The 217,333-nt window shown below is 33.3% G+C and overlaps 1 protein-coding gene across 2 annotated transcripts; it reads right to left on the minus strand.

Moving 5' to 3' along the window:
- Positions 1-15,596: 15,596 nt before the first annotated feature.
- Positions 15,597-193,759, minus strand: LOC143239984 (multidrug resistance-associated protein 1-like). 2 transcript variants are annotated; one of them, XM_076481716.1, is made up of 31 exons: positions 193,499-193,759; positions 188,769-188,945; positions 188,311-188,436; positions 176,294-176,431; positions 152,589-152,714; positions 144,539-144,606; positions 143,654-143,785; positions 142,211-142,396; positions 135,095-135,269; positions 134,407-134,661; positions 130,322-130,387; positions 126,486-126,623; positions 120,800-120,946; positions 119,296-119,380; positions 103,311-103,507; positions 92,359-92,535; positions 91,823-91,990; positions 91,069-91,265; positions 85,602-85,881; positions 75,802-75,897; positions 73,599-73,719; positions 67,882-68,026; positions 63,060-63,225; positions 62,494-62,693; positions 55,499-55,625; positions 46,705-46,806; positions 39,382-39,528; positions 36,359-36,517; positions 25,626-25,792; positions 19,769-19,963; positions 15,597-15,839 (listed from the first exon to the last, which is right to left on the minus strand). In XM_076481716.1, exons 1-31 carry the CDS (start codon positions 193,544-193,546, stop codon positions 15,728-15,730), a joined length of 4,623 nt encoding a protein of 1,540 aa, XP_076337831.1. In that variant the 5' UTR covers positions 193,547-193,759; the 3' UTR covers positions 15,597-15,727. The 2 variants fall into 2 exon arrangements, with proteins under 2 accessions (XP_076337831.1, XP_076337840.1); XM_076481725.1 differs by lacking the exon at positions 39,382-39,528.
- Between the last annotated feature and the right edge of the window lie 23,574 nt (positions 193,760-217,333).

Here is a 217,333-nt window from a genome sequence, read left to right on the forward strand (position 1 = left end):
AAAAATATATTCATAAATGAAACGCTTTCGCAAAATATTTCATGTCATTTGGTAGATAAATTTTTGCTCTAATAGATGGTGTGTTTGATTTTCATGTCTTTAATTTTTGCTTTCATTTTCAGCTCATTAAATGGAATGTCAAGTGGACAAAATCGAGCATTTTCGACACCATCTGCTTTTCGCATTTAATTTCTTGCAATTTCGTTTAAAACAATGCATACTATATACCTAGGTATTACATGAAATAAAGTATCATAATAAATGTTTTGGGTGTAATGTGTTCATGCATTGAAGTATTGTATAGTCTTGCATGTAATGCTTGAATGAAATTATTTAAAAACGCTCACGAATTATTCCTCAACCTAATAAATAGCTAATGCTTGAGTTGAAATTAGTTTCACCCGAAAATACCATATTAGTATATTCACAAAAAAGCAAATAGAATACCTCAATAATTTATAAGGTTTGAAACACAGAATAGATTAAATGTATATATCATTCATGGATTCTATTCTTCACTGAAGTTGCACATTTTAGTGAAAAGCATATTAAACCTTTATATTTGATCATTATATTATTGGTCTACACACACCTAAAGAGGGTGTTTACACCAGAAAAATTGTTTAATTAATAATTATATTCTGTCTTAAATTATACATGTATTAACATGTCTTTCATTTTTTGAATATCAAAATCAAGATTGTTAGTTAACACCAAGTACTTTTGACTAACAATAACAAAACTTAACACAAATAGTAAACTAAAATTTCAAACCTAAAACTACTATAAGCAATAATAATTCTGAATCATACCAAGTCCATAAACAAGACTAACTTCTCTAAATGAAAGTTAACATTTTTCTTACACTGAAGATGTATTTCCAAGTATGCACCTTTTCTAACACAGAGTTATCTTGATCTTCTATCTACTCTCTAAGCCTTGTTGCTAAACATTTTTATGCACAGTGCACCAGTCTATATACTCCATCAATTTTACACCATTTTTACATGTTTACATATGTGACAACTCTCCACTAATAGTATTGCACCACACATATATGCACAGGTAACTCTCTATACTATTTTTGCTCAATCCTCACTTTCGAGAACTGTCAAGCTGTGAAAGAACAACAATAGCTGTGGGGAGGAATAGTGGAAAGTATCTACTGGAATTACTTTATCAGTGTAAGAAATATTTTAACTTCAGCTAAACTTCCAAGAAAATTATTTTTGCTTTTGTATCCAATATTGATTTTAGCACTCGACCATTCATATTAAGTTGGTCACACTTCAGAATCTCATGGATTTATAGATGTATTACATATTCAAAATTTAACTCATCTGAGCTAAAAATAAAGATTAAAGCTGTGAATACTTGACAGCTGTATTTTTAAGCACACTAAACAGTTACTGTAAAAGTGTGCAATATTTTGCTATATATACACGTGTCTGCAAATTTGTCTAGAATAATTTGTTTTATTCCAGGAACTTGAAGAATGCCTTTCATGATATTTTCAAGATGTTATAAAGGTGTGTAGAGCAATTAGAAGGTCATCACACTTTTAGCATTTCTATTAATTTCAACAAACATGTATTACATATGGCACAAACTTACAAACTAACGTGGCAGGGGTTTAGTTTAGAGAGAGAGAAATCAGAAGAGTTCTCTCTCCAACTGGGGTGTTCAGGAAAGTTGCAGTTCCTCTTCGTCCCCTTACACAAGAAATGTTTCAAAATATCCGTGGAGTTTTTACTTTATTTTTAACATTTCAAAAATGGAGTGGAGTATTTGTGAGTGAGAGGAAGGACGGGAGAACTGGACGAGAGCAGCGAAAGTGAAGTGAGCCAGACCTTGGCTCGAGGACGGAGTACACTGGCGGCTGGCAAATTAATTTTTAAAATTTACTATGATTGATTAGATACCCTTTGACTGGGTAAACGGCCCTTTTCAGAATGAGGCTGGGACCTACAGGTCCGATGCCAGAGATTTTGCTGTGGGGGAAACGGGAGTACCCCGAGAAAATCCACTTTCACGGCCTGGGCGCTGTTTTTTCTCCTGGAGCACTGAAAGTTCGGTGATGAAAGTTCTTTTCTAATTTCTTCCGTTAAGTTAATCTGCTTTATAACCACCTCCAACCTGTTTCTGTTTTTACTGCTGAATACACAGTTCCTGAACAACCTTGACCAATTTCTGATATCTTGTTTAGTTCATCACACTTACAAGAGTCTGTACGATTCTCAGACAAGGAATCTTGCCTTTATATATGGCCTGAAAGAGGTTCGTTTTTTTTTTATTTTCAATATAAACTTTAAAGTTTTAAATAGAATGAATAAAATTTTAATTGTGCTGAAATAATTTAATTTTTTTCTGTTTGAAATGCAAAAGAGAATCACAAAACCTTTTTTTAATATTTGTATTTATATAAAGAACTGAGTAGTGTGAAATCTGTAAAGTGAATCATAAAGGAATTTTACTGTTTTAACTTTTACTTTTCATAAATTTAACAGAAAATAAATACAACAACTATCACTTAAATTAGCAGAAGTTATAATTATCAATTTAAACAGGATTAAACCTGTTTCATTAACATACTTAGTCCAAAGAATGAGAGGTGTCATCCACAACTTCTTCTGTGTCACATAGACCAACAGGAATGGTTATGGATGATGACTTCTTGAGGTCACTTTTCTCACTATAAAAGCATCTAAGAAACCACATGATGCATGAGTAGAGCTCCTGCACCAGCCATGCAATGGCATACTAAGCTGAATTGGGTGGACTAGACTTAGCAGAATAATAAATCTTTCACAAATAAAATACTCTTTACTGGATAGATGCAATGACTGTATTTTTGTACATAACAATATTATTTTTCTTGCTCAACAAAATACCACATACAATCATGTTCATAGGTATAAAATTCTGCTTGTTTAAGGTGGTGAACTCAAAAGATAAATTGTTAGTTCTACTTTTCAAGGCCATAAACCATTTTATAACACTATAGTTTTAAAGATGACAAACAGTAGTGCCTCTGCATTCATAAAAGACTTATGTAGTGATTATAAGGTGAAAAGAAGATTTATTTTAAGGTATCAATGTAGCCAATTTTCATTAGTTGACAAAATTGAGCATCTTGAGGAGAAACCCACTTAAAGTAAAAATGTATCTCAGGAGGGCTGGTATGGGTATTAGCACTTTTACCAAAATAAAACAGAGAACAATGTTCCAACCTTCTTATGTCCTCTTTTCTAAGAAGGTTGAAATGCTGTTCTCTGCTTTAGTTTAGTAAAAATTGAGTATCTGATATGAATCAACTGAACAAACGAATTGTGTGATTGTATCACTGTCTGTATAGATTTCTCCCTTTTACTGAATGTGTCACACCATCCTATTTGGTGTAATAATTTACATATTAGTCACATCAAATACTTGCAATAAAAATATTTCATAAATCATGTCCAACTATAAACCTTTACAAGATATGACTTAACAAACTGAAGCCCTCAAAATGTTAAATGCTTTTTACCAGCAATTTTATTTTTAAAAACATAACAAACTAAATCCTAAAGTGAGTTTTTGCTAAAATAACTGCAGTGTTTTTCAATATTACATTGAAAGTGGTGTGGAGAATGAATTTAAACAAGAAGATAAAACTTCACATTAAAACTGTAAATACAATATCATAAAATTAGCCAAAATTATTTCATCTAATGATATCATACTCAAAGATATTTTGATTAAAAAGTCTTCACACAGTATTACCTAGAAAAGTTGTAATAGCTTTCAAATGAGACCCAAAACTTGAGTATTTTTTAATAGTTCACTGTTCTTCAAAGGAATAAAGGGTTATGTTTAATGAAATATATATGTATGGTTGGATGGATGTCAACATCACATAAACCAGATGTTCACTGCAAGTTTGCCTTGATAACTAGCCAATCATAATATAGAGTTGTTGGTGCCAGATTTAGTTTGTGCCATAGAGGTATGTACAGTACATAAAAGATTTAATTGTGATAATAGTTATAAGAAATGTTAATTTCTTTCTTTTTTTAAACATAAACCTTTATTCTCCTGAAATAGAATAATGAACTATTCAAAAGAGCTGGAGTTTTAGGACTCATTTGAAAACCATATTTGAAGATATTGATTTCAAAATAAAGGTGCAAATAGTTAATTCATATTTATCATTTTCTGTAGATACATCACTCATCCTATAATAATTATTCCTTTGAATATTCAATTTTCATCTAAAAAGAGATAGATATATTGTATTCATTTCAGATATTAAAATTGTTGATTAAACAAACTGGATAATTTTATGAATTGCCAACCCCCAAAAATCGTATGAGGAGAGCAGATTTATCATAATATTCCATCAAACAAAGTAATGAAAGGTAGGCATTTAAATAAATGTACAATTCCTCCAAACTGTTTGCTGTTATTTTTAGAATAAAAATTTTAAACGTTCTCTTTATATCATGAGTAATGAAAGGTAGACATTTAAATAAATGTACAATTCCTCCAAACTGTTTGCTGTTATTAATCTGGGTCATACTACAATTTTAAATCTTTTTAGACAGTTAACTGAAAATAATGGATAAAATAAATACGGAATACTGAGGGGAGAATTTGTATGAATGTTATTTTTAGTGTTATGTCAATGGCATTTCTGTTTTAAAATGTACACTAGAGAATTTTGTAGGAGACTGTTGGTACAGTGTAAGTTATCCATGTAATAGAATTCCATGATCCAACAAGTGAAAGTGATGAGCAAATGTGTGAACCACAATACAAAACACATAATGAACTGAAGAGAGACTGAACAGAGATGCCAGTAACTAGAACACACAAACTTCATGGAGGAACCAAAGAAAACAGTACAACTCTTAAGCAATTGGAATGTGAAGATAGTTATCAATCATGTCCAATTTTTTTATTTAAAGTTCTGTGGACACACTCACTGAAGTGAAAGGTTGTATTCCATAATAAAACCATGAAGGTCCAGAAAGGATTTCAACAGGCCTATGATTTGTCTTCAATTGTCTATCTTCTTGGGAAAAACAAAGAGAGCAATAAAACTCTCATTGAGTGGGCAACACCTGCTCAATAGCTCCTTGGTGCAGGGTCTTGATTGGGTTTGGAAAGACAACTGAGAGAGAAATAATTCAGAGAGGGATGAAAGGAAATTGATGAAAGAGAAAGGGGCAGTAACCAGAAATGAAGGCAGAAACCATCTGATAGAACCCATAAATCCCATGGATACATCAAGAAGTGCTGTCACGTGGCTGAGAAATGGAGAAATTTGGCTCCTACAGGACTGGAAACCTCTGTTGCATCACCGATAACACTAGCCTCTGGTCCATCAAGTGTGCTAACTAAAGTTACTCAGAAAATATCTAAGAAAAAAACATTTGTGATAGATAAAGGAGGGGAATTATGATAATATTAAGGTGGAATTTCACCCAGTAAGGAAGGTGAGGAATGGTAGACAATAGGGGAAATACTCTAAACATGAGATACCTGATCAACCAGTTGCAAGAAATTAGTTTGATGTGAAATATCATGAATGTGACCAAAAAGGAAAGGTGCCAAAAATAGATTTGAAATTTTCTTTATTTGGGTGGTAGTTGTAGCAGGTTTACTATTATACATTGATTTCAATATCTATTGTTTTTCCAGTTTAAAATATACTTAGAAATGCATCTAATGTATATTGTTAAATTTGTATTACAAAAGTCCCACCTGTTCTCTAAGTTTGTAAAAGGTTCTCGAGCATAAGAATCAACAATATTTTAGGTGTGTGTGTGTGTAATACTAGTGATTGCTAGTACTGTTGTCAAGTGAACTTTCAAGACCATCTTAAAGTTTATAAAGGATAGACAGTTTAATAATATTGTTGGGTCACTACAGTCAGTATACTGTAAACATTTGGAGCTATAACTGTTATATATGCTCATTAATCAGAAAACTACAGATATTTGACTAGGAACGTTTACAGATTTGAACATTACAAATCGTTCATCTTTAGAGAACTAATTTTAGACGTTAGTATTTCTACAAAAACATTGTACAACTTCAGCTTTGAGACCAGTTAAGATTAGGTAACTAATATTCCCACCAACTGAAGTGTATCTGCGTATCAATATAAAAGTAATTTACTCCTCATGAACCATTGATAAAAGATTCATTTCCAGACTAGATAAAAGATTAAACATTGCATGTAAGTGTATAAAACTGTTGTATATAAATCATTATTTGTAATAGCTGTTATTATACATTATATTGTTGCTTGTTGATTAAAATATATTTGTGTTAAGAAAGAAAGTTCTGTGTACCAATCTTGTTGACAAATTTGATACACATTGACATTCCATTAACTTCAAAGTTCAAATTTGCAGTTATTTGAAATCTTAAGACATAACATAATAAATCGGAGACTCATCCATGATCAATAACAGTACATAATATAGTCTTTATCAGATACAGGTTCAAGTGGAAAAGGAAATAAATTTGTTGGCCAAACATAAGACTTTTACTCCCTGCATACCAAGGCTTGTCAACCCTTGATCCTTAGAGTCATGCTTTGTGTGTTACCTCCTACCAAGAAAAGTTCATTATCTGCCACATTAAACCTTGAATTTGGAAATGACAAGTTATTTTAAATTGTGTAGACAACTGAAATTCAAGCAAGAAAATTAGCAAATTGGTGAATGAAATTCATTGGAAACGTTAACAAATCACAAGTAAAAATTGTAGTCATACTTGAAAAGTTTAAACACAGTCTTGCTAATTAAGAAAGTGAGGATTAATTGGGAATGGCTGAGAGAGACAGCTATAGTGCAATACTATTGGTGGAAAATAATCATACAATACATACATGATCTGGTTTGGCATGGCCAGTTGGTTAAGGTACTCGACTTGTAATTCAAGGGTCGTAGGTTTGAATCTCCATCACACCAAACATGCTCGCCCTTTCAGCTGTGGGAGCATTATAATGTGACAGTCAATCCCACTATTCGTTGGTAAAAGAGTAACTCAAGAGTTGGCAGTGGGTGATGATGACTAGCTGCCTTCCCTCTGATCTTACACTGCTAAATTAGGTATGGCTAGCACAGATATCCCTTGTGTAGCTTTACTCATATTTCAAAAACAACCATACATGATCAGAAAAGGTGCAAAATTCATGTGGTATATGAACTGGTGCACTGATCATAAAAAATTTATTTTAAGCAATGCTCAGAGTGTAAGTAAAGATCAAAATAGCTTTGTGTAAGAAGGGATCAGTGTTTTCGAAACACAAAAAATATTTCTTTAATGAGGAAAAGACACAGGAAGGTGATATTTTGAAAATTAAATTAAAATGTACATCACCTGAAAGAAATAACGATTTGGATTCTTTTTTGTCATTTAACTGGAAATTTATCTTCATAGTATTCTGACATGCCTTGAATTTTCTACCTTTTTATTTTAATGAACAGCTCTCCAAAAATTATTTTTATTCTAGTTGTAAGCTTAATGTTACCAATTCAATTAAGTAACTTGAAATTCAATCAGTCTTGCTTATTACAGAAGGAGCTAAATTCAGCCCATCTAAAATTTATGTGCCTTACATTAATCCTTGATACTTACTTTTGTACTTACTTTATTTTCAAACCCACATTTCTTTAGTCTTCCACTTATTCAGTGTGGCCTTTGTTTCATTATTCCTCTTCCCTTCATCTGCATATAATTCTACTAATGGCATCATTTGGAAATCTCACCAGGTTAACCATCTTACAAGTTAGATGATCCATGTTCTGTTTGAATAATATGCCTTTGTGTCCTAAAATACAGGCCACTGGCAGATGAATATTCAAGTATCCCAATATGTTTTGAGGCAGAATCTATCACATATCTTGTGATGAAGTTTGGGAAGTCTATTAGGGATATGATCTTGTCATGATATTAACCATTACTGATCAACTAAGAAAAAAGATTTTTATAGATTTTACTTTTTTATTAAATTCCTATATTACTAACTGTTGTAGAAGAATATAGTTGATCAAGTTGACTTAACATTTTTTACATGATAAATGTTGAGGGTTACGTACTTTTTTAAAAATTACATGACTCAGCATGGTCAGGTGGTTAGGATAATTAGCTCATAATCTGAGGGTCATGGGTTTGAATCCCCCTCACACCAAACATGCTGGCCCTTTCAGCTGTGGAGTCATTATAATGTGAAAGTAAATTCCACTATTTATTGGCAAAAGAGTAGCATAAGAGTTGGTGGTAGGTGATGATTTCTAGCTGCTTTCCCTCCAGTCTTACACTGCTAAACTTGGGATGGCTAGTGTAGTTAACCCTCCTGTGGCTTTGCATAAAATTTAAGCTATTTGGTATGCTATGCCTTAAGGTTAATACTGATAGACTGCATCATTTCTTGTTTACTTATGTTTGTGCTCTGAAGGCCAGAAGTGAAGCAGACATCCAGCAAAATACAGACAACTCCAAATATAACGAATTTCAGGGTACCAAGTAAAAAAACTTCAATGTATCTAAAGTTTAGTATAATTGAAAGATTGTGGGTCCCCGAGTAATGTATTCTATTTCATTTACTATTGCTTTCATTAACAATTTTGGTTATACTAGTAATTTATTATTGATTATCATACTTTTATTATAAAGACTGTTTTGCAATTTTAGGTTAGAAGTTGTATTTAGGACAAACCCAAGTCTCCTAAGTTGGCCAAGTCTTAGGACATATTGTTAGAATTATGGCAAAAAATAGCAAAAGGGTAATACATCTGATGAAATAATGCATTTTACTCTATATAAATAGAGAATAGAATCATATTTAATTTGCTGTACTAATGGCCAGGTTAATTTTTAATTTTGCTCTTATCACAGTAGAGTGTGTGAGGATACCATTCTTATGAGACACAATAATTTGTTATTAGTGCAACGGGGATTATGATTACAGACACCAAGTGTGAGAGCAGTACTATAATTAATGCTATTTTTTCTTTACAAAATGTGTGAAAACAACCAGGTCTGTTATACAGATATCCTGTCATCCCTGCAATGAGTAATGAAAAGGGACTTATGGGTTTAGTGGGTTTGATGTAGATTTTTGGTAAGCATCAGTGAGATCTGATGACACCAAAGATAGAGTGATGTTTAGTTTCATTTAAATCACTGTTTTTGTTTCTTCTTTTTGGTGTTTCCACTTATTTATGAATATGTACAAAAATAATTACATGTGTGACGTTCAATAATGTATCAGGAACATGTAGAAAGTACAAGGTTAGTGATGGATTGGAAATCAAAATCATCAAGCAACACTAAACACACTAACACCTCTTGGTAGACTGAAGGATGGAAAGAGGCAAAAACAAAATGCACATGAAACTCTCCAATGATCCATGTAATAGGAGATGAACGTGTTAATCAAGTTTACTTACCAGCCTGCAAAATATCCTCTAATAATTAGCATTAAAAGGAACCCAGATAGGTTGTGATATCACATACCTGATAAGAGACAACATTAAAAAGCATTTGTTCAGACTCACCCAAAGAATATGCCAGTTGGATGAGCTGATAAGTTCAAACTTTTATTGAGGAAAAAGTAAACCATGAGATGAGTGATAGTAATGACCACAAAAGGGCAGTCTGAGCAAGATAGCAATGGACAGTCTTAAATGGACATAAAAGACCATCAGGAATGGAATGATTATGTAATGAGGAAACAGATGGGAGGAAAAACAACTAATCACTCACCAAACCCCCAAATAACTCAAGTTTTCATAAGAAATGATGGCCAGGAAACAAATCGCTCAGTACCTATGATACTGAGGAAAAGCAGTGTCAAAGACATGAATGTCTAGATACTAATGACCACAAGTGAATAGAAGGAGAAAACTGAAAGAAGGTCATAAACATTGACAAGAAGTCAAAGGTTTGATAGTATTGCACAGTATCTGGCAATAATCAAAATATATGTGCCTCATAAGAAAAGTAAAGCATAGGTCCCAAAAGTGGGCATCTTCCAAGCTGGTGATGAAAGAAGTAACAGTAGAAGTGTCAGAATGGATCACTATCAGTTGTCAAAACAATGGTGAAAATATTTTGTCAAGTCTAAAAACTGCAGACATATCCAGAATGTTGATAAGCAAAGGCTGTTCTTTTGGAAAACAGGCCACAAGGAGAAAGTAAAGTTGTTGAGAACTGCCCTAAGCACAAAGGAAGGCATTGGTGTAAGGTTACCACGTCTGGAAGAAGAAGAGCAGAAGAACCTGGATTATGTAGGAGCAGCCAAGCCACCACAACAGAGAGAGAAGTAAATATGGTTATAGAGACACAAGAGCAGGTAAGTGATTGTGGGACATACACCAAAGATACCCAGAACTCATTGAATGGGATGCATAGGTATAGAGAAGCAAAAGTGAGAAAAAATGTAAAGCCTTTGATATCAAGACCTCCATGATGTGAAAACACAAGGGAGATGGTTAGGTTCACTCCATACAAAAATAAATTTTCAGAAAGATACCAGAGATGCAGAAAATCATAAAGAAAGATGAGGAGTATTATAAGAACGAACTTGCAGAACCTAGTGGTCTCTGGTGAAGGGAAGCTACAGGTGAGAGAGGGAATGAGAGAATCATCTCGGTTCTAGAGCCAAGAATTATCTCCCAAGAAAGGCTTTCTGCTGAGATTATTGGCAATCCACTGTGTAAGAGGAGAAGTGGCAAGAAGAAATAATAGAATGGGGAACAGTAGATGGAACAGGACTTACAATGTTAGGTATCCAAATGAGTTATCTGTGGTCTAGTGAGATAGGAAATCAGAAAATTAAGATTATTGGTGAGAAGCCTCAGTTTGAAATTTTGAAAACATTCTGAGAACACCTCTTAATAATGGTGCAATAAGATATGAAGGAAGACTTAGGTCTAAGAGAGAAAGTGAAGTAATGAAACTTAAAAGTCAATATGATACACAGATGAAAGAGCTAAAAATTCATAAACCTGAGTCATGAACACAGGAAACAGAAAAGAATATATCTGTTACTTGCCATGGAGACAGAAGCAAAGGTTTAAAGTGGATTCTATAGAGCTGGTCAAAATCAGTCATATCCATAGAAGGCAATGAAACAGAATGATAATGAACCTGAACTTGAGAAGGAGACAGAAGAGAACCAACCACTTGATACATGACACCAGTAACATTATGGCTGAAAAACATCAAAAGTTAACATGTTATCATACTGTGGTCTAACACAAACCTATAAGATCATAGGAATTTAATATGCCCATGATATTTATAGTACATATACCATGGAATGAAATCTGTCACAAGCATTTGCTCTACTGAACAAGCTTAAGGATTAACTATTGGGTGCTGGTTTCATGAATAGAGAAAGTGCTGTAATAATTGTCGGTTTAGTTAGAGAGGAGTGTCCAGGCCTAAAAAAATTTTTTTTTTTTCTTGTGTTAGTTGTTATAAGTAGCACAAAAAAAAATATCTAGAGGCAATTGGATGGAATGCATGTTTCTGATATTTCAATGATGTTTTTGCATGGTAGGTGTTTTTTTTTCCCATATTGTTCAAACTTTCATAGTGCTATTTGTTACTTATGTTATGGTCTGATGGACCTTCAGATTCACAAACGTGGTATGCTAGGTAATACTCAGACAAAACATGGAGAAACATAAAACACATTTGATTCTGTTTATTGTTCTGACAGCTCAAACTACTTGACTTGATATACTGGTATGGGAGGCTTATCATAGATGGGGTTTGAACAATCCTGAGACAGTGATGAAACAATTCACTATTCAAAACATAACAGTGAGTTAAGTTACATCTTATTTTGGGTGGTAAAATAATCAAATCTCTATCTACTTAAACATTTGTTGGATACATTTTAAAATTACATTCAGAAGCATATTGATCTGTTAATGTATGTGAGACAATATATTTCTCTTTAACTGAGGTATAATCTGACAGCTATCCTACAATCACTTTGATTTTGAACTGTTGACTAATAGATTGATTGTCTCATTGTTCACAAATGAAAGTGCAAGAATTTGTGATGATGAGAAACCTACTTGAAGTAAAAATGTATTTTCAAGATGGATGGTACAGGTATTAGCACTTTAATTAAAATAAAGTACACAACAATGTTTTGACCTTCTTAGGTCATCTTCAGATTAACAAACTCTCTGTTATAGTGCTAATACCCATACCAGCGTCTTAAGAATTCAAAAAGTGAGAATGTTAGGCAAAGGGTTTCAATCCTTTGGCTTTTAAATATGAGTTTGCTTCTACATTTTTATTTTTTTTTTTGTAAAGAGAATGCTTGAAATAGTTTAAGTAAAAAATCTTGTTACATCTGCATCTGCATTTAACAAATTCATTAACATTATTATTTTTTGCACTTTATAAAGGCTTCTTGTGGATACGTAATGTAAGATTCTGCATTAGTACAACCTTTGACTGTCTGTTATTAAATTGCACGACATTTTTATTAAATGTAGCATATTCTGATCACACCACTCAACAAACAGCCAATGAAACCATTATTAACCTTTAAACAGTGGGAATGTTGTAGGTAGCAGCATCAGTTGATGATGGCTGCTGTTTAAGGGTTAAGCATTAACCTCAACAACAATTCTCACAGGAATACATCTCACAAGGTGGTGAGCCTGTTTATGAGTGAACAGTATACTAAATCAAGCTAGATTGCATGCAGTATATCTGTGGTGGTAAAGGGCTTAAAAACAGGGAATACAAGAAATAAATTAAAAACAAGTACCAATTAATAAAAACAACAACAAACAAACGTCCATGACGATATGATGTTAATCTTCCAGGGGTATTATGCTCAGCCTGAAATAAAACTAAAATGGTTTACTTTAATATTTGTAACACCATTTTTTAATATAGTATTGTTGTTCAATTATATCATACCAATATACAAGAGTTTTAAGCAACAGATATTCATACCATCTATACTTTAAAATTTTAATTCTAATATGACACTTAACATCCATTTGCCTAAATTTGATTAAAGGCTTAAATTGATTTCATTAATGATTCTAATAGATATTAAACTGGAGTCATCATTTTTACCAATACAAGAACTAAAATTATTAATTTGTTTGTAGCTCCTAAATTAGATTGGTTATTTACCAATTAATACTAATTTATAATTCAAATTTTAATATGTGCTTTACTTTCTTAAATCAAAAGAAAAATATTTAAAAAAACTAATATGTTGGAAAAGTTCGAAGAAGAACCACAAGGATGATACTTATGGTAATGGGATTGTCCTATGACAAGAGACTAAAACCTCTAAACTCTTCTCTGGAGAGGGAAAGGGTTAGCAATGGATTTGGTTGAAGTGTTTAAGGTTATTAAAGGTACTGGTAATATAGATCCAAACTTTTTTGTGTTTAGCAGTGAAAATAATACGACAAGGGGTCATATATTTAGATTTTTACAGCATAGGAGTCATCTGCAGTTTATACAGCATTACTTTTCAAACAGTGTTGTTGTTTGGGTTTTGGAATGACTGCCTTCAAGGTTGGTGGAGACAGAAAATTTAATAGAGTTAAAGAAAAGATTGGATAAATAAATGAGTAGTAAGGGGTGATTACAGTTTGGAGGTGGAAGATATATGCTTGAAGGGCTAATAAGCTCCTTTATGTTCCTTTAAAATGTTATAAATTTTTTATGAATTATGTGTCACTCTTCTTTTATTGCTCAGTTTATATTTTATTACATTTATTATACAACACCTACAGTGGTTAATAAATTAACAACTCAAATTTCAGACATTTACAAGCAAGAACACAAAATAAAAACCACCAAACTTTTTATTTGCTCTGATACCATTATATCTCTCAAACCTATCACAGCAGACCCACACACTACTCCATTCTTTTGAAACCCCTTGTTTACTCATGCCTACCTGTCTTACATGTATATGTTTATAACCTATAAAAAGAGAACATTCCAAACTACATAAATCTGACAGTCATTTGTAATTGGCTTGAAGAGGAAATATGAATATGACTAGAAATTTGGAGAATGTTGAGTAAGTCACTGCTCTGAACAGATATGATATATTTTAAACCAACATACAGCTTAGTTAGAAAGCCAGATAAACTACAGTAGTTTTGAGTGTACAGGTATAGTAGTTTGATAATTTTGCATCTTTGAAATCTTCAAAAAAAAAAACCTGTTTATGCTTTGCTCTTAAGAGAACAAATGAAGCTTAGCAAGTCAGACAATTAAGTTTAAATCAATTTCATTACATCATAAGTATTAGAAATCATTGATTTTCTATATATTTTTATTTGCTGTTTTAAGAGAAAATAACTAAAAATTAAGCGTTTATGAGTAAGTAGTAATAATATATATACATTTATATACATAAACTGATTAATTCCAACCAGGAGGATAACTAACACCTAAATAATTATAAAATTTGTTATATCTCCCTGAATGTTGTACAGACCTATCAGAAATATTCTCTCAAATTTTTATTACATTAGATATTTTTCACTGGAAATACTGTACGATAAACAACCTAAGAAATCCTCTACCATTGTTTTCTGAGTTAGGATTATGATAAATCCTGTGAAAGTGTTTTGTGAACAGTCTAATAGTAGGAGCAGTGATTTATTTCTCTATGATTGGCAAGTTTCAGGTTGCCATTAACAGCAAAATAGACATACGAAATAGGCGTGAAAATGTTAGAAATAAAAACTTTCAGGGGAAATATTTTGTAACTTTGTAGTCAATACTAAAGAGAATAAGATAGTATTACTCACTTGATTTTGCAATTTTCAACCTTTACTGTTTATGGTGGTTACAGAGGCAATCAGATTGACCCCAGAGTTAAAGTATAGAAAATAACAGATAAAATATAGTTTTTCTGAAAAAAGGAAACAAAATAAAATACATTTGATATTTGTTTATGGGGCCTTAGAGATTATATAGTGAGTTTTGAAAATACTTGGATGAAGAAAAGTATTTTAATCTTATTATAAAAATTACTTTGCACTCGTAACAGTTAATGCTCTGACTCCATATTCACAGACAAATATTTAGTCAAAATATCACTTAAAAATTTTAATTTTGGTCTACAAAAAACTTGTAATATTTATTGAAAGCCTGAAAAATTTGTGAAGATACACACTACATGTTAAATATTATAGTTTGAAAATTCCAGTGGTCCGGTGGTCAGTGTAATCCAGTGGGTCAATAATAAAAAAGTTATATTATGAGGTTTCCAAATACGTTATATGGAAGTAAAGTTGCTCTCTTTTTCTCACTTTCTGGAAAAACTAAATTATTTTGTGGTGAATAGTATGAAATTCACTTACTTTTATCAATAATATTTGAATTACAAGATTCTCTTTCACTCAAAATTGTCTTTTATGAAAAAGTTATAAAACTCTGGTAATTTTATAGGTATTTGAAATAGCAGTGAATGGATGGCACAATTTTTCTTTCATACAAAGTTGATAGTATTTCATTCATTGATTAAAAGTATTCAGAGGTGATTTAAATACTCTGATCCACACACAAGTTTATCAACAAAAGAGTTTTATATTTAAATATATAAATCTTTTATTAACATAATATGGTACCATTATACACATTGTGATTTACTTCTAAATAAATGATATTCAACAACAGTGGACAAACAGACAAGTTATTCTGATCACTAAGCTTATCAAAGCAAGTTAGCATCCTTTGCCATGCTATAAAAGATGGAGGTTGAAGAAGACAACAAAGTAGATGGATTCCCAGTCTCTACTATTTTTCCTTTTTCCATAACTATGATTCTGAAAGAAAAAAAGTCTAATTTTGAACACTTAGATAATTTGCTTCAGCTTAATATAATGTTAATAAACCCTTTTAGTTACAATGAAAAAGGACTACAGTTGACTACGAAGAAAAAAATTCTTAAAACATAAGTATGACAAAGACACCTACAATACCTGAAAAAAAATTTTCCTTGTGTAATACTTGGAAAGGCCATATAGAATTTGAAGTAAATGTCCTGATATTCTAGGCATTTTGCACTGATAATAAAGCATTATTTTCATTTTGGGTAATTAAAAAACAGAGGAAAACTTGTTACTGGAGCAATATAGTTTTCATTAACCAAGTTTTGTTAATTGTAACATTATACCTTGTTTAGTTGATACTACTCAGTTCTATAAACATTCATTGTATCGTTATACCTTTTTTAGTTTTTCACTATTTGTTTCTATCAAAAAGTAATCCATTCAAGTTGATAAATTGGATTTATTTGTTGAACTCTGAGGTTTGCTTCTCTACTTTGCAGACATTTTATTATTGTTAAGAAAAACAAATACTTTAAACCTACACTGAGAATTCTTACATAACTTTTCCTTGTATTTCACAGAATTATTAAAATTGTATTAATTCATGAACACGATTTCAATTTTGTATAATAAAATATGTAAACCCTACTACCAGAACCAACCTTAGAGACTGTGGGGCCCAAAGCATAAATAATCTGTGAGGAGTCTTTAACGGCAATGGGTCTGAGATGTTCTTAAAATGCTGTATGAGCCATTTATGAAACCTTTTTTTTAAAAATGTAGATCAACATTTTGATTTATGCACAATTTTAATTCAGTAATTGCACATAAAGCTATTGAGCTGTATTTTGAACTATACAGAGCAGTATGATATTTTTAGTAAAACATATGTGCTTAATTACAGTTCCAATACTAATAACTCATTAATACTTGCTGAGTGAAATAGTAATTGAAAACTGGAATACTGATACTAATTTTCAATTTTAAATGGCATATGAATAAATTTAGCATATAATGAAATTCATTTGTATATTTTTGATGGTTTTGGAGATGCATAAGCATATAACATTTAAGATAATTTATCACAATGATAAAAATGTTAAACAACTATCTATGGGGACTAAACTGTGTGCTCACCAGCATGCCTTCTTAAATGTAAAATTTACAAAATTTTGCAGACAAAATCTTCAATGAGATTAGCAAAGTTCAAATCTCTGGCAAAGTCATTTTCAATTGACAATACAGCCAAGTAATTTAGCCACTCATGTAGTATTGTTGTTCTCAGGTAAGTCTTTATAAGTTTTAGTTTGGAAAAGTTTCTTTCAACCAATGCAACAATGGTGAGAAGAATCTAAAGAGTAATCCTAAAATTGGGAAAGTCTTTTTAACATGTCTTGATGGAAAGAAAATGCAATATTTGAAGTGGGTCTGTATTGAATAAATCAAGTGGAATATACTTCAATGTTTTAGTTTCTTCAGTGAGTATGCAGCCATCAGTTTTGCTAATTTTGTCATCTGTGAACATTTTATTTAGTTGAATTCAACATTTATCAACCTCTAACTTAAAAAAACTGTTGAAGTTCATACATGAAGCCAAATATATTGTGGTGTGTTCTCAATTGTTCACATTTGCCATTAATAGCTTCCTATGCATCTGTGGCAGGTTCATCATTGATAAAAATCTTCCTTCTTTGTGTTTTAGTGTCCTTGAAAAACTGAGTCTGTCTGCAGATCATTTGGAATTTCTCTTGCATCACTTGATACACTTTCAAAATCCATACTTCCCTGGTATCTTTTTACCCACTTGCTAGCTAACCTTTGGACTGTACTGGCTAAGTCTACAGAGTCACTTAGTAGTTCTTTACTAACAAGGAACAAAATATCATACCAGAAATGAGAGCAACAAAGAACTTGAACTTCTTCAGTTCTTGGTGCAAAAATTCTGCTTCAGTGTGAGTTTGGTGATAATTTGTTTTCTCAGCTCTTTTAACTTATGCATCAAAAAACACAGTAGTTTGGTACCTTATATGTTTAGTACTCTCAACACAGTACTCCTCTTGCATTTCACTTAGAGGTTTAGCAGACAGATGTTTTACAAACTCACAATAGATAGCTCATCTTTGATTCAATGCTAAAAACAAGACATACAAATGCTGAACTATGCCAAGAAAATGTCAGCTCTTTCAGCTCTTACAGTAAGACATTAAGAAAATACTTATTCGTGCATTCCTTTCCTTCCACAAAATTTATAAAATGCTCATAAGTTCCAGAAGAAACACTGAACAGTCTCTGACATTATGAATAGCCAGTACCATCTGCTCTTTTTGGCTGAAGTCTGATGTACAGTGTAAAATCATAGAATAATATATGACAGATTTTATTATGATTATAATGGTTGTTTGCACCTTATTGCCCATAAAAGAAATCAACTCATTCTGTATTTGATTTTCCCAGTGGTGGTAATGAATTTCTTCATCTTTCACTCTTCCTATGTTTCTTCATGGTTGGATCAAATATCACCATCAACTGTACACTTACCAGAAGTTTCTGTTGTGAGTTTGGCATAATTTGTTAAATGAACTACGAAAAACCATGTTGTGCTCAGTGAGAAACTGTACAATGGCTAGGAGATGTTCAAAAGCATTACATCATTGAATGCTTTCATCACTGATTAGTTGTTAACTTAGTTTATCCTCTGTGCACCCTTTGTTCAGTCTTTTCTGAGTTTGAACTATTGAATAATAGTTGTCATGTGTCTATTTGATTTTGCATTCAGACAGACATATATAGATCCAAAATACACAACATCCTCAAACCATATTACAGTTACCAAAGAGTTTGGAACAGAAACAAAAAACACAATCCTTTGATTTAGAGCATACGAGTTATTGAATATTTATAATTTCTCCATCTGCTAGCTTTTATTTTTGGTAGGTTTTGAAAACCTTCATCCTTTTCAGTTTTCTGTGGTCCTTCCCTTACTAAAAATCATTGTTAGAGATATTTATAAGTTCTGGACAAAATGTTGGATATTAAAAGTTTTGGATGCATATGTTGTCGTCCAGTTCATGAGCAGGCTGTTGATCTTTGCTGCTAGTAGTTGTATTATGGGGCTTTTCATGTTCACATTGTTCTTTATCTGAAACTGTATAATCAGCTGTAGTATCAATATCTATTTCTTTTTGTAAAAAATCTTGTTTTTATCAAATGAATTATTTGGTGCTTAAGGTCTGCCAGCAGTCTTGTAGTTTATGCTTTCATTGCTGTCTAAATCATCTGTGTGTGTTCTGACTGATTCATCTTATGAATGTACTTTTCAGGTTCCACTTTGCTTTTCAACTTCTGCTTTATTAGTAATTTCAACAGCTTTTTTCTTCTGCCATTCTGATATCTTCAGCCAATTTCATGTTTTTTTTTTGTGCATTTTTGTACACCAGTAACAACCAATTTATATTGTTAGCATTAAACATTATTATACACTTCAGATATCTCAAGCAGAACAAAAACATGTATGGATAAACCTTTACCTAACCCTAATGTACATGAATCTTTTACCACCAATAAACAAAGACTTCCTGAATCAACATAATCCATACCAAGTTTCATAAATAATTTAATATATCCCTAAAAATACATTTCACAAGTTACCATTACATAAAATATTTTAGCACAACTTCATAAGGTGATTAAAATGCTTCTATTTTAAGATATTTTATTGTGAATTACTGACTTTTAATCTTCAAGTGTGGGGCTAAAAACAAATTTTTTTGTTACTTTGCTCTAAGACCCAGTTCTATTTATTAAAATACACATAATATGGAGCTGGTGAACGATTTACTGTCTGATAGAGGTTTATAGCTTATATTACACTTAACTCATTACAAGTATTGGTATTTTGAAATTATTGTTATTTTTACTTTTACCTGTTATAATCCAGAATGGTGTGAAGTCTGTGAGCTATAGTTATCACAGTACATTCACTAAACTCCGTCTGAATTGTGTTCTGAATTAATTTGTCAGTTTCTAGGTCCACAGCAGCTGTGGCTTCATCCAACACCAAAACTTTACTTTTTCTCAATAATGCTCGTGCAAGACATACAAGCTGCCTTTGACCCAAACTGTAAGTGTGAGAGTATCACTTATGATGAACATTAAAAAATGATGACAATGTTTCACAACCTTTTATGTTTTTAGAATTTAAATTTTTAAAAGGTTTTTATCTGACTTTTTGCATTTTTGTATAAACTACGTACTCTAATTTTTACAGATTAACCTTAAAATATCTAATAAAGCTAAATTATATACTTTAATTAGGATTTTTGTTCCCAAGTTTAGCATGCTACAGTTTTTACTACTTACAAATCACATAAAAGTAGTACACAAATTGACTTTTGTTATTTTTCAAAAATGAGACTTAATAATAACTTACTTTAAAATCTGCATTGAAAACATTACATGAATATTTTAAACAGTGGACAAAATTTCAAAATATCTGATACAAATTATTATATTAAATGCAGCAAAATACTATTTTTAACAATACTAGTAGTCAATTCTTTTCAAACTTCAAATTTTGTTTTTAAAATGCTGTCAGTAATGTTTAAATGAAAGTCTAATGAAGGTCAGATTAATGATCAGTAACACACCTTAAAATACTCCCCAACTCTAGGAAAACCTTATATCCATAAACACTTCATTAATGTGAAAGAAACTCAAACCAAAGTTATATCTAACGATGTGTGAAAAACAGAAATATATGATAACACAGAAAAATACTTTTAACATGCATACATTGATAATATGCTTTATAAGTAATATACTGTAGCCAGTATAATGTGAAGAGTGTTTAAAACAAAATATGTTTGAAACATCTCTGGCTATTTATAAATAAAGATGAGAGATAAAATCTCTAGATGTATTTTATAACATAGCTGATACCATTTAGTTTTATTAAGATTCATTGTATAATTATATCTTGTTCAACTGATATGATAAGGCATTGTAACATTATACCTTATTTAATTTATATTTATTTTTATCAGATTAATCCATGCATATTTATAAAACTGATTTTTTTGCTCTTCCTGAGTCTTGTATCTGTACTGTATCAGTTGTTATCAATAAAGTATATTCAATATTTTTAGTAAAGCAACTAACATATTTACCTAACTATGTGAGAGGGTAAATTCAAGAATGCATTTATACATAATAAGATAAAAGACAGCTGCTGTGAATACTTGTGGTATGCTTCTTATTATTTTGTTTATGTAATTTGTTTGTTTGTTTTGGAATTTTGTGCAAAGCTACATGAAGGCTATCTGCACTAGCCGTCCCTAATTTAGCAGTGTAAGACCAGAGGGAAGGCAGCTAGCCATCACCACCCACTGCCAACTCTTGGGCTGCTCTTTACCAATGACTAGTGGGAATGACCATCACAAATCTGATCATAGTTCAACAACTTTTAACCAGTGATGTCACACCACAGAGGCTTAGATTTCCCATATTCTTTAGATTTTGTTTGAGTGTTAGCTTCAGAACTAGAAAATATGATTTGATGATACTTTCTCACATTCTTACATAACATATGTTTACTGTAAATTTGACACACATTTTAAATCTCAAGTCATACTAAATGGCAAAATTAATTATTGTGTTATAATCTTTAATCAGTTAATGGGCTTAGTGGTGAATGTTCTTTATGTCCAATGATTTTTTTAGTTTTTCCAACAACAGACAAAGTTAACATTTTCCAAATTGATACTTATTCCATGTCAGCAAAACACACTTTTAATTAGTACTGCTCTCTACTGGTGGCAAATTTATTATTTGTAGCTAGTCTTGTAACTCCCACTTCGTTATGCATTACTACATGTAAATGATCATGCAGTAACCCTTCTAGTGCAACAATATTCTTATCATAACTAGTGCCCTTTCTATTAATGCATCTGATAACCACTTCAAAGCTAAGTGAACCAATGCACTAGAAGTGGGAAGAATGGGTGGTAAATGTGAGGGGAGGAAAGGATCTGCTCAAAAATAAATTTTCAGTTTAGGAAAATGTTAATTTCTGATACAATATCAGCTAGAATCCCACATTTAAAAGGTGAAAGGCTGATGACAAGATGATCCTTTATTAGAAAGTGTCCAAATAAAGACCATGAGATGTGAAAAATGAATTAGAAACATTGCACCACTTTTGCACTGCTCTTTAGTAAATTGTCATCAAAATGAAAGGGTGGAAACATGAAGGACCTCAAAATTGTTTTCATCATTATTATGACCTGCATGTTGAGTTGTGGGAGCATAACAGATCATAAGTGGTAATTCGACCTCAACCAACACTTGGCAGCATATAGAATTGTACAACAGTTCTGCAGTAGGAAGAGGGTCCTCTACCTTTCACTTCAAAAATAAATACAGGGAGAGAAGATGAGCTTCTGTACCAAAAAAAAACTGTCTTCACGTGTGAGTTATTCCAACACATCCAGCACTGGACCCACTGGAAAACAACAACCAGCAAATGGTAGGAAGAAAGGAAAGCTCAAAAACATTCATCTCTGGTCAAACTACTTTGCAGCATCAGGAATATCACTTCCAGTCTACAGCTGGAACAGGGAACCCAGCTTTAAATGCAAGAAGTTTTGGAACAAACATCCAGTGGACTGTAGGAAGATGAAAAGAGACTACAATTTCGGGTGAAGTTCTAAGTAAAAACCTAGTGGTGTTGGAAATTTATTGTCCAATTCTGCAGTGAAAATAGAGTACTAGTTAAATAAATGTGAGGACATATGTGGCTGAATCCTCTCAAATCAAAATCCTACCTGATTGAGAAATAACACATTAAAAGTGGTGAAACCAGACAAAAGCTGTGTATATGTGAAGATGAAATATGGGTAGGGAAGAATGACACACACAACGTGAGACTGACAAAGATATAGATCCTTTCTTTCAGAAGGAGAAGGTGATGAGTATACAATGTAACCTAGCCATTCTACATCTTGTAAACAAAGTAGAGAAGGCTGGAGCTAGTTGTGAAGTGAATCAAAAAACACACCCAGATGAATGAGAAATGGGTCAGTATAAGGAGTGACTCCTCCAGCTTGCTAAACCAATCAACATGACAGCTTCCCAAAGAAGAAAAAAAGTATGGAGGGCAGCAATAGCCAGCACAGATTCAAGCAGTAGCCAGTCACTTATGAAAAGGTGAAATGAGAGCTTTGGGAGTGAGGCAGTCAAGCATATAACAAAACAACTCAGCAAAACAAATATGGACCAAGACTAGGCCAAACAGAAGAGCCAAAAGCTGAAAAATACCCCTGTAATGAGTAAAGCTAAGAAACATTGAGATGTTGGGAAATAAGAATATGCAGGTAAACATCTGACACATCAACATTTGCCATCCATCTGGAGTGAATAGCCAACAAGAAGTTAAGTACATCTCCATGGTGAACTTGGAAATAACGAGGAAGTGATTAAGAGACAAAAAATCAAGCACCTATTGAGGAACAATAAAGAAACAGGAATACAACTTTGAATGAGAAGGATCTCCTTGTTTGATGGTACCTTTTTGAATTACTGTAATGGGTAAAGCAAAGAAACATTGGGATGTTGGGAAATAAGAATATGCAGATAAACATCTGACACAACAACAGTTGTCATCCACCTGGAGTGAATAGCCAACAAGAAGTTAAGTATATCTCCATGGTGAACTTGGAAATAACGAGGAAGTGATTCAGAAACAAAAAAATCAATCACCTATTGAAGAACAATAAAGAAACAGGAATACAACTTTGGATGAGAAGGATCCCCTTGTTTGATCATACCTTTTTAAATTAAATCCTGTGTTATCTCTGACAGATGCTGGGATGAAACAGGATTCTGTGTGTAGAAGGGAGGAGGAAATCAGTTGAGAAGACAATGGTGGAGAAAACTGAAAGCCAGATCTTTGGAAACAATCTTCAAAACCGATAGATCAACTGTAAATGTTGTCCAAAAATGGGGAAGTGAAATAATCTGGCCTCCACCAGCACTTACTTAAGTACCAAGTCACCAATGCTGACTGCCTCCAAAACAAGAATAGGTAACCAAATAATTATAAAAAGTTGAAGATAAGCAGCCAGAACTGGCAAAGGGGTAGAAGGAGGAGAGTGTGACAATGGTACAGCAAGAGTTCATTAAGATAAACAGGAAGCTAAAGAAAAAATAGAGTGATATAAATGAACTGACTTAGTCCTGGACTCCAAACTGTTGGGTAGACCTCAAAAAGGTTTTCATTGAAAAATGGTGCCATGCTTAAATTAAGCAAAGAATAAGTAGTTAAATGAGCCCTGAACAACAGACCACCCTGACTCAAAAGATCCCAATAGTATATCATTCACATCTGTAAAGCCAGAGCAGAAGTGGAGAGGCATGCCATGGCAGCAGAGAAATCTAATAAATTCATCGGAAAACCCCACAAAGGAATAAGATTTTTCAAATGTAGTGAGACTAAAATAGGTAGTTGGCATTATAAATGTAAAAGCATGATCATTTGATGTGTGTGGGGAAAAGGCATATAGACACTTGATTTAAACTATTCCCCAAAACTAATGGCAAGAGCCTTAATATCCCCTTAATATGGAGGGTTGTTGCATGATCATTTGTTTTCATGTAGACACACAGAAAGAAGTGGGAGTTACAAGGCTAGTGGCAAGCAAAAATTTGGTTTTCATAGAAAGCAGTATTATTTGAGAAAGTTTATTTTTTTGAAAGGAGATAAAATATTATATTGGAAATATGCATGTTGCAAGTCTTGACTACCTTCTGCATAGGTAACATAAATTGTGAACTTCTTTACTTTCACAAAACCAGGAGGGTCTCACAAAAACGAATTCTTATTTTAATATGATTAACTGCTTGAACAAGCTTCACAGCACCATGGTAGAGCAGCATCTCAATGACATGTCAGGTGAGTTAAATATTATTTAATATAGTTTCTAAGAGTCACTTTGCTGTTGATCATTTATGAAAATAGTTGTTCACTTGTCCCTTGTATAATATTTTCACTGAACATATTGTCTGCACATGTTGTATGCAGTGTGTACTATAACTGTGCATACCATTTTCAAGTAATGCATATACTTTGTGTGCTATACATACATATATGTGGTATGACAGTTTCGACTGAACTATGGGGCTTTTCATTGTACAAATTGTAATTTAAGTTGCATGAAAGTATTCAAATTTTATACATATATATCTTTATATAACCTAATAAATGTATGTATACGTTGATATATTAATATCTACAATAAACATTACTCAGCATTTGACACTATCACCCCAAAAATTCAAATTAGAGATGTCTAAAACTTCTCATCTTGTTTGTTTCTTTTTTTGAATTTTGCACTTTTACCAATAAATAATGGACGTGACTGTACATTATAACACTCCCACAGCTGTTGATGTGATGGGAATTTAAACCCACAACTCTCAGATTGAGTTGAGCACTCTAACCACCTGGGACCTTCTTGTCTTAAATGAGGTATTAAAATGTGGAATGTCTGTAGAAATGGAAAACTTAATATTACTGTAAGGAAGTTTTTCATCAGCTGCTTTATAAGTGTTCATATATTAGTCACACAAATATAATATGAATAGTATCTTATTTTTGAATTAAACAGCCATTTTATGTAAATGAGTGGTTAAACTGTTTCCTGTCAAAATACACTATTTGTATATAAAGATGTTTTTAATCTTTCAAGTTAACAAACTCTTTAGTAAATATAAACACCCTTATACCTCATATTTTCTCCACCCTCTGAAACTTGAAACTTGAGCCCTTGAGCAAGAGATGAAACAAATGGTTTAAGGTGGGCATGTTCTAATGCCCTCCAAACTTCTTCATCAGTGTACAACTGGTTAGGATCGAGATTAATTCGTAGAGGTCCAGTGTACAAGACAGGATCCTGGAAAACAGTGAAAACTAAGAGAGGAACCATTTTGCAATAAAATTGTACAAGTGTAGAAAGAGAAAATAACATATACATTAAAACAAAAGTTCACACATTCCTCAAAGAATCAACTCTTCAGATTCTTGATGACATCACTATTCATCTTCACTCAACACTGCTTGTACTATCATTTCATTTTTCAGTGCATATAGTGGTATATGTATACATGTATGTTATTTGAGAGTTTAGTTATTTGCTGATTATGCTGCTATAGTTATAATCCCCACACCCCCTTACATCCGTTAAATATCAATATGTGAAATCCTGCCAGGTGAATGATTCTTTCCATCTATCATTGTAAGAAAAACTTGTTTTAAATCAGTTCGTAGCTACACTGGAGAAAGAACACACATTCATTCTGTATATGTCTGAGGATATAGTTTCCTCTGATGTAAAATAATGTATATGAGTGGTGTTAAAAATGCTAATGAAAAAATAGTTACAGAATTACACATTAAAATTTTATTATATAACTTTATTTCAGATGACATAGCTATTTGTTCCAAAGTTTCAACAACACCGGCATACAACCTATAACCTCTATTAGGTGATTTCTATAATAAATGAAGAACAAAAATTAATGCATACAAGACATGAGTTATAATATTCACTAAATTTATTAAAAGAAACAAAAATAAATACACCTATATTCAGATGGAACTCTTTTCCAACTAGCAATAAACAGCCATGTTCCTAAGATTAATATAGGACTCAAAATTAAATTGGTCAGAACATGTATAATTTCAAAACAAAGATCTGGAAAATAGCATGCTATCTTTGGGGTCTGAATAGCAATAACAAAAAACATACTTAGAATATATAAAACAAATATACATGTCAATTATTGAATATGCCTGTACAGCATGGCTAAATATATCAAAAACCCAAAAATTACATGTTAACTAAAGCATATCAGGGAATAAAATATCTGGGTTAACAACATAATTTGTGAATCAAAACAACCACTTTGGAATCACTTTCCTTGTTACTTAGCATAATGTGCAAATTGTTACTTTATTTTGTTTATTGTTTTCAAGACTTTCAAAGACATAGTGAAAGTATTGTAAATTGCAGTTTGATAAACCAAAGTTTGTGTGGTTGGTATCAGGTTTTGGTCTTTGTAGTCCTTGGACACTCAGTTTAATTAAACCTTTCTCTCTTTTGCACATGGAGAATAAATTCTGTAAAATATTATTTTAATTACCAGAAAAGAACAGATTTTAACTAGTTCAGGAGCTTACACTAGGCCATGTCCATGAAGATAATTAGAGTAATACTGATCTGTTGAATACACCATCTTTTATTTGTTTGTGCAAAGTTTACACTGTGCAAACACTTCAAGATGTATTAAAATTTATTTGAGAACATTTTACACACATACCATTCTTAATTCTGTCGCAGTAAATTAAAGCCAATGATGATTTAGTAGTCTAACATTAGATGGTTGTAATTTTATTTTTTATATACATTTTCTAAAATGGGAAGATGTACCTTCATCATGTAGGCAGTAATGACCCAGTTCACGTAGTAAATCACATATTGGTTAGTGCTTCTATATTTGGATAATTGTGCATAAATTTTTAGGATGTTGATCCCAGCACTTTGTAATACACCAAAGCCAAAGTTAATATTAATTTCTCATAAATTACCATAAAACAGCACATACAGTATTTTTATATTTTGTCATGCACATATCACATACACATACTCTTTGTATAGTTTGTTCACGATGTTTGGAATGCACATGGTGGGCATCTGCAGCGTAGACAGATAGATTAAACTACATAAATACAATATATGCACTGCACATTTAGCACTGAGCTAGTTACAAACTCTCTCAATACAGTCTTTGTCCCAACCATTTTTACTTTTAGGTAGTTTTAATACTATATCTTTTAATACGGTAAATGTACCTTTACAAAATATGGCAGACTTCTAGTAAACCTTACAAACTGTTTGTGTATAAAAGTCAGTTTTTAATGAAGTAGTTTTATTAAAAATTCGTCTACGAACATATCAACTTTTTTTCGATCAGTCTGAGTGCAAAATAATTTTTATGTTAAGATTAAAAATACTTATCTCAAAAATTAAAAATTTCAAACTTTTCTCTATGAAAAGTTATAGTTTTCCTATACTGAAAATGTATTTGTGATAGGAACTTACCTCCTCTCTCACAGATATAGTTATTCTTATTTAGTATATGCAATTTTATTTTCATGCCATAAGCCTTGAACTCCCACATACCCTATGATCAATGTGGTTCAACTGCATCTCCATGGAAATCATCAGGTGACAACCCTCTACCTATAGCAGTGTGACACACTCCTGACATAAGACTCCTTTCAATTGATTATACGTGAACTATCAGATTGAGTTTTGACACAAAATGGAACCACTAGTTTTTAGTGTGGAAAAGGGATGGGAAGTGTGAAAGGAAGTAAGTACCTGTCAGAAATTTTTGTACAGGAAAAATATAACTTCTGATATGGTACATTACAAACACTCAGAGATATAGCTAGAATTACACACTGAATAAGTGGAGGGATCAGTGTGAGGGAAAGAAAGAATCACATATGTATCACTTCTGTATGAGGTACACTCAATGCTCAGTGTGTGGGAAAGAGTTGTAAACATGAGAAGAAAATGGAAGGAGCACATTCAAAAGGTAGAGAACAATTATAGCATAGGTATCTGAACCATCCAATATAAGAATCTCAACCACTTTGATGACAGTAATGTGGGTAAGAGTAAAAAAGATGTACACCAAGGTGTAGAATGGCTAGAGTATATGGCAAGTCAACTGTAACCAAACCCAAACACCAGAACACTGACACCCATGCAAGGATAGGATGAGGATCATACTTTCAGTAAGTCAACTACAATAAAAAACTTAGCCACTAAGAGACAATATCCATGTGGGGTCAAAATGAGGGATGTCAATCTAAAGGATGAACCACATTGTAATGGATAATTCAAAAGCTGCAACATCCCATCACGTAAACCCATTCAGAGATGAAGTGTCATATTGGAGGGCATCTCATTATCCTCATCAGGAGAACACCACTTCCCTACTCTCAACTGAATGGATTCGTTATTCTCCACATTGTATATATCAATCACATTCAGGAGGATGCCTTCATGATACACCATTCTAGCAACTTACAACTGGAAAGTAGTAAGAACTCCTACACTCCACTGGAAGAAAAGGGGGATAAAATGTGGTGGAGAGTTTAGAGGAATGCCAACACCAGAAACAGTGTAATGGGTTACTACAAAAACCTTATTTTGAATAGTAGACCATTACTTATTTAATCCATCTAGGAAATGGCAGAGATGGGCAGCTATCTCCCTCTGCTTTACCAATGAAGTTTGTTGATTAGTTTGCCCTGGCAAAAGATAATAATAAAGTAAAGAAATAACAAGTGATCTTATGGAACACCCTATATGAACAGTATGTGTTTACTGGTCATGGAAATTGTAAGACAGTGTGGATTTGAACAGGTGTCACTCGCTACAGAGTTGGATCCTTCATGGAAATTAACAGGTTTATATACAAAAAAGTAAACTTACTTAGTCACAGTCTTGTCAAAATCTAGAGAATGGCAAGAGGTATAAGAAACACCTATCTGATACAGACAGTTAGAGATGAATGTAAGAGATGTAGTTCAAAGGCCTGATTAGGAATTTTCTCTAACAGACAATGGAGATGAGATGCCAAACAAGGTAAGGTGCCTAATCTGGTGAGAATACACCTGAAACAAATTTTGGAAAGAAGGAAAAAGGAAGAATAAGCTAACCAAATTAAAAGCCAAATGCAATTGGTAAGGAAGGAAAAAAGAAATGTCATGAACAAGGATAGTTGCAATGAAATAGAGGCAAGAATGAGCAACATGAAAGGAAGCCATGTCAGCAATGTAACAATGAAGAGCACATACAGGACATTGTAGTCTATCCAGATTTGGCTATGAATATAGGTTGGAAACAAAAGGGAGAACTACTCTCATGAACCACTATAGTTACGGAAGGGAAAGGTCAATCTGGATAAAGTAAAATATATGTAGAATAATACAAAGTACATATCAATAGATATCAAATACCAATCTGGTAGGGTTTTGATTCTATGAGGTCAACTATCTGGAAGAAAACCAACAAAGGTGAGAGGGTAGGAAAAACTTGCAATCATGAAGACTGAAGTTATTTGATCAAACAGTCAAGTGAGGAAATCTATAAGAAAAGGAACAATGGGTTAAGCAGGTGTAAACCTCCAACCCAAAGATCAGTGGTGAAAAACATTCCATTTACTCTTTATATATGGATATTTATCAGTGATGACAGAGAATAGGAAAGGCTTGGTGAAATGTCAGTGATTAAGGATGATGTAGAGGGATAAAGTGAGAGAAATAGGTATCAGTGAGGCAGATTCAAGAAGCCATAGTTATGCCAGCCAGTAAGGAGCAATCAGAAAGACTTGACACAGAGGGAAGGAAACAGATGGGAAAATATCCACAAAAGTATTTTTGGTCTGATCCTGGCTAAATACATCAAGAACCATTCATGATGATGAGAAACCTACTTGAAGTAAAAATGTAACTCAAGATAGCTGGTATGGATATTAAAACTTTTATTAAAATATAGTAGAGAAAAATGTTTCAACCTTCTTAGGTCATCTTCAGGTTAACTTGAGGTTGGCTTGAAGGCATGTAGGTCGGGTGATATCAACCATGGCCATTCTCCCTAAAAATGATAGGAAAGTAATCACTGCCCCACGAGTCACTGTCAACTCTCCAAGAAAAGTGAAGGGAAAAAGATAGAGAGATCAATAGCAGTAAAAGACTCACTAGGTGCATGAAAATAAGCATAAAAACCAGTATTGAAGAGAAAAGGTTGTGATCCAAGAATACATGCTTCACAGAATGAGCCCTTACATTAATATGAGCACCAATCCAGAGAAGATTATGCCCACTAAAAATTCCTCAGTATTTAAAAGGAGATGGAAACTGTGCAATGAGAGCATCAAGGTTGGATTGAACATAGGGCTGTCCAGGAAAAGCCCAGCATGGCCAGGTGGTTAGAGCACTGAACTTGTAATCCAAGGGTTGTGGTTAAAAATTCCTATCACACTAAACATGCTCACCCTTTCAGCCGTGGAAGCATTGTAATGTGATAGTCAATCCCATTATTCATTGGTAAAAGAGTAGCCAAAAAGTTGGGAGTGGGTGATGATGACTATCTGCCTTCCCTCTAGTCTTATACTGCTAAATTAGGGATGACTAGTGCATATAGCCCTTGTATAGTTTTGTATGAAATTCAAAAACAAACAAATTTTCCAGGATACAGGTGGAGAAGATAAACAGTGATGGCACAACCAAAGGAAACATGGATGGTTACAGCCTCCAAAGGTGTATCATGTACCAAAGACAGGGCAGGCATGTACTGGTCGACCAGTAGTGCAAACCCTCTATGCACTGGTCCTTCACACAATCTGTCATTCTAGTATAAAGGAAACTGCCAAAAGGCAACTATATTGCCAAGTTTAAGGAATGTTTCCTGAAAGGAAATACACACAGGATGATATGACTCAACCAAGGCCTTAATGCCATCTGGGTGGAGAGCCCTTCTGTTTCCAACTATACCATTTTTCTTTAGTAGAGGAAGGTCTACCAATCTCCATGAATCCTGCCCTGGGTCAAGTTGGCAGGTCTGTCAGTGAATGTATACTGCAGTGACTGAGGGCATGAAAAAATAATTGGGGCCAAAGAAGATGGACTTGTGTAGATGCCAGAAGTCAGATCCACTGGAAGAAATGGTTGGTACACAAATAGGAGTAAACATTGACTTGTCAACTCATTTAACTACAAAGATATACTCTGTTGGAGGAACAGAAAGATCTGTCTGCACTCCAATTGTAGCAGTGAAACACAGTGCAGCAGCATATGTCTGAGATGGAGGTGGGGATGATAACTTCTGAGCCTCAGGGTAAGAAATATTGTTCACAGCTATTAAATATTGTAAATCTTAAATCTTTCTTCTCCACCACTTGGGGCATGATCAAAAGTAAGAGATATGAAAGCCACAACAAGACTCCACTTCCATTTCACACTCGTAGGCATCATAGCTCTTGCCACCACAACAAGCACATGTCAAGGAATCATGATATGATGTCTTTGAGTGACTGAACTGCCAACATTGGGAACATCTGAGAGGATTTGGAATATATGGCTATGCCTTGCAGTTTTGATAACCTGCTTTGATGGTGGCAGGTGGATGTGGTGATGTAAAAATCAAAATTAAGACATTGGTTGGCATTATAATTCTATCTTTGCAAGTGGAGTTACACCTCACAACAGAAACGTCTTGGGCAAAGAAACCAGCAAGGATCTCTTGATTTGAGGATGTTCTTCAAATCCTTCTCAACAATAGCTTATTGTGACAAACTTAAAGTATTATGGGGAGTAACCTCAATGGGTATATCCCCAGTGGCCTTTGGATGCAAGAGAAGTTCACTCTGTTTTGGAGTGGATATTTCCACCAAGATGCCCCCAGAACATAGCTATTTGATTGACGTAGGAGAGCCAGCAAGCCCCTGTAGTCTCTTCTGAATAAAAAAAAAGGAGACATTTGCCCTAAAGATTTATCTGATAAAGAATGTAATATCATAAAATGTGGTACAGGTGTTGAAGAAGTTGAAGATTGCTGTTCAGAATCTTCAAAATGTAGTCATTTACCTATGGCCTGTTCTTTTATTATTTTATTTTTATTTTGAGTTGGGGGATCCATGATAAAGAAAGAATATTTCAGTGCCCACTAACCCCACCCACCATGGAACCGTATGGGGGGATGAACTACAATGCCAAACAAAGGCACTGCAGCAATGCTAGGGTTTCATGAGCACTGTACCTGAATACCAGCATCGGATATAATGTCTACAACACCTGCTGGGAACGTCCAAATAATGGTAGTTGGTTGACTCTAGTTCAATTGGGCAAGCCAATTGACCCTGGGGGCATCCCAAGGCTGCCCATGTACAGGAATTCAAGGCCAAAGTGGTGTGTTAGGACTGGATCTCTGAACCACCAGTTTACCTTCTCTGGGATGTTTCCTCACTATATACAGGAATGCACACCAAGAGGATAAAATAAGGAAAGTAGTGGTAATACATGTGAAGTAGAGATAAAATGTTTAATCAAATGCAGTCATATTTTTAATTGGAACCTGGGACAAAATTTCCAGATGACACATATTGCCCAAGATGCAATAATGCAATCAGAATAAAAGTTTAATCTTCACTATAAAGTCTATAATCAGCCACCTATGAATGGAATTTATAGAAAACAAATGTACAATGAGAAGAAACTTGAGTTAAATATAACTCATTAATTTCTTCAAGTGTGTTTATTGAGATAAGTATTCAATAATGTAGAATACTGTGTAAAATCAGTATTAAGTCCTGCTGGCACCAAGTAGACCAAACAAATACATTTACCCAAGAGCTTTCAGGATGTGTATTTCAGTGTGTATTCAAAGGAGATAGTGTACATGTTTAGAAATGAAAATCACCCCCACTGCCACATGAACCTTAGACACTATAAAAATGAGCTAAACTACTGCAGTCAGTTGTGAAAATAATATGTAATCACGAACAATTAAGAATAATAACAATAATGAAGTTTATAACAAAAAACACCAGAATCAGCAGCTCAACTTTGTTCATCTCACAAAAGAATATTTCAGAAGAATGTCTCTGAAAATACAGAACATATAGGCACTCTTATTAGATAAAATACATCAACAAGACTAAAGAGTGCTGTCCCATTAATTTATATAAAACATGATTACAGCAAGCTAATAATGAATTAACAGTAAATGTTACTAAAGCAGAGACTAACAGCCAAATATTGGTAACATAAACTTCTAATACTGTACTGAAGCTTGTGAACATGCAAACTCTGCAGCAAGAGGAAGAGGACTACACAAATATTTTGAACTAAAAAGGGGTAACACGTTTTTTTGTGATTTTCCAAGTGAAAATCATTATATAATGGAGTTGCAATAGTTTATTAACATGGTGAAGTAAAACACAGTATTACAGAAAAAAACACAGCATCTAAACAAGTCACAATGTTTATTACATTGAGATTGTCATTCATTTCTAGTCATTCTGCCCTAAAAATATATGGAGTTGTTACAGCCTGTGTCAATTTGTGACAGTAAAGATGCTGCTGGAAAGAAGTTCTGATAACTTTAAGCCTAACCACAAAATTCCTAAATCTGGGCTGATACCCAATGCCATGAAAACAATAAACAGAAATACAGAGCTCACTGATGCATCTGACATAAGGGGCCTCACTGCATCTAGAATTTGGAAAGCTGACTGATGATGAATTGGCCAGGGCACTCCTAAGACGTACTAATCTCAGTGGAGGAGAAGTCAGCAGAACCAATCTGACCAACAGAACTAAGATTGTAGATGATCCAAAAACTTAGAATGCTTCTGGTGTTTTCCTCAGCCCATATAAAGTTATTCTGGTAGTTCATCACACATGACAGCCACTCATCAGATGCTCAGCCACCTCACAGAAGACACATCAGATATATTTCCACCTTTTATTGGACCACAAAGTAAGGTATTACTGGAGTTGAAGTCAATTCAAGGGTTGGCTGGGCTACAAAGAAATGTTTCAAACTTGAGAGATGAGGGCCAAGTTGTGTTTATGGAAAAATTGATAGTTGCCCTCACCACCAGTAGAGTAGCAAACCACAATGTACCTCACTAAACCAAAAGTCATCAACAATGTATGCTGTCAAAATGTATGGGGTGAATTAAAGGATAATGGCAAAGCCTCTGCCACTTAGGAGGTAATGTGAGACACCACAACAACTACCAAGAACCACCTACAAATTACCAACATCATACTCCAACTGACTTTGCAGCAGATCCCAGTGGTGATGTTGTATCACCAGTAGATGGTCACAGAGTAAATAAAGACTTAGGCCTTATATATCAGGAAAGAAGATTAGTTGTGTTGGAGAACACTCAAATGTTCTGGATGCAGTAAGTTTGAATGAGTTTAAAAGAAAATTTGATAGATATGTGTCTTATAAGGGCTGGCTTTAAATTTATCTTTTAATGGTTTTAGTTTGGCTTAGAGGATGGGACAGCCAAAATGGGCCAACAGGTCCACTGTTGTACCTAAACATTATGTAATGTTAAAACTTGTATTATGTTCCACCTTCAGTAAACTATTCCTTATGTTTATATATCACTGTTTGCTAACTTATTATTGCATTAATAACAAGATTCAACAATTCATGAACAGCCTAATCACAAAACACCTCATAGAACAATACATAATAAAAATAATTTTAAATTCTGATTTTGAAATGTGAGGGTTACCAACACACATAAATCCATATATTACAGGAATTTACAGGAAGTCAACAGATATTTGTAAATATCCTGTCTAAAAAGCAAATCACCTCAACAGTGAAAAGAACAACATCACAGTCTAGTTCACAGAATGAATAAGACTTATAATACTAAAAACAAGGAAGTGAAACAAATTGTTTTAAGAGATACCCAGAACATTTGTGAATGAGGATAAACACCAATAATTATTAATAATAAAAAGTGCAGATATACAGTCTTTCTCCTTTATGACAATTGTCTTTATAAAAACATACAGAGAATATCTAAACAAACGTCAAAACAGTATTCAGAAGCCACAATACACATCAAACCACCCAAAGACTCAAAGGAGAACAAAAACATTTACAATATCCCTGGTGAATGTGGATTACAATATAGTGGAGAAAGAAAATAACTAACAAAAGGTATAGCTCAGGAGTATAATATACATAGGCTCTGTAGTATTAATCTACATGCAACAGTCCTTAATGCAAATAATCACATGATGAATTGAAACACTACTGAAATAATAGTATAATATAAATACATATAGAAAAGAAAAAAATATATATTTCTAAAATTTAGTAACTAATAACACAATCAACCTAGAATGAAAGTTTCTAAAACCTGGTTACTATTCATGAAACATTCAAATAAATTAGTTGATTAAGGCCTGATTGGGAAAATTCCAGATATGTGGACAGTGTACTAGCTTTTGTATTAAAGACTCAGGACTAACCCCTTGCTACTTCCATAATCTTCTTCAAGACTTTCCTAATGATATCAATAGATTAACAACAAAATGCAGGAAAAATTTGTCTGTAACTAATATCTTGTAATTCAAAAAATTAGCAACTAATTAACAATTTTACTTAGTTTATTGCATAGGCTATTAAAAATGATAATAGCTTATATTTGACTGCCATAAGCTTACTGTAAGTACTAATTTAAAATATCTTACAAAACTAATAATTATATTGGCAAATGTCTGTAACTCACATTAATATCAATACTTTAATAAAGCTAAGCTCCTACATAAAACATACACTAATAAATAAAAAAATTACTTTCATATTTTTCATACAATATTTGAACAACAAATATTAATAGCAAACCTGTGGTATGATTGTCAGATTTGAACGTAAGTCGTGAAGTCCAATATCCGAAATATCTACACCATCAATAATTATGCTTCCCCCTACTGGCTCAATTATTCTAAACAGAGACAATGTCAAAGAAGACTTTCCAGCTCCCGTTCTACCCACAATACCAACCTGTAAGTAAAACAGTTTTAATCGTTTGTAGCTTACAAAATGTTTTTCTACAAACAAAATTAATAGTACATCTAGTACAGATAAATACAGATCACACCTCACTTAATAATATTTTGTCAGCACCGAATGTTTATGTATTTTATAAGCCAAAAGATCCATTACATCTCACAGTTATGAAAAATACACGAGAGATAAATTCTGTAAAATTAAATCACTTCAAAAACACAACACTGAAATAGAAACAAATGTTAATCTTTCCCTAAATTTAAAATGTATTTCCAATAACAGTTCCCTCCACTGATACTTATAGCTATTACTTGATCACCAGGATTTCATCTTTGCCTATCTAAGTATTGGCTTGATTTTTTATTGCTTACCAGTTTTTTTACATCCAACTCAATTGCCCTTGGAAATATATATCTTGTGGTAATCTCCATCTATGCCTTCTATCCTGGTACTGTAATATAAACACCTTATTCTAATTATTTTAAAACTTTTTTGAGAATGAAACTATGCCAGTCTGTAATACTGGCTCTTAGTGGAGAGGAAGGGTGGGAGAGTGTCAGCAGAGTTAAGAATTATTGGAAATATATTTTCAATTTAAGAAAATGTTAAGTTTCAAAACACATTGAAAAGGTGGAGGGATGGTGAGGACATTATCTATACAGAAAATGGAGCCTTTCCTTTGCCCCTGAAATTACAAGAAGGACATACAACAAATGTGCTCAACCAAGGACCCAGGAATTACACCATGAATGACATCTACTGAACCAATATTGATTAAAAACAAGAGCCATGCACATACCAACTGGATATCTGAGCATCAGATCTGAACCAGTATTATGAGTAGGTTCTTGTATAAGCTGATGTCACTCCAACCAACAACTGGTATAAAAATCCAGGTACCTAAGTAGGAGAGTCTCTAACTTCGTGTTCTTTTTCAAAAATGGAAAAAAATCGTTCAAACACTCTGAAGGAAAAGTTTCTGTCCATCCTCCAGGCGTTCTGCTATTGCATTTATTACCCCCTTGAACAATGCATGCCAGGATGCTGATATGATGGGAGTGAGCCCATTAGAGAATACACAAAGTTCAAAATAAAGGGTCCCAAGAACATGTGACCCCATGACTGGAAATGTAAGATACCACTGTGGAAGTTTTGGAATGAATTTTGATTATTTTCTGCTTCAATAGATTGATACCTTGAAACTTTGCTCACTGAAGAGCAAAAGTTATGAAATATTGATCAGGAAGGAAGATTCATCTTCCTGCCATAAACCCTTGAATTCCTGATCAATGATACCCTCTCACCTAATTCCTATGAAAAGATGAATTTTGGGATGAGGAAGTTGTATTAGAATACAGATGATACTGTTGGTCTGATCCAACCACTACTTGAGATCTAAAATGTTGCTCCTGAATAAGGAGACTGAATGATTTAGTGGATTGCAGATGATTATCAATTGGTCATGTAATGAACACTGAAGGGACAACGTGTGCTTGTCCTAAAGGAATTAGATATTCAAGTGATGCCAACATCCCCAAGAGAAAGAGAAAACCATCCACGCAATAGAATAAGGAGTTGTAAGAGCATGACTGCCTGTTCTATAGCTTGGAGCTGAATAGGAGTCAGTTAAGCTTGGCTTAAAAATAGGTTGAAAAAGATACCCAAATGGACAATATATTGAGTTAGCAAGATAATGGGATTCTTCATTCTGATAAAAACTAATATGATATCATATTCTAGAATATTAGAAAATAAATATTATGAAATTCCAAAATAGAATAACCAGTATGGAACAAAAGTAAGAAGGATTTGGTTAAAATAAAAATCAATGAACAAAACGTATCTTTTTAAAGTAATTATTCTACAAATGTGTGTAATAAAACTTAACATTAAGTGTATTAATTCTTTTTATTTCTTCTCTTTATATATATATACTATAGGGGTTTAACTCCCTAAAGACACCAATTTTATAGCATACAAAGCATCAAGTATCTACATGTTACTGTTATTTAATGGCTATCTCACGTTGGCTGATAATTCCTGTTTCACTCTGAAGTTATTATATCTCTAAGAAATCTGACTTTAAAGGATAATAATGACATAATTTACTCTAGAATCACGATATTTTTAACTTGTGTAAAATAAAGAATTAACAGACTAACTTTTCAATACCCCTAAGGCGTTTACAGTGGCTTCAGTATTCTACAACAAGTTTGAGTGCAATATACCAAGCCGTGTTTGCTGTAGTCTGGCAGAAAAATAAGAATAACAATTACAAATTATCCATTTTGATGAGATTTTCATTTCTTTCCAAATCTGTGCGCTTTTTGGTATATTTTGTGTGTGTACAGCTTTAGCAGTTAATAATAAAGGTTTTTAAGTACTGTTTGAACTGAATCTTTTTTTACCCAAACATTGTATTTAGCTTTTGTGCAATTCCCTGCAGTCCTTCTTATGAACCAAACTCATGGTTCATGATATTTTGAATATCATATTACTTAATTTTATTTATATTCTATTGTTGTTTATATAGCATAGCCACAAAGTTTAACAATGTTACTGTCCACACAAGATTTCAGTCTGTGTTTAATAACTATTTTTCATATAAATGATATATTAAAGTATCCTAGATATCTCCACATAAGGTATTTTTAAATCTATTCTATTCCTTCTTTAGTTCAAGATCTAGCTTTCCTTATCTGAAATAAGGTCTGATATTTTTACAAGTGCATGGTTTTAGAAAGACTAACTTGCTAAGCTCAGTGACTTGGTAGATGATTATATTGAAAGCTGAAATATTTGTCAAACCTAACAACATTAATCTGAAGGATGTGTAAGATATGAATTATAAAAAATACCTTTTCTCCTGATTTTATAGTAATATCAACATCTCTTAAAACTAGATCTAAGCCTTCTCTATATCTTGTACTGTAGTTTCTGAATTCAACAACTCCTTTTGAGGGCCATGGTTGTCTTGGTTTCTTTTCTTGATTTTCCCATTCTGCCTATAAACAAATGTAGCCAAAGATGTTGGTAAAAAGTGTTATTTGAATTATCTTTTATATCTACAAGAAGCTTAACCATTTTAAACAAATTTTATGTTGTCATAAGTTATATCTTTAATGTTTTAATTTAAACGTTGGCTAGAGGAAGCTGCAAATGTCTTAATGAAATGTTTAGATATAAAGATTTAATAAGGTAGAGCTAAAACACCTATAAAAATATAAGGTGCAGCATAAAGCCACCTAGCATACTTTAAAGTATATTATATATATAAGATTGTTAATTGAGATCATAGTTTTTAAAGAAAGAGAACACTGAATCATTTGGTGTGTTGTTGTTGTGAAGTATTTAGACCTAAACTCCCTATTGTGCTTATACTGTTATAGAGTTACTTTGTAAAAGTAAATGGGGTTATATCACATTAGTTAGCATATCATTTGTAATGTAAGGTAGGCCTACATTGATTTAAAGTGGCGGCAAAGAGTTCAAGTGTGTAAAGGTGAAAGGAGGAAACAAACAAATTCATTATAATTTACGTGGACTGGACTTTGAATTATTTTCACCATGTGATTTAAAGAAATGAAGAATATGCTACGATTGGTGTCAGAAAATGAGATTTTTTTGTTAAAATAAAATAAAACTTTGAAAAACTTTTTTAACTCCTTAAAGAACATGATAGAACACAAACTGTGATAGGAAACTTGTGAGGCATGGTAACTAATGGAAAAAATGACTGTAATAGAGTAGATAAATAAGACAGGTGAAAACAGGATGGAAAATCAGAATGTGACAGAAAATGAAATGAATACTGAAAGGTAAGAGACAGGAAGTAAAGTGAAATTAAATGAGAGGGACCAGCTATTTAAAATATTAAAATTTTCAATGAATGTAATTAGAAACAAGATCATTGAAACTATTAAAGATGAATAGAGATGTTGCAAAAACAAGACAAAAGAAGCACAGCGAACCTGTAGTAACAAAATTGAAGTAGGATTATTGAAGCAGAAAAATACATCAGTAAAATAATACAACATCTAGATAACAAATTATTAAATGTAAAGACTAAACCATCCACACCTCTTTTTGCAATGGGTAAGAGCTCTAGCCTAAAATACTATGTGCTACAAAATATGATAAAGAACTTATATGGTTTACACCTATTATCATCACCACTACTGTAACACCTGTTACAAAAAGACCATCCTGAGCTACTGCAGCCATGATAGTATTCAATCAAGTTACTGAATTTAACTGACTACTCTAACATTGGCTAATCAAGAAACCAGTGGACTGTGATAGAAAGTTACTATGGGAGTCTTACTAAGATCAGTTTAAGTTATTTCAAGAGTGAACACGTGGAATAATCAAAAATAAACCATTTATCTTGTTGCCAGTTTAAAAGGACTAACTTTAAAATCATTAAGAAACCTTCCAATTAAAAGCCATAACGATAAATAAAACTTTGATAGCCACAAGTTTAAAGTGTCACATCAAAAAAAGAGCATCTAGAGAAAAGTTTAAAACAGTGTACATGAAGAAAGAAGAGATCTTAGCTGACCTTGTAGATTATTTTGTCCAATTATCTTACCACATGCATCTTGTGAAATGATGGATTCATTTGCATGTAACTGATTTACTGACATCAAAAATGATGAAATATGACAAGGAGGGTGAGGCAAAGCAAGCACATGATGAAAATATGACAAGAAGGTTGAGGCAAAGCAAGCACATTTCCATAAAAGAATACATGCAATTGATGCAGGAACTAGAATTAATTAAGGTTATAGATAAACAACTAAAGATACCATCTTTAAGTTGAGGAATCTTCAGGTTGATAATAATGAATCATAAATTCACATTGATGACAGTTTAGAAGAACTAAAAGGATTAGTCAGACAACTAGTTACATCGAATGGTGAAAATAAATAACAATATGATAAGTATTTTAAGTTTCCCTTGAAAGAGCACATTGCCAGGAATTGTAGACAAAAGCTTGTGGGAAACAAGAATTCCTCCTAAAGGATGCCAGAAAGAGAGGACTGTTAGAACTGTAAGAAACATGGTCATTACAGCAAAGGTGTGAGGAATTGACAACTGTTAGGCCCAGCATGGCCAGGTGGATTAAGGTGTTCAACTCGCAATCTGAGGATTGCGATTTCGAATCCCAGTCACACCAAACATGCTTGACCTTTCAGCCATGGGGGCATTATATGTGATGGTTAATCTCATTATTCGTTGGTAAAAGAGCAGCCCAAGAGCTGGCAGTGGGTGGTGATGACTAGCTGCCTTCCCTCTAGTCTTACACTGCTAAATTAGGGACGGCTAGCACAGATAGCCCTCGTATAGCTTTGCACGGAATTCCAAAACAAACAAACAGACAACTGTTAACATACCCAAAAAACATTACTCGAAGGATGTGTTTTCATGCCTAACCATATCAAAGATAAACAAAAGGCTAACCAGAAATTGGATAGGAAGAATTAGATAAAGTTATGTGGCAAATTTTAGCTTAGAATACCTGATTTTCACAATTGGTAAAAAAAATTCACTGTTCAAAGAAACCAGTTCATGAGTCAGTGGGTCTATTGATGGGAAGCCTTGCAGTAAATTGATCAATACAGATTATTCAGCTAAATACTTCAACCAAACTTGTTAATGAAAGGTAATAAACTCCCTCCAGGTATGAAAAATGACAATGGAGTGATGCAAATAGTAAATAGACAAAGTCCCAGCAAGTAAAATGCTAGAAGTCATCCTTACTATAAGATCTATGCATCTTATAATGTGTTGATAATTAGCATTGAGAAATATTTAGAACCAACTTTATGTGGATACATAGATGCAAAATTAGACTAGTTGCTTCACAGGTTATGATCAGGAAATCCCTTTGCAACTGACATTGTACTTACTATGAAAACTAGAAGTGAAGTACATATACCAGGTCTTTTTTAAAAAATAAATGTACATTTAGTGAATAGGCAATAATAAAAAGAAAAATTCCAGTGTGTCTTGATAGATTATCAGTTGGCTGAAGTATTGTGAAATGAAAAAAGAAAAGACTGTCATTAGGGAAATGAATATAACAACTATAAGATCTGATGGGGTATCACAAAAGATAAAGCTGTATGGGTAGTACTTCCACGTTAAAGAACATTAGAGGCAGTCATCTTTGAGGAAAGATGTAGGAAGTCATACACCAAACACTTATGTAAAAACAGCTGATCACATCAATTAAAAACAATGCATGACCAGAGCTGGGGAAATATTACAATTGATTCATACTGATGACAACTTACTCAAGGAATACCGAGACATCTTCTCTCATGGAATTCATGATTTAAACTAAGGTAAAAGTTCTAACACTACTACTGGGAATGCAGTTCTAATATATCAAAGAAGGGAAGCCATTAAGGTACAATGTAGAATTGAGTACTAGTCCATAGTAATTACCTATTGTACTTGTGAAGAAAGAAAATTGATCCACAAGGTTCTGTGGTGAATGAAGTTAGAAAGAAGAAAGTCTACCCACTGCCAAATACTGACTCTATGGATGCTCTATCTCGATCAAAACGACTCCCAACATTTGATCTCAAGAGTGAACATTGATAAGTTTAAATTGACAAAGCAAGTAGAAAGAAAACTGCTGTTACTGCAGTAAATGCATAGTGGGAAATTTGTTGTTACCAGATGGAATATGTAAAGCTCCTGCTAAATTTCAATGATTAATTGAATCTGCTCTGTCTGAACTACCTTGGAACATCATATACTTAGGTAGGATAATTATGCATAGGTAGACCTTTGATAACACTTATGGTGAACTAAGGATGTTTTTGGAATGGTTGAATTCAAAGAAATGTTAATTATTTTGTCAAAAAATCTGTTTTGGAGAACACTGTTTTGTTTTCTCCCAGCATAGAAGAACTGTTTACAAATCTATCAAAGATTGACTCTGTTCAGACATGGCAAACATCAAAGAATTTGCATGAGAGAAAATTTCTTGGATTGTACTCTAACTATCATCATTTTTAAAATTATTCTTCAACATAACTTGTTCTCCAAACAAACTACTTGAAAAGCCAAAACTTGGTTAAACTGCTGATTGTGAGAATGTATTATACAAGTTTAAGAAGAAACTGACTTTGTATCCATTTCTGGAAGATGATTTCCTCATGGAAACAGTTTTGTCCCAAGTATAATATAGCAAGGAGTATTTGATTGCCCATTATAGTAAGACAACAAATGCTGTAAAGGGAGGCATTGTACAACTTAAAAGGAGTCACTAAGTATTGTTTAAGTCCTGAGTCTATTCCATCATTATCATAGTGGATAGTTTATGATCTGAAAAGATAACTTACTTTTGAAGTATCTGGTGACTTTTCATAAACTAAAACACCGAATAGTGAGATGGTCCCAAAAAGTCCAAAAGAACAACTTTGATATCATATATCACCCTGGATGAAACCATGGAAATGTTGATACTTTATTTTGAAGGTTAATGTGTTAATGAAGAGTGTAAACACTGTGAGAATAGAGAAGCACAAGACAGAAAAAAATGGCCTTCTTAAAGTATAACAAATACAGACTAGTATGCAACACATGGAAAACACACAATTGAAAGCTGCTTAGGTAAAAGATATATGTTTTAAAACAATTATTCAGTGGCTCAAGAATAATGTAGAAAGACCTTAAAGTCAAACAGTTGTTTCATAAATCTAAAAACAGTGGGATTTCTTACGCTTACAACATGATATATTATGTCAAAAGTGAGAAGATATTAGTTGACAGAGTTAATGATTACAATGTTTTTATTGTGCATTACTCTAGCATTTCCATAATGTTCCAACAGTTGAACACTTAGATGTTAAAAAATACTGGAGTGGATAAAAGAATACTTCTACTGAGTTGGGTGCCAGAGGAAGGTATGGTGAGAATTAATGTAAAACACTTTAAACATGTTGTGAGTTGAAAGATCCACAAAAGCACAACATGGGTGGCTAGAGTAGTACTGTTGTTGATGCACCATTGGAAAGAGTTGCTGCTGGTGTGGTTGCCCTTTTCCATGAGTTACAGTGAGAACAGATTACATCATGGTTGTAATGGATCATTTCACCAAGTGGTCAGATACACATGCTATTCCTAAGCAGAAACTCCTACAACTATGGTGAAGGAGGTGAAAGGACCAGATTGATCACAAGGGAGCTAGCAGTTGCCAGTAGAAGGTTGAGCAGGAAGATGCAGGTTTCAGCATGTCTGGTAATAGATGAAAAAAAGAAAAAACTGGAGAGAGGGAAAAAATAGAGAGAGAAAAAGGGAGACCTTTCAGGGCCACAGTGCCTAGGATCTATAAATCCAATAACAAGGAAATTAGCTGTGGGGGAAACTGGAGTGACTTGTGCTAGAAGAATGCCTCATTCTCTGTATTAAAAAGACCTGATCAAATTATATCACTGCTGATCTTATCAGATGAGAGAAAAACAAAACAGCATATTTATTAAATCCAATAGCCAGGTTTATGGAGGAACACCAGAAAATGTGGAAGCAAGGTCTTTTACTGTTACTGTTGAATTATCACACAGCAGTACACAAAGCTACCTGCAATATACCATTATCACTGATGCTCAGGAGAGAAAAGTGCTACCAGATATTTTGTACTCTTATTTGGAGAACAGCCACTTGAGAGTTTTAAACAGGATATATAGGGATTAAGAAACATCAACAATGACACAGATGACTTTACTTTAGAATGATTTAAACCAACTAGTGGTAAAATGAAAGATTGTTAAGAATTATATCAAGATGACATGGTATAGTTGTACAATCCCTGATGCAAGAAAGGAAGAACTCCAAGGTTAAACAAGCGCTGGAAGGGGTCATATGTTATACTGAAAAGATTCAATCATTACAGAATACAGAAGGAAAGGTTATTCAAGCTAAAGATGATACATTGTGATTAGCATTGGGAATATACTAGTGAGATAATGACTAACTGGGTAAGTCAAAAGAGAACGTTTCAGCAGAAATTCAACCTGAAGTTCATATTAAGGTTACTTCCAGAGGATCATTAAGGCTGGAGCTGTCAGTGGATTTATCCTTTTATTTGGTGAAAAACAACTTCTCTAGCAGCAGCATAACCAATAAGAACAGAACAGATATCATTCCACCTGTATATTACAGGTTTTGAAAGAGAAAAACCACCAAAACGTCTTACTGAGTGGTAGATTACTGTTGTAATTATTGTATTAAGATTAAGGGGTTACACAATGCAGAAAAAGGTAATATTATAAGCTATAATTTTAATGTTTTGACCTAAATGTTAATTAGAAGAAGCAGAGGGCCTTAATGAAAGATTCAGATGTAATGTTTGCAGCATATTAGAAAGTATATTATACATGCACATATACAAGATAGTTAATAGAATGTAAAGATTTTTTTTCCCAGATAGTTGGATTAATCTGTGTTTTTTGAAGAATTTCAATCCAAGTTTGGTATCACACTTATTGTATTACTTTGTACATGCAAGTTGACTTGGTTTAAGTTAATTGACATTATCTTGAATGTAGGCATACATAATTTTAGGATAGTGTACAAATATTCAAACTTTAAGAAACATGAAAAGAGGAAGTAGGCTAATTTGTCATGGTTTACGTGTACTGAAATTTGAATAATTTTCACATTTTATCCAAAATAACCAGTAAACATATAAAAAAATACTTCCACAATATTACATTTAAATGTTTTTACAATTTTCTGAATAATACTGTGAAAACATAATAAAACAAATCTGTTTTAATCAATAACATGAAAAATGTGATTACACTATATTACGACTAAAATAATTGTTTTTAATAATATAACATTTTTGATACCTTATTCTTAAAATATAAATGCAATTTATATGTTCATTATTTTTTCACTTTGAGGTACACATTAAATAACTGAAAATCTTTTTATATAGCAAGAAAATTTATTATGACCAGAGATTAACTTCATATTATAAGTTTTTGTAACAAACTTAGTGTCTAGTAAACAGATTAAAAATATTTAAACAAGTCGACTGAAACACAAACGAATTACAATTATTCACTTACTTAATTTAGTATAATTTTCTTTTGTACAAGAATTTATTTTTTTATGAAAGAGAAAAACCCAAAATGATTTTTATCTCTTTTTAACAATACCTCAGAAGGGAGATCATTGTACTCGTCAATTCTTTCCACAGACACAATTCTTGTCTCTAGATCTGCAGCTTTACGAATCAAGTAGGTCAATGCTTCTGTCACCTGACAAAAATGTATCAACTATTTTATGTCTGTATACACATATATAATCGCAGTATAAGTCAAGTTTGTTTATGATAATAGTAATTCTGTCTCTATGAAGATAACTTATGTTCCCTTTTTCACGAAAAAAACCAGTTTGTTTGATTATTTATTTACAACTTCTCATTCACAGGTTCACAAATATTAAAAAATATATTGTAAATTACTTGATTATTCTATGTGTGTATTTCTCTTTCTGATGGCTCAGTGGCAGGTCTCATATCTTATAATGCTTAAAAATCAGGTTTTGATACCCATGGTGTTTATTTGATGGTTTATAATTATAAGAAAGATGTTTCATTGTAATTATGTTTTATTATGAGCAGTATGTTATTTATTTCACTTTTGCATTGCATTCAATAAAAATTAAGTTTTTTTGTAATATGCCACAAAGTTATTTGCGAATAATATTTTGTATTTAGTGTATTATACAAATGTATAATGTAATTAGATAAATATATGCAAACATAACTTGCACAGATAAGTTATATCTCTTACTTGTCCAGTGTATGCTGAAAAGCCAAAAAGTTAAACTTCAAAACAATAACTTTGAAATGTTAAAATAAAGCAAAGAAATATTATACTACATTTAAACCTTACTGAATTTCCAGGAAAAATCTAAACTTGTCTGAAACTATGCAAACCTCACTTAACAAGGGAGAATCTGGCTTTATGTATGAAAATAGAAAAGAATAATACAGTAAATGATAATTGGTCAAACTATTCTCTTATTTCCTCTTTACAAAACTATCTTGATCTTCTGCCCTCTAAGGCACTGCTAAAATTTTTGTGATAAGTACATCCCCCACATCCCCCATAAATTTTCCAACATTTCTGAACATGTGTGTATCATGGAACTGCTCTCAACCAATAATACTGCATCACTTATACTGGTGCAGCTAGTTTGTTCTGCTAGTCCTGCTCAATCTTCACTTTCTTCATTGTCACTATATTGTTTAGGCATGTGTTTTTCAAGTGTAACAACTCATCCTCCCATAAGTAAAGCAGATGAGTTTCTGCCCATCCTTGCCAACCATTTGATTGAATAAATTGAAGTCAGTCTGCTTTTCAAAATAGGGAGTTGCAGACACCCTTTTCACTTTCTTTAGTGTGGCATTCCTCTAGACTTCCCACTATGGATATCCCCCCCTCTTTCAGTGAAACACAGAAGTCCTTACCACTTTCCAGTTGCTGGGGTGGTGGACCATGAAAGCTTTCCTCCAGAATGAGTTTAGAAGTTTACCATACTTCCCTAGTATGGTAAACTTATGCTCAGTAAGAAGAGGACAAAGCTGATTCTCCTAATTTCAATTTTCCCTAGATGCTTTATCCCCAGTGGATATAGGTCCAGCCTACAAAAGATCCTCCTCATAATATTGGGTTCATTATGACATTAGATAAACATCTACAGAACACACACTTAGTTTTTCAACCACGTTAACTTGATACACCCCAACATTAAGTTCACCTGTAAAAAGGAAAAAAATTAACCAAATAGCATTTCTCAACCTTAGAATCACTAGAACAGATACACAATTCCAAACAATAACATAATAATCACCCATACTGGATTATACTATTCCCTGGAACTCAGTACATGAAACAAAACAAAAACTCAACATATTATGAAACCAAATTAACACAGCCACAAAACTATGCTCACCTGATAAAATTAACGATGAAATCAACAAAATAAAACAACACTTCATCAACATCAACAAATTTCCTCAAAAAACCGTGAAAACATTATACACACACACACACACCTAGACCAACAACAAACAAACAATAAATCCCAAGATACATCAAACTACAAAACCTTAAACTGCAGCATACCATATATTCCCAACATCATCTAAAAACTAATCAACATTTGGAAAAACTTAACAAAACACAACATTCCAGTAAACACCAAATTTATTCAAAATCCAGGTACAAAACTAAAATCCATACTATGTAAAAACTACACTTAAAACACCCAATATAATTTATAAAATACAATACAACAACTGCCACATCTTCTATATTGGAGAAACAAGCAGAGAAATGAAAACCACATTCAAATAACACAAAAAAACAACTTTACACATTTTTGAACACTGCAAATCAAAGAAACACAACATAACTATAGAAAATACCCAGATACTAAGTAGGGAAATAAATATAAACAAGATAAAAATTAAAGAAGCCCTACTTACACAACAACTAAAATCAAAATTAAACCATGATAAAGGAACACTTCTATATCTATACTAATTAATAACTTAACATTCAACTGCAACCCCCCTACAATCTCATACCCATTTTCACTCTTGTCCCTAAGACCTGCCAGCAATGGTCAGTTGCAAACTCTTTCTTTGTTGACCTGAAGGTGATCTAGGAAGGTTGAAATGTTGTTCTCTCCTTATCAATAAAAGTGTTAATACCTGTACCAGCCATTTTGAGATACATTTTTATTTCAAATGGTTTTCTCATCATCAAGAATTACAAGAGTGTAGTTCAGTTGAATGGTGAAACTCAAAAGTGTTTTACAGTCTCATTAAACAAATAATTACTAGTATAATTTAGCTGAACTATGCTATTCAGTCAAACTTGCCAGAATCAATAGTCATCCTATCACTACCTAGTACATCAAAACACTTTCAAATACACATTTATAAACCAAGGCAGAAGAGGTTCATCCATAACATAAGGTTGCAGTTTATCCATGTGTTAATGTATTTGGGTATGCTCTTTGAATGGTGGATCTTTTATGTCCAATTAATCCTGAAAGTACATGCAACACACAATCTTCATGCTGAAAAGTACTTCCCTTGGATGTTTTGTTGTATCATTGCTTCTGCCATATTGCAGCCTTTCCTAGCTCTCAGTGTACAAATTTGTACGTGTCCTTCAATGACATTCTCAGCCAGTGCACACTGACTTGTGACACAACTGATAAACTGGAAGATGGTATGTACATGTCATCTAAAGGAAGCATGAGTTCCAACACAGTCATGAGCATTTTGAGCAAACATTTAAACAATTCTTGTTTTGTTGTTTAATACACCATTATGACATACAGGAAACCATTTCCCAGTTTGACTTCAATTAACAAACTTATCATTTATGTGCTTGACAGCCTGTATCACTCTTTTGTTCAAATCATGAGACTGAAATGATAAAATAAAGAATATATATAATCAACATCACCAACACTGTGCACAACTCAGAGAATAACTGGTTATTGAACGTACTTCTCTGATCAGAGTGAATATTTTCAGATGAGCCTAAAAATGCTATCTTTTGTTCTGCCAACATATTAGTAATGAAATGTGTTTAAGTATCAACTAATTGGTACACTTAGTGTTACTTAGTGAAGTAACCAGCAATAACCAGAACATATCAATTACCTTGCTCAGCCTCACAGAAGAATCAACAGTTATTTGCTGGAGTTTACCCTGTCTATGTCAGTTTTCTCTAGGCTGCACAGAGTGTAGAAGTGCACTAGCTGCAATACTGAGATTAACATACAGGTGGTCAACAACGTTGGTACAATACACTGTCACAAACCTGTAACTAATAGTACACGTATCACAGATTGTGTGTGCCCACACTATGTTCCTTGGGTTACACTGGAAACATATTATAATTGCTTTAAGACAAGGAATGACCATATTAGTTTTAGGTCACTTAATTGCTTTTCCTACATCTTGAGATGTACGTTTTTGAATCCATTCAATGGTGGAATCATCTAAAACCTCAATCTGTGTCACAACAGCTGAAATTGATATGGCTTTGATACAGTGTTCCAGATCTTGACATTCAACAGATGAACATAGCATCACAATGTGGCATGATGGTCCATTTAATGGTGACACTGTCCACCCAACAAATGTTTTTAATTTTTTAAGAGTCATTGACCTTTTTTAATTCTATTTAAGTTTTTATCTGACATTGGATCACTGTTTTTATTTTAACTTCATATCCCTTTACACTTTTAATACTTTTACTGTTATTTTTTACCGGTTGTTTGGTACAGATAGCCTAACTGCTTTGCACCATAAAACACTAAACAACATACCAGCAGAATTGAATGTTTAGCCATATGACAGTCACTGCAGAATCTGTTAATGTCATGTTCTTCTTGATTCACCAATAATCCTGAGGATTATGCACTCAGAGAAAGCTACATGATCCAATCATAACATCCACTGTATCTATGAGTTAGCAATCTTCCCAATGCTCAAGAGAAGCCATCATGGTGGTTATTTAATTGTATTTGTATTGCCCAATTCTGTGGAGTGGTGAGTAATTGTTGTTCTACCCAGTTGGACCCCAGGACCCACAGGTATATAGGTATACTTAATCAGTAGGCTACTGAAACTTTACCAATGTTTTGAGTATAGATGGTTGCTGCAATCCTAAACTAGCAATACAAGATGCATAGGTAACTGAGTAATCACTTTGGGATACTACAACAGAAGTATAGCTGGTGCTTGATCAGTCTCATCCGGTAAAGCGAATGATTAGAGGCCTTGGGGCCGAAACGACCTCAACCTATTCTCAAACTTTAAAGAACATTTAACAAACCTGCCAAATCAACATCACCAACACTGTGCACAACTCAGAGAATAACTGGTTATTGAACGTACTTCTCTGATCAGAGTGAATATTTTCAGATAGCCTAAAAATGCTATCTTTTGTTAGGTTAGGTTATACAGATGATTTGTATATGGTGAGTGCATAGTGACTACACAACAGTGTAGTACCAGAATTTCACTTGGTACTACTAAATTTTAATAATAACTAATAAGCTAAAGACGTTTCTTTAGCTTATAATCTCTTCTTTCCAAGTTCAACCTTTTTTGTTTTTCTATCTCTATTTTTTAGCATTTTTTTCCCTATAGTCTTTGCTTACAGTTGCTATAAGTCATTTTAGCAGATCTTAACATTTCTCTATTGAGTGGGATTTTATGGTACTGAAGCTTACCAGGATCTGAAAACTTTATCATGTCCTTGACAGTTCTTACAGCACTCAGAGATTTCTCTCCAGTGGTAATTCTGTCTTTGATGACAACATTTGTATTAATAGACAAACTTCTTTCTGTCTCTGCATTTCCATGAGACAATACTAAATTTTTCTTGACAAGAGACAGAAATATATATACTTCAAATTTTCCACTGTCAAGCTTTTCAAGACTTGCCTCCAGAAATGATCCATCCTTTCCCTGTCTTCTAAATCATCTTTTTGGTACATTTTCCACTGACCTGTAATGTTAGTTATAACATTCTCTTCAAATATTAGTTGTCTAGATAAAACCTCTACATCTGTGACAGGACCTTGATCAAATCTTTTCATTGAAGACAAACAAGTTAGTGCTTTGATCAATTTGTTTTTAGTGGTTTTGATACTGCAGTGTAGAATCACTGTATTCAAAGAAATTTATTTGTGCCAGGTCTCTGTTTTTATCTTGGTAAGCTTATGTTTTGCTTCTCCACAGACAATGCCCTCATCATCTAGCTGGTTTTTAATGCTAATATCTAGATTTTTCAGGTCTTCTGGTGCTATGCTATTAAACAACACTTGCTTTGACAAACCATTTCAGAATGCTATAAACCAACTTCAGACTATTGGTGGGACTGAGAGTACCCTACTGTCTTACTGATCATTTATCTTTTGCATGATTGTCCAGTATCTAACACGCTGGTGGTTATCATCCTGCACCAGCACAATATGTCTGATTCTTGGAAGGCTGGATTGATTGTCAGCATGGAGAAACTTTTCACTATTCCATTCACCACAAGTTTTTTCAGCAAATATTCACTGTCTCACCTACTGGTTAAACAATTTCTGTTGGTTGAGTTTACTTACCAATGGCATTTCACTTTTTTCCTTACTTCTCTCTCTCTCCTGTAGTTTGTAAGTACCTAAGGTTTCTTTAAAGACTGCCCCACTACACGTTGTTTCACATTCTTCAGATTGCTCTCCATTCCAATCACCCTCAATTATATGGATTTCACTATTTCCAAGGATCAGTCTCATGAAAATGACTTAGTTTGTCTTTCTGGGTTAACTGGATGGAATCTCTTCTTTTTTATTATGCTTGAGGCTTAATAATGGTGGCTTCTATGTCCGAGTTCCAGTGGAAGACTTTCTTAAGGTCTAATTACTTTACTTGCATGCTGCTCAGCTCCTGACTTGATCTTTTTCAGCTCATACATCCAAAATCCATCTAAAAAACTTCTATATGCAAGCACCTAATTATGGTACTTACAGGAAATTAACTAAACCTGTCATAAACACAATCGAAAAAGGAAAAACCTCCCCAACAGCAATATCCTCAGGTACAGCACCAAAATTTCTCTACTATCTTTGGTATTATTCATACAATTATGGAGTCATTAAAAGATATCTTAGACATAAGAGAACTGATGTTATGGAATGGCCAGATCAATCACCTAATACCAATTCAATATAAAATTTATGGGCTGAGTTAAACTGACTAAGAAAAGATTCCAAGCCAAACACAGAAAATAAACTTTTTTAAGTACTCACAGAAGAATGGCAGTCAGTCACTCAGGAATATATGCAAAAACTCATTGAAAACATCCCAGGATGATGTGAAGTAATAATAAGATCCAAGGGAATGCTGACTAAAATATTAACTTATGAAATTGGTCTCTCTTATTTTAAGTTTCAGTTTTACGTTTGATTATTGCAAAGAAACTTGTTTGATCATTCAGTAAGCTAATTGGAAAAAGAATATCCAAGAAACTACAGCAGATCCACAATACTTTTTATTAGAAAATGTAACTAAAATCATAAAAGAGCTCAGGTATTTATGAAACTTAGTGTCAAAATTATGATTTTAAATCATATTGGAACAGATCTTGTCGAATCAGTGATGTCGAGAAAACCACTTGTAGAGAAATATATATGCAAAAATGGATCGTTTGGGTTGAAAAAATATTTTACATAGAAGAGCAAACAACGTTTCGACCTTCTATGTGAAATATTTTCTCAACCCAAAGGAGCCATTTTTGCATATATAGATCTTGTCAAATGTGTTCTAAAAACATATAGTTTTACATATTTTTTTGTTATCTACTAAAAGATATAACAAATTAACAACATTTGGGGGAGAGGGCACAATTTTTGTATACCCCATGTACATCACAACAATCTTTACCCAATTAAAACAACCAAAAGTCAAACACAAGACAAGGGCAAGTATTTGTTGTGAGTAAGCTAAACTGGTAAAAGAAGTGTAGATTATCCTTTTACAGATCTCTTTCACTAGTCCATTGTGAGCTTCTTCCTCTTCCAAAGGTAGAAAAAATAAATTTAAAATACAACAGAAAGTGTTACACAACGTTAAAATAAATCAAAACTGACATTAAACATTAACATTTGGCTAAAATCAAATCTCATTGAATATCTGGGAGAACTAGAGATTTTAAAGTTGCATGAAATTGCAAAACTCGTGCAACAAGGGAAAACCTTGTTTTAAATACTAAAATAAAATAACACACATAATGGCAGGTTTTTCACAAGACCTAGAGCCAAACACGTTTGTGTGTAAAAGTGTGGAGCTCTCTGGGCCATTACCAAATTCTCTGACAGAAAAGACAACTGTATATTTTATAATTTCACAAGTGCCATGGCCCCCTTTGCTTCCTAGATCCACTAGTGAAAAGGAGTATCAGTTCTTTTCTTAATAAATATTTTATTGTGCAGATATTTTAGCACTGTCCTTCCTTTAACTGCATACACATGCACAAATATAATTTTATTTTACTTTTCACTTTAAGATTTTTTAATAACTACTAACATATAACACTAATTTATAAATACAAGCTGTAAACTTCATTTCTGATTGAGTTAAATGAGGTCAACAACATGCACTTATATTAAAAAAAAAGCAATATGTTTTTAGATTTCTCAAAGATAACCTGGTGTGATGAATTTTGTACAAAGCCCCTCATAGACTATTGGTGCTAACCATCCTTAATTTTGAAGTGCTAGACTAGAGGGAAGGAAGCTTGTCAACACCACCCACCATCAACTCTTGGGGTACTCTTTACCTAAAAATAGTGTAATTAATTATAACATTATAATACCCCCATGACTAAAAAACACAAGCATTCAATGACAGGGTTTGATTGAGAGTTTATTTACAAGATGATGCTGGCAGGCTAGTTTGAATGAAAAACACTTCTGGAAAATTACTGATGTTTGTAGAGAACAATTGGATTTATAGCACCATATATGCTTTTTACTGAACCCAGTGATAAACCTAAAACAGCAACAGAGAATATGTATTATTCTAAATGAGGACTACACTGATTACCCCTGTCTTAAGAGCTATTATTGATTGTAATCTGATATGGTTTACCAAAATAAATAAAGTTCTCTGTCATTTTGAATACTCTTTGTATATTTTTTATTAGTTAATGATGGAAATATCGTCTTAAAGATAAACTTTCCAAAGTTGCATAAATAAAGGAGTGATAAAGAGACTTAAAGTACGTGTCTGTTATGTATCATGTTTTTATTATTTTTTATTATTATTATTTTTCAGAATATTGCCTGTTTGACAGACGAAATAGACTCCTACTATATCATGCAATTATTAACAAAGGTTTATACAGTCAAAATAGTAATACTCACATTCAGAGCATAAGACAGAGACAACCCTACAATCCCTGGACTCAAACTATCTCTTCCAAATACAGCTAGAAGTGATGCTGCTAATACAATGATTGAGCTCAAGAAGTCTAAACGAATAGCAAGCCACCTGCAACATTTGTTATATATATAAATTAATGGAATAGCTTCAAAACTATTATAATATTTACATTAGTTGTCAATAGGTGATCAAATCCAGCACTATCAAACAATAATGAACTTAATATAAGAGACTAATAGGTAATGGTAAGTAATATTTCATAGAAATAAAATAAAGTTACTCTTAAAGTATTTCTCCGAAATATTACTTACCATTACCTATTAGTCTCTTATATTAAGTTCATTATTGTTTGATAGTGCTGGATTTGATCACCTATTGACAACTAATGTAAATAATATAAGAGACTAATAGGTAATGGTAAGTAATATTTTATAGAAATACTTTTAGAGTAACTTTATTTTATTTCTACTTTTGATTTTAATACACCTCTTTAAGGGTAACTGCTTTCCCATAATTGACAGCAGACAGTGAAAGGTAGTAAGAGGTAAGACACTGCAGGTATTAGCATTCAACTCTGTACCCTTAATTAATTTTGCACAACTGCTGAGTGGTTTCTCATCTGCTTTTTGGATTTTGTCTGATAGATGGGACTCCAGTGCTTTTGGGTGCTATTACCACAGACAATCTCCTTCATGGCCTTTGGATTAAGACTGGAAAAAGCAATGAATGTTTATCCAAAGTTTTGTAATTTTCTTATATATATATGCATATATAGCTAGATAAATGGCTCAATAATTATCAGTTGCAATTATTGCTAATAGGTAATTTAACTCAGCACTGTTAAACAATAAGGAATGTATAATCATTTAATACATTTCCATTTCTGGTTAATAATCTATAGTTATAATAGATTAAAACACTGGGAATAAACCATCTATCAAGCAAAATCCAAAATGCCAAAGTTATACAAGTTGACAATAGAAAATCAAAATACAAGTGTGGAGGTGAGTGGTTAAACCCACACTGTCTCACCTCCTACTGCCTTTCACTGTCTGCAGCCAGGTATGGGAAGGCAGTTATCTTTAAAGTTATTTATATTTTAAAAGTACAAACAGAACCACCCAAAAACTGTATATTATAGAACCCCCAACAACAATCCTAATAATCTCTAAAAATGTTATATTCATAGTTATAAACAGATAAAAATAATTTTTATTACTACTTTAAGTTGGTAATACAAATAATAACACTACTCTTTGTTTTTATGTAATACAATAATAAATCTTTTGAACTATTTAAGCAGTGGTTAAAATTGGTAAAGTCTAAAAAGGAGACTGACTTTTGGTTCAAGTACTACAATAGCTGATTATGAATTATAGACCTGCTTGAGACAAGTAGTGTTAAAGACAAAATGCTAATATGCACTTTCTTTATCTTTATATTACAGTGGTTGACTACATACTCCATATTGATAATCCAATCAGATAATGTTACACTCAAATTATTATTCTGTATTCTTAAGTGCATCTTTAAATAATGCAAAAGAAAACATTTAGTGTACCTGTAGCATGACTGTAAAAGTTTAGTGCTTAACTTGAGTAATAAGTGGCCCTGAGTTAAAACTCATGAATTATTTAACTAAATGTAGTAGACTGGGCTTAACACTCACCACGTGCTAGTTATATACTGTTCAAAATGGCAATAAAATAATTAAGTAGAAAAAAATATATAAAATGTTACAAGCCATAAAATATTCGGGATACATTTATAATCTGCAGTCATTCTAGAACAAAATTTAAGAATACACCACCAACAAAATTCTCATGTTCAACCTTTGATAATTACATATGTAACCAATAAATGTTCCTATGAGATTGTGGAAAGGTAATATATGGGGTTAATTAACCCTTAAATAGCGGGAATGTTGTAGGTTGCAGCCTTAGTTGATGATGGCTGCCATTTGAGGGTTAAATGATACAGCATTGTAACTGTGTAATGAGTTAATCATAATATTTTCTCATACACTGCGCCTTTGTTTTCTGTATTAATTGACAGCAAATAAAGATAATCTTTATAATATTTTTATTTATTATTTGTATTGTCTCTATGTTATTTACTTTATCTCCCCTCTCTTCCAGGATCCCTAAAAGTTTGAATCCTGGGAATCTTTCCCCAGAAGCCACACCCTCTTGGTGGTCTTGAATGTACAAGTATTACTACAAGGTGGTAAAGTAAGAAAATTATTTATATATATAATACTTGTATCATTACATTATATGGACTGTAAAGAGAAAGTCACAAACTTATCAAAATGATATGTTCTCTAGCGCTCATAAATATCTTTGTTTTTATCAACATTTATCAACCAATAGCCACAAAAGTACTATTACAATAAAAACTTCCAATACTGTAGATTACATTACTTTCAAAATAAGCTTATAATGATTACTTGAGTTTTAATGGTGAATTTTACTTAGTATTGGCTTGCCTAATTTACTAGAAAATTAATTTCTAATAATAAAATTACCTTAGCAAAGCAAACCATTAATGTCAATACAAGGCAAATTACTGATGTGGTCTTAAATATTGGCATGCAGGCAAACATGTCACCAGCAATATACAATTTGTTATAGTAACAAAACTAATAAGCCCAACAATATAAGTATAAATGATATATGCTTATGTAAACATTTATATCTACAAATGTAGAATTACATACATAGTTAAAATATATATACCACTATACATGTTTGGGCTTTGCTAGATAGTCCACTGAATAACAAGTTATGTGACCAATATATCAGTTATTGAATAGTACTAAACCTCTTGTCCGTGTTAAGTGAAATAAAAAGTAATAAACAAATAAATAATCTTTATTATAAACTAAATACAAACATTGTATCTACACTTGCAATTTACTTTTGGACAGTTGCTTTCACTGGATCACTGTACTGATTACTGGTGACCAAGTTCAAGACTGACTTAAAAATGATGTTCCAAATCAAAATGGCTGATCCAAGGTTTTAGAGAAAAAGAAACTTTGTATTCACACAGAATGAAACGTGTTACCATGTCATTTCACATAGCTGAGGCCATAATATCTAGATATCATATTCTAACATATAAATTCTAACATAAGGTTGCATTTTCCAATGTTCCATATCTCCATGAACAGTAACAGGTAGGACAAAGCAAATATTTACAGATTGATTAATCAGCAGTCTCATTAATCAATAACATTTGATTAAGTGATTAGTACAGTTTTTTTCAAAACCATGGTATCAACAAGCAACGAAAAAAATTGGTGAGATGTTTTGACAGCCAACTGCCTTCCATCTATTCATCAATTCTAAAGAGAAAGCCTTAGTAGATTTGCTATTACAAAGTGAGGCAATCAAGTCTGCTGGTAATATTTTGGTTAAAATATTAATTATCAGAAATCATGATTTTGATTGTTAATAAGTTCATGACAATTTATTTTCAGAACAATCAAAAACAGTAATAACTGGAAATTAATCTTGATTAATTGATTATATTTGTGTAAATGAATATAATTGGAATTTTTATTACTCAGTTACTGTAGTGATCAAAATTAGTAATAAATGGCAACTCTAATTTTGATTAATCAATTCGTTTATGTAACATTAACTGAAGTATCACTGCTCATAAGTAATTGATTAAATTGCCCATTTATAGTAACAGGTACTATCTACTTTTGAGAATAATAAAGAAACGAAGTTAACATGAAACAAAATCAAGTCAATGGTTTTTCTCTATCACATGTTAATTGTGCATATTCACAACAAAGAATAAATTCAGAATACACTATTATAATATTATAAGAAGGCAAACACACATTTCCAGTTACCACATACACAAGGAATGAACTATATATATAAGTTCACTAATATTTACACACAAAAAAAACCCACAAACACTAATTTACATATAAGCTTTTTAAATAAGATATTTAAAGTATTCATACTTTATTAATTGACAGTATGCTATATCTGCTAAAGAGAGACTCGTTGAATTTTATGACAAGACAATTATAAAATTTATTCTGTATATTAATAGCAAAATGGTCATGAAGCATAGATAACCCATGTACATTGATGAAATGTGCTACTACAGAACTATTATCATAATCACCCACCATAGTAGCTTAATGATCCACAGAACTATTATCATAATCACCAATGTGATTAAGCTACCATAGTAGCTTAATGATCTACAGAACTATTATCATAATCACCAATGTGATTAAGCTACCATAGTAGCTTAATGATGTGCCACAAATCATTCTCTTACAGGCCTTTCCATTTTCCATAATATATTTTTCTTTGGAAAAAATTGCAATAAACACTGTAAATAAAATCTAATCAAAAACAACTTCGGTCATGTGTGTGTTTTCTTACAGCAAAGCCACATCAGGCTATCTGCTGAGTCCACTGAGGGGAATCAAACCCCTGATTTTAGTGTTGTAAATCTGAAGACTTGCCACTATACTAGTGGGGACCCTTCGGTGTGAAAACAATATGCAAGCAAAATAGGATTGAGTATCTGACTTAAAAGGAATGAAATCAACACTGGAAGCCTAACTGCCAGCTATACTTAACACAGATAAAATTTTACAGCAAATATTCATTCATTAGTTAGCTAGACCATATTTTTTGTTAAACTTGAGGTATGTGGTGGGTAAAAGATTTTGATCACCAATTTTTATTTCATCCTTTACGTTGCATTCTCAATACTTTCTTGGTAGCTCCATTTTTTTCTCATCTAAAGTGTTTTTGATTAAATATGATGACTTTTCGTTAATACATACTAATAAACCACAGCTAGTAAGAAAATGATACCCAATAGTAACCAATATTAGCTTTAAGATTGCATCTCTATTATTCAGGACAGACCTATACTTTACAGAATCAGCCAGATTCTATACAACACATATTGGTAGTTTTTCCTCTCTAAAACAGTGTTAGAACTTCATTTATAGTAACATCATGGAAACTACATTAACAATTTCTTGTCATCACTAACATACACTTGAAACAGTCATATAAAACATCATTATTTAAGGTAAATACTTAAGTTAATATCACATGATGCTTAACCCTTTTTAATTAGGATAATTTCATAAAATTTAGAAAATTGTGCTTAAAAGCTGGAAATGCATAATGAATAATAACCATCCACCTGTTCGATTCTTTTGAAAACTGGAGTTAGAAGCTGGTAATCTAGTTTGTTTTGCTTAACCAATACTTATATATCTGCACATACTTTCACCCTATAGTTTTGTTGCTCTAAATCAGCCATCTTTAACCTGAATGACAAAAATCTAAAATAATCAACCTTTGTTTTTAGATGTAGGTGCATTAAACATTTTAGGCCAATAGCTCATGTAACTTTTTCATAAGTGTGGACAAAACATATTTGGTCAAAATTGAGCAGTTTTTGTTAAATAAAGAGATTTGAGAAACGTTCATGAAAGTATATGTTTCTATCAAATACAATGTCTGTACTTTTTCGTGTGAAGTAAAAAGAAAAAGAAGAGATTGAATCAAAATTTGAGATTTTATATCATATGTGTTTCTTAATGGAGTACCTTGAAATTCGATATGTAAAGTAAGTTTCCAGTAGAGCACATCTACTGCAAATATTTGCCAGTTTATATTACCACAGTCTTAGTTACAGTAAGTATAAAACTGCTAAACTATCATTCCTGTTAATAACACACAGTGTGTCCTGCAGGTTGTTTAGGCTGCATAACACACTACTGTGTGTCTTAACTGATCGCTCATCCTGTATTTCTTTTGCAGATCCAGTTAACATGGAGCACAATTATTTTTCTAGCAGTCATTGGAAGGGAATGAGTGGAGGTTTATATTCTGGCTGAGTGAATAAATGCAATTCAAGGGGTATCTTGCTTTTTCTAATAACTGTATTGGCAAACCAGATCCTTTGCAGTATTCCTAAATATATTTGTAACTCTAGGTTTAATAAATAGAATTTGAAAATTCAATTACACTCATAAACCCTACTTTATTTTCAAGTTTATCATATTTAGTCAAAAAAAATGTTTGTAGTGATCTTTTAGGGTAGCCATTCCATCTTAAAATCTCTACATGATTTCTTTTTGCAATAGTCAACTCATTACAGCTGCTACAAGTGAAGTGAAAAATATTTTGTTAATTGACATTTTGTGGAAGACCAGCATTTGGTCAAGAACATAAAGTGACTATCGAATACTGCTTGTTAGCCATAAGTTACTAATATTTCTAAAAAATGCTGTAAGGGAACATGGTTTGCTTATATGGATAATGGTATTTTAAGGTGCTTCAAGCTACTGATGGATGCTGTAGAAGTGGATCTTATTAATAAACAAGGCTTACCTATGCCTAACCACCATTTCATTATTAATGTAAAGCGAATAACCTGGTTATCTTTGCAAACAATACAATTAAAGAGCCCCTCCTTATCAGATCTGAGTAATTGTCAAAACAAAGATAAAGGATGGCTATTTAAACTGCTTATTTTCCTTTGTTGGTAAGTTTAGATGACAACTATGAAACCTTGTAATTGTGTATGTGTGTGCATTAGTGCACCTATATATATGAATACTTCATTGTGTATTTACATATTTTATGTATGTATGTACCCATTTTTATATTCATCAATATTTGTTCTGTGCATGTAAACACTTATACACTAATATTCTTTTGTTATCTGCATATTGTTAATATTTCTGCATGTATGCCAGTAGTCAGGAACACAATGTAAATTTTGCTTTGACATAACATCATTATTTAAGTTTGCTAAGATTACTTTTGTATTTAATAGGCTCACCTCTTAAGAAAGTCATAAGAGAAAAATTCAGTGACAGAAATATTCACTGGCTACTGCCCGTTTCTCTTTTTAGTAAATATGCTTCCACACCAATTGGCACAAAATTATTTTAATTTTGCAAAGTTACCTGTTAGTCACCATTCCTTGAAAGTAACAGTTGCTATTGGTATCTACTCTATCTTCACTGATCTTGATGAAAAAATCCTGTGCTTTATATGCCCTAATACTACTAGTTCCACTTATTGTCTCAGAGAAATTGTTGTATATGGGTGATCTAGTTACAGATTCAAGACGCTTCAGCTGACGAGAAACTGCCAAATAAACTCTCTGAAAAATAAATACATAATATTATCAAATAATTATTTTGTAATAGTAATGTATAGTCCTTAAGCTAAGAAAATTTCTATGGATATCGTTTAAAATGATTTAGATATCATATCTATAGATAGGAATATAATATAGAACATCAAATGTTTTCCTTCTTTGCTGAATATCTTTCCTCACAATAATTTTGCATAAAATGTAAAGAACTTTATGCTGAAATATTACATTTCATATCTAAAAAGTATCATATTTAAATATTTTAAACTTGTACTTGTGAACTGCTAAGAGCTTTGGACAAATATTAATGCAAAATATGATTTTAAATGTTTTCACTTTTTTCAATTTTGTAAGTATTTAATTGTAGAATACCTGTAATAGGTAGTAGAGACCAGAAAAAGGAATAACAGCAACAATAAAGATAGGATTACTCAATGATATGACCACAAATGCTCCTATGAGAGCAAAAAAATAATCCAAGAATCCTTTAAAAGCAATGGGAATCAAGGTATCCACAACATCTACATCTTTACCAAATCTGTAATAATAAAAACATAAAATATTTCAGAAAAGAAATACGTAAGCAACCTAGAACACATTTTAAAGTTTTGAAATACCTGTAAAATAACTCTGTTTAGCAAGAATTGTTTTGAATATACATGTGCTGAAATAATTCAACATCTCAAAAAGCATGAAAAACATGTTCCTTCACGTAACACTTAATGTACAGTAAACCCATAATATGATTCAGTGGCGGCGCCAAGATATTTTCGTTAGGAGGGCTGAGATAAACTATGGAGGGGCTTCCCAAAATACCATCAATATGAAGTATAGATAATAAATTATAATAAAGTAAATACCAAAGAACATTTCAGAAAGGTGTGCTATTTTGAACTGCATTTTCAATACAGTTTTCATTGGAAACTTATACTCTGATTAATAATTCATTATTACAAGTTAGAAATAATCTGTTTATGAAAATATATGTATATGTAAAAGAGGAAGCTCACCTAAATTCCACCTAAATTCTTTAATAATAAAGAAAATCAAGATTAGTTTAGATTAAAAATTTAATATACCATTAAGAGTAAAGCTACAAATCAAAAGAAATATAACATAAAGACATAGCTTACATAGCAGAAACGAATTATCCCATGTAAAGTTAATACACTTTAAGGAAAGTAAGGTCACTATCAGGCTAACTATCTTTCATCATGTTGTGTTTATAGTCAATATTACTTCAAAACAATGCACCTGTTCTGGTGATTGGCAGCAAATGTGTCTATAACAGTATCAATATTGAGTTGCTTTGCCCTCCTGGAGTTTACTGATATGACAGCAAGGTTGCTGGTGCAATTGTTACCACTGCTGTTGTGCAAGTATGTCTTAAGAAGCTTCAGGCATGAGAAACTTCTCTCAGAGGTAGCTGAAGTGACAGGCGGGGTCACAGCGATGCATACAAGTTTGTGGAGATCCATGAAGGTATCCTTGTATGGCTCCAGCATGGTTGCAAGCTCCAATGGTGTGTATACTTTCTGCCCCTTGTCTTTCTTCCTGGCAATTAGCCAGTTCAACTGGTGGACCTACACTGCGAGGCCATTCTCTGCCACACCATAGTTTGCTGCCATTCCTAAGAGTGCTTGCTTGTCCAAAAATGTGGAATGTTTGGGGCTCAATGCAGTTGCACCCATCAAAACACTGCAGGCATCAGAGGAGAATCTTCTATTCAGCTCGTTGAGCATCCTGTCTATGATGGCATAGAAGGTGTGTCTCCTGGCATCTGGTGTTGATTCATCTTTTTGGTCAGTACTAGATGTGATTATGATTTCATCCAGATGTCTGGGGGCAGATCGCTGTCCACCTTGACAAACCATCTCAGTGCGTATTCCCACTTTCTTACATATATCCTCAGCAGACTCTTCCAAGTCTTTCCATGCTGCTTCAGTTCTCATTTCTGAGAAACCAGAGATGACAGATTGTACTAGGTCCTCTACAGAGGCCAGCTGCAGGTCAGGTGAATGGAGGTGGTCTGATAGCTGTTTTGTCATCAGCAGTAGTTTTTCTATGGCCACTAGACTGGTTATGAACTGCTGATCTAAAAGGATGCACAGGCCCTTTGATTCAGTGGCTCTGTGGACATTGTCCCCCTCCACAAGATGCTTTAGGGTTGTCACAATGGCAGGGAGGGTTCTTTTCACAGCCAGACAAGCAGCATATCCTCACAGAGGACACAACACCGGCTAAATGCTTCATAGTTTTGACCTATACACAATACACTTATACATGCATGCTATGTTTTACTTTTCAATAAAAGACAAATGAAATTAATGGGTAAATACCCATGAAACCTTTGGTTTATCAAGTAAAATCCCTGATGATCTTTGTAACTTGAAATCAACGTGCTTGTCTAATCTTCGTCAAAGCTCAAGATAGAATGGCATTACACAGGGGACAGCAATACAGTGCATGAGTTTCAGTGCATTCAGTACGTTGCTATGGGATGCATGACACATACTTCCGTCTTAATGAAGACGTTGAGTTTTACAGATCTATGTCTCTTTGATGTTAATTGTTAAGCAACAACGACGATTGTGTTTTCCATATTTTATGAATATATCTAGATCACAATATTGGGGGGGCTGAGGGGGCTTGGCTCATTGGTGGCTCAATACCCCCAAGCCCCCCTTGGCACTGCCACTGAAATGATTGACCATGTAATATTAAATATTGAATTTTGAGAATCTACACATGACTATTTCATAGTATTTATATAAGGCAACTTAAAACAAATCTATTATCTTACTATTGAGTTTTAAAACACATATATTGAGAAGATTTAGGTATAACATGTTTTTTATTTATATACCTCAAAATTTTATAAAATACTTATACAATATTTTCCTGGTTAAGTGAGCTATATAAAATTAAGGTGGTATATTACAAAATGTGCATTCTCCACAAATCTGGCTTTTTTACTTATTAGTATTCAAATCTGAATGTAATTCTGCTAGACACTTGTTAGCTTTTCCCAGTTTTGTGCTTCACCTAAATTCACATTCCAATGTGCTATTCCTGCACTGTAGCATATAAGTGAGTATGCAATAGACCTACATGGTGCAGTTTACTCACTGTATATTGATTTTTCAATCATCACTTCAAGATTGAGCAAGGAAAGGCACACCAGAAGTGGGTTTGAGATATGGAAAATGTGAAAGGTAAGTAATCACATGAAATTGTGACTTCATAATGTAGAAAGGAAGAAAATGTAACTGAGATAATGTTTCCACAAACTTCTCAAAGGCAAAAAAATATATTGTGAAAACTTTAACCTCTTACAAGCACAAAACTTGTCCAAATATGTGAGTTCCAAATCGAGAACTGATGAATGAACAATCAGTATAGAGAGAGTTGTCTGTACTAGGAATGTGTATTGCATTCCTGTTGGAGGAGGGTTATTGTATGCTACAGCACAGCAATAGTATCAGGCCATCCCATAAGTAATGTTCAAAAATTTAATACAGAAAGTGTATCGTAATTTCTGTCTTTGTTATTGTATGCTACAGCACAGCAATAGTATCAGGCCATCCCATAAGTAATGTTCAAAAATTTAATACAGAAAGTGTATCGTCATTTCTGTCTTTGTAGAAGGCTTTAATGACTACAATATGTAGTAGAACGCATATATAAAAATGTTCAGACAAATAAAAGAAACTAACCCAACTGTATATATAGAAAAAATGGTTGGTATGGATAGAGAAAGCACTATGTAGAGGAGCGAACAACATTTCAACCTTCTTCGCTCCTCTACATAGAGCTTTCTCTACCCCTACCAGCCATTTTAAATATATATTTTTCTCTACAAGTGGGTTTTCTCGTCATCATGGATTAATCCAACTCCACTTTTTCAGATCATTAATCAAATAAACCCCTATAAAGATGGATGTGTCTGAGGAGCACATAGGCATATAATACTTTACAAGTTTAAAAAAGGCAATAGTGCAACAGAAACTACACGAAATATTCAAGGTGTTTGTGGTGCAAAGTCTCTCAATGAAAAAAAAATGTCAAAGATGGTTTCAGAGGTTCAGATCAGGTGACTACAGCTTAAGTGATGCCCACATTCAGGTAATCCTATTTAGTTTAATGATGACTTGCTGCTGGCTGCACTTGATGAAGATTGTGCTGTAACAATTGAAGAACTATCACAGAAGCTTAATTTAACCCATTCAGCAGTTCACAGTCATCTGCAAATACTTGAAAATGTGTCAAAACTTGGAAAATGGATCCCCATGATTTGACAGAAGCCAACCTCAGAGCAAGAGTGGACATTTGCAGTTCTCTGCACTCTCGTGAATGTAACTCACCTTTTTTGAACAGGTTAGTGACTGGATATGAAAAATTGATATATTATAAAAATGTTAAGCGCCTCAGACTATGGTCCAGAGCAAGTAAACTGGCTAAACCACAGCCCAAAATGGGCCTCCATGCTAGGAAAGTCTTGTTAAGCGTTTGGTGGGATAATATTGGTGTGATCCACTTTGAGTTGCTGCCACTCAATGTGATGATTACATCAGACTTCTATTGTCAACAGTTAGAGTGCTTGAATGCTGCACTGAAAGAAAAGAGGCCTGCTTGTGTTATATCAGGATAATGCACGACCATGTAGAGCAAAAATCACATCTGCAAAGAGTGAAAAACTAGACTGGAATAAACTTCCACGACCTCTTTATTCTCCAGACCTTGCCCCATCTGATTATAATCTATTCTGAAGTTTGCAAAACTATATTGATGGAAAAGAGCTTGAAATACTTGAAGATGTCAAAACTACCCTCTCTAGATTCTTTTCCTTCAAATCCCAAGAATTTTGTAGAAGTGGCATTCAGAGGCTTGTGAATCATTGGCAGGAAGTAATGAATAATAATGGAACATAAATTATTGATTACATTAAAAGCATTTGAAATCCTTTCTCTTTTTCTGAACATAAAATCAAACATTACTTAAGGGATGACCTGATACATAGAAATATGCAAGTTTAGGTAGGATCTTCAAGATTAGTGAAAAGCAAAAAAATTGTGTACGTAGAAAGCAACATAAAATCAAGTAATGCTAACATATGAACAGAGGTAACGTATAATATTGGAATATCTTAACAAAATAGCTGCTTAATAAGTACAAAAGTTGACATGCAGTATACCTGTTTAAGATGCGTCCAATTGGAGTAGTATCAAAAAAGGACATTGGAGCTTGAAAGGTTCTTTCTATCATTCTATTGTGCAGGTCACGAGAAGCTTGCACAGCACCAGCTGCCAGGAAAATACCACCACAGAGAATGGAAACTCCTAAATTGATAAACAATATTACAGTTTTTATCTGCAAATATTAAAATAATGGCAAAAACTTGAAATACTTAAGAGATATAAATACAAATATGAGTTCTCTATACTTGTTTGTTAAGTTTGTTATCTTGATAAGTTTCTCACTTATTTATATTATAGTATAACAAAAAAATTTAAGGGAAACAAGAAACCTATCATTCTATCTAGGTTGTTGGTTTTTCAATCCTATTCAACTCACCAAATAAAAACATAAGTCGATTTAGGTGTGTGAATGATATTAAGACATTGAACATAACTTATTATTACACAGTGAACTAACTGTTTAATGAGTATATTGCAAGTTTTGTTTTCATAAAAGGTAAATTTGAAATGGAATAAAAGAGATCTCCAATATAAAAATTTGAGATCTTAGCCTGTCCTCATATCATCATAGTAGCTCTCCTTTGAATCATTCTCAATAGTTCATTGTCCTTTCTGAGGTAAGGAGACCAAGACTAAACATAACATGCCACATGAGGCCTAACTAGTGACACGTACAATGCAACTATTACCTATTTAGACTTATATTTAATATTTATATAGATACAACTTCAAATCCTCTTAGCAACAGTACTATGCTTGGATGTCTTAAGAGATTGATTAACCAAAATGCCAAGATCCTTTTCTTCCATACTACTGTTGAGGCTATTCCAATTAAAATTATACTTATAATTTAAATTATAATCTTATTAACATAACATGCCACATGAGGCCTAACTAGTGACACGTACAATGCAACTATTACCTATTTAGACTTATATTTAATATTTATATAGATACAACTTCAAATCCTCTTAGCAACAGTACTATGCTTGGATGTCTTAAGAGATTGATTAACCAAAATGCCAAGATCCTTTTCTTCCATACTACTGTTGAGGCTATTCCAATTAAAATTATACTTATAATTTAAATTATAATCTTATTAACCTTACATATGTTGTAATCAAAAGCCATATGCCACTTAATTGCCTGACTTACCAGATAATTAAAATCATTTTGTAAACAGCATTCTTCTCAAAACAGCAACACCCAAATGTTAATATCACCAGCAGATGTAAATATCTATTCACTATTCTTTCATCTCTGTCACTGATGTAAATTAAAAACAGGAAAGGACCTAGCACTAAGCTCTGAGATACCTCACTTATGACATTAATCTAGTTTGGGTAAACTCCATTTATAATAACCATTTGCTTTATTTTAAAACTCATAATATAGGTAAACTAATTATGTAAAAAATATACATGGACCATTCTATAATTATATACATTTCTTTTAATTGTGAGCTTTTGGCTCTTATATTGGAGTCTACATCAAGGAACAATATTGTGAATAATATAAATTTGTTTATCTAGGGAATACTTTTTTTACAGGCAAGGTTTTTAGGCAACATTCCTAACAATAACTGATACCTGGTTTTAAAGTTATTAACAATATATAAATTGCTGACAATGAATTATGATGAATATAAGATTAACAAAAGATATTTAAAGTTTTACAGTGCTGACAAAAAAAGTAGCCCCTCCCTGAAAATGTTGTTAATTTTTTATACATGGGCTGAGTTAAACTGATTAATGGATCAGAGGCCAAACACAGAAGATTAACTTTTATAATTAATCAAAGAAGGATGGCAGTACCTCACTCAGAAATATTTGCACAAACTCAATGAAAGCATGCCATGCTGATGTGAATATGTACTGAAATTCTAGGGAATGCTGACTAAATATTAACTTGTGAAACTGGTTTGTGTTATTTTGAGATCATTTTGTAGACTAATCGGAATAAGAAGTTCTAAGAAACTAGAGCAGATGCACAACATTTTGTATAACAAAATGTAACTAAAATTATGTAAAGTTTAGGTATTTACAAAAGCCAATACTAAAATTAGGATTTCAAATCATATTTGAACAAGTTGTTAAATGTGTTCTATAAACATATAGTTTTAGATATTTTTCTGTTACCTAACAAACAATATAACAAATTAACAACATTTTAACAATGGCACCCATGATCAACTGATGATGCTACCTACAACATTCCTGCTGTTTAAGGATTAAGGGGGGTTACTTATTTTTGTGCATCCATTGTACATAAGTTGATGAATCAAAACCTTGGACTTTGTAGTTGTATAAAAATATGTGTATTACGTACTTTGTTGTTTAGAATATTTTAGATCAAATAATTACTTCAGTGTAATAAACACAAGATAAATACAATTTTAAGTATTACATCGAAACATAAAATTTCCAAATGTCAAGTAATGTGTGTATTATAGTTATTGGTCTGAAGTTAAGCATAATTTTTTTCCAAACACTTTTTCTATCCAATCACGTATCTTTCACATCTATATATATATATTTTAAATAAGTTCTATAAGTGGAACCTTATAAAATACTTTTTTGAAAATTCAAGTACAGCAAATCCACAATTCCTTACCCTCATACACAGTAAACTTTTAAATAATGTCAAAATATTACTAAAGCAAAACTTCCCCTAGTGAAATCATGTTGGTTATCCAACAATGTTTTGAACTTTGTTAAACTTTGCCAAGCATCTTTTATGAGGCTTTCAAAGTTTTTATCACTGACATAAGACTGATAGTTCTGTAATTGTCTAAATAATGTTTATGACCTGAGAACATTACCAACTTTTAATCTTTTTGCACCTGCTCACAATTGTAAAACTTACAAAAAGGAGAGTATTGAGTACCTTACATATTCAATCTTTAACCTTCTTCAATATCATTGGGAAAATATCTAGTTTACGAGCTGTTGTTTGATATGTTTTGTGAATAATAATACTCACTTAATAAAAATGTTACATTTCGATAAGATGTTTGATTAATTCTTCTTGTTTCCATAACATAAATCAAAATTTTCTTATTTTCAGTATCTTTAAACATAATTTTTGAAATTACATGATTAAGAAGAAGCTAAGTTTTGTAATTTTTAAAATTAATTTATATAAGCACTTGAAATGTTTAGATATTGAAACCTAGTTATTACTACATTACATTTGATATTCAAAACTACATATCCTTTTCGTTAAACCTTCAAATTTTGAGTCAGAATCATTGCCCTCAAATAGTTATCACAGCTGCTCTACCATCTCATCATCACTGTAACTGGATTATTATAGAAATCACCTTCATCATCTACCAAAGCATCAGCATCATCCCAGCAGATGTCATTTACTGAACCATACATAGTGTTTGTGAGGTAATACTTCTTAAAGCCAAACATAACCAGGTCCTGATCAATGACATCCCAAGCTTTTTTGTTACATTGAGCAATGAGGAGGGAGGAAGTATATATAAACAAACTAAACATACATCATTGTAGCAAAGCTATTGCAGATGATCATGACGAATGAATGCCAGCTGTAAATGGGTTTTTGAGAATGTTTATTTGCTGGTGATAATCACAAATATAGCAAACACTAAGGCAAACTCATTTTTAGTGATTTTAAGGGTACTCTAATATTTTGACAATATTTATTTGCCAATTGCAATTGCAAATATAGGAGAAAAAAAATTGCAACAAACATGCAACTAAAGATTATACAAACACTACCATTCTTATAATTAAAGTGCTACTTTAACACCAAAGTATTGCAAACGTTTAGGTGTGTAGTATTTATGGCAAAAAGACAAATTTGACTCTTTGATCATAAAGGGTATTCAGGCAGTTACAGTAGACCATTTGTACATAAGTTATTTTCTGTAGAGGAGTTAAAGATAGTATATTCTTTTGAACTGTCTACATTTATTGCCAGTTATTGGTCAAAACAGATTAAATTTTATCTTAATTTTTGGGTGTTAAAATTGTCTTTTCAAGGTCCAGTTTAAATTACGAAATATGCCATTGGGATTTAACTCCACTTAACCTGTAAGAACTACTAAGACCCATTGACAAAATATTTTTATTTCAAAAGGTTTAGTTGAATTAGTTTCAATAAACAATGAATTACATGAAAATTTATTTAATATCAAAGTAAAAAGTTCCTTTAGATGCTCATTCACTTTCATTTAAATTGTCTATTTACAGTTCTGATGTCTCAGCTGATTTTCTAATTAGATTGGTTAAAGATACACAAGGAAAACAGATAGAGAAAGTAAAGAAATCTGATTGATTATGACTTAACTGTATGAAATAAAAATTTCTGCTATTATCTCCAATCAAGATATGAATGGCAAAAATGAAATGTGTATTTAATATACACAGTATGCCACTTTTTGCATACATGTAAAATACTTCATGTAACACAATTGTCAATGAAATGGCTTATGATTTCATGACATGTAAGATCAAAAAGAGTTAAACAACAATGCACTTTAGTTAAACTAACTAAACAAAACACAAATCATATACAGAAAATAATTTAGTCCTTTTTCATAGATTGAACTAAATGACAAAAAAGCAGAGTCAGGCCAGTAGGTGAGGTGGTGAGTCACTGGTCCCTTTTTAAAATTTTAATTTACCCAGTACAAAAATACACATCTGTGCAATTTTTTCATGAAATGCACTGACTTAGCTGTTCAAACTGTAATACAATAATATTTGAAATCAGTGATAATATCTTTTTGGTTGTATTAAATTTAAAATTTAAGTGTTATTGTGCTGTTCTCTATTAGGGTTTATTATTATTATTTGCATATATTATTTTAATATTTTTTATTTATTGCTTATTTATTATTAAAATATATTTAATTAGACCTTCCAAATGTAATTAAAAGGGCTTTATGGTTATTGTTCACTTGTTGCTGTTTAAGCAGCATCTTATATTTTGGTAATATCCATCATGTCCAATCTATTAATGGAATGAATATAGAATTTTCTATGTTAATTTTGATGTCAGCTTCCTACTTTCCATTTGATTATAGAGCAACTTTTTATTTGAGAAAAGTTGTACATAAGTTATATAACATAATATTAAGTATATAATATTATAGCACCCATAAAATAATGCTCGTTTTCTTCCAAAGGCCTTCATAAATATCGATATTTTTTACTTAAACATTTATTCTAATTAATTTAACAATTCTATACACAAATTTTAAGTTCACAAATTTGGAGTCCCCGCTAGTACAGCGGTAAGTCTATGGATTTACAACGCTAAATCAGGGGTTCGATTCCTCTCGGTGGACTCAGCAGATAGCCCAATGTGGCTTTGTTACCAGAAAACACACACAAATTTGGAACAATTTCATTAATACGTTCTCATTATATCCATTTCAGCTTTAGTTAAGAGAAAAAATTGCCTGGAGCACAAAATTTAAAAAGGAAAACTACTAGATCAACAGAAGCCAAAAAACAAGCTAGTACTCTTAATAGATTTCAACAAGACTAAGCAGGGAAGAGTGATGAACTACATAACCAACTTCAGAAGGAAGATGAAAGTGTTGTAATAAAATATGACTTTTAAAAAGTGTAAAATGTATAGGCTGATAATAATAAGTGAAGTTGAATAAAGATCTTGCATATACAAGCATTAGAAAATGTATGTTACACAAATACTTCTGTAGAATCTCAAGTACCTTGAGCTGCTCCTAACAAACCATAAATAGTTAGTCTCCAGTTTTGGAGTGCTATATTCTGTGTTCCATCTGGCATGGGTTCATCAGTACTCCAAGCACTCAACCAAAGGTTTGCTCCAACCTAAATATATATACATATAAAGCAGCTTTTAAAATACTATTAATATATTAAATCTGAAAAGTATGTACTTCAACATGAGGTTCAGACGTAATCATATATAATTTAGAATTAATGAACACAGGGTGGTAAAAAAGTCAACAATACCCAATGTCTATTATGCAATTACTCTTAACAAAATAGCAGGATTGACTATCTCAATTATGGCATTACTTAAAACTCAGAAAGCATGCAGCAGTTTATTACAGCTTAAACCTTCCAACCTAAAAACCAGCATGCTGACATGCCTTTTCACAAATGTAATCAAATTAATTAAAACCATATAGAAGTTGTGAGAGAAATAAAGAAAATGAGGTCAACTTTAATTATGTACCATACTTATTATACCTTTAAAATCCACATGGGTACAGTTTATTAGTTGTTATTCAAGTGCTAAGTCTGCAACAAAAATGAGGTTAAAACAACATAAAAAACTTTAATTTTACACATTTCCCATGGGTAAACAGTATTTAAAATGGAGTATATGTAAAAAAAGCACACACTATATCAAAAAATGTACAAGAATATGTTTACAAGTAAGCAACACACCAGTTTATGTACACCTTGGTGCAAAGAACATCAATAAATCAAGATATATGTGTAAATCATTTCAAGTAATATACAACCACTAAAGGTCTACAGTTCCAGAGCATTCATTCAGTTTATATGTAAAGGGACACAGAATATCAGATAAAATTCAAGTATAAATATACAGTTACATAGCTTGTAAGATAATATAAATTTATAATTGCAGACCATCTCAAGTAATGTACATATAATATGTACATATATACAAAGACAATGCACCCAAACTAAATGTAACATATTAGTTTATTAAAGTGTTATCAAGCCTTACAAAATATATGTGCATTTATCATTCAAAATATACTTAATGTTTACTGAATGCATCCAAACATTCAATTGAAAATTAGGTCTTGCATTGTAATTGTAAAGAGCAATCTTTTTCCTTTTATTACACAATCATATCTGTGGGAGATTTGTACAGTAATTGCAAACATGAACTGATTTTCAATAACCAAAATTTATAACATAAAAACTTTCTCACTTTTGTACTACCAATTGCATTCTGTTGATAAACCAGAAAATCAAGCATTTTTAATTAAAATACTCAAGGTTATCTTATGACAAATTTCTATAATATTATCAGTTATTAATTCAGTTATACAAATATTTTATTTTCATATTTCCCTATTAAAAAGGGATTCATTTAAGAATTTGCATCATATGTTACTGATAATTATATATATCACTTCTCCACAACATAGGCAAAACTACTTGTACACATGTCTATTCAAATATTTAAAAGATTGTAGCATCTGTTATACGTATTTCAGCAATTCATGCAATGTTCTTTTGCTGATCACAAGTTAAAAGTTTAGTAGGATTTCTTTTTCAAATTAAGAGTAAAGGAAACATAATAAATAACAATTTTTATTTTTACAAAATTGAAGAGTTTTGAAACAGTGAAATAGATTTGATTTAGAGAAATTTGATTATGTATTAGTTATTAATTACCAATAATTCATAATAAATAACAAATATCTGAATCATTCAGTCTGCGAATTTGTATAACATTCATCATCTATTTAAACATGAGCTGTATTTAATCAAGAATACTCCACTCTTTTGAAACAAACAAGGAAAGTAATATGTGTTAATTAACTTCTGAAATCTTGAATTGCACCATATATACTTTACTGGTCCTTTAAATTTCAATTCAAGTTATTTTGTGACAACTTTTATAATTTTTCTTAGAAGAAAAATACTGTTTTGAATAAGTTTTCCAAATTTTCTATGATACAGAATACACGTTTTATCATACGCCTATTTGTTTGGTTGTCAATTTAAGACCATGACTGATTTTAAGCTCTATCCAAATTCAAAAAAAGGTTCTGGAAACTAATGAACTTCCATAACTTCATATTCATTATTACTTGGTTACTTAAACTATTTAACAACAAAGCTTTTATTTGACAAAGAACTGAAAAATAAGATACATTTCAAAACAATGAAAGCTTTATTTACCTCACAAACTTGAAACAATGCAATGCTGAAAATGGCACCAAAGGCAAAAGTGTAGGACATGTTGTATAGATAATCTATGTAAACACTTGATTTCACCTGGATAAATTAAAAAACTATTATTTTAACTGCAGTATCATATATAAACACAGATGAAACTACTCATAAAAGAAAAAAGAAAATTATATCTCTACCGAAACAACACAATAAAATAGTTTATTCCTAAACTAAATATTTACTTATAAAGGAAATACCTTTAGTAGGGTTAAATTATTTGTAATGGTTGCACTGCATGCATCTCAAGAGCTATGAAACAACTGACATAAAAGAGAAGGTTACAAGTGAAATAAGAATTCACTTGAAGAACATAAACATATTTCACTTTGATTGTATTAGTGCTATTCTTAGAATATATAACATATATATAATATAATATAATATAATATAACATATATATAATATAACATAACATATATATAACATAACATAATATAATATACATTACTCAAAGAACAGTTGACTAGCACATTTATATTATGGTCAGACTACATCAAGAAGAAACACAGAACAAAATATTAAATCACTGGGAAAAATTAAAATGGTGTCATTTTCCTATCTATGAAGTTAATGACAACCCATTAACACTTGGTTGGTAATGAACAAAATAATGAGGCACAAAAATCTGAAGAGATAATTTGGTGAATAAAGGTCAGATTAATAGAAGCTAATGACCTTATAAAGGTGAAAAACACTCACTCAAGATGATGAAACTGAGGTGTGTCATTGGTCTTGAGCTTGACCAATCCTCACGTGTGAAATTGTAACAATGAACATTTTTTTTATTATTGAGCAACATTGCATGCCAATAAAGTAGGTTACATATAACAAGATTTGTATAAAGGTTGGGGTTAGCCTAGCCTAAGAGTTTATCACGAGTCTGCAGAAAATTCAATGTGGAAGTTTACCTTATAGCAACATCTAACAATTTACAACCCTAAGGTCCTATGTAAGTTGTATATTATTTTAATTGACTTAAAATTTCTTAATAATAGGTAAAGAAGTGTTTTGTATTTGAAGAGTAAAAGTAACTTTAAAAAGGGTATATTACTGTAAACCTGAATAAATATTTCCAGTTTTATTAACACATAAAGTCAAATATACCTCACTTCCTTACTCTCATTTAAATTTTGTCAAGTTAATGATCATTGTGAAAACACCACTGACTGCACTCCTTGCATTTCAAGTAAATACTACTTGTAGCAAGTAACTATCCTTTAATAGATCCTGTTACAAACTGACATAGTCAACAGGATTTTTTAGGTTAAATAAACGGTTGTGAAAATAAGGGAAAGGGATTTAACATAAATCAATAATGAGTAAATAAAAGTAAAGAATTATATACGGCTATGGCCAGAAAAGGAAAAAAAATGTAAGAGGAAGGTGTAAGAGTAAGAACAAATGTTTTGGCAAACAAAGGTTTTAAAGGTGGAAAAGCTTCACCTGTCCTTGAAAAAAACATAACAACACACTCATTATTACATGGTAAACTACAAGATAGTGTGACAGATGAGGCAGTACACATTGCAGGCTGAAAATATTTATACAAAATAGATATACTCAGATTAAAAACATTAAGCAAGTTTAATAGATTTATTAGAGCATATGATGATTTAAGATTAACTTCAAATATAAAAGTAATGATGGATAAATTCTTAACAAATATAGAAGTCATAAAATACATAAAATCATAATGAAGAAAATTAGTCTAATAAAACAGAAAAGAAGCAAGTTTATCAGTAAGTTAAATGAATTTGATAATAGGCCAAACAAGCTTACACATCCCTGAACATCCTGATGTTCAAGACCCATTGAAATTTAATTATAAGAAAGGGCTAGTTAGTAATGTAATAAGACTAAACATAAACAAAGTAAATAATCTGAGCAATTAGATTCAATAAAACTAGCTACCAAAAAAAAAAAAAAAGAGGTCAGAGAAAGTCAAGTATATAAGCCCACAAGCCTCCAGATTACATTAGTAAAGAAATGAAACAACTGATGAAACTAACAAAGTAGAAACATGAGAGTAATGCAATAGAGTAAGATAAAAAATGTTAAAGTGTTTTAGAAACAAAAAAATTAAATAATAATTAACTACAGATTAATGGGAGATAGAACTCCTAAATGTAAGCATTTACACAAAGAGAGATTTAAAAGAACATGTAGGATTGAACCTATCAGTTCAGAAAAATGTTGAAAAGTAAAATTAAGAAGTAACAAAATTTACAAAAATTGTAATTTTATTTGGAATTATGAAAAAGAGCTGGAATCACTCTTAGAAATAGCTTTAATAGATCAAGCATGCTAGCCTCAATGAAAGTTTACCAGTAATGTTTTGAAAATAAAATATATAGAATGTCAGTTATTAATTGAAATAGGTACCAGGTATTTGGTAAGTGCAGATTCAGTAGAGAAAAATCCAACATTGTTAGATAATGCACAAAGAGGTTTTGAAAAGTATTATAATTTCTACAACAATGCATTCACGAAAACATTTGGAAATTATATATATATTACGTTCATGTAGAAGTTGGAGATTTAAAATCTGAAGATTAATAAATACAACTTGATAGACATAGCATTCTAGGCAAGATTTTCTAATGAATTATGACACTAATACATCTGTTGCTAGAAATGGAGATCATGAGGTACACCTTTAGACTTGCATGCCAATGTAAGTATATACAATAATATTTTGCTGACTCAGTCATGTAGTCAGACAGTGAACATGTGCACACTTAACAGAGCAGTGAGGCTAAGAATGACACTTCTTGATACTTGCAGGGGCTTGATGTTTTGCTTGCTCTTCTTTCTTGAACTCTTGTGGTGACTACAGATGCCTCATTAGTCTCATTTCTGTCTGGTTCCTCCAAACTTCTACTTTCTGGTATATCTCCAATCATCAAGTCATACACATTGCTTCAAGGTTTCCCACATAGTACAGTGTTCACCTTATTTCTTGCTATGGGAAACTTTCACAATGTCTCATCAATCCATACACACAGATGTACCTCACACATTATCTGTTCATCAGATAATAGACTGGTTCTTACTTCTTCAACCAATGTCTCATAGGACTTTTACTGTCTTATCTCAACATAACCTTCACTTATTGGTATGCTGTGACTTGTTGGCATTTCCAAAATGTTAAGGATCTCTCCCAATTGAAGCTTCAGAATCCATGGAGGATCACCACAGATCCATAAACATGTTTTCAACTCACTATGAATAAAATTACTAACTCCCCCCTTGTTGAAGTTGAAGATATTAAAGATAATAGCAAGGAGACTGAGTCCATTTGGGTTTCTATTAATGAATATAAAGGAAAAAGGCTTTTGGTGAGAATTTGTTACAGACCACTAAATGATACTGACGAAATTACTGGGAAACTTTACAATGAGAATAAGATTTCAGCTATTAATGAATTCATAATTATGGGTAATTTTAATTTCATGCATATCAGTTGAGAAATGTTGGAGTCTCACCATGAGATAAGGTTTTTGGAAACTGTTTAGAATGTTTTATTCACAAATGAACCTACTAATCAAGGAATCTACTAGAAACAATGCTACTTTAGATTTATTGTTAACTTCAAACACAGAAACGATTGAGAGAGCAGACACTGAGGAAAATTTGTGTGCAAGTAACCATTGCTCTATTAGGTTTGTTGTTTTGCTGCATATAGCAATAAGGAATAATAATATTTTGGTTAGAAATCCCTTCAAAAAGGAAAATTTTGAAGGGATGTGACAAAAATTCTCTGTTGTGAATTTGACAGCTGAGTTATTATTTGAAGTGACTGATAAAATGTGAAAAATTTTTAAATATTCAAGGTAAACATACTCTTTATAGAAAAAAAAGGGTAGCTACAAGTAAAAAACCAGGTTAGCTAACAAAGAGTTTAAGAGATAAAATTAAATAAAATTATCATAACTGACTGGCATGACAGGAGACTTATAAGGTTATACGATATCAAGAAAGTTGGTGAAACAGGAAATTAGTATGTATGATAAAAGATTGGCTGAAAATATAAAAATTAAGAGTAAATATCTCTTTAAATACATTAAGGGTAAACAAAATATTAGAATAAACCCTTGAAAGATGATAAAGGAAGGCTAGTATCTGATGATTATCAGATGGCTGAGTTATTCAACTTTGCTTTTCTTTAATTTTTAATAACAAACATTTAAGCAGTATTCCTCATCTTGATCAGTTAATAAATGAAAACTGATCAAGATGTGTAATATAAATGAAACTAAATATGATGACTGCATTAATTGGTTGAATAGAAACTGGGAAGTTTAAAATATGACAAGGCTCCTGGTAGAGATAATATTTCCCAAAAGGTTTTAAAGGAGGTTAAAGATTGGATACGTGAGCCCACTTACTATGATTTTCTGTCAGTCTTTGAATAGTGAGCAGATACCAGAGAATTAAAAGTTAGTTAACGTAACTCCTCTGTTGAAGTAAGATGATAAAATTTGTCCTGGTAATTATAGACCCTTACATCACTTGTGAGAAAGATTTTGGAAAGTCTAAAAGATGCATTGCAAAGTCATTTAACAAAGTTTATAACCTTATTGGGTTATCAACATAGTTTTAACAAGGGAGAATTTTGCTTTATAAATCTTTTGACATGATTTGAAAAGGTTACTACTATGGCAGATGAGTATAAGGATGTGTAAATTTGGTGTACCTTGATTTTCAGAAAGCATTTAATGAGGTGCCACATAAAAGGCTTGTAAAGAAAATTGTTTCTAAGTGTGAGAGATAAGTAAGCAAATTGGATAGAAGAGTAGCTGGATGGAAGAAAGTAGTGTTGTTACAAATGGAGTTTTGTCAAACGAGGTTAATGTCACAAGTGGGGTACTCCAGGGCTCAGTCTTAGGACCTTTTCTCTTTTTGATTTGCATCAATGATATAGATGAAGGAATAGCTAATAAATTACTTGAATTTGCTGATTATATTAAGGTCTTGGGTGTTGCTAGCTGAGAAGAGAATGCTGCTGCTTTACAAAAGGAATTAGATCCTTTATTGAGTTGTGAAAATACATGGTAGATGGATCTTAGTTATAATAAATGCAAGATAACACATGTGGGTTAACATAATTTGAATTATGAGCATAATTTATATGGGAATAACCTTAACAATCTTATGAAAGAAAAAGATCTTGGTATATTAGTCAATCAGTCTATAAGGCCATCTAAGCAATGTGCTGCTGCAAATAGTATGGCAAATAAAATTGTAGGTTACAGCTACAGAAATATTGAATACAACTCTAAAGAGATTACAATTTCATTGTATAGATCACTGGTTGGGCCACATTTGGAGTATTGTGTTCAGTCAACGGCTCCTTACCTTAAGAAAGCCATTGAATTGTTGAAAAGAGCTCAGAGAAGGGTTAGTAGAATGATGTCTTGGACAGAGGGGTTGTCTAATGAAGAGAAGGTAAAATTCCTCAGGTTGTTTTATTTTGAAACAAAAAGAGTAGGAAGATCTAATTGAAGTGTTTAAGATTGTAAAGAGAACCAATAGTTTTGATGCATCGTCTTTTTTTTCTATTTGACAATGAGATTAGTGGAACTAAGGTACACAAGTATATATTTTGGCAGTGTAGGAATCATCTACAGCTAAGACAGTTTGTAATTTTTCTAACAGGGTGGTTAGCCTTTGGAATTGGTTGCCTTCAGATGTTGTATATACAGTAAATTTAAATGAGTTTAACTTAGGAAGCTTGATAAGCAAATAAATGATAAGAGCTGGTTTAAAGTTGTTGTTGTTGTTTTAAGATAATTTAGTTTAAAGTCTGGAACAGCCAAGATGGACAAAAATATCAGATGTTGTCCTAAATCATTAAGTTATGTTAAGAAACCAGCTAAGTTTTGTAAATCTACTTGCAGAAATCAAATGAATTCATAAGCCATATGAACACAAACAACTAGTTGAAGTGTTAGTCTTAGTTAAGCAATCAAACCTTCCAAAAGTGATGAAAAATAAGAATGAGAGCAATGATGTCAAAGTTATTAGATGAATATATTGAACCAGCTCAGAAAGAAGGAAATAAAAGATACTTCATTTGATGAGAAAGATGTACTTATTAACACCAAGACTAAGACAGTATGTGCAGGCCGACTAGCAAACACAATGAAAGCATACAATGAGATGGAATAGCCAAAACAAGTAATACACAAATATAAAGTATGCCCAGCAATAGAAGATGTTAGTGTAGGGTTAGACTACAGTAATATAACCAACACCAACAATTAAAACTCTTGGCTATAACTTAAAGGAATGAAGTCCAATATATGAACAGCTCTTGCTGTTAGATCTGAAAAGACAGGTTAGGTTTGACTGACATACCATTAGATATACAACACAAGAAAATATGAATTAAATAAATGAAGAAATAAATAATGTAACAGCAGAATAATTACTTAAAACATTCGAAATATATACTGAATTACTTAAGAGATAATCATAGTAAGTAAGAAGACTAAGTTAAAAGAATTAGTAACAAGTTTATTTACAGCATTATTAGGAAGACATCTTTGTGATATTGATGGTGGTTACTTAAATTTAACAAGATAAAATATTAAGTGCAGTTCCAATGGAAAAAAAAGAATATGCAGTAAGTTGAAGGAGATAATTTTATTTTGCCAGGTCATAAATAAATGATCATTGAAGATATATCATTTCCAAAATCAGTTCAGTTATAAACTAGACTATGAGAAGAACTTTATTATGGTCAGGAAACTTAAAACCAACGAAATAATTTAAATTTTAAAAATTAACAGAACATTATAAGCAGTTAACTAGAAAGTACTGTGAAGTAAATTGTCTTTTGACAGAATTAAGTGATATTAAAGACAGAAAAAAAGAATAATTAATGCTAAAAGAAGTATTCTAAATTTTTTATTTGGTACCATTTATTTAAAAGATTTAAATAAAAAGGTCCATGATGACAACCAGTTTTTTTTAGAAGAAATGATACATTTGTTAGGTGAGCAAGTTACAATAATAAATTTGCTAAACCAAACATTAAAAGTACATTATTCAGAAATTAATCAAGTATCAAAGGCATTGTTGAATATTACTAATATGAAAGAACAAAACAGAAAAATACACATATGGTAAGAATGAAAATATTAGTTTTCAAAAAACTTGGAATAATCCACAGCAGTTAGCACATACATTAGAAAACAGCATAAAATAATTATTCAGGCTAGCACAAGCACTCAGTGTAACAGCTGGTAAGAAGCCGAGTTAAAAAATATTCTTACCACTTAATAAACTAAAGAGAGTAGCAAATGAAGTTGACATAAGATTACTTTCATATTTAAAAGTTGTTATACCTACAGTTATCAAATTAACTTGCATAATACATGGGTAGGTATAAAGATACCTTCTGCTGAAATTTTTCAGAATTATGTGAAAATAAAATACTTTCCCTGTAATCATTTTATTTTTATAAGTCTCAAAAACACGGTACTTAATTATTTAGTATTAAAATGAAATAAAACTGTCTGTAGTGTAGTCTTTTTCACACCAGATGTGTACCAGGTTACCAAGCACAAATGATAAAAGCCATGAGGTAGTAGTTGTTTAAAGGTAATGAGAAATTGCATGCACATAAACAAAGTTTAGTAAGTTTATTCTCAAGCTTTATAAGGAAACCTAAAAATACAGTTTAAAAGTTAAATACAAAAGTGCCAGCCACAAAGGATATAATGAGAAATGAAGAAATAAAATTCTTTAAAAAATTAGTCTAATTTGGAAGTATTGAAACTTAAGGCCATATTGAAAGAAACATACTATTTACATTTATTAAATGTTGAAGACTTTGCTCAACAAGTGAAATGTCAAGAGGCACTTGATAAAAATGCAATGTTATTGTTGTTTTGAATTAACCACAAAGCTACACAATGGGCTATCTGTGCTATGCCTACCATGGGTATCGAAACCTAGTTTTTAGCATTGTAAGTCCACAGACATACCGCTGAGCCACTGGGGGCAATAAATGCAATTAACTCTTGAAAATTTACTAATTCAAAACTTGCAACACCATGCTTAGTAATCAAACTAGCAAGTATACTGTTGCATGGATCATGTGACAAGCTAGCAGCACTTAAGTTGTGGAAGTTTGGTAGCATAGTAAAATTAAGAAAGCAAGGTAACAAAAGTGATAAAAGCCTTATCTATTAAGAAGAAACTACAGAAATAAAGCTAGATGATTTGGATAAGTAAAATTAAAAAGACAAGAATCTGTTAAATTGTTTTAACTAAAAGTCAAAATTTAAAAACTCTAACCCAATCAGTGAAACTAGTTAATTATTAAAATTATATAGCATTCAAAATTTTAGATAAAATATTGAGATTTAGTGAAAATTTGTTATAATGAAAATTGTAAGTTATCTATTGATTATAAAGAACCTAAAACTAGAAAAGTGAGTGACTTATCAAAAAGATTACTGTCAAAAATGGAAAAACAGAATTTAAGTGATAGTAGAAAGAGATAGTTTAAAATATAAAGGAAAAATTAAATGAGGTAAAAGAAAAGACTTCAGAAAAGTATATACAACAGCATAAATGAACTAACATAATTACTGACAACTCTATATCAAGAACTGAGTGCTGTAGTTGAAATTGAGGGATCTCACCTCATGGAGAGCTACACAAAGAAATTATCGATCAAGTCATACTACTTATTGTGGAAGAACGCATATATGTTCTGGCCATCCTAATAAGGGACTCCACAACAAGGAAGATTAACAACTGTGCTTTATTATAAACTAAATAAAAGGAAAAATACAATTGAGGGATGTACTTTGCATAAACGTCAATGATTATGGTTGCCTTGCTTGGCATTAAAGCAAATAGATATGCAAAGGGTTATTTACTCATATCATATGTGGTGTATGATATATTGTTGTTTAGCTAAAATCAATGAACTTTATGCCTAATTACAAAAATATACAACATCTACTTTTATACTTCAAAATTTTGAAATGTAACAACACCAATTTAGAACAATGTATTATAAAATTACGAAATATACAATACTCAAAATTCCAAAATATTTAACTTCTTTCTACATACAGGGGGGTAAGGAAGGAAACAATTACATGTAAAGTAGAAAATAAGGTTAATAATAAAACACACACAACAAAATACTTTGCTCAGAAATTAACTGTCTACATATAATGGAAACTCTTTTGTTAGCCATGTTCATACTGAATACATTTCACAGTTAGCAAATAACAGATATAAAAGAAAACAAGGTTATAGATAAATTAAGCACTTAAGTATTCACCAAAGGAAGTAAACACATTCCATGTTTATTATATATGGGTGCCACTCTAGTGAAAGATGACCAGAATGTTTATCTTATGAACACTTTCTGACAAGAAGATAAAGAATAAAGTATGTAAAATAATTGGGAAGGATTAAAACTGTATATTTTCTGTCAGTGAAATTAATGACAATATATTAACACTTGTTGATAGTTAGTAAAATAATGAGGGACAAAAATTCAATGAAAAGTTCCTGTGCAATATGCATTTTGTGCTGTCTAAACTTAAACTTTATTAGTAAGCTAAATCTGAAGGAATGGTTTGTATTTTAAAGAGTAAAAGTAACTGAAAAATAATATTTATAACAGTGTAAACAGCATAATCCTGAATAATATATGTTATAACAATTTTAAAAACATTAGACCCTAATTTCAACTTAAAACTTCTAACACACACCTTGCCAACTTCCATTTTTTCTTGTTGAATAAGTATAGCAGCATCATAGAGTTCCTCATCTTCCTTTTCCTGGAGATCCAACGACAAAAGTAAACTCATGGCTCTATTCTGATTATAAGTATCCATGCTGTGATTCCGTTTTTCTTCAAGCACTATACTATTATGAGAGTATTGACTTAAGTATTGCTTTTTCTCTTTAGAGTTAATTTGACTGTGACACTGTAGCCCATCCTCGGAACCATCATGGGAATGTTCACTTATATTGTCATTGCTTTTTTTTCTGTGAACAAAAAAATATTATACAGGACCATAAGTATTTACACTTATGTATTACAAAAAATAAACTTTAAAAGCAATGAAAATATTACAACATACTATTTTAAAAAAAGGACCTATAAATTTTATAAAAACTTTTAATTTTAAATTAAGTTTACATTTATGCAATTCTGTCAGTTGTATAGAGGAATATTTTCAAATAATATAAGGTCTATGGCAAATATATGTTTGTTTTTGTGTTTGTTTAAAAAACATAGTAGCTATTGAAATTTGTAGTACAATATAAAAACTTTCATTATAAATATCATCTAATTAAAAGAGAGATTTAACACTTGATTTAAAAACAGTCACCATACTATATACGAAAGTTATAAAAATATTTAGTAGAATCATCAAAAAATAATAAAGTTAACAATAACAAAAGGCCACTCACTATTTTTACAATATTTAATTTAGGTTCTGATATTTGGTACATTTATAATGCAAGTGCTACAAGCCTAAGTCCAAGTTAATGTTGAGGCCTTTAAAAGGTCCTTTGATAAATATAAAAAAAATGAAACATTTCACAAAAGTAAACTTGTTTTTAAAAATAGTCTTTTTTAAGTTTTACTTATATGAATTATGTCAATAAAGGAGCATATTCAGAAGCAGCATTAGAGTTTGAATTTATGGCTTGCATATTGTGAGTTGAGAACCCTAATCATCAGGTCATTACAAACTTCCCCAGAGCTTTAAGGCACAATATTCTACAGACTATGCATAGCACATAGACAGGGAGGGTGTCACAATTGCTTGGAAAAAAAGAAATGCTACTGACTCTCTTGTGTTTGTTATAAATTATTTTGTAGTAGTCATACTGTAACTGTCTTATAATGGTTAAGCCTTTTTGAGGTATTATCTCTAGATATTTCACTTCATGGTATTCTCAGAATTACTGATTTCCCAAAGAGTAAACAAGTAGGAAGCACAAGATGAGAAGAGGATTTGCCAAAAACTATATTGTAGAACAGAGGCCAGATATTATGTGATGTTGACTATGTCTGACACAAAGAAAGAAAGTGGACACAAATTTGTACAAACTAATAATCTTAATTTATACAATACAATCAAAGTTAAAGTTTAGAGGAACAAGTGTAATTGTTCACTTTAACAGGAAAGAAATTATAAGCTCTCAAAAGTTATATGTTATATATTAAGTTGTATGTTATAGTCAAAGTCATCCAAAGATAAAGCTCATTTTCAAATTATTGAAGATCAAATCTTTACCAATTTGTTGATAATCTCTAAAAACTATCTTATCAACTTCTTTTATGTTATTAAACTACCTACACTTGAAACTGTCACAGTATGATAGAACTTTACATTATAAAAAGAGAAAATTTAGTAAGTTCCACCAAAAACACATGCCACTCATTAATTGAGTATCACTCTCAGTTCAAAATAAAGGCTGTTATATTCCTGGGGCATCACCTATTTTACCAGTTGAAAAGATTACTGTTGAAGCAGTTGGTATTAAAAACTAGTTTTAGACAATTGCTGCAGCTTAAAAGGAACTAAAAATCTAGTTTTTTAGTTGTAGTACTCACACATTGAAAAATGGTGTAAGAGGATGTCTGGATTGCAAAATTAGGTTAAGCACAGCTAGATAGATAGTTGGCATTGATACTCATTAGTTAAGAAGTTATGAAAATAAAACCAATGCTGAGCGTCTCAGAAGGAAAGCTGAGAGAAAAATGTTAGTCATAAACATGATGGCAATAAGTTACTGACTCAAAACTAGCAGTACAGTAAAGGCTACTAAAATGTTTCTAATAACACATAAATTGGCACTTTGAGATACAATTTATTATAGCAGATTGTAGTAGTGGTACTAGTGAGAAGACAACCAGCTCAGTCAATATCATAGTACACAGTTACTTGAGAGTTTTGGTTCTTTTCTTGGGAAAGTCTGATGAGTTGCTTCACATACTCAACTTGGTGGATGACCTTGGTACACAATACATAAGTTTCATGGAGTGGAATAAAAAAACAGCAGCTACAGCTTATTGTCAGTCCTTTTTGTACAGTTGGTATAAGTCTCGTTGCTTTAAATATTTTTCTAAATTGCAAGATATGACCAATTCCTGCTGAAGTAGCATTAGAACTCACATTTGAACCATGCAACTTCTAGAGCAATGGTAGGTGAAGACATTATCAACAAAAGCACCTGGAAAACTGTGTAATTGTGTTGAAATGCAGAGATGTGCTCATAGAAGGTTTTTCTTGGTGGAGCTAAAGCTTAATGCATGGCTTCTGGTAGAGAAAATAAATAAATCTAGGTAAAATCAATGCAGCTACTGCTGTAAGCTTTATCCTGTCCTCTGATATATTCAGAGTTACTAGCTTGACCCTCACAGTTACAGACACTGCCTCAGTAAGGATGATTGAGAATATCTCTCATTCTGAAACTCTCCTGCATCTTCTCGCTAGTTATTCTCTCTGTGAATACACTGACAAGGATTTCTTTGTGATTTATGGAGTCCAAGGATGGGTAATCCTTCTCATATAGGTCTAACAGCATAGACATCACTATACCTAGAAGAACATTTCTTCAAGTCTTGAACTGGTTCAATATGCAACTCAGTTTCCACTGAAAGGAATCATAAGCACAACTTCTTAATGATCGTACTTCAGTCTCACAATTGCACCTTATTCAAGTACAATTACAACAGAAAGTGTTTGTACCTCTGCGTCCCTGAGTAGTTTTTTGCTCATAACTTAAAAAGTATCATGATTAGGCTAATAGATGTAGAATATATTATAATTATTATGCTAACACACATCTACACAAATTTTTATGTAAATTAAACGAAAAATAAACTGTTTATAAACAAATAACCAAAAATAGGAGGAGCAGAAAGTGTTCGTACATTTCAGAACGTGTGAAAAAACTGATATTCCCGTAGAAATTTTGTTTAGTTTGGCAAATCAACTACATTATACCATTCCAAAACTAAACACTGGGTTCATAATTATTGGAATTTATCCAGCAAAAAAATGTACTTCCGGCAATTTAGCGCTGTCTTCGTCATTATCTGCTTGGTCATCATGGCGAACAGGAAACAACTGTCCAGTGATTTAAAAAACCGAATTATTGTACAATAGAAGTTTCGTGTGTCTCTTTCCGGTATTGCTACACAACTTAATGTACCAAAATCTACTGTTCAAAGTATAATTGCCAAGTTTAAGCTTACAGGATCAACTGCTAACCTTCCTCGTTCCGGACGCCGCACCAAATTTCCAGAGAGAACCAAGAGTAACGTTCTCAGGAAAGTTAGTAAGAACCCTCGTTTAACATGTAATGACATACAGAAACTGGGGTTGAAGTAACCACCCCTACAGTTACGCTCTTCTTGGTTCAAAGCATGCCGTCTTCGTAGAGCTCCACATTTAAAGCCTGTTCATTTAGAAGCACGATTGAGGTATGCAAGAAAGCATGTAGATAAACCCTTTACCTATTGGAAGAGTATTTTTGGTCAGACGAGACTAAAATCGAGCTTTTCGGCCACAATGATGTTCACAATATTTTCCGTAAGAAAGGTGAACGAAATCATCCAAAGAACACCGTCCCTACAGTTAAACACGGAGGTGGCTCAATCATGCTATGGGGTTCCTTCAGCTCTTCTGGTGTAGGCAGCCTTCAGCGCGTCAACGGAATCATGAAAAAAAAAATATTACGTTGATATATTAAGCACTTATATCAGGAATGATGCTCGGAACTTGCGGCTTGGGCGTCGTTGGATCTTCCAGCATGAAAATGACCCTAAGTACACATCGAAACATGTGCAATCCTGGTTGCAGAGGAACTATATAAGCGTTCTGGAGTGGCCATCGCAATCTCCCGATCTCAACCCAATTGAAAACGTTTGGCATGAGTTGAAGACCAGGGTTCATCAGCATCATTCAACAAACTTACAAGAGTTGGAGGCCTCTGTGAAGAAGAATGGAAGAAAATACCAGTCGAGTACTGTCAAACGATCATGGAGGGCTATGAGGAGAAATTGCGCCAAGTAATTCACCTGAAAAGCTACACAACTGACCATTAAAGTAGACGCACGAACACTTTCTGCCCCTCCTAAGTTTGGTTGTTTATAAGCAGTTTATTTGTCGTTCAATTTACATAAAAGTTTATGTAGATGTGTGTTAGTATAATATTTATTATACACCATACTTTCATTATCCTAATCGTGATACTTTTTAAGTTATGAAGAAAAAACTACTCACGACGCAGAGGTAAAAACACTTTTTGTCGTAACTGTAGTTGAAGGTATCAAGAGCAGGATCATCCAATCCCTTTTTCACACTTCAAACTTGGCTTACAATACAACTCATTTTTCTACTAAGATGAACAAATAGCACAACTTGTTAATAACTGTATTCCAGTCCCATAGTTGCACCTCACTTACGTGTTTTATAGTGTCAAGGGCTGGACTATCTAAACTTGGGGTCAGGCATTACATTGTCGGTTCCTTAGTCCTCTATTTCAGGCAGTGATTTACTGAAATTCCCTGTTCACATTTTTGTATCTAACTGCCACAGACAAAAAGAACCTGGCAGTACATATAGAAGAAGGAGACCAGTTTGCTTAGGGTATAAGCACAAACATTTGGATTAAAATCACTCATTTAATTAAAATGGCTGTTATATTATTGATGTATCATATGTATTATCAATAGAAAATATCACCAGTGCTTTCTATAGAGAATGCGCTACATTATATTGAACCTTTCCAAGAGAGAGCACACATGCCCTAGTTAACTGACCCAGTTCTGGGAGAAGAAGTAAATACTCCTGATTTACTTTTTATACTAAAAGCTAAATATATTTTGAATGCACAAATATTTGTAAACTTATAGTTATTATTTAATTAATTGCAATTGTTATTCTCCTTAAAATTTTAATAACTTACTCAAATATTCTAAGTTGCTTTCATGTTTGAAACTGATTTCACTGTTTTAATTTCTTCATTTTGAATATCAGCATTTAAATATTCACTACTTTATTACTAAACTGTACTGTTTAACTAAACTTAATTAAATTCCATTTTTACTGATTTTTCAAAAGTTTCAGCAGACTCACTTTATGAAAATTTGCCAATAACTTATTATTTTAATGACCCAAAATACTTGCCAGATCTCTCAATATTAGCTACCTTGTTTCATTATCTTCTAATATGGATTCCGTTTCTTCGTTATTGGTTAGATTCTGGACTACTAACTCTGCAAACACACCTTTCTTCTCTATAAGCTCATCATAGTTGCCTGATTCTTCAATACTGCCATCTCTCATAACAATTATGTAATCAACTTCTGGTAGCACTGACAAGTTATGAGTGACCAGAAGACGAGTCTGTAAGAGAGTAATGATCAGCAGCAGTTTGTACATAACAAGAAACACTGTGAGCTGAAATGCTGACAATATAATTATATTTCTATTTAATTATGTTAATACTTTATTGATAAATTTCTTTATGGTTTTATCTTTTGTAATATAGCATCTAGTGACTTGACTTAAACATTATTTCTGACAGCTCAGTGAACAAAATATTCTCAATTTAAAAGATTTTTTAATGCATAACTCATATTGAAAATACTAGGCATAGTCTACAAGTGGGCATGCCCTGAATATTAATCTGAGAGTTCATGGTTTGTGTTCCATCATTATAATAATGCACTCCCAATTTTGGGTTCTCTATAATAGAAATGGTCAAATTACACTATTCATTAAGACAAGAGTTCGCAGTGGATATTGTTGAATAGCTGTGAACACCTTCCATATAGTCCACAGTTGAAAAGTAGTAATTGCCTAGAATTTCTTCCATGTGTAGCTTTGTATAAAAATTTAAAATGCAAACAAACATATTATAAAATACGTAGAATATTTCTAAAAGAACAGACATAACTTACCTTTTGTTGTAATAGCCCTTTAGGTCCAATAACTTGTCTAAAGATGTGTTTAGCAACATGGGAATCTACAGCACTTAAAGGATCATCTAATAGATATATATCAGTGTTTTGGTATACAGCACGGGCTAGACTAATTCTCTGCTTCTGTCCTCCACTTAGATTTACTCCCTGTATTATACAGAAAAACTGTTTGCTAAAGTATTCAAAAACATTTTATTCTTTTTCTCGATATTTTATGAACATCTAACAGACACATATGACTGAAAAAGCTTATGAAACAAGTGGCAAAAACAATCATGAGAAAATGAATACTTGTTCAAGAAAATTAAATCATCTGAATACTAAGATAATTTTGAAAAATGAATAAAATAGCAATAAAAGTATTTTTTTTATTATGACCTCTACAATTAGATTTGCTGTTTAACTAAAATTCAAGGAAAGGTCTGCTTTCCTAACACAATACTTCATTTTTTACTGGCATACTGAGTTAATATTTTACCATAAATATCAAGAAGTCTCTGATTACAGCCTGTTACCTTTTCTCCAAGTTCTGTTTGATCACCACCAGGTAGCATTAATAAATCTGATCTTAGAGAGCAGGCATCTAACAACTTCTGATAATTTTTGTTGTTCATGGAAGATTTGAAAAGTATGTTTTGTCTAACAGTACAATTCTGAATCCATGCTTGCTGAGGAACATATGCAACAGATCCCTACAATTGGAAAATCACTATTACTGCACACTCATAAAAATTTCCAATTTATTCAACATATCAATAAGGAATAGTTGATTGTTTAGCATTTATTGATACAAAGCAACTAAGCTATTTGTGCAAAATAACTAGTTAAAAAATTAAAAATAAAAGTAAAATTATTAAAATATGTACAAGTCCAATTTTTGAATTAAAAACTCAAAGAGAGTTATAAAGGCCAATGGCCCTTAAAAATTTGAAAACATAACTGAGGTGGACAGCATCACCCTTGCCATAGCACTGTCTAATGTCAAGGGTGAACCCATGGTAAAAATGTGTTTAACATGGTGCCATCACTAATGACTGTAACCACAGCACAACAGCAAAATGTGGGTTATTGTGACTTGAGTATCAAATAGACCACAAATTGATGTATCAGACCCAAATAAAAGAAAACGATAAGATAAAAAAATGTGATCAATGTGTAGTACAGCCAGGACAACTTCTTCCTTCTGATCCTAATGGAAGCAAGACAGCCAAAGAACAACAGAAGGTTTTATTTGAAAAAGCTTGTTATCGTGTTGCTCACTCCAAGTTGATTGCTAATTGGCATGAAGCTGATCATTAAATACAGGACTGTAGTCCATGCATGAGACAGACATGGCAGTGACAGCTTCAGAGTGGACAGACTTAGCTGCTATGTCAGTGAGCTCGTTCCCACAAATACCATCATGGTCCAGTATCTAGAAGAACTGGACAGAAATAGACGATAAAGAGAAATGGGCCAATCAGTTTTGAATATTGACAAAAATGTAGTTCATGTATGGGACAGGCATAGCAGTGATAGCTCCAGAACGGACAGACTTAGCTGCAATGTCGGCAAGCTTGTTCTCGTAAATTCCATCATGGCCCAGTATCTAGAAGAACTGGACAGAAATAGATGATAAAGAGAAATGGCCAGTTAGTTTTGAACATTGACAAGAATATGGTGAGAACTAATGTGAAGTGATTCTGGGGCAAGTGGAGAGCTAAGTGAATCAGTATAAAATAGTACAGTTCTCGTACCACATAGCTTCTATTATATCCAGGGCATGAGAAACAATGTACAGTTTGGCAGTAAATACAGAAACTGTAAAGGGGATCTTGTATGCAACCACTGAACCACAACAAACCATGGCAGAGACCACCGAGTCACCTGATTTCGAACCTTCTGTGTAAATGAGAATGGAAGGATGGCTCAAAAGATTTTGTGCAAATAGAAGATAGTACTTCCAATCAGGAGTATCTGCCTTCTTCAGATAACTCAAAGAAAGATCACATTTGGAGGTGGTAATAAGTCACAGTGGGATGGGTTGATCAAAGGAGACAGCAACATCATTTAAGCAGAGACCTAGTTCAGCCAACTGCACCTGGATACAAAGGCCAATTGGGACAATGATAGACAGCCTATTCTGAAAAAACATGGCCCACTGAGGAAGGAAAACCCAATCCCGGGTGGGATGCTATGGTAAGAATCAAAGTCTTGCAGCATACAATAAAGACAGTTGCAAACAGCAGAGGTATAGAAGAGGTTCATATGACTCAATGTACACACTCTGGACTAGAGAAGTGCAGAAAGTTCCTGTGCAGAGCTAAAGTCTCTGATGGTGAATAGGGTTCAACATCTTCAAGGCCAAGATCCATAGTTCAATTTTGATCAAATGAGGGCACAATAAATTTTTAGGTAGAACAGCAATCCATTCTCCAAAAAAGAAAGGACACAGAGGATGTTCAGTGCCCTTGTACATTTGACACGTATCTGCTTGATGTGTCAGATAAAGAATAGCTTATGTTCAAAGATAAGACTGAAAAACTTTGCCTCTGGGACCAAGGAAAGCACAACTTTTCTGAGACGGAGCTCTGGATCTGGGTGAATACCCTGTTGGCAGCAGAAGTGAATGCAAATAATTTTAGGGTGAGAAAAGGTGAAACCATTTGCTGTGGTCCACTTCAATAAATGATTGAGGACAATCTTTACATGTTGCTCAATAAACTTCGTGCTTGCTGACTGACACAAGATGTGGAAGTCTTCAACATAGAGACTATTTGCAAGTGTAGGGGGAGTTGTCCACTCATGGCATTAATCTTTATAACGAAAAGTATGACACTCAAGACACAGTCATGAGAGACTGCAAGTTCCTGTGGGAAATAACAGGAAAGTGCAAACCCACAAGGGCTTGAAACTGCTGGTCCATTAAAAAATGTTTAATAAAAATGTGCAAATGGCTACACAACCCTTATGGGTGGACGTCTCGTAGGATGCTATACCTCCACATAGTATCATAAGTTTTCTCAAAGTCAAAAGTATAGAAACAAGATGTTGTTGGTTGAGAAAGACTTCCCTGATTGACATTTTAAGTCAAATGTTCCACAGTGGAGTGCTGTCATTGAAACCCACACTGGGGAGGTTATTTGATATGAGGAACAAAACAGAACAAGCATTAACGATCCTTTCTAAGGCTTTAAAGAGAATCTTTGAAGGAATCTTGGTATCTCTGAGGCATAGAAAAAGAGAGGACAATAGCATGGCACCAAGAATCATGCAAAGCATTCTTCTGCCAGATCCAGTTAAAACAACCAGAATAATAGCAAGAGAGATGGTGAAGCATTTTGTAGTGAATATCGTCAGGTATGACTGAGGTACTACTAAACAGATTAAGAGCAATCTTGAGTTCCACAAGCATAAAGGGCCAATTACACTCAGAAATAATCAGCCCAAAAGCAAAAAGGTGATCACTCTGCCTGAGTATTGATGGCTAGGTAGGTAGGGGATGAGGCAGAAGTGCAAGATGTATGAGAAAAGTTTTCACCAAGAGCAACTTCATGGCTATAAGAGAGCAAGATTGAAAGAGAGGTGGAAGTTTAATGCACACTAACCTTCTGAATCTTATCCCATATGATTTTCAAACTGGTGGTAGAAGAGATGCTAGTTGTGAACTTAATCCAAGATTTCTTCTGATTTTGATATCTTACCTGCTGAGCATGTGCATGGGCCCATTAGAAAGTGATGCAGTTTGAAATTATGGGATACCTACAAAATGTATCCCATGCTGGTTTTTGAGCCATGTGGCAGGCAGGATTCCACAATAGACAAGGATACTGTGTTAAACATGTCAAGGCTGTAGGAATAGATTGAGCAGCAGCTGCTTTGATAATACAGTCATTTATTGCTGCCACACAGTCATCTATTGATGGCAGGATCAAGTTCCAAGAGTGCAGTGAAAGAACTCCAATAGGTCTGGTCCAGTTTTCACTATGGCATGAGGGTTGGGCAGCATCGACTATGGCCATTCTCCCTCAAAATGATACGAAAATGAGCCATGGGCCACTGTCAACCCCTTGAGAGAAATGAGAGAAAACGAAGGGGAGCAGATAGAGAGATCAACAGCAGTAAAAGACTGAGTGAGTGCATGAAAATAGGTATAAGTATCAGTACTGAAGAGAGAAAGTTTATGATCCAAGAACATATACTATATGGAATAACCCCTCACATCAATACCAGCACCACCATGGAAGGGATTATGTCCATTAACTGTTCAATGAGAGCATCAAGGTCTAATTGATCATAGGTCTCTCCAGAAGACAGGTAGATAGAACAAATAATGATGGTATGACTGAAGGAAATATGAATGGATACAGCTTCCAAGGGTGTATCAAGTGGCAAAGACAGGGTGGGCACATGCTGATCGACCAACAGTGCCACCCCTCCATGCACCCATCCATCACACAGCCTGTCATTTCTATACAAAGGAAAGTGCCTAAATGTGACTGCATCAGCAGGTTTCAGGAATGTTTCCTATAAAGAAAGACACACAGGTTGGTAGGAATCAATCAGTGCTTTGATGTCATCAAAATTAGAATGAAAACCTACAGTTCCACTGTGTTAACATGACCATTTTTACTTGTGTGAAGGAGAACTGGGCAGAGAGCCCTTCTGTTTCTGACCACATATTTTCTCTTTATTAGATGGTCTATTGTTCTCCATGGATCCTGCTCTGAATGGAGTGGGTAGGTCTCTCTCAGTAGATGAAGATTCCATAAATGAATAATCATTTTGCATCTTGGGGTCAAAAAAGAAGACAGACTTAAGGAAATGCCAGAAGCTGCAGCCAAAGAAAGTGGACTTGGGGAACCACTGAAAGAGGGTACAAAGATAGGTGTTGACATTGACTCCTCAACTTTCTTAACCACAGGGAACAAAAGAATCTTTACATGATTGGAAGATGACTCTGTCAGAGACATGGAGAGATCTGTCTGTTCTCTGACTGTAGCAGTGAAATGGAGTGCAGCAGCATACATCCGAGATAGAATGGTTGACAATAACTTTCGAACCTCAGGGTAAAAAATGTTGTGAACCATTTTCAAATGCTGTACCTCTTTTTCCTCTATCCAACTAGGACAAGAATGAAAGTAAGAGGGGTGAAAGCCACTACAATTAACACAATAAGGGTCCATTTTGCACTCATAGTCATCATGGTTTTTGCCATCACAATGAACACATGTCAAGCAACCATAACACGATGCCCTCAAGTGAACAAACTGCTAACATTGGAAACATCTGAGGAGATTTGAAATATATTGGCCATACCTTGCAATTTAAATAGCCTGCTTTGATGATGGCTGGTGGACATAGCATCAAAATTAGGACATTGGTCAACGTCATAGTTTCATCTTGTGAGTGGAGGTACACCTCACTGCAGAAATTCTTTGGGGGGGAGAAAGCAGTTAAAACCTCTGACTCAGGGATGTTCTTCAAATCCCTTTCAACAATAAACCCTCATGACGAATTCAAAGTAGTATGGGGAGTAACCTTAATGGGTATATCCCCAATGGCCTTTGAAAGCAAGAGGAGTTTACTCTGTTTTGAAGTGGATGTTTCCACCAAAATGCCCCCAAAACATTTGGCTATTTGGCCGACTTAGGAGAGCCATCAAGCCCCAACAGTCCTTTCTGAATAAAAAAAAATGGAGACATTTGCCCTAAATATTTGTTGATAAAGAATGTAATATGAGAAAATTAGGTACAGGCATTGAAGAAGTTGAAGATTGCTGTTCAGAATCTTCAAGACACGGTCTTTTACCTATGGTCTGTTTTCTTATTATTTTATTCTCATTTTGAGTTGGGGATCCATAATAAAGAAAGAATATTTCAGTGCCCACTGACCACACCCACCATGAAGCCCTCTAAGGGTATGCACTACAGTGCCAAACAAGGACATTGCAGCAATGCCAGGGTTTTATGAGAACTATACCCAAACACCAGCATTAAACATAATGTCTACAACACCTTTTGAAAACAACATTGGTACTCTACTGATCCTAGCACAAGTGAACCAGCCAAATGGCCTTGGGAAAGTCACCCCAAGGCTGTCCATCTACAGGAAATTCAAGGCCAAAGTAGTGTGTTTGGGTTGGATTCCTCAACCACCAGCATCCTTCACGGGCTGCCACACACTGCAAACATATAGGTCGATGTGAAGGTTCTGTTATATCAATTAACTGAAATAACAGGACCTTCTCTGAGAGGTCCCCTCACCATATACAGGAATCCACACTAAGGGGTCAGTAAGGAAGGACACACTAGAGAAAATCAAATGTTATGTATATGAAAGAGAGACAAATTATCCAATATTTTAGCTTGATAATATTATATCATTTTGTGCAGAAAACCTGAGTACATTTGGCTGAAAATAAAATGATTTAATAATTAAATTGAAGTAAGGGATTTCAACTTGACTATTAATATGTATTTGACCAAATCACCAATCTAGTTTCCTCTTTTTCATTGTTTAGCTTAATTATTTGATTTTGAGAGGCATAACATTTTTCAATACTACATCAAATTAATGGGATTAAACTCTGTCATAAAAATAAAAGTAGTGTTTAACCTATTATACCTTAATACTTTTAAGAAGAAAAACAAATGTTTTCAAAAAATACTGAACTAAGAAGATAAAAAAGAAAGGTGCAGATATAAGAGTGGATAATAGTTAAAATTTCCAAAACTTAAACTGTATTTCCAATAATACTTATCTCTCCAAACAGTTACAGTTATTACTCAACCTCAAAGGTTACTTATTAACCCATCTAAGCATTGGTCTGATTTTTTTCATGCTTGCAACAGGTTTTTTTATACCCAACTCATTTGTCCCTTGCAATACTTACCTTGTGATACTCTCCACCTATGTCAATGCACCCTCTATCTTGGCACTGTTTATAAGCACCTAATTTAGATAATGTTATCACTTTTTCAACACTGACTCAATCTCTAACACCCACACTTAGTGGAGAGAAAGGATGGGAGAGCATGAGAAGTTTATAAGTACTATTGGAAATACATTTTCAATTTAGTCAAATAGTAATTTCAAAAATATACCTCCACTGACACTTATAGCTAGAATAACACACTGGTAAGGGGTATGCCCATAGAAGATTGGCACCCTAATGAGAGAATCACACTACATTCAAAACAAATGTGCTTTTCACTCTGAAGTTTGTTCTGTATCATAGGTGGAACTGTACACGAGTAATCATCATTATAGGCCAGCCACAACTAAACAGCGAAGGTTCCACTATTTGGGGCTAGAATTAAGGAGTCTTGGTTCCTATATACCACACTGCTGTCTAGAGCAATTCATCTGAATAGGATAGATATATATGCTTGTGAGTAGATCCTAACCTGTAGTCAAAAAAGGATGTATCCAAAGCCACTGAAAACATGACAAGAAAGTGAGCAGAACTGAAGTAGACAAGCCTTCCTCTCCACCTGAAGAAACCTAAAAGGCAACACATCAGGATTGGAATGGCAAGATCATGTATGCCTTACTCAACCACAAAAGAACTCACCCAGTCTGGAATTATGAAAAACATCTTCGCTCTCCCATTAAGTGGACAAGGTTACATTTCACTTAAAACAACTTTGCTCAACCATGGACCCAAAATGGGACCATTCACTGTTATGAATTATGAGGAGAGAACAGACCCTCTTCTATGAACAACTTACTGAGTCTTTGTTCATGAAAAAATACTGGGCAAGCATACCTCAACTGGATCCAAGCATTAATATTAAACTGACGTTATGAGTAGGTTCCTGTATAGGCTTATGCCACTATTACCAACATCTGGAAAAAATATCCAGAGATCCAGGTAGGAGGGCCTCTAACTTCAGTCTCTTCTCCAAGAGTAGAGGAGTTAATTCTAACACTCTGGAGGAAAAGTCTCTGTCCATCTGTGTAGTTTAGAATTTAGGAGGTAATGCACACTGGGGAGTCCTGAGAAACAGTACTTTGGATACAGCACAATAGGTGAGCTAGGTTCCATAAATTTTTACAAGCATACTAACCTTACTTTTTCAATTCAAAGGTTGGCAGAGATGGGCAGGATCCTCTTGTGCTTTACTCATGATAGTCCACAAGTGGTGGTCCATTATAGGACTTAATGCCATCTGGTCAGCTCCTAGGTGATTTATGAAACACCATTTCTTCAGAGCATGTTGCAACCTATAGAGAGTATATTCAGTTAATAGTTGCTAGTGTTAAATTCGTTTGATAAAATCAAACTGTCTGGGCAACACTAACCACAAAGTAGGATTCTGAGAAAACAAAGCAATGGTGCCCTGACTGAAATTTAGAAATAAAAATACCAGTTCTTTTGGATATGTATAGCAGAAATAATGAAGATAGCTAAATATGGCAGGTAAAATCCCTCAGATAAAGAAGCAGCCAGATCATGAAAATAAATTGAGATAAAGGTATTAGGGAAGACTCACATATCAGTCCACACAATGGCATACAGTGGGCAATTTTACTGCTCTACTAAGGACATAAAAAAGTGACAAAGATGATATGACTTTGAGAAGATTCCTCGCCTTCAACAAGAACCCATAATAGAAATTGTTATCTAATACCTATAATGGTATTGGTAGAGTCAAAAAATCCTTCAATACTCTCACTGAATGTGAACAAGATTACAATTTGTGTGATTGGTCTTAGAGGGAAAAGTGAGTAAATAAATCAGAGAAAAATACTAAATCTCTTTTCTGTCAGACAGTGTACTGAGTAAGAAAAAGTGGTCCTGGGACAGAGAGAATGAGAAAGTGGTCTATTGACAAACAATGCTAATCAATCTAATTGGTGATGTCCATAGGTCAGCAGCCATGAAAAATAAACCTGCAAGTAGAAGCATATAAGGGTCAGGTCACAAACGGATGTGGAGACAGAAAACGTAATTTAGCTGCAACATATTTGGTAGGTAACTGGAATGGTCATTTGAGAACTAGTACACAAAGTTACTTTGGAAATCTAAAGAGTGTGATAATCAAATAGTAGTCGATAAGGATGGATTAAACAAGGTGATTGTGGAAGATGCAAAAATCTCTGCCAAAGAGCCAGATAAAAAAAAGGTTATGGTTGACACTACTAACTGAAATGGATTCTACCTTTTCTCAACACACTATTGCTGATATGAAAGTCATTACCATTGATAAACGTGCCATTTAGACTAAACAAAAACAGACAGATACATGGCAATTTTAGAGTTTAAACCATAATATCATAAAAAAGACAGCGTAATATTTATGCCAAAGGATTACGTAGTATAGCACATTAGATCATTGTTGCCTCCACAAAGAAAGCCTAAAAATAAGTGTAAGAGTTTGACACACTATATGGGACCACAAAAGCTGAAACCCATGTGTATTATCTAATCTGGTGTGATCAACAGGATCTGACAGTGGGTTGGAACTAATCATATTCAGCACTCTGGGTAACATATGAAGCACAGAGAAGGCTTAGAGTTGTAAACCTATCCTCTTCCATCAGAATGCATCGATTGCCAAAGCCCATAGATGAGTTACTGGAAACCATATTGCCAGTACTTGAATGATTCAATGAGAGGCTAATCCATCAGTTAGTGGTAAAATGGGAGCCAATCCAGCAGAACCTTTTGATGCAATATGTATTATGTCAGGAAAATCTGTTTGAATTAAGAGAACCGGCCTGCTACCAAAGGCATTCCTATAAAACATGCAAGCTAGTAAGATAAGGCAAAAGAGGTTCTGAGAAAGGAGGACCAAAATGAGAAAACAAGGATCCCTAGACCATGCAAGTCCTTGATAAGAAACACAAAACACCACCATAGAATTGTCAGAGTGAAACCTAACAACTTACCCCTTAATAAACCCAGACTATGAAGCATTGCCAATTGAAGAACAAAAAGGACAAAATCATTACATAGGGAATCCTTTCTATCCATGCATAGGCCATGGAATTTCTGATTTTGATATATGCACCCAGCTCTGAAACAAGGCCTTCAATGAAGAGATGGAATTCTGGACAGGGTGGCAGTAAAGGAACCGATATTGTGGTAGTGTCCTGTCTTAACAACCCTTTAAGATCAAAGAACTATCCTGACTAAAAAAACTGGGTAACTGGTGAATCAATGTTTATGAGCTCCTGGTTGCATAAATACAAATGAAAGACTTGTTTGTATTCTCATCTCAAAGGCACGAGAGATTTGATTGATGTTCAAATTTTCAGAAGAAAAAGTACCATCTGTGTACTGGGAAAAGGAGGTGGGTAAGTAAACACTGAGCAGGATGGATGTCAGATGAAAGACAAAAAAATGCCCAGACTGATGCCATATTGAACTGAAGCGAGAATAGATGTCTCAGTTCTAAAAGCGAAGCCTGCTTTTGTTGAATGTGAAAGTAGAATCAGGATGTGATGTTTTGACAATTGAAAAAATGGTGATAGCAGTAATTAGTCATCCATAGATGGTGTGCACACAGTACAATGGAATAAGAAGGATTGGAATAAAAACTTACACTATAAGACAAAATTCATGTAAACATGATATGAGTCTGAAGTAAAAACCCAGAACTGAAGAACCTGACCCTTGTGCACAACAAATTCTGATAGTGGTGGAACACCAGTGCTATAGCAATGTGCAGATGGTAGTTGTCTATAATCAACTTGGGCGCCTACAATTCCAGTGAAAAATCAACACAGATTGAGAAATGAGTACTTTGTGAATCTTGGAGAATATAGGTATTTATATAGATTAGAAAGGCTAATGATTGGACTCCAATCTTTGTATGTATACAGCAAATTTTGCAAGTGAAATTACACAATTAAGCTTTGATATGTGCTTGTAAATTATGCTAACAATGGGTACCCACATCCCAAAAGTTGAAGTTTTAGATATGAGGTGAATAAATTTAATTTCTTCCACCTGATGTTCAGTATAATGACTTATATTAAACCAAATGTTTCTATTGTAAAAACACTAATCTACACCAAAAATACTCAATAGGGTTCTTTGCTACAGATTATACTAACAACATTCTTCATGTATCTAAAATACATTTTTTTAGTTTGTTTTAATGACTAGATTGATTACTATTATCTTTTTATTTCTTAATAGTACACAAAAATATTTAGAAAGAACAGTATAAACACCTTACTTTCTGGAATGTGTTAAGTACAATAGACATAAGAGAAGCATATATTTTGAGCTTGTTAAAATAAAATTGAGAAGTTTAAAGAATGATAAAACTCCTGGGTTAGATAACATTTCCCTGAGAATTTTAAAGCAGGTTATGTATTGGATATGCGAGCCACTTTGCCACAATTTTTTGTAAGTTCTTGGTTATGAATCCTGTGTGCTTGTATACCTTTTTTTCAAAGACAACATTGATCACTAATATAACATTAATGGACATCTACTGATAACTTGTATATAAAACACATAATTACTAACTTTCAGGTTTATGGATCCTGTCAACTTATACATCTCTCCCAACAAGGCTAATAACAGAGATGACTTCCCAGTTCCCACCTGACCTACAACAGCTACCAACTGTCCTTTCCTTACATGTAGTTTAATGTTTTTCAGAATAGGGTCAGAGCTCCTTGACCAGCTTACCGAAGCATTATCCATACTAATGACTTCATCTTCTGTAGAAACAAAAATTAACTTTCAGTGTCAAATAATGCTTAACTATTCTTAATTTTTATTCAAACATAAATGTAAAAGCTTTTTCACTTGTTTGAAATTAAGCACAAAGCTATACAGTGGGCTATCTGTACTATGCCACTGGGAGGCCTGTAAAAGATAAAAAATAAAAATGAGAATTTGTATTCTCAAGATAGCTGTTATGGGTATTAAAACTTTAATTAAAATAAGATACAGAACAACATTTCGATCTTCTTAGGTCATCTTCAGGTTAACAAAGAGAGATTGCAAATTCTCTTAGTTAACTTGAAGATGACCTAAGAAGGTTGAAACGCTGTTCTGTACTTTATTTTAAAGTTTAACACCCATAACAGCTATCTTGAGAATACATTTTTCTTCAAGTGAGTTTCTCGTCATTATAAAAATTGAGAATTAAATCATTATTCTAATATTTTCATATTAATTTAGATGTTCTAGAAGGTGCAGGATGTTATCTGAAAAAGTTTGTTATAAGTAGAAAACAAGTATAATATAGAGTAAAACCAAGCAATAAATCAATAGTTAGTGAATGATGAGTTATTATAAGTAAATCAGTGAGGTATTAGTTAAGTGCCTACAAATTTATTCAGTGTTAGAAGTGATAGCTATTGCATGTATGAGCAATGAAGTTTTTTAACATACAAATGTTGTACTTAGGCTGTGCGTATATTATTCTTGAAATAGCTACTCAAAACTGTCTTTCAAGTTAGGCCTACAATTTACAGTAAGTGTAAGTGCCTTGTAGTAAACATTAAGTTAGAGATAAACTAATTCATAATAATTACGTAGACATGACTTGGCATTATCTTAACCAACTAATAAAAAAATAACCAATTCAATTGCTTAACCATGCATACACACTCTGTGTATTGATAAAAAAGGATGATTAAAATTGCGCATTAAGTTGCTTCACTGTACACTGTTTGCATATTTTAAAACAAATACAAGCCAAGGTTCTGTTGAAATCTGTGCATGTGATACAAATAATCCACAATAAAAAATGTATCTTACAGTATGCAAAATTTTCTTTGTGCATACATTTGTGTTAAAAAAAAAAAGGAAAGTGTTATACCAAATGGGCGAAAGGACTTGCCCAACAACGCTTGCCAGTAAGTTACTGTTTTATAAAACTCAAACTACCGCAGTAGTACTCCTAAGTAATGTTCTCATAATCTTACTCAAGGTAACAGTGTACCTACAAGAAATTTCTTAAGAATAATATGTTGTCAGTAATATTCTTCATGCTTTAATTTATTCATTATCAAAAAGGCATAGTTTGCCTAAGTTGACTTCAAATTTACTGGCAACTTCAAAACTAGATTAAAAAATAGATGATAGATGTTTTAAAAGTAATGGGATTGAAATGTGGTCAAGAATATAGTTAAGAGAGTCTAGTTATTTCAACATAGTAAGTTGAATCAATCAGTGTTTTCATAAAGTATTTGGATCTATGTTTGCTACTGTACTATTGAGACACTTTGTACAAGCTGATTAGTTGTATGTTAGTTAGCATTATTTGTAATGCAGGCATAAAACAAATTATGACAGAGTACAAGTGTTCAAGCTTGTAATAATATTAAAGGAAGAAATGTGAATTAGACTTTGAATTATTTTTACTTGATAATTTACAATAATCTGCCAATGAGTTAATAGTGATACAACAAATGTTTAACAACAAATAAAACAGCATGATTTTTTACATCATTCAAATATAAAAGTTCAGAAAAGTTAAAAATTATAAGCATCTGTTTCTTGTACAATTGCAAGTATTTAATTAAGAGAGGATGATTGTTGAAATGTACAGAATTGGGACATATAATGAGTTTTAGTTAAGAAGCAAATTTTTCAAATTTATGTTTATCATAGTCTTCCTTTAGAGGCAGTGAGGTGCTCAAGTTTGTTAATAATTTTAGATTCTTTTAAATGGCAAGCAGAGTTGTTTGGGTCTCTTACAGGAATGATTTCCTTTTATTAATGGGTTAAGATGTTCTTGTCAATAAATCAGGCAATAGCAGTGGGAAGTCTCACCCTTATTCTGCAATCTCTGCTAGCTATTTGAAGTAATAATAGTTAGTTATGGGGTTTTATATGCTAAACAGCTTATGTTAACTTACATGTTTAAGTTAATATTTGGAGATTTAGAGATCAGTTTTACATGCTTTTTTTACTTTTGAGTAAGTGATGTAAAAAATAGTGAAATATTGGATATTTTCATAACCATTTAAAACCTGCTGCACTACAACTTTCATAAAATTCACTTGGGGCTGTGTTCTTTGGGTATTTTTATGCGCTCTGATTAAACTTACAGGGGAAATGACATATTACTAAGAGCAGTTCCTATCATTAAATGATATGTAGATCAATGTTACATAAATTAACTTGGTCTATTTGTAATTGTTTTGCATTGTAGTGTACTAATAATTATGATTAAATATTATTTTTGTTGCTGACTTGAGTCCTGTCTTTTTCTCCACAACCTATCCATTGCAACTTGAATGGAAATAAGTCTCAATGTCAGAACATCCTGTTGTTAGTGATATTAACTTTTTACTGTGTTGATAAATATGAGAGATACTAAAGAATATAAAATAAGAGAAAAAATCTGCAACTGTGACTAAAACATTTATGGCTACAGGTGTAAAATAAACATTGGTAGGGAGAAAACATTGCAGGCAATTAAGAAATTGGGAAGCAAACCAAGCCTCATGCAAAAATATTTTCCACACCACTGAATGTATGGCCATATGAATAATGATCTGCTGATTGATGCAACTTTATAATTGGATAGCATGGTTAGATCCAGTAAAATCCCTCTCTTGAATCTTAAACTTTCTACATTGCTGTAAAGGCCTTTAAAACTATCTTCTTTATGGAAAAAGTTCAGAGATCTGAGAACAAAGACTACCTGGTGCAACCAGAGAGCCTTAAAAACCTTTTCACCTGAAACTAAGCCTTGTAATTGAAGTAAATGCAACAAATGGCCATATGAAAAGTAGTAAGCAAGCTAGGGAGCCTGACACCAGGTGGGACAATCTTTATAGAAACTCTTATCAAAGTTCACCTACAGAAGAAAAGCTTCAGATGTTGGATAAGTTCCACCACAAAGCAGTTTCACAAGCAGGCAAAACAGCAAGCACATGCTGATGCTGAAATTGACATGTAGTAGGCTAGAGAGCCATTCTGAATGCAGACACTGATAGCTGAGCCAAAACAGGGTCATGGGACATTTTTAAAGTCCACTAATTGGAGTTGGCTTGCAAGACAGTGAGGCAGTGCACCTTTAGCAATGGGAGACATGGGTGGTTTTATGTGAGGAGAGGCACTTTGCCCTACTGAGTTGGTTGGTTGTTTAGCATTTTATGGTGGAAAACAACTAGGCTGTCTGCCCAAAACAACCAGCAAAAATGCCACTAAAATTCAATAAAATGTAAAAATGAGTTACAAACAAAACAATGCCCAAAAATTATTTAAAAAAAACCATAAAGACCAGTTGGAATGCAAAAAGTCACAAACATGATCAAGTTGAATAGTGTCACAATCCAACATCAGAGATAAACTTTTAGAAAAGACATGTCTAAAATGATGTTACTCCTCAAACTTCTAGCAACAGCATGAAATTAAAATGTGAGCAGTTATGACTGGAGTTTTACAAAGGCCACAAACATTGGCAGTTAAGTCCCACCTAAAAGAAAACAATGGGTAAAAAAACTGTGACCAATGTATAGCCTAAAAACAACTTCTTCCTGTTAATTCTTATGGAAACTAGATGGTCAAAGAGTAAACAAACATAAGCTTCATCTGGAAAAGCTTGTTATGAATTTGCTTCTCCCAAATCAACTGCAATCTATCACAAGATCACAGTCCATATACAGGAAGGGCATGGCTGTGACAGTTCCAAAACAGATGTTCAGAAAAACTGCATAGAAAAACACAGTGGAAAGTATGCCAATCATTTGTCAATATTGAGGAAAACAAGGTGAGCACTTACATTAATTGATTCCAGGATCAACAGAGAGGTAAGAAAGTCTGTGTAAGTGGTAGAGTTAGTGTACTACTCAGTTGCAACGGGATCCAAGCTAAGATAAATGGCATGCAGCTTGATAGTGAATATAAATATATAAAAGGGTTCTGTGAGAAATGGCTGAGCTACAATGAACCATGACAGAGTCCACAGAATAACCTAATTTTAAACCATCCATAAAATAAGGAAAAGAAGAATGGTTTGAAAAATGTTTGGCAAATACAAGATACACCCAATCAAGAGTGACCACCTTTCTCAGATGAATCACAGAAAAGTAAAAGGTGGGTATATATCATGGTAGAATGGACTGATCAAAGAAATGAGTAACATCCTCCAATGATGAACCCAATTCAGCCAGCTGTGCCTGGATATAATGGAAACTCAGTAGCATTAAGTAAAGAAAACTGCAAATATTAGAGGTAAAGAGGAAGTTTGTGGGATTCAGTCTACAAACTATGAACTGGAAGTGGGGAAAGCTCCTGTGAAGAGCAAAAGCACCAGATGGTAAACAGGATCCAACATCATGAAGGCAAAGGGCCTGGCAGAACCACAAAGCATAGATTTATATACCAACTTGAATTATGGGAGGGCACAATAAATTTTGAGCATGAAACATCTATCCATTTCCAAAGAGGTGAAAGAGAGGACAAAAAGGATGTTTAGTGCCTTTGTATAATTTACACAAAGTTGCTTAATGCAATAAATTAAAGCAGGCTTATGATTAAAGACAAGCCCCTTGAATTTTGTCTCAGAACACCACTAGCAAGGTGGAGCTCAGTATCAGGCTGCAAATCTTGCTGGTAGCACAAATTTATACAAACAGTTTTCAAAGAAGAAAAAATGAAACCATTTGCTATGGTCCACCCCAACAAGTGAGAAAGTAGTATAAAGCTGCCGCTTAAGAAACATCATGTTGAACAACCAATATGAAATGTGAACGTTGTAAACATAGAGAGTATTTGCATGAGTAGGAGGAAGTTATTTAGTGGTTGCATTAATCTTGATATTGAAAAGTGTGACACTCAAGACAGCTTCGAGAAATGTCAAATTCCTGTGTGAAAGGTTGAGAAAGGGTTGAACCTGCATGAACTTGGAATCAGCTGTTAAGTGAATGGTCAAATAACAATCCATGTGAGTAGAGGTCCTGCAAAATGCTAAAATTTCATATATTGTCATAAGCATTCTCAAGATAAAAAAAAAACAGAAATAAGATGCTTTACTGAACAAGTCTTCAAGAGAAATCAGGTTGTTCACAGTAGATCACTGTTGATGAAAACCACATTTTGGATGGGCAAGAGGAGATTGTTTTATTCATTGAATCCAACAAGATGAGCATTAACCATCCTCTTCAAAACCTTACAGACACAGCTAGTCAACACAACTGGATGACAATAAGAAAGGATATTTGAATTTTTCACAAGTTTTGAGAAGGGAAAAACAATAGTCCTGTGCCAATAGTCTGGAGAAACATTCTGCTGCCAGATCTGAAAGAAAATAACCAGAAGAAGAGCAAGAGAGACAGAAAAGATGATGCAGCATCTCATAGTGAATGTCATGGTGTATGGGTCTGACTGATGTGTTGCCAGACCAATGAAAAGTATGCTTAAGTTCCACTGTTGTAAATACTTGCTTATAATCACAGGGATTATCTGCTAAAAAGGAAAAGGACAATCTCTCAGCCTGAGACTTAATGGCCAAGAAGGCAAGGAAAGAAATAGAAGAGCTGGAGAGTTAAGAAAAGTTCTATCTAAGAATATTAGCAATGCTTTGTATATTGACAATTAGCATGGGAAGTATGGGAAGCATACTTTTTGTTGACCTTCTGAATCTTGTTCCAGATAACTTTGAAACTGGTGGTGAAACATAATCCAAGATTTCTTCTGGTTTTCATGTCTGACTTGCCAAACATAAGCAAACATATTGGAAACCAATGCAGTTGGAAAGAGCTGGATATATACAAAAATGTAGCTCAGTCCCATTTCTGTGTCTTTCATACATACTGGCAGGCAGGAGGCTATCCTGGATGAGTATAACATGGGAAATGTGTCGAGATTTTGGGGAAAGAACAAGCAGTTTCTTGAATTATATAATCATTTACTGCCACTATACAATCATTAATAGATGAAAGACTAATAACAACAGAATCTAGTTCTGAGAGAATGGTGAAGGTGAGCTTTTCAGCCTGATCCAACTTTGACCATGGCATTCAGGTCATGTGGCATCAACTGTGTAAAATCTACTTCAAGACAGTGGGAAAATAATCACTGTCCTATGTCAACCATTTAAGAAAAAGGAAAAGAAAGTGAAAGGGGAACAAATGGATAGATTCATGTAGGACCCACATTATGAAGAGTTAACCAGCACCCCCCACATGTGAAAATGGAGAGATTACAGGCAGAAAAGTTCACTTCAGAGACCTGTACTACTGTACAGCAACCAAGTATATGCCCCCTCTTTAGGAAATGGAATAACATTACTTAGATGTTTCAAAACCAAGGAAAAAGAACTATTATGAAGAAAGTCTATTTTAGAGATTTGCTATGTCATTTGATAATGCAGCAAGTGCCTCTTCCCTATAATGATCAGGGAGGTTTGGCGAGAGCCCTCTCTGACAGTAAAGGGTGTAATTGCTGAGTCAACTTATGGTAATACAGTGGCCAATATTTTGGCAGGACCTCCTGACAGGACATGGTTTGTGTTTCATTTCTCATAGCTCTGTGTACTGACTCAACATTTATTTGAATGTAGGTCTCCAAGACCCTAAAACATTGAATGTATTCTCTTCATATAAGACATTGATCTGAAAAATACTCATTATAGATCTGTGCTGAGGCCATGTACACACATGGTCATCATTGCTAAGCAAAGGAGAAACTAGATCACTTTCTTCACAGTTTTTACTTCTCTGGCAAGTAAATGCCTGGAAAAGCTAGTCACAGGAATGTAATGTCTATTACTTATACAAGTGAATCAGAGTTTAACACAGTCAAGAAGCTATTGGAGGGGCAGCTGGCCAAAGGATTTATAACTGAGTTGTGCTAATGATTTGATCAAGTAGAAGATTAAACCATTCATGAGAACTAGTTTAAGATAACTTGGGTATCTTTCCCAATTATCTACACTGCTTGCATGGAAGATATACATGTAATAGTGATTCCAGGTCACAAAGACATCCACTAACAAGTTTATCAAAGGACTTCTGAGTGAAGCAATGGGGCACCATATGGGTGTATGAGATATTTATACCTAAACAGAGGCAATGTTAGGAGTGATGAGGCCAAAGGTGGTCAACTATAGAGTGATTATTGCATGATGAATAGAATCTGATAGCAGCAGCCATCATGGCTTCTCAGAGTACGAGTAATTAAATCCAACCCAATGCTGATCTCAGAGTTCTAAATATAAAAGTCAAAAACAGCACTGCAGAGTGCTGGAATGGTAACTGGATGGTTTCCACTTATTGGGTATGGATATTCAGGGCTATCCAATATGTTTGCACCATTATAGTAGGGTCAGACAGGACATGCTCTAAATGCTGACAAAATAATTTGTTATGGTTGTTAGCTGCAAAAACACATCCATGCAAATTGTTCAAATCTGACATAAAAGCAAAATGGATACTTCCATCAGTACCAATTTCACAGCAAATGCAGAAGGATTTGGTAGTGAGCTGATGTTCCTGCACATATGCTTGATAGTGAAGTGGACTTTCTGGTGATAAAGGGTGTTTCTAGAATTCTAGTGAATATCATCTTGTATCAAGCATGCTGAATGAAATTGCCATTCAGACCAGTAAACATGCACTTTTTATCTGGTAGTGGCACACTGCATATAGAATGAGAGGTACATCTCTGGCTGTACCTGGATTCCACAAACCATAAGATAAAATTGTGGCTGCATACTTAAGAGATGAAATTGGCATGTTATGAATGGATGAACAGAAACTCTCAGATAATTTTGCTTACACAATACATGAAATGTGTTTAAAAGGTGAGTCTGTTCAATGCCAATCTAAACGTAACTTGAGCAGTGACCACTCATATGTATCTAGCAGAGAGAATAATGGTAACTCTGAATATGCAAGTGGTGCACCATGATCTTGCATGTTGATGCTACACAGCATACTCATAAAATCATTTCATGAATTATGTATGGCAGGTAGGCAGATGTAGTATTAGTTGTAACACACATTAGGGAATGATGTTTCCATGCTACTTTACAACTAAAGTTAATTAATATTCAAGTTTCCTTTGGAATAACCATCAATGTTGAAAGTAATGTAATGGTAGCTGGCTGAAATTAGCTCTGATGCTAGGGTGTTATCTTTGCACAGTGTACAATAATTCATACCCAGTTTGCTGGTTAAGGATTGCAGCAATAATCTAGAATCAAATCAGCACCAGGATCTTGGTAACTTGCAGGCTATTTACATCACTGTATTTGTTGAATTTAATGGTTGATTGGAGAGAACAGCCTTCACTTGTAATCACATGGATAAAGACCTTGTGAGACCTACTAAACAACTATCTCATCAGATTCCCTGGAATACTAGGAAAATAGTTAATACTATGATAACTTGGATATTAAAGGATGGGATCATGGTGTTAGAAAAACACGTGGGTCCAAGAAGTCTTGACAGAAATGAACAAAGACCTTATAACCCAAGCACTTTCGAATAGTGGACCTTTCTTCTTCAGGGGCAAACTGGGAATGGATGGGATCATAGAGCCTTCTCACAATGCATGGTCTTCTCCAGTGATAATTGCCATGGAAAATGATAGTGTAGCCACAAGTTCTGCTATTAGATGCGTCAGGCAAATGCTGTGAAAAGAGTTAATACCATCCTGTTGTTGAATGTCTGGATGTACTACAAAGTGTGCAATGGTTCAATAATTTAGATGTGGCATCTAGACACTTGTAAATTTAGCTGGATGAGAAGAGCAGAGCAAAAATTGTTTTCAGCACTTCAGATGGTTTGAGTTATGCTCTTCATACTGCACTCCAGCTCCTTTGAATGGTTGATAAAGCTAATACTTGAAAGTCTGCTAAGTGAAATATGCTTAGTGTATATGGATGATAACTTGGTGTTTGGCTGCATGTTTCAGTCTGTTAACATGAGTAGAGATGATATTATAATCGACCCTGTAAGATCACAGTGGTTTAAAACTGACCTTGATCTGAGAGATTCAAAGCATATTATCAATGTTTTAGACCAATTATTTCAAAGTTAAAAGTGGTCTTGTTGAAATGCCATGAACATTATGATTAAGATTTTCATTGGAAGTGCAAAGAAGTTAAACTTGATACTGAAGAAACTTCACTTCAGTTTGTGGTACGTTTGAAGTGATACTTCACAAGATGGACTGACATGGCCAAGTGTTAAGACAATTTTAAAGAATTGACAGATCTACTAATATGTGAACAGTTTATGATCATATGCTCCACTAGCATGTCACTATTCCTAAAGCAGAGAGCACTGAAAGACGTGGAGGAGATAATCAAGCTGACAAAAGCCCCCTGTATGGAAGCCCACAAAGAACGTACAACTGGCAAGTCCAAGAACAACTAGTTAAAGTTAAAACCAGGGGCAGCTGACCAGAAGTAAGTTGCCACAAAAAGTGACAAGAGATGCTTTACTTGTTTTAAAATGGGACACACTGCAAGTGAGTCCAAGTGTACCACCAGCAAGCAACAGCAAAAAATCATGACATAAAATAGGAGTTGAGTATAAAAATGTTGATGGTAAGGAACAAAGAAAAGAATGACTTTCATGATGAATGTTACTGCTAGAAGTAACAGAATAGAGAAAACTCATTATAATAAATAAAAAAGTGCTATCATCATGTTTAGATAGTGAATAACTGATGATCAGCTCAAAGTTAGCAAACAGGTCAACAGTGCTAGTGGTGATTGGAACATGTGAAAAACACAAGATGTGCCAATAAATCACAGCATGCCAATAGGTAAAGGCTATATTGGAGATAAGAAAGTGCAATTTCTATGAGACATTGGGTGCAGTAGCAAGAACTAGTTTAGTATCTGATGACCAAATAATGGGCAAGATATATCTGTGTGTTCTGACTGATGAAAAATTGAGAAAGTTTCCCATTACAAGAAAGAAGGTGGACACCCCATACTTTGTGGGAGACTGAGACCATGTGTATCTGTGACTTCATGATTGGAAATATACCAGGCAATAGAAATTTGGAGGAATCAAACAGATAGGAGACTAATGTAGCATCTACAGTCACCACAAGAAATCTAGAAAGAAAAGTAAGTGAAATATGAAGATGCTGCAAATATCTAAAGTTAAGATCCCGAACGTAAATCTACAGGAACTGGAGGAAACACAAAAGAAAGACACTTCACTGTAGAAACTTGGAAAGGGTTCAAGAAAAAGTCAAGCACACAATAAAGGGGAAGGAACTTAAAGAATAGAGGACTAGAAGAGAATACTGTACTAGATATATCAAAACAATTCTACTGGGAAATTTGAACAGATTATAGTTGTAACAGAATATTGGATTCAAGTGAAGAATTTGGTTAAAAGTTGATTGTAGGTGGACTCCTAGGAGCAAAGAAGATGGTAGATAGAATCAATAACAAATTTTAGGCTGTGGGTCATAGAAAACATGACCAGATTCTTCAGGTCACAGACAACAATACCAAGAAGGAAGATAACTAAGGAGCCATTGGGTGAGATCCCTTTCATAGAAAAGTCATTCAGCAGACTTGATAAGACGACTAGCACCTGTATCTGTCAAGGACAACAGGTAGATGCTGACAATAGTCAACAATGTGACACATCATCCGAAAACCATGGCAGTGCTGCTGATGGAGATGATACGTACAAAGAAATGCCACCATCAATGAAGAGCTGACTGGACAGCAGAAGAAAAAGCTGTAAGATCTACTGAGCTAGTTTGCAGATGCCTTCATAAATAGCTCAGATAAGACAGACCTTGTACAATACAAGATTGAGATCAAAGCCAGGAATCCAGTCAAGATAAAGCTCTACAAGATGTCCTATGCGATTAGGGATCTGATGAAGCAAGAAGTAAAATTTATGTTAGAAACCAGGATAATTAAGCCTTCACATTGGCTTACTGTTCACCTATGGTAATTGCAAAGAACAGAAATGACTCAAACTGCTTCTGCATAGATTTAAGGAAGTAAAACCTCATAACAAAGTTTGACAACAAACCTATGAGCAGCCCTGAATATTGTTTACAGTTATTAAACATTTCACCTCTTTATATTCCACCCACTTAGGGTAAGACTGAAAGTACAAGGAGTGTGAACCACTACAGTTAACATAGTGTGGTTCCAGTTCACACTCATAGACATCGTTGCCTTTGCTATCATTATGAGCACTTGTTACAGATCCAGGACAAGAGGTCTTTGAATGTCTGAATCACTAGCATTGGAAATGTCAGAGAGGATTGGGAATATATGGCTGTACATTATAATTTAAGTATTCTGCCTTGATAGTGGCAGTGGACGTGGCAATGAAAATGTAAAAATAAGTACATTTATAGATAACATTATTCCATCCTTCTGAGTGGAGATATGGCACACTGCATAAATGTTTTAGTTGGAGAAACTTAAGAGATAATTCAGAATGTTCTTTAAATCACTCTCAACTACAACTCCTACAGAATAATTCAAAACTGCACAGGGAGTAACCTCGATGAGTATATTGCTCATGGCCTTTGACATCAAGAGAAATTTTGTGTGTTGTGGTGAAGATGTTTCCACCAAAATGACTCCTGAGCTCAGCTTCCTTACTGACTTGGGGAGCCAACAAGCCCTTCTAATCCATTTTGAATGAAAAACTGGAACATCTGTCTTAATGATTTCTCAGACAATGAATGCAGAATGAGAAAATAAGGTGTGGAGAAAATTCAAGGCCAAAATGATGTGGGGTTTGACCCTTTAACCACCAGGATCTTCTTCTCTCCTTTATGAGGCACCATGCACGGCAAACATGGGTGGATGTTCAGATCGCAGAGGTGATAAACTGAAAGTACAGATCCTTCTCTGGGAAGACCCTTCACAATGTACAGGAATCCACCTCAAGAGGTGAGATGTAGGAGTTGTTGACATAGAAGAAGTTAGCAACAGTAAGAGGAAGGTGGCAAGTATTAGCATTGATCTTGATACTACAAAGTGTGACGCTCAAGACACAACCCTTAGGGACTTCAAGCTTCTTTGTTAAAGAATGGAAAGTGGTCAATTGCACACAAAATTGTAATTTTTCTACTAGACAAATAATACCAAGTAAAAATTGGCAACTGGCCCTGCAACCTATGTGAATGGAGAACTTGTAAAATACCATACCTTTGTTTAACATCATATGCCTTCTCAAAATAAAAAAATTGAAACGAAATTTTCTCTCTTGAGGAAGGCTTCCATGGTTGATGTTTCAAGTCTAATCAGGTGGTCTACAGTAGAGCTCTATGAAAACAACACCATACTGGGTGAGCAAGACAGTTGTGTGATTCAATGAACTAAATCAGATGGGCATTAACCATCCTTTTCAAGAATTTACAAACACAGTTAGTCAAAGTAATTATATGATAATTAGAAGAAATCTTGTAATCCTTCCCAGGTTTAAAAAAGTCAGACAACAGCCTGACAGCTGTGTCAAGCATAAGGAAGAACGTTCTCCTGCCACATCTGGTTAAAAACAACCAGATAAAGAGCAAGAGAGGCAGGAAAGGGATGGCAGAGCATTTGATGATGAACAATATAATGTCTAACTGATGTACTACAAAACTGATGAAGAGCAAGATGAAGTTTCAACAGTGCAAAGGAGCAATTGTATTCGTAGAGATGATCAACCCAAACGTAAAGAGCTAGTTGCTCTGATCAAATCTTGATGGCCAAGAAAGCAGGGGAAGAGGCAAGTGCTTGAATGATATGTAAAGTTCTTGTCGAGAGTACTGACAATACTCTGTACATTGGAGAGCAAAATGGAAAGAGGGTAGGAACAATACCTCCCATTTATCATCCAAATATTGTCCCATATTACTTTGGAACTGGTGGTAGAAGAGATGCCATTTGTGTACTTGGCTTTGATGTCTGACCTTCCAATCATGATCATTGGTTTGCCAAAAAGCAATGTGATTGGAAAGAGTGGGATAAATCCAAAAGGTATCCCAGGCAATTTTTCAGCCTTCTATGCCAACTGGCAGGTTGGAAACTACCATGGATGAGAATATTGTGGGAAAATTTCAAGGAGTTAGTTGTTGAACGAACAGCTGCTTGAAGAATGTAATCAGCTACTGCTTCCAGGAGCAGATGTTGACTTATCAACTTGATTATCCAATGAGGTCAAAAGAATCTTCACATGATGCGATAAAGACTCTGATAGAGGTATGGAAAACTCTGTTTGCACACCCACTGTAGTAGAGGAATGTAATACAATGGCATATGTTAGTGATGGAGTAAGGCAAAACTTTCAATAACATAAGAAATGTTATTTATGGTTTTTAAACATTGTACATCTTTCTCCTCCACCCACTTCAGGCAAGAACGAAAGTAAGAGAGGTGGAAACCACAATAAATGAGACTATGAGTCTCATGAGTACAGTTGACACATGTAGGCATCACGGTCTTTGCCACCACAATGAGCATATATCCAAGGACCATAACAAGATGGCTTTAACTGTCCAAAATGCTGACACTGGAAACACCAAAGAAGGTTAGGAATATAAGGCCACACCATAAAGCTCAGATAACCTGCCTTGAGAGAAGCAGGCAGACATGGTGATGAAAACATCAAAATAAGAACATTGGTAGGCAGCATAATTCCTTCTTTATCACTAGATACATGTCACTGCAGAAAATCCTTGGCTGGAGAAAACAACTAGAATCTCCAACCCAGGTATGGTCTTCAACTCCCTGTCAACAATAACTCCTTGTGAATAATTCAAAATAGCATGGAGAGTAATCTCAATAGATATATCCCAAATCGTCCTTGAATTCATGAGGAGTGCATTATGTGTTAGTGTAGATGTTCCCGCTAAAATGTCCCTAGAGCAAAGCTTCTTAAGTGATTTTGGAGAGCCACCAAGCCCCTCAAATCCATTCTGTATCAAAAAGGGTAGACAACTGCCCTAAAGGTTTGTTTGACTAAAAATGCATTATGATAAAATGAGAAACAGCAGCAGAATGGAGTGGATAAAGACTGCTGTTCAGAGTCCTTTGTATGTGATCACTTACCTCTTATTTTTCTATTTTAAATTAGAGTTTGGGGGATCCATAATATAAGTAGAAATACCAAGATATAAGTTCTGATTGTGGTGATGATTGCATAACAGTTGTCTATGTGTGGTCATTTATCAATTAGCTGTTTTATTGCAATTTTATTTTTTGAAGGACTGGAGGATCCATAATAAATGGAGAATGATTCAGTACCCACTATGGATTCCTTCAAGGGGATGCACTATAATGCCAAACAAGGACACTGCAGCAACACCAGGGCTTCAGGAGCACTAAACCAAAACACCAGCATCAGACACAATGTCTACAACACTCACTGAGAATGCCCAACACTGCTACTCAATTCTTAGCCCAGCAGAACCATCCAACTGATCTGGGAGAAAATCTTTCTGCAGAAATTAAAGTCAAAATGGTGTGTTGCAGTGTCCCAGACACCACTCAGTCACAATATCCTCTCCTTCCCTGGAAAGTTTGCTATGCACAACAAATACATGGGTGAATATTCTGATCTCAGAGAAGGAAAACTGAAAATACAGAAACTTTCTGGGAGGTCTCCTCACCACATACAGGAATCCACCTTCATGGGTGCATAAACAAAGATGTTTGAATTCAGTATCGTTGAGTTTAGTTGTTCTGCCTCTTCTTTTACTATTTTCAAATTTACCTACCTCAGTTTCACGATTGAGGGTGTACTTACCAGTGTTTTAGCAGCATTTTAAGTCTGCAGCAATTTGTCAGGAAGTCCAACCAGCATCAACTAAATATTTTACATAAACTCTCTGTTCTACTAACAATTATCTTCACTTTGTAGGCTGTTGCATGACAAAAAATCTTGATATATAGCGTTAAACATTGTTTTTATCAAAGTTTAGTTGTGTAGTGCTATTAAATTGACTTCTAGTATATACTGGTATCATATGATAACTTCTTTCTATATAGTTAAGACACTACATGGCATACCATGACAGTTATTTCATACCCTAAATTTGATCTGTATGTTTATTCAAAAACTTTTATATCATTCCATTGTTACAAGTATATGGGAATTTTAAGAATAAGTACTATCACTTTGGCTCATTCAACTTTGAACAGGGATCTGGAAGTCTTATCATAGCGTTAAAATTTATATTCTGTAATATATGGAACAATTAGTCCCATAAAATGGAAAAAATAAATTATTCTCTTGTCCTAATACCTTTGCACAGTAATGTATATTTATGAGTTAGTTTACAGCAGTTACTGGTATACTAATCATGTTAAAAGTTTGAAGAAACAGTTGAAAGACAACATTATGCTAATCATAATTTCTTCAAGTTTTACTTCAAAATTTTTCAATTATTAAAGCAGAGATGACAACTTAAGTGTGATAAATTTCCATTATTTTTTGTGTGGAAGATATATGATTCTGAGAGAATTAAAATAATCCATTAAGGATACAATATTTTATTTATTGTATTAACCCTATATGCTTTGTAATTTATGATAATTATGTATTAAATTTACCTTCTCCATCTAATTCACCCACACAGAAAGGATCTGCTTCTTCTGATACTAGAAATCTGTTCAGTCTGATTAGAGATACTCTAGTCTGCAATAAGACTGATTATTAGTCTATCACAACTATTCAACAAGACAGCAAACAGAAGTTTCCTAACACTATGAGAGACTTGTTACAAAATTCTCAAGTTTAAAATATATTTTGCCTTCAAAGACAAAATCACAAGATATTATTCAGTCACAAGGTTCATTCATCTAGATAGGAAACATTAAACACAACAATAAACATTTTAGTTCATGTTATAGGTGTAAATAGGTGTACCAGTTTTTATAAATTTGTGTTTATGGTAATATATTATGTTCAGCATCATAACTAGTACCACCATATCTTCATACATTGTAAACACTTATATTTATACTAAACAAATTGCTTTAAAATAAATATCACAAAAATCATTAAAACAGTTACAATGTCATTTCTTAATTGATCATTACAAATAATCACCCACCTAAAATACTCAAACTTTTAGTTGAAAATTCAAGACTATAAGGTTAGTAATGTTCTTTAAACAATCAAATAATTCAATATCTGATATATGTTTCCAAAATGGTCATGGAGTATACTTAAAAAATAAATTGAAAGATTAATAGATAAAAAACACTGAAAATTTAGCTGTTTTTTTGTTTATTAAGCTTCCTTTAAGTATTAAGGCAAAATAACAGTTTGAAAATATATTAGGTTATCTGTTAACCTTACTACATAGTCAACAACAAGTGAAAGAAGAGAGAAGGACTAGGGACTTTATAGGTTTTGGATACCTAATCATAAAAAACAGTGATCCATTTTTCACAGTGTTTGCAATGCTTTATACATCCTCAAGAAACATGTAGAAATGTAAAAAGGAAGACATTCTGAACTTTTAAATTTATGATACTAAATAAACAAATTCAAATCAGTTATCATAAGGAAAATGAAAATGGGTGAGATACCTTTATAAAATTTTATAAACTTTATAAAATATTCAACTACAATTTAAGTTATGAATAAATTTTAACAAGTAAATATGCAGAAAAGTTTCAAAAACAAAAATTATCATAAAAAGTATTTTGAAATAACATTCTTATCCATCTTGCAGCTAACAATCATGAACTTGGGATCTTAGTATAACATAACCATTAAGACAAGTGTGAGTACAGCAAAACAAAATAGAAACAATATAAAAAAAATTAATTCTGTAATTGTAACTAATATTCTATTTTGTATACTTAAAATATTTTCCTAGAGTTTATCATCACAGAGTTGACTATCATGTTAGCAACTGTAACATGAAACATTAGAAACTGTATTTACTGAAACACAATAACAGTCACAGCTAAAAACTTAGCAGTAAACATCCAGATTAAAAACTAAAGATAATTAAAATATGTTCTTTCTTATTTTGTAGCATATTGTCATTCTAAAGTCTGTAAGAAAACGTTCTGAAATTGACTATATTCTGTAAGTTATTACCTGGACAATACTGGAGATCAATTCAGGTAGAAGGATCAATGTAAATCTTATCATGTTTAAGAGGGTCAAGGACACAAATGCAGTGCTGGCATCCAGTATGTTTGCTTCATCCATCAGCACATAAGTTACAAAACTTGCTAGTGCAATCTGAAAATTGACGTGATTTTAACTTGCATAAATGTATAAACCAAAACAATACACGTATGAAAATTGATTGGATAAAAATAGATTTATAAATTTATTTGTTTCATCACACTTCTCAAAGTGAAGATTCATTCACTTGGTTTCAGTAAACCAAATAAGCAAAAATAAATATATCATTGTGGAGATTTTGAGTGCTTTTTAATTCACCTTATAGTAGCTTAAATTAGTTTAGGTACATGAATAATATTGCATTGCAGCTAATGTATTCTTTCATATTATATAGCAGAGCAACTGTTTAATAATTCTAAATGTATGTTAGAAGGTTTTTTTCTTTCTTTTACACAATGGATCTAACAATTTTACCCATGGTGCAAAAGAACAGAAATTAAAATACGTATAGAAGTATTTCATTAATTTAATGACAGGGTATGAAAGAAATTTTATATTAAAAAGTGTCAATTTTAAGCTTAAAACAATTCTTTTAATGGAATAAGTTTTATCATCTTATATAACAATCTGGATTGGCTATGATTGGTAACATAGTGAATTATGGCAAATAAATGAAATACATAAACACAAAAATGGGGTTTACATGATAGTTAGAGAGGTTCCATCATAAAACAAGTATCATTTGTATAGGATAAAAACAACAACTAAACTTAAAATTGTGACTAAGATTTGTAAAAACTAGTTTGAACAGATGTTTTTTCTCTATTTTACAGTACACCATAAACAGAGCTGTAGTAAAATTGTGTTACTGAAAAATTCAGATTAAAAATTGTGGCAAACTGGCTAGATTTGTTCTGACTACCTGGGAAAAATTATGTGGAATGTTAAATGAGAAGGAAAGAAACTAATTCTGACATGAGCAACTTGTTAAACTTACATGTTATACTAAAGATCTTTGTTAACACAATTAGTTGTTCTAATACAAAATTTATTCATTATAAAATGTTTCTATGTAGCTTGAAAACAAAAGTATGTATTCTGATTTTGGTTGGTCTCTAACAAGACTTAGGTAAACACAGGTTCAATATTCATATGGACTATTATAGATATCTTTATCTGGACTTCATTTTTCCGTATTCCACTTTTATAGACTTTGCCAGAACCCTTTATCAAAACTTTGACTAAAAAATACTGTTTATCAAAATTAACTTGTACAGCCATAATTAACAGTACAAAAAAACAAAGGTGATACTAAGAGACAGAAAATAACAGGAACAAGAAAAAAAGAAAGGAATTGAGAAAATTAAAGTGTGGAAGCTAGAAAAACCAAGAAATTCAGAGAGGTGGTGATACTGGAGGTACAAAAGACTGATGAAATTATAGAGAGTTACTTTAAAGTATCAAGGAAATGCCTGATTCAAGAAGCAGGAAAAAAAAGGGACATCTAAAAAAGAAGAAAGCATATTAGTGAAGCAGAAAGGTTGGGTAATAAATCATAAAGGAAAAGAAATAAGCCTTCAAAGAATGGCAGAATAAGAAGAACAACTATTCAAGAATGTATTCTTGATAGATTGTTTAGGCAGAAATTCATGGTGAAACTTTGTAGAGGGAACACAACTGCCTGTTGTGGAGATACAAGTGTAGAGGACGATGTTTTGAAATCTTTTCTATCTCTGGTGTTACAATACAAGCTGTGAAACTTACCAATATCACTGTTTGCTATATCTGTTGTATACAAATAGTTCTATATTTTCCATCCAAGTTCACTCAGATAGGGTCAATTATAAATTCTTTTTTATTTCTGTTACTACAGTGCATATTGTGATACTCAATTCAGAAATCACTTGTTATGACTAAACTGGCCACCATGCAGTCTAACTTTACTAAATTGCTTTTTGCATCTGCATGTACTTACAACAAATGATAGAGAAATCTAAAAATATATAGCCCTCTAGTAAGAGTAATATGAAACATAAGAACAAAAACTTGGAAGCTTCGAATAAGATGACATCAACAACATCACAAAAGCCGAGTACAACAATTAAGCTACCTACACAATGTGTAACTCATACAGATATATAACAAAACTTGTCATATCTATTGCTTTTAAAATAATTAACTTTTAAAAACCTCTTGCTATGACAACTGAATAATCATTAAATAATAACTCTTAAACTGAACAGTCATGTATATCCAACAGAGTCACTTATGAAGGAGCAACAACAGTTGTTAAAACAGTATATGAGGAAGAAACAGACAAGAGAATCACATTTGAAGAGAATGACAGGTTGCATCAATGTTCACCTATCAACCTTCAGTTATTTGTCACTGTAATAAATGTCTTGAGAAGGAGTGCCTTGGCCCAGCATGGCCAGGTGGGTTAAGGCATTTGACTCGTAATCTGAGAGTCACGGGTTCGAATCACCGTCGTACCGTGGGTCGTTATTATGTCACGGTCAATCCCACTATTCATTGGTAAAAGAGTAGCCCAAGAGTTGATGGTAGGTGGTGATGACTAGCTGCATTCCCTCTAATCTCACACTGCTAATTTATGGATGGCTAGTGCAGATAGCCCACATGTAGCTTTGTGCAAAATTCAAAACAAAACTGATGACCTTATACAAACAATTAAATGTGAGTTAGAGTTACAAATGCAAGTTAAAGAGGTGAAGAACAGGCTTGAAAGAGAATACCATTAAAAACGTTATTCGTGATGAATGGAAGAGGTAGGAAGAAGCTTATGATCAGAGAATTAATTGGAAGCCACTAGAAGACTTTAGGTAGTTAAAACATACAATCCAAAGTGATGAAATGAAAAACAGAGGTAGGATCCAAGCAGGTTGGATGAAGAGTAAAGAATTAGCAAAGGATACTGAAAGCCAAAGTGTTTAAGAGCATGATTAGATTAGACAAGTGCTCTTCAATGGAGCTGAGACCTGGACTGTTAAGACTTGTTGATAAGAATAGAGATGAAGCTGCTGAAGTGTTTGCTGGGTGTGTCACTGAAAGAGATGAGAATATATAAGGAACTGGCAGCTGTTTGTGGAATAGAGGAAAAGACAGGACAAGTGTGGCTGAGGTGGTTTGATCATGTGAAGAGAATAACAAGCACTAAAGAAAGTATTAGAAATGCCAGTATCTAGCAAGAGAAGACAAAAAAGGACAACAAGGCATTGGAGAGATAGGATAAAAGAATACATGAATGAGAATGGAACTGCATGGGTCTAGGCAACAAATAAAGATGATTTAAGGGGGACAACATGTGTAAAGAATGGGAACTCCTGGTAAAGGAAAAAAAACTGAAGAAGAAAAAGTCAATAGTGGCCATTCTTACTTAGGAAGAATAGAACTGGATGCAGAGATCTTGGCTTACAACCACACCATTTTTCTTTATTAGAATGAGGTCTGTCAACCTCCATTCGTCCTGCCCTGGGTTAAGTAGGCAGGTCTTTGTAAGCAGGACCAAAGGAAGTGGACCCTGGCAGTCACTGGAAGGAATGTTGGGGACACATAAAGGAGTAGATGTTGATTTGTCATCTGGCTTATTCATAGAGGGCAAAAGACTCTTACAGATGTTTTTTGAATGACACTGTTGGTGGCGCAGAAAGATATGTCTGCACTCCCACTGTAACAGTGCAGTGTAGTGCAGCATCATATGTCCAAAGGGTAAGAAATGTTGTTAACCATTTTCAAACATAATCAACTATCAAGATTCTTTCCTCTCCTTTAGAGGTCACCATGCATAGCAAACATGTGGGGGAATGTTCAGTTCCTTTCTTCTCCACTAACCTAGGGCAAGAACGAAAGTAGGAGGGGTGAAAGCTACTACAGTTAACACAGTGAGGGTCTAGTTTGCACTTGTAGATGCCACCACAAAGAGTACACATCACAGAACCTCAACAAGATGCCTTTAAATGATCCAAACTGCTGACACTGGAAGTATCTGAGAGGGTTGGGAATATATGGCCATACCTTACAATTCATATGACCGAGTTAGATAGTGGTGATGCAAATGTCCAAATTAAATCATTAGTAGGCAGCATAATTCTGTCCTTATGAATGGAATTATGCCTCACTGCAGAATCTCCTTGGTCAGAAAAACCAGCAATAGTCTGTGGCTTGTGGATGTTCTTCCAATCCCTCTCAATAATAACACCTCATGAGGAATTCAAAGTGGCATGGGGAGTAACCTCAATATGTATATCCCCAATGGTCACTGAATTGAAGAGGAATTCACCATGACATACTACGAACATAGTTTCTTGACTGACTTAGATGAGCCAAGAAGGCCTAATAATTCATTCTGAATAAAAAATGGATACATTTGCCCTGAAAGTTTGTCATAAAAAGAATGCAGTACGAGAAAATAAGGCACAGGTGTAGAATGAGGTGGAGACTGCTGTTCAGAGACTTCAAGACATGGTTATTCACCAATGATCAGTTTTTTATTATTTATTTTTGTTTGGATTTAAGGAATCTATTATGAAAGGAGAAAAATTTGGCACTCACTGATACCACCTACCACAGCACTCTTCTAGGAGATGCACTATAATGCATCACAAAGACACTGCAGCAATGCCAGGGTTTTATGAGCACCACACCCAAACACCAGCATCATACAGATTTCTCACAACACCTGTTGAGAACGTCCAACACTGGAACTCAGTTGATACTAGCCCTACAGGACAAGCTGAATAACCCTCGGTTGGCCACCTGTCTACAGGAATTCAAGGCAAAAGTGGTCCTCAACAACCAAGATTCTTTCCTCTCCTTTAGAGGTCACCATGCATAGCAAACATGTGGGGGAATGTTCAGTTCCTAGAGGGGGTAAAGTGAAAGTATAGAACCTTCTTTGAGAGTTCGCCTCACCATGTAAAGGAATCCACCTCGAGGGAAAGTGTCTCTTTATTAGTCATCACCTGATGACTATTATGCATATAACAGTTTAAATAAATATTAAAGCTATAATCTAATAAGACTGTGCATGCATTTATAAACTAGAAAAATACCTTTATATTCTGTAGCAGTTTCTAGTACACTTAAAAAAATATCATAGAAGATAAACATAAATAATTTTCTTGTGAAGAAAACTACAGTTACAACCCAATGATATATACTCACTATTAAGTTTATGAAAATATTTGAATTTTAGATAATATAAAATTAAAATCTCAGAAAAGAATACATTTAGAAACTAATTCATTTGCACAAACAATTCATAAACAAATGCAGGAAGAGTTTAAATTTTTACCAACTGTCTAAGAAATGTCTGATATGTAAAAAGGTGTCACACAGAGTAATATGCACATGTACAGTATATGAAGTAAAAATGTGAAATCCAAATTTTCTATTGAAAAGTCCATGCACATATTTTCAGGTATTAGCTGAAATAATTGCTTTACAAATGTGGTATGCATATGTATATACACACAGACACAGATTTATTTCATTCTAGTAATACACAACAAATCTATCAATCTGAAAATTAAGGCCATACTATCACTTTATCATTGTCAAGTAATATATTAGCTGTGTTCTAAATTTTACAGCTTATATCACAAACAAGTTATAATACACTTTTGGAAAGCCTTACCATGAATGGTGCGCAGTTCCAAAGGAAACCTATTACAGCATTCAAATATAAGAATATTTTGATAAGTTTCACCTCCCTATTTCGTATATTAAAGATGTGCTTCATGAATGGAGTTTCCCATGCATAAAGTTTTAATACCTACAATAAAAGTAAATAATATGTCAAATGCATAAAACTTTACTGTAATATGTTACTCAAATAGTAACAATATTTCTTGAATTGAAGGTATAATAATGTCAAAACATACTCACATTGTGTACTTTAAGAAAGCTATGACAAATGAGGCTAGAACAAACAATGTAATTCTTGGAGATATGTATATATGGTAATGTAGTAATTCAGTAATATTATTTTTCAAGCTAAAATTATTATTTTTTTATAACAAGTAAAGAACACTGTGAGATGTAAAAGGCAAATTCATTTAAATGTTTTATCTAAATTGTTTTGTTATGCATTCTCAAACTCAGAACCATTTGATTAGTCTGAAAAATTGGCCTTAAAAATAGTGTAAAGAATAAAATCATTTTTACTCAACTATGGTTGGCTTTTTCTTTTCAAAGTTTTTATTGGTACAAACAATACCTCAAAAACAGGTGTATTACAAAGAACATGTTGCACAGTACATATTAAATATTTTTATGTCATATTTGAGAACTGAATATATATACAATAAACATGCATATTTACTTTTTGACACAACTATTATATCTTCTTTATATCACTTTCAATGTCTTAGGATAATTAAAAACACATAGGTATATACAATTAAAACCTCAATGTATAAGCTGAAAAGGACTGCACATAAGATACAGACAAAATAAATTGCAGCAAACTACAATGTACTCTATTAAAAGAGGTACGTATAAAAATGAATCCACACAGCAGTGGTTTGGGATCAGTGCACACCATTATCAGAATTCACATCTATTTGCAAACCTCACAAGTAAGATAAAAATTGAAGTGAAATAAAGCTAAAAATATTTTCCTTAAGCATTAGAAGCTAATGGGTATCTAGGCTTATGTTCGTTCAAATATCTTAAATTACCATTCGCCATTTTCAGCTACTCATGAGAAAGTAGTTGCTCTTAATGAAATGGAAAAGTAAGTGAAGAAAATAACTTACAAGTTGTCTGGAAATCAATATACCAAAAATAACGTGGAAGAATTTTATTATTATTTGAGATAACAATAAAAATTGAATATAAAAACAAGTAGTAGGCTTGAAAGTTTCAGTTTTAATAATTAAAGGATTTCTATGTCTTCCATCATTCATTATAATTAAACTAATTCTGCATTTAAATTCCGAGAAAACATTTTTCAAAACAGCAATAGGGAAGGGTAAAATAGTATCACAAATCTGATATTTCAGATCTTAAAGGTCTTTTTCTTTTGCTAATGTAGACTTTTTCAAAAAGCCTCAGAGATGAAAATCTAAAGGGATTAAATTGGATGTTCAAGTAGAGCATTTGATAGGTCCTCCCTTACCAATCAAATGTTCTAGAAAAAGTTTGATTTAAATACATATTAACAATTCAAGAAAAGAGGGTGGTGCTCCATCATGTTGGAATACAGCTTTTTGTAACAAGCTAAAAATGTTTAGGAGTTGGGAATAAAGAAGTCTTGTAGCAGATGTAAATACAAATTTCCAGTAACAGTTCATTCATCAAAAAAACGAGTAAGAAATAATAATTAATACAACAAAACAAAAGTTACAACCTAACTCCTTATATTTATATTCCGTTTTGTTGTTACCTCAAATAATAATAAAGCTATTCAATTTTATTTTTGGTATATTCATTTTTGGACACCCTGTATAAATTATTTGATTACAATGTAACTTCTGAAAATTATACATAAAACTTACCTCTTGAAAATGGCAACCAGCCATCATAATAATCGGTCGGCATGGCCAAGCGCATTAAGGCATGCGACTCGTAATTTGAGGGTCGTGGGTTCGCGTCCGCGTCGCGCCAAACATGCTCGCCCTTTCAGCAGTGGGGGCGTTATAATGTGACGGTCAATCCCACTATTCGTTGGTAAAAGAGTAGCCCAAGAGTTGGCGGTGGGTGGTGATGACTAGCTGCCTTCCCTCTAGTCTTACACTGCTAAATTAGGGACGGCTAGCACAGATAGCCCTCGAGTAGTTTTGTGCAAAATTCCAAAACAAATTCATAATAATCAAATATTTGTATATTTTAACAGCATAAAAAACCTAAAATATCTAGATTTAATAATTGCTGCTTTTAAAGTAATAAAAAAGTAATTATATCCCAAAAAATAATATAACCATTTTATATTATGATCAATACATTGTTAAAACGAGTATTCAGTTGTATGATTGGTCTTAAGTAATCATTCTTGATACCGAAAATGCATGTATTGATAATATAAGATAAAATTAACACCATGTCAGTTTTGGCAGCTACTTTGTGTCAATTAAGATTAACTTTGGTAATTAGCACATGAATGTTAGATTGTAGGCACAAATATTTAAGATAATTTAAAGAACTTATATCTCACATTAGAAACGTAAGGAGAATGCAAGGAAAATTGAGACATTTTTTGAACTTTCAGCATAAAATCTACTTATAATTTTTCTTCTATGGATAATTTATTTATTTAAACATTTTAGGGTTTATTAGATTTTTCACATAAATATGTGGTAAGTGGCTGTTTTGGGGTCTGGATTACTAAATATGGCAAAACTTACTTATAATCACCAGTTATTTAGGTGTAGTAAATTTAGTGATTTGTTCTCTCTTTCTATGCTTTTCTGTATTATTAGGATCATCTAACTTCCTACATCTGACTGTATAAAGGTTAATGGTAGTTTTAGATGTGTGATGTTATTTAACGTTTTTGCTACCTAATTTAGATATATTCAAATAATCATTTATACCTACTGACTACAAAATTCAGATTTCCCCATAGCTATCAAAAGTTTCCTTCTGCTGGGACATATGGAAATATCCAACCTGTAGTTTAAACAGTCACCAAACCTTGTATAATGAACATTCCACACCATAAAATTTGGATCTTTATATGCTTTATTACAAAACTACCAACTTTGCAAGAACACATATAGAACCTATATAAAAAACAGCTTCTTTTTACCTTGGATATTGTTATCCAAATAATTTATTTTATATTTTGTAATGATTTTAGCCTCTTACAATTTTTCACAATTGTTTGTTTAAATCATTATTTTTCACTATCGAATATGGTTTTAAAAGAATATTACTGTCAAATAAAGAAAATGTAGCTTCTTTCAATATTGAAAAAAGTAATACAAAGGGTTAAATACATAGTTTTATTTTTTTGGTAAATAATAGATATTTTTTGAAATCTGACTGAAAATTAATTGCATGGTGAAAAGATTTAAACTCATATCTGGTTTTAATATTTAAAACCTCAAAAGTTTTCAAGTTCTTATTTATCCTTTTTTCTTCAGATGTGATACAAAGTAGAGATTAAATAGGAGAAAAGATGTACCATCAATGCTGGTGAGTCTTACTTCTGTAAATACATACATTTAACTTTTCTCACACTAAAGTTTATAGTCTAGTAACTCTAATTTTATCTGTACATTTTTTACAATGAATGTATTTTTGCCAACTTATCTGAAAAACCTTTTAAAAAATTTAATTCAAAGTAACAAGATGTTGCTGAGATAGATTCTTTTCTAGTACATTTGAAAATAAACAACTGCATGCATCTCTTACAAACATGTGTGTGTATATATACTACTTATTTAAATTTTAACCTGAAAACTCTATTAGTAAGATAATCATTGTTAAGAAAAGAACAAATTTTATATAAGCCTAATTCAGTTATACCTTAATTCCAGAGAGTATTTCATTTATAAATTTCAATCTTGAATCTTTCAAACACATCTGTTTTTCCTGAAAAATAGAAAACAAACTCTAAAAGCTTATATCCTGAAATATAAAATCAAACGATGTTGACTTTCTGGAACAGACGTATATTTGTAAAATAATTTTATAACCATAATAATAGTGATACAATAAATTTTGCACTGCCTCATTGTATAACAGATTAAACACAACCAGGGTCAAACAAATAATTTAATATAACATTAGAAATCCAAATAAAAACTTTCAAACAACTAAGATACACATTTTATCACATCAAAAAGCAATACAACATAATTTCAATGTGGTTTATTTCAATAAATATCACATAAATTAATAAAAAGGACCAGAGGAATAAAAATCTAATCCATTAGAGAATAACACAATGTTTCAAAACTTTTCAATATCAAGCAATAACTCAAACTATATCTTTTGAATTATCTCATTTTCAAATTCAAGTTTTGACATAATTTCATCGATAAAAACATGTTATTATATAAACTGCTTAGAGTGGACTGAACTATATTAAATGAATGTTGTATAATAGCTATATGTAGGTAACTAGCTCAAAGTGATTTGGTAATTTTAATTTAAGAAATAATGTAAATAAGCTTGAAACCTTTCATTATAATTTCTTGTTTAATTTTCTAACTAAAACGAAAATAACATAGTAGACACAATATCCATATGTGTTTGTGTGTTTTCTTATATCAAAGCCACATTGGGCTATCTGATGTGTGCATTGAGGGGAATCAAACAACTGATTTTATCTTTTTAGATTCATAGAGTTACCACTGTATCAGTGGGGGACTACCTATATCTGAGTGACACAGTACGATATGATAAAACTATATGAGGTAATTTAGTTCCCTTTGGAAAAATTAAAATTCAGAAACTATAATAAAGTAATGATAAACAGTCCTTTCTCATTTTACTATCTGGTTTGTTTTCTTCAAAATTAATGAGACCCAACTTTAAATCAGCGAGTGTTGTTTAATAATTCAGTTAATAATATTATTCATTAAACTTATTGTAATGTCACATCTTGAGATGAGTTACCATGTTTTGTCACTGGGGGATAAATTTGAACACGGAGTTCATCCACCGTTAAATTTTGTTAATACTTGCTACCAACCTTGGCACAAAAGTAGAAGACTAGATTAGCTACTACTCTTCTTGAAACTCATCTACCAGTGCAATGCAATTGAGGTGTTTCTCAGGTAATATTTTAAAATGACCCAAGGCACTTTTATTGGATTTAGGTTAGAGGTTTGGGTTAAAATTCTGAATGTGCTTTGTCTAAATTATAATTGGACACAATGCGTGATATGGCAAGATACGTTACCATACTGAAATCTTCTGGTCAATGCCACTAGATTTCCATTAATACAGGCAACGTTACATCTTCGAGAATGTTACAATACTTCAAGATATTCATGCATGCTCCTTTACATATAACTACTGGCATAATTTGAAAATAGGTCTACAACTAGATTCTGAGATGACACTCACTGACTTGCAGCACTGAACTTGTTAAAGTTGTGTGATATATTTTAAAGAAAGATGTTTGGTTACATTTTAATCTAAGTTTCAAAGTGAATATGGACTAAGTGAGATTAATTTTGGGTTGTCAATCCAATAATAAAGAATAACATCAAAGAATCATTAATTTTTTTAGCACAGTGGATTTTGGATTTAGTAGACTTTTTGATCATATATATTAACATTAGGTTTTAAAGAGCTTAAAATTGTATATTCCAATTAAAACAATAACTGGTTCTTCTGTGATGCATGCTTACCATTACAAACCAGTCACTCATCAACAGACTACAAAACCTTTTCTATCACGTAAGCATAGTCTGAACTTAAATGAAGTTAATAATTTAAGGCAAATGACTTCAGGAGTATAGGCATAAATCCATAAAGGAGTGTGAAATATTTGGAGGAAAAAGGAAATGAATGGTGAACTGCATTGTGAAGTTCAAGTTTATATCCCTTGGTGGGTTTTTATTTTATACTTATGTGGGTGGAGGGATGCCAAGAAAGGAGTATTACATTACTATCAACAGATTAAGCCAATTTTAATGATGAAAACTGATCATATTGTAAATGAGTTCCATTGGACATTTTAAAGTATTTTTGTATTATAATAAATGTTTATTAACTAATCTTACTTTATAAACTATACTGGTAAATTCAAACATTTTCCATTTTTTCAGCTGGAAATGTAAAGCATAAGACTTTTAATGAGATTTTGCCAGTTTAACAAGAGCACTTTCATATATAAAGCAAAATACACGAGTTGCAAAACTAGTTTTTTTTATAAATATGCAAACATATAGAACATTAAATTAATACACAAATATAATAGGTATTTTTAAACAACACAGTGTGATATACAGTTAATACTCAGAAGTTATATTTCAAATAAACTGAGTTTATAATACTCATTAAAGCAGAATAGGGAATGCCTCTTTTTATAGCAAATATGGTGCAGAAATCAATCTGAATGATAAGAGACATAACTGTAAAAACACAGTTGCTCCATGAAATACTAGATTATATATAACATCTAACATATATTTTGATATTATATAATACTCATCTTCTTTTATTTGAAATGTTAATTTGGTTGAAAAGTAGATCTTTTCTTATCAGAAATCTAAGCTTCATTAAACTTAAGATTACTAAAGTTTGTGTAAAATTATGTAAAGATATGGAAGATATGTCAAATTCAAAATCTAGTGTTACTGAACTCTGGCCTAAAGTCAGACAACTGCAAAAAGTTATTGTTTCATTCAGTCAAATGCAATGTTTTTTACTTTATTATACTTTTATAGTTTCAAATGCTTTGTATGTTTAAATGAATTATTATACATTTTCAAACTATAATATAAGAATGTACTCCATATTAATTTAATATTAGAGTAAGTTCAGTTTGGCATCATAGGACCTGATAGATGTAAAAGTTTATTGATCTGAGTAAGCTACTTAGGGATGTTGGAAGTTTTAATGATATGAATAAATTTACCAATAAGAAACCAATGTTTTTATCTGATATTTTATTACAGTCCTTGATAACAGACTTTGTGAACCTTATGGGCTCTGTACAGTTAATTTTTGCTAATTATATATGTATATGCACATTTTTTAAAGACAAGTAAACAATAATATGCAATATTCACCAGTGGTCCATGGGGAAATTTATAATCAGGAACTCCTTACAAGTTACAAGCATTTTTGAGGAGAAAAGAGAATTAATAGACAGATTTAAATCGAAGCAAATCGGATTTGATTTATTTACAGCCTAAACTGCATTTGGGACATATTACAGTTATTCCAAGTACTCAGTACCAACCTTTCTGGTTCACAAATGAAGGAAGGAGTGCCCTCCCCTAGACTATTGGAGATAGGAACTTCTGTTCTGTGATTCTAAAAACTACTGATTCAGCTGATTAAATGTGCTGTGGTACCTTCTGATGCAAAAAAGTACATGTACTTGAATATTTTCAAACAACAGTATATGGTAGACATATCACCTAATTAATTACATTACTAGATGCCTGTCGACTAAGTAATAACTCTTAGGGTTTATTACTTATGGTAAGCACAGTACAAATAGCCCACAGTGTAGTTTTACACTCAACAACAAAACAAATAAATTTACTGAATAAGTTTTAATAACAAAATTATAAGCAATAAAAAGTATTTAAATAATACCTAGATAAACAGATCTACTAAAGTGTGATGAAAATTTTGTAATATTTCATTATTTGTTCAGGACAAATAAATATGAAAAGGCCCAGTATATTACAAAAACAACAAGAAAACTATATATTTAGATTATGGTAGTTCAAGTATTTTTAGTTTCTTTATATGAAGCATGTGTATTATAATATATCTGTAATAATTCAGTTACGAGAGAATCTTTGCTTTCATTCATATCTAAATGGGTTTTGTCTAACTGATATAATAAAGGACTGAAATTAATAAACATTTATTTTTGAAAATTATACAAAAAAATAAATAAAAATATTAACCTTACAAACCTGAATAGCTTGTGTTTTCTGTGATAATATTACTGATAATGGAAGAATTATAAGGAGCGTGGCCACTCCAGCAAGGCAGGCTGGTCCAATGTACTGCCACAAAAGGATCATAGCAAGAGTTATTCTTATAGGGGCACCCCAGATTAAGGTGAAAAAAAGAGCAACATTGAAAACTTTTTCAGCATCAACAGCCATAAAATTAACAAGCTCTCCAACTGTATACCGGCGACGAGTGTCACTAGACATGTGCAGTGCCTGATGAGAACAATCTTTATTATTAGTATAATTAAATGAGTTATTCAACTACATATATATATATATAAACCAGAATTAGCAATGTAGTACATCATGCCAAAAAAAAATCAGTTAGTTTTAAATGTTATGATGATTATAACATTCATAAAAATTCTGGAAGGCAATATAATAAAAGTTATAGAATACTTTTTATTCATATCCTAACTATAAATTCTAAATTTGTAACAGAATTTAAGTAATTACTAAAAGCCAAATAATAAACATATAGAAAATTTTATTTGAAAATAAAATAAGAAAATTTACAGTTCCAATTAGATTTAATTCTAGATGCATGCTTAAAATAGTATTTAACTAAAAAAAATTTACATATAGTGGTATATACTTTTTAATATACACCAGTTAAAAACCATCTGAAAAGAATAAAAATGCTTACCTTTCGATAGATCCCAGCTATCAAAGCAGATTTTACTTGCAAAGCAACAATGTAGACAAAATAAACAAAATGCATGAACATTAAATTTGCAAGAACAGTATTGACAAAAAGCAAAAGGCCATAAAGTAAACCTCTCCACATTGGCTCATCACTGGATACAAAATCAATCAAGAAGCTAAAAATAATAAAATCTCATATGAGATTATGTCAAGACATATTAATCCCATACATTTATGTTGTAAGGGTATTTCACGTTTAAATTCAAGAAAAGTTATAATTTTCCTATACTGAATATGTATTTTCCACAGGTCTTTACTTCCACTCGCATACATAGCTCTTCTTATTCACTGCTGCCATCTATTTGCGAAATTGTTCACATGTTACAAGTCTTTGACTCCTGTGTACCTCTAGATTCACACAGTTTAACTGATTCTTGCATGCAAATTACCATACACCAAACCTTCATCAATAGTAGTGCCACACACCTATGTGATTCATATGACTCCTTCTACGTTATTCTACCTAAATATCACTTTGAGTTTTGGCAGAAATGTAGGGGCTGGTTAACAGTGGTAAGGAAGGGTGAAAACTGTAAACAGAAATACCTACTAGAAATACATTTTCAGTGTAGAAAAGTAATAATTTCTGGAAAGGTACTTTACTTCAGCTCTCATACAAATATAGCTAGAATCCCATTGTGAGCAGGGGAAAGGAATGGTGCAATGGAAAAAAGCAGAAGTATCTTTTGAATGTGCCTCACGGACACCATAATAAGAAGAACCCCAATGTGGAAGAGGTGTGACAGATCCAGACAGAAAATTGTGAGGAGCACATGCCTTTCACATGAGAAAAACTGTTAGACAGTGATCCTAACAACAATATACTATAATTTCAATCTCCATGATGAACAGGATGTGTTCCAAGGCACAGAGTGACAAGGATGTAAGGACCATATATTACAGGTCAACTGCATCCAAAACTCAAACACTGGGAACCAACATCCATGTGGGGGTTGGAAACAGAATCATACCATGTATACATAAAGGTCAGCTGACTGGAATGAGAAATTCCACTACTGATGTGTGAACAGAGCACAAGTGAGAAGAGTGAAATATATATCCCCTCAAATTAAACAGACTTAAACCACCTCAAATGCAGTAACACTCTTGGAATAAAGACAAAAAGGGATATTGCAAGAGGTAGAAATAGAACAACCAGCAAGTGCACTCATAATAATCCATAACACTCAGATAGTGCACTTGAAGCAAACTGAGTGAGGGACCAGGGACACCTTAAACATGTGTAACTTATGTTGATTGGTTTAGCTCTAACTTCAAAACTCAATAGCTGGGAACCACTCCATGCAGGAGTAAGATGAAGAATCCCAACTGAAGAGGTGAACTGCATTTATGTCAGCACACTACATATGTGAGGACACATGGTAACTGGTTCAGCTCTTAAATCCAATTGTATGTTTTGTGACGATGGAAATTATGAAAGTTAAGTCAACATGGCCTAAAAGCGTGATTTTGCACAATTCTGTAATTATATAATTTTGTATAATTTAATTATACCTGAACAGGCACCACTCACCCCAGAATAGGCTTCTAAAAATAATATACATAACAAAAGAAAATTTATCCAGTTAGAGTCTTACCAAAGAGTGAAGGCTGGCAACAGGTGGAAGATGGTACCACAATGAGGGAGAAACAGTTACCCAAAATAAATAAGGAGTGATGAAAATATGTGGTGCAGTCTCAGTGCTCAAGAGATGAATTACCTCAGACAGTTGATGGAGTTAAGGTGCAGGTAAAAGGTAAGGTTCCTGAACAGAATGAAGGCACCAGGAATTTATTATAGAAAGAATGATACAAGGAATAAAAGGCCAATCAAATCACAAGCAAAATCCAATAAGTGAGAGAGGAAGGGAAAAGGAGAGGAGTGATGTAAGGGAAATAAACTGCAGGAAATGGAGTCAAAGAAACAAATTTTGAAAGTAATGAAGCAAACCAGAGAAAGTACAGGAAAGAGAAGGCTATTTGGATATGACTGAGAATAAACACAAAAAGCATTCCAGATACTCCATGTGATGCTAAATGCTCAGAGTATCCCCAAAACTTGGACTGTGGAGAAAAAAAGCTGACCATAAGTCCATATCAAAGTGACTGGTAAACATATAGCACAAGAATAGTGTCCTTCCCCAGAAGCAAAGAAGTCACATGGAGAGGGAAAGAATTGAAGATGGGAAACAGCTCCACATGAAGGGAAGGAGGAGAAGATATCCCACAAACATCTCCTAGATACAAGTGGAACACCTAAGAAATGAGGTGTAAGGTAGACATTTCATGTAGGAGAGTTGATAGGTAAGACAAAGATAGAAAACTAGGTGAGGGATAAAATGTATAGCTTTAACAGAAACTGCCCCCTCTTCCATACAGGCAGAGAGATTCCAAATACACAGAATCAAGAATATCTACCTGACAGTAAGCTGAGACAAATATGAACAAAACCTGTGTAAAGTGAAACATGTAAATACCCTCTCCCAAAAGAGACAAAATCTGGGTCATCCTAAATGAGTTCAGGATTTATCCATAAGATAAACCACAAGTAAACTGAAAATAACAGGCAGTTGTTAAGTATAATCAAACTGTGCAGAATAAAGTATATCAGTAAGTTTTAAATAAAAACTTAACAAACAATAATATGTGTGGTATCAAGAGAGGTTTGAGTAAACCTCAGCTCGAGGATTCTACACAAAGTTAAAATGAAGTGTAAATCATAACAAAGATGAAAGTAACATTATATTGTAAAATTAAGTGTGTATTGACAATAACATATGCATGAAATGTGATGTTGTAAAGAAAAACAACAGTTAACCTAATTTATGACATAACAGTAAGATTAATTACAGGTAACCATAAAATAACAAAGATCCATATTAATCCTAATCTAACGTTATAGGACATAGGATACAACTAAGCTCTAATTTCAAATTTGAATATAACTATTAATATTGACTAATCAAACTAATGTTATCAAAACCAAATAACTATAGCTAATAATAATAATAATCAGAGTAAATATATTCAAAAACCCTAACACTGTAATGCCTTATCATTTCAAAGTCGATGGACCATATTTCAAATTATGTGTTACCCTAAACTTGAGTCAAATCCCATTGAAGGTTAGTTTATTGCCAATAAATTCGCAGTCAAGGAAAATCACTGAAGCCTGTGTAAATGTGCTAATAGAAGATACAACCTCCAAAATGGTAACTTAGAATTTGTACTTCAAAATGAGTAACGAAACATAACCATGTTGGCAGAAAGAAAGTATATAATTACATAGAAGCAAAATAATTCCACTTTGGAATAAGTTACAAATATCACTGTTGCATGATAAATAGTAAAATTGTTAAGAGAACTAATAAAAAGATTTGTGAAAAACACAATAACAAGTCTTGAAGAGAAAAACAAAAGCACTGCCAGACAATAAGTGATAGTTAGGGAGGAGAACATAGAGGGAGCCACATGAATCACATGGGTATGTGGTACTGCTGTTGGTGAAGGTTTGTTGTATGGTAATTTTCATTCAAGAATCAGTTAAACCACGTGAATCAAGGGGTGTGCGACAGTGATATGCTTGCGTCATGCAAAAAATGTTTGGCAAATATAAGGCAGCACTGAATAAGAATAGTTATGTATATGAGCAGAAGTAAGGTGTCCTGTCAGGATAATTCTTATCAATGCAAGATGCTCATATTAAAAGAACATTTGATCATTTATATAGACACACAAAAGAAAAATACTAAATAAAAATATACATATAAACATCATTAATACAACACTGTAAAAACTTGCACATGTATCTTACATCCATGATGTCATTTGACAGATGAAAACCTTGAGGTTCTATTGGTTATAGGTAATACATACGTAAACATAAGAAAGAACTTTTAACAAATTATGAAAGAGAGGATGCAGCAGGTGGGTGTGGTAGGAAGAGTCTGATTTTCTATTCGATAGTTCTGCAACTAAACAAATTTAAAGACTATAATTTAGTTTATCTGAGCAATGATAAGTTTATAGAGAGTAATTTACATTTAATTTTGTACTTTTTGAAGGTATGGTGGATAAAATATGGATGATGACATGCTAAGAGAAAATGTGTCATGTGTGTCACACTAGGGAAATTAAGGATTTTATTTAAATATTGCCTTGTAGAATTAAAGCTTGAAGTTATATACTATTAAAATATGGAATATTAGCTAAAGCTTATGTTTTTCTAATTGGTAGAGCATAAACAAAAAGTAGTTCAATAAAATTTTGGATATAAGACTCTAAAACTTTGTGTGACATTAAGTAAGAATACCAGTGGCAATAGGGTTAAACAGTGTCAATAAAGGTAAGGAAATGCAGTTTTTAATGTGGCAGGACAAAGAATAAAATTTTTCTTTGCTATACTATTGATATGATTATGGGACAAGTTAGCACTAATGTTACATTGATTATATAAGAGGCTTCCAATGTATTAGATGAAGTTTTGCTCACCTGTTTGAAATTAATTCGTTTAAAAATTATGTTGCTGTGTGTTTCCAAATAAGTTATAATGGGCACATATTCTGGTCTCTGAAAAATTCTTAAGGTCATTAAGGAGTGCCTTTGTTTTCTATTACTTATTTATTTCAGCTTGAAGAAGAGCTCATTGAGCTGTCATATAAATTTGGCTGGAAATTAGCTCTTTATTTACAAATTTAATTCTTAAGAAATTAAACATAAGGTTATAGATCTGAAAAACGTTTGGGGAAATCTGGGTATAACGAATTCTTGTTACATTTTATCCTCCAGAATAACAAAGGAAGAAAGACAGCTAGAACAGCCTCAATTCATTAGCTTTCTCAACCACACGTGATGTAGAACCCACTTATACAGAATAAATGCTATAGTAGCATAAAGAGACAGAAATGTTTCTTTATTTTGTTTGTTTGGAATTAAGCACAAAGCCACCTAATGGGCTATTTGTGCTCTGCCCACCACGAGTATCGAAACCTGATTTCTAATGGTATGAGTTCACAGATATACCATTGTACCACTGAGGGGTGAGCCATAAATGCACAGTAAATTTTTTATGTGCCACATTACAGATGTCATTGTATTCATTGCATTTAATTTAAATATAACATTATATGTATGAGTATGTGTGTGTGTGTGTTTGTGTACACTCACAAACATATACACTGCTGACCAAAATCGTAAGGCCAAAGAACATAAAGAAAAAATATGCATTTTGCATTGTTAGACTCAACCACTTATTTGAGTAGAGCTTTGAAAGATGAAAATAAGAAAAGGGAAAATAAAAATAAAGAACATTTTTAGAAGTTAATAGGGAAAATGTGAACACTATGAAATTAGCCTAAATACTAGCTGGTCAAAAGTTTAAGAACATACTGAAATGAAGCATTAATTGGTAAACACGTAACAAAATTTAATCATTTGTGTTCAAGCATTAGCGTTGTCAACATCTCCAACTGACATTTCCTGTGCTACATTGGGTAAAAACATGGCAAAGGTTAAAACGTTGACAGAGTTTGAACATGGCAGAATTGTCAAGCTGTAAAAGCACGGTCTCTCTCCACGTGCCATCACTGGTGAGATTGAGCATAGTAAAACTGCTGTTGCAAGTTTCTCAAAAGACTCTGAGGGATACGAAATGAGAATTTTAAGTGATTGGCCCAAGAAAATTTCGCCAGCGTTGAGCAGGAGAATTCGATGGGTTGTCTGGCAAGACACCAGCCAATCATCGAACCACATTAAGGCCCTTACAGATGCAGAATGCAGCTCAAGAACAACAAGACAGCATCTACGAGAGAAAGGCTTTAAAAACTGTAACCATCTTTAAAGACTGCACCTCCTTCAACACCATGAAATAGCTCAGCTAAACTTTGCTGAGAAGCACCAAACATGGGACATAGAAAAGTAAACGAAGGTTTTGTTCTCTGATGACAAAAAATTTAACCTAGATGGTCCAGATGGCTTCCAACGTTACTGGCGCAATAACAATATCCCACCGGAGATATTCTTTACACGACACAGTGGAAGAGGTTCCATCATAATTTGGGTTGCTTTCTCCTTCCATGGAACAATAGAGCTTCGGGTTATACAGGGGCATCAAACAGCACCTGGCTACATTGGCATGTTGGAGAGAGCATTCTTATTGACTGAAGGTCCTCACTTGTGTGGAAATGACTGGAATTTTCAGCAGGACAATGCTGCAATCCACAATGCCCACAGGACAAAGGACTTTATCATGGAAAATAACGTGATACTTTTGGACCATCCAGCATGTTTGCCTGAACTGAACCCCATTGAAAATGTCTGGGGGTGGATGGCAAGAGAAGTCTATAGAAATGGACGTCAATTCCAAATAGTGCATGATCTTCGTGAAGCCATCTTCACCACTTGGAATAACATTTCAGCCAGCCTTCTGCAAATGCTTATATCAACCATGCCATAGCAAATGTTTGAAGTTATTAGCAATGACGGCCATGCAACTCACTACTAAGACCTCTTGTTGGGCATTTCCTACCCTGTTTAGAACTTCTTTTTGGTATGGTCTTAAACTTTTGACCAGCTAGTATTTAGGCTAATTTCAGGAGTGTTTCCATTTTCCATATTAAATGCAAAAATGTTTTTTTTTTTTCATTTTCCATTTTCTGATTTCCATCTTTCGAAGCTCTACTCAAATAAGTGGTTGAGTCTAACAACGCAAAATACATATTTTTTCTTTATGTTCATTGGCTTTAAGATTTTGGCCAGCAGAGCATATATATCAAAAGTAAAAGTCTTTCAGTAATTAGTGGAAATAACTCTAAACTGATTCTACAAAGCATATTTCTATTAAACTTTACCCTGTGCAATAAATGTACTGAAATACAGGAAATAATTATATATGTTTAATTTTTAAGTAACGTGTAAAGTTTGTTAAAGTGCTAAATAGCTATGTCACACACACTAAATGAAGCAATGTAACTTGTTCTGAATTGGTTTCCTTAGTTTTAGGTTAAAGTACTTTATATTAAGATCTGTAGAGGAACACGTAAAATTAAAAAATTCTTACTTCAAAATTAGTGCTGGTGTTAACCTCAAAACACAGTAGATGAGGTCAAGTATAAATCCTTTGAATGCATAAGGCCAAAAGCTCTTAAAGAGAACAAATGATAAGGATATTTTATTTTCACTTAAATCAGTTGGTCTTTCTTTCTCCACAATGTTTCTTGGTTTCCACATGTGCAGTTTTCCAAAACTGAAATAAATTACAAATATGTGAAGTTAAATGAAGTATGAATGAGAAAGAAGATAATTTTTAAAAATAATTTATTGCAGCATAACCTAATCTTTATTTTTCTTAAATGAGGTGTCTTAAGGCAATTCCCATCACACTTTCAATAACAAAATATTTTCCTTAGTTTTCTGCTCTATATTTTAAACTGTTTTACATTATACAGAAACAATTAAATACATATAACCAGTGGAAATCAATATGTTTAGATTCTTAAAAGATAAAATAAATTTTATTAAAAATATTTAGGTTCATGCTATTTATTTCATCAGTTCACTTTTCAATTATAACATGCATATTTACACATGCACAAATTAAATCATAAGGAATCTGACACAGTGTTTCTAGATTTGAAAGGAAATCCTATAATTTCAAATAAAGACACTTGAAATATAAAATAATTCAGAATTTCATTATTTATTCATAATACATTGTTAGATTTTCATTAAGTATATGAGTATAGGTTCTTTATATAATTCTGTTGATTACTTACTAAATAATATGATTAACAGCCTTGCTCTTGTCTGACATCACATAAAAAAGTTGTACATTTTAGAGGTAAAGATAAACAATCAGTTTAATTCCAGTTAAAACAGACAGGCATCTACTGAAATATGTGAAAGTGAAATGTTTGGTAGGCCAGCAAATTAAACTCTTTTCTTTCTACCTTGTTAAAAAACAAAAAATATGCTTTGAAATTTGAGCTGATTTATTAATTTTAAACTGAAAATATAGTATATCAAATTACTTCTAAATTTCCAACAACTTATGCCTAACACTTTAAGTAAACTTTAAATATATATATATATATGGTCCACATGTATGATTTTAAACCTACTATACTCCAAACAGCACTTCTATTCATCCTTCTTTTAATAAAAAAAATATATATATATAAAGTTGGGAATTGTTCAATATATTATTTAATTTTTTTTAAATATAATTATATATCATGAATAAACTCATTTTGAAAATCAAGAAATGTTTTTATTTAGTAGTTAAACAAGGAGTTTGCATCTCGTATGACTAGCTATTACCATAAAGTAATACCTTTCACAATATTATAAAAGAACAGTCAACACTTTAAGATAACTAAAAATTTATAGTTAAACTAAATGATAGAAGCAATAACATATGAATGATAAACAAAACCGTAACTCAATAAAATTAAAATATACTATCTCAAAAGTTGAGGATTAATTTGTTTATTAAAATACTTACAGTCCAACTTTTTTTAGTTGGTCACTCCAATTTTTTTCAAAAATAAGCCAAACAACTCGAGACTGTAATTCTCTCATAAGTACAGGAATGTCAGATAGAGACAATATTTCTTTATATCCTTTTCTTACTATCCTATTTTGATATAAAAATACAATGATTAAAAACAAAAGCAACAACTTCTTATTTTGCTATGTAATTCATTACTTTTAGGAAGTTCAAAATAAATCTTAAAAAAATCATGATAGGTTATGTTCACTTTGTAAGCATCTTGAGACAAAATATAAAACTATAAAATAAGAAACAATAAAAATGTTGATGACATCAGTAGCTATACTACTGTACAGCTATGTATTTGTTTACATTAAATTAAAATATTTTTACAGCATTGTAAAATGTATAATAATCTGCAACAATTTATCTTGTGTTTTAAACTTTGAAATACAATATCACCATCATATTAAATTAAATCTGTTGTAATAATGTACATATAACTGGTTTATCAGCAGGTACTGTAGCAATGACATTGATTATGTGATCTATATTGCTTACTTATATTTTACAGGTAAAAACCTCTTTACTTGGTCAAAAAAAACATGTTTGTGAGGAAATTCAATAAGGATAGAATTACTTTTGTTCTTGTACAAAGAATAGCATATAAAAATAAAGTTTTATTCAAACTCATTAATTTCCAAAACGCAGCCTCTCTACAAAATCAGTCACACATTTTAACAAACATTCATTAAAAAAGGTGAACTCCCAACCAGTATTCACTCTATAGTTTTCTTTTCATGAAACTAATCAATTAAACTATTTTCACAGAATTTATGCAAAGTACACTGTGAAAGTTGTGGATAAAATTCAGACATGTATATATAATTTACTTACGTGTCTACCCATAGAAATAATAAGCGTGACATAAAAGACTGATGATGAAAATAGCTTCCTGATTGGTTCTGAAAAAAAAAAGTTAGGTACAATGTTTATGCACTTAAGTGGTTAAAAGTTTGAACTGTGCTGATACCAAGTTGTGTCATTAGCAGACCTTATTAAAAAACATTAAGGTATAAATAGCAAACAAAAACTTACACCTTGAAGTATGTATAACTGCTTGTCAAGTTTACTTAGGCATAAATCAGCTACACAAATTATACTTCTTAATTTTAACTCCATAGATTTAACTCTATAAACATATGAGATATATTTGAGAAGTTATGTCTTTTCCCAACTTTTCTGGCAGAATGTTATTAAATTTCCAAACAGCTCCAAAAATATTTACTTCTCAGATGATTTTGTACAGTATATAAAATATTTGATCTTTAGATCACATAAAACTTGTATAAAAATACAAATTTATTAACTATGAAAGTGTCACTTTTAGGGCAATAAGAAAATGTTTACCCAAATGTGAAGGTGTAATATGGAAATACTACATATCTCACTCTACTGTAGTGAATAACTTTTATTTATAAAGAAAATGAATTTCCTAAGCTCTGATTCTGGAATGCAGTAAATCCTGTTGAGGTTAAGTGACAATTTACAGTATGAAAATTGTAGGTTATTTAAAGAACTTATCTGAAAAAGTGTTTAAGAACTGGATATGTAAGCCTCCTGCTACTATTTATTTTAAGTCCTTGGATAGTGACAAAAAATTGGATGTTGGCTAATGCTACTCTTCTTTTCATGGAAGGTGTTATAATGTGTTATGGGAATAATAAGCCTATTAATCTTACATCAGTAACAGGAACAGTTTTTGAAAGTCTGATAAAATATGTTTTGCAAAGTAATTTTAAAAATAATTAGAATTTTCTTGGAGAATCAGCATGGTTTCATTAGAAGAAAATCTTGTCTTACTGAAGTTTTGAAATTTTTTGAAGACTTTACTATTTGTGGTAATGACGTAAAGAAAGATGGATCTGAAGTACTTATTGATAATTATAAAACAGTGATAATGGCATTTAAGTAAAGGGATCGTGACTTGATTTTGTCAGGAATATTGTCAAGAATAAATTGTGTGGATGAGATACTAAAGATGTCACTAGAATAGAATGACAAAGTAAGTTGTTTGGGTTTGTGGGATAATTTTAATGGAAAATTTATCTTTTGGGAGCATATGGTTTACACTTAAAAAAAGGCAGGAATAGCATGTTAGTAAAGACTGTCAACTTAGATGAAGTGGTTAATTTAAACTAGAGCTAGACAACATTTACAACAGGCACAAAACACAATCATATTTTGAGATATATGATTGACTGTTATTATTATTATGTTATGATTATTAAAAATAAAAATTGATGAGTTCAAAGCAGTTGTGGAAACTGAGGATTTTAATATTTGGTTGAAATTGAACAATTTGGATCAGATAATTTTTTTTTTAAAAGCCAGGCTATAAATTATTTAATGGAGCATAGGAAAAATAAGGGAATGAGTGACTTTATACATAAAGAGTGAATTGCATTTTGTTGAGTTAGAGCATATTTAAAAAAAACAATATTGAAGCTGAGTCAGTTTGGGTTAGAGTTAGTAGATATAAAGAGAAAAGTTTTGTGATTGGGAGTTGTTATCGACCACCAGGTCAGAATGTGTAATTTAATGAGAAACTGTATAATGAGATCAAAATGGTAACTGAAAAAGAATGTTGTTATTATAGGAAATTTTAATCTCAGAGGTTTTAAATTCATTGGGAAAATTTCGACTCTGACAATGAAGGCGATAAGTTTATGGAAATTGTATAGGATATTTTTACATACCAACATGTGATAAAATCTAGAAGAGAGGAAGTTACATTAGATTTGAATATGATAGTCAGAACTGTGGTTTGTGAGCACTTATGTTCAATCAACAGTTACACTATTATGTTTGGAATGTTGCTACATGTAGAACTGAGGAAGAATAGTACACTGCTTTTAAATTTCAGGAAAGTCAATTTGAATGAAATGAAACATGATCTGGCTTTCATAAATTGGACTAAAGAGTTGGGAGATATCTTGAACAGTTGTGGGAAGCATTTAAGGAGACAAATGTTATGTAAACAGAACATGCATATACCCTATAGAAAAAAATAAAAGAAGGGCAATGGAACAGAACAAGCTAGGATGGATTAATAAGGGTATGAGAAATAATATCAGGGATAATACAATAAATTAAGAAATTTAGATTTACTGGAAATAATAAGAAGTTGGAGGGTTATAGTACCTCAAGAAAGCTGGTTAAAAAGAAAGTTAAAAGGGCAAAAACTATATATAAAAGAGAGCTAGTTTAGAGAGCTATATAAAAAAAAAGAAATTCTTTAGGTATGAGGAGGTGGATTGGACCTCTTAAAAATAATAATAGGGAACTGATCTTGAAATATTATGATATGCTAATCTTATTAAATTAAAAATTATCTTCAGTTTTTATAAAATAACATACAATTATTTATAGCTCAAACAGAGCTCTTAATGTATGGGAAAAATATTGTTAGTGCAAATCAATCACAACTCAGTAGTTTAATTGAAACCTGGAATCTTCTGAGGAACAAGCAAATAGAAGCAGCAATTTTGTTCCTGTGAATCCTTTCATACAAAACAGTCTATGAGAAGAAATAATTGAAACAGAAGTGGTCTATCTAGAAACATGATTAATGATTAGAGGAGATCCCTGATGCTGAGCACACTGCAAGTGATTCAGACTTTGCTATAGAAAATACTACCCTAGATGTACAGCTTATTGTATCAGAGACTGACAATTTCTGCTGCTGTATCACTGTCAGTCTTGTCAGTGTTTTACATAATAGACCACGTTTTTATGGTAGGTGTGTTTGACTCATTGACAGTAAATTCAAAGAATGAACAGACAGCACACAATCCACTTGTTTTAAAATTATATATTAAAAACAAGTTAAACACAAATATAAAAATTTACACAATAGAAAATTACAGTTTTATATGAAACTAAATAATTACAAGCTGATTTGATTATTTTAAAATCAAATTCATGAAACATATATTTTTTCTACTCTGTATTTTACTATACAATCTGTAATAAACTCACTTACATACCCTGTGGGTTATCACAGTTATATCTCAAACTTTAAATAACTGTCTCCTTTTCAATCAGAGTCCACACAAATTGGTTCAATTGTTTTAGAACACTCTCTAAAAACAAAAATTATTCTCCTTACTTCTGTTAAACGCACTTTAAAATATTGTCAATTATGGCTTAAGTAACAATCTTGCAGTCCAGCTTCATTTTCACTAACTTTACTTAACTGAATGGTTGCCACAATTGTAAACATAGCTTTAAATTGTTTTTTTTTCTTTTCAACTTCATACAGGCTTTAGAACTCAAAAAACAAAACAATCTTTTACTAATCTCTGATGTTTCAGTACAGCTGTGAAACATTACAAAAATCACCATTAAGGCAGTTGTTTTTGCTAACTATTTTTTCTATCTTCACTTTATCTGATTTAACTTCTTTAGTAATTGCCCATCATGGATAAACTGCCAATTAATCACTGTAGGTCTGTCTAATTATTTCTCAGTTAACTTGCTTTCATTTTTCTTGTTGCTATTTTGTTTGACATGTACTGTATTTATAAACCTTCCAACTGAGGCACACAAATTTTTAACCCTTTAGTGAAAACAATATTTCACACAACTAGGAAAACTTGAAAAAACAATTAAAATTCATACTCACCAAGTTATGTAATGAATTGTGTCATAACTATTGCTTTTAAATAACTAACTTTAAACACTTTTATCATGAAAACCAAATAATCAGTAAACATCAAATCACTATGCGATCCAAACAATACCTCTTACATTAAACAGTCTTGTGCATCTATTATGTCTAAACCACAGATCAAACTGTTTCTGACATTTTGCATGCAGTAGATGACACTGTAACTGATTCATTCATTGTAATGCCTGATGTTGATTTGAATGTCATCTGACAATGATGACAAAAATCATGAACCTCTCTCGGCTGCAGCACAAGAGACAATGGAAGATTCCATCACCAACCAATCATCGAAGCAACAAATTCTAAAGGAGTATAATCCATAAACGTTTGAGAGAGAAACCTCTTATAAGAATTTTAATTCTCATTAGTGTAAAACTAATTCGTTTGTTAGCTTTGACGTGAGAAAACGTTAATGTGGGTTCTTTCCTGCAGGAAGTTTATGAGAGATAGATTATTCATGTTCAAAAGTTAGAAAGAGAATCACAGGCTCACGAAAAATTCAAGTGTTAATCACAAAAAGCAATGAAGAAGTAGATCAGTTTGAATATCAGTGCAAAATGTTAGACTTCTGTGAGACATCAGTTGGATGTGGTTCATATAAAGCAAGTCCTCTGCAATGGTGAGTATTTACATATGATCACAGAATGCCTGATTTTTACTGTACAACAAAATATTGCAGTAAGAGCAGATGAGAAAACAAAACAAACACTGAAGAAATGTCTTTTATCAATAGAAGCAATTTTCTTCTATAACTCAAGGAGAAATTACAAAGCCACCCTGAAGAATGCACTGAATGACATCACCATCCACTCAGAATGAAATATTAAAACTTTTATCCAATTTTCTCATGAAGTAGATCATCTGTGATGTGCCAATGAGTCAATAGTCTGGAATAATCACAGATGAAACCTTGGATATCAACCAAAGAGAGCAAGCGGCACTCTGCCTGAATTTTGTTTTGGAAGTATTAATTGAATTCTTTTTTGACAGCATCAACTGAGGATGAAGTGTTATATGAACTTGTAAGAAAGGTTATTAGTGGACCTTGCCTGAAGCTGGAGGACATTATCAATGAGTGTATTGATGAGGCACCTACCATTAGTGGTGTTTGTAAAGGAGTAGCAATTTGATCAAAGTTACAATTTTTCTAAATTAAAATATATTTCTAATGGAGAAGAAGATCAAAATTACAGTCAGCATATACCTGTAGAAGTTTCTAAAAATAGAAGAAAAATAGGAGCATGAACAGGAGACAATGTGTGTTCCATGTAGCTTGTGATGACAAGAAACACACTTGAAGTTAAAATGTATTCCAAAGACGGCTGGTATGGGTGTTAAAACTTTAATTAAAATAAAGTACAGAACAATGTTTCAACCTTCTTATGTCGTCTTCAGTTTAACAAAAAGAGTTTGCAACTGACGGTTACAATCCCGTAGCTATTTACACTCTCATTACTTAGACATATGCCCAGCAATGGTCAGTTGCAAACTCTCTTTATTAACCTAAAGATGACCTAAGAAGGTCGAACCGTTTTTCTGTATTTTGTTTTAATTAAAGTTTTAATACTCATACCACCTGTTTTGAGATACATTGTTCCCTATAGTGCTTTATATATCCTGAAAAAAGTGCACAAAATCTCCCTACAAGTCACTCGCCCCTGTGGCCAAAAGTGGGAGACAGATGAGTGATATGCACCTGAAGTGCTAATACCAAATTTGGAATTCATGCATGATATGAAATTAGCAAAAACTGTACAGCAAACATGGGTAAATCAAACTCCCCCAGTGAAAATTGCAACAAAGTAATTTGAAATAAGTGCATGTGACGAAGTCAAAGAAAGTTAAACCACTTGTAGGGCAATAATTGTTCTAAGGAAAGACGTCCACACCCAAGCACTGCCAAATAATTATTGATAATTAAGAGATGACACAATGAAGGAGTCATATGCATCATGTGATATGTAAAGAATTGAATATTAAGTATTTATTTTATTATCTTTGTTTGCTTCAGATTAATGTATATTTAGAAATAAATATTTGTATAGTGAAAGTTCTGCCTGTTCTCTAAATTTGTAGAAGATTCTTGAGACTAAGAATCAACAATGTATATATTTATATATATATATTCATATATGTAAATACCAGTATTGTTTTGCCAGTTGGATTTTCGAGAATCTTGTCTAATTGGTATAAAAGATAGCCATTGCAATATGCAGTGAAACAGTATAATATTGTTGGGTTGCTACAGTCAGTATACTACAAATTTCAGAGGCTATAATTGTCATAAATGTTTATTAATCAGAAACTATAGATATTTGACTAGAAACAATAATAGATTTTGAACATTATGAACCATCCAACTTTGAAGATTTAACTTCAGATGTTAGTATTTTTACGACAACATTGTATAACCTTGGCTGTGAGAAACTTATGACAGACCAGACAAGAATAGAGTTAGCTAGCATTTCCACCAAATGAAGTGTGCCTGTGTATCAACATAGAATTACTATTTGTATTAACTGTTATTGCACCCCAGCAGCACAGCAGTATGTCTGTGGACTCATGCTGCTAGAAACTGTTTTTCAACACCTATAGTGGGCAGAGCACAGATAGCCCATTGTGCAGCTCTGCATTTAATTCAAACAAACAAACAAATTTAACTATTATTATAAATTGTATTGTTGTTAGTATATTAAAATATTTATGTTAAAAACGAAAATTGGTTGATTCTGCCACAAAGCTCCAGCTAGGAGCCAGTTAAATCTTAAACCCAAAAAAATGCCACGTGCTGTGCTCATCTCCTCAATCTCGCGCTGCAGGCTACTATGAACGAGATAAAGCCACTATTAAATGTGCTCAGAACAATTCAAAGATTTTATAATTTCTTGGATTTCTCTGTTCAATGATATTGAGTTAGATAAGAAACACATTGTTTTTGCACTAACAATTTCAATTATGAGTATAATTTTGATGCGAATAACCTTAACATTATTATGGAATAAAAAGATCTTGGTGTTCTGGTTTAATAGTTTCTTAAGCCATTCAAGGAATTTAAGATTGTAGAGATTATTGGTTTCACCATATTTGGAATATCCTGTCCAGTCTTGGGATCCCTACCTTAGAAAGGACAATGAATTGTTCGACAAAAGGGTTCAGAGAAGAGGTACTAGTATGATACCCAAGATAGACAGGTTGCCATGCAAGAATAAATTAAGATTTTGAAAAAAATATAATTAGAAGGGATCTGTTCAGGCATTTAAAATTTTTAAGAAAATCGACAGTGTCAATGCATCATCATGTTTCATGTTTAATAGCAATACACTAACAGAGTAGGAGTCATTTTTAAGTAAGACATTTTTTTTTATAGCAAGATGATTGGCTTCTGAAATAGATTACATTCAGAGATTATAGATGTAGTTACTTTAAGGAAGCATAAGTGAAAGCTTGGTAAATATATGAATAATATAGCTTTGAGGTATTAGTTCCATTAAGTTGTTAAGATGTCCTAGATAGACCAAACAGTCTCTTGTTGTCCTTTAATGTTCATTGCATTGTTATATTACATGCACCCTGCTTGTGGCTGTTATTTTAGAGCACATACATTTTCACATTTTGATGCATATTTACTGCTTGTATGGTGCACAGTGAGATGCAAAGTGAATCATGAATCATACAATATAACCATTCAAAATAAACAATACAGATTAAACATAATACTATGTGAAAATGTATGTGCTCTAAATTAACAGCCACAAGCAGGGTGAATAGTTGATAAACCGGGAAAAAAAAAATTTGTTACAAACGAGGAAAACAAAGATCCATTTCTCTCAATTACAGACAAAGTCTAATACAGTAATTTTTTAAAAAAATTCACATGAATTGAATATCTTGTTAAATCTATTGAAATTTAAAATACTTTTGGAAATGTAGCCTTAGAGTAAACAGGTGCCTTCATTGATCATACTACTTTCATCTATGTTTTTGTTTCTCTAAGGGCATTGAATTTTGAGAAAAGCAACACAAGAGCATTACAAAATTATAACTGTATCAATTATAGTTTTAGCATAAAAACACTAACAATATTATTAATCACCTTTCTCAATCAGTAAGTATGGACTTATGAACACACTTTTGATGAAACTCTACACTATAATAAGAAGGTGGATTATTTGAAGATGTAGAATCCAAAGAAAGCTTGAAAGAAATAAAGCATACCTCGAAAATTTTATTCAGTTGATAAGGTACTTTTTCATTGAAAGCAGCAAGAATCATTGACATAAGAACCAATGGGTAGTAGACCATGTATATGATGTACTCCTTCTCTCTGAGAGGACCATAATCCTATATTAATAAACAAAACAACATTTTAAAATATAATAGAACAATTTAAACAGAAGAACAGGATAATCTTATTTTAAAAAAGAATAAGGTCAAACTGATTAATTAATTATTTGTTCTGTATTATATTACAGTATATACACTTCCTGCTCCTTAGTTATAAGATGATTGTTTTTCAAATTTCAATATTGGTCAAGCTGTGTTATTAATATGTCAATCAAGAGAACTACTGAGTTTTTCTTTCTTTAATCTACATAACTGAGTAAGATACCAAAAGCCATCTTGAGTTCTTCATTTGAAAGGATTGCTGTAGCATAATATAATACACATAGCAACAGTGATTTTTCCTTCTGGTAAGTCAAGGGATGATTCATTTCATAATTTATTTTTGCAGGGGCTCTGACTTCAAAATTTATGAATTTAAAATACTGTTGAGAGGGCACAAATAAGGTTTTCCCTCTTTCTCCAGTTGAAGAAAAACTACTGTTTTTTGTTTCATATTCAATCAGTTACAGAAATTCAGGTAGGCTTTCATGGTACACTTTCTCTCAAACTTAAACTCTATGGTACACTTAAACTCTAGCAAAATCAGAAGTTCTGAGAATACCATAGCTCTGTAGCAAATGCTTTAAGAATTACTTGTAGTTTTATGTAGTTTATGTGGTATATAACCTTATCCCTAGCTTTGATGCAGTGTAGCTCTCCAGGTACAAGAGGACATCTAACTATGGCATGATTGCATATAAAATTTTAGAATAAATTGATAATATTAATTTTGACTGTATTTCAACATTTTATTTTTACTCAAAATATCTAAAAATTCATATCTTGTATATTTATCAAATTTATTTAGTGCAGTTTTCAAATAGAAAAATAAGAGTTTGAGCTGGTATCTGTCCAGTTACAATAACTATCACCTGTAAAAATAGCTTTTAGACATTTTTCGGAACCAGCAACAGGTGTACAATTTTTTTATAGTTGCTTTTCACAATGTTTTATAACAGCAAACTATTGAGATACCAGTAAATTTATTGTTATTAAAACAATACATACAACTACAAAAACTCCTTTGTTATTAAAAAGAAATTGAGCTTGAACAAAAATGTAAATGGAAAAATATTGCCTATATCACCATACTATGAGCCTATAATAGGAGTACAAGTTGTTTTTCTACCAGTCTAAGCATAAACTGTCCATTGGTGTTTTTGCTCTTTTTGTGGCTACATAAGTGCTTTAAAAATATTATGGAAATTTATGTGAAGCCCATAAGAAACTTAATGTTTCAGGTAATATATTTGTTCAATATAACTATTTTTAATGGTCAAAGTTAACAAATAATGTAATGCCACAGTATTATTTGCAATATTTTACATTTTGACACTAGCACAGCAGATATTGCATCAGAAAGTAACCTTAGTTAACGAATAGTTGTACATTTGATACATCACTACAAATTTTATAACTATCATGCCATTAAGGTCTTGAAGAACTAAAACTATGAGATATGACTAGAATTTTGTAACTGGCTCATGGGTGGTCTTAGTCATTCTGGAACCCCAGGCATAATTCATTAAATGGAACCCATAATTATAAAAAACTCAGAAATTCATTAAAAGGTATAGTACTGGGGGTTCTTCAATGTGTGAGGCCCTGGGCAATCGCCCAGTTTATCCAGTAGGAAAGACCACCCATGCTTGTAATGTTTGATGAAGATCCACAGTTTTCATAGTGCACTATGTGGTCTACAGCACAGTTATCACTAAATGGTGTGGCCAACACTCATAATAGAGACTGTTACAAATCTGGCAATTCACATGGGTTGCAGCAACAGTATATCATTAATTATAATGGTGTACTAATATTATAGTATAAAATCTACTGTGACTACATAAATGGGCCAATGTTCAATAACAAGACACTATCCTACCTCAGAATTACAGTTTCAGAAATAACATTTTACCTTTATATCATTATGTTATATTTGGTAATATAGGGTACAATGTGTGTAAATACTCTATTTCTGTATGTTTTAGACATTCTCCATCTTACAAAAAAAAATCAGGACCTTTGATTTATGCTTCATATATGGACTCAACTCGTAATAAATGATTTAAACACACATAAATAAATTTGAGGTTTGTGATATTTAATGTGCTTTCTAATATATTTCTGTCAATAGTAATAACTTTTAGGTTTTACACATTAACAGGAGGTTCAGAAGTAAATATTAGCAGTATTAAACTGTATATTCTGACTTTGGGTTTAGAAGAATGAGAGAGACTTTACAAATTTATAATAATTTTTATTCTATATACAAAACAATGATTATGAATGTATTTACTGTACTGTAGACTTCACATATCACTGTTAGGAAAAAGGAGAATCTGTTGTACTTCAGATAAAAAGTTTGTTTTAAAATAAGATAACAAAGCATTTTATACATGAAATAATAATGTAATTCTTCTTGGTATGTGTTTGCTATCACTGCTGCTTTTGGTTATTTCTGTTAAAAAAAAATAAGGGAGGTTTTATACTCTAGGTATTTTGGTAATTTCAGGTCAACTGATATCTCTAAAGAGTAAATTGGAAGGGTCCTCTGAAAATGAATTGTAAAGCAATATTGAATTTCACTGAAATTAGTTGAGCATTTATTAAGAAATAAATAAAGTGGACAGATAGTTTATTATACATTGAAAATAATATTTATTATTATCACAAACATAATGTATGTACTTGCACTGAACACTGAAAACTGTCCTTACAGGAGTTTTGAATTAACCAAGCTACTTCAAAAACTGTTCGATATATCAGCCTGACAAAAATCACATTTCTTTACTTAGTTGAATTTGTAATAGTTTGCACATAACTGGTAATACTCATGAAAATGTAAAGGAGGTTGTCTCCTCATCATATCACCTGACCACTATTTTAGGATATCCCTGTCAACCCTTATGTGCAAAGTGCAGCTTTACAACTATTCAACCCATGGACAGAAATGTATTGTTTCTATGGGAAGGACAAATAACAGAGGTAGTTAGAATGCAATAAACTTAGCAGCTTTTGTGGTGTTGTCAGGTAAACAGATTGCCACACAAATATTATATTGGTCAGATCAGAAGGATCAAACAGAAAATTTATGAAGTAGTCAATAACTGAAAAATCAATTGTGTTTTAAGCTATGTGAGAAATAAGAAAATTGGACAAATAAGATCTTAAGCACAACAATATTCATAAAAAAAAAAAAAAATCACTATGTTTACTTTGGCAGACAAAACGTTCACTGGATCAGTGAGCCAGTCATCAACTTTTCCTTTCAGGAGAAAAATACTCCTTTTAACTGAAAACTTTAAAAGCAGAATAAAATCTTGAAATATATAGGTTCTGATTATAAGAACTCCTGTATCCTTTCTTTGTGATAGCATTACCATGGATGGTTATTTGATGACAGCATCCATTGGCTGTAGCATACAAACATAATCTACTCAGCCAGTGAAGATGTACATTGCTGTAGCCAACCTTTTCTAGACTAAGGCACAATTTTTTTTCAATATTCTTCTGAGATATCATTTGCTGTGAAGTACAATGAAGACAGAAAAGCAACTAGAACCAAACAATTTCAATGATTTTTTTGGAAGATGTATTAATGTCAACTTTGCATTGGAAAACTAAACAAATTATATTACGGATTCCTGTGAAAATAAAGATGGTGGAAAAGCATGGTATGACTGCATATCACCATTTGCCCTTGTCTATGTTTCAAATTTGACGTCAAGCTAACATTTAAAATTAAACTTAAATTCAATAAACTGTAACCTCACAACGTGGCTAAGAAGCATGTAGACTTTCCTTTGTTTGCAAGAATAACTACAGGCCACAGTATACAGACAATGTCTCACATAAATATATTTTATATAGTTTACCTTTTTATTTATTTTTCAGAAGACATCTAGAAAGTTTGTTTGTTTCAAAATGCGAATCTAATTAGGTAGGTAATTTGGTAATTATAGCTTGTATTTTCAAGATGATAGATTGTTCATTGTTGCAAAAAATTCAACATTATTGTAAACTGTGTCAATACCAGATTTAAAGTTCGAGACAACCACTACAGTTCTGTAATCAACGTTTCCTAGACATAGCCAGAGACCTACCTCTTCTATAATTCCTAGTGTATCTGTATTTGCTTGAATGAAGTCAATGTTCACTACCAGAGTAATGGTCTCACTTGAATGGCTTGATAAACCACAATGTCCTAAAACGTTTTTGCTTCTCCTATGCCAACAAGGAACTCAAACATCCCCTTTGCAGCCTCACACATATGCACAAAACATTATCAAGCTTTAACCCAGCTTGAATGACCATTAAACTCCTTGGAGCAAGCAGTCTGTTATGCTTCTCTTCTCCTGTGGCCAAATATGAATTGGATTCTGCCAGTTTTCTAAAAACATGCCCACAGCATCCACCAGTTATTGTTACATACTATGGACCTGTTGAACCACTGGCTGGTACTAATAACCTTGCCTACCTTATGATCAGCAAACTATGGACATTGTAGGCTGGCTGGTATCTGTTGAACCTTTACTTTGTATAACATGTCAAAAGCAATGTTTTTCAATAGTTGTTCTGATAACATCTAGAGGCTACATCCTATCTACGTTGTAATATGAATGAACAACCACATGAAAAGCATGTCTCTCTGGGTAAACCTAAGGTCCCTTAAAAACTAAGAAATACTGCAGTAAGCAGCCTAAACCTTAACATAAAACAACTAATTTAGTCTGAAACTTAATCTTCATTTTATATAGTTTGATTCAATATCTAATCAGAACAGTCTGAAGAAAGAGCCAGTTTAACGTCTAGGGAGGTAAACACACTACATTTATGTTTCATTACATAGCATAGATTATTCATTTCCTACTTTACTTTTAGCCTAGATTCTTTATTTCATTTGTTACTAGTCCAATCAATAAGACTTTCAATATTACTCCATAATCAATATTTTAATGGAATCTTTAGTGGTCAAGTGGACCTATTTAGTGCAATTTCAGAGTTAATTCTGTTGTACTTAACAAAACAATTAAGATAAATGGTGTCATTGGAAATGCACAAAAGGATTATAACAAGAAAGAGATAAAAAGGATATCAATAAAGTGAAGAATGATTGTGACAGCAATATTAAAATGTACAAACTGATAAAATATACAGAAATTGAATCAGCAAATGCAAAGTCAAACTAGTCACATCTCTCTCCATGCCAGTTCACAGTCTATGAAAGTACTACAGGAGACATATAAATGCAGTTTCATATAATTTTCAAAGTAAATGGATGGGATTATGAATAGCTAGCTATTCATCTTGCTACACGTTTAAATGATAAACAAGCTGAACCACGTTACTTTTCGTTTTTCTACATTAAACAGCGTCATCATCAGCGATACTGAAATATTGCAGCTATTCATATCCCCAAGCCATTGATACTTAAGGGGTCCTTAACCATGACAACAAAAGAGAAAACATTTTCAGGTGTAAAATAAATAAATATAAGGAGCCAGGTTTTTCATTGGAGAAGCAATATGCTTTGCCTCACCCTCAGGAGCAGACACCTCATACATGTTGAAAAATTGTTTAGCTAGATGAACTGAAGAGCTTACCTAGTTGCTAAGAATGGCATTGAGAGTCAAGAACCAACGTGTGATATATTTGCTACAAAATTCCTGAAGATGATGACGAATGTTGGAAATATGACATGATCATACAACTCCTGAGCTGAACTGGGTAATTTTATTTTGAAGACTTGATGGATGGCCTGGCATTCAAGTAAAATAACTGTTTCATAAAAATAATGAAAGATATATACACATAAGGTATGTCTATAGAAAATGCAAGGAGATGAGGTGAATTCCAGGTTCAGGTGAATTCAGTTGGACATCACAGAAGATTGAATCATTTTGTAATCTTGAAAATGACTGTTGTAAAGTGGGACTTCTATGTTAGATACTTATGAAAGATAACATCCAAGTATTTCACTCTGCCAGAAAGTTATGTAGTAACACGGCCTAGTTGAGCATCAAGAAATAACAGGATATTAGCATGGCTGATATTTTTCTTTGGAGTAAACAGAAGATTTTGGATTTATGAGGTTTGAGTGTAGGACAGGGAGACTATGGTGTATGGAAAACTTATAGGATATAGAGGAGAAGTGACAGGAATGAAACTTGTAGAACACCTGCACAGATTTAAAGGTTCTTGAGAGATGATTGCCTGATGTTCTGTAATGAATTAATTTATGACACAAATATAAGAAAATAAGAATGTAGCCTGAAGATCAAACCAATGTCACACTTAATCAAAAGCTCTTTCAGAATCAAAGAGTATCTTACAAGAAAGTCAGCTTGTATCAGAATAATTGGTAATAGTGTCTGAGAGATGGTCAAATTTATCCTGTGTAGAAGGTGGGAATAAAATACAGCTGCACAACACTTATGTATGCTGAATTTATATGGCACCTTTCCCTTTCGAAAGTCCTAGATACACTACTGCACCATTGTATCAGAACACTATTCTGTAAGTTTATAGATTTGTTTAAGAATTATAGATTTCCAAGGCTTAAGCTTATTACACCCAATGTTTAGCCAGGAAAAGGTAACGTCATAACTGGAGGATGCATATTGACAGCATCATAAGAATGTGTTTAAAGAATATGCATACACTCCACTCTGATGGCTATGAGACAGTGCAATCTTCTTCACGACAAGAGGTATATGATGATACACCCTTGTACTAGAAGTTGGTCTACTAAAGGAATTCCATATATGTATATGCAAGTTGCTCCACATACACAATTAATATAGAAAAAAGGAAAGACTTTTGAACTGAATAACTAGCAAAATTTAGCAAATGAAAAAAATGAGTCCAATATATACGTTAATGCCAATACATGTCTGTGACAAAACACGCTCCTCAGAAGTATTGTGTTACTAATTCCTTCTTCTGATCTGATATCACAACCACGAAAATTCCCTGAAATGTTATTTATACATGCAGTCTAATGCTTCAAAAATTGCAGTTTAAATCCCAAAAGTTTGCAAAGCATTAATAATCATTAGGTCTGAAATTTGTGATAAAAAATTATGTAACCTGCAAATGTTTTTATATTATTCTTAATTTGCAATTTCAGATTCAAAATCTGACGCCTGTAAAAATATAATTTTAAATTTATCCTTTGTCTTCACTGTCCAAAGGGTCTATTGCTGATATCAGAATTTTTCAGTTGGGGTGGATGAGGAGAGACACAAGAATCTACAAAATGTTATTTACACATGCAATATAATATTTTAAATGTTGCTTTATATACCTTAGATTCTGAATTCAAAGTATTCAAACTAAGACAAATATGAAAATCTGCAATTCACATTAACCTTGTCATAAATTTAAGACCTTTTGTTTCTAATGCTTTGACAGCTTTTTTGAATTTAAACTATAAGTTCATTTTAAAGTATTAGACTGTATATATATAGATATCACTTTATATAACCTTTTTTATCCCCACTCATTGTTCAGCTTAGTTACTGAGTTCTGGTATAAGGTAAAAGGTCTCTTGAGCGAAAACTTATGAAGACAAAAGAGAGAACTAAAATTCTAAGTTTGCACATACATCTCACTTTTCGAATCTGAAATGAACAAGTTATGAAAAATGTGAAAAAAAAACCTACTCTGGTTAAAATGATTTTTACAACATATTCTAACCCAGTAAATTTCTAATGGTTCTCCAGCTTTCAGCGCTAAAACCATATTTATTATAGTAACTTTATTCGTTAACCAACTGCAACAAAGAAGTAATCAACAGAAGTCAATGACTAGATTGTTAGACTTAAAATGCTTATCATCCAGTAATGTATGCATTACTAGTTTGGTCTTTAAAACAAACTAAACACTTCAATCTTTGATGAACTTGAAAGTAACAGAAAACATTTCATTTATAAGAAAATTCAGATTCGTTAAAAGCACAATATCCTGAAAACTAACAATACTACCCAATTAAATTATACACCAATTTAAAGCTTAAGAAAAGAGGAAAAGCATGAACCTAACATCAGTCATACTAGAGTATCACAGAACATAAAAAAAACAAAAATATATTTATTTTCAACACTACAAGTGAAATACCCCAGTTAAAGACCTTTTTCATTTAGTGGGTAACTTTTGACAGCCCATGAGTTGGTTTATTCCCTGCCTCTAATGCAACATGTTAATCAGTTCTGTTACATTTAGGCATTGGCTTGTCAATGTTCTGGTTCGCATTGAACCTTTGTTTTCTCCTTCTGATGCTCTTCTTATTTGCTACTGAAATTTCTGTATTGTAGAATGAAAAGAAAATTCATTGAGCTCTTTAAACGTTTTGACAGTAAACAGAACCATATATTAAGGGATTTAACTTGCAAAAGACAAAGGAGTGAATGTAATAGCCAGAGAAGCATCACATGCAGTTGAATATTGTTCACTATGTCAGAGTGAAATTAGCAAACAGTTTCTGTATTGTTGTACTATTTTAAGATCAGCCACATAATTATACAATCTGTTTATGTAAAAAAAAAAAAAATCTTATCAAAGATGTCAAAAAGTATTATGAATACATTGTAGTTGATATGGAGAGATTTTAATTTTCAGTTCAGTATTATGTTTTCTATACCATGTTTTAGGTATAAGTAGAAGAGTTTTAACAAAATCTATTGCACACACTGAAAGTAGACACTTTAAATCAGGATATTTTTTTTTAAAAAAGGGGTAAAAATGAAATAAATGATCTAGAAATAACTTAATGACAATTGAGACTATTATTGAGTGCATTCATCACTTGTATTATTATTGTTGTTGTAGTTTCCATAATTTATTTATTACTTTACCAAGACTATTAAATGTACTTGGTTTTTATTTCCATTTGTATTAGATACATTCTGATATACCTGCTGCGGGGTTTTATCTTGGCATAACCTAGCATCAATGGTTATTTTCTGCTAGATTCCATGTTAAACCTTATTCTAAACCTAACAGTCCATGTTATTTAACAATCACCCTTTATTGAGTGCTACATTGAACCTAGATTACCTTCCTCTACATACTACTGTCTCTTCTGAAATTGCCATCATATCTTCCTATGCTGAAGTTACATTTTAAGCAATGCATGCTGTTTTCTCTTCTGATTCTGCCACATGATTTTATATGCCCTCTCCAGCTGCCCTACTTTTTATATTGGATGTTACGGATACCACTTCTGTATCAACCATGCCTGTGTTTTTGCTATCTCAAATGGGTTCTAAGTCAATTAATTTCCATTTTTTGAGATATCTCAGTATTGTCATTGAGCTGACATACACCAGATTATATCAACTTATATCTTATATCTTTAAGATCCGTAATTCTTAGGTATTGTACACTTTTGTACAAATATTAGGATCAGAAATTTAAACCCTAACATATTCATTCAGAAAGTTACGACCCTTTCTCCAAACAACAACCAGCACATCATTAAACTCTACTCTTTCACGTGCCATTCATTTTGTGTATCTAACTATTTCAGAAAAAAGAAATAACTTCACAACTGTTTAAGTATGTGATACTAATACGGTGAGCAGTATGTTTTAGCAGAAACCTTTAGTGTAATAATAATGCCTTATTCATCAAGGTGTTTCACGTTTAAATAATGATATTAGGCAACATCTTGCTAGATTTAGGCTCATTTGCAACATCTATCAGCTACATCACTCATCTATTTCTATAATTGCAGAAGAAAACTACCCTTGAAACTTGATTATCTTGTTATTTTGTACCACTGATACTGTTACTCCTGTTTCAAACTTATTTTCTCAACTTTTAACCACAGAAGACAATCCCTGATTTATTACTATTATTCTATAAAAGATTCACTCCCTTGCATGAGCCTTTCTATTGGGAGCATCTATTAATGTGGTAAGTCTGTCTTTAAACAAATGTGAAAAGGGCTGGTGTATTGGACTGATGACCCTGTATTTTAGAAGGAACATTAAATGTAATTCCACATTTACTATGTGTGTCTACATGAAACGTGGCAAGCTTTCAGTAATGCATACAAGTCTGTTACACCTAAGAAATAATATGCATTAAAAAAGTATTTGTACTCAAGAAATGTGTGAATTGACAATGTCAGTCTGACAAGTTGGAGTACAAGGTAATGTTCACATCAAATATAAGAATACTTTTGTCTATCACACAGTTTACATATTGCATTTGCATAACCTCTAGAGCCTTTGAAATGCATATCTATAGTTTTTCAGTATCCTTTTATCCTGTATATGTTATTTACTCTTCTCTAACACTTATTGTTGCTAAATCAACAACATAGAGTAAAATATGTGGTTGATAACTCTAACAAAAACATAACAGTATGTTAAATACCACTCTGCAAAAGGTAGCAACATATTGATCTCCACCTGTACATAGAATTAAATCATATTTGATATGCAAGCCACATATTCTCACCTCAACACTTGTGACAGACTAAAATGCCACTTAAACCCAGGGTCCAACAAAAAATAATTTATTAACTTTTAACAGCCACAGAAATCCAAAATAAACTTTCAAAGAATTAGAATATAAATTTTATAGTTTGAAAAACAATAAAAACAGTTAGCAAGTCTAAGCCTTGTCAGGGCTTGATGAAAATGTTAATAAACAATACAACACAAACATCTATGTTATTAATTTCAGTAAATAAAGGAATCAGGAAAAAAACCTGGAAGAATAAAAATCTAATTTAAGAAACAAAATATTTAAATAAAATTAATTTGTTTTAAATACATTTTGTAAGCTAACTTATTCAAGATTAAAGCATGGATTTTATTTAGTGGTTATCATGAGGTTACATCTCACATGAATGACTCATGTACATAATCTTTCACAGCATTAACATCTGTACATCTTTGTCACAAGAAGCTTGTTATTTAGGTATCACAATTCAAACATGCTCAAATTCACCGTGCTCTCACTGAAAAGGTTAATTATCACTATAATAAAATCTAAACATTTATAGTTGAAATAAATGATAGAAATAATAATAAATGACTGGCAAAAGCATAACAAAATAAAAGCAGTATTCACTATTTGACATACTGCTTCAATTTCCATCATTTATAGTATCTCCAGGTGTGAGGATGCATTGAAACAAAGCATCTTATTTTGGAAACTTTACTCAAAGATAAATTCTATAACTTCATTGCACTGAACAAAACCTTCCTCAAACCAACCCAAAAGGCAAAATTATCTTGCTACAATTTCCATTGATAGAGTATTGATAGAGATGGGATGACAACATGTAATCGTGTTTGTCTACTCATCTGTATTCATTATATTCTTCTGGATGCTTGTCCAGAACACTTTATTCTTACTATCCAGAATTTTCAAACTACCTCAGTCAAAACATTCAAATCAAATTTATGTTATCCTGGATGACATAAATTATCATAGACAAGCATCCCCAGAATTCTTATATTTTAAATTTACTTTGTGGAATATTGCTTGGTTTATGCTGCTGCTTTCTTATAGAAGTCATCCAAAATCAAATTATTTTCCAGATTTGCAACAGTTTGAACAAAATAAGCTTTTCTTGCTTAGCATGTGTAATCCAGTGAGTAGCAATTACCTCCACATACAGCTTCAACTTCTAAACATGATAACCTCTAGTGATCATGACACAGTCAGAATAATTTTAAGCTTCCATAAAGCTGACTGATCTTTTTATAGGCTTCACGTTGAAAGAAATGTATCAAATTTTAATCTGGATCTTTTCTCTATTGATCATATTAATTCACAGACAACCAACAATTCTTTTAAATGCTCTCATTTCTGCCACTTCCTTACATGTCCCAGCTTATCACTGTATGTCATAAAGACCATCTTTATCTTAAGAACCAATGGATCTCTTACATCCATCCTCACTATTGTCACTGTCATGATTAAGTTATAGAGATCTCTAATTTTGTATGATGGTCAAGAGGCATTTATGGCACCAGATAGTAATCAGCTTTGACATTTTTCAAATCCTTGCAAATATTGAATCACATTTGAACTCCTGATTGGACAAAAATGTTACCCTAGACAACTGGTTCTCAGTAACGTTTCTGTACCTACTTCCTCACTTGACAAAGCTAATGTTTCTGCCTCATTCAATGAAACTAATGTTACAGATTTGGAACAACATTTTTCTCAACTGTAAAGGTACAACATATATAAAAAATTCTTCACTTGACTGAAAATTCTATTCCTGAATTTACTCCCACCAGTGCAGCACATGTTTTGGATTACAGTTATGTAAATGCAACCATCACACTTACTCCAGAATTTCCAGCTATCTCTGAAGAATAGCCATAACTCTTCTCCTGACTCAGAATGCTTTTGTTAAGTTCCTTCATTTTCTGCTTGCAACATTAGAACTTTTTTCTTCAGTTTATACTTTGCTTCAATTCCTGGAAAAAAAATTATCTCATTTCACTTTTCCTAAAACCCAATAATCTCCAGCAGCTATTAGTTTTTATCATTCTATAACTTAGTAAAACTTTGATTGCATTTTAGTTTATCATTTCTACATATTTATTGCTTATCACCACTTACTACCACCTCCTCAAACTGAGTTTCACCCACAGCAATTGACAATAGACTACCCTCTGAAATTATCAAATTCAGTCTTCAGTCATTTTAATCAGCCTTTTTGTGTGTTTATTTTTGATTCTGAGTGAGTTTTCAACTTTGTCTGATACCATGGTCTAATCGACAAATGTTGAAGTTTCAAACTACCACTTACTTAAATCCAAATTAACAGGTAATTTGTGGACGAAGTGCAGCTATGTCTCTTGAGAAGATTCTTTCTTAGTCCTTTGATTTTTCTGCTGGGGTTCCATAAGGCTAAATTCTATCATCTCTACTCTTTGTTCTTTATGTTGCTGAAATGCCTAGGCAGATGTATCCTGTTGGATTATATCAATATTTCAATGATACTGCAAGGTTATGATTATTCTTAATAAAGTTACTCTGGTTGCATAAAACACATTCTTGACTTGGAGTCATCACTAGCATTTTATAAGTGATTCCTTGAAAAGAAGAGCATTTTTTTTTGTCATAAAAAGAGTAAGTTTAGTTCATGCCAAAACTCTTTATTATTTGGCATCACCATTGACAATGCTCGGTTCCAGTTCACTAACACTAGAATGTAAGTGTTATAATCCATAAACGTCTGACTTGAAAAGTCCAGACAGTGACACTTAATCACAAAAATTACTAAACATCTTAATATCTTACAATACCTAACATGATTCACTTGATTCATATACAAATATGTCCTTTGTCCAACCATGCATTACATACAAATCTTGCTACCCAGATTTCTTCTTCTCCTATCTTTTATAGTCGCCTTTAAATTTTAGTATGATGTGTCCTATGGGTAGCTCTCAATGATAGATGTCCTAGTCCTTCAAAAGAAATGTATGATCAAATCATTTTGCTTCCATATATATATATCCACATATGTTCTCTCTATCAAATTTGGTCTGGCATGATCTGGTGATTAGAACATTTGACTCACAATTTGCGAGTCATGGGTTTGAATCTTCTTATTGAACATACTTTTGCATTTATATGGACATTGTAATGTGTCAGCTAATCTCACAATTCTTTGGTAAAAGAGTAGCTTTAGAATTGGTGTGGGTTGCACTGAGTAACTGTTTTCATTCAATAAACAAAGAATGAATAAACAAATAAACAAACTATTAGATTATCGTATTTTAAATATATACTATATGGCCAAAAGTATGTGGACCCCCAACCATCACACCCATATGTGTTTGATGAACATCTCACTCCAAAACCATGGGCATTGACATGTTGGTCCTCCTTGGTTGCTATAATAGCCTTCGCTCTTCTGGGAAGGCTTTTCACTAGATTTTGTAACATGACTACATGGATTCGCTCCTATAGAGTCGTAAAAGCATTAGTAAGGTTGGGCATTGATGTCGAGCAAGGAGGCCTGACTCTCAGTTGGCATTCTTATTAATCCTAAAGGTGTTTGATAGGGTTGAGGTTAGGGCCCTGTGCAGGCCAGTCAAGTTCTTCCTCACCAACCTTGGCAAAGCATGTCTTTATGGACCTCGCTTTGAGCATTGGGGCATTGTCATGATGAACAAAAAAGGGCCTTCATTAAACTGTTGTAACAAAGCTGGGAGCACACAATTCTCCAGAATGTCATTGAATGCTGTAACATTAAGATTTCCCTTCACTGGAACTAAAGAGCCTAGCCCAAACCATGAAAAACAGCCCCAGACCATTATTCCTCCTCCATAAAACTTTACAGTTGGCATTATGCATTCAGACAGGTAGCATACTCCTGGCATCTGTCAAACCCAGACTTGTCTATCAGACTGACAAATAGTGAAGCGTGATTCATCACTCTAGAGAACATTTTTACAACTGCTCCAGAGTCCAATGGCTTTATACCACTCCAGCCATTTGCTTGGCATTGTGCATGGTGATATTAGGCTTGTGTGCAGCTGTTTGGCTATGGAAACCCATCGCATGAAGCTCCCAACAAACAGTTCTTATGCTGATGTTGCTTCCAGAGGCAGTTTGGAACTCGGTAGTATGTGTTGCAACTGTGGACAAACAATTTTTACTCACTTCAGCACTCGGCGATCCCGTTCTGTGAGCTTGTGTGGCCTACCAATTCGTGGCTGAGCTGTTGTTTCTCCTATGGGTGTGGCTGAAATAGCCGAACTCACTAATTAGAAGGGGTGTCCACATACAGGATGTTCGGAAAGTCACTGTGTAGTTTTGTATTAAATATTTTAACAGCATTCATTCAGTCTATTTCAAGCCAGCAACTGATAGCGGTGTTTAGAAACAAAATAAGAATGATCCAAGTCTGTATTGATGCCAACGGGGGTCACTTTCAACATTGTTTATAATTGTCATTCATATTTACCTCCTGTATTCTATATTGAAACATGTTTGTTAATAAATATATAAGTGTACAGTGACTTTCCGAACACCCTGTACTTTTGGACATGTTGTGTATATCCAGTCAGAATTCTCATTTTTCAAGGATGCTTTAGTTCCATCAAACCTATGCCAAATGAACACGATATATATCCAGATAGCCGAATTACTCTTTTCTTTGAAACTTTCTCCTCTTGTTCTCTTTCTGACACATAAAACAACTTCATTTCCAAATCATAATGTCGTATACTTACACTGCACAACAATGTTTTTGTTTCTTGAACACTGTTGGGTATTCCTTATAGATTTTTGGCTGATGATCACGAAAATCACATCCAAATAAAGTACCGTTTTATCGAAATCTCCAGTTTGTTTGTTTTGGAATTTCGCACAAAGCTACTCGAGGGCTATCTGTGCTAGCCGTCCCTAATTTAGCAGTGTAAGACTAGAGGGAAGGCAGCTAGTCATCATCACCCACCGCCAACTCTTGGGCTACTCTTTTACCAACGAATAGTGGGATTGACCGTCACATTATAATGTCCCCACAGCTGAAAGAGGGAGTATGTTTGGTGAAGTGGGAGATTTGAACCCACAACCCTCAAACTGGAAATCAAGCATCCTACCTAACCACCTGGCCACCCGAAATAAAATTCTTCATTTTTACGACTGAATAAAAATTGGCTTCTGAAATACATAATAGATGGCAATCGTATCCCATCTAATAATTTAATTGTAGTACTTAATACTCTTAAAAATATTGATTTGTCTGGTGCAGAAAAGTTTTAAAAAATATATATTTCTCTGTGTGTGGCTCCCAGTCTGGGAACCGTTGAATTACATCACATATCTGGCAAGTGGTAGAAAGCAATCTCGAAAGAACGTGTGTAAACACCCCAGCTAGTACAGCGTAAGTCTACTGATTTACAACGCTAAAATTAGGGGTTCGATTCCCCTCGGTAGACTCAGCAGAAATCCCCATGCGGCTTTGCTATAGGAAAAACACACACACGTGTATAAACTTTTCACAATGATTAAACCAGTGTGAATAACAGCTAGAATGTGATAAAGACAAATAAGTTCAAAAGAAAATTAAGAACTCAAACCATGAAATAACTTAACGGGAAAGAATTAATCAATAATTGAAATTAATTATTTTTAAATTGCTACTTATTTACAAAATGAGTAACATAAGCATAAAGTAAAGAAGGGAACCCAAAAATGACAAAAAAAACTGATCATTTTATTTTGCTATATCTGAAGAAACAACAGTTGGCAAGTGGTTGAAAGAAATCAAAAGAGATAACCAATAATGTAAGATAAAGAACGAACTAACAAAAGTGTGTTTTGTGTTTCGCACAAAGCTACTCGATGGCTATCTGTGCTAGCCGTCCCTAATTTAGCAATGTAAGACTAGAGGGAAGGCAGCTAGTCATCACCACCCACCGCCAACTCTTGGGCTACTCTTTTACCAACGAATAGTTGGATTGAACGTCACATTATAACGCCCCCACGGCTGAAAGGGCGAGCATGTTTGACGCGACGGGGATGCGACCCTCGGATTACGAGTCGCACACCTTAACGCGCTTGGCCATGCTGGGCCACTAACAAAAGAGGCTATTGTTTTTGCATGTTTAAAAAAAAACAGTTAAAGTAAGAAGATAATACTGGATTTTATCATCTTTGATACAGATTAACAGCCACAAAATATACATGATTAAGGAAGGTTTACCTTAGTAAATCATGGTGTTATTTACCTACTTCAGTAAACTAAATCAACCTGAAAACAGATTTCCAGAAGTTGGCTACTTTTGAAAATTAAATATATGGAAAAGTGGTACATCCATGGTTGGTATATCCTTTAAAACTAGACATTTGTTTTATTGCAATATATTATGGTGACTAGAAACTGTAGCTAGCTAATGAATTTATTTTGTTCCTCACTATATATTATGCATGAAATCTATTATAAGATAGAAGGAATTCAGCATATAAACAGAAACTTAGCACATACAACTTCCAAACTGGTTTTCACGGGTGACTTTTTTGACGATGATCATTTGTAAATTCTCTTGTGCATTTTACTGGAAACTGATATTATTAGTACAAACAATAAACAGAAATATTTAAATAAGGACTATAACAGACTAAAGTACACAAAATGGTCTGTATGTAATGTTTGAAGAAAACAATGTAGGAACTTCAAAATTAGCTTTATTAACGCCTCAATGGCCACATTCAAGACCCAAAACAACACCTGGTTTTTGCTTTCTAGCTTTCTTTGTATTTTTTTAAAACCTTTCTTTGCCTTTTTTTTTCCTTCTCTTGAATAACTTTTAATTGCGGTCACATCCACACTGACCAAATTTATTATACATGAGTAATTAGTATTCCACTCTTCCGCCCACAGGATGCTACCTCTTACTGCTCAGCTGCATAAGAGGAGAAGAGGTAGTCAATTATATCATAATTGTTTTCATAGATTCACATATTGCCACCAGGGACACTATTAGGACACTTTGCTTGGCGGCCATCGCAGGCAGCTGTACTGGATGATTACGTAACCGTACTACAAAGTGGAGGAGGAATTACAAGACTGCTATGAAATGATAATTCATTCAGTACATATCTCGTTAATTTGAAAGATAATTAAATAATCCTGAAAAGGATGTTTAACTCTAATTTGTTAGTTGATTAAATCATTTATAAATAAATCAAATCCCAAAAAAGGGATGTTTAACATTAATTCATTAGTTAATTAATTCTTTATAAAAATAATGCTTAATACTAATTCATTAGTTAATTAAATCATTTATGATTAATTTGTCTTGAAGAGGATGTTCATCATTAAATTACTAATTATATTTCCTTACGATTTATGTGTCCTGAAAAGGCAATAGAATAATTAAAACTTATTATTTAAATACCAATAAAGTCATTAAAGATATTCGGTACTAATTTATTAGTTAATTATATTTTACTGTTCTTAAAAGACAATACAATAATTAAAACTTACACAATCAAGTGCCCAAAGATTATCAGTAACAATAATATAATAAAATGTCAAAAACATTATTTAACCTAGCATATTTGAATGAGATCACAACGTACATTTTACCACACGTACACACCGTACTGCCTATAGGTTTAAATTGCCCTAAAAAGGTGATATCATGTGGTAATTAAAACTTGCACTTTTACTAATTTGACACAACAATTTACACCATCAGTAAAATGTTAATTATGTAATAACACTTTTGCTAATTTGACTTTATAACTTGATAAAATATTTTTTACACGTGATACTTTTATGTTTTACAAAGGAAGATACTACATTTCCACACATGATCAGTGCCCATATTAAAACTGTTATTTAAGGAGTGTCCGTAGAATTTTAACAAATGTGCTGTGACAGTTCTTTCAAATATGATCAATGTCTTGATTTAGTTATGTTATAACCATTATTTTAACATATGTACTAATAAAACTTGCTACAAATAAACATAATAAACGGATTACATACTGTTTATCCATCCATTTCTATAAAGCCATTGAACATTGGCAAACATACACGTGTTGTCACAATAATTTATTCTTACAATAGCTGTGTATATGCATATTATAGTTTGACATTAGTTCAGATTCACAGAGACTTATTAAATTTGTGAACATATAACAGAAAATGGAATAGAAACAAAATGTGCGACATTCTATATTTTAGCCACTTGTTTACATGTGATTTTTTAGTGTCTTAGCATTGGACAGTCTGAAAGTTCCAGCGTGTTAAATAACAGTAACGTTAATCAATGAGTTGACCATTTATCATATTTAGTTGTAGAGCAGGGGTGTGCAACATTTTTCGTCGGTGGGCCATATAACCAACTTCATCAATCAAGCGGGGCCACTTAAAAAACAAGCTTATTCGTGTACATGCACAATAAATTAAAAAATATTCTCAAAATGCAAGCAATAATATTTTATATTTTTGCATGAGTGATCATTTTAGTGCGACACTTGAAAGTTAGAGTCCTTGCAGAGCTTGTCAATATCAGCTTTGACAGAAGTGGTTGCCACTCTTAACTGACTGGTCAAATGTTCATAAGTCAGCTGACTTCTACATTTGGTTTTGATGAGCTTCATTTTGGAGAAAAATTGCTCACAGCAGTAGGTGCTACCAAAAAGGGAGGCAATTCTTTTGTGCATGACGGGACAAATTGGGAAACTTTTCACGTACACAGAGTTTGTAAAAGTCTAGCAAACTGTTTTCAGAGAATTTCCTTTTAGTGTCCATGTCAGCCTGCAGTTCAATGAGTTCCATTTGGCAATCATCAGGACTGTCTTCCACTGCCAAATCAAAAGGTTGAGCGAACAATTTCAATCTAATTTCAGTTTGTCTGAAATCTGGAAATTTGTTTGCAAACTCATCACGCAGCTTTTGTACACTGGTTCCATATTTGGTGCAATCCAGATTAGGAAATTCCAGTTTCCTGGTTGCAAGACATGTAAAATGGGTCAATATGGCTCTTCTCAACTGAACCTGGAAAAGTTCCAATTTCTTCTCAAAAGCACAAATATGCTCAAACAACTTATTCACAAGTTGACTTTTCCCTTGTAGTTTTAAGTTTAAATCAGACAGATGCTGTGTAATGTCTGTGAGGAATGCTAAGTCATTCAGCCAGTTCTCATTGCTCAAGAAGTCCACATTCTGACGTTTGCTCTCCATGAAGAACTTAATCTCCTCTCGCAGATTCCAGAATCTCTTCAAAGTAGCAGCTCTACTAAGGCAACGTACAGCAGAGAAGTACAAAACATCTGAATACTCACTGTCCAGCTCATCTAAAAAAGTTTTAAATTGTCGATGATTTAATCCTCGTGTTCGAATATAATTTACGCATTGGACGACATTTTTAATGACTTCTGCAAAATCCAGAACTTTGGTGCACAAGCTCTCTTGGTGAATAATGCAATGGCTTACAACTACGTCTTGTGCTCCAATTGCAGTTAGAAATTTCTTGGTGAATCCATTTGTCCTACCTGTCATGGAAGGAGCGCCATCTGTTGTAACACCACATAATTTATAAGGATTCAGTTCAAACTTTTCTACAACCTTAAGCACTTGTTCACAAATATCCTGTCCTGTGGTTGTGGAGGAAAGGCTTGCCATATCTAAAACTCTTCGAAAACATCAAAGCCTGCAGTAACAGCTCTGATGAAAATGACAAGTTGGGATGTGTCATTGATATCAGTGCTTTCATCCAAAGCCAGACTGAAAGCTTCACACGAATTCAATCTCTCTTTCAAAGTTTCTTTGATGTCCTCTGAAAGATCTTTTGTCCTGCGTGAGACAGTAAAGGGAAAGGCTAGTTTGCTCCACCAAATATTTTTTCTCTGGACATGCATATTCTGTGAATATTGTTAAACAATTTTAATAAATTCTCCATTACTGAAAGGCTTTCCCTTTTCTGCCATACATTCACAAAGCTTAAAACTCAGTTTTGTCACCAGTTCTGAATTTTTCTTGAAAGTGGTAAAACACCTTGTTGCTTTTCAATGGATGTTTTTTAAATGTTCAATTTTGTCCTTTCGTGCCTGACCAACAATTTCATCAAACTGGGAGGAGTGCTTAGTTGCGTAATGTCGCTTAATATTGTACTCTTTCATGACTGCAATTGTAGTTTGACAGACGAGGCAGACAACACCTTGATTATGTGGGACAACAAGATATTTTGTGCACCATTCACTGTTGAATAACCTTCCCTCATCATCAATTTTTCGTTTCTTAACTGCTGACATTTTACTAGCCCTGAAATCAAAACAAAAATTATTCTCACGAAAATAGCAAAGTAGAAAAAACATAGAATTTATTTACACATGGAACCTCTTATGGACAGAAACACATGTTTCTAAATTGGCATCCCGATCATAGCCTTCCGGTACTTAAATTAATTGAGAATAGCAAAATACAGTGTGACCTCGCCTATTCGCGGTTCGCCATTCGCGGCCCCGCATATTCGCGGGTTATGCGCGAACTGCGTTTTTTGTAGGTCACAGAGACTGAAAGGGCTTTTCGAGGAGATTTCTGTTGTATTTACTCAATCAAGCCGTTTTATCAATTGTCGTCTTCACCAAACAAGATTGGACTGCTATTGGCTGACTGCCTCAACTTCCCAACAACGCAAACGGCAAAGCACAGCCCGGTAACGCACGGTACAATTTAGTGAAATACATAACAGTATGCAATATTGCTACATTATTACTGCATCAATGAGTATAAGTATCATTAGTGTTTGGGAAGCATTTCATATAGTATATAATCGCATACATATACGTTTTAAAACTGCGTCCAATATTCGCGGTTTTTCGCTATTTGCGGGAGGGTAAAGAACGTAACCCCCGCGAATAACGAGGTCACACTGTACATAGAATCAGATGCATCTGAAAGCAAAAAATTTTAATAAATTCAGTAAAGTCACAACAATATGCTAAATAATAATCAATTTACCTTCAATCTCTTGTAGTAACTGTAAAAGGTAATAAAATTTTCACCAATAATGAATGACGGACAGCAGAGGTTAGGGAAAATTGTCGCCAGCGGGCGAAGGCGAGGTTCAGGACATGACGTTGAGTCGTAGACAATAGTGCTAGTGCACGTCACCTATTCATGCCCTAAGGAGGCCGACCAATCGAATTCGGCCTGCTCCTCTCTAGCAAAGATAATTTTAGAAGTTTATCGAGTCGAAGCCTGGGAATCCCGTAGGATCGATGCTTTTAAAAATATTCCATTTGCGTTGGATTACAGATCAGGCCACATGGTTAGATTACAACAACTAGGGCCACACTAAATGGCTTGGTGGGCCGGGTTGTGGCCCGCGGGCCGCCTGTTGCACACCCCTGAATGTAGAGCGATTATTGGATATAATATGATTTGTAAATTGAAATAGTAAGTGTTTCCAAAAATTCTCTGAAAGAAGTTACGTTTTCCATACTTTTATAATATTTATGCATGTATAGAGGTATATTTTACAATGCTCAATGTGTGGTAAATTGTATGTTGTGACCTTATTCAAATGTTAGGTTTTAAATAATGTTTTTGACATTTTATTATATTTTTGTCACTGAAAATCTTTGGACACTTGATTGTGTAAGTTATAATTATTGTATTGTCTTTTTAGAACAGTAAAATGTAATTAACTAATACATTAGTATTGAATATCTTTAATGATAATTGATATTTAAACAATAAGTTTTAATTATTGTATCACCTTTTTAGAACAGTTAAAAGGTAAGGAAATGTAATTAATAATTAATAGTAAACATCCTTTTTAGGACAAATTAATTATAAATGATTTAATTGACTAAGGAATTAGTGTTAAGCAATCTTTGTAGGATTATTCGATTATAAATTACTCAATCAATTATCGAATTAGTGATTTAAACCGACTAATTATAGACATGTTGAAACAAGTACCGAATGATTTATTGTGTTATGGCTATTTCATTCTCTGCTTTGTGAGGCTCTTGCGTAATCATCCATTATGGCCTCCTGTTATGGCGGCCTAGCAACGTGTCCCTAATGACGCGTCTGCTGGTTATAAGATGTGGAACTATGACGTCAATATATTCAAGTACATATCTTTCAGAAGTCGGTATGAGCTGGCGCAATTTTGCAACAAATTGTGCAACTATGTTTTTAATGATGGCATCATTGACTTCTCCTTCCTGATGCAGCCAAACAACGTGAGGTGGCATCCTTTTGGACGGTAGAGTGAAATCTAATAAAATCATATGAAATACGTTTTGTTTTTCTTTTTGCATTTGGAAGTAATAGATTTTTACGTTTTAAATATAATAGCAAAGAATGTAGCAACGTGCTTTTTTTCCAGAAACTGAAAATACAGATCAAAGCAAAGAAAATGAATGTTGAGTAACTTCTATGTGAAAACATATATTAACAAACATTTGATTAGAATGCGTTGATTCATCACTTGGACATCCTTGTTATTTGCGATAGACTTAGAATTCATAAATCCAGATTATGTTTCATAAAAAAAGCAAGAAATAAGTTTAGAGGACACATGTTTAAAATCACATGTGTCTCTATTTCATCGTCGAATAGGAACTGCAACAGTGAGGATTAAATGAGTATTTTTAGAATTTATTATTGGATATATGAAAATAAATTTCCATGTGTAATTTGCAGTAGGTCAACGTAAAACAAAACAAAAAAGAGATAGTCTAGATAAGACCAATGTGTCCTTTTTACGTCTATGAAATAAAATGAAATATATGAGAATGCATACTACATACTACCACAAATTTAATTCTATATTCACTTTATACAGCGTATGAAATGAAGATTTACTTTTGCATTCTTAGATGTTTATATTAACTTTTAGGTTGCATGAAAAGGATAAACCTAGCATAATATTTATTAATATTCATCTTTGCTGATATGTTTTGAAGAAGGAAAAAGTTGGATATACAATTCAAATGACATCCTAAACTATACAATACATATATTGATTTTACTGAAACTATTTACAAAACTAATAATAAAGTACAAAGAACCTTACCTTTGAAAATGTTTGTAAAATAATAGATCTGTAGGTTAAACCTCCACACAAAGCTAGAAAGAACCAATAAAGAAACAAAACACCTGAAGACTTTCTTCCCAATCTTTTATCCCTAAGTATAAGAAAAAAAACCAATACCTGCAAAAAAAACAACTTAATTATGGTCTTGAAATATATTTTGTTTAAAAAAAATAGTAGTAACCACTCACATAAATATGTTAGTTTTTCCTTTATGTTCTTACTAAAAAGTTAATCAATTTTTGAAAAAAGTCATGATCATGTCCTGTCAGTTTTGAAAAATAACTGTTATTTTTCCATTTTTTCTTGAGCCAGGATGTATTAAATTGAATGCAAAGATGACTATATACAATTTTGTATTATGCTTAATTTTTAACTAATACTAGTTAATTGTATGGTTGACATTTTATACTTAGAGTGTTAGTTATGATATTTTTTATCATCTTTTTGGCATAAATCCTATCTTTATAACAACGCAGTAAGTCTCTATGAGCTATTATATTTTGAATATTTAAATTTATTTGTGTAACGTTGCTTTCCATAAGTTAAAACCAGATACATATCCCATTTAATACCTGTAGTTTCCACAATATCTTATATGAACAAGTATTATTTCAATTGTATGTAACTTGTGACCTATCAATTGACTTGTTTTTGTGAGTTATTTATAACTATAATTTGATTATAGCTAATAATGTTTAATTTATCCCAAGCACGGATTTCCTACTCAGTCTCAAACATTATTACTAATATCAAATAGTAATACAGCGGGAACATTGGTGAATAGAAAACACTGGTAGTGCTAGAGCATATTTACAGTAATTTCGTTATTAGCTCAGAAAGGATACTAAGTTATTGAAAAGAGCTCAGAGTAGAACTACTAGAATGATTCTGGAGATAGAAGGGTTATCTTAAAGAAAAAGTTAAGATCTTGTCTTCTATCTTGAGAAAAAAAGTAATAATTGATCTTATTGAAATTTGCATATTAATGAACTTCAATTAAGTTGTACCCTTATTAATAAAGTGTTTTATAGGTCAGTACTTGGACTTTTGCTTTTAATATTTACATTAATACATTATTATTAATGATTCAATAATAAGTAATTATATTGGTAGCATTTATCCTGTAGTTCTACAAATCGAGAATACTTCTCTATCAAATACCGAAAAACATTACGTGTACACTATACTACCAAAAGTTATGGAACACAATTAGTTATGAATAAAACGTTTTTATTGAACGAAATTAATAGCATATGACTCGCCTCTTGCCTTAATAATTGCTTCAGTGCATCGTGAAATATTTTATACTAATTCCTGGTTGAAAACTAATGGTATTGTGCTCCATTCTTCTATTAAAGCATCACTAAGATCCACTACTGAAGATAACCATCTTGAACATTCCCTAATTTTGCATTCCATTTCATCCCAAAGATGTTCGATCGGGTTGGTGTTGAGGCTCCGTGGTAGCCACTGCAACATTCCAATGTTATTCTCTTCAAACCACGCGTTTACAGACCTTACTTTGTGACATAGAATATGTTGGAAGGTGTAAGGGCCGGTATCATAAAATTACTCCTGGCATAGAGGATGTCCATACAACACGTCCATTAAGAGCGGAAAAGTATCTAACATGGCTTGTTGCTCCACAGAACCGATTTTCATTGATTCATGGCCTAGTTTTGGTGTGTGCTGTCCTATTCCAATAGATGATGTACCTTCATTTTTGTTATAAACGGCTTGAGGGCTGCAGTTTTACTGTGGACATTCATATCATGCAGCTCTCGACGTGTTGTGAAAACACTTATGGGATCGAATATGTCTGCTCACATCTCCAAACATAGATTCTCTAAAGTCTAATGGTGAGATGTGGTAATCATCCTTTTCAAGGCATGTCAGCTTTTGTCAGTTAGTATTTTACGACTGCCTGGTATTGTCTGGCTCATTGTTACTTGTGGATTTTCATTTCTTTAGAACATTGCCAACTGTCGACGTGAAAATGTTTAATTGTTTTCCAATAGCATGTACAGTAATTTTTCCCAAATTACATCCAACGATCTTTCCCTCTCTGAAACTCTGTTAGATCTTTTTTTCTTGTACTCATCATTCAACGAAAAAGCTTGGAATGACTTCCGAACGAACCATTTATCAGCTTTTCAAGCCACTTTATTTGCATATTTCGTCATCACGTCGATTTTCCTGCAATCAGAGGTGTGTCCCATGACTTTTGGTAGGATAATTTATAATAAAAGAAATTATTTCTATTTTAAATATATGTTTGTTTTGAATTTCGCGCAAAGCTACACGAGGTCTATCTGCGTTAGCCGTCCCTAATTTAGCAGTGTAAGATTAGAGAGAAGGCAGCTAGTCATCACCTGCCACCGCCAACTCTTGGGTTACTCTTTTTACACTACTAAATTAGGGACGTCTAACGCGGATAGCCCTCGTGTAGCTTTGCGCTAAACTCAAAACAAACGAAACTTATACAATACTCACTACTGTTTGTATATATTTAGAACCATTAAACATCCATCTAGTAGCGTAAGAGAGTTGGAGATAAAAGTTACACTAAGAGCAAAAGGTTGGGCTTAGTATAGTGGCATGTTATCATCTTAGTATGTATGTCCAAGTATTATATTGACAATCTCTTAGATATTGTAAACTTTTTGTAGCATTATAGAATTTTTATTATCTAATGTAAACGTATTAGTAAAAAAAATTAATGTACAGTATTATAATTATATTTTTTTCGTTATACTTTTGTGACAGACCATTTTTCCACAATGTGCTGCAGAAAGCAAAAGGTGGTAAAGATCTGGGATGTTGTGTTTTTGAATATCCACACCTGCTTCTTTTCTCTCTTTTTTTTTTAAGCGTGTAAACCAATGCAGTTTCTGTCTTTCAATTGCTTCAGCTTTACCTCAAAAACCAGGGCGCATTATATTATGACCACCCATATGATTTTAATCCTGTTGATGTATATTTGTCTTTAGCTGTGTTTTTATTTTCTTATTCTTTTAATCTAGTTATACATTTTCATTCTCTACAAAATCAAGTTTTGCACACACACACGCACACACACACATTGTTTTCTTGTTTGCTTTTATAGCCTAATATTTCCCATATGTAGAATAACACTTTTTAATATTGTATTGCTTCTTGAAGACTTGACCAACTCACACGAGTAAGAGTAATTGATTTATTATACTTGATAACACAAATTCGTTTCATGGCAGCTGTTTGTTTTTCGTGCATTGTTAATATTTAGAAATTATTTTGTAGTTGTATCCATTATAGCTGTGAATTATGTTTTCATGTAGGTTATCTACGTGTTGAAGGAATTTTATTTTTTCATACTGACAAGTAAAGCCGCAAAACTAAACGTCATCTACATATCTTAAGTCAAAATGTGAGATACGTAAGTAACTATTGCTGTTGTTCTATGAAGGTTAAGAAACTAGTTAATAAGTACGTGGTAATGGATTTCCCATGGCAAGTCCATTTAACTGAAGGAAGTAGGAATATCTGTATTGAAAAAAAATAAATTAGTTGTAGCAGTTCGATTAGGTGTTCCTCATTTTATGTTTATTCTCTTTTTGGGGACTGGGGATAACATTTCTACAGTAACTTGTATTCCATCATGGCAAATGGGTTGAAGGAATAGGCTTATGACTTCAAAACTAGACATTACGTTACTGACTAAATTATGTAAGAAGTGTTTTGAATAGGATGCTTATTTTGGAAGCATAAGATTCCAAAATTCAGTAACGTATTTACCAAACTTGTGATTTAAAGAGATATAACAAGATATTATTTAATATAATGTTTTAAGTTTTTAAGGACTTCAGGTAAACCGTAGATTTATGAAGCTTTTGGTTGGTTTGTATACAAAAACGATTAAGCTTACAAGTAATTGTTTTTTTGTTCTTTTAATAGTTTTTCAAGCAATTTGGCACAATGTTGGGTTAAGGTTGATAGTTGGTTGAATAGATTTAGATATATCAATCAGTGCATTTGCCATCAAGGAATTATACAGGGTGGCCCGTAAGTCCCTACCCATCCATATGTTACTATGTTATATTCAATTGCGCATGTATTATAACTTTGTTTCTTTTTTTCAGAAAAATATGACCGATGTAAGCCCATTTACACTTGAAGAGCGTATTGTGACAAGTACGTGGGTACATGAGCGCAGCGAGAATGAGGGACACCACACAGATACACTGGATACATAAGATATATGGATGGGTAGGGACTCACGGGCCATCCTCTACTGCTTGGCTGGTAAGGTCACGATAGTTTCCTTTATTGTGTTTTTTTTGGGGGGGGGATAACTTCCTTCGTTAATTCTAAGAGATTTCGGGCCTTTACTTTCTGCTGATCTCAAACTTTGTTTTCTTATTGTTTAGTATATTTGAAGTTTTGATTTTGTTACAAAATTAATCTAGGAAATATTTAATGGACCTGTTTTTGGTTTAGTTGGGAATTGCTCATTAAATTCTTGTTTTGTGGAATGTTGAATATTTCCGGTAATTCTTCATTGCTCTGCTATTAATTAGGCGGGTATTTTTCTTGTGTTTTTGGACTTGGGATTAGTTTTAATTTTATTCTTTATAACTGGCCCGGCATGGCCAAGCGCATAAGGCGCGCGACTCGTAATCCGAAGGTCGCGGGTTCGCGCCTGCGTCGCGCCAAACATGCTCGCCCTCCCAGCTGTGGGGGCGTTATAATGTGACGGTCAATCCCACTTTTCGTTGGTAAAAGAGTACCCCAAGAGTTGGCGGTGGGTGGTGATGACTAGCTGCCTTCCCTCTAGTCTTACACTGCTAAATTAGTGACGGCTACCACAGATAGCCCTCGAGTAGCTTTGTGCGAAATTCCAAAACAAACAAACAAAATTCTTTATAACTTTCCTCCATAGGTTTCCAAAGCTAGTTTTAAAATCTAACACTGGAGTGGTAAGCGGAAATACTGCGTTGTTAAGGCCTATATTTAGGGCTCTGTGGTGCGTGATTCAGTTGTGAAAGTTCACAGAACGGTTCGTGTCGTTGTTTAAAGCGTTATCGTTTGTATTTTTGAAATGTGCTAACAGACGAGGGTTTTTTAGCTTTCTAACCAAATTGCGTTTGAGAGTTGTTACTTTAAAGTACATGTTTTGCTCAGTTCTGAGTTAGTGATTAAAGTAAGCTGTACTATTGAGTGGTAGTCAAACATTCAAGGTTGCTATGGGGTTAAGTTCATTTTTATAAATAAATTTCACTTCTATATTTAGATTGCCTTAAATTTTAGTTGAGCTTTTCCACTATCACAGTTTTAGATAAAAAAACAAACTAGCTTTGAAGACTTGTGAGATAGCGAATTCTACATTTATTTTGTTACGGCTTTACTTGACGTTTATTTATAATTCTTTCTGTTGTTTAGTTCAACTATGAATTTTTAGTTATGTTAAAATGCTAACTCCTCTTCTAACTACACTGCTATGGCATGTTGAATCCGAGTATGTTAGTATCATGTAGTTGACACGATCTATCCCTAGCGGTGATGTACAGGTGTTATTGCACAGGTGTTAATATTGAACACCTGGAGCCAAGCAGCCCCTACAAACAGTGGTAGGCTGTATGAAGTTTAAATCTCCATTGGAGGACTGGACATATCTGTTATGGTGAGAGTACCTTGTTACCCTGGAGGACCCGAGCTTCCAAGCAGCTGAAGAGGTAACTATGTTCTCCCCATTGCGATATAGACAAACCTGACATTTCTTGTTAAGTTAGAAACATTAAATTCAAACATTATTACACAGGATCTTAATTGAGTTGATTAATCCGAAGTCAACATGAGGGGAAAAAGCTAGTTGATCATTTCACCACTTTAGTGAAAGGAGTTCGTTGGGTGTCCAACACAAGTATACAAAACTGGTATATAAAGATAGTTATCATATTATATTATACACTATGTCCAGTATGTTTGTCAGTGAACAAACACTGTTAGTTTAGTTAACTCTGTTATTTATCCTGTCGACCATCCCATTATAAAGGAGACATACTTTTTACAGGAAACAATTTTACTTGAAAATATCATACCGTGCCACAGACTTATAGGTTATCATTTGCAGTACAAGTAACATAAAAATATTTATATTTATTGCACATGTTTACCACTACATATGAAATAAATTGTGACTTACGAACATACAGAGACACATGTATATTCTGTTTCATAAAAAACACCAACACTAAGATTGTATAATACTTTTTTTTTGTTATGTCATATATGTTTTTCTTATAGCAAAGCCACATCGAGCTATTTGCTGAATCCACTGAGGAGAATCGAATCCTTTATTTAAGCGTTGTAAATCCGTAGACTTACCACTGTACCAGCGAGGGATTGTTATGTCAGCCCGGAAGTTGTTTGTTTCCTAGATTCTTAGATATATATTCCAACATATATAAAAAAAACTGTTTTATAACAACTTATTATCATATTTGTTACGAGAGTAAGAAGATAAATTACATACCAATCAGGAAATTCACCTTGTGAACAATAAAGCACTATCTAAACATGCTAGGAAAATAGCTAGTATTATTTTATTTAATGAAAAGTAAAGAACTTAAGATAATACTGTTTTGAAAACATTAGTTTAATCTCACTAGGCCCGAGTGGGTTCAATTCCACTCGATAGACACAGCAGATAGCCTCATGTGGCTTTGCTATAAGAAAAAACACAACACACAAACACCCTTTAGTCTTACATTGCTAAATTGGGGACGGCTAGCGCAGGTAGCCCTCGTGTAACTTTGCGCGAAATTAAAAACAAACAAGCTTAATATCATTAATATTCATGAAAATAAAGTGTTTTTTTCAGATTAAAACTACGACTTAAGCTTTTAGATAGCGGCTATTATGAAATCAATATATTACTTAATTCAAAATGTAAGATTCTTCTTACATGCTAAATTATTCATACTCCTAAATATAATTATTATTTGTATAAAACTAGTGTGCACTCTTATAGTACATCATATTCTCTACTTATTTTGGGAACATTAGAATGTTAACAAAACCATCTTAATATATTAAATATTGAAGACGAAACACTAAAGCATAGCGACTTTATTGTTACAGAATGATCTGGAAATCTAAACAATAAACGCTGATAAAGTCTGTACTAGTGATAGTATTTTTAGCATCATGACTGAATTAGCGAGAACTCAGGAAAAGTTTACTACTAACACATAGATGTAGGAACAAAGGGAACTGAAAAGCCCGGTATCAGTTTTAAATGTTTCCATTTTCTAGACTTTGAAGTATAATCATTGCTATTAGAATTTGTGGGGGGCTTATCTTCCACCCTTCCCCAGTTCCTATAATCATTGCTATTAGAACTTGTGGAGGGCTTATCTTCCACCCTTCCCCAGTTCCTATAATCATTGCTATTAGAACTTGTGGAGGGCTTATCTTCCACCCTTCCCAGTTCCTATAATCATTGCTATTAGAACTTGTGGAGGACTTATCTTCCACCCTTCCCCAGTTCCTATAATCATTGCTATTAGAACTTGTGGAGGACTTATCTTCCACCCTTCCCCAGTTCCTATAATCATTGCTATTAGAACTTGTGGAGGCTTATCTTCCACCCTTCCCCAGTTCCTATAATCATTGCTATTAGAACTTGTGGAGGACTTATCTTCCACCCTTCCCCAGTTCCTATAATCATTGCTATTAGAACTTGTGGAGGCTTATCTTCCACCCTTCCCCAGTTCCTATAATCATTGCTATTAGAACTTGTGGGGGCTTATCTTCCACCCTTCCCCAGTTCCTATAATCATTGCTATTAGAACTTGTGGAGGACTTATCTTCCACCCTTCCCCAGTTCCTATAATCATTGCTATTAGAACTTGTGGAGGGCTTATCTTCCACCCTTCCCCAGTTCCTATAATCATTGCTATTAGAACTTGTGGAGGACTTATCTTCCACCCTTCCCCAGTTCCTATAATCATTGCTATTAGAACTTGTGGGGGCTTATCTTCCACCCTTCCCCAGTTCCTATAATCATTGCTATTAGAACTTGTGGAGGACTTATCTTCCACCCTTCCCCAGTTCCTATAATCATTGCTATTAGAACTTGTGGAGGCTTATCTTCCACCCTTCCCCAGTTCCTATAATCATTGCTATTAGAACTTGTGGAGGGCTTATCTTCCACCCTTCCCTAGTTCCTATAATCATTGCTATTAGAACTTGTGGAGGACTTATCTTCCACCCTTCCCCAGTTCCTATAATCATTGCTATTAGAACTTGTGGAGGGCTTATCTTCCACCCTTCCCAGTTCCTATAATCATTGCTATTAGAACTTGTGGGTGCTTATCTTCCACCCTTCCCCAGTTCCTATAATCATTGCTATTAGAACTTGTGGAGGACTTATCTTCCACCCTTCCCCAGTTCCTATAATCATTGCTATTAGAACTTGTGGAGGCTTATCTTCCACCCTTCCCCAGTTCCTATAATCATTGCTATTAGAACTTGTGGGGCTTATCTTCCACCCTTCCCCAGTTCCTATAATCATTGCTATTAGAACTTGTGGGGGCTTATCTTCCACCCTTCCCAGTTCCTATAATCATTGCTATTAGAACTTGTGGAGGACTTATCTTCCACCCTTCCCCAGTTCCTATAATCATTGCTATTAGAACTTGTGGGGGCTTATCTTCCACCCTTCCCCAGTTCCTATAATCATTGCTATTAGAACTTGTGGAGTGCTTATCTTCCACCCTTCCCCAGTTCCTATAATCATTGCTATTAGAACTTGTGGGTGCTTATCTTCCACCCTTCCCCAGTTCCTATAATCATTGCTATTAGAACTTGTGGAGGACTTATCTTCCACCCTTCCCCAGTTCCTATAATCATTGCTATTAGAACTTGTGGGGCTTATCTTCCACCCTTCCCCAGTTCCTATAATCATTGCTATTAGAACTTGTGGGGGGCTTATCTTCCACCCTTCCCCAGTTCCTATAATCATTGCTATTAGAACTTGTGGAGGACTTATCTTCCACCCTTCCCCAGTTCCTATAATCATTGCTATTAGAACTTGTGGGGGGCTTATCTTCCACCCTTCCCCAGTTCCTATAATCATTGCTATTAGAACTTGTGGAGTGCTTATCTTCCACCCTTCCCCAGTTCCTATAATCATTGCTATTAGAACTTGTGGAGGACTTATCTTCCACCCTTCCCCAGTTCCTATAATCATTGCTATTAGAACTTGTGGAGGGCTTATCTTCCACCCTTCCCCAGTTCCTATAATCATTGCTATTAGAACTTGTGTGGGGCTTATCTTCCACCCTTCCCCAGTTCCTATAATCATTGCTATTAGAACTTGTGGAGGACTTATCTTCCACCCTTCCCCAGTTCCTATAATCATTGCTATTAGAACTTGTGGAGGACTTATCTTCCACCCTTCCCCAGTTCCTATAATCATTGCTATTAGAACTTGTGGAGGACTTATCTTCCACCCTTCCCCAGTTCCTATAATCATTGCTATTAGAACTTGTGGGGCTTATCTTCCACCCTTCCCAGTTCCTATAATCATTGCTATTAGAACTTGTGGAGGACTTATCTTCCACCCTTCCCCAGTTCCTATAATCATTGCTATTAGAACTTGTGGGGGCTTATCTTCCACCCTTCCCCAGTTCCTATAATCATTGCTATTAGAACTTGTGGAGGACTTATCTTCCACCCTTCCCAGTTCCTATAATCATTGCTATTAGAACTTGTGGAGGGCTTATCTTCCACCCTTCCCCAGTTCCTATAATCATTGCTATTAGAACTTGTGGAGGACTTATCTTCCACCCTTCCCCAGTTCCTATAATCATTGCTATTAGAACTTGTGGAGGACTTATCTTCCACCCTTCCCCAGTTCCTATAATCATTGCTATTAGAACTTGTGGAGGCTTATCTTCCACCCTTCCCCAGTTCCTATAATCATTGCTATTAGAACTTGTGGGGCTTATCTTCCACCCTTCCCCAGTTCCTATAATCATTGCTATTAGAACTTGTGGAGGACTTATCTTCCACCCTTCCCAGTTCCTATAATCATTGCTATTAGAACTTGTGGAGGCTTATCTTCCACCCTTCCCCAGTTCCTATAATCATTGCTATTAGAACTTGTGGGGCTTATCTTCCACCCTTCCCCAGTTCCTATAATCATTGCTATTAGAACTTGTGGAGGACTTATCTTCCACCCTTCCCCAGTTCCTATAATCATTGCTATTAGAACTTGTGGAGGACTTATCTTCCACCCTTCCCCAGTTCCTATAATCATTGCTATTAGAACTTGTGGAGGACTTATCTTCCACCCTTCCCCAGTTCCTATAATCATTGCTATTAGAACTTGTGGAGGCTTATCTTCCACCCTTCCCCAGTTCCTATAATCATTGCTATTAGAACTTGTGGGGGCTTATCTTCCACCCTTCCCCAGTTCCTATAATCATTGCTATTAGAACTTGTGGAGGACTTATCTTCCACCCTTCCCCAGTTCCTATAATCATTGCTATTAGAACTTGTGGAGGCTTATCTTCCACCCTTCCCCAGTTCCTATAATCATTGCTATTAGAACTTGTGGAGGGCTTATCTTCCACCCTTCCCCAGTTCCTATAATCATTGCTATTAGAATTTGTGGGGGACTTATCTTCCACCCTTCCCCAGTTCCTATAATCATTGCTATTAGAACTTGTGGAGGGCTTATCTTCCACCCTTCCCCAGTTCCTATAATCATTGCTATTAGAACTTGTGGAGGGCTTATCTTCCACCCTTCCCCAGTTCCTATAATCATTGCTATTAGAACTTGTGGAGGGCTTATCTTCCACCCTTTCCCAGTTCCTATAATCATTGCTATTAGAACTTGTGGAGGGCTTATCTTCCACCCTTCCCTAGTTCCTATAATCATTGCTATTAGAATTTGTGGAGGACTTATCTTCCACCCTTCCCCAGTTCCTATAATCATTGCTATTAGAACTTGTGGAGGGCTTATCTTCCACCCTTCCCCAGTTCCTATAATCATTGCTATTAGAACTTGTGGAGGGCTTATCTTCCACCCTTTCCCAGTTCCTATAATCATTGCTATTAGAACTTGTGGAGGGCTTATCTTCCACCCTTCCCCAGTTCCTATAATCATTGCTATTAGAACTTGTGGAGGGCTTATCTTCCACCCTTCCCTAGTTCCTATAATCATTGCTATTAGAACTTGTGGAGGGCTTATCTTTCACCCTTTCCCAGTTCCTATAATCATTGCTATTAGAACTTGTGGGGGGCTTATCTTCCACCCTTCCCCAGTTCCTATAATCATTGCTATTAGAACTTGTGGGGGACTTATCTTCCACCCTTCCCCAGTTCCTATAATCATTGCTATTAGAACTTGTGGAGGGCTTATCTTTCACCCTTTCCCAGTTCCTATAATCATTGCTATTAGAACTTGTGGAGGACTTATCTTCCACCCTTCCCCAGTTCCTATAATCATTGCTATTAGAACTTGTGGAGGGCTTATCTTTCACCCTTTCCCAGTTCCTATAATCATTGCTATTAGAACTTGTGGGGGCTTATCTTCCACCCTTCCCAGTTCCTATAATCATTGCTATTAGAACTTGTGGGGACTTATCTTCCACCCTTCCCCAGTTCCTATAATCATTGCTATTAGAACTTGTGGGGGGACTTATCTTCCACCCTTCCCAGTTCCTATAATCATTGCTATTAGAACTTGTGGAGGCTTATCTTCACCCTTCCCCAGTTCCTATAATCATTGCTATTAGAACTTGTGGGGGGCTTATCTTCCACCCTTCCCCAGTTCCTATAATCATTGCTATTAGAACTTGTGGAGTGCTTATCTTCCACCCTTCCCCGGTTCCTATGTCTATGTAATAAAAACAGATATTAATTGATTGGTAGCTATCTGTGCTATGTACTTAGTATGCGAAGCTAAAATACACTTAAGAGTATTAAATAAAAATAAATTTTCTTACAAATGTAATAATCTTGGTGTATGCTGAGCAGAACTCTACCCGAGAAACTGCTTCTCCCTCGTTTTGGAGCTTTACTTTGAATATCAGATCTGTTAAGGTCAGTACAATAAGTCCCAAGCAGAAGAGCTAGAGAATAATAAATTCATCACTTAAAAATTGTTAACGATGTTTCAAAATGTAATTGTATTTTAGTTAAAAAGATTCTTAAACTTAGATTTGTTAGTCATCTGTTATACTGTGTGTTTCAAGATGAAAATTATTATCCTTATCTTGGTTTAGTCACACTCTTAATATATTATTGTTTCATTGTATTTCACTTACTAAAAATCATGGGATAACAATCTAAGCAAATCAGAGAGAGGCTCAACTACTAGGTTTCTTGTAGCAGTAAGATGTTTGCTGTATTTTTGTATGTACAATAACAAATAAAAATGTACATGAAAAAATAAAGTACTTACTAGTTTACTCATAGTGAGCAATGTCCATGGTAACGGAGGGCCCTTACGTTTTCTGGTTCTTGTCACTTCCACAGGAACGAGTAACCACAGAAAAATACAAGGTATCCAAATTAAGATAGAATTATGGAAACATGGTGTAAAGTCAGGCTGGTTAGTGTACCATGTTACTTGTAGGTCCTATGGTTTGTATAAAAGTGGAATGAATTTTCTAACTGATACAAAATTGACATTATTTCTAAAAAAAATGTATTTCAGTACTTATGTAAGTAATAGGTTTTTGCCTAAATAAATACATTTTGATATAACTGTATTAGGTTATGATTAAAAAACAGACTTATGTTTATCAAATTAATATAAGAACGACAGAGACAAAAAGATCTGCCACAACAAAAAACTAGAACAACTAAGATGCAAACAAGAGAAAAGACACCAACACGACAAACCGTTGACTAACCTCATAATTAACAGATCCGACCGACCATTAAACAGAGACGAGATACATCTACCTAACAAAGGACTCAACTTCGCAATAGCACCTAGGTACATTCCAACCATAGAAATCAAAACATGTTTAGAAGATCTAGCCAGGAGACTTGTGATACTTTCTACAGAAAACAAAAACAAAGAAACAACCAAAAACAACCAACAGAAAGAAGACAACTTAGATAATTTTATTGACATCCAACAGCCAAACTTCCCAGGTAAAATTGAAAATTTATATTTTCCAGAAACACCTAAAAACAACATCTTAAACGATTTTTTCAAAGAATTTTCTCACAAAACCATCAACATAATTTCACAAAACAGAAAGCTAAAAAACAATCTTACAAAAAGAGACATTAATTCCATTAAAAACCTAAAACAAGACAAAAACATAAAAATTATAAAAGTACATAAAGGTAATGCTATAGTCATAATGAACACGAATTAATACATCCAAAAAATGAAGAACATCCTATTAGACACGAACAAATTTAAACCAATACACACAAATCCAACAAGGACACACGAGACGCAACTAAACAAATTACTACTACAAATGAAAAAAGCCAACACAATTTCACAAACACTTTATTCCTACCTACGTAAAACCGACTCACGCACACCACAAATATACGGCATCCCCAAACCTCATAAACCAGATTGTCCATTACGACCAATAATGTCCACATATGAATCGTTTAATTACAATCTTGGTAAATACATAGCATTGGCATTCTCCAAATATGTAACATCAGCCAGCTTATTCGTCAAAGACTTTTTTAATTTCAAGTCTAATCTAAATCAACTTAATCATAAAGCCTTAATGGCCAGTTTCGATATTATATCCCTCTTTACAGAAGTTCCAACCACTGAAGCCTGCAAGATAGCTTTAGAACTCTATATCCGAGACCCTAACCCATCTATAGACATTCCCAGCAACCAATTAGCAACCCTCATAGAATTCACCACGATAAAGACAAACTTCATGTTCAACAACCACAACTATGTACAAACAAATGGCCTAAGCATGGGCAACCCAGTATCACCAGCTCTAGCCGATATTTTTATGACACAAGTTGAAACACAAGCAATTAACACAGCATTACATCCACCACTATACTGGTACAGATATGTAGATGACACGGTTGCGGGATTCAGATCTACAGAACACACACTTAATTTTTTCAATCACATTAAGTCTATACATTTCAACATTAACTTCACATGTGAACAGGAAGAAAGCAATCAAATATCATTTTTTAACCTCAAAATTACAAGAACCGACACACACTTTAAAACAGAAATTCACCAAAAAATCACCCATACTGAACTATACATTCCTTGGGACTCAGCACATGAAACAAAACAAAAACTCAACATACTAAGAAACCAAATAAACACAGTCATTAAACTCTGCTCACCAGATAAAATTAACGATGAATTAGACAAAATAAAACAATACTTCATTAACATCAACAAGTTTCCTCTACAAACCGTAGAAAACATTATACGCACACAGCTAGATAAAAAGCAAAATCAACTAACAAAAGTAAATACATCTCACGAATCAAAAAGTCACGAAACCATATACTGCTGTATACCATATATTCCAGACAGCAGCAGACAAATAACCAACATTTGGCAAAAACTAGTAACAAAATATGATATTCCAGTTAATGCTAAATTTATTCAAAAACCAAGCACAAAACTGAGGTCTATACTATGTAAAAACTACACTGACAAACACCACACCAACATTATTTATAAAGTAGAATGTGATAACTGCCACGACTTCTATATTGGAGAAACAAGTAGAAAAATGGAAACCAGATTCAAAGAACATAAAAAGTCACCTTCACACGTTTTCGAACCCTGCAAGTCAAATAAACACAACATAACCATAGAAAACACTCAAATACTAAATGAAGAAGCAAACATAAACAAACGCAAAATTAAAGAAGCCTTACTTATACAACAACTTAAACCCAAAATAAACCAATATAAAGGGACGCCTTTATACCTATATTAAATATAATAAAATTATATATTCAAACATCTAACACCACCCTTTACATTCCGACACTCAGTTACACAACCCCTCCCAAACATGTGGTCAGCTTCCGGTCAGATACCTCTTTCTTTCTTTGTGAACCTGACGATGACCGAAGAAAGTCGAAACGTTGTTCGCTCTTCGACGTAAAATATTTTCTCAAGCCAAACAAGCCGTTTTTGCATATATATTTCTCGACATCACTAATATAATTACTGTTTTGACAAGTATAAATACAGGTTATTCGTCATATATTACAATAACAATTTGAATATGCTAGTGGAGTTGTGAATCAATACAGAAGCGAGTCAAGTACAATGCACAACGTATATTTATTTTATTCACGGCAAATTTTTTGATTACTTGACAGTGTAATATATCCATAGATGAATTTATAGCTGAAAAAATATTTTAAATACATTTCTGAGGAAGAATCATTGTGAAGAGAACGTGTTAAACAATGTAGAGCTAATAGTACTGTGATACCAATGTTATTAACACTTCTGTTATTAATTTTGTTATCGATGAGCGAAGGAGAAAGAAAACAGAAAGGTTTGAGTAGGGGCGTTATTTATTGCTAAGAGTAACTATCAAATAATCCGCTGTGAACTGTGATTCTGAAAGTTGGTCAAGGTCACAAGTATTATACTCATAGAAACAGTGTGGGTGATTATCATAATAATCTAAATAAATAACGAAAAAATATTAATAAATTCCATTTTGTCAATATATGAAAACAAACAAAATATAAAAATGATTTCTAACATACTACGAATACCAATTTCTTGAAATGCATGTTGCTCATACAAGTTTTGTTAACATAACATGCATTAAACTAGTATTAAAACGTTCAACTGCTGTCGTCAAGGTGTTAATTTTGTATTATATATTTCTGTTTCCTATTGGAATATTCAATTCCCTTACCAACTATCGGCCGGGTATGGCCAGATGGTTATGGTACTCGCTTCCTAATCTGTGGGCCACGGGTTCGAATCCCCATCACACCAAACATGTTCACCCTTTCAGCCGTGGGGGCATTTTAATGTGACGGTTAGTCCCACTATTCGTTGGTGAAAGAGTAGCCCAAGAGTTGGCGGTGGGTGGTGATGACTAGCTGCCTTCCCTTTAGTCTTACACTGCTAAATTAGGGACGGTTAGCGCAGATAGCCCTCGATTAGCTTTGTGCAAAATTCAAAACAAACTAAGATATTAGTTTATTTTCACATTTCTATTTCATATTAGAACATTCTAGAGCTCCAATGAAGACGTTAATTTTGTATTTTCCACTAGTGACTGAACGGTAAGACTGAAGGTTTATAGAGCTAAAAATCAGGTTTCGATACCCGTGGTGGACATAACACAGATAGCTGTAGCTTTGGTCATTTATTAGGTAGCTTTGTGCTTAACAACAAATAAACAAACTTAAATTTTGTGTGATATAGTTTTATATCATATTAGAACATTAAAGTAATTTAACGAAGACATTAATTTTGCATTACATATTCCTATTTTGATTTAAAATGTTCTCGCCTTTTGAGAGACGGAGCCCTAATTCTAAAGCTGTTGAAAAACACATATTTAATAAACGTGGAAAACACGTTGAGTTTATGATAACCTAACTGATTTTCAAAGTCGTGCTATTTTTTCATAATATTTACGTGTGACAGTGTTTAAGATATTATCATTATTCATTCGCAAGGACACATCATTTACTTTTAATTTGAAACTGTAGACTAGAGCTAACAGCAATTGTAGTTTGAAGTAGACACTCTTAATTGAATACTAGGTTTAATTATTACCATGATAAAGAACCTATAGCTGTGATTACGAAGCTTTTTTAATAGAGCCAAGCAGTTGGTTTATATAGGTAGGGACTAGAAAGGGCTGAACCCCAGGACCCATGGTTTTAATGGGGTCCATTAATAATTTTATTATATGTAAAATTACATAGGATTTAGTACTTACAAAATTATTAGCCCCTTGGCCCACACGACCTTAAATCCGCTACTGGAACCAAGTGTTGGATCCGAGGCACGAGAATCACCAGCCCAATACATTATCTACTAAGCCACTCTCAGATTAGCTCTTACTTTATAGCTGGGTGTGAAGTTATTTGGGTTGATCGTCTATATAATATATTATCATTGATATAAATAATGGTTATTCTGATTTTTGCAGTTAAATTAAATTGACTTACCCAAAATGGAGAGAAGCAGAATTCTTCTGATAAAGAGGAATCGATCATGTTGTTGTTATCAGATATATGTTAAATATTTGACACTTCTTAAAATTTCAGTTAAATATTTTTATAAGATATTAACAAAGACGTTCTTAGCAGATAAAATTATACCACTGTAGTGACTTTCTATATGTATATAAATTTTGTACAAATTAATTACATAAAAATTACATCCGCATATAAGGATTTGGTAGTTAATGTCAGTTTAAAGTAAAGAAATGAACTTTGGTATATCCTTTGTACAGCTAGTCTTGCAATCTAGAGTAAAGTTCAAGTGTGAATTATGGTTTCATTGTATTGAGATAACGAGATAGTCCGTTACCAGTGGCGGATCAAGATAATTTATTTAGCCACCTCCCCCATTGATTCAATTCATAAATACTGTATATTAGTGTACAAACTTGACGTATAATACTTTTCATGTAAGGGTCGTTGTACAGCTTCGCTGAGTTACCTACAGCACGCAACACAAATTCCTATTGTTCCGGTAAAAATGGCGACAGGATATTTTAAGGTAGCTGTGATTGGTTGATAAAGCAGATAATCATATTCTTTAGTAATACTAGTCATACCACTTTACGTTTCGTAGCTTACCTTTAGATGAAAGAAAATTGTTGAAACGGTGAAAGGATTTAACTTAGTTAGGTGTGAAGTGCGATTTGGGGTCACTTGCCAATTGAATTAATCAAATTTCTGGATGTTTTATTCAATTATCCTACAGAAAACAGCAGATTAAAACTGATCTTTTTTAAAAATTATTGTTGTATTAGTTTCCCTTATAATTTATACTTGTTGAAAGCTGGAAAGTTTGCCAGTTCTTTTAATCCCTCTGTCTATGGCCCGGTGGTCGCGGGTTCGAATCCCCGTCGCACCAAACATGCTCGCCCTTTCAGCTGTGGGGGCTCTATAATGTGACGGTCAATTCCACTATTCGTCGGTAAAAGGGTAGCCCAAGAGTTGGCAGCAGGTGGTGATGACTAGCTGTCTTCCTTCTAGTTTTACACTGCTAAATTAAGGACAGTTAGTGCATATAGCCCTCATGTAGCTTTGCGCGAAATTCAAACACCGCTACATATCAATTACTTAAAAATTAACACTAATAAAAATACTGACATATGAAAAGCTACTTTTAACATTACATAAAACAATAGAATATTCGCGTCATTATCCTAATATTAAAATTATACATTGACTGAACAAAGAGGCATACAAATAAACATTAATGGCATATTGAGCATATGATATATAATGATTCTTTCTTTAAGACAAATATTGTATACGTATAACAACAGAACCCAAAACAATTTGAGAAAATGCATTCAATTAAAATCCAAACATTGTATACGAACAACTGGTAGTTTGAGCATTACAATCACATATTTTCAGGTTAAAATAACAGCGTGTCTATATAGACCTTCTCAAGATGGCATTTAATGGCCAGCCAGAAAATAGTTGAAGCATTTGTGGATTTTTGATATGTTCAATATATTAAGGAAAATCTGCATATTATGAAATTTCCGAGTGTGTCACACATATTAGAAGAAACAGTGTGACACAGTCGCTCAAGTTACGAAAAAGAGTTCAAAAATTAAGAGAGAATTAGTTTGATTAACACTGAGAATTAAATGTTTAATAAAAAAGTAGATAAATCGATGTTGGCACATCCGTGAGAGTGCTTAGATGTAAAGCACCACGAGATTTACATCTAACTATACATTAATACCATCACAAAGCAGAGAAAAAAGCTACGAAGATTCTTTTTGTTGTTTAAATGAAGAGTTGGGACTTTTGACGTAGGACTTATGTGAGAAGAGACGATGACGAACACATACACACAGACTGCCGATTTATCCACTATAAGCAATCATTAAAGAGTTTGGGTTTTGATTCTGGACAGTCTGATGATTTTGCAAAAAAAAAAAAAAAGTGTCAGACGTACTTAGGGAATATGTGTAAACTATTTAGAAAATCATAAGGATACCAAGTATCTTCTAATTGAAAAGTGAGTATCTTCAGTAGTGAACGAGTTCTCTCCAGAGTAGAAAAAGAACTTTCTAAAATACTGAAGCTGTCCAGCCTTCAGAGAGGCCAGAACATCACTCCGACCCTGATGTAAGTCATAATTCTTATTTTTTTTCAGTCGAGTAACGTAGGTAGAAACCTGAAACAAAATGTACAATGTTAAGGAGAACTTGTAAATTGAAACGTTGTTTAGTACAATCATCACGACGTTTTAATGAAGAATCTTTTAGTTGGAATAAGCATCTTGGTGAAGTTTGTCCAAGAGATGATTAATGAAATAGCTGATTTATTTGAAGTGAAAGTTGTGCCACGTGTATGAATACATATTAAAATTTGATGTGTTTTTTAGAAACTTATCCTTTGAATTAATTCATTATTCTAGCTGCATAATGACTTAGTAACTTATGTACTTCACTCTTTACAATGTATCTGGATTTAATATAAATCTATTTGTAACTCAATTCAAGTCGAATTCCGACAGTTAGCCTACACGACCCCTCGTCACATAGTTTTTAGAAAGCATTGATGTTGTGAGAGTGCAGAAGATAGTCGGAAGTCAACTTTTTAAAACCTTAACATTACGCTTTGTCTGTCACTCAAATGGATTGGTGTCATGCTTATCATCATTTCTCTTCACCAAAGACATGAAGAATAACTGCGACATTAGCATAGTTACTTCCTGAGATGTTGTATTTAATAAGATTGTCAAAATATTACCAAGCAAAAAATATTTGGGTTCTGGTGTCTGATGAATTAATCAGCTATTTTCAAGTTTTATTATTAAATCATCTAATTATGCATTTGGGTGATGTCAACAGTAACGTTTTTTAGTTTTGAATTTATGCACTATAAACCAGTAAAGTGTGCAACTGTTTCAGCGTCAGAGAACATATTTTATTAACACTAATGACACAGGTGAAGGAATGATCAATAGATTACATAAAAGTTTTTGATGATATTAGAAACTTAGACGTTGTTTTATTATTAAACACAATCACGGCTATCAAAACCAAGTTTCTAGTGGTGTAAGTCCACAGACATATCACTGTGGGAGACAACTTGGGTATTACTGGCTTTCAAGAATTATTTAAGTTATTTGGTTAATTAAGTGAATAAATGGCAGATGCTTTTGATTATGATAATTGGAAGGTAATACACGTGGGTTATATAATTTGAACTATAAGCATAATTAACCTCAACAACGTTGTGAAAGAAATGGATCTTGGTGTTGTTCTCTTTCATTTATATTATATAAAAACAATGAAAACACTAAATGCATCATTCTTCCCCTTAATACGATGTATACGTTCATATATGGCATTTTCTGAGTAGGATGAGAATAGCAGAGTTCATGTAAGTTTCAGATGTGAATTAGTTGAATAAAAGAAACTAGACACACATTTGCAGTGATAAAAGATAATATTTATTGAGTAGACATATGAGAGAAACATAACTCGATCCATATTTGCATGAAATGAAAAACAATACTATTCTTTTGCTGTTGATAGTTATAAACTATTATAAAATCTCAAGGAGATCTGGACTAAATGCAGCACTGAAAAGGATGTTGCTACTTTAAAAAAAAAGGATTTAAATCAATTAGTGAGTTGTGAAAATGTATGAAAGATGGGTTGTAATTGTAACAAATTGTAATAATGCATGTCGATCATCTTAATTTAAATTACGGGTATAATTTGGTTGGGAATAACTTTAACAGTGCCATGGAAGAAAGGAATGTTGTAGTAATGGTTGATCATTCTCTTAAGCCAGTGTGCTGTTGTTAGTGGTGGGGTAAACATGATTTTTGATCGTATTCATAGAAACACTGAATACAAGTCTCAGGATGTTTTAATTACAGTGTATAGGCTAGGCTACATTTAGAGTAGGTTGAAATATTGTGTTCAGTCTTGGCTTTTTACCTTTGGAAGGAAATTAAATTGTTAAAAATGGTCCAGGAGAGGGTTACTACAATTGTGCCTGGGATGGAGAGGTTGTCATATGAGGAAAGGTTAAGATCTCTGAAACTGTTTTATCTTGAAAAGGGGAGAGTTAGAGGGTATCTGACTGAGGTATTTAAGATTATAAAGGGAATTTACATTTTTCTTATGTTTAATGATAATAATAGTAGGATTAGTGATCACAAATATAAATTTTGGAAAAGTTATTTTCAGCTAAAGAAGTTTTATTTTTGTAAGAGGATGGTTGACCTCTGAAACTGGTTACCTTTGAATGTTGTGGAAGCAGTAAAGTTAAGCAAATTTAAGAGAAAGCTTGATAACTAAATGAATAGTAAGGACAAGCATTAAAAATGTCGAAATTAATTTATTTAATCGTTTATCTTTAGCTTAGAGGAGGTAACAGCTGAAATGAACCAGTAGGTCCCTTGTTGTCCCTGAACATTAGGTTATGTTAACTATTATGTGCACACTACAGTAGTGTCAGCTTTCTCAAAATGCACTTGCTACCCATATATTTTTATCATCCAAAAACTACAGATTGGAAAAATTCAACTTCTCACTGTTCCTAAACGTCTACACAACCAATGCCACCATAAAACATATCATTGCAATTATAAAAATTGTATAGCAGTAACTTCTAAAGGAAAGTTCAGCAATACCAAACATGTGGAATAATTCTAAAAGCAAGTTGCAATATAATATAGTCAGTATATGTGTACTTTAAGCTAAGTATATGCACAGGATATGTGCAAGTGTGAAATTATTTTAACATTTAGATCAAGAACTGAAGTAACTGAATTTGATTTGAATTTCACACTTTCAATAATAGATTGGAATATTGATCGTACATACTTATAAAGGTTTCATGAAAGAGTATGTAGTGTAGCAATCTCATTAACTGAATTTGACAGGGCATAAATACATACTTATAATTTTACTCAAGCAAACTTACATATGATAATAGCAAGAAGTTTATATCTTTTGGCAGTTTGTCTCACCACTAGGAAGATAATCTAAGAAAATAGCTCAAATATTTGTACAAATTTATATTTATTTCTGATACATATATGTATTACCTGGAATAGTATGTGAAATAAAAAGTATTAGATTTTTGTATACCATATCTTATTCCTGTGTTCTATGTGGATGATTCAAAGTATAGGGAACCTGTAAAGAAGAAGTTAGTCAGTTTGGTAAATAGACTCATTGTATACGTAACTGTGATTTTTTTATTTGTTCACTTTTACTGTTTGAGTTTTAAATTATTCTCTGCAACATCGAGTTTTCATTGTTTGGATGCTTTTGAAATTATTTATTTGATATTGGTGAGCTTGAATATTACATACTACATGAAAGTAACATTTTAGTAGAATGACCAAATTAATTGTTATGACATGGTTAATTCTGCATCTAATTCTTTTGAAATTTGATTTTCTGGTATATTTAACATTCAATACTAATGATAATGAATAAAAAGGAATTTTCCAACTTAAGTTACAATTTCTGGTGCAGAAGCTACAGTTGAAATGAGTTGTAGAACAGTTACTTTCTTAGATCTATAGCTTTTATTTGTAATGTTAAGATCTCGGTACCAAAATGTTTATTGGTAGCTAAAACATACCACGTGATTTCTGTAACTTCCTGTAGTCTGGAGTATGAAATGGTAAAGAATGGTCATGGTGGTTTTGAATTGGTTGATCGTGTCAAAACGTACTAAGATGTTAATTAACAAGCTATTTTGAGCCACCCATGCCCAGGAAAAGTGACAGTATGCACATTGATGGACAAAGCTCAATACAAAATGTTATTATTCCTTCAGAGAAAGCAGCTAATATCTTGTAATGATTTAATGGGTCTTGTAGTTAGACAAGTCAGAAAGGCACACTGGTGACACCTCAAAACTGTATCTCTTTAATAAAATTCAAACAGAGTGCATTTGAAGCATTTCTAGGCATTTCAACTGCTTCAAGTATTGAGCAGTTCTATGCAGTACGAAAAGAGTGATACACGCTCAGAAAAATAAAAAATTATATAACGATGATTTAATATGAAGAAAGACGAGTTGAGAAATGTCTGTGTTTGTATTACTGAGATCATGAGAAAGATCAAGAACACCTCATTAGATAATTAGATCATTATCTACAGACTTGTACCACTGCATCAGTGAGAAAGCTATAACATATATTTACATTACTGTGTTTAAAAGTTGCCAATAAAGGAATAAGTAGGAACTTTGATGTAATATCCATATCAAAAATGTGCGTAAGGATACAAGTGAGAAGGCTGTCGATTTACTGCCTTTACCTGCAATCAATGAATAAGTACTTTTGGTTTTCGTTTTGAGAATTATGAAACGATCAAGGCAAAATAACCAATTGAGAGTTAGACCTACTTAAGGGTAGTTATGTACACTACTTGAAAGATCGTAAGAATAGCAGGAGGGTTTAGTATAAAAACCCATGTTTGAGAGCCGAATAATCGAGAATAAACTGCAGTGGAGAAGAAGAAGTGAGAGAAAGCAGCTAAACACTCACCAGCTATTGTAGCAGTCAGTTACTGGTATTAAAGAAAGAAGATTCGACCAAATAAAAGATGACTACCCTTGTGATGGAGCTGCCCAAAGTTTCTCGTCTAAGCTCATTGTAAGTAACATATTGCCATCTTCCATAGCATCGAGTACCATAGTTAGCAAGGCTTACCGCTGTAGTAGTGGGGAGCTTTTCCATGAGTAGACATAAAAACTTATTGAACTAAATTTAGTAATGACATTGGAAATATAATTCAGAAACGTTCGTTAGGTACGTTAGAGTTGTGCTAGTTTAATTCAAGTTATAATAGAAACTAATTGTAAACAGAGAATGTTGTGAAAAGCACATTATAAGCATTGTAGTGTTTTAAACCATAGTGTCAGTTTAGTTTGTTTGAATTTCGCGCAAAGCTACACGAGGGCAATCCACGCTAGCCATCCTGAATTTAGTACTGTAAGATTAAAGTAAAGGCAGCCAGTCATCACCACCCACCGCCAACTCTTGGGCTACTCTTTTATCAACAAATACTGGGATTTACCGTCATATTATGAGACCTCATGGCTGAAAGGATGTGCATGTTTGGTGTGACGGGGATTCGAACCCGCGACTCTTGGATGACGAGTCGAGTCCCTTAAATTCAATAACGGATGGGTGAAAAAACAAACAATTCTGCAGTAATCTACTGAAAAACTTGTAACATTCAACTGAACACATATGCACGTACGTAGGTTAAAATTTACTTTCCATAAGTGTGTGCATGTGTTTTTCTTATAGCAAAGCCACATCAGGCTATCTGCTGAGCCCACCGAGGGGAATCGAACCACTGATTTAAGCGCTGTAAATCCGTAGGCTTACCGCTGTAGTAGTGGGGAGCTTTTCCATAAGTAGACATAAAAACTTATTGATTTAAAAAGAGCGAATAGGGTTTTCCAAAAGTACAAAAATAAGTTGAATGGAACAATCGTAAAGTTATGTTTTCGTTCTACAACTGGAGACTCGAAAAATGTAAACAAACAAGGCTGGAAATAGTATATACAAAATACACTGAAGCTACAAACCCCTATTTTGATTCCATGTCTGCAGTACTTACCAATTTTAGTGGAGTCAAAATACGGTTTCGTAGCTTGTGTTACTAATGGTGACTGACAGTCAAAGGAAACAGGCTAGCTGCTAACCATCATCTATCCATCAATAAGCATTGATTAATTAATAAGTGACAATGTATTTGTGAGTGGAAAGTGCAAACGAGTTTTCTTTTACATATTCAAGCAAATATGTGTGTGTATATTTGATTACATGTTGTTGTTGTTGAATTAAGCACTAAGCTACACAATGGTGTTACGTGTTATTATTTTATTTCGGACGAGTTTCCGATTCATTTCGTTATGTGCATTATATATTACTACTTCTAGTAACCGGAATTTTAATTTGAGCTTAGTAGTTAATCAAATGTTAATATATATTAAATCTAGGTTATTTAGCAACAACATTCATACACAGTTTCCTTTTTTAACACAAATATACTTTAATATACAAACATAAAAAGCAATACAATTTAAAATATCTGTTATTACTAATAGTTATTACAAATGACGGTTTATATACAACAATTTTACAAACTTACGCACAACACTGAGTTTTATATCCAGTGCAGCAGTAAATATTTTACCAACAATCCAAGTCCACGCCGAGCAAATAATTCTGAGTTAATAACGTTGCACCTCGCTTAAACTAGCTAGCTGTTGTTCCTTGATTGGCCTCACACTGGATAGAAACCGACTTCTTCCAGCGAAGATATTTGATGACCTCGTAGAAATTTTAACGTCCGAATTAATTCACTGAAATTGAACGGTTTGTAATGTTCGAAATCCATAACGTTTGTGGTCAAATTCAATAGTTTTCCGATTAATATACATTATTCACACTTACAACTTCCTAGGCCTTTATCGTACTCACTGTAGCTTTCCAATAATATTCTCTTTTGTCTCCTTGCTAGCCTTTGCCAAATTTCGCTTGCAAATATATTCTAGTGCGTTTTCGTAAACAAATATTGTCGCTTCTCACTTTCAAGAATTCTCTACGAGTTTTGAGAACAGGCAGAACGTGCACACTACACAGTCAAGAATATACGTCACGTGAAAAAAAGAGAACTATAAGGAAACAAATATATGCACTAAAATAAACGTATGATCTTAAATCAGTTACATTGGGCTATCTATGCTCGAGTATCAAAACCCACTTTTTAGCTTTGTAAGCCCGTAAACAAGCCGCTGTGCCACTGGGGGGCAATATGCAATTTCGTCTCGAAGCCCGTTCCCTTGGCTGTGGTTTCGCTAGATGGTAGATAGGGACAGTGGGATATGATTACTATATTTATTTTCGTGAACTAGTGGAACATTCTGCACGGCAATAAAGTGACTAAAACAGTGTTCGGGATATCTTTCAACTATTTTCCATAAAATGATGTAAAGAAAACTTGACCATATCAAGATGGTAGAGGGAGTATGTCAATGCAGCGTGTGCAGAAAAAAGAAGGAAAAGAAGTCACAATGTATTATGTAAATACTAGTTTTCTCCTTTCATCTATAACATCAATGTTTGGTATAATAATTATTCTATTCACTTACTAAAAAAGAACTATTACTTGAAACAAATTATAAACTATTTCGTTATCACTTTTCTTAGCATCATCTGTCTGTCTGTCTCTGGTATTTGGGTATATATAATTTTTATACCCAGAAGGGTCAAGTACACTGAGACCTCTTCCTCCTTCCATTACATTGTTGAAATTGACTGATTAATATGGAGTAATATCAACTTTAGACTGGTCCTTTTCAGGGCAATGTCCATTTATATTTTTCTTTTTTTTTCTTTCTTTTTTTTAAAGTCTATTACGTAGGTGGCTGTTTTAATTTAGCACTATTTTATTAATTATTATTATTATTTAAATTTGATTTGATCAGATGTACAAATTTAACGGGGAAAGGTGTTGGAAGCAATAGCACTCTGGATATTGAAGTGTAATACTGTGAATTTATCCATGTTTAACAGAGTTCATGATGTATGCTAACATTTGTGGTAGGTATTTTTCGATGTTTTTCATAATTATTTTAATGATTATATCTGTTAGATTGTTTTCATTATTTGGATTTGTGTATTCTGTCAATATTTAAGAAAAGGTGGAAGTAATGGTATTGGTTAGTGTGTTTTCAATATTCATAGGTGTGGTTTTATGTGTATTCAGTTGTTTTAGGTAAATCTTCATTACTTGTTGGTGGTTTTTCCTGCATGAATGATGTTTTCTTGACTACTGCAACATACGAGTTTGTTTGTGTGTTTGTGTTTTCTGGTGCTGGAGTGGTAGTTGGTTTTGATGGTTCGTGAATTTTGTTTGTTTGTGGCTTGTTCGTGTTTGAATTTTTAAGTTGGTATAAGTGTGTCTTAATTGATTTGTATTTCCGGCATCCTTCATAGTTTGCCGTATGTTCTTCCCCACAATTACAGCATTTAGGTTTTGGGTTTTGTTTGGTGCATTGTGATATGTGGTGATTTTCTCCACAGCCTACACAACGCATCATCATCAAACTCCTTTGTCTGTTTTAAAATTTCGAGCCCCTCGCTAGTACAGCGGTAAGTCTACGGATTTACAGCGCTTAAATTAGGGGTTCGATTCCCTCGGTGGGCTCAGCAGATAGCCCGATGTAGCTTTGCTATAAGAAAAACACAACATACAACGCTTTAAACTTTCGCGCAAAGCTACATGAAAGTTATCTGTGTAAACTCGTCTTCAAATAAAAACAAAATAAGGGATAATTAAGTATCCACCATATTGAAAATACTAGCGTCATGCTACAATTCATTTGATTTATCTGCTTGGATGTAATATCCAGAAAATGTTCTTGAGAGGAGAACCCAAAATAACCGAAATTGCTATAAAACCTGCACCACATCATTTTTGCTGATGTTGGTGAGTGAAAGAAAAATATAATGTACCTATTTTTTTTGAATAATTTCATTTAGAAGTACGTTCTATTTGTATGACAGACCAATTTCCAAGTTATAAAAATTATAGCAGGTAATGCTGAATGCTTTATCTCTGTATATTTTCTGAACATAGTGCATGTAATTCAACAGCTTGATGTTATCTACTCTTAGTAGGGTGTTACAACATAATTTGGATTTTGTGGATTATATGAATATAGTTATTTTATTTATTTCAGGAGTCAGAAAGTATGGCAAAGCTGAGAACAAAGAAACTGTGCAAACCTTGAAGGTTAGCAGCTTTGGTCACTATTTGTAAGATAGCTGGTTTAACTGGTTACGAGTGAGGTGTATATTTCTGCAATTTTCATCCAACTCTTCCGTACTGAACCTGTACACTATCTCTATGACAATCAAGCAATAGTGGAAGAACTCATATATAACTTTACACTGCAAGCCGAACTTTGATTTTTTATTGAGAGCTTTAAATTCAGACTGCTAATGAAGCCATGGATATTGAGAATTGCCTAAAGTCTACTGCGCCACTCAATATATTTCAGTGTAACGCACATACGGGAAATATATGTTACAAATGTGAGGTAATTTTCCAAACGATATGTTATTTAAACGTTTGCCTTATCAGTTTTGGTGATTTAATGCATCCACCAAGATTGACATGACATAACATAATGACATAACCAGGATTTAATTTCCGTGGAAGGCTTATAAGCATAATTAACACTAACAATTATGATCCCCCAAAACCAGTAACAGTACACATAAGCAACCAGAGTCATTCCCAAATGCTGTAAATATTACATGGATTTACTCTTATATAACTATGTTAATATCGATGTTTGTTTCAGTTAAATTTATATTTTGAAACGTACCTAACTTATACGTTTACATCTTTATTGCGAAATTCCAGCCTATTCACTAAAATTGTATAAGGTTCTCGAGTGTAAGAATCAACATTATATGTATTGAACGTAAACACTAGTGTATCGTTTATACACGTATTATTGTCCAGGCTAAAATTTCTAGAAACTCCCCTCTCACGTCTATAAATGTAACAAACACGACGCGCCAAGAGACAGTGTATATTATTGGTTTGCTATAGCTAGTACAATATAAACCTCGGAAGTTATAACTGTCATTAACTCTTATTAATCGGGAAATTTCAGATATTTTACCAGGAATTTTTACAAATTTCAAACATTACAAACCATTTAACTTCAGTGAATTCAAATCAGACATTAGTGTCTTTACGAATATATTATATAACTTTATCGGTGAAAACTCAAAGTAAAGCTAGTGAACCAATTGGTATTTTTGGATACTTTTAGACAATTGCTTTAGAATTAAAAAGGAACCAAAAAAATCTAGGTTTTCAGGAGTATTGCGCACATGTGGAAAAATGGCTAAGAGAACGCCTGTAATATAAAATTAAGTTAAACAAGAGATGAAGCACAGGTAGATAAATAGGTAGTGTTGAGAACGAGTACTTAAGGAGATATAAAAAATAAAACAAAAGCCTAGCACCTCAGAAGGGATACTGAGAAAAGCAAACAAACTAGTCACAAGTTGATAGTGATATATTACTAACACTAATTTGGTAGTACAGTAAAGGCTACGAAAAAGTTTGTTAACACCTAAAATCGGTACATTAAAGTCAGATTCTCTATGGCGAAGTGTAAAATTGGTTCAAGTGAAAAGGGCAGTCAGCTCACACGCCATCATAGTAACCAATTACTTGAGAGTTGCATCTCTTGATTTGGGGAAGTTCGTCAAATGGCAGAAATTAACCAATGAAGTGTGAGAACTTTTTACGGGTAACTCATAAGGATATGAAAAAAAATCATTTAAAAACTCATGTCTGGAGCTGAATGTGCAGTTCTGTGGGACCATTTAAGTTCCATGTCAAACTCCAGTTTTTCATCATGTCTGGAGCAGTTCGCCTCTCGAGTTCCAGAATGATGAAAGTTCCCAATATCCAACCATACACCTCTTTAACTTTGTTGCAGATGAGATTGCTTTTTCTCTTATCCAGTCAAAGCAGTTTAGAAGAGAATAGTGAAACAAATACCTGAATGAAGTTAATAATTAAAACTTGATTTAAGCGTTAATATATGTAGAATACGTTTTGCTCAAAATTTTAAATAACAAATAAGTAGTTATTGAAAGTATATCATTGTAAGAATTAAATAAAAATGATGTATTTTGTTAAACACCTATCTTTATTCTAACCGTAAATCTCTTCGAGTTAGTGATCTGTGAGCTCTAATCGCCACTGCATTTCTCAATAAAGTGTAATTGGCAGAAAAATCGAAGCTCCAAAGACTAGTCTAAAGGGTCTGACTATTACATTAGCTAGTTTTCCGCTAATTGAATTGTAGCTACAACAACTCAAAATTAATTCGCTCATCGTAAGCCCTCGATATGTTATTCAGTTCCAGACTAGATAGAAGACGAAATATTGTTTGTAAGTTAGTAAAACCTTTGTATATAAATCATTATTTGTAATAACTATTATTATAAATTATATTATTTTTGTATATTGTAATAGATTTACCGTTATATGTTTACTTTAATACCTACGCTCATTTCAGAATAGTTTTCTTTCTTTTTTTCTGTGTGACGTATATTCTTGACTTTGTAAAACGCAAGCACCGCTTCTTCTGGAAACTTGTAAAAGATTCTTGAGAGTAAGAATCAATCATATTTATTTTATGAAGACGCTTGGGGCGTTTTTCTATATTGCTAAAATATCGAGAAACTCGCGTGATTCATGTAAAGGCCGATAGACAGTAAAGGATTATTATTGGTCAGCTACAGTCATTGTGCTAGAGGCCTTCGAAGTTATAATTGTGTGATTAACGCTTATTAATAGGAAAACTACAAACTATTTTATATTGATATTATTTCTAAAAAAAAATACGAAACTTGATGGATCGAAATAAATCAATTAACTAACCAATTATGTAGTAAATAATATTTACTTGATAATATAGATACTCAAATAAATATCAGTAACTCGTGTAACGGATTTACCGTTTGTTACTTATTATAACACTATGTAACAAATTTTGTTCCTGGATAGTATGTGTTATTTCTTAATTACTTATGTTGCAAAAGTACAGAAAATGGCCATTATTCCCTTCAAACTTTGCTTGTGTGACCTGGATAATGAAATTTAGAAATTAACCTCTTTTATATGTTAAAACGGGCAAATTTGTACATTTTCATTTACATAAGGTCTGAATACAACAACATATGAATCAAGATTTACATGTATTTATACTAAAGTTATACTAAAATGTTTAGAAGTGAGTAGTTTTTCGAGATGGCTGCTTTCTCTCTGGCGGAGTAGGTACAGGGAGCTCAGGGCAGTGTGGCCTGGGACGATGGATGATGAAAGTTTCGGATACAGGATGGCAGATGCATTCTTGCCAGCCCGACGTTTGGAAGGGTCCACTATGCAGAAGTAGCAATTGCTTAAGTGGTCAGTGGGTTCATGCTAAGTTCTTGGAATAGCAAACTTCATGGCTCTCTTTTCCCCTCTGTACCATCCTACAAAAGGGCAAAATAAAATTGTTATTATGAAGAATAAGTTTATTTCATTCACACCTAATGTGTAAGAGGTTCATAAAAAATATTTTGTGTGATATTTTCTATACTATTGGAAATTAAAAAATAAATTAATTAAAAGATATTTAAATTTTAAAAGGTCTAAAATTTGTATAATATAAAATTTTACTATTCAAGCAAGCAAAAAATGTCCGTCTTACCTTCTAGTTTTTTGCAGTGCTCGTAGGTAAAATGAAATGTCCATGGTTTGTCTTGATCTCCAACAGGCATGCCGAAATATGCCTTGTAAGCTTCACATATTTTAGCAGATACTGTCACAGAGTGCTTTTTCGCTCTTGTCTTGATAAATTGGCCACATACATAGCAGAATGCATCTAAAGAATGCTTGCAGCTTCTTGATGCCATCTCTGATAAAATCAGATAGGTCTATGTGTTCACTTAGGCAGCTAGAACTAAATTGAAGTGGTGAGCCCCTGTATATATAATATATATATATTATATATATTACTATGGACAGTTCTAGAAAATTCTAAAAGGTTCTTCAAAAATTTTATAAGTTCTACAACATTTTAGAAAATTCCCTATCAGCTACTCAGCACTGAATCTATCTGGAATGTTCTGGAAAATGAGTAAATTTGAAAATTTCATTACCCATGTCACAAAAGCAAAGTTTGGAGAGAAAAATAGGTCTTTTCCATTTACTTTTGCCCACCAGTGGCTCAGCGGTATGTCTGCTGACTTACAAAGCTAAAATCTAGGTTTCGGTACTCGTGGTGGGCAGAGCACAGATAGCTCTTTGTGTAGCTTTGTGCTTAATTCAAAACAACAACAACCATTTACTTTAGGCATAAGCAATTGGGAAATAACACTTTCTGCCCAGGAACAAGAAAAATTAAAATTTTGTTATATAGTGTAATTTATCTTGGACAAGTCTCCGATTTATTATGTTAAATAATACTAAATGTTAAGATTACAAATAGTTGACTGGTTGGTTTGTTTGGTATTTTATGGCACAAAGCAACTAGGCTATCTGCGTTAAAAATCCGGTAAAAAGATAAAATTAAGAAAATTTAGTAAAATTCATAAAAGGGAATTAAGGTAAAACAAAACAAAGTTAAAAAACATAAATAACATGAAACCAATGTTTACATCTAGTCTACAGTAGTAAGAGAAAAACTACGGTAATACAAGTTATTTACAACTTTCTGTAGCATAATTGTAATTATCATAACTCACCAGGGTGACTAACATTTAAGTTCAAACATCAGCGTTAGTCACCTGAAGTTGATCTTTCCAGTCCTGGTTTGAGTTATTTGATGGTAAGGTAAGGAACGAAGTTTCGTAGATACAGTAAAGACAGTTGCAAACAGTGGAGGTGTAAAGAAGGTTCATGAAACTATGTGTAAGCTCTGAACTGGGGAAGTGTGCAAAGCTGCTATGCAGAGCCAAAATCCTTGGTCATGAATGGGGTCCAGCATCTTTAAGGCTGAGGTCCTGGCAGAGCCATAGACCAGTGATTTGTAGTCGAGTTTCGATCAAAAAAAGAGCACAATACAACTTTAGCACAGAACATCAATCTACTCCCCAAGTGGTGGAAGAAGGACACAAAGGATCTTCAATGCTCTTGAACATTTGACTCGTAGCTGCTTGATGTGTGGTATAAAGGTCAGCTTAGGTCAAAGATAAGCCCCAAGAACTTGGTCTCAGAAACCACAGGCAGCACAACTTCAGTGATACGGAGTTCAGGATCAGGGTGAATATCCCCATTGACAGCAAAAGTGCATGCAAATGGTTTTAGAGAGAGAGAAGTTAAAGCCATTTGCTGTGGTCCACTTTAAACGATTAAGGGCAGTCTGTAGCTGCTATTCAATGTACCTCATGTTCAACGACTGACATGAGATATGAAAATCGTCGAAACAGAGCCCATTTGCAACATTAAGAGGGAGTTGTTCAGTGATGGCATTAATCTTTATACTGAAAAGTGTGACACTCAAAACACAGCCCTGAGGGTCTCCAACTTCCTGCAGAAAAAACGGGAAGTGTGAAACCCACGCGAACTTGGAATTTCCTGTTCATTAAAATTTTTTTAATAAAAATGGGCAAATGGTCACGTAACCCATATAAATGGAGGTCTCGCAAAATGCCATACCTCCATGTTGTATCATAAACCTTCTCAATGTCAAAGAATATTGACACAAGATGTTGTCATTTGAGAAAGACTTCTCTCTGATTGAGGTTTCGAGTTGAATCAGGTGGTCTATGGTGGAGTGATGTCTTCGGAACCCACACTTGGTGGGGGAGAGGAGGTTGTTTGATTTAATGAGCCAAACAAGATGAGTATTAACCATCCTCTCTGAGGTCTTACAGAGACAGCTTGTCAAAGCAACTAAGTAGTGGTTTGAAGAAATCTTGGGATCCTTCCCAGGCTGAGAGAAAGGTAGGACAATAGCCTGGCACCAGGCGTCAGGAAAAACATTCTCCTGCCAGATTCGGTTAAAAACATTCAGAATAATAGCAAGAGAAGCAGGAGATAGATGGTGCAGCATTTCATAGTGTACATCATCAGGCCCAACTGATGTACTCCTGGACCAATGAAGGGCCAGATTGAGTTCCACCAGTGTAAGGGAACATTATAGTCATAGAAACAATCAGCTCAAAAGGAAAGAGGTGATCGCTCTCACCGAGTTTTGATGGCTAAGAAGATGGAGGAAGAAGCAGAAATGTTAGATACCTGGCTCAAGCTTTCACCTAAAGTATCAGTGATGCTTTGGGTGCCACCTACTACCTGACCATCAGAGGGCAAGATCGAGAGGTGGACAGAAGTATATTGTTCACTGACCTTTCGAATCTTATCCCATATGACTTTGGAACTGGTGGTAGAAGATATGCTGGTTGTGAAGTTAATCCAAGATTCCTTCTGGCTTTGACGTCTTATCCACCAAGCATGTGCAGAGCCTAGAAAGCAATGTGTTGTGAGTGTGGGATACCTACAAAAAGTATCCCAGGCCCGTTTTTGAGTTTTCCATGTCATGTGGCACGCAGGATTCTACCACGGACGATGATATCGTGGAAAACGTGTCGAGGTTTTAGGAAACATTGAGCAGCTGCTTGTGTAGTACAGTCAGTTACAGCTGCCACACAGTCATCTATTGATGACTTACAGACGATGGCAGGATCAAGTTCTGCGAGAGCAGTGAAATAGGATCAGTTTGCCTGATCCAGCTTCTACTGGGGCACCATGGTAAGTCTCTCAAAATTATAGGAAAATGATCACTGCCTCGTGGATTATTGCCAAACCTGCATAAAAAAATGGGAAAATAGTGAAGAGGAACAAATTAAGAGATCAATAGCAGTAAAGAACTGACTAGGTGCATGAAAATAAATAGAAGAATTAGTATTGGAAAGAGAAAGGTTGTGATCAGAGCATATGCTCTATGGAGCGACCCCTCCTATCAATATCAGCACTTCCCCAGAGGGAATGATGTCCATTAAAGTCCTCCAGGATTAAAAAGGGAGACGGCAACTGTTCAATGAGAGCATCAAGGTATGATTGATCATACCTCTAGAGGACAGTAGAGAGAACAAACAGTGATGGTACCACCCAAGGAAACATGGATGGCTATGGCCTCCAAGGGTGTGTTGAATGGCAGACAGGTGGCCATATGCTGACCAACAGTCCCACCCCTCCGATGCACTCGTCCATCACACAGCCTGTAATTTCTGTACAAAGAAAACTGCCAAAAGGTGACTGTATCGGCAGGTTTCAGAAATGTTTCCTATAAGGAAAGACATACAGGATGGCAGAAAGTAATCAGTGTTTTGATATCATCAAGATTAGAACGTAAACCTCGACAATTTCATTGTATAAAGGTGGTCATTTTTATTTATGTGTAAGCGAATTGGCTGGATAACCCTTCTGTTTAAGACAACGTTTTTTTCTTTACTGTCTTTATTCGAGGGAGATCTATTGGCCTCCATGAATTCTGCTTTGAGTCGATTGGGCAGATCTTTGCTGTTGGAAGAGGATTCCAGCAACTGAGGACGTGAACGAATGATCGTTTTGCATCTTGGGGTGGGAGAAGATGTACCTGAGGAAATGCCTATACCTGGAACCAAAGGAAGTGGATCTTGGGATTTACTGGAATGTATGTTAGGGACAGAGAGGTCCGAAAGTAGGACGGGTAAGAGCCATTGCAATTGACGCAATAAGGGTCCGTTTCACACTCATAGGCACTGTGGTCCTTGCCACTGCAACAAGCACACGTCAAGGAACCACAACATGACGTCTTCAAGTGACCGAACTGCTGACACTGGAAACATCTGAAATGGTTTGAAACGTATGGTCATACACTGCAATTAAGATAACCTGCCTTGATGGCGGCAGGTGGACGTGATGATATAAATGTCAAAATGAGGACGTTGTCTGAAAGAGAATGTAGTGTAAAGAAATGAAGTACAACAGGTGTTACAGATGTTGAAGAATAGGTCGTTTACCTATGGACTGTTTTCTCACTATTTAAGTTTTTTTAAGGATCCATAAAAAAAAGGAATATTTTAGTGCCCACTAGAAGAGCACTGCAGCAACGCCAGGGTTTCATGAGCACTATACCCAAACACCAGCATCCGATTCAATGTCCACAACACCTGTTGAGAACATCTAACACATGTACTTGTTAGATCCTAGCCCAATTGGGTCACCCCAAGGCTACAGGAATTCAAAACCAAAGTGGTATGTTAGAGTTGGATCCCTCAACTACCAGAATCCTTTCCTCCCGTTCACGGGTCACCACGCACGGTAAACACGTGGATGGATGTTTAGATCCCAGAGGAAGTAAACTTAAAGAACAGAACCTTCCCTGGGAGGTCCCTCTCGTCATGTACAGAAATCCAAATCGAGGGGAGATTTCAAATGGCTGGAAATTTTAATTTAACGTTAATTAAATGTTATTGTGCATCAAAATTATTGACATTTGCTACAAGACTGATACATACAATTTTCGTTTTTAACACATATATATATATTTTAATATATGAACTAAAAGCAATACAGTTTATAATAACGGCTATTATTAATAGTTATTAAAAATGATGGTTTATATACAAGTTTTTCTCACAAACAGTATTGAGTCTTAAATTTGGTCTGGGACTGAATCTTCTATCGGCGTTAACGGAGAGTAAATCAATTCTTTGTCGATTCACCAGTATATTTCTTTGACGGATGACTAAGCTTGAATCACCTGTAAGTTTTCACTGGCAACAATATCCAACATCCGAAGTTAATTCATTGAAGTTGAATGGTTTGTAATGTTAGAAATCTATAAACATTACTGTTCAAATTATGTAGTTTCCCTATTAATAGTCGTTAATCACAATTATAACTTCTGATGCCTGTAACACATTGAATATAGCTGACCAACAATAATCTTCTGTTACTTTGTTTGGGCTTTTATTCGAACCACGCGTGTTTCCCGAAGTTTCAGCAATATTCGTATACTCCAAGCTTCCATGCTATAGGCCTAAAAATCTATAATTCTGATTAATACCATTTAATCGGGAAATTACATAATTGAAACAGTAATGTTTATCGATTTCTGTAACAGTGTGGCCAATCGAGCTAGCTTAAACGAGGTGCGACAATATCAACTCATAATTAATTTGTTAGTCTTGGACCTGGATCGTATATTAAATATTCAGTTCTACCGGATATAAAACTCAGTATTGTCTGTAAGTTTGCAAAACTGTTGTATATAAATCATAATTTGAAATAACTATTTGTAATAACCATTAATTTAAATTCTATTGTTGTTTGTACATTAAAATATATTTGTGTTAAGAAAGAGAATTGTGTATATCAACCTTGTTAACAATAACATAAATATGATACATATTAATCATTTCTAAATTAAAATTTTCGGCTGTTAGAAATCCAAATACGTTACGTACTTTACATAATAAATCGGAGACTCGTCCGAAATAAATTATAATACGTAACATTCACTTTTTTTTTCTTTTGTAATTTTAGAGTTTTGAAAATACATTACTTTTCAGTGTGTGTGCGAGAGGGATTTGTTTTAGCTTAAAAGAAACATAATATGCGTTTGTTTTATTATAATTTAGCACAAAACTACACAATTGGTTATCTGTTCCCTGCTTACCACTTGTATCAAAATCCTGGTTTCCAGTGTTGAGTCCGCAGACATACTGCTGGGCCACATAGAAGGAGGGGTTGGCAGACTATCTGTGCTAAAAGAAATTTAATATGTTTTCTAATGAACCAGACATTGGCAGATCTCTGGGTCCTGGATGTGACCCACGACCAGTGACTGTACCAAAAGGGAAACAATACAAAGTGGAAAATTCTAACTCATCAACACATATTCTAAGGTTAACTTGGTCTGGCCTAGAATCTCCATATACAACTTCTAGCCAATAGCCAAATAAATATTATTCCCTCACACCACATTTAACACATATTCTAGGGTTAACCGCGTGTCGCTTGGAATCTCGATATACGAATTCTGGCCAAGAGCCAAATAAATATTATTCCACCACACCACATTTAACACATATTCAAGGGTAAATTGGTCTGACTTCAAATCCTTGTATACATAAAAATTCTGGCTAAGAGCCAAATAAATATTATACCATCACACTACATTCAACAAAAGCAAAAATCACACACACTTATAAAAGTATGATTAAATTGTTGTAGCTACAAGTAAGGTTTATAAATTTTAGAAAGAGCAACAAATCCTCAGAAATCAGTTCAGTCATATCACTCTGATTACATATATACTAAGTCATTTATCTAATTACCAATAAAACGTCTTGTTTGGCATTGGCATATACGAGGGCTGTTCAAAAAATACACGGACTGTTTGAATTGCGCGGCTCCAGTTGGTTCCAGGGGAATCCGCTTGGTGTCGCTACGTTTGCACAGATCAGCTGATTACGACGCCGCTTCCCGATATCTTCATTTGTGTATTAGCTACGCGGTTTTAAGTGAAGTGCGATTTTTTCGTTTGGCGGATTTCAGAATGAATGACCTGAAGGAGCAACGACTTGCTGTGAAATTTTGTGTTAAACTTGGAAAATCTGCGACTGAAACTTTTGCTATGCTTAACACGGCTTACGGTGATGTTGCTCTGAAGCGTACGGCATGTTTCAAGTGGCATGAACGTTTTAAGGATGGTCGACAGTCCATTGAAGGTGATGAGCGTCCTGGACGTCCTTCGACGTCAACTGACGACCCACACGTCGACAAAATCAACACCCTGGTACAGGCAAATCGACGTCTGACTGTCAGGGAGCTTGCTGAAGAGTGTGGGATATCAGTTGGATCTTGTTGCGAGATTTTGACCAAAAAATTGAAGATGCACCGCGTTGCTGCGAAATTCAGCCCTCAGAACTCGTGAGTTTTTGGCCAAACACTCGATCACTGTTCTTTCCCATCCCCCCTACTCACCTGACCTTGCTTCTTTCGATTTTTTCTTGTTCCCCAAACTCAAAAGACCCTTGAAAGGAAGAAGATTTGAGACGATTTCCGAGATTAAGGCAAATGTGACGAAGGAGCTGGAGGACATTACAAAAGAAGCGTACCAGGACTGTTTCAACAAGTGAAAACACCGTTGGGATAAGTGTGTGCGTTGGGGAGGAGAGTACTTTGAAGGGGTCTCAGACCTGTAACTTCTAAATAAAGTACATTTTGTTTTATGACGTCAGTCCGCGTATTTTTTAACAGACCTCGTACAAGAGAAATGAAATCCATTTAACTAAAATTTATTAATATATATATTTGTGATAATCAGTTAGGTGCTAAGCAATATTGTAACTTTTATCAGCTTTGCCCTCACTCTTAACAACACTGGTTTAACATAATTAAAGTTTTCACTTATTTTGAACAGGTGAAATTTATCCTTCTGCATACACAGGTACTAAATATTAAATATTTACACACAAAAGAAGACACGTATGTTAAACATTTTAATTCATAATTAAACTTTTTTTTATACCTTAGGCCTGGACTTCAGATGTTACACACATTAAATCAGTGGAGTTTGTATTATTAGATATGAAATACAGTTTTCAAGTTAGTTGTGGGTAGTTTTACACAGCATTATTAAAAAGTAGCTTTTATTTACTGGTTTATTAATTGCGTTTGTTCTGACGATAGTTAAAATTTAAATTTTCACCTTATCTCACTAAATATTATTACATCAGTTACATGGAATTAAATCAAATAATCATTATGAAAACTAACACAAATAAAACTGTTCTTCAGCTCCATTTTGATGGAGAAACGTCATTACTTTAAGGTTACACTTTTCAGAGACAAGTATAAATGAAAAATAATAAATTATTTTGGCACAAATAAAATTAATGTAAATCAAGTAGTAGTGTAACTGTAGCATAGCTACATGACTGGTGGTATAGAACTTCAAATATCTAAGGTCAATAATGGCTATAAAACGGTTTTATATAGATATATTATAACTGTATATTTTGACATTAAATATTATCACACATACTAGTGGCATTACACAGGTTAATTATGACCCTCTTACCGTTGTTATTTCAACCAACATAGGCCACCTCCTTGATGACGAGAAACCCTCTTGGAGTAAAAATGTATATCAGAATGGCTGGTGTGGGTAGTAACACTTTTGCTAATAAAGCAGAGAACAACGTTTCAACCTTCCTAGGTCAGCTGCAGATTGTTGTCTGATTTATTAGCAAAAGTTTTGAAACACATAGGCTATACCTCCATTATACTCAAACATTTTTTCAGCATCATAAAATAAAAAATTGTTAACAGAATCATCTACAGTAAGATTTACCAAATAAAGAGAATAAAAGTATTTGTGATGTTACTACAGAATATATAAAAATATTTTCACATCAACCTAGCCTTAATATAATGCCCCCCGCTAGTTCAGCGGTATGTCTCCGGATTTACAACGCTAAAATCAGGGGTTCAATTCCCCTCGGTGGGCTGAGCAGATAGCCTGATGTGGCTTTGCTATAAACAAAACACATTATAAAGCCCCCCGGTAGTACAGCGGTATGTCTCCGGATTTACAACGCTAAAATCAGGGGTTTGATTCCCCTCGGTGGGCTGAGCAGATAGCCCTTTGTGGCTTTGCTATAAAAAAAACACACACACACTTAATGTAATATTCATGTAAAATACATTTATTGCCCTAGATGTTTTCCAACATTGGAATGACAAAAATATCAAATAACTGTATAATTATAAACAAGTCAATTTGCTTATGGCATCCTGTACAAATAAATACAGGTAAATCTAGAGAAACAATGACAATTTCACATAGATTCAAAAAACATAAGTAACCTGATTCATAATCTGTGTTGAGAAAAAACAACACAAAGTTCCTCATCACAAATGGAGAAGTTATGAGAATATATATCAAGAATCATGAAATAAATTTCACAAAAATTCCAGTAATATTCAGTTACTCAATGTGAGAAAATTTTCCAAAACACTGAAATTTAATAAATGATAAAATGCAAATATTCAGAAATTCAAGAAACAGAATTTTCATCATCATATGAAGAAATGAGAATTACATGATTCCAAATAGATAATAGAAACATACAGCAGATCAAGGAATGTTATAAAAAATGTGGCCACTAACTAGCAAACAACATTACTAAATAAGTGTAAGACAAACTCTAAACACATTAAATGAGTTTGT

Source organism: Tachypleus tridentatus, chromosome 2 (assembly GCF_004210375.1).
Source record: "Tachypleus tridentatus isolate NWPU-2018 chromosome 2, ASM421037v1, whole genome shotgun sequence".
NCBI lineage: Eukaryota > Metazoa > Arthropoda > Merostomata > Xiphosura > Limulidae > Tachypleus > Tachypleus tridentatus.

What these genes read in the sequence shown, in the direction of transcription:
- LOC143239984 (XM_076481716.1), bottom strand. Translation starts at nt 193,546, where the DNA reads ATGATCGATTCCTCTTTATCAGAAGAATTCTGCTTCTCTCCATTTTGG. An exon ending in CAACTAAAAAAAGTTGGACT is followed by an intron (nt 142,397 to 143,653) that starts GTAAGTATTTTA and finishes AATTTATTTCAG; the next exon opens with TTTTGGAAAACTGCACATGT. An exon ending in CAAGGAATGGTGACTAACAG is followed by an intron (nt 55,626 to 62,493) that starts GTAACTTTGCAA and finishes CAAATGTTGCAG; the next exon opens with GTGGCTTGCTATTCGTTTAG.